The 288,358-nt window shown below is 49.8% G+C and overlaps 3 protein-coding genes across 3 annotated transcripts; 2 read left to right on the top strand and 1 right to left on the bottom strand.

Moving 5' to 3' along the window:
• Positions 1 to 64,728: 64,728 nt before the first annotated feature.
• Positions 64,729 to 70,627, top strand: LOC147412706 (M-phase inducer phosphatase 2-like). The gene is made up of 16 exons (XM_086481097.1): positions 64,729 to 64,843; positions 65,030 to 65,161; positions 65,835 to 65,886; positions 66,949 to 66,990; positions 67,253 to 67,289; positions 67,446 to 67,553; positions 67,648 to 67,767; positions 67,986 to 68,120; positions 68,271 to 68,345; positions 68,595 to 68,774; positions 68,901 to 68,996; positions 69,319 to 69,381; positions 69,481 to 69,579; positions 69,871 to 70,004; positions 70,111 to 70,222; positions 70,487 to 70,627. Exons 1-16 carry the CDS (start codon positions 64,729 to 64,731, stop codon positions 70,625 to 70,627), a joined length of 1,641 nt encoding a protein of 546 aa, XP_086337223.1.
• A 7,033-nt stretch (positions 70,628 to 77,660) lies between these two features.
• LOC147412707 (serine/threonine-protein kinase PAK 3-like) lies at positions 77,661 to 155,862 on the top strand. The gene is made up of 7 exons (XM_086481098.1): positions 77,661 to 77,666; positions 81,515 to 81,673; positions 82,521 to 82,620; positions 83,071 to 83,267; positions 86,712 to 86,849; positions 88,394 to 88,481; positions 155,729 to 155,862. The coding sequence occupies exons 1-7, from the start codon at positions 77,661 to 77,663 to the stop codon at positions 155,860 to 155,862; spliced, it is 822 nt and encodes a 273-aa protein (XP_086337224.1).
• A 7,929-nt stretch (positions 155,863 to 163,791) lies between these two features.
• On the bottom strand, positions 163,792 to 218,963 carry LOC147412708 (M-phase inducer phosphatase 2-like). The gene is made up of 12 exons (XM_086481099.1): positions 218,823 to 218,963; positions 201,897 to 202,032; positions 196,297 to 196,436; positions 166,345 to 166,479; positions 166,119 to 166,193; positions 165,682 to 165,861; positions 165,460 to 165,555; positions 165,075 to 165,137; positions 164,862 to 164,960; positions 164,416 to 164,549; positions 164,197 to 164,308; positions 163,792 to 163,932 (listed from the first exon to the last, which is right to left on the bottom strand). The coding sequence occupies exons 1-12, from the start codon at positions 218,961 to 218,963 to the stop codon at positions 163,792 to 163,794; spliced, it is 1,452 nt and encodes a 483-aa protein (XP_086337225.1).
• Between the last annotated feature and the right edge of the window lie 69,395 nt (positions 218,964 to 288,358).

Raw genomic sequence — 288,358 nt, forward strand, 5'->3', positions numbered from 1 at the left:
ATAAAATGTTTTTGAAAACAAACCAACCCAACAAAACCCCGGGGTGGTGTTTGAGCTGTGGTTGCTCCTGAGCATTAGTCTGGGAAGTACATAGCCACGTGATGTCACATCGAAAAGGGATTGTTTGTGTAACGTTACAGGCCTTTGCTTGCAAAATTAAAATAAAGAAGAAAAAAAAGAGAATGGAAAAAATAATTGATTTTACTTTAAGATCTTAGAGTCAGGTCTCAAAATAAGTCTGTTGGGGTTTGGTTTGGTTTGGCTCTTTGTATACTGCCAAAAGAAAAAAGAAAAAAAAAAAAGATGAAAAATTTTACTTCACAAATTCCTCACGAAGTCTTGTTTAATGCGGTTGCTGTTTCTGATGGTCATTGTCTGGGCTTTAATTCTTCTGCATAGGCATAGGGGGAAAATCACATATCTGAGGGTTTTTAATTCTTGTAATGCCCAATTTAGAGGTTTCTATGAACTTGTCCTCTGGCCTTAACAGTAGTGGGGAGCTGTCAAGCCTGAAGGGCCCTGCTTTTGTAGCTGTAAGAATGGTAACACCTGCCTTGTCCAAATACTGCTGCTGTAACAGAAATAACCCATCCGTTCTAGTGAAATTGTTTTTGTCTTGATTCTCAAGGGAAAGAGGCTCCAAGTTAGACATCCTAATCGTATGTCTTGCATGTGTGGTTTTGTGATCTGGTTTTACAGTGCTATTAAATTAATAATTTGCTTTCAGTGCTGAGACTTGTTTTCGGAGTTTATGTTTTCTTCCGGGAAAAACAGAATAATCTTTCTTTTGCATGGTTAGACTTCCGTGGTACAGAAAGCTGTTTAATGATCTTTTCTCACTGAAATGTGCACCTGTCAGCAAGGAAGTTGATTAAAAATAAATACACCTTGTGCATGGTCTAAATAGAGCCTGTCCCTCAGCACTGCCCCAGCAAAGACCCTTCGGACGAGAGGGGTGTCGTGAGCACTGGCAGTTCCCACTGGCCCTCGGCCCTCACTCCAGCTGCACTTCCATGGCCAGGGAAACACCAGGTTTGGGCACACGGCCCCGCTGCTGGGGCAGGTGCTGCTGGCGGCAGCGGCCTGACCCGCCTCGTCCCGAGGAGCCAGCAGGGATCGGGGCTTGCGCTGGCAGGAGCGGGCCAGCCTGCAAGGAACGGCACGCCGGTGGAGACGCCTGGGATTGGTGCAGCGGGGCGGTCCCGGGGGTTTTTAGGGCACAACCCAGTGCGGCTTCGGTTCAGGGAAGTGTTTCAGCGAGCCTGACCTTTAAATGATGCAAGTGCCCACACTGAGCTGAGCGTGGTTGCTCACACGCTCCCCATGAACTGGGAGTCCAGCATCATCCTGGTCAGCGCTCCTGACTGCCGAGCTGCACCGACTCCTCCCCGTTGTATCAACATCCGAAATGATTTTACTCTTCTGTGGCAAATCACTGCGCCTGGAGCAGCCCCCCACACGGCGGCATGACCGGAGCTTTGGTCGGAAGGGAAGAGCGATCGAGTGGGGGGTTTCACCGATCCCCCGCTGTGGCTCGTGGCCCTGCCCTGAAAAGCCCCGGCAGCGGCCAGGGGTTGCCAAAGTGTGGCGGAGATCAGGTCATCCCAGCGCGGCCAACCCCCCACCAACCGGCCTCGGCTGCAAAAGCCTGATCGCAGGGCTCAGTAGCCCGTTTGGCACTTGCCCCCCGCTCATGAGGGAGGAGAAACCGCGCCCGGGGCGGCCCCCGCCCCGCCTCTCCGCTCGCCTCCGCAGCCCGAACCTGCCCCCGCCCAACGCGGCCGGGCCGGGGGTGTTTGGGGGGCGGGCGGGGGCATTAGGGTGAGTGGCAGCCGCCGGCCCGGCCCTCCGCGGCGAGGGGTCACCCCCACCCGAGCCCCAAACCCAGCCGGGGCTGGGGGGAGCACTCCAAGGCGCGACTGGGAGAAGTGGGGCTGCTGGAGTTGTTGGGGGAGGGGGCGGGGAGGTGAGGGGGAGGTGGATCCGTGACTTGGTTTCCCCTGATGAGCAGGGCTGGGGTTTTGGGGGGGGAGCACCAGTGGGTCCGTGCCTCAGTTTCTTCAGTTGGGAGCTGGTTTGGGGCACCTAGGAGAGGTGGAGGATGAGTCCGTGCCTCAGTTTCCCCTGCTGACAGCAAAGTAGGATCCCATTTGCAGGGATGAGGGACTGACTTTTCCTCCCACCCCGTGCCTCAGTTTCCCCTTGACCGTGGGGCAGACCCCACCCCAAGGGCTAGTTCTGAGGAGGTCCAGCCAGCAGCCTCCAGTCTTCCCAGTTTAACACTAAACAGGCTCTCAGGGAAGGTGTGGTACCGCATCCCTTGGGGTGCTGGCCGTGACACCGCCGCGTGCCTCAGTTTCCCCTGCGAGGCTCCTGGGAGCCCCGGCCTTGGTCCCCACTGAGCTCTGGGGCTTCTCACCCTTTTATTTCCCTTAAAATCTCCTTTTTTTTTTTTTTTCTGTGGGCTTGTTTTGGTTTGGTTGTTTGTTTTTTAAGCTATTTAACCCGAGGGGGCAGTGGCCCTGCCTGCTGAGGCACGGGTGCATTCCCCGGGCTGGGGTGGCAGGGGGTGGGACACAGGTCTGTCCGCATCCCCGTGCCTCAGTTTCCCCTGCCAACAATAAACGCTGCGTCCTGCGAGGCCGTGGCCTCCGCGTCATCTTTTGTGTCTCACCCTGCCTGGGTGGTCCCCCAGCACCAAGGCACCCATGGATGTGGGGGTGCAGGATGAGAGATACACCCTGGTTTGGGGGTGCAAGTTGTGGAGTTAACCATATTTAGGGGTGCAGGGTGGGGGATTTAACTGGACTTGGGGGTGCAGGTGGGAATATAACCAGATTTTGGGGGTGCAGGGATGGGAGAAACAAAAATGCCACAGCATCTACCCCGACAGCCTGGCTCAGCGGCACCTGTGTGTGTGTGGGGGGGGTGTGTGTGCTGAGTGCCCTCTAGTGCCGCTTGAAACAGCCCCGAACTCCCCATTTCTTCTCTGTCCTTTCTGCTCTGTCTGGGTTTTCCTGCCTCTCTTCCCCTTTGGACCGGGGTCACACGGGGGAGGGGAAGAAGGGACTCGCAACTGCCCATCCTCTTGTTCGTCACCCCCCAACATCCAGGCAGATGTTTCTTTTCCTTTTTCTCCTTTTCCTCCGCACATGGCATTAACATCTCTCCTTCTAATCCACATTTTTTCTCAGCATTGGGGTTTCGGGAACTGGGGGTGGATCAGGCCCCTGCAGCTCGCTCCTGCGCTGCCGCAATCGAATGTGCCCGGCAAGGCACGGTATTTTACCCACTCCTGAGTGCATCCAAAGTGACAATGGGCCACACTTTATGGCCACAGCGGTGCAGCACTGGGCTCGAGGGGAGGGCATCAGGTGGGTGTTCATCCACGGTCTCATACTCAGGCTGACCATGCAGTCGAATGAACCCGTGGTTTGATTGAAAGATGTGCCGATGTCTGACACCGTAACTGGGATGTACAGCCACCACAGGCGGTCTTTATTGACAAGAACCGCTGGGGGCGTCATGGAAACCCCAAAATTTGAGCGTTTTGTCCTATGGGACCATTAATGGGCATCGCCCCTGTACCAGATGATAAAAGGGACACTGTGGACATACGTGGGCCAACCTGTAATGGTGAGGCTGCCCTCCCTCGGCATTGTGCCCATGACCCTGGCGAAACCCAGAGGCATATTTGCCTGGGAAGCCCTGGATGGGAGTGGGAAATCCACCGTATTGGTGCCGGTGGATAATCCCTGACTTCTAACCCTGAAGCCCAGTTTCCAAGCTGAGGCCAGCCGTGTTGTCTTACAGGGACAGCGATTGCCCTGGTGTCCCTGCTGGCCATGGTGACAACCAGGACCTGGATGACCATGTGGTGGCAAAAATGCCAGTGGGATTCACCTGAGCGATGAACTTATTCCTTCCTACCTGCTCATGACACCGTGGGGTGGGGACTGGAATGGCACTACCTTGCGTTTCAACATTCCCAGGGCAACAGCCGAGTGTGGTGCTCAGTGGAACACAATGCTGTGTGACCAAAGGAGAAGGAGTGTGTGGAATAGGGCTGCATCCACATCCGAGATGTATCGATGCCACCTCGGGATCAGAGCAACGAAATGAAGAAAGTGGTAAAAGGCTGGGAGGCAGTTGTTGCTGTACCAGGGACTAATGGGTCGGGGAAAGTTTTGGAATGTTTGGATTTTACTAGGTGACTGCAGTTATGATTATTGTAATTTGTATTGTAATAAGCCAGAGTAGGCGTGCAGTACTGAAACCTGTTAATGGTAGAGTGCACCCCCTTGAAACCTGTTCTGTCCGTGTTGGACAGAAGGATAATTGAGGAATGACGATCCACAGCGAGCACGAAAGCTCCCCGAGGTCACGCTCGCTTTTAACGCTGGAGGCAAGAGGTGGCTGCACGACCGCTCCCAGGAAACCAGTTGAGTAACGGCTGTGGTCATGGGTGGGCTGTGGCAGATGCACCCGCCCTGGCAAAGAGCCAACATTGACAGGGACTTGCCAAAGACAACGATCGGAGTTCAGCTGGTAAGATCTCATCATGGCGTTTACCTCACGGTTTTGGCACTTGGCCCCAGCTCATGAGAGCTGACCCCAGCCCGAGCCGAGGGGGCGCAGCCGGAGCCCAACCAAGAGGTGCTGGGAGCCACTCCGGGCCTCCGGGGAGCAGCAGGGCTGCGGCCAGGGACTCTCCCGGGGGCTGAGACGTGCCCGAGGATGCTGCCCGGGGCTGAGGGCCCTCACCCCCCGGGGGCCTTGGGTGAGTGGAGACCCCGCAGATTCTGTCCGTGAGCAAGCCCTCGCCCGTCGGTGAGTGGTTGCAGGGTCGGGGCACCGGGCGTGGGCCGGTTCCCCCTCTGTGAGTGGGGTCATCGTGCCAAAAGGATCGATGGTGAAACTTGGGCATTCTTGGGCCAAGCCACGGAGTGTGATATTCCCAGCTGACCCCGAGCTGTACTGCACTCTGGTGGAGTGCTGGCTGCGTGGGGTGGGAATAAATCCCCGTTCTGAGCGGCTGCTCCGTCCGGTTTGTAGGTACCTCCAGGACATGGGAATGCTGGGTCCCCCTTGTGCTCCCCAAACTCCTGCCCCCCCCCCCCCCCCCCCCCCAAGCGAGCGCTCGGCTGGGGCTGTCGCTGCCCCAGGCACAAGCACCTTGTAAAGAGCTGAATTAGTTCTGTGATTCCTTGCTGTAGGCAGCATTCAGGCTTTGTGAACCGTCATCCATTGCCTCACACCTTGGCATGGGTGACTCAAGGCAGTCGAGCACCGCGCTACAACACAGTGTTAATCGATCGGAGCCTTTTCTAATCTTTTTCCCATTTCCACTTTCAAGCAACAGTTTATTAGTTCAGTGCTCTGTAGTTTATAGGGGGGTTTCAAATCCTCAGCTGTCAGTGAAAAATCCATCAAACAGCTGAGGTAGATTACCTTATTTTAGTCATCTAAGAAAAAAGTATCTTCAAGGTAAAAGGTTGTGCTGTTGGAATCCCTGCCGTGGTGAAACACAGCAGAGGGCTGGCTTTAAGAGTGCGGCTGTCAGTTTACTTGGTGCTTGACTTCCTCTACAGTTCGCCTCAGGCCACTCTTCTTCCCTCCTCATCTGATTTTCTCTCCCCCTCGGAGTTCAGAGGCAGCAGCATTAGCAGCCCCCAAAGTCTGCTCTGCCAACCGCTCTTCTACGTTCATGAGGCCAGGACAGGGGAGATGGGGGGACAGGTTCATGCTCCGAGCTTCTCAGCAACGGGGGAGGAAGCACAGCACAGCTCAGCTCAGACCCTTCTTCCACCTCACGGGCACTTTGAAGCTGACCTGTCTTCCGAACTCCCGCAGTACCTACAAGCTCAGTGCTGCTGCCAGTGTCTGCTCCAGCTCTCCAGTGCAGTGGGTGCTGGGAAATGCCACGCTCTCGCCTGGCAGAAGGCACTGGCTTCCTTCCCCTTGTCCCCCTGCTCCTCCTCAGGGCAAGCGAGCTCTGCCCTCACTGGGCCCGTGCATTGTTACCCCAGGGGCACCCCAGCTTGCAGCAGTGAGACCTGCGCTCACTCACAGCTGGGAGGGGCTTGGGGGGGGGGGGGGGGCAGTTCCTGGCAGTCTTGAACGTCAGCTCGTAGCCAGTGCCGGGCTAAGTCCCTTTCATGATCACCAATAAGCAAGTCCTGTTTGGGTTTGGTTTTTTTTAAATGATAATAAGGAAAGTGACACATGAGGTGCAGAAAAGACTCTACAACCTGCAAGGTTACACAGTAGGTGTGTTTATTGCGCGCAGATGCACGGGGGATCGCTCCACCACACACGGGCATACCCACCGTGGCCACTTGTCCAGGATTTATACAGTTAAAACATCACCTATTTCGAAACGCCTGTACATATTTGTGATCTATTCCCGAAAAGGCAGTTCCTTCTGGTCACTCCATTTCCATAATCTCTGCCTCGGGCTCCTCCTCGGGGCGCTTGCACAGTTCCTCCTGGTGGTTCTGGGCAGGGGTCTTCAGGGATGAAGGCCATAGGTCTTCCTCGCTGTGTACTCCTCGCCTCTCCCCTGGAATCTCTAATTTGGCTGAGCTTGCAGTCCCAGACCGGTTTCGGCCTGGTCTGTCCCTGTGTGCACACCTGGCTGTCTCCTCTTTGTTCTTGGTTAGAGATGGATGTTAGCGAGCCCTCCTTAGCCCTTAGCTCCTCCTGCCTTTGACGTCTTTGAGCCATGAATTATGTCCTTGTTTCTGTCTTTTCTGTTTCCCTTATCAGCTTCTTTCTCAAGCAATTTGCAGGGGTTAGTGACTAATTGCTTACTTGCCTGTATGTTAGTTCTGGGAAGCAAGTTTTAACAGTTTTAGCTTTTTCTATGTAGCTCCCTATTAATATTTTCGATATATCTTGGGTTATAAAATATATTTTCTATATGTCCCCCTACCAATTCCCCCCTTTTCTATTGAGTTAAGTGAATTCTTTTACTTGGCTATTCTGGTTGGTATAATGCTTCGTACATTGAAGTTATTCTTCTAACTATACGCCAAACCCACATATATAGGGTCCCTACTAGAAATAATAAAATAGCGGTAGCTATCAACAACACTACTATTGGATGCATTAGGACGTTGAAAAAGTCCGGTGTCTGAAGGTGACCACCCCAAAAGTGTATCCCACCATTTGTGTTCTCCGTCCTTTTTGACCCTTTTCAAGACCCTACTTACCTCATTTGCCTCATGATGAACAGTTATTAGAGTTTCCGGTCTATTATTCTTGGCTTCCTCTAATATCCGTATTAAGTCTGGGTGTTTCAACAATCTTTTTCTCACTGCTAAGTCTATCCCTATAGTTGTGGGTTCTAGTTCAGAAATCAGTGTATAGTTTGATCTCAGGATTTGATGAGAAACCACAGGAGCAAAGTAGCTAAAGTCACATCCTGTGATGGTGGTAAAATTACAAATACAGAAATTCGAGTGATTCCTGGTGTCCGTTTCTACTCCTCCTACAGACACAAAGCGACATGTTGTTCTTAAACAAGCACAACCTTTTCCTGCATAGACGACAACCGGTTTTGGACTGGCATTCGGGCGAGTTTCAAGGTGACAGACCTTTTGGTCGGTATCCAGCAAATGTCTTGTGCACTCATGGTATTGCTTTCGCAGAGAAATCCCTGTTGCTCTCGTACAACGCAGGATTCTAAGTCAACTGTTTGCCGTTTGTTCTCTCTCTTTTGGGCCCATGTCCTATGTTCCAAAGGATAAAGCAAATTTTGACCGTGATTTATTCCCATGGCTATTATGGGATGTATTACAGTCACTGATGCATTGTGGATAGTTAACACGAGGGCAGTGACTGTCTGTGTGGTGGGGTTATAGGTAAAGTTTATTACTTCCCAGCAGGACTGGAGCCCTCTTTCCGTATCGGTGGCACTATCCCAGACTATCTTCCGTATCTCTGTGGGGAAGACCCCTTCCTCTCCTTCCCTTACAATAGGTGCAGTTATTGATTGCTTCTACAGCTGGGCCTGGATACAGCTCAGGGCCAATGAGATATTCCTTTGGAGCCCTCCAATTGCAGCTATAATGATATTATGATCCCTTATGTTTGTCCGTTCCCAGTCGGGTAGAACTTCCGACACCAACCATTGGTGAGCTCCTAGAGCTAATAGGGAGGATTGTGATGGCTGTTGTAATTTGGACAGATCAGCGGTAGAGGCAGCTAATTTGTTCATTATCACTTCTGAATCTGTGGTATTTAGAACCCCAAGTCCTGTCCCTAACACCCCAGTTACATCCCTCGGTATTCGCCTTTGAAAAATACCCGTTCTCCTGCATAGCCAAGTGGTCCACCCTTCATAGGAAGTCCGTAAGAAAGGGGAACACAATGGTTGTATTTCTGAAACCTTAATTTGCATCATCAGTTCCACCCTTTTTAGAGACCACTCTGGGTTAAATAATACTTGTAGCTGACCTGTATGTCTGATGACATACGGACCAATCTCATGAATCTTAGATTCAAGTTTGGTTTGGGTTCGGACTGTTTGAGTGCTGGTATCAGCTGTATAGGTTGTGCAGGGCCCCGCTGTCGTAGACGGTACAGCATCTATCTTCAATTTCAATGGTAATCCTATTTCACCACGTGCCCAGACCCAGGTTACAAAGACAGGTTGTGTTAGAGTAAAATTATGCCAACAATCCGAGATACTGCAAGGCTTTCTATTTGTTGTGTTTGTTATTATATTGGATACAGCTATCTGGTTTGCCCTTTTGTAGGAAGTTCCATTAATTCCTCGGCATCCTACGCTTATGTTTTGACCCAGCATTCCCTGCAGTTGAGGCATCATTCTCTGAAGGTCTGTGCTCCAATAATTTTTGGGCTACACTTCATTTTTATGCATAACCACGGTGGCAAGGCTTAAGCTTTTTCTATAACAGAGCGATCCCACATCCCCAGTATATTCAATATGAGCTTGGGTCCATGGCCATTCTGGGGTGTTACTGTTCGACCCTTGGGTTACGATAACTACAAATACAACAATTTTCCTGACTAAATCTTGGCAGGCCGAGTTACTAAACACTTCTGGGTGCAATATACTAATTTTGCTCGGCAAAGCTTTAGTTTCAGTTCATCCTCACCCTGTGTTACTTTCCAAGGAGTTTTAGGAGCTTTCTTCACTCAGGAGTGGTGAATCCAGGCACTTTGTTCCCTGATCTTGATTGCCGTGAAAGAGGTAAGAAGCACTTGGTATGGTCCTTCCCACTGTGGCTCCAAAGTTTTCTCTGTAAGAAACTTAACACACACATAGTCTCCAGACTGTATGTTAGGCACTGGCCCATCCAAACCCCTGCATCGGGTTCCAAACAGCGGTTTCCCAGTTTTACAAAGCTGTTTGCCTAATGGCACCATATAGGAAGTCATCAGTTCTTCACCAATTTGTGAAGAGGTTCCCTTTTGTACCGCATATAGGTCGTCCATATAGAATTTCAAATGGGCTTAGTCCTTCCTTAGCTCGGGGTCTAGTTCGTATCCGTAGCATTGCTAGGGGTAGAGATTGTGGCCAGGCCCAAGTGGTTTCTTGTCCGAATTTAACAATCTGTTGTTTAATCAAGTGATTCATTTTCTCCACCTGGCCACTGGATTGTGGCCAGTATGGAGTGTGTAGCTGCCAGTCTGTCCCTAGATGGTGGCTTATTTGTTGCACTATTTTGGAGATAAAGTGCGGCCCTCTATCTGAGGACGTCACCGCTGGGACTCCAAACCTGGGTATGATTTCTTGTAGCAACACCTTGGTCACCTCTCGAGCTTTGGCTGTTCTGCATGGGAAGGCTTCTGGCCAGCCTGAAAAGGTATCAGTTGGTACAAGCAAGTATTTACACCTTCCTGTTCTAGGAAGTTCCGCAAAATCAATTTGCCAGTGTTGTCCCGGACAATTCCCTTTCCCAATTTGGCCCATTTCTGGTTTGGGGACAATTTTTGGATTAGTCTGGAGGCAAAGGTCGCATTGCTGAGTCACTTGTCTGACAGTGGTGTATAAATTTCGAGCCGTCACGTGTCTGATAAGGTATTTGTGTAATGCCTCCGCCCTCCAGTGTCCCTTCTTGTGTTCCTCCCAGACCAATGGCCAAACCATATAAGAGGGGACTATGAGTTTCCCATGTGATGTTATGGCCCACCCATCCTCATTGGATGTTCCTTCCAAATCTATGATTAACTTTTGATCCTCCTTAGTGTATTCTGGCTTACCATCTACGGTTATCTGTCCATCTGGGACTAGTGCTCCCTCCCCACCTTTACCATTTCTTTAGCTGCCTGTTTTGCCTCTCTGTCCGCCAGTTCGTTTCCTCTTTCCAATTCAGTGCTCACTTTCTGGTGTGCCCTGATGTGCATAATCGCCACCTTTTCAGGAAGCTGGACTGCATTTAAAAGTCTTAAAATTTCCTTCACGTGCTTGATAGTCTTTCCTTGGGAGTTCAACAGTCCTCGCTCCTTCTAAATTGCTCCGTGGGCATCTACCACTCCAAAGGTGTATTTAGAATCAGTCCAAATACTCACAGCCTTTCCTTCTGCCCTCTCCAGGGCCCGAGTGAGGGCTATGATCTCGGCCTTTTGCGCTGAGGTGTCAGCCGGTAGTGGTCCAGATTCTATTACCTTTTCAGCAGTGGTGATGGCGTAGCCGGAATGTTGTTTTCTGCCCAGAACATAGCTGCTCATATCTGTGAAGCAGTGCTCTACCCCATCCATGGGGGCGTCTTTGAGGTCCATGCGGCTAGAGTACGTGGCCTCAATCGTCTCGAGGCAGTCGTGGTCCACTGGTTCTCCAGTCTTCCCACTAAGAAATGAAGCTGGGTTGACAGTGTAACTGCCATGGAAACATGTCGCAAATAATAGTTGCCGTTGTTTGCCATGGAAACGCTCTCAAAATTGTAGGTGCCATGGAATGCCATGGAATGCTCTGGAAATCCTATTTGCCATGGAGTGCCCTAGAAACGCACTGGAACTATAGTTGCCGTGGCATTCCATAGAGCGGTGCAGAACTTCTATTTGCCATGCAATGCCATGGTATGCTCTTGAACTTCTAGAGGCTATGGAATGTCATGGAAACACATCACAAGTAATACTTGCTGTTAAATGCCATAGAAACGCTCTGAAAATTCTAGTTGCAGTTAAATGCCATGGAACCCTCCGTAACTCCTAGTAGCCATGGAATGACGGAGAAACACTCTGGAACTTCTAGTTGCCATGGAATGCTATGGAACGCTCTGAAGCTTCTAGTTGCCATGGAATGTCATAGAAACTCTCTGGAAGTACTAGTTACCATGTAATTTTATGGAACACACTGGAACTTCTAGTTGCCATGCAATGCCATAAAACGCTGCAAAACTTCTAGTTGTCATACAATACCATAAAAACGCTCTGGAATTAATAGTTGCCAAGAAATGACATGGAACACTCAGGAACTCCTAGTTGCCATGGAAAGTCATGGAAACACATGGCAAATAATAGTTGCATTGAATGACATAGAAACGCTCTCAAAATTCTAGTTGCCATGGAATGCAGTGGAACCCTCCAGAACTCCTAGTTACCACAGAATAACGTAGAAACATTCTGGAACTTCTAGTGTCCATGGAATGTTATGGAATCCTCTGGAACTTCTAGTTGCCGTGGAATGCCATGGAACACTGCGGAACTCCTCGTTGCCATCAAAATGCCATAGAAATGCTCTAGAAATACTAGTTGGCATGGAATGCCATGGAACACTGCGGATCTTCTAGTTGCCATGGAATGTCATGGAAACACAGCGCAAATAATAGTTGCCATGGAATGCCATAGAAATGCTCTGGAACTACTAGTTGCCATGGAATGCCATGGAATGCTCTGCAACTTCTAGTTGCCATGGAATGCCATGGAATGCTCTGGAACTCCTAGTTGCCGTGGAATGCATGGGACACTCCGGAATTCCTAGTTGCCATGGAATGCCATGGGATGCTGCAGAAATTCCAGTTGCCATGGAACCCCATAGAAATGCTCTGGAAATACTAGTTGCCATGGAATGCCAAATAAACCCTCTGAAAATATTAGTTGCCATGAACTGCCATAGAAACGCTATGGAACTACCAGTTGCCATGGAATGCTATCGAACGCTATAAAACTTCTAATTGAAATGGCATACCAAATAAAGGCTCTAGAACTTCTAGTTGCCATAGAATGCCATGGAACGCTTCAGAACTTCTAGATGCTACGAAATGTCATGGAAACACATCGCAAACAATACTTGCTGTTAAACGCCATAGAAAGCCTCTCAAAATTCTAGTTGCCACAAAATACCATGGAACCCTCCAGAACTCATAGTTGAAATGGAATGACGTAGAAACACTCTGGAAATTCTGTTTGCCAGGAATGCCATAGAAACGCTCTGTAAGTACTAGTTGCCATGGAATGCCATGGAACGCTCTGGAAGTCCTAGTTTCCACGGAATGCCATGAAACCACTTTGGAACTACTAGTTTCCAGGTAGTGCCATAGAAACGCTTTGGCACTACTGGTTGATATGGAATGGAATGGAACGCTCTTGAACTTTTAGTTGCCGTGGAATGCCAAATAAACCCTCTGAAACTATTAGTTCCCATGGAATGCCATAGAAACGCTCTAGATATACTAGTTGCCATGGAATGCCATGGAACACTCCGCAAATTCTAGTACCTATTGAATGCCAAATAAACCCTCTGAAAATACTAGTTGTCATGGAATGCCATAGAAACGCTCCTTAATTACTAGTTGCCATGGAATGCTGTGGAATGCTCTGGAACTCCTAGCTGCCATGGAATGCCATAGAAAGGCTCTGGAACTACTAGTTGCCATGGAATGGCTATGGAAACACATCACAAATAATAGTTGCCGATGAATGCCACAGAAACCCTCTCAAAATTGTAGTTGCCATGGAATGCCATGTAATGCTTTTGAAATTCTACTTACCATGGAATACAATGGAACGATCCAGAACTTCTAATTCTAATGGAATGTCATGGAAACACATTGCAAATAAGAGTTGCCATGGAATGCCATAGAAACTCCCTGGAACTACTAGTTGCCATGGAATGCCATGAAACGCTGCAGAAATTCTAGTTCCATGGAATGCCATAGAAACGCTCTGGAACTACTAGTTGCCATGGAATGGCTATGGAACGCTCTGGAACTTCTAGTTGACATGGAATGCAATCGAAACTTTCTGGAACTTCAAATTGCCACTTAATACCATAAAACCCTCTGGAACTACTACTTGCCATTGAATGGTACGGAACGCTTGGAATTTCTAGTTGCCATGGAATTCAATGGAACGCTCCGGAACTTCTAGTTGCCATGGTATGCAATAGAAATGCAGTGGAAATCCTAGTTGCCATGGAATGCCATAGAAACTCCCTGGAACTACTAGTTGCCATGGAATGCCATCGGATGCTGCAGAAATTCTAGTTGCCATGGAATGCCATAGAAACACTCTGGAACTACAAGTTTGCACGGAACGCTATGGAAGACACTGGAACTTCTAGTTGCCATGGAAAGCAATGAAACGGTCCGGAAATTCTAGTTGCCATGGAAAGCCATAGGAATTCTCTGGAACCTCTAGTGCCCACCTAATACCATAAAAACCTCTGGAACTACTACTTGCCCTTGATTGGTATGGAACGCTCTGGAATTTCTAGTTGCCATGGAATGCAATGGAACGCTCCGGAACTTCTAGTTGCCATGGTATGCGATAGAAACACACTGGAACTCCCAGTTGCCATGGAATGTCATGAAAACACATCGCAAATAATAGTTGCCATGGAATGCATTAGAAATTCCTTGGAACTACTAGTTGTCAAGGAATGGTGTGGAACACTCTCGAACTTCTAGTTGCCATGGAATATCATGGAAACACATCGCAAATAATAATTGCCATGATATGCCACAGAAACGCTCTGGAACTTCTAGTTGCCATGGAATGCAATGGAACGCTCCAGAACTTCTAGTTCCCATGAAATAGCATGGAACGCTGCAGAACTTCTAGTTGCCGTGGAATGCCATATAAACGCTCTGTAACTACTAGATGCCATGGAATGCCATGGAAACACATCACAAATAATAGTAGCCATGGAATTCCATAGAAATGCTCTGGAACTTCTAGTTGCCATGGAATGCCATGGAATGCTCTGAAACTCCTAGTTGCCATGGAATGTCATGGAAACACATCGCAAATAATAGTGTCCATGGAATGGTATGGAATGCTCCGGTACTTCTAGTTGCCATGGTATACAATAGAAACGCACTGGAACTCCTAGTTGCCATGGAATGCCATGCAATGTTTTGGAACTCCTACTTACCATGGAATGCAATAGAAGAATACAGAACTTCTAATTCAAATGCAATATCATCGAAACACATTGCAAATAAGAGTTGCCATGGAATGCCATAGAAACGCTCTGGAACTTCTAGTTGCCATGGAATGCCATGGAACGCTCTGGAACACCTGGTTGCCGCGGAGTGCCATAGAAACGCTCTGGAACTAGTAGTTGCCTCCTAATACCATTAAAAGCTCTGGAACTACTTCTTGCCCTTGATTGGTATGGAACGTTCTGGAATTTCGAGTTGCCATGGAATGCAATGCAACGCTCCGGAACTTCTAGTTCCCGTGGTATGCGATAGAAATGCACTGGAACTCCTAGTTGACATGGAATGACATAGAAACGCTCTGGAACTACTATTTGCCATGGAATGCAATGGAACACTTTGGAACTCCTGGTTGCCATGGAGTGCCATAGAAACGCTCTGGAACTACTATTTTCCATGGAATGCAATGAAACGCTCTGGAACTCCTGGTTGCCATGGAATGCCATAGAAAAGCTCTGGAACTACAAGTTGCCACGAAACGCTTTAGAATTCTCTGGAACTTCTAGTTGCCATGGAATGCCATGGAACTCTATGAAACGTCTAGTTGCCAGCTAATACATTCAAAAGCTCTGGAACTACTACTTGCACTTGATTTGTATGGAATGCTCTGGAATTTCTAGTTGCCATGGAATGCCATAAAAACGCTCTGGAACTACTAGTTGCCATGGAATGCAATGGAATGCTCCGGAAATTTAAGTTGCCATGGAATGCTATAGAAACCCTTTGGAACTTGAAGTTGCCACCTAATACCATGAAAAGATTTGGAGTTACTCCTTGCCCTTGATTGGTATGGAACGCTCTGGAATTTCAAATTGCCATGGAATGCAATGGAACGCTCCGGAAACTCTCGTTCCGCAGGTATGCGATAGAAGTGCACTGAAATCCTAGTTGCCATGCAGTGCCATAGAAACACTCTTTAACTACTACTTGCCATGGAATGCAATGGAACACAATGGAACTTCTACTTGCCATGGAACCCTCTGAAATTTCTAGTAGCCATGGAATGCCATATAAACTGTCTAGAACTACTAGTTACCATGGAATGCCATAGAAACGATCTGGAACTACAAGTTGCCATGCAATGATATGGAACACATTGGAACTTCTACTTGCCACGGAACTCTCTGGTATTTCCAGAAGCCATGCAATGGCTGCTATGTACTTTGGTATCATAGTGATAGCTTTAGTGTGCTGGGGAAGCTATTGTGTGGGGAGGATGAAGGAGCTTGGGAGCATGCTAGCTCAAATAAGAGCTATGTGCTCTTGCCTGGTAGTGATGGCCTTGTTGTGCTTTGGGAGCTATGTTGTGGAGAAGATGAAAGGATCCATCTCCCTCTCCCTACCTGAAATTGATGTAGATGATTTTGTTATGCAGGCTCCCAAGGTTCTCATTCACCCTTAGGTGAGTTGTTTAATATTACTCGTTAATACTTTTGGCATGGTCTGGGTTCTGTGGAATCTGGCATCATCCTGGTATAAGAGAAGAGAGCTTTTGGGTCAGGCAATACTGAAAAGTGCCCTGAGGCGGCCAGTCCCTGGGTGGCAGGGTGTGTGGAAGGATTTGGGCAGATTCTTAGGACGGTTATCACCTCCCATAACCTGGGACTTCACGCCTGAACAGGCAAGCGATCCTAGAAAACTAACGCACCACCTGATAGAAGGGTGCCTTACCTACCCCAATGAAACCCAGCAGCTTCTAGCCCTGTACTGGGGCCTGGTCTGTGCCTACCGAGCCACAGTTCAATACTCTCAGAGGACTGTGGCTGAAGCAGGGACCCAAACTACATCTGAGAACACCATGGCTGAGATGGGAACCCAAACAACAACGGCTAGAGTAATTGCCCCAGTAGTGAAGAAGAAACAGTGAATAAGAAAAGCAACAGGTCCATATCCTCGATTAACAAGGGAGGAAGACGTATCCGATCAAGAAACCAGAAGAGTGCAGCCATGACCAAAACCAAGCCAGTGCTGGTGCCCAATGATCGAACATAGTGCTTCTCCTGTCCTGAACACTCATCTTGACAGATGGAACACAAGTTGTAGACCTGGGAAAAAGACTCTCTGTCTGCTAAAGGACAAGGGATGGTAGTTAATGAGAATGTTAAATCTCTATGCTGGGGATAAAGATGGTTTAAGTATGTAGCGTCAATTGTAAGTTGTAAGAAGGATGTACACTAAATTACGTGGTACCTGAGCATGACACAAGTGGTATGGAATAAGGGGTGGATAGTGTAATGGGTCTGCCTGAGATGCAACCCTCACCATGTTGTGCAGTGGTAGCTTGATAACACACCAGTGTTTTGACTACTGCTGAGCCGGGCTCACACAGCACCAAGGCTGCTTCCCCACCATTTTCCCAGTAGGCTAAGGGTGGGTAAAAACTTGGGAGGGGATATAGCCAGGACAGCTGACCCAGACTGTCCAAAGGGATATTTCATACCACATGATGTCTGCTCAGCAATATAAGCTGGGGAAAACAGGAAGAAGGGGGGGACATCCATTTCGCGTTTGTCATCCAGAGCAACCGCTACGCGTACCGGAGCCCTACTTCCCAGGAAGTGGCTGGACATCGCCTGCTGATGGGAAGTAGAGAATAAGATCTTTTGTTTTGCTTTTGCTTCCGCGCGCGGCTTTTACTTCATTAAACTGTCTTTATCTGACCCACGTGCCCGTTGTTATATTTTCTCTCCCCTGTCCAGCTGAGGGTATGAGAGTGATAGAGTGGCTTTGGTGGATACCTGGCATTTGGCCAGGGCCAAACCACCACAGTATGCGATAGAAATGCACTGGAAATCCTAGTTCCCATGGAATGACATAAAAACGCTCTGGTACTACAAGTTGCCATGGAATGCAATGGAACGCTCCGGAACGTCTAGTTGCCATGAAATGCCATGGAACGCTGCAGAACTTCTAGTTGCCATGGAATGCCATAGAAATGCTCTGGGTCTACTAGTTCCCATGGAATGCCATAGAAACTCTCTGGAACTTCAAGTTGCCACCTAATATTATCAAAAGCTCTGGAATCACTACTTGCTCTTGATTGGTATGGAACACTCTGGAATTTCTAGTTGCCATGGAATGCAATGGAACGCTCCAGAAATTCTAGTTCCCATGGTATGCGATAGAAGTGCACTGGAACTCCTAGTTGCCATGGAATGCCGTAGAAACGCTCTGGAACTACTAGTTGCCATGGAATGCAATGGAACGCTCCTGACCTTCTAGTTGCCATGGAATGTCATGGAGCGCTCTGGAACTCCTGGTTGCCATGGAGTGCCATAGAAACGCTCTGGAACTACTAGGACCCAGAGAATGCTATGGAACACGCTGGAACTTCTGCATGTCATGGAACCCTCTGGTTTCCTAGTAGCCATGGAATACCATATAAACTGTCTAGAACTACTAGTTGCCATGGAATGCTATGGAACACAATGGAACTTCTACGTGCCACGGAACCCTCTGGCATTTCTAGAAGCCAAGGAATGCCATATAAACTCTCCAGAACTACTAGATGCCATAGAATGCCGTGGAATGCTCTGGAACTACTAGTTTCCATGGAAGTCTATGGAAAGCTCTGGAAATTCTAGTTGCCATGGAATGACATGCAATGCTCTGGATCTCCTGGTTGCCATGGAGTGCCACAGAAATGCTCTGGAACTACAGGTTACCACGAAACGTTATGGAATGCTCTGGAACTTCTAGTTGCCCTGGAATGCCATATAAACTCTCTGGAACTTCTAGTTGCCAGCTTATACCATCAAAAGCTCTGGAACTATATCTTGCCAATGAATGGTATGGAACGGTCTGGAATTTCTAGTTTCCATCGAATCGAATGGAACGCTCCGTAACTTCTATTTGCCATGGTATGAGATAGAAACGCACTGGAACTCCTATTTGCCATGGAAAGCTATTGAAACTCTCTGGAACTTCTAGTTCCCTGGAATGCAATGGAACGCTCTGGAATTTCTGGTTGCCATCAAATGCCATAGAAAAGCTCTGGAGTTACAAGTTGCCACAAAACGCTATGAAATGCTCTGGAACGTCTAGTTGCCATGGAATGCCATAGAAACTCTCTGGAATATCTAGTTGCCACCTAATACCATAAAAAGCTCTTTCACTACTACTTGCTCTTGATTGGTATGGAACGCTCTGGAATCTCTAGTTTCCATGGAATGCCATGAAGCGCTGCAGAACGCCTCATTGCCATCAAAATGCCATAGAAATGGTCTGGAAACACTAGTTTGCATGGAATGCCAAGGAATGCTGCGGATCTTCTAGTTGCCATGGAATGTCATGGAAACACATCGCAAATAATAGTTACCGTGTAATACCGTAGAAACGCTCTGTAACTACTAGTTGCCATGGAATGTCATACAAAGTCTCTGGAACTACTAGTTGACATGGAATGCCATGGAACGCTCTGGAACTCCTGGTTGCCATGGAGTGCTATAAAAAGGCTCTGGAACTACTAGTTGCCATCAAATGCCATAGCAACGCTCTGGAACTACAATTTGCCATGAAACGCTATGGAATGCTCTCAACTTCTAGTTGCGATGGAATCCCATAGAAACCCTCTGGAACTACTAGTTGCCATGGAATGCAATTGAAAGCTCCATGACTTCTAGTTGCCATGGAATGCCATGGAACGCTCTGGAACTCCTGGTTCCCATGGAGTTCCATAGAAACCCTCTGGAAGTACTAGTTGCCATGGAATGCTATGGAACACACTGGAACTTCTACTTGCCATGGAACCCTCTGAGTTTTCTAGTAGCCATGGAATGCCATATAAACTGTCTAGAACTACTAGTTGCCATGGAATTCCATAGAAACGCTCTGGAAGTAGTCGGTTCCATGGAAGGCTATGCAACGCTCTGGAACTTCTAGTTGCCATGGAATGTTGTTGAAACACATCGCAAACAATAGTTGCCATGTAATACCATAGAAATGCTCAGTAACTACTAGTTGCCAAGGAATGCATAAAAGTCTCTGGAATTAGTAGTTGCCATGGAATGCCATGAAACACATCGCAAATAATCGTTGCCGATGAATGCCACAGAAACCCTCTCAAAATGGTAGTTGCCATGGAATGCCATGTAATGCTTTGGAACTCCTACTTACCATGGAATGCAATAGAACGATCCAGTACTTCTAATTCTAATGGAATGTCATGGAAACACATTGCAAATAAGAGTTGACATGGAATGCCATAGAAACACTCTGGAACTATTAGTTTCCGTGGAAGACGATGGAGCGCTCTGGAAATTCTACTTGCCATGGAATGCCATGAAACGCTGTGGAACTCTTCGTTGCCATCAAAATGCCATAGAAATGCTCTGGAAATACTAGTTGGCATGGAATGCCACGGAACGCTGCGGATCTTCTGGTTTCCATGGAATGGCATGGAAACTTTCTGTAATTACTAGTTGCCATGGAATGCGATGGAACGCTCCGGAACTCCTAATTTCCATGGAATGCCATAGAAAGTTTCTGGAACTACTAGTTGCCATGGAATGCCATGGAAACACAGCACAAATACACGTTACCATGGAATGCCATAGAAACGCTCTGGAAATACATGTTGCCACGGAACGCTATGGAAGACTTGGAACTTCTAGTTTCCACGGAATGCCATAGAAACTCTCTGGAACTTCCAGTTGCCACCTAATACTATGAAAAGCTGTGTAACTACTACTTGCCCTTGATTGGTATGGAGCACTCTGGAATTTCTAGTTGTCATGGAAAGGAATGGGATGTTCTGGAATTCTAGTTACCATGGTATGTGTTAGATAAGCCTTGGAAGTCCTAGTTGCCATGGTATGCCATAGGAACGCTCTGGAACTACTAGTTGCCATGGAATGCAATGGAACACTCCGGAACGTCTAGTTCTCATGAAATGCCAGGGAATGCTGCAGAACTTCTAGTTGCCATGGAAAGCCATGGAAACGCTCTGGAACTACTAGGTGCCCTCGAATGCCATAGAAACTCTCTGGAGCTACAAGTTGCCACGGAATGCTATGGAAGGCACTGGAAATTCTAGTTGCCATGGAACACAATGGAAACTTTCTGGAACTTCTAGTTGCCAACTAATACCATAGAAAGATCTGGAACTACTACTTGCCATTGAATGGTATGGAAGGCTCTGGAATTTCTAGTTACCATGGAATGAATGGAACGCTCCATAACTTCTAGTTACCATGGTATGCGATAGAAGCACTCTGGAACTCCTAGTTGCCATGGAATGCCATAGAAACGCTCTGGAACTACTAGTTGCCATAGAATGTCATGGAACGCTGCAGAACTCCTAGTTGCCATGGAATTCCATTGAAACACATTGCAAATAATAGTTACCGAAGAATGCCACAGAAACCCTCTCAAAATTGTAGTTGCAGTGGAATGCCATGAAATGCTATGGAACTCCTACTTCCCGTGGAGTGCAATGGAACGATCCAGAACTTCTAATTCTAATGGAATGTCATGGAAACTCTTTGGAAATAACAGTTGCCATGGAATGCCATAGAAACTCCCTCGAACTACGAGTTGTCATGGAATGCCAAAGAAATGCTCTGGAACTTCTAGTTGCCATGGAATGCCATGGAACACTCTGGAACTCTTGGTCGCCATCAAATGCCATAGTAACTTTCTCGAATTACAAGTTGTCACGAAACGCTATGGAATGCTCTGGAACTTCTAGTTACCATGGAATGCCAAAGAAACTCTCTGGAACTTGTAGTTGCCACCTAATACCATAAAAAGTTCCTTAACTACTACTTGCCCTTGATTGGTATGGAACGCTCTGGAATTTCTAGTCGCCATGGAATGCCATGGAACGCTCTGGAACTACTACTTGCCATGGAATGCTATGGAACGCTCAGGAACTTCTAGCTGCTATGGAATGCAATCGAATGCTCCGGAACTTCTAGTTGCCATCGAAAGCCATCGAAACTCTCTGAAGTTCTAGTTGCCAACTAACCCCATAAAAAGCTATGGAACTACTACTTGCCCTTGATTGGTATGGATCGCTGTGGAATTTCTAGTTCCCATGGAATGCAATGGAACGCTCTGGAACCTCTAATTGCCATGGTATGGGATAGAAATGCGCTGGAACTCCTAGTTGCCATGGAATGCCATAGAAACGCTCTGGAACTATTTGTTGCCATAGAATGCAATGGAACTCTCCGGAACTTCTACTGCCATGATCTGCCTTGGAACGCTGCAAAACTGCGAGTTGCCATGGAATGCCACGGAAACACATCGCAAACAATAGATGCCGATGAAAGCCACAGAAAGCCTCTCAAAATTCTAGGTGCCATGGAGTGCCATAGAAACGCTCTGGAACTACTAGTTGCCATAAAATGCTATGGAATGCTCTGGAACTTCTAGATGCCATGGAATGCCATAGAAACACTCTGGAACTTCTTGTTGCCACCTATTACCATAAAAATCTCTGGAACTAATACTTTCCCTTGATTGGTATGGAATGCTCTGGAATTTCTAGTTGCCAAGGAATGCAACGGAACGCTCTGGAAATTCTAGTTCCCATGGTATGCGGTAGAAATGCACTGGAACTCCTAGTTGCCATGGAATGCCATAGAAACGCTCTGGAACTACTATTTGCCATGGAATGCAATGGAATGCTCCAGAACTTCTAGTTGCCATGGAATTCCATGGAACGCACTGGAACTCCTGGTTGCCATGGCGTGCAAAAAAACGCTCTGGAACTAATAGTTGCCATGGAATGTTATGGAATACACTGGAACTTCTACTTGCCACGGAACCCTCTGGCATTTTTAGAAGCCCTGGAATGCTATATAAACTGTCCAGAACTATTAGTTGCCATGGAATGCCATGGGACGCTGCGGAACTCTTCGTTGCCATCAAAACGCCATAGAAAAGCTCTGGAAATACTAGTTGGCATGGAATCCCACGGAACGCTGCGGATCTTCTGGTTGCCATGGAATGTCATGGAAACTCTCTGTAATTACTAGTTGCCATGGAATGCGATGGAACTCTCTGGAACTCCTAATTTCCATGGAATGCCATAGAAAGGTTCTGGAACTACTAGTTGCCATGGAATGCCATGGAAACACATCGCAAATACAAGTTACCATGGAATGCCATAGAAACGCTCTGGAAATACATGTTGCCACGGAACGCTATGGAAGACTTGGAACTTCTAGTTGCCACGGAATGCCATATAAAATGTCCAGAACTACTAGTTGCCATGGAATGCAATGGAACGCTGTGTAACTTCTAGTTGCCATGGAATGCCGTAGAAACGCTCTGGAACTTCCAGTTGCCACCTAATACTATAAAAAGCTGTGTAACTACTACTTGCCCTTGATTGGTATGGAGCGCTCTGGAATTTCTAGTTGTCATGGAAGGGAATGGGATGTTCTGGAATTCTAGTTACCATGGTATGCGTTAGATAAGCCTTGGAAGTCCTAGTTGCCATGGTATGCCATAGGAACGCTCTGGAACTACTAGTTGCCATGGAATGCAATGGAACACTCCGGAACGTCTAGTTCTCATGAAATGCCAGGGAATGCTGCAGAACTTCTAGTTGCCATGGAAAGCCATGGAAATGCTCTGGAACTACTAGGTGCCCTCGAATGCCATAGAAACTCTCTGGAGCTACAAGTTGCCACGGAACACTATGGAAGGCACTGGAAATTCTAGTTGCCATGGAACACAATGGAAACTTTCTGGAACTTCTAGTTGCCAACTAATACCATAGAAAGATCTGGAACTACTACTTGTCATTGAATGTTATGGAAGGCTCTGGAATTTCTAGTTACCATGGAATGAATGGAACGGTCCAAAAATTCTAGTTACCATGGTGTGTGATAGAAACACTCTGGAACTCCTAGTTGCCATGGAATACCATAGAAACTCTCTGGAAGTACTAGTTCCCATGGAATGCCATGGAATGCTGCAGAAATTCTAGGTGCAATGTAATGCCATGTAATGCCTCTAACTCCTACTTACCATGGAATGCACAGGAACGATCTAGAACTTCTAATTCTAATGGAATGTCTTGGAAAAACATCGCAAATAAGAGTTGCCATGGAATGCCATAGAAACACTCTGGAACTACTAGTTGCCATAGAATGTCATGGAACGCTGCAGAACTCCTAGTTGCCATGGAATTCCATTGAAACACATTGCAAATAATAGTTGCCGAAGAATGCCACATAAACCCTCTCAAAATTGTTGTTGCCACGGAATGCCATGAAATGCTTTGGAACTCCTAGTTGCCATGGAATGTCATGGAAACACATCACAAATCATAGTAGCAATGGAATGCCATAGAAACGCTCTGGAACTACAAGTTGCCACGCAAGGCTATGGAAGACACTGGAACTTCTAGTTGCCATGGAATGCAATAGAAAGTCTCTGAAACTTCTAGTTGCAACCTAATACCATAAAAACCTTTGGAACTACTACTTGCCATTGAATGGTATGGAACGGTCTGGAAATTTTAGTTGCCATGGAATTCAAAGGAACGTTATGAAACTTCTAGTTGCTATGGTATGTGATAGAAATGCAATGGAACTCCTAGTTGCCATGGAATGACATAGAAACCCTCTGGAACTACTAGTTGCCATGGAATGCAAAGGAACCCTCTTGAACTTCGAGTTCCCATGGAATGCCATGCAAGGCTGCAGAAATTCTAGTTGCCATGGAATGCCATAGAAACGCTCTGGAATTACTAATTGCCATGGAATGCCATTGAAACACATCACAAATAATAGTTGCTTATGAATGACAGAGAAAACCTCTCACAATTCTAGGTGCCACGGAATGCCATATAAAATGTCCAGAACTACTAGTTGCCATGGAATGCAATGGAACGCTGTGTAACTTCTAGTTGCCATGGAATGCCGTAGAAACGCTCTGGAACTTCTAGTTGCCACCTAATACCATAAAAACCTCTGGAACTATTACTTGCCCTTGATGGGTATGGAACGCTCTGGAATTTCTAGTTGCCATGGACTGCAATGGAACACTCCGGAACTTCTAGTTCTCATGGTATGCGATAAGAATGCACTGGAAATGCTAGTTGCCATGGAATGCCATAGAAACGCTATGGAGCTACTATTTGCCATGGAATGCAATGGAATGCTCGAGCAATTCTAGTTGCCATGGAATGCCAGGGAACGCTCTGGAACTCCTCGTTACCATCAAAATGCCATAGAAATGCTCTTGAACTACAAGTTGCCACGAAACGCTATGGAGTGCTCTGGAACGTCTATTTGCCATGGAATGCCATAGCAACTCTATGGAACTTCTAGTTGCCACCTAATACCATCAAAATCTCTGGAACTACTACTTGCCCGGGATAGGTATGAAACTCTCTATAATTTCTAGTTGCCATGGAATGTAATGGAACGCTCCGGAATTTCTAGTTCCCATGGTATGCGATAGAAGTGCACTGGAAATCCTAGTTGCCATGGAATGCCATAGAAACGCTCTGGAACTACAAGTTGCCATGGAACGCTATGGAACTTCTAGATGCCATGGAATGCAATGGAACGCTCCTGAACTTCTAGTTGCCATGGTATGTGTAATGGGTCTGCCTGAGATGCAGCCCTCACCGTGCTGTGCAGTGGTAGCTTGATAACACACCAGTGTTTTGACTACTGCTGAGCCGGGCTCACACAGCACCAAGGCTGCTTCCCCACCATTTTCCCAGTAGGCTAAGGGTGGGTAAAAACTTGGAGGGTATATAGCCAGGACAGCTGACTCAGATTGTCCAAAGGGATATTCCATACCACATGACATCTGCTCAGCAATATATGCTCGGGAAAACAGGAAGAAGGGGGGGACATTCGTTTTGCGTTTGTCGTCCAGAGCAACCGCTTCGTGTACCGGAGCCCTACTTCCCAGGAAGTGGCTGGACATCGCCTGCTGATGGGAAGTAGAGAATAAGATCTTTTGTTTTGCTTTTGCTTCCGCGCCCGACTTTTGCTTCATTAAACTGCCTTTATCTGACCCAAGTGCCCGTTGTTATATTTTGTCTCCCCTGTCCAGCTGAGGGGGTGAGAGTGATAGAGTGGCTTTGGTGGATACCTGGCATTTGGCCAGGGCCAAACCACCACAGTATGCGATAGAAATGCACTGGAAATCCTAGTTCCCATGGAATGACATAGAAACGCTCTGGTACTACAAGTTGCCATGGAATGCAATGGAACGCTCCGAAACGTCTAGTTGCCATGAAATGCCATGGAACGCTGCAGAACTTCTAGTTGCCATGGAATGCCATAGAAATGCTCTGGGTCTACTAGTTCCCATGGAATGCCATGGAAACATATCGCAAATAACAGTTGCCATGGAATGCCATAGAAATGCTCTAGAACTAGTAATTGCCATGGAACGCTATGGAAAACATTGGAAATTCTAGTTGCCATGCAATGCCATAGAAACTCTCTGGAACTTCTATTGGCCACCTAATGCCATAATAAACTCTGGAACTACTACTTGCTCTTGATTGGTATGGAACGCTCTGGAATTTCTAGTTGCCATGGTGTTCGATAGAAACGCACTGGAAATCCTAGTTGCTATGGAATTTCATGGAAACACATGGCAAATAATAGTTGCTATCGAATGCCATAGTAACTCCCTGAAAATACTATTTGCTATGGAATGCTATGGAACGCTATGGAACTTCTAGTTGACATGGAATGCTATGGAATGCTCCAGTACTTCTAGTTGCTATGGAATGCCAAATAAACACTCTGGAACTACCAGTTGCCATGGAATGCCATAAAAGCGCTCTGGAACTCCTAGTTGCCATGGAATGGAATGGAAACACATCGCAAGTAATAGTTGCCGTGATATGCCATAGAAATGCTCTGGAACTCCTAGTTGCCATGGAATGGAATGGAATGATCCAGAACTTCTAGTTGCCATGAAATGCCATGTAACGCTGCAGAACTTTTAGTTGCCATGGAATGCCATGGACTGCTGCAGAAATTCTAGTTGCCATGGAATGCCATAGAAACACTCTGGAACTACTACTTGCCATGGAACGCTATGAAAAGCTCTGGAAATACTAGTTGCCATGGAATGCCATGGAATGCTCCGGTACTTCTACTTCCTATGGAATGCCAAATAAACCCTCTGGAACTACCACTTGCCATCGAATTCCATAGAAACTCTCTGAAACCTCTAGTTACCACGGAATGCAATGGAACCCTCCCGAAATTTGAGTTCCGATGAAATGCCAAGGAACGCTGCAGAACTTCTAAATGCCATAGAAACGCACTGGAACTACTAATTACCATGGAATGCCATGAAAACACATCGCAAATAAGAGTTGGCATGGAATGCCATGAAACGCTGCGGAACTCCTCGTTGCCATCAAAATGCCATAGAAATTCTCTGGAAATAATAGTTGGCATGGAATGCCATGGAACGCTGCGGATCTTCTAGTTGCAATGGAATGTCATGAAAACACTTCGCAAATAATAGTTGCAATGGAATGCCAATGAAACGCTCTGGAACTACTAGTTGCAATAGAATGCAATGGGATGCTGTAGAAATTCTACTTGCCATGGAATGCCATAGAAACGCTCTGGAACTACTAGTTGCCATGGAATGCAATAGAAACTCTCTGGAACTTCTAGTGGCCACCTAATACCATAAAAAGCTCTGGAACTACTACTTGCCCTTGGTTGGTATGGAACGCTGTGGAATTTCTAGTTGCCATGGAATGCAATGGAACGCTCTGGAACTTCTAATTGCCATGGTATGCGATAGAAACGCACTGGAACTCCTAGTTGCCATGGAATGCCATAGAAACACTCTGGAACTACTAGTTTCCATGGAATACAATGGATCTCTCCGGAACTTCTAGTTGCCATGATATGCCATAGAACACTGCAGAACTACAAGTTGCCATGGAATGCCACAGAAACACATCGGAAACAATAGTTGCTGATGAATACCACAGAAACCCTTTCAAAATTCTAATTGACATAGAATGCCATGTAATGCTTTGGAACACCTACTTACCATGGAATGCAATGGAACGATCCAGAATTACTAATTGTAACGGAATGTCATGGAAACACATTGCAAATAGTAGTAGCCATGAAATGCCATAGAAATGCTCTGGAACTTCTAGTTGCCATGGAATGCCATGAAATGCTGCAGAAGTTCTAGTTGCCATCGAATGCCATAGAAATGCTCTGGAACTACAAGTTGCCACGCAACGCTATGGAAGCCACTGGAACTTCTAGTTGCCTTGGAATCCAATGGAAAGCTTTGGAACTTCTAGTTGCCATGGAATGCCATAGAAACTCTCTGGAACTTCTATTTTCCACCTAATGTGGTGTCCTTTGACCTTGGGATTTACTGCCCCGCTGAGACCCTAGTGCGTCTGATAGCTTTCCTTCTCTCCTTTTCGACTTGGTTCACAGCTGAGCTACCAAGGCGTGTTGTTTGATGGCCTGGAGACCCTCTTTTCCTGCAACATGGCATCTGCTCTCCTCTGCCTGCTCAAAGCTGTGAGAAATCGGCCATATATCTATTTTGTGAACCTGTTCCAGGATTACGCTTCTCTGAAAGCCAGGGAAACAGCTGCAAAAGAGCAGGAAAGTGAGTGCTGTGGACAGCTGGCCAGCAGCCAGTTACTGAGCCACAGCAGCTTGCACTTGTGCCCAAGCTTTAATGTTAGAGACTAAGGCAAGGCTTACAGCCTCAGCTCTGCTGTATTTTAAGCAGCTGGGAGCTGAGTGCTGGCTATACTGAGGCAGAAGGAGGAAGGATTAATAAAAACATTTCCTACAAGCTCTGTTGGTAGCCCAGATACACACAGATAATGTTGAAGGCTTGAGAGAAGAAGAGGTCTGTAAGCCTTCCATGGGTGACTCCCCAGGATAGTGTCCCCAAAGGGTTTCCCTGCTCCAGGGACCTTGGTGGAGCTCAGAGCGTTGACAGAGCAGAGGCCAAAAGTGTCCGTTATAGGCAGCACAAAGATGGCCAGTTCCACCTCCCTGGTTCCCAACAGAGGAAAGACCTTCCTCTGGTGAGATGAGAACATCTTCTCTCCATTTTAGCGGTGAGCCCTCTGACTTAGATGCTACCTGCAAGGAGCTCGTCTCTGTGCTTGACTTGCCGCTGCACTTACGAGTGTCTATAAGTTAATGATGTTGATTCTCATCATCGTCATCCCCCTGTCACCAAACCAGAGGGGTTGTGGTGTGGGTTGGTGTGAGGCGTAGCTGTGCTGGCTTGGTTCAGATACCAGTCCTGCCATAGATGAAGCCCTTGCAGTGCTGGTCTCCCAGGGTTCTCCTTACTGAGTGACACCAGCCATAAAAGCGAGTGTCTCTGGGGCTCACCTTCAGCTCCAGCAGCAGGTGAGCCTAAGAGAAGCTCTAATCCAGCAAAGCAGCCATGTTCAGGAGGATGGGTAGGATAAGGGTAAGCCTGTATTAATCCCCACCTAAAACTCGGGGAGGGACTTGCTTAAAGCAAGCGTTTCAGCACTTGCAGCGCCAGCTGAAGCTTGTTTCCCTGGGAGGGTATCACTAGGACTGCTTCAGATTGTGATTTCCAGGACAGGCAGCACAAGTCACAGCTGGGTTGCAGCAGGAAATCTGGTGGTTCAGACCAGAGGAGGGGAGTTACTGCAGCCTTTGCTTTCCAATGGATATGGTTATTCTCACTAAGGAGTGGGCTATGCCCGGGGGAAGGGCTGGATAAGCCAAGTAAGTGTTGGTGCAGGAATAAGTAAGTGCAAGTGATTTGTGAGCTGGTTTACACTGGGAAATCGAGAGGGCTTCAGGCATCAGTGCGGAATGACGGTGGATCAGCCTTCAGCAGTGTGCTGGAGGTGTCCAGGTGGACCTTCTTGAGAAGCAGCACAATTTGGACCTTATGACAGCAAAGCCTAGATTTGGCTGGCCCTGGAGGTCCCCTCCCACCTTTCCTCACTTTGGATGTTCCCAGCCTCCCCAGGTTGAGGGAAGTCCGTGGAGATGATCTAATGGTTCTGTCAATGGCCTCAGGGTCGATGGATGAAGTGCAGAACCAGCTGGGGTTACAGCGAGCCCAGATTTCTGGTGGTGACTCTCAGGGTTGTTTTCTGTTTGTCGTTCTGAAGGGAGCTGGAGCAGCTGGCTCGAGAACTTGAGGAAAAGCACCGACAGGAGCTAGAACGCTTGAAGGAGGAAGAAGAGCTGAAGCAGAAGTCTAGGCGGGGGATGAGAGAGCTTGGAAAAGACAAAGATAAAGCTTCAGGGAAGAAAAGCCGGCCTGGAGTCAGGCAGGTAGGTGGCTGTGTTTATAGATGAGTAAAAGCCCTGGGGACCTTCTAGCTGAGCTGTGCCATTCCCGGGAAGCCAGCAGCCACAAGCAGTGCTGGGGACGAGTACCTGGCCCTGAGGAACATGTGGGGCTGTACTGGGAAACAACAGCTGGTGCTTGAACACGCTGCTGCTTCACCCAGGGTGTTTTCCCATGGCTTTGTTGGTAGAGCTGCTCTTCTAGGATCATGCTGCCTTTGAGTCATGGCTTCGCGTAACTCCATCCATTCACTGTGAAGCTCTAGATAGTTTTAGGCCAGCATTTCTGCCCACTCTGCATGTGACTTACACCTCTGAGACACGATCAGTCTGGGATGTGGTGTCTTTTCCTCCAGGTCTGGCAGGAGATCCCACCAGGCCTTAGGTGTTTGTTAGCAGCCAGACTTCCCAAAGTGTCAGGGATGCTCAGCACACCAGAAATGAGCCCAGAGGGACTGCATAGGAGTAGGGAGGTGTCTTAAGTTCCCTGTTTGGGTTGGGAAGCTGTTCTGTTTCTCAGCTGGTTTGCAGGACTCCTCATCAGCCTGATGCTGGAGGGTTTGGTTTCGGTTGAGCTAAACTGGGTACCAGCTGCGTTCTGAATTGGGATTTGTAGAGAACCTAGCACAGATCCTGGATGAGGCTTGGGGTGCTATTGCAAAGCTCATCACTGTCCTACTGCAGCTACCCCATGGTGTTCCCCAGGGGTCAGCACTGGGTCCAGTCTTATTCAACATATTCATCAACGCCCTGGCTGAAGGGACACAGTGCACCCTCAGCCAGTTTGCTGACGATACAAACTGGGAGGAGTGGCTGACACGCCAGAGGGCTGTGCTGCTGTTCAGCAAGACCTGGACAGGCTGGAGAGCTGGGCAGAGAGGAGCCTCGGCAGGTTCAACAAGGGCAAGTGTAGGGTTCTGCACTTGGGGAGGAATAACCCCCTGCACCAGTAGAGGCTGGGGGCCGACCTGCTGGAGGGCAGCTCTGTGGAGAAGACCTGGGAGCTGTAGACAAGAAGTTGGCCATGAGCCAGCCATGTGCCCTTGTGGGTGCATTAAGAGGAGTGTGGCCAGCAGGTCGAGGGAGGGTCTCTTGCCCCTCTACTCTGCCCTGGTGAGGCCACATCCGGAGTGCTGTGTCCAGTTCCGGGGCACCCAGTTGAAGAGGCACTACTGGAGAGAGTCCAGCAGAGGACTAAGATGCTTAGGGGACTGAGAGACCTGGGGCTCTTTAGCCTGCAGAAGACTGAGAGGGGACCTTATCAACGCTTATAGATACCTAAAGGGCAGGTGTCAAGAGGATGGGGCCAGGCTCTCGTCAGTGGTGCCCAGTGACGGGACAAGGGGCAATGGGCAGAAACTGGAGCACTGGAAGTTCCGCTTGAACATGAGGAAAAATGTCTTTACTCTGAGGGTGGCAGAGCCCTGGAACAGGCTGCCCAGGGGGCTTGTGGAGTCTCCTTCCCTGGAGATATTCAAAACCCACCTGGACACGGTCCTGTGCAACCTGCTCTGGGTGAACTTGCTTTAGCAGGGGGTTGGACTAGATGATCTCCAGAGGGCCCTTTCAACCCCTTCCACTCTGTGATTCTATGATTTGTGTCAGTGCTTTGAAATACTCACTGCTTTTTTCCTACTCCTCCTGCCCAGAATGTGAACACATCCGCCAGCAGCACCAGGGTGTCCACTAGCAACCGTCTGGATGCCACCAAGGGGGTAGACAGGAAGGGATCTGTAAAGGAGGACGCAGACTCTGCAGGTGACAAGGAAGATACGAAAAAGCAGAGCAAGGTTCTCCTGACAGAGGCCTGCCCAGCAGCGGTTGTGCAACTCTCAGACCCAGAACAGGGGGAAACCAAAGACGAGGCTCAGAGTGACAGTGAGAAGAACTTGACCCTGAGGTTTGAGATGTATGAGGCATCGCAGAAGGATGTCACACGCATTTTGTCATCCTGGGACAGGGTTCAGGGTATCCTGCTGTCCCCTCTGAGTCGAGAGGAAGTGCGGCACCAAGCAGAAGACCAGCGCCAGCGTTTATCCCGCCACAGGAACTGGAAGAACAGAGAGAAGGAGCAGCTGGAGAAGGAGCGGCTGAAGAAACTCAAGGCTCTTGAGGACACCAAGTTATCTCCGCTGGAAGGGGAAGGTGCATCAGGGTCAGCCAGAGGCCAGGGTGTTGGAGTGCCCTGCTTGGACATCCAGGTGCTGAGCTCAGCAGATGTCACTAAGAGGATCTTGGAGAGTGGCAAGCTGCCGGCAGCAGAGCAGGTAAAGCCCCGTGAGGCTCAGATGCTGAGCCTTCCATGGTCTGGGCCCTTGTGCATTGTGTCCCACCAGGTGACAATGGCACAGAGCCTTGTCCAGGCCACTGGTGATGTTCCACGACAGCTCCACAGCAGTCAGGTGGCTGGGGAGGTTCTCACCGTCCCTCAGATGGGTGGAAAGAGGGAGTGCTCTCTATTCAAGCACCCTGTCTGTTCAGAGAGTTTCCCAGTCTGTAAACCATTAAAGATGGTCCCAGGGCAGGGAAGCTCATGGTCACGGTTTCCTTCAGCCGAGTCACTCAGAGGAGAGATTTCTCTCTGTAGGTCCTGGCACTGCTCTGGAGCCTGCCCACCCCTCTGGGCAAAAAAAAAAGCATCGCGCTCCATAGAAATAAAAAAAAAACATGGCCAAAAGTTTAGTGTCTTTAAGGAAGTGTGAGGATGAAGGTGGTGGAAGTATGTATAAAAAGGGGTTTCTCTTATGCTTTTAGATCCTGGATGACCTGGGACTGGGTCCCTCAGGGCCTCCCATTCCACCTACCACTTTTTACTCTGTGATCCACTACCCGGAGAAGCGGATGGCCCCTGCAGCCAGAGAAGCCCTCAAGCACTTCATCTTTGTTGTGCCCAGAGGTGTCCCTGCGGAAGAAGAAAGGAAGGGTCCAGAAAGTCTCGTGGATGCCCCCACTGTGCCCACAGTGAAGGTGCCAGGGCGGGGGCCAGGCTGGATGAGGGGCAGGTGGGATGGAAAAGGATCACTGTGGAAGGGCAGTGAAGACATGATGGGGCCCCATGTCTGCAGGCAACCCTTCTGTCTGTCCAAAAGAGACAGGGCAGTTCTGTAAGATGAGAGAAAAAAAACCCAACACATAAACCCCCTAACTTCCCTTGAGGAGAGGGTGCTGGGCAAGGAGGGGTCCTGGGCAGGGAGAGGTGTCGTAGGCAAAACAAAGTCTGATAAGGAAGACCAAGTCCACGGGCAGATGTGGTGGGGTATTTAGTCTCTCTCCTGTTGAACCAAGCTGCAGCTTTCTTTCCAGGGTGGGGATGTCTCGGGGCAGGTCTCACCTCTCTCCCTTTTCTCTCTCCCTCGATGCAAAGATGCTGGAGGAGCAGGTCACCCCAACCAGGGGCCGAGGGAGGAAGCAGAAAGCCGCGGGCAGCCGGGAGGCTGCAAGGGAGAAGCAGAGCTCTGGCCAGGGCAGGAGAGGTCTCCAGGGGCCAGACACAGGAGCACCCACACCTTCCCCTGAGGCACACCAAAGCGGTGTGGACACGCTCCCATCCCTGGGGAGGTCCGTCAGGTGAGCTGTGAGGGAGGAGGTGATCCCTCTGCTTTATGGCCGTCTTGCCAAGTGAAGTCCAATGTCCCCAGCTTTGCAGGGACCCTCTGCCGGTCCCTCCATGGGAGGGCCAGTCCATGACCCTCCTCCTGGCTCATTTGCTGGTTAGCAATGTCTGAAGCCTCCTTTCTAATTGCCAGGCTGAGCAGCTGCCGGTGGATAGTGCCTGCCCGTGGCGAGGTGGAACTGACGGTCCACTTCAGCTCCGCAGTGACGGGCCAGTTTGATCGGAGCCTGCATTTTGAGATCTTGGGGACAAGGCGCCTGTACCAGCTGCACTGCAGGGGCACCTGCCTGTATCCCACCATCAGCCAGGACCCGCGGTAAGGCTGGCCTGAGGGAGCCTCCCACGCTGCTCCCCCCTGAACTCAGAGCCAGGGCTGCCCCTTGTACCCCAGTGACCTTCTGGCTTGGGCAGAGCGCGCTGCCTGAGCCGCCCAGCATCTCTTCCCATGCTTGGAGCTGGGAACCGGTGTTGGTACCTCAGCCACCCATAAGAGTTATGGCTTTCTGACCAGGTTTTCTACTTAGAGCATCTCACGACTCCTCATTCCTCATTTTCTCTGCCCAGGCTGGTGTTTCCTTGCTGGAGGAAGAGCAAGGCAGATGATGACATCGTCTTCAAGCAGTATGTCATGAACACGGGCGTCTTCCACTTTGGACCACTGCTGTGTGGGGAGTCAAGAGACCGGTACGTGCTTCCTGCACTGAGTGAGCATGCTGATGCGCTGCCTGCCCAGAGTGAGACGTTGGGATGGGCTCTCCAGAGCCTTGTGCTTTCATGGACACGCTTGGAGACACGCTGCCCTGGTGGCACAATTCAGGGCGGGCCCAGGCACAGACCTGGGAGATACATGGGGCTGAAGGACCATGGATGTGTGAACTTGAGCAGATAGCAGGCACATGAGTCGGGGAGAGATGGAGCTGATCTTGCTGCCTGGTGGGTGCTTTGGTGGCCACAGCCACATGCTGCTTCCGGCCTGAAGGTGACTTGGGGCAACATGTGTCCCACTCCACCACGTCTCATCTTCACCACCTCTCAGCTTCACCACCTGTGAAATGAATTTTATGGGGCTTCTTTAAAGTGCTTTGAGCTCTAGGGGTAGACTGAATTATTCTGCTGATGGCTTTGTAAGCCACTCGTTAATCTGTAATATTAGTAAGACTTTGTGATTTGACCTGCCAATATGAGTGTGGGCAAGGGGGAAACCTGCAGAGGAATGAAAAAGGGGAATTACATTTTCCTGATCCTTGCTGCTGGATAAAACCTGCCTAAAAAAATTGTCATAGTAGCTGCTGGCATATTTCTGGGTTTAGCATCACTTTTTGGGTTTTTTTATTATTAGAAATGAAGTTACTGTCTTCCTGGGAGCTCTGGAGAACTAGTGGTATCTTGACAATCCAAGGAGATTTAATCAAAGCAGTTTAAAAACCAAAGGAGGCTCTTTAGCCAGGGTGATGAATGGTCTAGGGTTTCTGTTTGGTTTTTTAGCCCTTTAACTCCAAATCCTGTTCCACACCAGAGAGCAGGGATGTTTGTTAAATTTAGCATTCCTCTTGGGAATGAATCCCTTCCGTTTCCTTCCCTCAGACTTTGAGCTAATCCATGAAATACGAGGCAGTCTCATGACTTTTGAAAGAGAGAAGCTTAGCTATTTTTGAAACCTCTTTTCAAAAGCCTTTCTTTATACCCTGCAGGGAAGGAAACCCAACAAAGAAGGGGGAAGAACCCATGTGCTTGGCGTACTTTTATTTTTCCAGGCGCCTTTGAATTTGTATTTTGGAAAACGCTCTTTAAGGGGCCTGTGCATCGTCACGCTCCTGGGATGGAGGCCCCAAGTATAGGGGCGGGCATCAAAGTGACATCGGGATGAAGACACGTACCATGGAACGTGCCCCTGCAAGGGATCCTTTTTCTTAGCCTGCTTGTTAGATCGTGGCCTTCCAGCGCAGCCTCCTGCTGCCTGGACACGGTGCTTTCCTCGATGTGTGATAAAGGCAACGGTCTCCTCTGCAGCCTTTTCCCCTTTTGTGGACAGGTACAAGGCGCTGCAATCTCCCAGCAACTGCGAGAAGCTGACCATCCTCAACGTCACCCCCTTCGAAGCAGCAGTGCGTTTCTTCTTTGAGCGGGATCGCAAAGCGGGCACGTTCCTTTCAGACCCCCCCAGCATGAGGCTGAAACCTAACGAGCAGCAGGTAGGAGATGGGCAGGTAGGGCAGGCACCAGCAGAAGTGCCCAGGAGATGTTCTCCCTGCTCACCGAATGCTCTTCTGGTGTTTGTTTTGCGGGGACGGGGCTAGCAGCTGAGTGTTTGGGCGTACCCCACTTCGGCCGGCCTCGTGGAAGACAACCTCATCTGCTGCGTTCAGGAGAACCCCGAGCCAGTGGTCTTCCACCTGTGCTGCCAGGGGGTGCAGGCGGAGCTGGGGGTCAGCCCAAGCAGGTGCATTTCAAGAAGCTGCTTCTGCACAGGTCAGTCATCCCGTGGTCCCTCTGCTGGGGACAAGAGTTGTCAGCAAGCTCCTCCTCAGCGGCCGCTCAGGTTGGGGGTTGGGCTAGCACCTCTCTTTCTCCCAGTGGTTCCCAGTCTCTTGCTCACCATTCCTTGCTGGCTTGGATATCCCGTGACAGCCACCAGCTCTGTAGCCCCCCAGCGATCCTGTGTGATGAGCATCCCGATGCATTTGCATCTTGTCTGCTGGCTCAGAGAGCAATCCAGTTGCTCCTCCTTATCTCCCGTCTGTCGGATACACTTCTAACACCAAGCTCTCCCCCAAGGACCTCACCTCTCAGGTCTGTGGCAAAGAGAAAACATTTAACTGCAGTTTCAGATGTGTGGATAGGGCTGCTTTGAGTTGCATTCGGTTGCAAGGCTAGCATGACCGTCACACGACTGGTGCTGCCTGTCTTTGTGTCTCTGCAGGAGGGACAGCAAGACCCTGGTCTTGAGAAACAGCATCCCACTGCCCGTGGCCTGGCGGCTCAGTGGGCTGGAAAACCTTGGCGAGGACTTCTCTGTGTCACAAGACAAGGGCACCATTGGTCCCTGCACAGAGTTTGTGGTGTATCTGTATTTCAAGGCCACAAAGGCTCTCAGTGTTAAGAAAATGATCCAACTGGAGGTGAGGGGGACTGTGCCCTCCCTGGCAGAGCAGGGCAGTGACCAGCCCTGTGCTCTTAGGGATGGAGTCTGTGCTTGAAAGTTACCCTGCAAAGATGGCAAAAGGATGAGCCTTCATGAGATTCCTTTCTACCCCCGTTGCCAGGGGGTCCAGGCCGTAGCAGCAGGGGACTCACTGAAGGGTAAAGTTTTGGAAACTCAGTGACAACTCAGGTGCTCCTATAGCTGAGCTTCATGGGGCAAGTATGCTGTGGAGTCAGGAAGAGGTGTACCTGACGGCCACAAGGGTGCTCTGTCCCCAGCTGCTGCTGCCTCTGGGTTCGCCAGAACACACAGCGCATCCCTGAGCATCCACGTCGCCCCAGATGACCAGGTGCAGCCTCTGCGGGGCTTACCCTGCGTTATGAGGCTGCGTCCCGAGCCTGTACTACAAGCGCCTTGCTGCTGTGCGTGGTTGAATTGGTTGTCCAGACTTGGGCGTGCTCCCTGCACCCATCCTGGGGTCCATCTGGGGCTCTTAACACAGAGCAGCAAACTCTCACCCTGGGGTTTGGTTCGCTGTGGTTCAGGGGCTGCCTTTCAGTGGGGATGCTGGGTGATTAAGAGGAGAGGGGTGGTTGTTAATGCCACCTGCTCTGGGACACCTTGCCCTTCTTGTGGTCGTTTTGACATCGCTGTGCCTCCCAGGGTGCTTTGGCAGCAGGTTCCCCGCTGTAGGAGTGCGGAGTTGGGCTGACAGTGTTTCTTACTGCAGCAGAATCGCACTGGGTCAGCCCGTGAGATGAACAGGTTAGGAAAGCCTGGGAGTCCGCAAATGCTTGTGAAGCAGGGGAGGCCATGGTGGAAGCAGCCAGCGGAGACAAGGACTTGTATGTTGTCTACCAAAAGCATTTAGGAGAATGGTCTAAGCAGTGTTTGTTTCTTGCTGCCTTCAGGTTTCAGACGCAGAAAACGTCCTGGGGTTTGTTCAGGTTGAAAATATCCAGATCGTTGCGGAGGCTTACGGTGTTGCTCTGAGCATCGACATTCCTCAAGGTCAGTGGATGCCTCCAAAACGAATTGCTGTGGCAGGTGGGCAGCCAAAGTGCTTGGGACAGGACGGGACGGGATGGCATGCAAGGGTGGCACAGATACATAAAGTACATGTCCTGCAAGCTGCAGGGAGTAAAGCACTGTCGGGGCACAGCCAGCCCTGCATCTGTCACCTCTGAAGTGTGGAACTTCCTGTGCAGATTTATTTGGGGGCTTTGAAACAACACTGATGTCAACCAGCAGTTGGCAGCTCCTGAAGGCGCAGCATGGCAATAAAGTTGTTGGATCTGTGCTTGGAAGCAAGGAGATGGAAGACGAGCTCCTTAGCTGCTAAACCCTGTGGATATTCTCCTAGTAAGGAGAGAAGGCGCAGCAAAGTAGCCAGAGAAAACTTCTGAGAACGGAAACTTGCTGAGAAGGGTTTTGTGCCGCCTGAGATCTCCAAATATGTATCTTGTCACTCGGTGTAGTCTGCAGCAGCTCACAAATATTCACCGTTTCTTACCTCGCTCTGTGGGTTTTCTGCAGGTACAGATGGCGGGGTGGAGTTTGGAGTCGTTAAGGTCCTGGATGATGTGAAGCAAGTGCTGACTCTGAAGAACAAAGGGAAGTACGACATTGCATACAGGTGGGTCCAGCTGCCTGGTCTGTGAACGCGTGGTGCCACCATCTGCCCAGGCCTGCATTCTCCTTCTGTCCATGGCTGGAAGCTGTTCCCGTGCTGGCTGCCTCATGGTCTGGGTAAATACAAAACCTGGGCTTTTGAACCTCAGATGTTTTGATAGAGAATCCAGCCGCACACCAGCATTTCTTCGCAGCTCAGCGGGAACCAGGAGGAGAGACTCTGACATTTAAGCCACTCACTGCTGAGATTCATTGCCTTTCTTTGAGGGTCAGCTCATATCTCTTTATGAGACTCTTTAAAGGAGGGAATGAAAAAATTTGGTGTCCAGGTTAGCTTGCAACGCTCAGGATTGTCCGCACTCTGTGTCAAGATGTGGGATTCCCCAAGCAGAGCTGGACTCTTTCTCTTTTTATTTTTTCTGATGGTCCTGTGCAAAGTGCTGGCTGTGCTGGTGCCACCTGCACTTTTAACTGCAGACGTCTTCGTTCCTTCCCTTTCTTCCCAGCTTTGGGCTGGAAACCACAGATACCAACATACCCGACTTGGCATTGCACTTCCCTATCCAGCCGCGGAAGGGCGTGCTGACTGCCTCTGGGCGCCCTGTGCAGGTCCAGCTGCTCTTCCAGCCCAAGATGGAAATGAATGTTGAGGACAAACCCATCCTGCACTGCCAGGTGAGCTGTCTGGGCCAGGCGGTGTTAGCACACCATGGCTTGGGAGTGTAAGCAGGGCATGTCTTCTGGAAGGAAGGCTCTAGCTGGGCAATCCTCTCTCATACATATACAAGGTCTTTCAGAAACCATTTGTGACACTTCCTAAGTGGAGCTGAAAATCTGGCTCTGGGGGAGGCTGGTGGGGACTTGGGGTGGCATCGGGGGACAGAGAGAGAGGCTGGCCTCTGTCCTATTGACCAACCCCTCCTCCGGTTGCAGGTGGTTGAGCCCAGCCTCTGTGAAGGAGGCGAGACCATCGCCGTCATCCCAGTGAGGGTGTCAGCGAAAGCTGTGTTCAGCAAGTACAGCATTTACCCTGCCTCGCTCATCAGCTTCGGTGCCATGACGCACGGTACCAGGAAAACCTGCACCTTCACACTGGAGAACAAAGGCATCCTGGACTTCAAATTCTTTATCTACCAAGGAGACCAGGATGCAGCTCTGTTGCCAAGGAAAAGGTGAGAGAAGACCTGCACCATCCTTCCTGCCTGAGATGGCACCACAGCACAGCTGGTGTGTGACAGGCAGCCAGGACACCTGGGTGGTTGTCCATTGGCATCACTGGCTTGTGAACAGGGAGCAGAAAAATGCCTCTGTATCCCCATGTGTAGGACAAAGCCGGTGATACAGCCGGTCTGTCAATAAGCTACAGCCATATGTTGATGCAGGCAGCCCTCTGGAAGCAGGAGGACTTTCCTCCATGGGGAGGAAGGCCAGCTTTGGCCTTGGAGAAAGGCAGGGGTGCTCAGCATGACGGATGTTTCTGCTTTCTCCTCTCAGTTCACATCAGATGACAACTGCCCACTCCCACGAGAGCGAAAAAGTAAAGGAAATGACTCCCTCAGTCAAGCAAAGCAAGCCGTCGCTGCGGAAGGACGCAAACCCCTTCATGCAGGTGGGTGGCTCCAGCTCCCCAACACGTGCTGCTGCAGGTGGTGTGGGAGGATGCCGCTGTGCCCAGGATCACCACGGGATGGGATGTGGTCTTGCGTGACGGAGGTCCATTATCTCCCAGCAGAGGCAGGAGCTGCTCAGTCCCACTGACAGTCCCACGCTTTGGCTCAGACCTGGATTTGTGGGGTCAAGAGAGGGGAGCAGGTCCTGTGTTTAGTAGCTGCTAACCCAAATAGGTCTGTGGGTACCACAGATGCAGAACATCCCTGTTTGAATTCCCAGTCTGTAGATGTCAGATGATCTTGCTTGTTCTTCTTCCCAGCCCCCTTTATCTTCTTCCATCATTTCTCACAGTTATTTCTGCTCACCTGTTTAACCCCTGGAGGTTTAAGAATCCCAGCTACCACCTTCAGCCTTTCCACGCAAACTCCTTTCTCTGTGCCACTCGGGACAAGCCTACACCTCCTGCCAGCTTGTTCATGTCATCTTGGGGCTGCCTCTGGGCTGGGGAGTCATCCCTCCCTGCCCTGGGGCCAGCGGCACCATTCTAGGAAGAAACCAGCTTTTCCTACGTGCTTTGCTACAGCCTCGTTACCTTTGAAGACGGCGCTTCTTACCTCTGCTACCCCAATGCAGCCTCACAGCCCAGCCAAATCACACTGCAGGGAGGAAACCTTCACCGTACAGAGATGGGCACGCTACAGGAACACGTTACTCTCAAAGGGCTCTTCCAACTACTCTTCCTCTTGCTTGCCAAAGGTCAGAGTGTGCTAGAAAACAACAACAGCAAAGCAGGGTTCCCTCTCACATCTGCCAGAGCCCATTATATCAGCCATTCATCGTTAAGTCTAACTCCAGGCTGAACCCCAGAATAAGAAATACATCTTAAAAACTGCCGGGAACAGGAAGAGCTTGAAGGGACAGGACCAGAGAACGTTGATGAAAGCCCCATCACGCAAGTACCTGATCACAGACTAACTGCACCATTACCTGAGTAAGCAATGTTCCCCACTGACTTGCAGCCACTGGCATCTGGAAAATGGCTCCAGGTCTCTTTTTTATTAGTGCCAAGCACACAGGTTGGAATTGAAGCTGAGGAACAAAACCACAGACAGTCGGTCTGGTTTCATTCAAGTCCATTAAGACAAGTCCAGTTCACAGTTACGAGGAATCACAGCAGGTCCCACCCGTCCCTGCAGACCCCAACACGGCTCCTCTGCAGCCTCCCTAGGAGCAATAACCATCACACAAGAAACCTTCCTTAAAAATAAGGCCCACAGCCTGGTCTTTCAACGAAGTGCACAGAGCACAAACTTGAGAACAACCTCTGCTTTAGCTACACCTAGCTCTGCCATCTGCTTAAGGAGATCAGCTCCTAAATGATCCCTAGCCCTAAAGACATGGATCATCCCTAAGGCAATGCTAGGTAAATACCAGAGCACAGGGATACCTGGTCAGGCCAGTTAAGCTGATGGGGAGAAGGGCTAGAAAGAGAAAAATAAGAGGAGGGAAAAGCCTGAGGAGTCGAGAGAGAAAGAAAGGTGCAGGGAAAAGGCCAGAGAGACGGAGAAATCAAGAAAAACAAGGACAGGGAGTCTTGCAGAGAGATGGAGGAAGAAAAAGTAGGGTCAGGGAGCAGCACAGAGGGATAAGGAAGAGGGTGGGAAGAAGGAAGGAGGGACAGAGAAAGACAGGGACAGGGAATGGGACTTACAGACAGAGTGAAAAAGAGGACAGCGAACAGGACAGAGAAAATAAGGACTAAGAAATAAAGGGAGGGTCAGATCTGGACAAAGAGATCAAGAGGAAAAATAACAGCAATGGGCTGGAGGAGAGAGATGGAGGAAGAAAGGCTGAGAAGCAGGGCAGAGGAAGGGAGAACAGAAAAAAGGGAGAACTGAATGGACTGGTGGGCATAGCGAGACACAACAGGACAGGCAGTGGGACAGAAGAAATCTGGTTAACTGTCTCCCCCTCTCTGAACAGTCTCGTTTAGCACTAGTGATGCAGCATTAGCAGCTCAAGTAGTTGAAGTCTTAAGCTGCAAGAGCTAACCAAGAGTAAAGTTTTAGATAAAACTAAGGCTGCTAACAAAGAATAGCTGAATCCAGCAGATCCAGGTGGAACAAAGAAGGTAAGGACCAAGGAGACAATTCCATGAGAATCAAGTAACTTTGGAAGAAGGCCAGCCCAGCGACTGTGAAAACCAATAAGAAATCAAGAGACCACCGACCAGAATCAAGTGACTGGAGCTAGGGCTGGGCTTGGGGATCGGGGGATGGGTGGTACAGGTATAACTGAGAGGCATGAATTGGGATAAGGGGCCCTTTTCAGAGGGACCCAGCTTGAGCTGTAACCTCAGAACTAATAAAAGAGTAAGTGGAAAATCAGCGGGATCCTAGGGTCGGACCCTGCTGCGGTGGCCGGCGTGTGTAAATCGTAACAGAAATAGAGACAGAAAAGATGGGAGAGGAAGCAGGACAGAGGAACAGCAAAAGGGAAAAAAGGGTCAGGGAGCAGGACAGGGTGATAAGGAGAGAGCAAACAGGGACAGAGAGGCAGGACAAAGTGAAACAGGCAAAAATAAGAGACAGGGAGCAGGACAGAGATGGATGGAAAAAAAGCTAGGGTTGGCAGCAGGACAGAGAGATGGAGAAGGAAAAGAGCGCTGGACTGCAGGACAGAAAAGGTGAGGAAAAGAAAGATGACAGAGGGATAGCGAGAGGGAAGAAAAAGGGACAAGGATCTGGACAGAGATGGAGAAAGAAGCAGCAGGGATAGAGGAAGAGAGGCAGGAAGAAGGAGCAGGACAGAGAAAGACAAATAAGGGCAGGGAGACGGAGAGAGATGGAGAAATAATCTGGGGTAGGCACCAGAACAGAGAGTGAGTGAAAAAGCAATAGGGTCAGGGAGTAGGACAGAGGGACAAAGCAAGAAACAATGGGACAGGGAGCAAGGCAGTGACAGACAAGAAAAACAAGAGAGAAAAAGACAAGGGAATTTGAGCCTCACAGAGGGATGGAGAAAGAACAAGAGGGATCAGGAGCCCTGTGGAGAGATGAGGAAGAAAAAAAAAGAAAGGGGGTCAGGGAGCAGCAGAGAGGGGCAGCATGAGTAAGAGGTGGACAGGAAGAAGGACAGGGACAGTGGGATACCGAATGATAAAAAAAAACAGGCAGTGAGAAGGACAGAGGGAGAGAGAGAGAAAGAGAAGGAAGGCCAAAGAAAGTGTCTCCCCATGAGCAGCAACAGTGAACTAGTAACAACAGACAAGGAGAAAGCTGAGGTTCTCAACAACTTTTCTGCCTCAGTTTTCACTGGCAGCCTCTCTCCTCACAGCTCTCAAGTTAATGGCCCACAAGACGGTGACCAGGGCGACAAAGTCCCTCCCACCGTAAGTGAAGACAAGGTTCGTGACCGTCTGAGGAACCTGAACATACACAAGCCCGTGGGACCTGATGAGATGCATCCCAGAACCCTGAGGGAATTGGCTGATGCAGTTGCCAAGCCACCCTCCATGATACTTGAAAAGTCACGGCAGTCAGGTGAAGTCCTGGTGACTGCAGAAAGGGAAACATGATGCCCATTTTGACAAAGGGTAGAAAGGAGGTGCAGGTGGTCCCCTAAGTCCCATTTCTGCATATTCCTGGTAACCAGCAGAACACTGCTTGAGCCCGTCAGTAACTGAGTTTGGAAAGTAATGGTTCATTTCTTTTTTTTTTTTCCTTTGGGCAGCATCCATTTTTAAAGAAAGCCCAGCCTCTGCCGCTGCCAGCCACGGGGCCTGCACGCCCTCATCCCACAGGCAGAGTGTTCAGCAGGGGTTTGTCAGGGCTGTCCGATCCCAGCTTCCGCCTCCCCTCCTGCTTGGAAACCCCCCATGTTGCTGACACCCCCATCTTCAACCCCCCTCTGAGAGGCCACCGTGCCCCACGCCCAGAAACGGCGGCTCTGTGACATCAGCCCCAGGGCCAAGGCCATCAGAGGCAGCGAGACTGCTGCGGGCAGTACGTCGGCGGCTGCGCTGGAGGCAACAAGACCTTGTTCTTGCAGCTAACACGTGCCGCTGGCAGCGATGAAAGTGCTCGCCCTCCTCGTCCTGCTGGCCATGTGCCGGCCTGCGCACGGCATGTGGGACAGCTGTGGGTAAGTGGGCCGAGGCTCTGGGAGGGAGCTCGGGCAGCCCTTGACGGGCTTCACTGGAGGGGGCCCGCGTGGCCCCTGTGGCCACTCCACAGCTTCCCAAACTCCCTGTGGGAGCCTCAGCTCCTTGCCAGCACCCAGGCTGCTGGCACAACCCGTCTACGGGGCTACAGCGGACAGAGGGCTGGAGGCACAGCCACGGGGTTCCCTGGCCCTGCCGTCCGTGCAGCCCCTCGGGGGGAGGGAAGACGGCTGACCTTCAGCCTCAACAGCAGCACAGCCGTCCAGCAGCACACTCATGAGTTTCTTCTTACACCAGGACCTGCGGGCTCCGGCCCATGGCGGCTCACTACGGCATGTCGCGCGTCGTGGGTGGCTCGGGTGCCCAGCCAGGGGCCTGGCCCTGGATCGTCAGCATCCAGAGCCCCTGGGGCCACGTGTGCGGAGGGTCCCTCATCAGCCCGCAGTGGGTCCTCACAGCAGCCCACTGCTTCAACGCGGCCAGGTAAGGAGGAGCAGGGAAGGGGGCTATCCCCTCAGCACCAGCAGGTGCCCCGTCCGCAGCCCCACGAGCTCCTGCCATCCCGCTGCCTTGCAGTATGCCCGGTGCCAGGACACTGGCGAGCCCAGCTGAGAGACTGCTCCGCAGAAGGCTGGGCTCGTGCCACCGCTTCCTAGCAGCCTCCAGCTCCACGTTCCTGGTGCCCAAGGCATGCTAGGGCAGTGGCGCCCTCCGCAGTGCTGCTTTCCTCCCTGCCTTGGGAAGCAGAAGGCAGGGAACCGCGGGGCTGCTGCAGCACGTGGCTCCGCTCCCTCTGAGGCCTCTCTGCATCTGCCTTCCAGGTACCTCACCATGTGGCGTGTGGTGATCGGGGCCACCCACTTGGGTCAGCTGGGCCCTGAGACCCAAGTGCGCGGTATTTATCGGCTGATACTTCACGAACACTACGATAACGTCACGGAAAGGAACGACATCGCCTTGCTGGAACTGGACCAGCCTGTCCAATGCGGCTACTACGTACAGCTGGCCTGCGTGCCCGACGCCTCGCTGAGAGTGTCAGAGCTGACGAGCTGCTACGTCAGCGGTTGGGGTGCCACCATGGCAAGATGTGAGTTCCCAAAGGGTATTCGTGTGCCAAGGGTAAGCTCGGCACGCTGGGGAGGCGGGCTGGGCTTCTGGGCAGCGGCGGCGGCGAAAGCCAGAGTCAGGCTGCGGGGACGTACGGCCACGGAGAGATGGGCCCGAGCCATTAGCCAAAGTGAGATGGAAGGGCAAGCCCGGCACAAGGCCTCTGCAGGGGCAAAGGCGAGCCCTAGGGAAGGGCTTCGCCCACACAGGGGAGGAGAAGTGGGAACAGAAGGGCTGCTGGCTGCTAACTCCTTCCTGTGCTCACAGCTGCAGGATCGACTGCTGTCCTGCAGGAGGCCCAGGTCCACCTCATCGATGTCAAGGTCTGCAACAGCAGCCGCTGGTACAGAGGGGCCGTCCACCCCCACAACGTGTGTGCCGGCTATCCGCAGGGCGGCATCGACACCTGCCAGGTAGGAGCGTGCTCCGCGCCAGCCCCCAGCAGCACAGGCAGCCCTGTCGCCAGCGCCCAAACGTCCCCTGGCGCGTGTTGCGCCTGCCGAGTCGCCCTCCTGCCGCTGGGTCCCCACCGCTGTCGGGGCTTGCCTTCCCTTCCCCGTCTGCAGGCCCTTGCCCAGCACCCCTCTTGTCCCAGAGCCCCGGCACTCTGCCCAGAAAGGCCACCCAGTGCTCTTGCCCCAGCCCAGAGGTCTGCATCCCAGTCCTGGAACGTCCCCCTTCCACACCTCCAGGATCACGGGCAGAGAGGAGAGAGTGCCCTACCTTGCAGGCCCACCACCCCCTCCCAGACAAGGTCCTGCAGGCTCCAGCACCTGAACAGAGCCTTGCTGGGCACTGGGTACAGCTCTGGCAGGTGCCAGGAGAGAGAAGGAGCCAGCCACAGTGCTGACAGGGGCCACCCAACACCACCAGAACCCTCTGACTCTCCTCCGCTCCGCTGCAGGGTGACAGCGGTGGTCCTCTGGTCTGCCAAGACAAGCACGCCGACTACTTCTGGCTCGTGGGGGTGACCAGCTGGGGGATAGGCTGCGCGAGAGCCAGGCGGCCCGGAGTCTACACCTCCACGCAGCACTTTTACGACTGGATCCTGGTACAGATGGGACTGCACCCAGCAGTCCGGGCTGCTCCAACGGCGCGGGCATGGAGTCATTTTCTCACAGCCTCCACCCCCGTGCAGAGGCCAAGGCCGATCCCAACACAGTCGGGCACGTTTAGCTCCTGCCCATTCCCACTCCAGAAGCTGGTGGAGTTCTTTACTCGGGTGCAGGAGCTCCTGCAGGTGCTAAGGGGGAAAAAGGCTTGAGCAGCAAGAGGAAGAGGATCAGTGCAGGCTGCAGAGTAGCACCACCCTTTCCTCCTGGGGCAATGCCTGCTGAGATCCAAAGGCAGCCTCAGTGCCAGTGGCCTGCTCGGTCCTGCCCACGCTCCTCTCAGGGCACACACAACTGCTGCTCTTGACTTAGTTCTTGAAATAAAGTTGACCATTTTCACAGCTAATCAGGCTTCAGTCCAGTCTCCTGTGCAAGGCAAGGACTTCCATGCCCAGCACCTGCAGAACGAGGCTGCAGGCAGACAAGTCGGTCACATAGGCAAAGAGTCACTCCAAAAGCTGAAACCGTGCCCGGTCTGAGACGAGGGTGCTCAGAGCCACCGTGGGGTGGAGAAGACTGGCTAGAGGGAGGCTAGCAAGAGGAGAGGAGGAAATGATGTGACACGCAGCCAGCGTTGGGGGTATGCCTTAAGGCACGCAAGCTGAAGATTAGGGCCTGCCGGGAGCCTTCGCTTACTGAAGACACCGTGGGAAACGCCTGAGCATGCCAAGAGATATTGCTGCCTGTAGCAAAGCGAGTGCGAAGCTGACGGGAGTCAGAGTGCCATGAGGAAGAGCCGGATTTCACAGGTAGTTAAGGGGGATTGGTGTGGGAGGTAGCCACACTTGACAGATAACTGAAGGAAGAGCTGGGGTGGTTTTGGGGAGAGCAGTCTGGCAGGGACAGCAGTACCCAGGAAATAACTGCATCGGTAATGCCGTGGAAGTCCGAGGTGACCCAGCTAACAGCGCCTGAAACAGCAAACCTGTGGACGGCTGTGGCAAACCTGGGAGCAAGGGGGGAAAAAATACCCGCGGGGAGGTCCCTTGCTTGGGAGGAGACAGGGGCGGAGAAAGAGGGGAGTCAAGGCATTTGAGGGGCATGTATAGGCATGGAAAAAGGAGGGGAGGGGGGGATCAAGGAGCCAACCACACAGAGGCAAACTGCTGGTTGGTGTGCTTGTTTGACTGAGCCCTGCAGGTGATCACCGCAGTGTGTCCTACCTCCTCTTGGAGAGCGATTCCCCCTCTTTTGTGTGCGGCCCCGCTCTGCACCCGGGGCGCGGGTGGGTCCAGAGGGCTGGCGGCCAGCAAGGGCAGAAGGGAACACAGGCCACGGCGACCCAGCAGTGGGCAAGAGCGAGTGTCTCAGGCCAGTACAGAACACAGAACGGGGAGGGAGTGAGGCAGGTACAAGGAGTGAATTGTACGTTCTCAGCTAGTTCTCTTATCTTATGTGATGAAACCATCAAAACAAAGGAATGTTGCTGTGAAGACTCTCCCATCCTCCCCATCCTAATTTGTATATCAGAGATTTTGATCAGTAAGATAACCAATGATTAGATTAGGATAGGACTATTAAGAAAGTTATAGAATAGGGCGGACCAATCATTGTAAATGTCAAAATTAATAGCGGGCATAACATGCATGCTTATGTTAAAATCTGTTAAAGATCTTGACTTTGCAGAAAAAGGGTATAAGATGTCGAATTTTTGATGTAACTTTGAAGCCCGTCGGGTGGAGCTATCCCCCCCGTGCTTCCCAGCGCTGCAATAAAGACGTGCCGGCTTATCTGCAAGTGTGTAGATAAGTTTGTCGTGATTGCGACCCTCCGTCCACACTTGGGGCCGTGTCACCCCTCTTGTGCTCCGGGTGCCTCCCTGTGCCTGTGCCCTCCCACCTTCCATCACTGGCGTCACTCTTTTGCTTCCCTGTACCTTTCTTCTTCTGTCTGTTCTTGTCCCCTGCTCCCTGTTCGTCCCTCTCTGGTTTCCAAGCCCCTCTCTTGTTCTGCTATTCTACCTGCCCCTTTGGTTTTTCTTGCTCTCCCTCTGTCCTGCTCCCTGCCCCTCTTTTTTCCTTCCTCTGTCTCTGTCCTGCAGCGCATGGCTGGTTTTTCATTCGCTGCCTCTTTGTCCTGATCTGCATTCCTCCTTGATGTTCCCAATCTCTCTGGCTTCTTGCCTGCGCTGCTTTTTCTCTCTCTGCCTCTATGTCCCACTCCCTGCCCCTGTCCTTCTCTCTCTTCTTCATAGAATCATAGAATGTATTGGGTTGGAAGGGACCTCTAAAGGCCATCTAGTCCAAACCCCCTACAACAAGCAGGGACATCTCTAACTAGGTCAGATTGCTCAGAGCCCCATCAGGCCTGACCTTGAATGGCTCCAGGGATGGGGCTTCCAGTACCTCTCTGGCAACCTCTTCCAGTGACCCAGCACCCTCATATTAAAGAACTTTTTCCTAGTATCCAACCGAAATCTAGCCTTTTCTAGCTCAAAACCACTACCTCTCGTCCTATTGCTACAAACTCTTGCAAATTGTTCTTCCCCTGCCTTCTTAGAGGCCCCTTTCAGGTATTGGAAGGTTGCTACCAGGTCCTCCTGGAGCCTTCTCTTCTCCAGGCTGAACAACCCCAACTCTCTCAGCCTGTCTTCATAGGGGTGTCAGACCTTGGTGGCACCAAACTGATCTCAAACAAAGACAACAGGAGTTGGAAGAGAAGAGAATGGTAAATGTCTGATTTCCTAGGTAAAGTTAGGAGGGACATCATTTACTTGACTGCAGTTTCTTTGTTGTTGTTTTGTATAGAAGACCCGGCTTATTGCCCCAAAGGGGTGCTAGCTTTGTGGAGTTACCACCTAGCACATGTTTCTGTGCAGAACTGGAATTAAACAAATATCCTGACTGTGTTTTTCAGCTCTTTGCAGACTGAGTAAAAGAACCCTGATTTGGTGGACAACAGAACTTAACAGTGCTAATACCCCCCCCAGCTTTTTGGAAAAGACGTAGAAGAAAGTGTGAATAATGAGCTCATAGAGAGGAGAGAGTAAGAAAAGCCACAAGATGACTGAGAGCTATGTCTGTAGTTGGATAAAGCTGCTCCGAGAGAGAGACATCCATCTTCCCTCCATGGGAGAGTCAGGGCAACGACTAGAAATGAGGAGCTGTAATCAGGTGTCCTTTTTTAACCCCAGTGCCGAAGCTGTCCTTTGAGCATTTCCTAATCCCACTGCAGCTGAAGTGGGTCAGGTACCTCAAAAGCATCTCTTGACTGACCCAGCTGATATCTGCACTTGTCCATATGTGAAGGGGGAAAATACCCGCTTTGAGTAATGGCCTCATTAATCGCTTTAGCGTCTGGGTCTGGGTATGGACTCTGACAAGCAAGAGGAGTTGAATAGACTTTTAATGGGTCTCCCCCTGTTGCTGCTAGTGTTTCTGTAGGGATCCTTCATCTGTTAAGTACAGTTCTTGCCTCCTGTCCCACTCCTCTCTCTCTGCTGGTTTCAGCTGGTAGTGAAAAGTCGGGGGTTTTCTCCGTTTTTCCCTTTCTAAAGCAAGGGGTTTATGGGGTAAAAAAAAAAGCTAATGCTGCCTTTAAGTGAATGGTGCCCTACCCTGTCAGTCCTGTGCTGCTTCTGACTGCAAATGAGCCTCAACACGCAGGACAAGTGGAGGGTGGGAGGTGAAAATTATGCCTTGCTGTAGCTGGAGTTCCAGGGCAGTAACCTGGGGGCCTCCAAACCAGGTGCCTGGTGTCGTGCTCTGGCTAACGGGGCAGTGAGCTCGCTGAGCCAGATCTGAACACCCTCTACAACCAGAGCTTGGCTTGGGCTGCTTTATATGCTGACTGCTTTAGATAAAACAGCCGTGTGTACAGCTGAGCCTCTGGACTATAAAAACTGAACACCGTGTTAAGAGCAGGAGGCTCTCCCAGCAACATTCGCTGCAGATTGGTTCATGTTCTCCCACTCTTCCATAAAGAAACCCAAGGTAATACTGAATTCACTGCATGAGCTGTGTTTAACAGACTGCTTTGTTATTTCTCCTTCCACTAGAAGGCCCATCCAGAATCAGCAGCAGCACAGCAAATACATTGAACGAAAAGAAGCCGGTGTTAAACTGTCTTGTTTAGTGTCATCAGGAAGCTGATGGGAATATCCTTAAGTCAAAACTGGTATGGAACTGGAAATGGGTCCAAAACCTCTGCTGTGTGGCCCTTAGTAGGGTTGAAACCTTTTCCTTTCCTGGTGATTAGTTCTAGCTGTCCAGAGCAATGCAAATCTGTTGTGTTAAGTTGGTAGCAACTTGGATCTTCTATCCCCAAATGTTTTTCAAAAGAGGTAGTTGTGGCTTCTAAATTGGGTCAAGTTATCTAAAAATCATCAGCAGGATTTTTTTTCTCATTTCTGTTAGTGCTGGGTAAAAGAGTAGAAGTTGATTTGGAAACCTGTAAGCTGAAGGGGGTTTCCCAATAAGTTTCTTTTTTTGCTTTTGTGGAGTCTTCAGCATTTTATTTTCTGCCACAGTACTTGTAGGCTGCAGAAGCAGCCCCAGAGGCACTATGAATTACTTGTGCAATTAGCTTGGCTCCTGCTAAGGATATAGATTGCCGTCATACTCAGAAGCTGGTTGAAGCGATGAAGACATGTGGGCTATTTGAAGACGAGGAAGAACTGAATCGCAGGTCTAACAAGGCTGTAAAACTTGTTCACCTCTTCATTTTTTTAGGACAAACGGATGAGTTTTCTTTACAGGCTGGTTGTTCCTGGAAAACTTGGTCAAAGAATGGATGTCAGACCTTGGTGAGAGCAAGGGAAGGATTTTTTATACATTCTTCTGAAAAGAGCTGAAGCCTTTTGATTTCTTTTCAAGGCCATACTACTGGGCTTTATGCTAAAGCTCAACTTTTGACTTTCTTCTCAAGTATTTAGTGGAGCCGTTGTAACTGTCATTGAAATAAGGTCTAAAAGATACCTCAGAGGAAGATCTTGAAGTCTTTGGGGCCCCGAATCAGTCTGTGAAGTGGCTCCATCAGTTGACTTGTAGCAGTTCACAAAGCTGGAACAAGGTGTTGTGGGGGAGGTAGATGGTAAATGGGCACTGATTTGCCCCAAACAGCCTGCAGCACCCAGTCTGCTTCGACATTGTGACAGGAGATTTGCCTTTTGTATAGCTGCTTCATGTGTGCCTGCTGCAGGGAAGACCAACAATAGGTCTTATTTTGGGTAAAGTAATGAAAGGAATGCTACATTGGGGTGGGGGTTGGGGGGTGTGCTTTTGGGTTTCTTGAGTTGCAAGCACTCACTGCAGAAAACCAGCATCAGTCTGTTAGACTAACCACTGGGTACGGGCCTGAGAAGACACTTTATGGAGGCTGTTCTGGTAATGGTGGTGATGGGAGCCTCGGTGGAGTTGACAGCACTTGTGTTTCCTTTCAGCAGAGTGCTTTACCTGAGGAGAGTTGAGAGCAGAAGGAAATGACTTGTGTTCCTCTGGTTGTTTGATCCAGCCTTGTTCTTCCTTCATTAAACCGCCTGTAATTGCTGTGCTATGGAATCAATTAGTGCTGTGTGTGAGCTGGTGGCTCCGTGAAGGCGCTGTAGAGCATTCAGCCTAAAGCAATGCAGGGGCAGCAGGCCCACCCCAGCTCAGATGCCCCTTTCCGCTGAGGAGGTACATCCATGTGACGATTACTGGGTGAACAGTCTCAGTTCCGTTGAAGCTGCTCTAGACTGAGCTGCGGATGGGAGCAGTCTGACCTTCAGTCATCCAGTTGCCCAGCAGGGTTGAGACTAATGGAGGAGAAAGAAAAAGACAAGGCTGCTGGGGTAGGACAGGAGGAGCAGAGCAGGAAGGAGGATGGGAGGACAGCGTGAGTGACAGTGGCAGGGAGAGGGGATGGAGGAAAGAAGAGACTGAGATGAAGAGGAGGCAAGCAAACAGGAGGGCGCAAGCGTGGGGTCAAACCCTTCCTCTCTCTCTGGAGAAAAGCTGCTGCTTAGCTGAGCCATGTTTTTCTGCCAAACAACTGCTCTTTTAACGTAGTAATGACGGTGATGCTGCAGACCGTGGAAGACAGAAAACTCTTTCCTTGTTCTCTTTGGTCTATAAGAGTTGCTGAGGTGGAGTGGGTGGCCCTTGTGGCTAACTGCTGTGCGGCAGGAGTGTATTGTGAGGGGTGTTTGTGAGAAGATCCAACAGGAATGTCCAGTATAAACCCCTTGAATCCACTCAGTCATTGCTTCAAGGGAGTCATGCCCTTTCCGTCTCCTTTTGCCAGCTTACATAACCCAGAAGTGATGTGAGTTGCAGGGCACAGAGAGAAGTGTCCGAGTTCTTAGACTGGGGAGGCGTGAGGGTGTTGCAAGGAGATGTTGAGTTCTGTATTTAATTTATGGTTTATCAGCATTTGGACGATGGATGTTCTATCCCCAGTCTGGTAGGCAGAGGTCTGTGAAGCAGATGAGGCAAATCTTAGGGAATGAGCTGGTGGAAGACTTGCCCGCTGGCAGGAGAGGCCTAGAATGGACAAGTGCTGCTTTTGATGGAATGTTTCCTGTAATGCCTTATTTCGCTTATAGATTTGGCTGTTGCTTTGAACTGAATTTGGTGATCCTTTAAATCTAACTTTCACTGCATTTGCTTGGAAATGCTGAGGTAGGAGAAGCCAATTTTGTTATCTCCAGTCAAAAGTTATATGTGCTGAATGGAGATGATGTCATGTAACTGGTAACATCTATCCTGAAAATCAAACAACATTGTCGTAGAGATAAAAGAAGGAGAAAAGCCTTTGACTTTGTATTTGATCTATTGCTGCCATTTTTATTGCATGCTAACTGAAAATAATTCATCTCTTCACATTGTGTAGGGGTGTGCAGTACAGACCAAAGGTGACAGTTAATTATTTAATGAGGGTAAATGGAACAATGCAGAGAAAGGATTAGAAACACCCAAAGTACTCTAGACTGTAATTCCGGAGAGAAGAGCAGAGCATCTTCCAACTGAAGGAGGCTGTAAGGCAGGAGAAGAAAGGCACAGCAAGAGAGGCCTTGTGGAGCTAGTGTCTGTGAGCAAAGACAGACCCAGGCTGGGAGGGTGCCGGTCCATAGCGAGTTCAGGCTTTGGATGAGACCCCTAGGTAAACTTGGGCAGCTGGCAGACATAATAGTAAAACATCAGAGAAAACTTAATTAAAAGTCCATGAGCATGGTAGTGCTTTATGTTAGAAGACTGATGCGCCAGGAAATAGATTTCGCAAAGCTCCATCCTGGTTGATAAGGGTGGACGGGGACATGTGCTTTTGAAGTCAGACACACGCAAAGTTGTCTTCATCCAGCTCTTTTTGCTGTGCATAGCGTGGCTGTCCCTGGCGCTGCACGGAGGGAATACGGAAGGCAAAGACAGGACCTGAACAACTGCTCCTTCCTCTCCTGCTGATGTGTTACTATGGCACGTGTATTTGTTTTCATGTTGTCATCGATAGACAGTGATACACGGGCCTTTGGAGATCCCGATAGAGAGTCCCACTGTGAGAGGCACAGTACAAACCTCTCGCCTATCTCTGGGTTTCTCACAAGTGTTAGCGAGAAGTCACGTCACATCAGATCTATAGAGAAGCCTGCTCAGCACCACGGTGAGGATATGTCGACCAGACACACCTTAAACTGGTAAGGAGGGCAGCCGAGGTGAGGGGGGATCCTGGGGGGCAGAGTACTTGCTTGAAAGATGTGAGAGGATGTGACTGTTTTGTGTTCTACATGAGCGCTTTAAGCGTGACTGAGTTCCTGAGTTTGTGTTAATAGCTCTCGCATACTGCAAGTGAGCGCTGTAAGACAGGAATTTGCTCTCGACAGCTCCCTCCAAGGAAGTTGTAGTGAGGCTGGTGTTGGTCTCTTCTCCCAAGTAACTAATGACAGGACAAGAGGTAATGGCCAGGGCAGACTGGCTATTAGGAAAAATTTCTTTACTGAAAGTGTGGTCAGACATTGGCCCAGGCTGCCCAGGGAGGTGTTGGAGTCACCATCCCTGGAGGTGTTCAAAAGACGTATAGATGTGGTGCTTAGGGACCTGGTTTAGGGGTGGGCTTGGTCGTGTTAGGTTAATGGTTGGACCTGATGATCTTAAAGGTCTTTTCCGACCAAAACGCTTCTCTGATTCTATAACATTTTTTCGGTCATTTTTCGAGTGAAAAGACAAATGTATTTGGTAGAATGGCAGTTCCCCTCTCGGCTGTTACAGAGGTACCACTGGCACTAGAGAAGATCCTACAGACAGCTCTGTGCTGTATTATCCAGCCACGTGGTAGTTAGTCTTGGAGAATGCTGGTTCTGCAGGGAAGCCCAATATGTGAGGTACCCACCAGCAGGATAGATGTTTGCATGTGGGTTTATGCCGTGTTTATCTGGGTGTTTGGGAGTTGTCCAGAACTGGCATTATTGTGACCATTTCTCAGAGAAATAAATCTCTGTTGAACATGGGTTCTTGATGCATCAGAGGGAAGGCAGCTTCTCTCAGCCTTTGTTCCACTCACGCTTTATCAGGGTCACTAAAAGTGGGCTGAAGTGAGATTTGTCAATCGTAAAAGGCTCAGGAGATGGATGACCACAAGGGATGTTACTTTTGAGAGTTGTTAAACTAGGAGGGAGATGAGAAACGGACGCAGATGCAGACTGACTGACTTCCAAGCCAGTCAAACCCTAGATTGGGGTGGCACCAAGGCTAAGTTTAAATGTTCTTCAGGTGGAGTTTTTCATTCAGTAAGGCCTGCAATTGGCTGGTAGGTGTTGGCTGTGCAGGTATATGGGGAAAATGACAGGCTTTCCAATTCAGGAAATTGCACTGGAGATTTAAAGCAATTGTTCATCCATATAGTTTGAACGCAGAGCTGCGGCTTTCAGCGATTGGATCAGTTTTGAAATGCCACCCTCCCTCGTAAGATGTCCGAGACTTCAGCCAAGGCTTTGGCACTTTCTGCCTGTTTTCCCAGTCCCTGGTTTCTGCACCTTTACAGGAGAGAACCTAGAGAGCTACAGGAGCTCGCAAAAGAGGCGTCCTTAGCAGCAGTGGCGGAACTCAGTGTTAGGATTTTGAGAATTTAAATGCAGATTCTTAAGCCCGCAGGGTTCCCTGGTATGCTGCAAATGAATTGTATCAGGATGGGGTTTAGCTTTTAGTCAGACAGCAGTGATCATTTCAGCAAGATGGGTTTGCGTTATTAAGCATTCAAAATCCAGTGTAAAGCTCCTAAAATACACAGTGTTGTCCACAAATATAGAACCGTCTGGTTGTGCCTGCACTGAATCCCCAGGAAAACAAGTGAAGCCTTAAATCATTATGCCATGAAGAGCAGAGTTGATTTAAAATGAGTTTCATGCCCTTTTTTTCCTATCACAGTCCTAACTTTCTTTTGATTGTAAAGTTAATCCTGGTTTTAGCTGTGTATTTTGGTAGAGAAGAGAATGATTGCATCTAGTGTAGAAGCTACTAACTTGAATGGTAAGGTGTCAACCAAAATTTGTGAAAGTAATCTTAGAGGTAGCATGGGAGCTTGGTCAAGATGCGTGAGGCTGCGGCTGTTCAGTATTCTAAATGCTCCTTCTTTCCACTTGACATCTACAGGGCACTCCAGAGCAGTGGGCCAGGCTGGTCCAGACCTCCAGCGTAACAAAACTGGAGCAGAAGAAGAACCGACAAGCTGTTCTAGCTGTTCTCAAATTCAGACTGGGTACAGGGTATACTTGTTTTGTGCGTTTTATGAGTTATTGTGGGATCCTTTGAGCAATGTGTTCGTGTTCCAGAGGAAGAGAATTTTTTGGGATGCTTTGTGACACAGCACATTTTTCAGGGCTGCTGTCATGATGTCACGGGAACGTTGGCCCAGAGGAGAAGGAAGGTGTCAGTGCCCAGAGCAGCCTTTGTAGCACGCTCCTTCCAGGAGGGTGTGACGAGAGTGCCCTTTTGTCCCCTTGGTTGGGCCCTGTCTGCAGACTTGTAGTGTAGCACTGCAAAGATGAAGGAGCAAGTCTGTGGTGTGCTCTTCAGTGTTCTTTTGCCTTTGGCCCATTCCTTCTGGTTTTTGCTAGACAAAGTGTGGCTGATGACGGATCTAGCAGGTAAGCAGAGGGGTTTACTAGGTGCAGGATATCTGGCTTCTGTATCGATGTGTCCTTTTGCTGTTCCTTAATAACGTTAATAAAATACCATTAAGGTACCGATAGTGCAGAGGATGCCACAAAGGTGGTGAGGGGGCTGGAGCACCTGCCCTGTGAGGACAGTCTGAGAGAGTTGGTGTTGTTCAGCCTGGAGAAGAGAAGGCTCCGGGAAGACCTTCTTGCGCCCTTCCAGTGCTTAAAGGGGGGCTACAGGCAAGGTGGGGAGGGACTCTTTGTCAGGGAGTGCCGTGATAGGACGAAGGGTAACGGTTTGAAACTGAACGAGGGGAGATTTCAATGCGATCTTGGGAAGAAATTCTTTCCTGGGAGGGTGGTGAGGCACTGGAAGAGGTTGCCCAGAGAAGCTGTGGCTGCCCCCTCCCTGGCAGTGTTCAAGGCCAGGCTGGATGGGGCTGGGAGCAACCTGGTCTGGGGGAAGGTGTCCCTGCCCACAGCAGGGGGTTGGAACGAGATGGTCTTTAAGGTCCCTTCCAGCCCAAACCATTCTACGAAAAGAAGCTGCTTTAGCTCTTGGGCAGAGCAGAAGCATTGACTGTTAAAGAGCAATTTGCATTTTCTTCATCAAGTTTCTGTTTATTTTATTGGCTGGCAAAACCGGGCAAAACATAGACACCAGAAACTCTAGAAAAAGAGTAGCCTAGTATATTGTCCTGCTGTCTTGCTTGCTATGTAAAATAGCTGTTGCTGCTGGAGGGCTGTTGTGAAAGAGAAATGCTATCTGTTTGGATTTACTTGTTTTGTGGGGTTCCCCCCATCAGGCAGTTTTATAACAGCATCTGGTTAATTCTCCCTTGCACGTTGCAGGTGAAAGCGCCCATGGATACCCAGAAGCCCGTCCTTCGGTGAGTGTGAAAGGAACCTCTTCCTTCCATGGCGTTTCAGAACTGTGGAACAGGCTCTGAGCTTTGCCTTTGGTGACAGTGCCAGCCTCGTAGGCTGAACGAAAATACCTTTTAGTGTCTATGCAGCGGCAGTAAAGGGGTCACTGGCTGTTTTCTAATTTTCTGTTCAAGAACTTTTAGACAGATGAAAGTCTGGTTCTGCAGACAGAAGATCGCTTGCTGTTCTTGGGCATGGTGGAATATATCATTCACAACAGTATTCAGTACTGTCTAATTAATCCATTTTAATTTTTAACAACTTAGTGTCGATTTCTGTTACTTGTTATGATTTCTCCTTAGTACAGCTGGATGTGGAGCTGAATATAGATAAGGTTAGAATTGATACGTAAGTGACTGGAACCATTGCAAGAAAGTTTGAAATAATCCTCCACTCTAATGAATACTGGATTGCATAGCAATCCCAGAGATGTAGTCATGCCCTCCCCGTGAATATTGACCAGCTTTAGTAGTGTTGATGTGAGTGGACTGAATAGCAAATGACTGAACGGGGATTTGGCCTTTATTTTCGAGTATCAAGCACCTTAATTTGAGGTTTGGGATTACACAGCAGAGAGCGTGTCTAACAAAATGAAAGTCATCTTTGAATAGTCACACTTCAGATTTTCAGTTGATGCCACTTTCATCATCTTGCTAAAACACACCTTTAAAAGGATGTTTGGGGTTCAGCAGAGCACCATAAGCCTTCCCCATGGCTTTTCCCGTGGGTACGGGTGCATTGGCAGATGCTGTGGCAGTTTGCTCTAGCAGACGTAGGCAGTGGTGAGACAGTCCAGACGGGAGCTTTCAAAAGTTACCGACTCAGAGAATGCTGGTCGGATGTCACAGTGCAGGGAAAAGCAGACTGAAGTGTGGTGTGATTATCAAACCTCCCAAGTGCCAGAATGGGGACTGTCACTCACGCTGCTGGCTGTCTGTCCACAGAGCACAAAACCAGCCTCACAACCCCCACCAGCTCCCTCTGTTTCTGAAGGAGAGGATGAAGGTGATGAAGAAGAGGAAGAGGACAACAAACCTCCCTCTGTTATCGCCCCGTGGCCTGAACATACAAAACCAGGAAGTCCCAGCTTTGGTCAGCACTGCAGCGGGTGTCATTCAGAGCTACATGTTTCGGATCAGACAGCATTTGCCGTCCACGGATGAACGGGCTGGAGTCCTACCGTGACCCAGTGCTTCACCCACGTCACCGACACCAGGAAAGTGTGCCTTGAACTTTCCCATGTAGTCATGAGTTTCCTGTGATTCTGAGAGGGACCGTGTGTTCATCAGTATCAGATAAGAGGCAGCACTGTGTCTGTTAATGCCAGCGGTGTCAACGTGAGCAGCTTTGTCCAAAGTGCCTGTATGGGCTCTCTGGCATCAGCGGAGAGAGCGGTCATCAGACACAGTCCACCCCCTTGCGGGATCCTTAGGAGAAAGTGTCCCCTGGAGGCAGCCGTCGCTCTCCGCAGGCTGTACAAGTAGGTAAATGAAGAGCTTAGGCTGCCCCCTTAGCTTTTCCGTGGCTGCAGTTTGGTGAGGAGAATCCTGCACAGCTCTGCCTTGTGAAGAGAAGGGAGGTCTCTGAAGGACTGGAACGCAGTTCCTCGTGGCCACTCCCTACGGCTTGAAATCCTGATGAGAAGTCAGTTCCACCGTTGTGATCAGAAAAGGGAGATGCTTCCTGCTTCTGTTCAGACACTTGCGTAGCAGCTAAAGAGTCGTGTTGTTACCTGAGAAAACACATGAGCATCAAGGCACAAGGCTCTGGGGCCCTGGACAGACCTATTTCTCTATCCTTCCACCACAGTAAATTCATTGTTTGAGGCATCTTTTCAGAAAATCAATGAAAATTGAAAATGAAACTGACCATGAACTTGTGTAAAGCCAGCCTTTCACTTTTGTCTGTTGAGGTTGAGAAGGGGAGAGCAAACCCAAACATTTTAAGAGCCCTGGATGGGGCAGACAGCATCTTCCTAAGGGTTTGCATTTGAAACACGATCTCAGGGGCATCTCTGCAAGCTGCTTTTCTGACGCAAAATACTTTCTCGTCACAGACCTACACCCGCTCTGTAATTGAACCTGCGGCTGCACCAGCACCAGCTGAAGGAGCCACCACTCGCCAGCCTGAAAACTCAAATGCTTTGTACAGAGACACGGACCGGTGGCAAAAGAAACCCGAAATGAGCGATGAGGAGATCCTAGAGAAACTGAGTATGTGTTCTGTATTTCTTGTCTGATAAAGCAGTGTGTGCTCTACGCGTGTCTCGGGGTTACAGGTGCTCAGTGTTCATCCTCAGTTCAGTGTCGCAGCGTCCCGACTCCCTACACGAACTGTGACTGTGCTGAAGAGGAAGCGAGAGAGCGCTCTGGGTGTTCCTTGTGCCGCTGAGGGCAGCTGTGACGCGGTTGGATTTGCCTGAGCTGCCTTCTCCGCTGAAGGCAGAAGCAGAGATTGTTTCTGGTTGAGCAGAAGGCTGTGACCTCCTGACTGGCCTAGCGAATGCCTGTGTGCTAATGGCCAAATGGACCAGAAGATTTGGGTTCCTGAGTGATCTTTAGACTCCTGATTCTCGGCAGTCATTGGAGCCAAATATACTTTGCAGAAATCTGTTGGGCTGTTGGTTTGGGATTGTTTTGCTTTGTGGTTTTGTTGGGTTTGGTTTCTTTTTTAACCCATAGACAACCACAGCACTAAGCTGATTCTTTCAGCCTCAAGGAGCTCTCCTGCCCCAGATACTCCATTGGTGACATTTTTATGCCTGCTGTTACTACTACTGCTTCTACTAATAGATGGGAGTTCATTTTCATAAGAATTCTCTGTTTTTGTCAGAGAGAACTCCTTTGAAAGAACATCAGTTGGCACTGTGGAGAGAGAGGAGGAGGTGTTTTCAATGTGCCCCAACAGAAAAAAGAAAAAACTTTTATAACAATCCTTTTTTTATTTCTTAGCTTTATGCTTCTAAAGATGTACCCGAGACACATCTGCGTGGCTTGATCAGGTAAAACTGCACTGCAGGCGTGTCTCAGGAGGCAGCCTGCAGCACATCCACTGTATATCCTTCCGATACGGGGCACTTTGTCATAGCTCATTCCCAGCCAGTTCATACCATTAGAATCCTGACCGTTGGCCCCAACCCCTGGCTAGGCCCTACTCTAGGAAAAGACACCAAGCCCTTTGTGATTCTGCAGTACAAGAGCTTAATCTGCTTCTTGCACTTCATAACGGCCAGTGCTGTGTTCTCAGATGGAAACTTGTTGGGTCCATAGCACAGCCCAGTTTACTCTGTGTCTGCTGTTGACTGTTAGGACAGCAAGTGGATGGAGCTACACCTCCTCGTGTGTGATCTCAAAGCCAACACCATTCTGTCTGTAACAGGGACAACAGCTTGTAAAGGGGTGCAGTCTGGCTGTGGCTTCTTCACAGCGGCTGTCAGTGCTCGTCCTTGTGCTGTACCACCCTTTCTGCCGCACCTGCCCTGCCGCTGATGGCTGGTGTGACTGCAGAGGCTGAAGCCTTCCTCAGCTGGGAGATTTCAGCTGCTCCTGTAGAGTTCTCTGCACCCTTAGCAGGTTGACAGGACTCTCAAGAACTGAATCTCAGTGCCATGAGGGAGTATCCAAGGTCTCAGTTCAATAGCTTTAGCTGAGGGCACAATGAAGTAAATTCCAGAGCAGAGGGTTCCTTGCAGGTATGCCAGCTTATAAAGGGAGGAATTAGAGCGTCTTCAACAGAGGCTAAATGTTTGAGGCAGGCTTTGCAAAACAGTGTTAGCAGGGGGTGTAGCCGGTGGTGGGGTTGCCCCGTCGTCTTGCCGTGCTGGCAGGCAGGATTCCTGGCTAGGCATCCAGTCAGATGCCCATGTGGATGCTGAAGCCCTCTTCTCCAGAGAAAACGCCTGGACAGGGGAGGGAGGTATTTGTTCCTACTTACAGTGAATGGTGCGTCACCCGGTTTTGCTTTGGATGCACAGGTGAACAAAGAAGCCTGTGTTTGTGTTGGTGATACAGGAATATTGCCAGATGGGTCAAACAAAATATGCTGTGAAACACTGGAATTCTTCCTCCTGAACTAAGATTCTTCAAGTATTTCAGTGATGTACGTTGCAAGTGAAACCTTGAGAAGTCATTTGCATTGAGCGATCACCTTCGTTGTTTGTGTTTTATCTGGGAAACTACCGGACCAGAGAAAGCAGTATGTTTTTTTTCAGTTATTCCTTCAGATTAGTGTAGCAGATCTTGGCTCTTTCACTCAACACAAACACGGCACCCTAATGACTGCTTGCTCTCCTCGCCGTTCAGACCGCCTGCACCTCCGAGTGGGCCAGAAGCCGTCAGGCAGCGCACGCTTCCCTGTTGGCCTTCAGTGGCAGCTGAGCTGCACGGTGGCTGGTGGAGCCGGCCTGTCCCACGGCCTGTGCCGGCCGGGCTGGCCCTGCCTTCCCCTGCCGCAGCGCAGAGCTGCCGGGAGGCGGCAGCAGCCCACCTGGCCTGCCTGCTGACTCGCCTCCCCTGCACCCCTGAAATGATCAGCATCTCGGTTGTGCAGCTCTGGCTGACACCAGCGCCTGAGGAGTGTTGCTGCTGCTGTTGTCCAGCACGGCTGTGCTTGTTGGGGGAGGTCAGCGTGTGTGCAGTGTCGGGAGTGCGAGTCAAATGCTGGTCACGGATCCAGGTCATGCTGAGGACAAGCAGCGTGGTTCTTCAGATGGCACAAACAAGGTCTGCTGGGGGCCTTAGCCTGGTAATACGTGAGGAGGGTCATAGTTCTCAGAGCCCTGTAGTTCTTGGTTGTAACAGGAGACGCTGTTCTCTAAAAACATAACGGCATTCTTTTGGCAAGCCGCTGAAACGTTGAGAAGATCCCTCCTGGGAACACTGTGCAATATTCTTCCTGTCTGCAAGTGGCACCTGTTCATCAGAATGGATTCCAGAACCCAAGGGGCAGTTAACCTCCAGAAGTCTTAAACCTTCTGGGGAATCGCACAGACTATTTCTTGCTAAGAAGATGAAGGCTCTGTTGTTCCAGCTGTCCTTAGTGTTTCGAGACAACAAGCACTTGCACTGGTACTTGTTCTTTTCTGATCTGTGGCTCCTGTGAATGTTTCTCCAAGTTCTTGGTTTCCTGTCCAGGTGACTCTCCAGAGGACTGTAAAAATCAGTCTTCGTGGAGACTCTCTGTGCTGTGGAGCTGCCTGTATCGTTGTTGTCACCCAGCTGCCTACAAACGGCTCCCAACCCCAGACAGTGGGGCGGCATTTCTGATCTGCTGGAAGGGGGTGTCTCCATTTTTAATGTTGTTTCTTTCAGGGAGCACTGTGAGCGTGGCAGATCCTAAGCAGAAATACACTCGATTTGAACAAGTCGGGCAAGGGTAAGTCCAGTCACAGCTACTTACACAAAAGCACGGGCCAGGTATTTTGCTGGTGTAATATCAAGCGTGAAGTCGGGCAAGCTCCAAACGTGTTCAGACCCTGGGCTTAGATTCTCCTGTCTCTCAGTACTGATCAGAATTGGTGCCTGTGGTCAGAAGGCGTCGTCAAAGAGCACTTGATGCTGGCAACGTCTTGTCTGCAGCGAGGGGCAGGACCTGGAAGATCTACTGTCCCTCAAGTTTGTGGCACCCGTTTGCTTGTTTTCTTAGGGGAAATCATTTTTGTGTGTCTCAAAATAATACGGCCACACTAAAGAAAGGAGAAAAATCTTTATTACCTGAAAGAGCAACTTAGAACCTGATAGCTGTCAGATAAATAACACTTCTCAAGAACATTTCTTTCCAATCTTTTGCTTTAAAAAAGTATTTAGTGATCAGGATTATAACGGTATAGTTTAGAAACTGCAACCAGAGGTTAAATATTCAGCTCTCTTTTCTGGCAGAGGTAGTGAAGACCAACCATTCAGTAATACAGACAGTGTCAACGCACTGTCCTTTCCTCAGATGGCTGGCACGTGTGTTCAGGGCTCTCAGAATGACTGCATGGTGTTGCCGGAGTTTTGCAGATAGATCCAAAGAAGAGGTCTAAGAAGGCACAGCCAGACTGTGCGTGTGTTACATTCTCTGGAAAAAAACCACACACACCCCCGCAAGAAAAAAAAAAAAAAAAAAGAAAAAGGAAAAAACTAAACCCCAACAGAGCAAAACTGGAGAAAAGGGGAAAAGAATGAAATCTATTATTCTCCAGTCTCTGTAGGCACCCTGCCCTTCAGTTTTGGACTGAAAGAATTTAGTATGAACTCTGGAGATTTGCACCAGCCCTTTTTCTTCCTCTTGGACCTAAGTTTTCACTTGGATAGCCTGCATGGCAGGGGGCTTCTGGGCTGCTGCGCTGTGCGCTGCTGGCTGAAGGAGTGGAGGAACCAAGGTGTTTTGGAAACACTACAGGCAACAGAGAGCTCCTGTCAGGGCTTTCACTTCCAGGGTCTAAACCACTTCTCGTGTCTTTGCTGCTCTTTTGTTTCTAGGGCGTCTGGAACTGTCTATACAGCACTCGACATCACCACAGGACAAGAGGTGGGTGTGAGCAGCCCCAGCAGATTTGGCAGGGGTTCAGCGCTTTCCCCCCTGGTGCGAACAGTGGATGGGCTTTCGGATTGCCAGGAGACCTTTACTGCAAAGACTTCCACATGGCTGGGGGCTTGTGGCTGGGGGTGGGGGCAGTGTCCGAACACTGGGCTCCCCCCTGGGCTGCACATTCACTGATGGACACCCACCCCTCATCCTGCCCAGCCGCACGCCCCACGTGCAGCCCCTCAGCTATGTCCCCCCACCCACGCACCCCTCCATGCCTCCCCAACCATGGCCCTCCACCCACGCACCTGTCCGTACACCCCAACCACGCACTCCTCCATTTCCATTTACCCCCTCAGCTGTGACCCCCCATGCCCCTCACCCACTTTGGGCCGAGCTCTCCTGTGCTCTCCAGCCATGTCCCCCCACCCAGCCGTGCCTCCCCCCATGCACCCCCGTAGCTGTGCCCTCCCCCCCTCCCATGCCCCCACTTTGGGCCACCCCCCTCACACCCCCCAGCCATGCCCCCTGCTGGCTATGACCCCATGTGCCTTGCCCCCACTTTAGGGCATGTGTCTCCGTCCCCTGTCCCGCGCCCCCCCCCCCGCCCCCCGTGCCTTGCCCCCCCTTCAGACCATGCCCCCTGCGCCCCTCCAGCCATGCCTCCCCACCCTTTTTGGGCGATGCCCCCTGAGCCCCTCCAGCCATGCCCCCCCCCCCATTTTGGGCGATGCCCCCCGCGCCCCTCCAGCCATGCACCCCCCCCCCATTTTGGGCGATGCCTCCTGAGCCCCTCCAGCCATGCCCCCCCCCATTTTGGGCGATGCCCCCTGAGCCCCTCCAGCCATGCCCCTGCACCCCTGCTGGCCCCTCCCCCCGTGCTTTGCCCGCACCCCCGGGCTCCGCTCCCCTGCCCGCGCGCCCCCGACCCGGCCGTGGCCCCGCCCCCCGCCCCTCCCCATTGGCTCCCGCCGCGCCGCTCCCCTGTTAGTTTTCGAATATAAATAGGGGCGGCCGCGGGCGCGCGCCCCCCCCCCTCGCGCACCGGACGGCGGAGCATCGGCGCGGCCCCGCTCCGCTCCGCCGGGGCCGGGAACGGTCGCTCCAACGGGTGTAATTAACGCCTCCCTTCCTTTCCTGCACTCGCCATGGCGGCGCAGGGCGGCCCCGGTGGCCGTGGGCTAGCCGGAGTGGCCAGGAGGCGAGCGGGCATGTCGCCTGTCACCCCGCTGACGCTGGATACGGACAAGCTGGTGGGACTGGGAAGGGGAGTGGAGACGGGGGGGCTGCCCCGCACCGCAACCCCCTCCCCCCCACGCGTGAATGCTGCCGGCTCAGGGCAGTGCTGAGCGCGGAGGGGGGGGACACCACCCACCGCCCCACCCGAGGGGGGCACCCCGAGGGGTACCGGTGGGTCCCCATGGGCTGATCGCCGCCCCCGCCCTGCCCGCAGCCACTGGGACACCCCGAAGCGGCGGGTGGCGGGGCTGTCCTTGCAGAGGCGCCGGGCCAGCCCGTGCCGGGGGTCGGCAGCCTTGGGCTCCCCCCGCAGCTCCGTCTCCTCCGAGTCCTCGGACGCGGGTGAGCGATGGGTGCTGTTGCCACACCCGCCCCTGCCCCGACCCCCCTCCTCCCCGGGGCTGGGGGTGTGCAGGGGGAGCTGTGCCAGGGGGGTGGGCGTTGGGCAGGGGGGTCACTGCATGCAGGGAGGGGGCTGGGAAAGCAGGGGAGGGGTTTGAGGGTGGGGAAGGGTCTTTCTGGGGGTGCACGTGGGAGCCGGGCCCCCCACTCTGTCTCGGCTCCTGGCCATGCTCTGAGTCAAACTGGGATTTTAAACGGGGATTTCCTCCCCAGCGCTTCCTTCCCTGTGCTGGATGATGGGTGGGAGCCCCCCCACCCGCCCAGCCCTGCACCCCGGGGGGGGGCTCGGCTGTGGACCACCCCAGTGGGGGTCCCTGGGCAGGGTGATGTGGGACATGTTGGCCAGGATGGGTGGTCCCAGGGTCATCCCTTTGCCATGCTGGGGGACGGGAGAAGCTTTGGGTGAGGGTCCCGCCTGAGCACACAGCAGATCCCACCCTGTGGCCCCCTCCCCAGCGCTAGAAGGGAACACAGCTGGGGTGGGAGGGCTCCCCTGCACCCTGCCAGCGCCCCACCGGAGCGGGGGGGGACCTGTGCTGGAGCAGGGTCCCGGGGGCACGGCGTGCCTCCCACCCCCCCCCCCCGATGCTACCCCTGCCCCTTGTTCCCGCAGGAGTGGGGCTGGACTCCCCCACGCAGGAGGACCCCGCGGCACTGGAGGAAGTGTGAGTGTCCCTCGCCCCGCGTCCCCCCACTCCGGGAGGTCTCCACCCTTGCCCACTGTGTCCCCCCTGCTCACCCTCCCCAGGCTGCCTGCAGTGCCCACGCTCGGCCTGTCCCAGCCTTGCTGGGGGACTGTGCTTCCAGCTGTGCCCTCCACCCCAAAATTGATTTTTGGTGGGGGGTGCTGTGAGAAACCACCTCTAGTGGGGGTGTCGGTGCTGGTGCTCGGCCCAGCCCTGCTGCAGGCAGGGGTCTGGCAGCGGGTGCAGGCAAGAAGCCTCTGCGGTGCTGCCGTGCCAAGTCCTCCTCTGGCAGGGACGGCCGGCAGACGGCTCGCTGCCTCACCACGCAGCGGGGTGAGGGTGCTGAGCACCTCCCTGGGCTCCCAGCACCCCCGCCTCAGCCTCCTTGGGGTGCTGCTGCCCAGGCCTCGCAGATTTGGGGTGCAGGGATCAGCTGAGAGCCGAGCTCTGTGGGGCTGAGGGGCTCTGGGTGCCACGCCGGTGCCACGCCGGTGGCTTCGCCCACTCCCGGGGCCGTTGGCAGAGCCCCTCTCTGGCAGATGTTGGTGACTGAGTAACTGGGGGCAGATGGTGATGCTGGGGCAGCCTTGGGGCTGGGTGGGCTGGGCTGCAGGGGACACGCCAGTGCCCCCTTCGTCCTGTCGCAGTGTGCAGCTGCATGGCCATATGGCCGACGGCCAGCATCCCCAGCATCCCCGCTGCCGGATTTACATACAGGTGGAGAGTGGGCGCCACTGCCACCAGCTACATCTGGGCCCCGAGTGGGGTCAGCGGGGTGCCCTGGACCACCTCAGCGTGCTGCTTAACCCCCCAGCCCAGATTGGGGTCCCCCCGTCTGAAACCAGTGATTTCCAGATGGGGTTTTAACCCTTTGTGGGGCTGAAAGCCGCTCAGCTGCTCTCCCCTTGGGGGGGCTGATGACCCCTGCGTGGGGTGGGGTCCCTGTAAGGGCTGCGGCTGCCCATCCCCGGGGCTCCTGGGCTGCTCAGGCTGGGGCACGGGGTGCCATCCCCCCTAACCCTGGCTCCTCTCTTCCCGCAGCTTCGAGACAGCAATCCCAGAATCCAGGAGAGCTCTCAAAGAGTAAGTGAAGGGGCTCTGTCCCTGTGCCCAGACCCGAAAGCCAGGCTGGCTGTCTGCCCTTCCCTGGGGTTTGGATCAAGCTGTTGGTGTTGCTCAGTGGCTGGAGGAATTGCTGCCCTGGGGTCCTGTCCGGGGAGGTCTCACCCCACTGTGGGGACCCAGGGGACAAGGGGGTCCATGCCAGCTTCGGGGCGGTGGGGGGGGTGGGATGCTGCTGGTCCAGGGCATCTTCTCTCCTCATTCAATCCTTTTCTTTTTGCAGCAATAAGCTCCTTATCCGGAGGATCCACTCACTGCCGGTAAGTCCCGGGGGCTCTGCAGGGCTGAGCTGAGGGCGGCTGGATCCTGCTGTGCCCCTGGCTGAGCTGGGAGGAGGAGGAGGAGAAGGAGGAGGATGGAGCTGGGGAGCGCAGGGGCTGTGCAGGACCTCTCACCCCTCCCAACCCGCCCCGCAGCCACAGCTCCTGGGGGCCAGCCCGGTCCTGAAGAACATCACCCACTGCCGGGAGTTCAACAGCCACGGGGCCAGGGAGCAGAGGGGCCCAAGGAAGCCTGAGGACAAGGTGAGGGGGGACAGTAAGGCTGGGGAGAGGGAGGCAGGACCGGGGAAGGGGCAGGGGGATGCCGTGCCCACCCCCCCCTCCCCCACTGCTGCAGGAGGGGTTTGTCTTCAAGAAGCTGCAGAGGCCAAGTCAGCGCAGCCGGCTGCCCGCCAGCGATGGGGCTGCGGGGAGGGACTCCCTCAGCCAGAGACTCGGCTCTGCACCCGGCCTGCTGGTGAGAGGGGCTGGGGGTGCTGAGAGGGGGGCACCGGGGGTGGGTGGTCCTGCTGCAGGGGCTGCTGAGCCGGGACCTGCTGCTCCAGCCTCCCTGTTTGCACTGGAGACCTGTGGGTGTGGGAGCTGGGGGGATTGGGGTCACTGTGTCTGCAAACAGGGCTGGTGTGGGGCTGGCCCCACTCCTGAGCCATGGGCTGTGTCATGTCCCCTCCCCAGTTCGACACCCCTAAGAAGGAAAACGCCGCCCAGGGCGAGAGCCCCATCATCCTACGCCGGTGCTCCTTGACCTCCTCCATGTCTGAAGAGGAAGATGATGGCTTCGTGGAGGTCCTGGATGAGGAGGAGATGAAAGTAGGGAGGGCTCCTCCATCTGGACAGCTGGATGTACCCTGGGCAGGGGCTCCGTCCCTGCCCAGGGGGGTGCGAAGCAGCAGTGGGACTCGTTCCCTTCACGCTCTCCTCTGTGTCGCCCCGTGGCCCCCCCGGGTGCCTCCCCGGCAGAGCAATGCTGACGTGCCGCAGGGGATGGAGAACCTACTGACCGCGCCGCTGGTGAGGAAGGAGGAGGCCGAGCCGGTACATTGGGTGTCTTGGGGGGTGGATGGGGCCCCAGGCTCCCCCTTCCTTGGGTCTCCAAGGTGGGGTCTGAGGGTGAGGGTCACTGGTTGGTGAGCAGCACTCACCCCAGGGCTGTGGGCTTGTCCTGGGTGGTGTGCAGCCACTAGAGAGGGACCCTTTTCCCTTTGTTCTCGTGGTGCTGGGGAGGGTGTATGTGGGAGGAATGCAGGACCCTTGGGCAGCGACACGGGCTCTCTCCCCACACAGTGTCCGGTGAAGCACGGCAAGTGCCGGCAGCTCTTCCGCTCGCCCTCGATGCCCAGCAGCGTCACCAGGCCCATCCAGAAGCGGATAGACCGACCCCAGGACCAGGACAACCCCGTCAAGACCAAGCGACGGAGGAGCGTGGCCGGTAGCCCTGGCGAGGAGGCGGCAGCGGCGGAGCCGGTGGGTGATGGGGAATCCTCGGGGTGAGGCGTCCTTGCCCATCCCTGGTGGGACTGCCCGGTGCCACGGCTCTGCCGGCGCCCTCGCTAACGCCGAGGGGGGTGTCTCTGGTTCATGTCCCCGCAGAAAGCGCGGCTGCTGTGCTCCAGGTCCTTCTGCCACGAGGAGATGGAGAACCTGCTGGCCAACGACCACCGGGAGCTCATCGGGGACTTCTCCAAGGTAGGGCTGCTGGGGGTGCTGCAGGCTTGGGGGTGCCGCCTGCCCCCCTCTCCTGAAACAAAGGGGGACCATCAGTGGAGCCCTGCGCTGGTGCCAGAGCCCCAATACAGCTGGTGGCCCTTGTTTGGGACCAAGGGGACTTGGGGCTGAGACTTTCCAGCCTGAAGAGCCTGACCCTCTACTCTTCCAGTGCCGCAGCGCCGTCCCTCTTGGGAGGGAGCAAACCTCGCAGGCAGGGGGTCTTCTGGGCTGGGGGGAGCGGGTGGCAGCCAGGACGTCTCCCCGGGGACAGATCCTGACCCAGCACCCGCCTCTCCTCCAGCCTTACCTTCTGCAGATGGTAGAGGGGAAGCACCCAGACCTGAAGTACATTTCCCCTGAAATGGTAAGGGAGCAGTGACCTCTTCCCCAAAAAAACACCCCCACAGGGCTGCCTCCCTGCCCCCCCCCCCCCCCCCGCCTCGGTGACGGGCTCCCCCCACAGATGGTGGCAGTGCTGACGGGGCAGTTCAGCAGCCTCATCGAGAGCTGCGTGATCGTGGACTGCAGGTACCCCTACGAGTACGAGGGAGGCCACATCAAGGTCAGAACCGCTGCTGCGCCCCTCGGGGCTGGGGACAGGGTGGTCATGGGTGGGGGAGACACAAACCTGTCAAACCTCAGAGGGGCTGATGCCCCCCCCAAAAGGTGCTGAACCCCCTGGAGGGGTTGAGAGCCTCCCCAGAGGTGCTGAGCCCCAGCTGGAAGGAGGAGGGGGGTGAAGGCATTCCCAGCAGATGGGGCAGAAGGGCGGCAGGGTATGAAGGCCCCCCCCGCTCCCCGAGATGAAATGGGAGGAGGGGGGGGGCTGAAAGGGGCCCCTCTCCCTCGCCAGGGCGCCGTCAACCTGCCGCTGGAGCAGGACGTGGAGGAGTTCCTGCTGAAGAAGCCCATCGTGCCCTTCGACGCCAGCAAGAGGGTGATCGTCATCTTCCACTGCGAGTTCTCCTCCGAGAGGGGGCCCAGGATGTGAGTTTGGGGGGGTTGGGGGAGGTGGGGTGGACGCTGGGTTCTGCTGGACCCCCGGACATGGCAGGATCCTATCTGGGTGCCAATCCTGTCCCCTGTCCCGCAGGTGCCGGTTCATCAGGGAGAAGGACCGAGCCTGTAACGAGTACCCCCACCTCCACTACCCCGAGCTCTATGTCCTGAAGGGGGGGTACCGGGAGTTCTTCCCCCAGTACCAGGTAAGCCCCCCTACCTTTCACCCCCTGTGTGGGAGGGCGGGCGGTCCCTGGCAGGAGGGTGAGAGTGCTGGGTGGGGGGAAATCACCCTCTCCGCTCCCCAAAACCCTGCCCTGTGAGGGGAAAGGGTCTGGCTCTGAGCATCCTCCATGAGGGTGGTACCTCCAGGGGAAGGGGGTTGTGCTGGGGGTCCTGGGAGGTGCTGGGTTTGCCCCAGGGGGTGGGGAGGGGGGCCTGCGGGTGCTGACAGAGCTGTGGGTGCCCAGATGCACTGCGAGCCCCAGGACTACCGGCCGATGGACCACGAGGACTTCAAGGAGGACCTGCGCAAGTTCCGCCAGAAGAGCCGCAGCGGGGCGGGCGAGCGCAGCAAGCGGGAGCTCTACAGCCGCCTCAAGAACTTCTGAGGGACCCCCGCAGCCCCCTGCCCACCCCCTACCCAGGGCTGCCGGCGCTCACGGTTGCCCAGCTCAAAACCTGGTTGCCCCCCTCCCCCCACCCCCCCCAGCCTTCCCAGCTCTGTGCTGGGTGCCCTGCCCAGCATCGCCCCCCTCAGCAGCGTGAGAACCGGGGGGTATGGTTGTGGGTTTTCACCCCTTTTTTAACCTAAGCAGGGTTTAAGTTTTACCCCAAATGGTGGCTGGGGGCTGTAGCATGTGAGTGGGGAATGCCTAGGGGGGCTCAATCCCTGCCAGGTTCAAACTTCCTCTGGGAGTGGGGGTCAGGCTACCTCCCCTCCCCAGCATCAGGGATGGGGCTCGGGGGCTGTGGGGCAGCCCCCCAAGCCAGTGCCCCCCTTCCCCTTGCACCCTGGGCTGGGTGGGGGGTGGCTTTGCCAGCTTTGGGCAAGCCACGAGGCTGCAGCACATCACACACACACACACACCCCCCCCAGGGTGATCCTGTGTCCCCAGGCCCTGTCACACACACCACCACCACCCCGTCCATAAGGGCTGCGACCCCCCGTCAGCAAAGCTTTATTGGCAGAACTCTTATAGAAAAGCACTTAAACCTCCTTTGCAGCCAGGGGGTGCTGCAGGGGGTGGGGCTGGGGGGTGCCCCTTGTACTGCTCACTGACTATTTGGGGAGTTCCTTGTTGTCGTGGTGTTTTGCCACCCTGTTGGTTAACTTTGGGGGGGGCGGGAGGGGCTTCACCCCCACCCCAGAGTGGCTGCTGCCAGAGCACCACATGCTGGGGAGGGGGGAATGGCCCCTGTGCCCCCATGTCTTGTTTGTTTTTATTGGTTTTTTTTAACATTTCTGTTTAATAACTTTGTGAGGAGGGAAAGCCTTGGCTCTGGTCTGTGACTGCGCTGCGAATCTGAGGGGGGTCAGGGGTCCCCCCCTGCTTTGAGGGTGGGGTTGGGGTGCTTGAAGGAACGGGAGAGCTTTTTAAAGGGGTGATGGCTGCCCTGTGGGGCTGGGGTCACAGCTAGACCAACCCCCTCAGGGCTGTGTGTGGGGCAGGAGGAGGGGTGGGTATGGTGGGGTGACCGTGGGGTCCCACAACTGGGACAGTGGTGTGTGGTGCGGGGGCACCCCCAGCTCGGTTGTTGTGCCCCTCATGCTCGCCCTGCCACCTGCTGCGCCCCTCCCCCCCCCAGGGTGATCCTGTGTCCCCAGGCCCTGTCACACACACCACCACCACCCCCCCGCCCCCGGGGTGATCCTGTGTCCCCCAGGCCTGTGACACCCTGACGTGCGGAAAAGACTTTACAACCCGAAAGGTTACACAGTAGGTGTGTTTATTGCGCGCAGATGCATGGGGGATCGCTCCACCACAAACGTGCATCCCCACCGTGGCCGCTTCTCCAGGATTTACCCAGTTAAAACATCACCTATTTCGAAACGCCTAGACATATTCATGACCTGTCCCCAAAAAGGCCATTCCTCCCTGTCACTTGTCATTTCCATAATCTCCGCCTCGGGCTCCTCCTCGGGGCGCTTGCGCAGTTCCTCCTGGTGGTCCTGGGCAGGGGTGAAGGCCGTAGGTCTTCCTCGCCGTGTACTCCTCGCCTCTCCCCTGGAATCTCTAATTTGGCTGAGCTTGCAGTCCCAGACCGGTTTCAGCCTGGTCTGTCCCTGTGTGCACACCTGGCTATCTCCTTTTTGTCCTTGGTTAGAGATGGATGTTAGCGAGCCCTCCTTAGCCCTTAGCTCCTCCTGCCTTTGACGCCTTTGAGCCATGAATTAGGTCCTTGTTTCTGTCCTTTCTGTTTCCCTTATCAGCTTCTTTCTCAAGCAATTTGCAGGGGTTAGTGACTAATTGTCTAATTGCATGCGTGTTAGTTCTGGGATGCAAGTTTTAATAGGTTTAGCTTTTTCCTATGTAGCTCCCTATTAATATTTTCGATATATCTTGGGTTATAAAATATATTTTCTATATGTCCCCCTACCAATTCCCCCCTTTTCTATTGAGTTAAGTGAATTCTTTTACTTGGCTATTCTGGTTGGTATAATGCTTCGTACATTGAAGTTATTCTTCTAACTACACGCCAAACCCACATATATAGGGTCCCTACTAGAAATAATAAAATAGCGGTAGCTATCAACAACACTACTATTGGATGCATTAGGACGTTGAAAAAGTCCGGTGTCTGAAGGTGACCACCCAAAAAGTGTATCCCACCATTTGTGTTCTCCGTCCTTTTTGACCCTTTTCAAGACCCTACTTACCTCATTTGCCTCATGATGAACAGTTATTAGAGTTTCCGGTCTATTATTCTTGGCTTTCTCTAATATCTGTATTAAGTCTGGGTGTTTCAACAATCTTTTTCTCACTGCTAAGTCTATCCCTATAGTTGTGGGTTCTAGTTCAGAAATCAGTGTATAGTTTGATCTCAGGATTTGATGAGAAACCACAGGAGCAAGGTAGCTAAAGTCACATCCTGTGATGGTGGTAAAATTACAAATACAGAAATTCGAGTGATTCCTGGTGTCTGTTTCTACTCCTCCTACAGACACAAAGCGACATGTTGTTCTTAAACAAGCACAACCTTTTCCTGCATAGACGACAACCAGTTTTGGACTGGCATTCGGGCGAATTTCAAGGTGACAGACCTTTTGGTCGGTATCCAGCAAATGTCTTGTGCCCTCATGGTATTGCTTTCGCAGAGAAATCCCTGTTGCTCCCGTACAACGCAGGATTCTAAGTCAACTGTTTGCCGTTTGTTCTCTCTCTTTCGGGCCCATGTCCTATGTTCCAAAGGATAAAGCAAATTTTGACCGTGATTTATTCCCATGGCTATTATGGGATGTATTACAGTCACTGATGCATTGTGGATAGTTAACACGAGGGCAGTGACTGTGTGTGTGGTGGGGTTATAGGTAAAGTTTACCATTTCCCACCAGGACTGGAGCTCTCTTTCCCTATCAGTGGCACTATCCCAAACTGTCTTCCGTATCTCCGTGGGGAAGACCCCTTCCACTCCTTCCCTTACAATAGGTGCAGTTATTGATTGCATCCACAGCTGGGCCTGGATACAGCTCAGGGCCAATGAGATATTACTGTGGAGCCCTCCAATTGCAGCTATAATGATATTATGATCCCTTATGTTTGTCCGTTCCCAGTCGGGTAGAACTTCCGACACCAACCATTGGTGAGCTCCTGGAGCTAATAGGGAGGATTGTGATGGCTGTTGTAATTTGGACAGATCAGCGGTAGAGGCAGCTAATTTGTTCATTATCACTTCTGAATCTGTGGTATTTAGAACCCCAAGTCCTGTCCCTAACACCCCAGCTACATCCCTCGGTATTCGCCTTTGAAAAATACCCGTTCTCCTGCGTAGCCAAGTGGTCCACCCTTCATAGGAAGTCCGTAAGAAAGGGGAACACAATGGTTGTATTTCTGAAACCTTAATTTGCATCATCAGTTCCACCCTTTTTAGAGACCACTCTGGGTTAAATAATACTTGTAGCTGACCTGTATCTCTGAAGACATACGGACCAATCTCATAAATCTTAGATTCAAGTTTAGTTTGGGTTCGGACTGTTTGAGTGCTAGTATCAGCTGTATAGGTTGTGCAGGGCCCCGCTGTCGTAGACGGTACAGCATCTATCTTCAATTTCAATGGTAATCCTATTTCACCACGTGCCCAGACCCAGGTTACAAAGACAGGTTGTGTTAGAGTAAAATTATGCCAACAATCCAAGATGCTGCAAGGCTTTCTATTTGTTGTGTTTGTTATTATATTGGATACAGCTATCTGGTTTGCCCTTTTGTAGGAAGTTCCGTTAATTCCTCGGCATCCTATGCTTATGTTTTGACCCAGCATTCCCTGCAGTTGAGGCATCATTCTCTGAAGGTCTGTGCTCCAATAATTTTTGGGCTACACTTCATTTTTATGCATAACCACGGTGTCAAGGCTTAAGCTTTTTCTATCAGAGAGCGTTCCCATATCCCCAGTATATTCAATATGAGCTTGGGTCCATGGCCATTCTGGGGTGTTACTGTTCAGCCCTTGGGTTACGATAACTACAAATACAACAATTTTCCTGACTAAATCTTGGCAGGCCGAGTTACTAAACACTTCTGGGTGCAATATACTCATTTCGCTCAGCGGAGCTTTAGTTTCAGTTCATCCTCACCCTGTGTTACTTTCCAAGGAGTTTTAGGAGCTTTCTTCACTCAGGAGTGGTGAATCCAGGCGCTTTGTTCCCTGATCTTGATTGCCGTGAAAGAGGTAAGAAGCACTTGGTATGGTCCTTCCCACTGTGGCTCCACAGTTTTCTCTGTAAGAGACTTAACATACACCTAGTCTCCAGGTTGTATGTTATGCACTGACCCATCCAAACCCCTGCATCGGGTTCCAAACACCTGTTTTTCAATTTTACGAAGCTGTTTCCCTAATGGCACCATATAGGAAGTCAACAGTTCTTCACCAATTTGTGAAGAGGTTCCCTTTTGTACCCCATAGGGTCGCCCATATAGGATTTCAAATGGGCTTAGCCCTTCCTTAGCTCGGGGTCTAGTTCGTATCCATAGCATTGCTAGGGGTAGAGATTGTGGCCAGGCCAAATTGGTTTCTTGTCCTAATGTAACAATCTGTTGTTTAATCAAGTGATTCATTTTCTCCACCTGGCCACTGGATTGTGGCCGGTATGGAGTGTGTAGTTGCCAATCTGTCCCTAGATGGTGGCTTATTTGTTGCACAACTTTGGAGATGAAGTGCTGCCCTCTATCTGAGGACATCACCGCTGGGTCTCCAAACCTGGGTATGATTTCTTGTAGCAACACCTTGGTCACCTCTCGAGCTTTAGCTGTTCTGCATGGGAAGGCTTCTGGCCAGCCTGAAAAGGTATCAGTTGGTACAAGCAAGTATTTATACCCCCCTTTTCTAGGAAGTTCTGAAAAATCAGTTTGCCAATGTTGTCCCGGACAATTCCCTTTCCCAATTTGGCCCATTTCTGGTTTGGGGACAATTTTTGGATTAGTCTGGAGGCAAAGGTCACCTTGCTGAGTCACTTGTCTGACAGTGATGTAAAAATATCGAGCTGTCCCGTGTCTGATAAGGTATTTGTGTAATGCCTCCGCCCCCCAGTGTCCCTTCTTGTGTTCCTCCCGGACCAATGGCCAAACCGTATAAGAGGGGACTATGAGTTTCCCATGTGATGTTATAACCCACCCGTCCTCATTGTCTGTTCCTTCCAAATCTGTGATTAACTTTCGATCCTCCTTAGTGTATTCTGGCTTACCTTCTAGGGTTATCTGTCCGTCTGGGACTAGTGCTCCCTCTACCTGTACTGTTTCTTTAGCTGCCTGTTTTGCCTCTCTGTCCACCAGTTCGTTTCCTCTTTCCAATTCAGTGCTCACTTTCTGGTGTGCCCTGATGTGCATAATTGCCACTTTTTCAGGAAGTTGGATTGCATTCAAAAGTCTTAAAATTTCCTTTGCGTGCTTGATAGTCTTTCCTTGGGAGTTCAACAGTCCTCGCTCCTTCCAAATTGCTCCGTGGGCATGTACCACTCCAAAGGTGTATTTAGAATCAGTCCAAGTATTCACAGCCTTTCCTTCGGCCCTCTCCAGGGCCTGAGTGAGGGCTATGATCTCGGCCTTTTGTGCTGAAGTGTCAGCTGGTAGTGGTCCAGATTCTATTACCTTTTCAGCAGTGGTGATGGCGTACCCAGAATGTCGTTTTCCGCCCAGGATATAGCTGCTCCCATCTGTGAACCAGTGCTCTACCCCATCCATGGGGGTATCCTTTAGGTCCATGCGGCTAGAGTACGTGGCCTCAATCGTCTCGAGGCAGTCGTGGTCCACTGGTTCTCCAGTCTTCCCACTAAGAAATGAAGCTGGGTTGACAATGTTAGTGGTCACAATCTCAACATCATCCTGCTCGACCATGATAGCTTGATATTTCAGGAATCTCTGTGGGGAGAGCCAATGTCCCCCTTTCACTTCAAGGACTGTAGACACTGTGTGAGATAGGAAACCAGTCATTTTCTGACCCAGGGTAGACTTCTGAGGTTCCTGGACATTCAGGATGACTGCTGCTACCGCCCTTAGGCAGCCAGGCCACCCTTTGGCAGCAGCGTCCAGTTGTTTGGAGAAGTACGCCACAGCTCGTCTGTATGGTCCCAGGTCTTGTGCCAGTACTCCTAATGCTATTCCCTGCTTTTCATGGGAAAACAGGAGAAATGGTCTACTCACATCAGGGAGTCCCAGTGCAGGTGCTGACATCAGGGCCTTCTTCAGCTGATGGAATGCCCGATCTGACTCAGCATCCCATTGGAGGTGACTTTGACTGGATTTTATCAGGGAATACAGTGGTTTGGCCAGCAGGCCATAGTCATGTATCCAGAGCCGGCACCACGCCGTCATTCCCAGGAAGGTCCGCAGTTCTTTTACAGTCTGTGGCCGAGGGGTCTGGCATAGGGCTTCTTTCCGGGTTTGCCCCAAGGGCCGTTGCCCTGCACCGATCTTATACCCTAAGTATGTAACCTGCTGCAAAGTCACTTGTGCCTGGTTTGGGACACTCAGTACCCCTGAAGCCCAAGAAAAGTTAATAAACTTACAGTCCAGGTGACACAGGCTTCTCTGGTTTTAGTTGCAATGAGGATGTCATCCACGTATTGTAGTATTTTTCCTTCTTCCGATGGTGGTTCCCATAATCCCAAATCTTTTGCTAGTTGGTTCCCAAAGATGGTAGGGCTGTTCTTGAAACCTTGTGGCAACACCGTCCTTGTGAGCTGGGTCTTCCGACCGCTCTTAGGGTTTTCCCACTTGAATGCAAAACTTTTCTGACTGGCTTCATGGAGAGGGAGGCAAAAGAAGGCATCTTTTACTTCTATAAACTGTAAACCAAATTAAATCAGGGGTTAATGTGATTAGCAAGGTATGTGGATTGGCAACCCCGGGGTATAGAACCTCTGTTATTTTGTTAATGGCCCTCAGATCTTGGACTATTCGATAGGACCCATCTGGTTTTCGGACCGGGAGAATGGGGGTATTGAACTCCAATTCACATTCCCTCAATAAGCCCAATTCTAGGAATCGCTCTATTTTCGGTTGAATCCTTTCCCTGTCTTCTTCCTTTAGTGGGTATTGTTTGATTCTTACCGCTCTCTGTCCATCCTTCAAATTTATTATTATTGGTTGGGCATTCTTGGCACGTCCTGGGGCATCAGTCACCCAAACCCCGGGGCAGACCTGATTAATGATCTCCTCGTCGATTTGTCCTTCTATGGGAATATTCACCAAAGACAAGCTCATTATTTGTACATATTGATCATCATTTACCTCCAGAGTAATCTCACCCTTTTTGAATTTTATCGTGGCCTCCAGCTGTTCCAATAGGTCTTTTCCCAACAGGGAATTCGGTGAATTTGGCATAGACAAAAATTTATGGATGCCTACCTGCTTAACCAGTTTATATTTTAATGGTTCCAAAAAACAAGTTTTGTCACTCTTACCATGACATAGTCATTTCCTAAAGGCATTAAAGCTTGATTCAAAACTGAGTATGTTGCCCCCGTATCAACTAGAAACTCCTTTTTTTTGTTTTTTTTTTTTGTTTTTCTCCTCATTTCATTGTAATCAATGGATCCTCTAATCAGCCCATTACATGTGCGATCGTTTTTCTTGGGTTATCCCGCCACCTATTGTTCCCCTGACGCTGTCGCTCCAGACATTCCCTTTTCCAGAGACCCGTTTTTTTACATATAGCACATTGATCCCTGCTCAGGGGTGCCGGTCCACGTCTCATCCTGGATTTAGGTTTCCATTCTCTCTCTTCTCCAACTACTGCCACCAATTTGCCTAGACTCTGCTTATAATTGTCCTCTCTGTTGCTAAACACCCTCCAAGCCTCTTCCAATAACACTTCCAAGTTTCGACTATTTGGTGGACGTAATTTTTGTCATTTACGTCTGATATCATTCTGAGATTGTCCTAGAAATAGGGATACCAGATGTTGTATTCCCACTGCTGACCCGGGGTCCAGTGGTGTATGACAACACATCGTGTCCCTTAGTCTATCCAGAAATTTGGAAGGGGACTCAGAGGGACCTTGTTTCACTGCATATAGCACTGCTCGATTTATAGGTTTTGGAATTGCCTTCTCCATTCCTTTCACTACCCATCCTTGGTATGCTCGTAATGTATCCACATCAGCTGATCGATTAGGGTCCCAGTTTGGGTCCTGCAAGGGGAAGTATTCTTTAACATCACCCCTTTTTATCTCATAATATTCTTTTGCCAAATCCCCGGCAGTTTTTATAACCAACTGTGTTTCTGTTTCGGTTAAGCAGTCCAATAACAGTTACATGTCATTCCAATCGGGGCTGTACTGTTTTATTATAAACTGGAGAGTTTGAGTAACGCCTACTGGGTCACTGCGATATTTTTGGGCAGCATCTTTCCATTCCTTCAGCTCGTTACCAGAGAATGGTATTTTGACTTTTCCTGTTTCTCCATCCGGTCCACGTGCGTCCTGGAGAGGAGCTTGGAGAACTGTTTCTGTTATCTGCCTTCCCCGGGTTCGGGAAGATATCGGGCTATCTGGTGGGGAGGAGGGAGGATGTGGAGGGGTACGGACCCTTTCTAAGTCCTCATCTCGCCCTTGTGGCTGCTGAGGGGGCCTAAATAGGTCACTTAGATCTTGTTCTGATCCACGGTTAGTTTGACTTCTCTCTGTACACCTTTGGCCAATGCTACAAGCCGAACAGCACCTTTTAATTTATTTTTGTTGTTGTTTTTGTTTTCTTTTTCTAATGCAAGGACAATGGGTTCTCGTGGGGGTACTAATCCGCAGTCCCTTTGCCACTCAGGATTGTCCCGGAGAACAAAGAACATATCAGCGTATGTTACTTCATCCCATTTCCCTTCTCTCCTCAGAAACAACATTAACTGTAAGAGCGTGTTATAGTCTAACGTGCCGCCTTCCTTAGGCCATTTTGCCCCATCTTCCAGCTTATAAAGCGGCCACCATTGATTGCAATACTTAATTAACTCTTTCTTCTTTTCTGTGCCCCCTTGTCCTGCTCTGTCTTTCCAATGTGTCAGAACACATCCTAAAGGGGATTTTTCATGAGGTTTACTCTTTCCTCCCCCCATCTTTTGTTTTTCAAACCCGAACCCTTCGCTTATCTTTTCCTTCGTTCTCCGCACAACTCTACTTTCCACGGACCAACATTACTACTTATCAATATCCACGTGTTACACAGACGTATCAAGGATGGGCACGGCACTCCTTATTCATACTTCAAATTATTACACTTGCTTCGCTCTTCTCCGGCCTCCTCAGTCGCCCCAGCTCGGAACCGCGGATAGAGCTCCTCACTCACTTCGTACGTCTCACTCACGCATACACTCAGAATGTCCGGACAGTTTTGATAGTAACGACAGGAATTGTAATTGCAGGAAGCTTCAACTAACATATAAAGCCATTCACAAACGACTCATGTTGATCCCCAGGCAAATCATACAATTACCTCCCCTTTTGTTGCCAGGTGATGGAGTCCACCTACTCATCCAGGGCACGGGCAAACCGACTTCCCTGGACAATAGTCATAACCAACATCCCCTGGCAAGATTGTGGGGTTTAAGTTTAGTTATTTAGCCTTCCCAGTGAACACCCTTCTAAGCAGCTGCAAATATTGGAAAGATGACATGATCGTGAGAGGCCCGCTTACCCTTCTCCTGCTTCTTATGTACCAGTCATTAGCAGGTCCGTCCTGGCTCCCGATGTTGGGATGCAGCGGCAACCTCGGATTTGCTCGATCTACTGCCAAGATCGCTAGCGGCCGCCCTATCAGTCAGCAAATCCCCCTGTTACCATGCAGGGTACCCTCCTCCCATACGGGGACTATGCTGCACGCCAGATGTCTCTGCTCGATTTACCAGCTGCCCCGGCCACGGGTATGACTTACAGGCCCCTCTCACAAAACATACCGTTTGATCCGCGGCTTCAGGAGGTTGTTGTCTGCTCCCGCGGTGAGCGGCTGGCAGCGGAGGCTCCTCCGAGGAAAGTGCTTGGGGTGCGCCCAGGGGCGTCCGCTCCCCAGGCGATCCCACAGCCGAGCAGAGAGCCTTCTGGCTGGCTCGCCAAAACTGACGTAGGGAAAAGACTTTACAACCCGAAAGGTTACACAGTAGGTGTGTTTATTGCGCACAGATGCACGGGGGATCGCTCCACCACAAACGTGCATCCCCACCGTGGCCACTTCTCCAGTATTTACCCAGTTAAAACATCACCTATTTCGAAATGCCTAGACATATTCATGACCTGTCCCCAAAAAGGCCATTCCTTCCTGTCACTTCATTTCCATAATCTCCGCCTCGGGCTCCTCCTCGGGGCGCTTGCGCAGTTCCTCCTGGTGGTCCTGGGCAGGGGTCTTCAGGGATGAAGGCCGTAGTTCTTCCTCGCTCTGTACTCCTCCCCTCTCCCCTGGAAGCTCTAATTTGGCTGAGCTTGCACTCCCAGACTGGTTTCAGCCTGGTCTGCCCCTGTGTGCACATCTGGCTGTCTCCTTTTTGTTCTTGGTTAGAGATGGATGTTAGCGAGCCCTCCTTAGCTCTTAGCTCCTCCTGCCTTTGACGCCATTGAGCCATGAATTAGGTCCTTGTTTCTGTCTTTTCTGTTTCCCTTATCAGCTTCTTTCTTGAGCAGTTTGCAGGGGTTAGTGACCAATTGCCTACTTGCATGCGTGTTAGTTCTGGGATGCAAGTTTTAATAGTTTTAGCTTTGTTTTCCTATGTAGCTCCCTATTAATATTTTCGATGTATCTTTGGTTATACAATATATTTTCTATGTGGCCCCCTATCACCAGCTGTCATTTCGATGAGGTAATTTAGCTGTGCCTGTTCATCTCAGTGCCCTTGTTTTCTTCTTTCAGCTACCTGGTCGGTGATGAGCTCCGGGTGGTGATGGAATACATGGCCGGAGGCGCTTTAACCGAAGATGTTACCCAGTTTTGTATGGAGGAAGGGCAGATGGCAGCTGTCTGTAGGGAGGTGAGGGATCCCGCGTGTGCTTCCTCTTCCTTGGACGGGATGGTACTGGTGAACAGGTGGCAAGAACAGGAGGGATTTCATCTTGAGAGCTTTGTTTCTGCCTTGCTTTATGATATGGAGAAGAAAGGGCACCTTAAGTGAACTGCCTGACAGTGTCACTGCACTTTCTGTACTCTGTGATTACACTCTTAAACACCGTTATTGCATTACATTTTTTTACTTTTTTTTTTTAGTTTGACTCTTCTCAACTTTTCCTCTTTAAACACGTGCCTGGAGCATGTCTGTACTGCATTCCTTGCCTGTAAAAGCAAACATGCTGGTGGCAGAATTTTAAAAGAACAGCAAGGCAAAGGAGAGACTCATTTGTCAGAGTCTCAGCTTAAAAGGATAGCATTCCACCCAAAATGGTGTTTGCTCCTGAAAAATGACTAAGGTGCTATTTCCAAATCTGCTGTAGAGCCTGACAATAAAGTCTTTGTCCTGCAACCTCCCACCCAACAGTGATCTACTTCACACGGAAGGAAGGGACTTTCTCATTTCTGGCAAACAATACTTTGTCATATGGATGGACATAGTACACTGATTGCGGCAGCAGCCATCCTGCCTGTGCTTTCAGGGGCTAGTCTGTGACAGTAATGGACATTTCTCTTCCCAAACCTGATATGTCTTCCTTTGGAAAGTTGTTACTTTAATAGTGTTGAAGCAGCAAGCTATTCCTCTTGACAGTGCAATATTCAGGCATTGCTCGCAATTCATCTGGAAATTAAATGTTTTAGAGGCGTTTCATTCTTGAGTGATGAAATCCGGTCATTAATTTTTACCCTCATGTTTCCTTTTTACCTATCAGTGCCTGCAAGCCCTGGATTTCCTTCATTCAAAGCAAGTGATTCACAGGGACATCAAAAGCGACAACATTCTGCTTGCAGTGGATGGGACTGTCAAATTGGGTAGGTATTCTTGGTCAGGCACAGCCTTCCCAGACTGTGGCATGGGGCTGCTTTTGACTGACAGCCAGTTCCCCACAGCCAGTTCCCCAGAAGGGATGCCTGTGGTAGTGCGCTGACCACTGCTGCCAGCTCCGAGCACAGTTCCAACCTACAGAGAGGCACAGAAAGGAGAAAGGTGTGAAGAGTGTCTTGGGTTTGTGTGTGGCCCTCCCAGACGGAGGGAGTTACAGTCTAACGGTTCAAGTCAACAAAAGCCACTGCAGGGAACTTGAGGGGTGGGTTTTAAGTGGCCAATTCAACAATATTTCCATGGCTACAGCACTGAGCAAACAGAGCACGGCCGCTTTTCCAGATAGATTCCACACCTTGTTCTCGGGCATAGAGTGGGGATTTCTTTTGCTCGCTTTCCTAATTCGAGCTGCCTTTAACACCACTTGTTTTCCTCCTCAGCTGATTTTGGCGTCTGTGCTCGGCTCAGCCCTGAGCAGAGTCGACGGAGCACAGTGGTTGGGTCTCCAGACTGGCTGGCACCAGAAGTGGTGACGAAAGAAGCCTACGGCCCCAAGGTGGACATCTGGTCCCTTGGGGTCGTGGCAATAGAGATGGCGGAAGGACAGCCTCCTTTTATTGATGAAGATCCTCTCAGGGTAGGGTGTACATAAAATCAGATACCAGTGTCTTTCAAACCTATCCCGTTAATCCCCCGTGAGGCAAAACCCCAGCCGCATCAGCTGGAACCAGTTCCCCCATGGCCCGCTTCTAAAGCTGTCACTGCAGCACAGCAGCATCTCCTGTAGCTTTGGTAACGTCAAGGGGAAGACTTCCAAAGAGACGTGACTTGTAGCCAGGTCAGAGATGTGCCATCTCTGCCTTCAACTGGGCTTGAAATACCTTGTATGCTTTTTGAAATCTCTTTGAGCTGTATCTCTGAGTGACAGCGATTTTTCAGCAGCAAGTTTCTCCAGTTGGCGACTTTTTCTGAAAAGCATTCCAGCTGTGTCTGCAGGCAGAGAAGTCTTTTCAAACTCGGATCAGTGCCGATGGCTCACCTGAGCCTTTCAGGTAAGCAGTGTCGCTGCTTGTAGAAATGCCATAATTACTCATTAGCAAATGACTTTCTAAAAATGGGTTTTAGCACAGAAACTTGGAGTAAACAAATGTATTTTTAATGTTTTGAGGTTTTCCGTTTCATCCTTATTCCTTAAAATGAAATGACCAGCTCTTATCCCAAATGAGTGTGTGATAGTGAAGGCGTGTATACCAAGATAAAACCTCATGACTGGTAGCTGGAACAAAGTTAGGTGCTGCACAGTTAATTCCTGATAGGGATGCAGGAATGTATGAGGAAATTAATTGTGACCGTGTGTATAGATAGATCGTTTGTGTTGAGGCTGGAATTGAAATAGAGCATGACGTGTAGCTTTTCCCATAGCAATAAGGCTGTGCGCTCTCTGGTCTATGGCACCCAGACTGTGTGCTGCAGGCCGAGAGAAGAAACAGCAGAAGGGTCAAGACATACCCCCAGGCAGGCTACTTAAGAAAGGAATACAACAACTACACCAGTGTCAGTCCTCCGCTCTGCTTGAACAAAGATTCCTGAGTTTTCTTGGAAGGCTTGTTTTGGTTTGGTAGGTGCCCGGGGTTGTTGGTTCGAGTGCACACAGGAGGAGCGGTGTGCACTGTGCCACCTCCTGAGGGGGGAGAAGAAGTAAAGAGGTTTGGGTTCAGCCTGATGCTGAGTCAGCTGAGTGCACCGCAGCTGGCAGGGTGGCAATAGGCCTGTGTCCCTGGTTTGCAGGCTGAAAATTCCCAGCTTCCTTAACCTCAAAGGTTGCTTAGGGCTCCTGGAGAAGCCTCGGGTCAACTGTGAGGCAGGGAACTGGATTTTTTCTCTCTGATCAAATTCACATTCAGCCATTCCTGCCCTTGCCCAGATTATTTGAGATGCTCTTTTTCTCCCTACATGCCTCGTCTGCTGCAGGAGTTGAGATCAGCTTGAGCACTCAGAGCTTCACGGTGTCTTCAGGTGCCTGAGTAAAACTGCAGGAGGTTAAAATCAGGCACCTGGAGTTGGTCTCGTCTGTGTTCACTTCCTGAGCTCTTGGGCAGGGGCTGTTGCCCCTGAGCTGGGAACAGTGAACAGCTTGTGATGGACCGCCTGAAGTTCCCCAGTTCCCAGCTGGTTTTATGAAAGTGAATCAGCCCCAACAGGGACAGGATCCTTCTGCTGTTGTGTGTGGAATCACAGAGTGCAGCGAGAGCTCTCAGCTGCATCCAAACAGGAGAGCTGATAAGCAAGACCCGTCTTTACAGGTCAGGTTTTTAGCTGATAGCACACAGTAGCTGTTGGGTTTAATAGTCACATTTAGACCCCATCCAGGGAGTTCTGCGAAGCCTGGAAACCAAAGGATGTTCTTTCACATTTTCGTGAATGCTTGTTTTAACAGTGCAAGGCACGCAGCAGCTTCCGTTCCTGACAGGAGTTGAAATACCTACATGTACTCTAAGGGCATTAAAGGATCATTGATCAAAGAGTTAACACCAGTCTGAATGTAGATATGATTGTCGTTTTCCACGTGTAGAGCAAATGCATCCCCTGTTGCTCACGTTCTTTCCAGCCGATGCAGAACTCACAGGAATGAACCATTTTCCAGCCAAGAGTGGCCTGGATATTTCTGTGACAGTGTTTGTTTTCTCTCACTGGGATTTCCTTCCACCAGGCATATGTCTGGGGCCTGAGGGACAAATATTGGTGCGATAAACATCCTTTGAAACGCTGGTTGGACCTCCCCAGTTTCAGTTTTAAAAATACCCAACAAACCAAATCCTAGGCATTCCTGTTTCACAGCCAGGCGAATGTAGCCGGAATAAAATTCCCAAGGCTGCCATGGGTGCTGTGTTCCTTTACCGCAGGAGAAGGGACGTCCCTGGGGCAGCACCATTTAACCGCAGTGAGGACAGGCCCTCCGGCTCACCGCTGTGCCCAGTGCCTGAGGGCAGCTGCAGAGGGACGGGACAGGACTGATTTTGTGACACTTCTGTTGTGGGAAAAGTAGAGAAACTTCCTTTTATTGTTTTTCCTCTAGGATAGTTCATTTGCCTTTTTAGGCCTGGAAATTTTCCTCTACCTTTAAGAGGATAAGAGCAAAGTCCCTTTGGCCACCGTCTCTTTAAACGCCAGTAGCACAGAGCTGTTCTTGTCATGGCGGACATTTGTATGGAAGACTCCTAGGCCTATTTCTATTATTATTGCTGTATATTTGGGACATATTCTGCAAGTTTAGGTTCAAACAGTTCAAAACATTTGTCTTGCCGTTCTGAAGAACGTCTTACAAAAGCAGAATGAACTCATCTGTCCAGCTTCGCAGCGTGTTAGACCTTGATTCCAAGTGAACTGCCCCGGATAATGCTCACCCCATGTTTTGCAAAATTACGTTCTAATTCCTTGGCATGACGTCTGTCAGGAAGACTTGCTGATCTGGAATTTGGAGACTGCTGAAAGACAGAGTTGCGGGTGGCTCCTGTCTGCCCAGTTATGTGTTTTCTTCATAATATATTTGTGCACGCAGCTAACGTGTCTGTGTTGAAAATGAGGTTTCAAATGTTTCTGTTTATCCAAGGAATAAGCTGATGGATCTACTTTTTTATCCTCTAGTTACCATTTTTATCTAGAACAGAGGGAAAATCTGGACTACCTTTGTTTTAAGGAAGCTGTACTTTAGGGAGCAGTGAGCACTGCAGGGATGCATTTTATGTCCGAATCCTTTGAAATAATACAGCTGGACCAAGTTCACTCTTTAAAATAGCCAGGAAAGCTGGTGTTGATGCACAGAGAAGCCAAATGTGCTTTTGCTGATGGAGTTCCTCCTAACTAGGTCAGCCACTGCAATCAGCTGTCGAGGCAAGATCACGTTGATGTTGGAGTAGCTGTGGCTGCATCAGAGGTTTTTTGTAGGTAGAGAAAAATCATCTCTAACCCTCTGCCAGGGAGGAAACTGGCACTGGAGGCTGGGCCTTAAAAAATGGGCTCTCTGTGAGCAGTTCTGGGTAAGAAAGAAACAGGTGGAGTCTTGTGTTTCTTGTCACTCTAGGCGATGGATCTGATAGCGACCAATGGGACACCAGAGCTGCAGAACCCCGAGCAACTGTCCGCTGAGTTTCGGGCCTTTTGGAGCTGCTGCCTGGAGGTGGACGTGGGCAGGCGAGGGTCTGCCCAGGACCTTCTGCAGGTAAAACGCGAAGCGGCTGCAGGTGAAACAGCTGCGCTGTGTCCTGGTTTTGTCATCAGCTGAACTCAAAGGCATCAGATGGAGCCCCCTCGTGTTAGTCTCCACTCTGGGTGCTTTTCAGCTGAAAAATCAGTGGAATCCTACAGTGGTTTGGGCTGGAAGGGACCATTAGAGGCCATCCAGTCCAGCCCCCCTGCAGTGAGCAGGGACATCTTTAGCTGCATCAGGTTGCTCAGAGCCGCATCCAGCCTGACCTTGGATGTCTCCAGGGATGGGGCTTCTGCCACCTCTCTGGGCAGCCTGTGCCTGTGTTTCACCACCCTCAGCGTAAAAAATTTCTTCCTTATATCTAGTCCGAATCTGGCCTCTTTAGTTTAAAACCGTTACCCCTTGTCCCATTGCAACAGGCCCTGCTAAAAAGTCTGTCCCCATCTTTCTTCTAGGCCCCCTTTAAGCACTGGAAGGGTGCTAGAAGGTCTTCCCGGAGCCTTCTCTTCTCCAGGCTGAACAACCCCAACTCGCTCAGCTTGTGCTCACAGGGGAGGTGTCCCATCCCTCTGGTCATTTTCGTGGCCCTCTTTTGTGTTTTGGTAGGAAGTTCAGGTTTACAGGGTGGCAAAATAACTGCAGTGGAACGATAGCAGGCGCAGAGGCCTGAAATGGGGTTGGGGACTGGTGTATGCCGAGAGATGAGCAGGGAGGAACGCGGTGAAGTCAGTCCCAGCCAAGCGGACAGAGGTTTGGCGGTGGGAAGGAAGGGGCTGCGGGTGCTCCCTGTGAGCATCAGAGGGGCCCCGGCTTGTCCCTCCTGCCCCACTTGTAGAGGTTTCTGCCAGCGAAACGGGGATGGCTGAGCAGGACTTGTCACAGCTCCTTCTGTTGCCTGGCATAGTCGAGTAGATGAAAACTGCTGCAGGTTTGGTGCTAGGTTTTGTGGCAGATAGGGGGTGGCACCGTGTGCCCCTTGGCTGTCCCTGCTGTGAAGGTGCCAGCCAACGCAGGAGGGGCAGGACATGGGGTGGTAGACACTGCTGTCCCTGCAACCCAGATCTGAGTGCATCAGCGCTCTGTCACTTGTCTCCCTGCTCTTCTCTCGACCTCAGTGGCCTTCAGAAGAACACGTGGGCCTAAATATTGCTGGGATAAACATTTCCTAGAGGTACTGGAGTTCCTTGAGGTGTGGCTTGTGCCCCTCATCTTTTCTGAGCACTAAAAGAGCCCGTGTCTGTAGCAAACAGGAACCTAAGTGAGCATTTTAAGGTTCCTGAGAGGAACAAGGCCCTGGGACAGCAAGCAGCATTCCCAGAGCACTGGCAGGGCAAAATTGCCAGCAAGCTGAAGACACCTTGATAAATGGATTAATCGAATGACGGGCCATGTTGGCCTGGGATAGCAAGGGACTGGAATTGCAGACGCAGGTGCAGGTGGTCCCCTATGTCCCATTTCTGCATATTGCTGGTAACCAGCAGAACACTGCTTGAGCCCGTCAGTAACTGAGTTTGGAAAGTAATGGTTCATTTCTTTTTTTTTTTTCCTTTGGGCAGCATCCATTTTTAAAGAAAGCCCAGCCTCTGCCGCTGCCAGCCACGGGGCCTGCACGCCCTCATCCCACAGGCAGAGTGTTCAGCAGGGGTTTGTCAGGGCTGTCCGATCCCAGCTTCCGCCTCCCCTCCTGCTTGGAAACCCCCCGTATTGCTGACACCCCCACCTCCACCCCCCCTTGAGAGGCCACCGTGCCCCACGCCCAGAAACGGCGGCTCTGTGACATCAGCCCCAGGGCCAAGGCCATCAGAGGCAGCGAGACTGCTGCGGGCAGTACGTCGGCGGCTGCGCTGGAGGCAACCAGACCTCCTTCTTGCAGCTGACGCTGACATGTGCCGCTGGCAGCAATGAAAGTGCTCGCCCTCCTCGTCCTGCTGGCCGTGTGCCGGCCTGCGCACGGCATGTGGGACAGCTGTGGGTAAGTGGGCCAAGGCTCTGGGAGGGAGCTCGGGCAGCCCTTGACGGGCTTCACTGGAGGGGGCCCGCGCGGCCCCTGTGGCCACTCCACAGCTTCCCAAACTCCCTGTGGGAGCCTCAGCTCCTTGCCAGCACCCAGGCTGCTGGCACAACCCGTCTACGGGGCTACAGCGGACAGAGGGCTGGAGGCACAGCCACGGGGTTCCCTGGCCCTGCCGTCCGTGCAGCCCCTCGGGGGGAGGGAAGACGGCTGACCTTCAGCCTCAACAGCAGCACAGCCGTCCAGCAGCACACTCATGAGTTTCTTCTTACACCAGGACCTGCGGGCTCCGGCCCATGGCGGCTAGCTATGGCATGTCGCGCGTCGTGGGTGGCTCGGGTGCCCAGCCAGGGGCCTGGCCCTGGATCGTCAGCATCCAGAGCCCCTGGGGCCACGTGTGCGGAGGGTCCCTCATCAGCCCGCAGTGGGTCCTCACAGCAGCCCACTGCTTCGTCGGGGCCAGGTAAGGAGGAGCAGGGAAGGGGGCTATCCCCACAGCACCAGCAGGCGCCCTGTCCGCAGCCCCACGAGCTCCTGCCATCCCGCTGCCTTGCAGTACGCCCGGTGCCAGGGCACTGGCGAGCCCAGCTGAGAGACTGCTCCGCAGAAGGCTGGGCTTGTGCCACCGCTTCCTAGCAGCCTCCAGCTCCACGTTCCTGGTGCCCAAGGCATGCTAGGGCAGTGGCATCCTCCGCAGCGCTGCTTTCCTCCCTGCCTTGGGAAGCAGAAGGCAGGGAACCGCGGGGCTGCTGCAGCACGTGGCTCCGCTCCCTCTGAGGCCTCTCTGCATCTGCCTTCCAGGTACCTCACCATGTGGCGTGTGGTGATCGGGGCCACCCACTTGGGTCAGCTGGGCCCTGAGACCCAAGTGCGCGGTATTTATCGGCTGATACTTCATGAACACTATGATAACGTCACGGAAAGGAACGACATCGCCTTGCTGGAACTGGACCAGCCTGTCCAGTGCGGCTACTACGTACAGCTGGCCTGCGTGCCCGACGCCTCGCTGAGAGTGTCAGAGCTGACGAGCTGCTACGTCAGCGGTTGGGGTGCCACCATGGCAAGATGTGAGTTCCCAAAGAGTATTCGTGTGCCGAGGGTAAGCTCGGCACGCTGGGGAGGCGGGCTGGGCTTCTGGGCAGCGGCAGTGGCGAAAGCCAGAGTCGGGCTGCGGGGACGTACGGCCACGGAGAGATGGGCCCGAGCCATTAGCCAAAGTGAGATGGAAGGGCAAGCCCAGCACAAGGCCTCTGCAGGGGCAAAGGCAAGCCCTAGGGAAGGGCTTCGCCCACACAGGGGAGGAGAAGTGGGAACAGAAAGGCTGCTCCTGAGAACTCCTTTCTGTGCTCACAGCTGCAGGATCGACTGCTGTCCTGCAGGAGGCCCAGGTCCACCTCATCGATGTCAAGGTCTGCAACAGCAGCCGCTGGTACAGAGGGGCCGTCCACCCCCACAACCTGTGTGCCGGCTATCCGCAGGGCGGTATCGACACCTGCCAGGTAGGAGCGTGCTCCGCGCCAGCCCTCAGCAGCACAGGCAGCCCTGTCGCCAGCGCCCAAACATCCTCCGGCACGTGTTGCGCCTGCCGAGTCGCCCTCCTGCCGCTGGGTCCCCACCGCTGTCGGGGCTTGCCTTCCCTTCCCCGTCTGCAGGCCCTTGCCCAGCACCCCTCTTGTCCCAGAGCCCCGGCACTCTGCCCAGAAAGGCCACCCAGTGCTCTTGCCCCAGCCCAGAGGTCTGCATCCCAGTCCTGGAACGTCCCCCTTCCACACCTCCAGGATCAGCGGGCAGAGAGGAGAGAGCGCCCTACCTTGCAGGCCCACCACCCCCTCCCAGACAAGGTCCTGCAGGCTCCAGCACCTGAGCAGAGCCTTGCTGGGCACTGGGTAGAGCTCTGGCAGGTGCCAGGAGAGAGAAGGAGCCAGCCACAGTGCTGACAGGGGCCACCCAACACCACCAGAACCCTCTGACTCTCCTCCGCTCCGCTGCAGGGTGACAGCGGTGGTCCTCTCGTCTGCCAAGACAAGCACGCCGACTACTTCTGGCTCGTGGGGGTGACCAGCTGGGGGATAGGCTGCGCGAGAGCCAGGCAGCCCGGAGTCTACACCTCCACGCAGCACTTTTACGACTGGATCCTGGTACAGATGGGACTGCACCCAGCAGTCCGGGCTGCTCCAACGGCGCGGGCATGGAGTCATTTTCTCACCGCCTCCACCCCCGTGCAGAGGCCAAGGCCGATCCCAACACAGTCGGGCACGTTTAGCTCCTGCCCATTCCCACTCCAGAAGCTGGTGGAGTTCTTTACTCGGCTGCAGGAGCTCCTGCAGGAGCTAAGGGGGAAAAAGGCTTGAGCAGCAAGAGGAAGAGGATCCAGTGCAGGCTGCAGAGTAGCACCACCCTTTCCTCCTGGGGCAATGCCTGCTGAGATCCAAAGGCAGCCTCAGTGCCAGTGGCCTGCTCGGTCCTGCCCACGCTCCTCTCAGGGCACACACAACTGCTGCTCTTGACTTAGTTCTTGAAATAAAGTTGACCATTTTCACAGCTAACCATGCTTCAGTCCAGTCTCCTGTGCAAGGCAAGGACTTCCATGCCCAGCACCTGCAGAACGAGGCTGCAGGCAGACAAGTCGGTCACACGGGCAAAGAGTCACTCCAAAAGCTGAAACGGTGCCCGGTCTGAGACGAGGGTGCTCAGAGCCACCGTGGGGTGGAGAAGACTGGCTAGAGGGAGGCTAGCAAGAGGAGAGGAGGAAATGATGTGACACCCAGCCAGCGTTGGGGGTATGCCTTAAGGCACGCAAGCTGAAGATTAGGGCCTGCTGGGAGCCTTCACCTACTGAAGACACCGTGGGAAACGCCTGAGCATGCCAAGAGCTATTGCTGCCTGTAGCAAAGCGAGTGCGAAGCTGACGGGAGTCAGAGTGCCATGAGGAAGAGCCGGATTTCACAGGTAGTTAAGGGGGATTGGTGTGGGAGGTGGCCACACTTGACAAATAACTGAAGGAAGAGCTGGGGTGGTTTTGGGGAGAGCAGTCTGGCAGGGACAGCAGTACCCAGGAAAAAACTGCATCGGTAATGCCGTGGAAGTCCGAGGTGACCCAGCTAACAGCGCCTGAAACAGCAAACCTGTGGACGGCTGTGGCAAACCTGGGAGCAAGGGGGAAAAAATACCCGCGGGGAGGTCCCTTGCTTGGGAGGAGACAGGGGCGGAGAAAGAGGGGAGTCAAGGCATTTGAGGGGCATGTATAGGCATGGAAAAAGGAGGGGAGGGGGGGATCAAGGAGCCAACCACACAGAGGCAAACTGCTGGTTGGTGTACTTGTTTGACTGAGCCCTGCAGGTGATCACCGCAGTGCGTCCTACCTCCTCTTGGAGAGCGATTCCCACTCCTTCGTGTGCGGCCCCACTCTGCACCCAGGGCACGGGTGGGTCCAGAGGGCTGGCGGCCAGCAAGGGCAGAAGGGAACACAGGCCACGGCGCCCCAGCGGTGGGCAAGAGCGAGTGTCTCGGGCCAGCTACTGTTCGGAGCGCTGTGTGTTTGTGCAATTCACTAGGGAAACCAGAAGCTGGACTAGCTCACGAGCAAAGGAGAGAGACCCTTGCAGTCGTGCAGATGGCCTGTGGTTGCAGCCCACCCGGTTTGTTGAGCTGCCCGGTGGTGCCGATCCTGGGGAAGGCTCAAGAAACGGCGGCTGCCTGTACCTGCAGGCGGGCAGTGGAGTGTGCACAGCGGGAGCCAGCGGTGGTTTGTGCGGCTGTTGAACAGGTTTGGGCTTTAAATGTGCCCAGCCCGGTACGCCTGGTTCCTTTCTCCTTGCAGGTTGTATTCAGAGCTGTAATGCTATTTTTTAAAAAAAGCAAAAGCAAAAGCAACCAGCAAACAAAAAAAAAAGCTGGGCAATTCCACCCTGCAACTGGTTGTCTCCCCCAGGCCCTGGCCACCCTGCCAGGCGACATTCACCACCACCAGCAGGGTGCAGGAGTGGGCCCGGGGCAGGGCTTTCACAGGCCACCCCTATTTTGAGGCTCCTGGCCGTGCAGTTCCTGGGCAGTGCTCAAGCAATGGCAGCAGTGCCCACAGCTGGTATTTTTGATCTTTCTCCCTTTCTCCCAGGCTCTGGCTCCCTGGTTTCCAGCTGTTCTCTTTCTGCCTTAAAGCCTGTTGTGCTGCTTCTCTTCCCCTTCCTCACTCTGGCTCCTTGTCCCCATCTTTTTTAGCCTCCTCCCTGCCTGCCCTGGCCCCTCGTGCTCCCCCTGCTCCCCCACCCCGGCGGCCACCGTTGCTCGGTCCCTCTCTGCCGCCCTGCCCCACACTCCCCCTCCCGCTGGCCCTCAGGCTCTGGGGGATGTTTCCCGCCCTGCTCTTGGCTTGGGGGAGGGGCCATGGGGCCCGCGGGGGCGGGGCAGGGCCGGGGGAAGTGTCCCTGCAGGGGCAGGCAGCAGGAAGAGGCCCCGGGGCATGCTGGGAGCTGTAGTCCTGGGACAGGGGCTGGTGCCGGGAGGTGCAGGCTCTGCTCCAGCCATGGCCCGTCTGAGGTGAGGGCTGGGGCTGCCCCTGAGGTGAGCGAGGCCCTTGGGTGGGTGACGGGGTGTCTTCTGCCTGCTGGCTGCCCGGGGGTGATGGGTGGGAGCTCCAAGCCGGAGCCAGGCCGGCTGGGGCAGCCCCAGGGTGACCCAAGAGCTGGGCAGGGGAAGGAGAAGGGAGACAGACCCCCCATCACAGGAACGGGGCACCCCGACTCTCAGACCCCCCCCGAGCCCCCCCAGCCCCGCTCCCCCCCTGCAGCTGCCCTGTCCCCAGCGCCTCCCCTGAGGCCAGTCCCGCAGCCCCAGGCTGCCCCACGGCCTGTCCTGGCAGCGGCGAGCGGGGCCTCGGGCAGGCCCAGGGCTCTGTTAACCCAGGGGCCTTCAGCAGCAGTGCGGGGAAGGAGCGGGGTCTGCAGGAGCGGCTGCAGCAGGAGGGGCTCCGGCCTGGGGCCGGCTGTGACAGTCAGGGTTCTTTCCCTCTGCCAGAGGCCGTGCCAGGGGCTCGGTGGTCTGTTCCTGCCCTGGGGATGTCATCAGCTGCATCCAGCTCAGGCTGAAGCTGAAGAGATGGGCAAAAGGAAAAGCGGCTGGAGAAGGACACGAAGGGGATCCGGCTGCGAGCTGCCCCCAGCTGCAGACAAGAGACAGCCGGCCTCTCGGCGTGAGGAAGGGTCCCTGTGAGTAGTCCTCAGCAGAGCTGGTCACCAACATGCACCGCGGGGTCTGTGTGCGTAACCAAAGCACGGTACAGCCATGTAGTGTGTGTGTGTGTGTGCGCACGTGAGGCTGTGTATGTAGGAAGCCTCATATTGTAAGAGCTGAGAGAGGCAGAGACAGAAGTGTCTCAACAGTAAAATCCTCCCAGCAGCACCAAGAGCGGGAGCGGCAGTGAGTCCTGGGCCCTTGTGTTATAATCAGATCTGAATTTTGAATTTCATTGATAATTAATTGTTTTGAATAAACAACTAATTTCTTATAGTTAATTATTTCCTGATTCAAATAATTTACATTATGGTAAGGAGTAGACAAAACCTCACTTATGCTAAGAGACAGCAGATGCAGGCCTTAGGAAGATGGCCAAAGCTAAAGGTGCTGTGGATTGGGAAACTGTACAGAACACAGAACGAGGAGGGAGGGAGGCAGGTACAAGGGGTGAAATTGTACGTTCTCAGCTAGTTCTCTTATGTGATGAAACCATCGAAACAAAGGCATGTTGCTGTGAAGACTCTCCCGTCCTCCCCATCCTAATTTGTATATCAGAGATTTTGATCAGTAAAATAACCAATGATTAGGTTAGGATAGGACTATTAAGAAAGTTATAGAATAGGGCGGACCAATCATTGTAACTGTCAAAATTAATAGCGGGCATAAGATGCATGCTTATGTTAAAATCTGTTAAAGATCCTGACTTTGCAGAAAAAGGGTATAAGATGTTGAATTTTTGATGTAACTTTGAAGCCCGTCGGGTGGAGCTGTCCCTGTGCTTCCCAGCGCTGCAATAAAGACGTGCCGGCTTATCTGCAAGTGTGTAGATAAATTTGTCGTGATTGCGACCCTCCGTCCACACTTGGGGCCGTGTCACCCCTCTTGTGCTCCGGGTGCCTCCCTGTGCCTGTGCCCTCCCACCTTCCATCACTGGCGTCACTCTTTTGCTTCCCTGTACCTTTCTTCTTCTGTCTGTTCTTGTCCCCTGCTCCCTGTTCGTCCCTCTCTGCTTTCCAAGCCCCTCTCTTGTTCTGCTATTCTACCTGCCCCTTTGGTTTTCCTTGCTCTCCCTCTGTCCTGCTCCCTGCCCCTCTTTTTTCCTTCCTCTGTCTCTGTCCTGCAGCGCATGGCTGGTTTTTCGTTCACTGCCTCTTTGTCCCAATCTGCATTCCTCCTTGTTGTTCCCAATCTCTCTGGCTTCTTGCCTGAGATGCTTTTTCTCTCTTGTTTGTAACAGGAGACGCTGTTCTCTAAAAACATAACGGCATTCTTTTGGCAAGCCGCTGAAACGTTGAGAAGATCCCCTCCTGGGAACACTCTGCAATATTCTTCCTGTCTGCAAGTGGCACCTGTTCATCAGAATGGATTCCAGAACCCAAGGGGCAGTTAACCTCCAGAAGTCTTAAACCTTCTGGGGAATCGCACAGACTATTTCTTGCTAAGAAGATGAAGGCTCTGTTGTTCCAGCTGTCCTTAGTGTTTCGAGACAACAAGCACTTGCACTGGTACTTGTTCTTTTCTGATCTGCGGCTCCTGTGAATGTTTCTCCAAGTTCTTGGTTTCCTGTCCAGGTGACTCTCCAGAGGACTGTAAAAATCAGTCTTCGTGGAGACTCTCTGTGCTGCGGAGCTGCCTGTATCGTTGTTGTCACCCAGCTGCCTACAAACGGCTCCCAACCCCAGACAGTGGGGCGGCATTTCTGATCTGCTGGAAGGGGGTGTCTCCATTTTTAATGTTGTTTCTTTCAGGGAGCACTGTGAGCGTGGCAGATCCTAAGCAGAAATACACTCGATTTGAACAAGTCGGGCAAGGGTAAGTCCAGTCACAGTTACTGCTACAAAATCACGGGCCAGGTATTTTGCTGGTGTGATATCAAGCGTGAAGTCGGGCAAGCTCCAAACGTGTTCAGACCCTGGGCTTAGATTCTCCTGTCTCTCAGTACTGATCAGAATTGGTGCCTGTGGTCAGAAGGCGTCGTCAAAGAGCACTTGATGCTGGCAACGTCTTGTCTGCAGCGAGGGGCAGGACCTGGAAGATCTACTGTCCCTCAAGATTGTAGCACCCGTTTGCTTGTTTTCTTAGGGGAAATCACTTTTGTGTGTCTCAAAATAATACGGCCACGCTAAAGAAAGGAGAAAAATCTTTATTGCCTGAAAGAGCAACTTAGAACCTGATAGCTGTCAGATAAATAACACTTCTCAAGAACATTTCTTGCCACTCTTTTACTTTAAAAAAGTATTTAGTGATCAGGATTATAACGGTATAGTTTAGAAATTGCAACCAGAGATTAGATATTCAGCTCTCTTTTCTGGCAGAGGTAGTGAAAACCAACCATTCAGTAATACATGCAGTGTCAACGCACTGTCCTTCCCTCAGATGGCTGGCACGTGTGTTCAGGGCTCTCAGAATGACTGCATGGTGTTGCCGGAGTTTTGCAGATAGATCCAAAGAAGAGGTCTGAGAAGGCACAGCTAGACTGTGCTTGTGTTACATTCTCTGGGAAAAAACCACACACACCCCCGCAAGAAAAAAAAAGAAAAAGGAAAAAACTAAACCCCAACAGAGCAAAACTGGAGAAAAGGGGAAAAGAATGAAATCTATTATTTTCCAGTCTCTGTAGGCACCCTGCCCTTCAGTTTTGGACTGAAAGAATTTAGTATGAACTCTGGAGATTTGCACCAGCCCTTTTTCTTCCTCTTGGACCTAAGTTTTCACTTGGATAGCCTGCATGGCAGGGGGCTTCTGGGCTGCTGCGCTGTGCGCTGCTGGCTGAAGGAGTGGAGGAACCAAGGTGTTTTAGAAACACTACAGGCAGCAGAGAGCTCCTGTCAGGGCTTTCACTTCCAGGGTCTAAACCACTTCTCATGTCTTTGCTGCTCTTTTGTTTCTAGGGTGTCTGGAACTGTCTATACAGCACTCGACATCACCACAGGACAAGAGGTAGGTGTCAGCAGCCCCAGCAGATTTGGCAGGGGTTCAGCGCTTTCCCCCCTGGTGCGAACAGCGGATGGGCTTTCGGATCGCCAGGAGATCTTTACTGCAAAGACTTCCACATGGCTGGGGGCTTGTGGCCGGGGGTGGGGGCAGTGTCCGAACACTGGGCTCCCCCCTGGGCTGCACAATCACTGACGGACACCCACCCCTCATCCTGCCCAGCCGCACGCCCGACGTGCAGCCCCCCAGCGATGTCTCCCCACCCACGCACCATTCCGTGCCCCCCCAGCCGTATGCCCCCCAAGACCCCAACTACGCACCCCTCCATTTCCATTTACCCCCTCAGCCGTGCCCCCCCCATGCCCCTCACCCACTTTGGGCCGAGCTCTCCTGTGCTCCCCAGCCATGTCCCCCCACCCAGCCATGCCCCCCCCCATTTTGGGCGATGCCCCCTGAGCCCCTCCAGCCATGCCCCTGCACCCCTGCTGGCCCCTCCCCCCGTGCTTTGCCCGCACCCCCGGGCTCCGCTCCCCTGCCCGCGCGCCCCCGACCCGGCCGTGGCCCCGCCCCCCGCCCCTCCCCATTGGCTCCCGCCGCGCCGCTCCCCTGTTAGTTTTCGAATATAAATAGGGGCGGCCGCGGGCGCGCGCCCCCCCCCCCTCGCGCACCGGACGGCGGAGCATCGGCGCGGCCCCGCTCCGCTCCGCCGGGGCCGGGAACGGTCGCTCCAACGGGTGTAATTAACGCCTCCCTTCCTTTCCTGCACTCGCCATGGCGGCGCAGGGCGGCCCCGGTGGCCGTGGGCTAGCCGGAGTGGCCAGGAGGCGAGCGGGCATGTCGCCGGTCACCCCGCTGACGCTGGATATGGACAAGCTGGTGGGACTGGGAAGGTGAGTGGAGACGGGGGGGCTGCCCCGCACCGCACCCCCCTCCCCCCCACGCGTGAATGCTGCCGGCTCAGGGCAGTGCTGAGCGCGGAGGGGGGGGACACCACCCACCGCCCCACCCGAGGGGGGCACCCCGAGGGGTACCGGTGGGTCCCCACGGGCTGATCGCCGCCCCCGCCCTGCCCGCAGCCACTGGGACACCCTGAAGCGGCGGGTGGCGGGGCTGTCCTTGCAGAGGCGCCGGGCCAGCCCGTGCCGGGGGTCGGCAGCCTTGGGCTCCCCCCGCAGCTCCGTCTCCTCCGAGTCCTCGGACGCGGGTGAGCGATGGGTGCTGTTGCCACACCCGCCCCTGCCCCGACCCCCCTCCTCCCCGGGGCTGGGGGTGTGCAGGGGGAGCTGTGTCGGGGGGGTGGGCGTTGGGCAGGGGGTCACTGCATGCAGGGAGGGGGCTGGGAAAGCAGGGGAGGGGTTTGAGGGTGGGGAAGGGTCTTTCTGGGGGTGCACGTGGGAGCCGGGTCCCCCACCCTGTCTCGGCTCCTGGCCATGCTCTGAGTCAAACTGGGATTTTAAACGGGGATTTCCTCCCCAGCGCTTCCTTCCCTGTGCTGGATGATGGGTGGGAGCCCCCCCACCCGCCCAGCCCTGCACCCCGGGGGGGGGCTCGGCTGTGGACCACCCCAGTGGGGGTCCCTGGGCAGGGTGATGTGGGACATGTTGGCCAGGATGGGTGGTCCCAGGGTCGTCCCTTTGCCATGCTGGGGGACGGGAGAAGCTTTGGGTGAGGGTCCCACCTGAGCACACAGCAGATCCCACCCTGTGGCCCCCTCCCCAGCACTAGAAGGGAACACAGCTGGGGTGGGGGGGCTCCCCTGCACCCTGCCAGCGCCCCACAGGAGCGGGGGGGGACCTGTGCTGGAGCAGGGTCCCGGGGGCACGGCGTGCCTCCCACCTGCCCCCCCCGATGCTACCCCTGCCCCTTGTTCCCGCAGGAGTGGGGCTGGACTCCCCCACGCAGGAGGACCCCGCGGCACTGGAGGAAGTGTGAGTGTCCCTCGCCCCGCGTCCCCCCACTCCGGGAGGTCTCCACCCTTGCCCACTGTGTCCCCCCTGCTCACCCTCCCCAGGCTGCCTGCAGTGCCCACGCTCGGCCTGTCCCAGCCTTGCTGGGGGGCTGTGCTTCCAGCTGTTCCCTCCACCCCAAAATTGATTTTTGGTGGGGGGTGGTGTGAGAAACCACCTCTAGTAGGGGTGTCAGTGCTGGTGCGCGGCCCAGCCCTGCTGCAGGCAGGGGTCTGGCAGCGGGTGCAGGCAGGAAGCCTCTGCGGTGCTGCCGTGCCAAGTCCTCCTCTGGCAGGGACGGCCGGCAGACGGCTCGCTGCCTCACCACGCAGTGGGGTGAGGGTGCTGAGCACTTCCCTGGGCTCCCAGCACCCCCACTTCAGCCTCCTTGGGGTGCTGCTGCCCAAGTCTCACAGATTTGGAGTGCAGGGATCAGCTGAGAGCTGAGCTCTGCAGGGCTGAGGGGCTCTGGGTGCCACGCCGGTGGCTTCGCCCACTCCCGGGGCCGTTGGCAGAGCCCCTCTCTGGCAGATGTTGGTGACTGAGTAACTGGGGGCAGATGGTGATGCTGGGGCAGCCTTGGGGCTGGGTGGGCTGGGCTGCAGGGGACACGCCAGTGCCCCCTTCGTCCTGTCGCAGTGTGCAGCTGCATGGCCATATGGCCGACGGCCAGCATCCCCAGCATCCCCGCTGCCGGATTTACATACAGGTGGAGAGCGGGCGCCACTGCCACCAGCTACATCTGGGCCCCGAGTGGGGTCAGCGGGGTGCCCTGAACCACCCCAGTGTGCTGCTTAACCCCCCAGCCCAGATTGGGGTCCCCCCGTCTGAAACCAGTGATTTCCAGATGGGGTTTTAACCCTTTGTGGGGCTGAAAGCCGCTCAGCTGCTCTTCCCTTGGGGGGGCTGATGACCCCTGCGTGGGCTGGGGTCCCTGTAAGGGCTGCGGCTGCCCATCCCCGGGGCTCCTGGGCTGCTCAGGCTGGGGCACGGGGTGCCATCCCCCCTAACCCTGGCTCCTCTCTTCCCGCAGCTTCGAGACAGCGGTCCTAGAATCCAGGAGAGCTCTCAAAGAGTAAGTGAAGGGGCTCTGTCCCTGTGCCCAGACCCGAAAGCCAGGCTGGCTGTCTGCCCTTCCCTGGGGTTTGGATCAAGCTGTCGGTGTTGCTCAGTGGCTGGAGGAATTGCTGCCCTGGGGTCCTCTCTGGGGAGGTCTCACCCCACTGTGGGGACCCAGGGGACAAGGGGGTCCATGCCAGCTTCGGGGCGGGGGGGGTGGGATGCTGCTGGTCCAGGGCATCTTCTCTCCTCATTCAATCCTTTTCTTTTTGCAGCAATAAGCTCCTTATCCGGAGGATCCACTCACTGCCGGTAAGTCCCGGGGGCTCTGCAGGGCTGAGCTGAGGGCGGCTGGATCCTGCTGTGCCCCTGGCTGAGCTGGGAGGAGGAGGAGGAGAAGGAGGAGGATGAGCTGGGGAGCGCAGGGGCTGTGCAGCACCTCTCACCCTTCCCAACCCACCCTGCAGCCACAGCTCCAGGGGGCCAGCCCGGTCCTGAAGAACATCTCCCACTCCCAGGAGTTCAACAGCCACGGGGCCAGGGAGCAGAGGGGCCCAAGGAAGCCTGAGGACAAGGTGAGGGGGGACTGCCCGGTGCCACGGCTCTGCCGGCGCCCTCGCTAACGCCGAGGGGGGTGTCTCTGGTTCATGTCCCCGCAGAAAGCGCGGCTGCTGTGCTCCAGGTCCTTCTGCCATGAGGAGATGGAGAACCTGCTGGCCAACGACCATCAGGAGCTCATCGGGGACTTCTCCAAGGTAGGGCTGCTGGGGGTGCTGCAGGCTTGTGGGTGCTGCCTGCCCCCCTCTCCTGAAACAAAGGGGGACCATCAGTGGAGCCCTGCGCTGGTGCCAGAGCCCCAATACAGCTGGTGGCCCTTGTTTGGGACCAAGGGGACTTGGGGCTGAGACTTTCCAGCCTGAAGAGCCTGACCCGCTGCTCTTCCAGTGCCGCAGCGCCGTCCCTCTTGGGAGGGAGCAAACCTCGCAGGCAGGGGGTCTTCTGGGCTGGGGGGAGCGGGTGGCAGCCAGGACGTCTCCCCGGGGACAGATCCTGACCCAGCACCCGCCTCTCCTCCAGCCTTACCTTCTGCAGACGGTAGAGGGGAAGCACCCAGACCTGAAGTACATTTCCCCCGAAATGGTAAGGGAGCAGTGACCTCTTCCCCAAAAATACACCCCCACAGGGCTGTCTCCCTGCCCGCCCCCCCCCCCGCCCCCCCCTCGGTGACGGGCTCCCCCCACAGATGGTGGCAGTGCTGACGGGGCAGTTCAGCAGCCTCATCGAGAGCTGCGTGATCGTGGACTGCAGGTACCCCTACGAGTACGAGGGAGGCCACATCAAGGTCAGAACCGCTGCTGCGCCCCTCGGGGCTGGGGACAGGGTGGTCATGGGTGGGGGAGACACAAACCTGTCAAACCTCAGAGGGGCTAATGCCCCCCCACAAAGGTGCTGAGCCCCCTTGAGGGGTTGAGAGCCTCCCCAAAGGTGCTGAGCACCCCCGGAGGTGCTGAGCCCCAGCTGGAAGGAGGAGGGGGGTGATGACATTCCCAGCAGATGGGGCAGAAGGGGGGCAGGGTGTGGAGGACCACCCCTCCCCTCCCGAGATGAAATGGGAGGAGGAGGGGGGGGCTGAAAGGGGCCCCTCTCCCTCGCCAGGGCGCCGTCAACCTGCCGCTGGAGCAGGACGTGGAGGAGTTCCTGCTGAAGAAGCCCATCGTGCCCTTTGACGCCAGCAAGAGGGTGATCGTCATCTTCCACTGCGAGTTCTCCTCCGAGAGGGGGCCCAGGATGTGAGTTTGGGGGTTTGGGGGGGGTGGGGTGGGCGCTGGGTTCTGCCGGACCCCCTGGACATGGCAGGATCCTATCTGGGTGCCAATCCTGTCCCCTGTCCCGCAGGTGCCGGTTCATCAGGGAGAAGGACCGAGCCTGTAACGAGTACCCCCACCTCCACTACCCCGAGCTCTATGTCCTGAAGGGGGGGTACCGGGAGTTCTTCCCCCAATACCAGGTAAGCCCCCCTACCTTTCACCTCCTGTGTGGGAGGGGGGGCGGTCCCTGGCAGGAGGGTGAGAGTGCTGGGTGGGGGGAAATCACCATCTCCGCTCCCCAAAACCCTGCCCTGTGAGGGGAAAGGGTCTGGCTCTGAGCATCCTCCATGAGGGTGGTACCTCCAGGGGAAGGGGGTTGTGCTGGGGGTCCTGGGGGGTGCTGGGTTTGCCCCAGGGGGTGGGGAGGGGGGCCTGCGGGTGCTGACAGAGCCGTGGGTGCCCAGATGCACTGCGAGCCCCAGGACTACCAGCCGATGGACCACGAGGACTTCAAGGAGGACCTGCGCAAGTTCCGCCAGAAGAGCCGCAGCGGGGCGGGCGAGCGCAGCAAGCGGGAGCTCTACAGCCGCCTCAAGAACTTCTGAGGGACCCCCGCAGCCCCCTGCCCACCCCCTACCCGGGGCTGCCAGCGCTCACCATCGCCCAGCCCAAAACCTGGTCGCCACCCCGCCCCCCCCCACACACAGCCCTCTCAGCTCTGTGCTGGGTGCCCTGCCCAGCATCGCCCCCCTCAGCAGCGCGGGGCAGGGGGCCATGGTTGTGGGGTTTTACCCTTCTTTTACCCTAAAAGGTGTTTAGTTTTTACCCCAAATGGTGGCTGGGGGCTGTAGCATGTGGGTGGGGAATGCCTAGGGGGGCTCAATCCCTGCCAGGTTCAAACTTCCTCTGGGAGTGGGGGTCAGGCTACCTCCCCTCCCCAGCATCAGGGATGGGGCTCGGGGGCTGTGGGGCAGCCCCCCAAGCCAGTGCCCCCCTTCCCCTTGCACCCTGGGCTGGGTGGGGGGTGGCTTTGCCAGCTTTGGGCAAGCCATGGGGCTGCAGCACATCACCCCCCCCCCCTCCCACCCCCAGGGTGATCCTGTGTCCCCAGGCCCTGTCACACACACCACCACCACCACCCCATCCCTAAGGGCTGCGACCCCCCGTCAGCCAAGCTTTATTGGCAGAACTCTTATAGAAAAGCACTTAAACCTCCTTTGCAGCCAGGGGGTGCTGCAGGGGGTGGGGCTGGGGGGTGCCCCTTGTACTGCTCACGGACTATTTGGGGAGTTCCTTGTTGTTGTGGTGTTTTGCCACCCCGTTGGTTAACTTTAGGGGGGCAGGAGGGGCTTCACCCCCACCCCAGAGTGGCTGCTGCCAAAGCACCACATGCTGGGGAGGGGGGAATGGCCCCTGTGCCCCCATGTCTTGTTTGTTTTTATTGTTTTTTTTTTTAACATTTCTGTTTAATAACTTTGTGAGGAGGGAAAGCCTTGGCTCTGGTCTGTGACTGCGCTGCGAATCTGAGGGGGGTCAGGGGTCCCCCCCTGCTTTGAGGGTGGGGTTGGGGCGCTTGGGGGAACGGGAGAGCTGTTTAAAGGGGTGATGGCTGCCCTGTGGGGCTGGGGTCACAGCTAGACCAACCCCCTCAGGGCTGTGTGTGGGGCAGGAGGAGGGTGGGGATGGTGGGGTGACCGTGGGGTCCCACAACTGGGACAGTGGTGTGTGGTGGGGGGGCACCCCCAGCTCGGTTGTTGTGCCCCTCATGCTCGCCCTGCCACCTGCTGCCCCCCCCCCAGGGTGATCCTGTGTCCCCAGGCCCTGTCACACACACCACCACCACCCCCCCGCCCCCGGGGTGATCCTGTGTCCCCCAGGCCTGTGACACCCTGACGTGCGGAAAAGACTTTACAACCCGAAAGGTTACACAGTAGGTGTGTTTATTGCGCGCAGATGCACGGGGGATCGCTCCTCCACAAACGTGCATCCCCACTGTGGCCGCTTCTCCAGGATTTACCCAGTTAAAACATCACCTATTTCGAAACGCCTAGACATATTCATGACCTGTCCCCAACAAGGCCATTCCTCCCTGTCACTTGTCATTTCCATAATCTCTGCCTCGGGCTCCTCCTCGGGGCGCTTGCGCAGTTCCTCCTGGTGGTCCTGGGCAGGGGTGAAGGCCGTAGGTCTTCCTCGCCGTGTACTCCTCGCCTCTCCCCTGGAATCTCTAATTTGGCTGAGCTTGCAGTCCCAGACCGGTTTCAGCCTGGTCTGTCCCTGTGTGCACACCTGGCTATCTCCTTTTTGTCCTTGGTTAGAGATGGATGTTAGCGAGCCCTCCTTAGCCCTTAGCTCCTCCTGCCTTTGACGCCTTTGAGCCATGAATTAGGTCCTTGTTTCTGTCCTTTCTGTTTCCCTTATCAGCTTCTTTCTCAAGCAATTTGCAGGGGTTAGTGACTAATTGTCTAATTGCATGCGTGTTAGTTCTGGGATGCAAGTTTTAATAGGTTTAGCTTTTTCCTATGTAGCTCCCTATTAATATTTTCGATATATCTTGGGTTATAAAATATATTTTCTATATGTCCCCCTACCAATTCCCCCCTTTTCTATTGAGTTAAGTGAATTCTTTTACTTGGCTATTCTGGTTGGTATAATGCTTCGTACATTGAAGTTATTCTTCTAACTACACGCCAAACCCACATATATAGGGTCCCTACTAGAAATAATAAAATAGCGGTAGCTATCAACAACACTACTATTGGATGCATTAGGACGTTGAAAAAGTCCGGTGTCTGAAGGTGACCACCCCAAAAGTGTATCCCACCATTTGTGTTCTCCGTCCTTTTTGACCCTTTTCAAGACCCTACTTACCTCATTTGCCTCATGATGAACAGTTATTAGAGTTTCCGGTCTATTATTCTTGGCTTCCTCTAATATCCGTATTAAGTCTGGGTGTTTCAACAATCTTTTTCTCACTGCTAAGTCTATCCCTATAGTTGTGGGTTCTAGTTCAGAAATCAGTGTATAGTTTGATCTCAGGATTTGATGAGAAACCACAGGAGCAAAGTAGCTAAAGTCACATCCTGTGATGGTGGTAAAATTACAAATACAGAAATTCGAGTGATTCCTGGTGTCCGTTTCTACTCCTCCTACAGACACAAAGCGACATGTTGTTCTTAAACAAGCACAACCTTTTCCTGCATAGACGACAACCGGTTTTGGACTGGCATTCGGGCGAGTTTCAAGGTGACAGACCTTTTGGTCGGTATCCAGCAAATGTCTTGTGCACTCATGGTATTGCTTTCGCAGAGAAATCCCTGTTGCTCTCGTACAACGCAGGATTCTAAGTCAACTGTTTGCCGTTTGTTCTCTCTCTTTTGGGCCCATGTCCTATGTTCCAAAGGATAAAGCAAATTTTGACCGTGATTTATTCCCATGGCTATTATGGGATGTATTACAGTCACTGATGCATTGTGGATAGTTAACACGAGGGCAGTGACTGTCTGTGTGGTGGGGTTATAGGTAAAGTTTATTACTTCCCAGCAGGACTGGAGCCCTCTTTCCGTATCGGTGGCACTATCCCAGACTATCTTCCGTATCTCTGTGGGGAAGACCCCTTCCTCTCCTTCCCTTACAATAGGTGCAGTTATTGATTGCTTCTACAGCTGGGCCTGGATACAGCTCAGGGCCAATGAGATATTCCTTTGGAGCCCTCCAATTGCAGCTATAATGATATTATGATCCCTTATGTTTGTCCGTTCCCAGTCGGGTAGAACTTCCGACACCAACCATTGGTGAGCTCCTAGAGCTAATAGGGAGGATTGTGATGGCTGTTGTAATTTGGACAGATCAGCGGTAGAGGCAGCTAATTTGTTCATTATCACTTCTGAATCTGTGGTATTTAGAACCCCAAGTCCTGTCCCTAACACCCCAGTTACATCCCTCGGTATTCGCCTTTGAAAAATACCCGTTCTCCTGCATAGCCAAGTGGTCCACCCTTCATAGGAAGTCCGTAAGAAAGGGGAACACAATGGTTGTATTTCTGAAACCTTAATTTGCATCATCAGTTCCACCCTTTTTAGAGACCACTCTGGGTTAAATAATACTTGTAGCTGACCTGTATGTCTGATGACATACGGACCAATCTCATGAATCTTAGATTCAAGTTTGGTTTGGGTTCGGACTGTTTGAGTGCTGGTATCAGCTGTATAGGTTGTGCAGGGCCCCGCTGTCGTAGACGGTACAGCATCTATCTTCAATTTCAATGGTAATCCTATTTCACCACGTGCCCAGACCCAGGTTACAAAGACAGGTTGTGTTAGAGTAAAATTATGCCAACAATCCGAGATACTGCAAGGCTTTCTATTTGTTGTGTTTGTTATTATATTGGATACAGCTATCTGGTTTGCCCTTTTGTAGGAAGTTCCATTAATTCCTCGGCATCCTACGCTTATGTTTTGACCCAGCATTCCCTGCAGTTGAGGCATCATTCTCTGAAGGTCTGTGCTCCAATAATTTTTGGGCTACACTTCATTTTTATGCATAACCACGGTGGCAAGGCTTAAGCTTTTTCTATAACAGAGCGATCCCATATCCCCAGTATATTCAATATGAGCTTGGGTCCATGGCCATTCTGGGGTGTTACTGTTCGACCCTTGGGTTACGATAACTACAAATACAACAATTTTCCTGACTAAATCTTGGCAGGCCGAGTTACTAAACACTTCTGGGTGCAATATACTAATTTTGCTCGGCAAAGCTTTAGTTTCAGTTCATCCTCACCCTGTGTTACTTTCCAAGGAGTTTTAGGAGCTTTCTTCACTCAGGAGTGGTGAATCCAGGCACTTTGTTCCCTGATCTTGATTGCCGTGAAAGAGGTAAGAAGCACTTGGTATGGTCCTTCCCACTGTGGCTCCAAAGTTTTCTCTGTAAGAAACTTAACACACACATAGTCTCCAGACTGTATGTTAGGCACTGGCCCATCCAAACCCCTGCATCGGGTTCCAAACAGCGGTTTCCCAGTTTTACAAAGCTGTTTGCCTAATGGCACCATATAGGAAGTCATCAGTTCTTCACCAATTTGTGAAGAGGTTCCCTTTTGTACCGCATATAGGTCGTCCATATAGAATTTCAAATGGGCTTAGTCCTTCCTTAGCTCGGGGTCTAGTTCGTATCCGTAGCATTGCTAGGGGTAGAGATTGTGGCCAGGCCCAAGTGGTTTCTTGTCCGAATTTAACAATCTGTTGTTTAATCAAGTGATTCATTTTCTCCACCTGGCCACTGGATTGTGGCCAGTATGGAGTGTGTAGCTGCCAGTCTGTCCCTAGATGGTGGCTTATTTGTTGCACTATTTTGGAGATAAAGTGCGGCCCTCTATCTGAGGACGTCACCGCTGGGACTCCAAACCTGGGTATGATTTCTTGTAGCAACACCTTGGTCACCTCTCGAGCTTTGGCTGTTCTGCATGGGAAGGCTTCTGGCCAGCCTGAAAAGGTATCAGTTGGTACAAGCAAGTATTTACACCTTCCTGTTCTAGGAAGTTCCGCAAAATCAATTTGCCAGTGTTGTCCCGGACAATTCCCTTTCCCAATTTGGCCCATTTCTGGTTTGGGGACAATTTTTGGATTAGTCTGGAGGCAAAGGTCGCATTGCTGAGTCACTTGTCTGACAGTGGTGTATAAATTTCGAGCCGTCACGTGTCTGATAAGGTATTTGTGTAATGCCTCCGCCCTCCAGTGTCCCTTCTTGTGTTCCTCCCAGACCAATGGCCAAACCATATAAGAGGGGACTATGAGTTTCCCATGTGATGTTATGGCCCACCCATCCTCATTGGATGTTCCTTCCAAATCTATGATTAACTTTTGATCCTCCTTAGTGTATTCTGGCTTACCATCTACGGTTATCTGTCCATCTGGGACTAGTGCTCCCTCCCCACCTTTACCATTTCTTTAGCTGCCTGTTTTGCCTCTCTGTCCGCCAGTTCGTTTCCTCTTTCCAATTCAGTGCTCACTTTCTGGTGTGCCCTGATGTGCATAATCGCCACCTTTTCAGGAAGCTGGACTGCATTTAAAAGTCTTAAAATTTCCTTCACGTGCTTGATAGTCTTTCCTTGGGAGTTCAACAGTCCTCGCTCCTTCTAAATTGCTCCGTGGGCATCTACCACTCCAAAGGTGTATTTAGAATCAGTCCAAATACTCACAGCCTTTCCTTCTGCCCTCTCCAGGGCCCGAGTGAGGGCTATGATCTCGGCCTTTTGCGCTGAGGTGTCAGCCGGTAGTGGTCCAGATTCTATTACCTTTTCAGCAGTGGTGATGGCGTAGCCAGAATGTTGTTTTCTGCCCAGAACATAGCTGCTCATATCTGTGAAGCAGTGCTCTACCCCATCCATGGGGGCGTCTTTGAGGTCCATGCGGCTAGAGTACGTGGCCTCAATCGTCTCGAGGCAGTCGTGGTCCACTGGTTCTCCAGTCTTCCCACTAAGAAATGAAGCTGGGTTGACAGTGTAACTGCCATGGAAACATGTCGCAAATAATAGTTGCCGTTGTTTGCCATGGAAACGTTCTCAAAATTGTAGGTGCCATGGAATGCCATGGAATGCTCTGGAAATCCTATTTGCCATGGAGTGCCCTAGAAACGCACTGGAACTATAGTTGCCGTGGCATTCCATAGAGCGGTGCAGAACTTCTATTTGCCATGCAATGCCATGGTATGCTCTTGAACTTCTAGATGCTATGGAATGTCATGGAAACACATCGCAAGTAATACTTGCTGTTAAATGCCATAGAAACGCTCTGAAAATTCTAGTTGCAGTTAAATGCCATGGAACCCTCCGTAACTCCTAGTAGCCATGGAACGACGGAGAAACACTCTGGAACTTCTAGTTGCCATGGAATGCTATGGAACGCTCTGAAGCTTCTAGTTGCCATGGAATTTCATAGAAACTCTCTGGAAGTACTAGTTACCATGTAATTTTATGGAACACACTGGAACTTCTAGTTGCCATGCAATGCCATAAAACGCTGCAAAACTTCTAGTTGTCATACAATACCATAAAAACGCTCTGGAATTAATAGTTGCCAAGAAATGACATGGAACACTCAGGAACTCCTAGTTGCCATGGAAAGTCATGGAAACACATGGCAAATAATAGTTGCATTGAATGACATAGAAACGCTCTCAAAATTCTAGTTGCCATGGAATGCAGTGGAACCCTCCAGAACTCCTAGTTACCACAGAATAACGTAGAAACATTCTGGAACTTCTAGTGTCCATGGAATGTTATGGAATCCTCTGGAACTTCTAGTTGCCGTGGAATGCCATGGAACACTGCGGAACTCCTCGTTGCCATCAAAATGCCATAGAAATGCTCTAGAAATACTAGTTGGCATGGAATGCCATGGAACACTGCGGATCTTCTAGTTGCCATGGAATGTCATGGAAACACAGCGCAAATAATAGTTGCCATGGAATGCCATAGAAATGCTCTGGAACTCCTAGTTGCCATGGAATGCCATGGAATGCTCTGCAACTTCTAGTTGCCATGGAATGCCATGGAATGCTCTGGAACTCCTAGTTGCCGTGGAATGCATGGGACACTCCGGAATTCCTAGTTGCCATGGAATGCCATGGGATGCTGCAGAAATTCCAGTTGCCATGGAACCCCATAGAAATGCTCTGGAAATACTAGTTGCCATGGAATGCCAAATAAACCCTCTGAAAATATTAGTTGCCATGAACTGCCATAGAAACGCTCTGGAACTACCAGTTGCCATGGAATGCTATCGAACGCTATAAAACTTCTAATTGAAATGGCATACCAAATAAAGGCTCTGGAACTTCTAGTTGCCATGGAATGCCATGGAACGCTTCAGAACTTCTAGATGCTACGAAATGTCATGGAAACACATCGCAAACAATACTTGCTGTTAAACGCCATAGAAAGCCTCTCAAAATTCTAGTTGCCACAAAATACCATGGAACCCTCCAGAACTCATAGTTGAAATGGAATGACGTAGAAACACTCTGGAAATTCTATTTGCCAGGAATGCCATAGAAACGCTCTGTAAGTACTAGTTGCCATGGAATGCCATGGAACGCTGCAGAACGCCTCGTTGCCATCAAAATGCCATAGAAATGGTCTGGAAACACTAGTTTGCATGGAATGCCAAGGAACGCTGCGGATCTTCTAGTTGCCATGGAATGTCATGGAAACACATCGCAAATAATAGTTACCGTGTAATACCGTAGAAACGCTCTGTAACTACTAGTTGCCATGGAATGTCATACAAAGTCTCTGGAACTACTAGTTGACATGGAATGCCATGGAACGCTCTGGAACTCCTGGTTGCCATGGAGTGCTATAAAAAGGCTCTGGAACTACTAGTTGCCATCAAATGCCATAGCAACGCTCTGGAACTACAATTTGCCATGAAACGCTATGGAATGCTCTCAACTTCTAGTTGCGATGGAATCCCATAGAAACCCTCTGGAACTACTAGTTGCCATGGAATGCAATTGAAAGCTCCATGACTTCTAGTTGCCATGGAATGCCATGGAACGCTCTGGAACTCCTGGTTCCCATGGAGTTCCATAGAAACCCTCTGGAAGTACTAGTTGCCATGGAATGCTATGGAACACACTGGAACTTCTACTTGCCATGGAACCCTCTGAGTTTTCTAGTAGCCATGGAATGCCATATAAACTGTCTAGAACTACTAGTTGCCATGGAATTCCATAGAAACGCTCTGGAAGTAGTCGGTTCCATGGAAGGCTATGCAACGCTCTGGAACTTCTAGTTGCCATGGAATGCCATGAAATGCTGCGGAACTCCTCCTTGCCATCAAAATGCCATAGAAATGCTCTTGAAACACTGGTTGGCATGGAATGCCACGGAACGCGGCGGATCTTCTAGTTGCCATGGAATGTCGTTGAAACACATCGCAAACAATAGTTGCCATGTAATACCATAGAAATGCTCAGTAACTACTAGTTGCCAAGGAATGCATAAAAGTCTCTGGAATTAGTAGTTGCCATGGAATGCCATGAAACACATCGCAAATAATCGTTGCCGATGAATGCCACAGAAACCCTCTCAAAATGGTAGATGCCATGGAATGCCATGTAATGCTTTGGAACTCCTACTTACCATGGAATGCAATAGAACGATCCAGTACTTCTAATTCTAATGGAATGTCATGGAAACACATTGCAAATAAGAGTTGACATGGAATGCCATAGAAACACTCTGGAACTATTAGTTTCCGTGGAAGACTATGGAGCGCTCTGGAAATTCTACTTGCCATGGAATGCCATGAAACGCTGCAGAACTCCTCGTTGCATTCAAAATGCCATAGAAATGGTCTGGAAACACTAGTTGGCCTGGAATGCCAAGGAATGCAGCGCATCTTCTACTTGCCATGGAATGCCATGGAAGCACATCACAAATAACAGTTGCCATGTAATACCGTAGAAATGCTCTGTAACTACTAGTTGCCATGGAATGCCATAGGAAGTCTCTGGAACTACTAGTTGCTATAAAGTGCCATGAAACACATCGCAAATAATATTTGCTGATGAATGCAGCAGAAACCCTCTCAAAATTGTAGTTGCCATGGAATGCCTTGTAATGATTTGGAACTCCTACTTACCATGGAATGCAATGGAACGATCCAGAACTTGTAATTCTAATGGAATGTCATGGAAACTCATCGCAAATAAGAGTTGCCATGGAATGCCATAGAAACGCTCTGGAACTTCTAGTTGCCATGGAATGCCATGGAATGCTCTGGAACTCCTCGTTGCCATGGAGTGCCATAGAAATGCTCTGTAACTACTAGTTGCCATCAAATGCCATAGAAACGCTCTGGAACTGCAAGTTGCCACGAAACGCTATGGAATGCTCTGGAACTTCTAGTTGCCATGAAATGCCATAGAAATTCTCTGGAACTTTTAGTTGCCACCTATTACCATAAAAATCTCTGGAACTAATACTTGCCCTTGATTGGTATGGAATGCTCTGGAATTTCTAGTTGCCATGGAATGCAACGGAACGCTCTGGAAATTCTAGTTCCCATGGTATGCGGTAGGAATACACTGGAACTCCTAGTTGCCATGGAATGCCATAGAAACGCTCTGGAACTACTATTTGCCATGGAATGCAATGCAATGCTCCTGAACTTCTAATTGCCATGGAATGCCATGGAACGCTCTGGAACTCCTGGTTGCCATGGCGTGCAAAAAAACCGCTCTGGAATTACTAGTTGCCATGAAACGCTATGGAATGCTCTGGAACTTCTAGTAGCCATGGAAAGACATAATAATTCTCTGGAACTTCTAGTTGCCACTTATTACCATAAAGAGCTCTGGAACTACTACTTGCCCTTGATTGGTATTGAAAGCTCTGGAGTTTCTAATTGCCATGGAATGCCATGGAATGCTCTGGAACTCCTTGTTGCCATGGAGTGTCATAGAAACGCTCTGGAACTACTAGTTGACATGGAATGTTATGTTACACACTGGAACTTCTACTTGCGACGGAACCCTCTGGAATTTCTAGTAGCCATGGAATGCGATATAATCTGTCTAGAACTACTAGTTCCCATGGAATGACATGAAACGCTGCGGAACTCTTCGTTGCCATCAAAATGCCATAGAAATGCTCTGGAAATACTAGTTGGCATGGAATGCCACGGAACGCTGCGGATCTTCTGGTTGCCATGGAATGTCATGGAAACTCTCTGTAATTATTAGCTGCCATGGAATGCGATGGAACGCTCCGGAACTCCTAATTTCCATGGAATGCCATAGAAAGTTTCTGGAACTACTAGTTGCCATGGAATGCCATGGAAACACAGCGCAAATACACGTTACCATGGAATGCCATAGAAACGCTCTGGAAATACATGTTGCCACGGAACGCTATGGAAGACTTGGAACTTCTAGTTTCCACGGAATGCCATAGAAACTCTCTGGAACTTCCAGTTGCCACCTAATACTATAAAAAGCTGTGTAACTACTACTTGCCCTTGATTGGTATGGAGCGCTCTGGAATTTCTAGCTGTCATGGAAGGGAATGGGATGTTCTGGAATTCTAGTTACCATGGTATGCGTTAGATAAGCCTTGGAAGTCCTAGTTGCCATGGTATGCCATAGGAACGCTCTGGAACTACTAGTTGCCATGGAATGCAATGGAACACTCCGGAACGTCTAGTTCTCATGAAATGCCAGGGAATGCTGCAGAACTTCTAGTTGCCATGGAAAGCCATGGAAACGCTCTGGAACTACTAGGTGCCCTCGAATGCCACAGAAACTCTCTGGAGCTACAAGTTGCCACGGAACGCTATGGAAGGCACTGGAAATTCTAGTTGCCATGGAACACAATGGAAACTTTCTGGAACTTCTAGTTGCCAACTAATACCATAGAAAGATCTGGAACTACTACTTGCCATTGAATGGTATGGAAGGCTCTGGAATTTCTAGTTACCATGGAATGAATGGAACGCTCCATAACTTCTAGTTCCCATGGTATGCGATAGAAGCACTCTGGAACTCCTAGTTGCCATGGAATGCCACAGAAACGCTGTGGAACTACTAGTTGCCATAGAATGTCATGGAACGCTGCAGAACTCCTAGTTGCCATGGAATTCCATTGAAACACATTGCAAATAATAGTTGCCAAAGAATGCCACAGAAACCCTCTCAAAATTGTAGTTGCAGTGGAATGCCATGAAATGCTATGGAACTCCTACTTCCCGTGGAGTGCAATGGAACGATCCAGAACTTCTAATTCTAATGGAATGTCATGGAAACTCTTCGGAAATAACAGTTGCCATGGAATGCCATAGGAACTCCCTCGAACTACGAGTTGTCATGGAATGCCAAAGAAATGCTCTGGAACTTCTAGTTGCCATGGAATGCCATGGAACACTCTGGAACTCTTGGTCGCCATCAAATGCCATAGTAACTTTCTCGAATTACAAGTTGTCACGAAACGCTATGGAATGCTCTGGAACTTCTAGTTACCATGGAATGCCAAAGAAACTCTCTGGAACTTGTAGTTGCCACCTAATACCATAAAAAGTTCCTGAACTACTACTTGCCCTTGATTGGTATGGAACGCTCTGGAATTTCTAGTCGCCATGGAATGCCATGGAACGCTCTGGAACTACTACTTGCCATGGAATGCTATGGAACGCTCAGGAACTTCTAGCTGCTATGGAATGCAATGGAATGCTCCGGAACTTCTAGTTGCCATCGAAAGCCATCGAAACTCTCTGGAAGTTCTAGTTGCCAACTAACCCCATAAAAAGCTATGGAACTACTACTTGCCCTTGATTGGTATGGATCGCTGTGGAATTTCTAGTTCCCATGGAATGCAATGGAACGCTCTGGAACCTCTAATTGCCATGGTATGGGATAGAAATGCGCTGGAACTCCTAGTTGCCATGGAATGCCATAGAAACGCTCTGGAACTATTTGTTGCCATGGAATGCAATGGAACTCTCCGGAACTTCTACTGCCATGATCTGCCTTGGAACGCTGCAAAACTACAAGTTGCCATGGAATGCCACGGAAACACATCGCAAACAATAGATGCCGATGAAAGCCACAGAAAGCCTCTCAAAATTCTAGGTGCCATGGAATGCCACGTAATGCTTTGGTACTCCTACTTACCATGGAATGCAATGGAACGATCCAGAACTTCTAATTCTAACGGATTGTCAGGGAAACACATCGCAAATAAGAGTTGCCATGAAATGCCATAGAAACGCTCTGGATCTTCTAGTTGCCACGGAATGCCATAGAAACGCTCTGGAACTATTAGTTGCCATGGAATGCTATGGAATGCTCAGGACCTTCTAGTTGACATAGAATGCCATGGAACGCTGCGGACCTTCTCATTGCCATCAAAATGCCATAGAAATACTCTGGAAATACCAGTTGGCATGGAATGCCGCGAAACGCTGAGGACCTCCTCGTTTCCATCAAAATGCCAAAGAAATGATCTGGAAATACTAGTTGGCATGGAATGCCATGGAACGCTGCGGATCTTCTAGTTTGCATGGAATGTCATGGAAACACATCGCAAATAATAGTTGCCATGTAATGCCATAAAAATACTCTGGAGCTACAAGTTGCCATGGAACGCTCTGGAAGACAGTGGAACTTCTATTTGCCATGGAATGCCATATAAACTCTCTGGAACTTCTAGTTGCCAGCTTATACCATCAAAAGCTCTGGAACTATATCTTGCCAATGAATGGTATGGAACGGTCTGGAATTTCTAGTTTCCATCGAATCGAATGGAACGCTCCGTAACTTCTATTTGCCATGGTATGTGATAGAAACGCACTGGAACTCCTATTTGCCATGGAAAGCTATTGAAACTCTCTGGAACTTCTAGTTCCCTGGAATGCAATGGAACGCTCTGGAATTTCTGGTTGCCATCAAATGCCATAGAAAAGCTCTGGAGTTACAAGTTGCCACAAAACGCTATGAAATGCTCTGGAACGTCTAGTTGCCATGGAATGCCATAGAAACTCTCTGGAATATCTAGTTGCCACCTACTACCATAAAAAGCTCTTTCACTACTACTTGCTCTTGATTGGTCTGGAATGCTCTGGAATTTCTAGTTTCCATGGAATGCCATGAAACGCTGCAGAACGCCTCGTTGCCATCAAAATGCCATAGAAATGGTCTGGAAACACTAGTTTGCATGGAATGCCAAGGAACGCTGCGGATCTTCTAGTTGCCATGGAATGTCATGGAAACACATCGCAAATAATAGTTACCGTGTAATACCGTAGAAACGCTCTGTAACTACTAGTTGCCATGGAATGTCATACAAAGTCTCTGGAACTACTAGTTGACATGGAATGCCATGGAACGCTCTGGAACTCCTGGTTGCCATGGAGTGCTATAAAAAGGCTCTGGAACTACTAGTTGCCATCAAATGCCATAGCAACGCTCTGGAACTACAATTTGCCATGAAACGCTATGGAATGCTCTCAACTTCTAGTTGCGATGGAATCCCATAGAAAGCCTCTGGAACTACTAGTTGCCATGGAATGCAATTGAAAGCTCCATGACTTCTAGTTGCCATGGAATGCCATGGAACGCTCTGGAACTCCTGGTTCCCATGGAGTTCCATAGAAACCCTCTGGAAGTACTAGTTGCCATGGAATGCTATGGAACACACTGGAACTTCTACTTGCCATGGAACCCTCTGAGTTTTCTAGTAGCCATGGAATGCCATATAAACTGTCTAGAACTACTAGTTGCCATGGAATTCCATAGAAACGCTCTGGAAGTAGTCGGTTCCATGGAAGGCTATGCAACGCTCTGGAACTTCTAGTTGCCATGGAATGCCATGAAATGCTGCGGAACTCCTCCTTGCCATCAAAATGCCATAGAAATGCTCTTGAAACACTGGTTGGCATGGAATGCCACGGAACGCGGCGGATCTTCTAGTTGCCATGGAATGTCGTTGAAACACATCGCAAACAATAGTTGCCATGTAATACCATAGAAATGCTCAGTAACTACTAGTTGCCAAGGAATGCATAAAAGTCTCTGGAATTAGTAGTTGCCATGGAATGCCATGAAACACATCGCAAATAATCGTTGCCGATGAATGCCACAGAAACCCTCTCAAAATGGTAGATGCCATGGAATGCCATGTAATGCTTTGGAACTCCTACTTACCATGGAATGCAATAGAACGATCCAGTACTTCTAATTCTAATGGAATGTCATGGAAACACATTGCAAATAAGAGTTGACATGGAATGCCATAGAAACACTCTGGAACTATTAGTTTCCGTGGAAGACTATGGAGCGCTCTGGAAATTCTACTTGCCATGGAATGCCATGAAACGCTGCAGAACTCCTCGTTGCATTCAAAATGCCATAGAAATGGTCTGGAAACACTAGTTGGCCTGGAATGCCAAGGAATGCAGCGCATCTTCTACTTGCCATGGAATGCCATGGAAGCACATCACAAATAACAGTTGCCATGTAATACCGTAGAAATGCTCTGTAACTACTAGTTGCCATGGAATGCCATAGGAAGTCTCTGGAACTACTAGTTGCTATAAAGTGCCATGAAACACATCGCAAATAATATTTGCTGATGAATGCAGCAGAAACCCTCTCAAAATTGTAGTTGCCATGGAATGCCTTGTAATGATTTGGAACTCCTACTTACCATGGAATGCAATGGAACGATCCAGAACTTGTAATTCTAATGGAATGTCATGGAAACTCATCGCAAATAAGAGTTGCCATGGAATGCCATAGAAACGCTCTGGAACTTCTAGTTGCCATGGAATGCCATGGAATGCTCTGGAACTCCTCGTTGCCATGGAGTGCCATAGAAATGCTCTGTAACTACTAGTTGCCATCAAATGCCATAGAAACGCTCTGGAACTGCAAGTTGCCACGAAACGCTATGGAATGCTCTGGAACTTCTAGTTGCCATGAAATGCCATAGAAATTCTCTGGAACTTTTAGTTGCCACCTATTACCATAAAAATCTCTGGAACTAATACTTGCCCTTGATTGGTATGGAATGCTCTGGAATTTCTAGTTGCCATGGAATGCAACGGAACGCTCTGGAAATTCTAGTTCCCATGGTATGCGGTAGGAATACACTGGAACTCCTAGTTGCCATGGAATGCCATAGAAACGCTCTGGAACTACTATTTGCCATGGAATGCAATGCAATGCTCCTGAACTTCTAATTGCCATGGAATGCCATGGAACGCTCTGGAACTCCTGGTTGCCATGGCGTGCAAAAAAACCGCTCTGGAATTACTAGTTGCCATGAAACGCTATGGAATGCTCTGGAACTTCTAGTAGCCATGGAAAGACATAATAATTCTCTGGAACTTCTAGTTGCCACTTATTACCATAAAGAGCTCTGGAACTACTACTTGCCCTTGATTGGTATTGAAAGCTCTGGAGTTTCTAATTGCCATGGAATGCCATGGAATGCTCTGGAACTCCTTGTTGCCATGGAGTGTCATAGAAACGCTCTGGAACTACTAGTTGACATGGAATGTTATGTTACACACTGGAACTTCTACTTGCGACGGAACCCTCTGGAATTTCTAGTAGCCATGGAATGCGATATAATCTGTCTAGAACTACTAGTTCCCATGGAATGACATGAAACGCTGCGGAACTCTTCGTTGCCATCAAAATGCCATAGAAATGCTCTGGAAATACTAGTTGGCATGGAATGCCACGGAACGCTGCGGATCTTCTGGTTGCCATGGAATGTCATGGAAACTCTCTGTAATTATTAGCTGCCATGGAATGCGATGGAACGCTCCGGAACTCCTAATTTCCATGGAATGCCATAGAAAGTTTCTGGAACTACTAGTTGCCATGGAATGCCATGGAAACACAGCGCAAATACACGTTGCCATGGAATGCCATGGAAACACAGCGCAAATACACGTTACCATGGAATGCCATAGAAACGCTCTGGAAATACATGTTGCCACGGAACGCTATGGAAGACTTGGAACTTCTAGTTTCCACGGAATGCCATAGAAACTCTCTGGAACTTCCAGTTGCCACCTAATACTATAAAAAGCTGTGTAACTACTACTTGCCCTTGATTGGTATGGAGCGCTCTGGAATTTCTAGCTGTCATGGAAGGGAATGGGATGTTCTGGAATTCTAGTTACCATGGTATGCGTTAGATAAGCCTTGGAAGTCCTAGTTGCCATGGTATGCCATAGGAACGCTCTGGAACTACTAGTTGCCATGGAATGCAATGGAACACTCCGGAACGTCTAGTTCTCATGAAATGCCAGGGAATGCTGCAGAACTTCTAGTTGCCATGGAAAGCCATGGAAACGCTCTGGAACTACTAGGTGCCCTCGAATGCCATAGAAACTCTCTGGAGCTACAAGTTGCCACGGAACGCTATGGAAGGCACTGGAAATTCTAGTTGCCATGGAACACAATGGAAACTTTCTGGAACTTCTAGTTGCCAACTAATACCATAGAAAGATCTGGAACTACTACTTGCCATTGAATGGTATGGAAGGCTCTGGAATTTCTAGTTACCATGGAATGAATGGAACGCTCCATAACTTCTAGTTCCCATGGTATGCGATAGAAGCACTCTGGAACTCCTAGTTGCCATGGAATGCCACAGAAACGCTGTGGAACTACTAGTTGCCATAGAATGTCATGGAACGCTGCAGAACTCCTAGTTGCCATGGAATTCCATTGAAACACATTGCAAATAATAGTTGCCAAAGAATGCCACAGAAACCCTCTCAAAATTGTAGTTGCAGTGGAATGCCATGAAATGCTATGGAACTCCTACTTCCCGTGGAGTGCAATGGAACGATCCAGAACTTCTAATTCTAATGGAATGTCATGGAAACTCTTCGGAAATAACAGTTGCCATGGAATGCCATAGGAACTCCCTCGAACTACGAGTTGTCATGGAATGCCAAAGAAATGCTCTGGAACTTCTAGTTGCCATGGAATGCCATGGAACACTCTGGAACTCTTGGTCGCCATCAAATGCCATAGTAACTTTCTCGAATTACAAGTTGTCACGAAACGCTATGGAATGCTCTGGAACTTCTAGTTACCATGGAATGCCAAAGAAACTCTCTGGAACTTGTAGTTGCCACCTAATACCATAAAAAGTTCCTGAACTACTACTTGCCCTTGATTGGTATGGAACGCTCTGGAATTTCTAGTCGCCATGGAATGCCATGGAACGCTCTGGAACTACTACTTGCCATGGAATGCTATGGAACGCTCAGGAACTTCTAGCTGCTATGGAATGCAATGGAATGCTCCGGAACTTCTAGTTGCCATCGAAAGCCATCGAAACTCTCTGGAAGTTCTAGTTGCCAACTAACCCCATAAAAAGCTATGGAACTACTACTTGCCCTTGATTGGTATGGATCGCTGTGGAATTTCTAGTTCCCATGGAATGCAATGGAACGCTCTGGAACCTCTAATTGCCATGGTATGGGATAGAAATGCGCTGGAACTCCTAGTTGCCATGGAATGCCATAGAAACGCTCTGGAACTATTTGTTGCCATGGAATGCAATGGAACTCTCCGGAACTTCTACTGCCATGATCTGCCTTGGAACGCTGCAAAACTACAAGTTGCCATGGAATGCCACGGAAACACATCGCAAACAATAGATGCCGATGAAAGCCACAGAAAGCCTCTCAAAATTCTAGGTGCCATGGAATGCCACGTAATGCTTTGGTACTCCTACTTACCATGGAATGCAATGGAACGATCCAGAACTTCTAATTCTAACGGATTGTCAGGGAAACACATCGCAAATAAGAGTTGCCATGAAATGCCATAGAAACGCTCTGGATCTTCTAGTTGCCACGGAATGCCATAGAAACGCTCTGGAACTATTAGTTGCCATGGAATGCTATGGAATGCTCAGGACCTTCTAGTTGACATAGAATGCCATGGAACGCTGCGGACCTTCTCATTGCCATCAAAATGCCATAGAAATACTCTGGAAATACCAGTTGGCATGGAATGCCGCGAAACGCTGAGGACCTCCTCGTTTCCATCAAAATGCCAAAGAAATGATCTGGAAATACTAGTTGGCATGGAATGCCATGGAACGCTGCGGATCTTCTAGTTTGCATGGAATGTCATGGAAACACATCGCAAATAATAGTTGCCATGTAATGCCATAAAAATACTCTGGAGCTACAAGTTGCCATGGAACGCTCTGGAAGACAGTGGAACTTCTATTTGCCATGGAATGCCATATAAACTCTCTGGAACTTCTAGTTGCCAGCTTATACCATCAAAAGCTCTGGAACTATATCTTGCCAATGAATGGTATGGAACGGTCTGGAATTTCTAGTTTCCATCGAATCGAATGGAACGCTCCGTAACTTCTATTTGCCATGGTATGTGATAGAAACGCACTGGAACTCCTATTTGCCATGGAAAGCTATTGAAACTCTCTGGAACTTCTAGTTCCCTGGAATGCAATGGAACGCTCTGGAATTTCTGGTTGCCATCAAATGCCATAGAAAAGCTCTGGAGTTACAAGTTGCCACAAAACGCTATGAAATGCTCTGGAACGTCTAGTTGCCATGGAATGCCATAGAAACTCTCTGGAATATCTAGTTGCCACCTACTACCATAAAAAGCTCTTTCACTACTACTTGCTCTTGATTGGTCTGGAACGCTCTGGAATTTCTAGTTTCCATGGAATGCCATGAAACGCTGCAGAACGCCTCGTTGCCATCAAAATGCCATAGAAATGGTCTGGAAACACTAGTTTGCATGGAATGCCAAGGAACGCTGCGGATCTTCTAGTTGCCATGGAATGTCATGGAAACACATCGCAAATAATAGTTACCGTGTAATACCGTAGAAACGCTCTGTAACTACTAGTTGCCATGGAATGTCATACAAAGTCTCTGGAACTACTAGTTGACATGGAATGCCATGGAACGCTCTGGAACTCCTGGTTGCCATGGAGTGCTATAAAAAGGCTCTGGAACTACTAGTTGCCATCAAATGCCATAGCAACGCTCTGGAACTACAATTTGCCATGAAACGCTATGGAATGCTCTCAACTTCTAGTTGCGATGGAATCCCATAGAAAGCCTCTGGAACTACTAGTTGCCATGGAATGCAATTGAAAGCTCCATGACTTCTAGTTGCCATGGAATGCCATGGAACGCTCTGGAACTCCTGGTTCCCATGGAGTTCCATAGAAACCCTCTGGAAGTACTAGTTGCCATGGAATGCTATGGAACACACTGGAACTTCTACTTGCCATGGAACCCTCTGAGTTTTCTAGTAGCCATGGAATGCCATATAAACTGTCTAGAACTACTAGTTGCCATGGAATTCCATAGAAACGCTCTGGAAGTAGTCGGTTCCATGGAAGGCTATGCAACGCTCTGGAACTTCTAGTTGCCATGGAATGCCATGAAATGCTGCGGAACTCCTCCTTGCCATCAAAATGCCATAGAAATGCTCTTGAAACACTGGTTGGCATGGAATGCCACGGAACGCGGCGGATCTTCTAGTTGCCATGGAATGTCGTTGAAACACATCGCAAACAATAGTTGCCATGTAATACCATAGAAATGCTCAGTAACTACTAGTTGCCAAGGAATGCATAAAAGTCTCTGGAATTAGTAGTTGCCATGGAATGCCATGAAACACATCGCAAATAATCGTTGCCGATGAATGCCACAGAAACCCTCTCAAAATGGTAGATGCCATGGAATGCCATGTAATGCTTTGGAACTCCTACTTACCATGGAATGCAATAGAACGATCCAGTACTTCTAATTCTAATGGAATGTCATGGAAACACATTGCAAATAAGAGTTGACATGGAATGCCATAGAAACACTCTGGAACTATTAGTTTCCGTGGAAGACTATGGAGCGCTCTGGAAATTCTACTTGCCATGGAATGCCATGAAACGCTGCAGAACTCCTCGTTGCATTCAAAATGCCATAGAAATGGTCTGGAAACACTAGTTGGCCTGGAATGCCAAGGAATGCAGCGCATCTTCTACTTGCCATGGAATGCCATGGAAGCACATCACAAATAACAGTTGCCATGTAATACCGTAGAAATGCTCTGTAACTACTAGTTGCCATGGAATGCCATAGGAAGTCTCTGGAACTACTAGTTGCTATAAAGTGCCATGAAACACATCGCAAATAATATTTGCTGATGAATGCAGCAGAAACCCTCTCAAAATTGTAGTTGCCATGGAATGCCTTGTAATGATTTGGAACTCCTACTTACCATGGAATGCAATGGAACGATCCAGAACTTGTAATTCTAATGGAATGTCATGGAAACTCATCGCAAATAAGAGTTGCCATGGAATGCCATAGAAACGCTCTGGAACTTCTAGTTGCCATGGAATGCCATGGAATGCTCTGGAACTCCTCGTTGCCATGGAGTGCCATAGAAATGCTCTGTAACTACTAGTTGCCATCAAATGCCATAGAAACGCTCTGGAACTGCAAGTTGCCACGAAACGCTATGGAATGCTCTGGAACTTCTAGTTGCCATGAAATGCCATAGAAATTCTCTGGAACTTTTAGTTGCCACCTATTACCATAAAAATCTCTGGAACTAATACTTGCCCTTGATTGGTATGGAATGCTCTGGAATTTCTAGTTGCCATGGAATGCAACGGAACGCTCTGGAAATTCTAGTTCCCATGGTATGCGGTAGGAATACACTGGAACTCCTAGTTGCCATGGAATGCCATAGAAACGCTCTGGAACTACTATTTGCCATGGAATGCAATGCAATGCTCCTGAACTTCTAATTGCCATGGAATGCCATGGAACGCTCTGGAACTCCTGGTTGCCATGGCGTGCAAAAAAACCGCTCTGGAATTACTAGTTGCCATGAAACGCTATGGAATGCTCTGGAACTTCTAGTAGCCATGGAAAGACATAATAATTCTCTGGAACTTCTAGTTGCCACTTATTACCATAAAGAGCTCTGGAACTACTACTTGCCCTTGATTGGTATTGAAAGCTCTGGAGTTTCTAATTGCCATGGAATGCCATGGAATGCTCTGGAACTCCTTGTTGCCATGGAGTGTCATAGAAACGCTCTGGAACTACTAGTTGACATGGAATGTTATGTTACACACTGGAACTTCTACTTGCGACGGAACCCTCTGGAATTTCTAGTAGCCATGGAATGCGATATAATCTGTCTAGAACTACTAGTTCCCATGGAATGACATGAAACGCTGCGGAACTCTTCGTTGCCATCAAAATGCCATAGAAATGCTCTGGAAATACTAGTTGGCATGGAATGCCACGGAACGCTGCGGATCTTCTGGTTGCCATGGAATGTCATGGAAACTCTCTGTAATTATTAGCTGCCATGGAATGCGATGGAACGCTCCGGAACTCCTAATTTCCATGGAATGCCATAGAAAGTTTCTGGAACTACTAGTTGCCATGGAATGCCATGGAAACACAGCGCAAATACACGTTGCCATGGAATGCCATGGAAACACAGCGCAAATACACGTTACCATGGAATGCCATAGAAACGCTCTGGAAATACATGTTGCCACGGAACGCTATGGAAGACTTGGAACTTCTAGTTTCCACGGAATGCCATAGAAACTCTCTGGAACTTCCAGTTGCCACCTAATACTATAAAAAGCTGTGTAACTACTACTTGCCCTTGATTGGTATGGAGCGCTCTGGAATTTCTAGCTGTCATGGAAGGGAATGGGATGTTCTGGAATTCTAGTTACCATGGTATGCGTTAGATAAGCCTTGGAAGTCCTAGTTGCCATGGTATGCCATAGGAACGCTCTGGAACTACTAGTTGCCATGGAATGCAATGGAACACTCCGGAACGTCTAGTTCTCATGAAATGCCAGGGAATGCTGCAGAACTTCTAGTTGCCATGGAAAGCCATGGAAACGCTCTGGAACTACTAGGTGCCCTCGAATGCCATAGAAACTCTCTGGAGCTACAAGTTGCCACGGAACGCTATGGAAGGCACTGGAAATTCTAGTTGCCATGGAACACAATGGAAACTTTCTGGAACTTCTAGTTGCCAACTAATACCATAGAAAGATCTGGAACTACTACTTGCCATTGAATGGTATGGAAGGCTCTGGAATTTCTAGTTACCATGGAATGAATGGAACGCTCCATAACTTCTAGTTCCCATGGTATGCGATAGAAGCACTCTGGAACTCCTAGTTGCCATGGAATGCCACAGAAACGCTGTGGAACTACTAGTTGCCATAGAATGTCATGGAACGCTGCAGAACTCCTAGTTGCCATGGAATTCCATTGAAACACATTGCAAATAATAGTTGCCAAAGAATGCCACAGAAACCCTCTCAAAATTGTAGTTGCAGTGGAATGCCATGAAATGCTATGGAACTCCTACTTCCCGTGGAGTGCAATGGAACGATCCAGAACTTCTAATTCTAATGGAATGTCATGGAAACTCTTCGGAAATAACAGTTGCCATGGAATGCCATAGGAACTCCCTCGAACTACGAGTTGTCATGGAATGCCAAAGAAATGCTCTGGAACTTCTAGTTGCCATGGAATGCCATGGAACACTCTGGAACTCTTGGTCGCCATCAAATGCCATAGTAACTTTCTCGAATTACAAGTTGTCACGAAACGCTATGGAATGCTCTGGAACTTCTAGTTACCATGGAATGCCAAAGAAACTCTCTGGAACTTGTAGTTGCCACCTAATACCATAAAAAGTTCCTGAACTACTACTTGCCCTTGATTGGTATGGAACGCTCTGGAATTTCTAGTCGCCATGGAATGCCATGGAACGCTCTGGAACTACTACTTGCCATGGAATGCTATGGAACGCTCAGGAACTTCTAGCTGCTATGGAATGCAATGGAATGCTCCGGAACTTCTAGTTGCCATCGAAAGCCATCGAAACTCTCTGGAAGTTCTAGTTGCCAACTAACCCCATAAAAAGCTATGGAACTACTACTTGCCCTTGATTGGTATGGATCGCTGTGGAATTTCTAGTTCCCATGGAATGCAATGGAACGCTCTGGAACCTCTAATTGCCATGGTATGGGATAGAAATGCGCTGGAACTCCTAGTTGCCATGGAATGCCATAGAAACGCTCTGGAACTATTTGTTGCCATGGAATGCAATGGAACTCTCCGGAACTTCTACTGCCATGATCTGCCTTGGAACGCTGCAAAACTACAAGTTGCCATGGAATGCCACGGAAACACATCGCAAACAATAGATGCCGATGAAAGCCACAGAAAGCCTCTCAAAATTCTAGGTGCCATGGAATGCCACGTAATGCTTTGGTACTCCTACTTACCATGGAATGCAATGGAACGATCCAGAACTTCTAATTCTAACGGATTGTCAGGGAAACACATCGCAAATAAGAGTTGCCATGAAATGCCATAGAAACGCTCTGGATCTTCTAGTTGCCACGGAATGCCATAGAAACGCTCTGGAACTATTAGTTGCCATGGAATGCTATGGAATGCTCAGGACCTTCTAGTTGACATAGAATGCCATGGAACGCTGCGGACCTTCTCATTGCCATCAAAATGCCATAGAAATACTCTGGAAATACCAGTTGGCATGGAATGCCGCGAAACGCTGAGGACCTCCTCGTTTCCATCAAAATGCCAAAGAAATGATCTGGAAATACTAGTTGGCATGGAATGCCATGGAACGCTGCGGATCTTCTAGTTTGCATGGAATGTCATGGAAACACATCGCAAATAATAGTTGCCATGTAATGCCATAAAAATACTCTGGAGCTACAAGTTGCCATGGAACGCTCTGGAAGACAGTGGAACTTCTATTTGCCATGGAATGCCATATAAACTCTCTGGAACTTCTAGTTGCCAGCTTATACCATCAAAAGCTCTGGAACTATATCTTGCCAATGAATGGTATGGAACGGTCTGGAATTTCTAGTTTCCATCGAATCGAATGGAACGCTCCGTAACTTCTATTTGCCATGGTATGTGATAGAAACGCACTGGAACTCCTATTTGCCATGGAAAGCTATTGAAACTCTCTGGAACTTCTAGTTCCCTGGAATGCAATGGAACGCTCTGGAATTTCTGGTTGCCATCAAATGCCATAGAAAAGCTCTGGAGTTACAAGTTGCCACAAAACGCTATGAAATGCTCTGGAACGTCTAGTTGCCATGGAATGCCATAGAAACTCTCTGGAATATCTAGTTGCCACCTACTACCATAAAAAGCTCTTTCACTACTACTTGCTCTTGATTGGTCTGGAACGCTCTGGAATTTCTAGTTTCCATGGAATGCCATGAAACGCTGCAGAACGCCTCGTTGCCATCAAAATGCCATAGAAATGGTCTGGAAACACTAGTTTGCATGGAATGCCAAGGAACGCTGCGGATCTTCTAGTTGCCATGGAATGTCATGGAAACACATCGCAAATAATAGTTACCGTGTAATACCGTAGAAACGCTCTGTAACTACTAGTTGCCATGGAATGTCATACAAAGTCTCTGGAACTACTAGTTGACATGGAATGCCATGGAACGCTCTGGAACTCCTGGTTGCCATGGAGTGCTATAAAAAGGCTCTGGAACTACTAGTTGCCATCAAATGCCATAGCAACGCTCTGGAACTACAATTTGCCATGAAACGCTATGGAATGCTCTCAACTTCTAGTTGCGATGGAATCCCATAGAAAGCCTCTGGAACTACTAGTTGCCATGGAATGCAATTGAAAGCTCCATGACTTCTAGTTGCCATGGAATGCCATGGAACGCTCTGGAACTCCTGGTTCCCATGGAGTTCCATAGAAACCCTCTGGAAGTACTAGTTGCCATGGAATGCTATGGAACACACTGGAACTTCTACTTGCCATGGAACCCTCTGAGTTTTCTAGTAGCCATGGAATGCCATATAAACTGTCTAGAACTACTAGTTGCCATGGAATTCCATAGAAACGCTCTGGAAGTAGTCGGTTCCATGGAAGGCTATGCAACGCTCTGGAACTTCTAGTTGCCATGGAATGCCATGAAATGCTGCGGAACTCCTCCTTGCCATCAAAATGCCATAGAAATGCTCTTGAAACACTGGTTGGCATGGAATGCCACGGAACGCGGCGGATCTTCTAGTTGCCATGGAATGTCGTTGAAACACATCGCAAACAATAGTTGCCATGTAATACCATAGAAATGCTCAGTAACTACTAGTTGCCAAGGAATGCATAAAAGTCTCTGGAATTAGTAGTTGCCATGGAATGCCATGAAACACATCGCAAATAATCGTTGCCGATGAATGCCACAGAAACCCTCTCAAAATGGTAGATGCCATGGAATGCCATGTAATGCTTTGGAACTCCTACTTACCATGGAATGCAATAGAACGATCCAGTACTTCTAATTCTAATGGAATGTCATGGAAACACATTGCAAATAAGAGTTGACATGGAATGCCATAGAAACACTCTGGAACTATTAGTTTCCGTGGAAGACTATGGAGCGCTCTGGAAATTCTACTTGCCATGGAATGCCATGAAACGCTGCAGAACTCCTCGTTGCATTCAAAATGCCATAGAAATGGTCTGGAAACACTAGTTGGCCTGGAATGCCAAGGAATGCAGCGCATCTTCTACTTGCCATGGAATGCCATGGAAGCACATCACAAATAACAGTTGCCATGTAATACCGTAGAAATGCTCTGTAACTACTAGTTGCCATGGAATGCCATAGGAAGTCTCTGGAACTACTAGTTGCTATAAAGTGCCATGAAACACATCGCAAATAATATTTGCTGATGAATGCAGCAGAAACCCTCTCAAAATTGTAGTTGCCATGGAATGCCTTGTAATGATTTGGAACTCCTACTTACCATGGAATGCAATGGAACGATCCAGAACTTGTAATTCTAATGGAATGTCATGGAAACTCATCGCAAATAAGAGTTGCCATGGAATGCCATAGAAACGCTCTGGAACTTCTAGTTGCCATGGAATGCCATGGAATGCTCTGGAACTCCTCGTTGCCATGGAGTGCCATAGAAATGCTCTGTAACTACTAGTTGCCATCAAATGCCATAGAAACGCTCTGGAACTGCAAGTTGCCACGAAACGCTATGGAATGCTCTGGAACTTCTAGTTGCCATGAAATGCCATAGAAATTCTCTGGAACTTTTAGTTGCCACCTATTACCATAAAAATCTCTGGAACTAATACTTGCCCTTGATTGGTATGGAATGCTCTGGAATTTCTAGTTGCCATGGAATGCAACGGAACGCTCTGGAAATTCTAGTTCCCATGGTATGCGGTAGGAATACACTGGAACTCCTAGTTGCCATGGAATGCCATAGAAACGCTCTGGAACTACTATTTGCCATGGAATGCAATGCAATGCTCCTGAACTTCTAATTGCCATGGAATGCCATGGAACGCTCTGGAACTCCTGGTTGCCATGGCGTGCAAAAAAACCGCTCTGGAATTACTAGTTGCCATGAAACGCTATGGAATGCTCTGGAACTTCTAGTAGCCATGGAAAGACATAATAATTCTCTGGAACTTCTAGTTGCCACTTATTACCATAAAGAGCTCTGGAACTACTACTTGCCCTTGATTGGTATTGAAAGCTCTGGAGTTTCTAATTGCCATGGAATGCCATGGAATGCTCTGGAACTCCTTGTTGCCATGGAGTGTCATAGAAACGCTCTGGAACTACTAGTTGACATGGAATGTTATGTTACACACTGGAACTTCTACTTGCGACGGAACCCTCTGGAATTTCTAGTAGCCATGGAATGCGATATAATCTGTCTAGAACTACTAGTTCCCATGGAATGACATGAAACGCTGCGGAACTCTTCGTTGCCATCAAAATGCCATAGAAATGCTCTGGAAATACTAGTTGGCATGGAATGCCACGGAACGCTGCGGATCTTCTGGTTGCCATGGAATGTCATGGAAACTCTCTGTAATTATTAGCTGCCATGGAATGCGATGGAACGCTCCGGAACTCCTAATTTCCATGGAATGCCATAGAAAGTTTCTGGAACTACTAGTTGCCATGGAATGCCATGGAAACACAGCGCAAATACACGTTGCCATGGAATGCCATGGAAACACAGCGCAAATACACGTTACCATGGAATGCCATAGAAACGCTCTGGAAATACATGTTGCCACGGAACGCTATGGAAGACTTGGAACTTCTAGTTTCCACGGAATGCCATAGAAACTCTCTGGAACTTCCAGTTGCCACCTAATACTATAAAAAGCTGTGTAACTACTACTTGCCCTTGATTGGTATGGAGCGCTCTGGAATTTCTAGCTGTCATGGAAGGGAATGGGATGTTCTGGAATTCTAGTTACCATGGTATGCGTTAGATAAGCCTTGGAAGTCCTAGTTGCCATGGTATGCCATAGGAACGCTCTGGAACTACTAGTTGCCATGGAATGCAATGGAACACTCCGGAACGTCTAGTTCTCATGAAATGCCAGGGAATGCTGCAGAACTTCTAGTTGCCATGGAAAGCCATGGAAACGCTCTGGAACTACTAGGTGCCCTCGAATGCCACAGAAACTCTCTGGAGCTACAAGTTGCCACGGAACGCTATGGAAGGCACTGGAAATTCTAGTTGCCATGGAACACAATGGAAACTTTCTGGAACTTCTAGTTGCCAACTAATACCATAGAAAGATCTGGAACTACTACTTGCCATTGAATGGTATGGAAGGCTCTGGAATTTCTAGTTACCATGGAATGAATGGAACGCTCCATAACTTCTAGTTCCCATGGTATGCGATAGAAGCACTCTGGAACTCCTAGTTGCCATGGAATGCCACAGAAACGCTGTGGAACTACTAGTTGCCATAGAATGTCATGGAACGCTGCAGAACTCCTAGTTGCCATGGAATTCCATTGAAACACATTGCAAATAATAGTTGCCAAAGAATGCCACAGAAACCCTCTCAAAATTGTAGTTGCAGTGGAATGCCATGAAATGCTATGGAACTCCTACTTCCCGTGGAGTGCAATGGAACGATCCAGAACTTCTAATTCTAATGGAATGTCATGGAAACTCTTCGGAAATAACAGTTGCCATGGAATGCCATAGGAACTCCCTCGAACTACGAGTTGTCATGGAATGCCAAAGAAATGCTCTGGAACTTCTAGTTGCCATGGAATGCCATGGAACACTCTGGAACTCTTGGTCGCCATCAAATGCCATAGTAACTTTCTCGAATTACAAGTTGTCACGAAACGCTATGGAATGCTCTGGAACTTCTAGTTACCATGGAATGCCAAAGAAACTCTCTGGAACTTGTAGTTGCCACCTAATACCATAAAAAGTTCCTGAACTACTACTTGCCCTTGATTGGTATGGAACGCTCTGGAATTTCTAGTCGCCATGGAATGCCATGGAACGCTCTGGAACTACTACTTGCCATGGAATGCTATGGAACGCTCAGGAACTTCTAGCTGCTATGGAATGCAATGGAATGCTCCGGAACTTCTAGTTGCCATCGAAAGCCATCGAAACTCTCTGGAAGTTCTAGTTGCCAACTAACCCCATAAAAAGCTATGGAACTACTACTTGCCCTTGATTGGTATGGATCGCTGTGGAATTTCTAGTTCCCATGGAATGCAATGGAACGCTCTGGAACCTCTAATTGCCATGGTATGGGATAGAAATGCGCTGGAACTCCTAGTTGCCATGGAATGCCATAGAAACGCTCTGGAACTATTTGTTGCCATGGAATGCAATGGAACTCTCCGGAACTTCTACTGCCATGATCTGCCTTGGAACGCTGCAAAACTACAAGTTGCCATGGAATGCCACGGAAACACATCGCAAACAATAGATGCCGATGAAAGCCACAGAAAGCCTCTCAAAATTCTAGGTGCCATGGAATGCCACGTAATGCTTTGGTACTCCTACTTACCATGGAATGCAATGGAACGATCCAGAACTTCTAATTCTAACGGATTGTCAGGGAAACACATCGCAAATAAGAGTTGCCATGAAATGCCATAGAAACGCTCTGGATCTTCTAGTTGCCACGGAATGCCATAGAAACGCTCTGGAACTATTAGTTGCCATGGAATGCTATGGAATGCTCAGGACCTTCTAGTTGACATAGAATGCCATGGAACGCTGCGGACCTTCTCATTGCCATCAAAATGCCATAGAAATACTCTGGAAATACCAGTTGGCATGGAATGCCGCGAAACGCTGAGGACCTCCTCGTTTCCATCAAAATGCCAAAGAAATGATCTGGAAATACTAGTTGGCATGGAATGCCATGGAACGCTGCGGATCTTCTAGTTTGCATGGAATGTCATGGAAACACATCGCAAATAATAGTTGCCATGTAATGCCATAAAAATACTCTGGAGCTACAAGTTGCCATGGAACGCTCTGGAAGACAGTGGAACTTCTATTTGCCATGGAATGCCATATAAACTCTCTGGAACTTCTAGTTGCCAGCTTATACCATCAAAAGCTCTGGAACTATATCTTGCCAATGAATGGTATGGAACGGTCTGGAATTTCTAGTTTCCATCGAATCGAATGGAACGCTCCGTAACTTCTATTTGCCATGGTATGTGATAGAAACGCACTGGAACTCCTATTTGCCATGGAAAGCTATTGAAACTCTCTGGAACTTCTAGTTCCCTGGAATGCAATGGAACGCTCTGGAATTTCTGGTTGCCATCAAATGCCATAGAAAAGCTCTGGAGTTACAAGTTGCCACAAAACGCTATGAAATGCTCTGGAACGTCTAGTTGCCATGGAATGCCATAGAAACTCTCTGGAATATCTAGTTGCCACCTACTACCATAAAAAGCTCTTTCACTACTACTTGCTCTTGATTGGTCTGGAACGCTCTGGAATTTCTAGTTTCCATGGAATGCCATGAAACGCTGCAGAACGCCTCGTTGCCATCAAAATGCCATAGAAATGGTCTGGAAACACTAGTTTGCATGGAATGCCAAGGAACGCTGCGGATCTTCTAGTTGCCATGGAATGTCATGGAAACACATCGCAAATAATAGTTACCGTGTAATACCGTAGAAACGCTCTGTAACTACTAGTTGCCATGGAATGTCATACAAAGTCTCTGGAACTACTAGTTGACATGGAATGCCATGGAACGCTCTGGAACTCCTGGTTGCCATGGAGTGCTATAAAAAGGCTCTGGAACTACTAGTTGCCATCAAATGCCATAGCAACGCTCTGGAACTACAATTTGCCATGAAACGCTATGGAATGCTCTCAACTTCTAGTTGCGATGGAATCCCATAGAAAGCCTCTGGAACTACTAGTTGCCATGGAATGCAATTGAAAGCTCCATGACTTCTAGTTGCCATGGAATGCCATGGAACGCTCTGGAACTCCTGGTTCCCATGGAGTTCCATAGAAACCCTCTGGAAGTACTAGTTGCCATGGAATGCTATGGAACACACTGGAACTTCTACTTGCCATGGAACCCTCTGAGTTTTCTAGTAGCCATGGAATGCCATATAAACTGTCTAGAACTACTAGTTGCCATGGAATTCCATAGAAACGCTCTGGAAGTAGTCGGTTCCATGGAAGGCTATGCAACGCTCTGGAACTTCTAGTTGCCATGGAATGCCATGAAATGCTGCGGAACTCCTCCTTGCCATCAAAATGCCACAGAAATGCTCTTGAAACACTGGTTGGCATGGAATGCCACGGAACGCGGCGGATCTTCTAGTTGCCATGGAATGTCGTTGAAACACATCGCAAACAATAGTTGCCATGTAATACCATAGAAATGCTCAGTAACTACTAGTTGCCAAGGAATGCATAAAAGTCTCTGGAATTAGTAGTTGCCATGGAATGCCATGAAACACATCGCAAATAATCGTTGCCGATGAATGCCACAGAAACCCTCTCAAAATGGTAGTTGCCATGGAATGCCATGTAATGCTTTGGAACTCCTACTTACCATGGAATGCAATAGAACGATCCAGTACTTCTAATTCTAATGGAATGTCATGGAAACACATTGCAAATAAGAGTTGACATGGAATGCCATAGAAACACTCTGGAACTATTAGTTTCCGTGGAAGACTATGGAGCGCTCTGGAAATTCTACTTGCCATGGAATGCCATGAAACGCTGTGGAACTCTTCGTTGCCATCAAAATGCCATAGAAATGCTCTGGAAATACTAGTTGGCATGGAATGCCACGGAACGCTGCGGATCTTCTGGTTTCCATGGAATGGCATGGAAACTTTCTGTAATTACTAGTTGCCATGGAATGCCATGGAAACACAGCACAAATACACGTTACCATGGAATGCCATAGAAACGCTCTGGAAATACATGTTGCCACGGAACGCTATGGAAGACTTGGAACTTCTAGTTTCCACGGAATGCCATAGAAACTCTCTGGAACTTCCAGTTGCCACCTAATACTATGAAAAGCTGTGTAACTACTACTTGCCCTTGATTGGTATGGAGCGCTCTGGAATTTCTAGCTGTCATGGAAGGGAATGGGATGTTCTGGAATTCTAGTTACCATGGTATGCGTTAGATAAGCCTTGGAAGTCCTAGTTGCCATGGTATGCCATAGGAACGCTCTGGAACTACTAGTTGCCATGGAATGCAATGGAACACTCCGGAACGTCTAGTTCTCATGAAATGCCAGGGAATGCTGCAGAACTTCTAGTTGCCATGGAAAGCCATGGAAACGCTCTGGAACTACTAGGTGCCCTCGAATGCCACAGAAACTCTCTGGAGCTACAAGTTGCCACGGAACGCTATGGAAGGCACTGGAAATTCTAGTTGCCATGGAACACAATGGAAACTTTCTGGAACTTCTAGTTGCCAACTAATACCATAGAAAGATCTGGAACTACTACTTGCCATTGAATGGTATGGAAGGCTCTGGAATTTCTAGTTACCATGGAATGAATGGAACGCTCCATAACTTCTAGTTACCATGGTATGCGATAGAAGCACTCTGGAACTCCTAGTTGCCATGGAATGCCATAGAAACGCTCTGGAACTACTAGTTGCCATAGAATGTCATGGAACGCTGCAGAACTCCTAGTTGCCATGGAATTCCATTGAAACACATTGCAAATAATAGTTACCGAAGAATGCCACAGAAACCCTCTCAAAATTGTAGTTGCAGTGGAATGCCATGAAATGCTATGGAACTCCTACTTCCCGTGGAGTGCAATGGAACGATCCAGAACTTCTAATTCTAATGGAATGTCATGGAAACTCTTTGGAAATAACAGTTGCCATGGAATGCCATAGAAACTCCCTCGAACTACGAGTTGTCATGGAATGCCAAAGAAATGCTCTGTAACTCCTAGTAGCCATGGAATGACGGAGAAACACTCTGGAACTTCTAGTTGCCATGGAATGCTATGGAACGCTCTGGAAGTACTAGTTGCGAGGTAGTGCCATAGAAACACTCCGGAAATATTAGTTGCCATGGAATGCTCAGGAACGCTCTGGAAATTCTAGTTTCCATGGAATGTAGTGGAAGGCTGTGGAACTTGTAGATGCAATGGAATGTCATGGAAACACACCACAAATAGTAGCTGCCACGGAATGGCATAGAAACGCATTGGAACTACTACTGACCATGCAATGCTATGGAACGTTCTGGAATATCTAGTTTCCATGGAATGCCATGGAACACAATGGAATTTCTAGTTGCCATTGAATATCATGAAATGCTGCAGAACTTTTAGTTGAAATGGAATATCACGGCAACACATCTCAAATAATAGTTGCCATGCAATGCCATAAAACGGTGCAAAACTTCTAGTTGTCATATAATACCATAAAAACGCTCTGGAATTAATAGTTGCCAAGAAATGACATGGAACACTCAGGAACTCCTAGTTGCCATGGAAAGTCATGGAAACACATGGCAAATAATAGTTGCATTGAATGACATAGAAACGCTCTCAAAATTCTAGTTGCCATGGAATGCAGTGGAACCCTCCGGAACTCCTAGTTACCACAGAATGACGTAGAAACACTCTGGAACTTCTAGTGTCCATGGCATGCTATGGAATCCTCTGGAACTTCTAGTTGCCGTGGAATGCCATGGAACACTGCGGAACTCCTCGTTGCCATCAAAATGCCATAGAAATGCTCTGGAAATACTAGTTGGCATGGAATGCCATGGAACACTGCGGATCTTCTAGTTGCCATGGAATGTCATGGAAACACATTGCAAATAATAGTTGCCATGGAATGCCATAGAAATGCTCTGGAACTACTAGTTGCCATGGAATGCCATGGAATGCTCTGGAACTCCTAGTTGCCATGGAATGCATGGGACACTGCGGAATTCCTAGTTGCCATGGAATGCCATAGAAACGCTCTGGAAATGCTAGTTGCCATGGAACCCCATAGAAATGCTCTGGAAATACTAGTTGCCATGGAATGCCAAATAAATCCTCTGAAAATATTAGTTGCCATGGAATGTCATAAAAATGCTCTGGAAATACTGGTTGCCATGGAATGACAAATAAATCCTCTGAAAATATTAGTTGCCATGAACTGCCATAGAAATGCTCTGGAACTACCACTTGCCATGGAATGCTATCGAATACTATAAAACTTCTAATTGCCATGGAATACCAAATAAAGGCTCTGGAACAACTAGTTGCCATGGAATTCTATAAAACGCTCTGGAACTTCTAGTTGCCATGGAATGCCATGGAACGCTTCGGAACTTCTAGATGCTACGGAATGTCATGGAAACACATCGCAAACAATACCTGCTGTTAAACGCCATAGAAAGGCTCTCAAAATTCTAGTTGCCACAAAATACCATGGAACCCTCCAGAACTCATAGTTGAAATGGAATGACGTAGAAACACTCTGGAAATCCTATTTGCCAGGAATGCCATAGAAACGCTCTGTAAGTACTAGTTGCCATGGAATGGCATGGAACACTCTGGAACTTCTAGTTGCCATGGAATGCCATAGAAACGCTCTGGAACTACTAGTTGTCATGGAATGCCATGGAACGCTCTGGAAGTCCTAGTTTCCACGGAATGCCATAAAAACACTTTGGAACTACTAGTTTCCAGGTAGTGCCATAGAAACGCTTTGGCACTACTGGTTGATATGGAATGGAATGGAACGCTCTTGAACTTTTAGTTGCCATGGAATGCCAAATAAACCCTCTGAAACTATTAGTTCCCATGGAATGCCATAGAAACGCTCTAGATATACTAGTTGCCATGGAATGCCATGGAACACTCTGCAAATTCTAGTACCTATTGAATGCCAAATAAACCCTCTGAAAATACTAGTTGCCATGGAATGCCATGGAACGCTCTGGAACTTCTAATTGTCATGGAATGCCATTGAAACACCCCTTAAATACTAGTTGTCATGGAATGCTGCGGAACGCTCCGGAACTAGTTACCATGGAATGCCATAGAAAGGCTCTGGAACTACTAGTTGCCATGGAATGGCTATGGAAACACATCACAAATAATAGTTGCCGATGAATGCCACAGAAACCCTCTCGAAATTGTAGTTGCCATGGAATGGCTATGGAACGCTCTGGAACTTCTAGTTGATATGGAATGCAATCGAAAATTTCTGGAACTTCAAATTGCCACCTAATACCATAAAAACCTCTGGAACTACTACTTGCCATTGAATGGAATGGAACGCTTGGAATTTCTAGTTGCCATGGAACTCAATGGAACGCTCCGGAACTTCTAGTTGCCATGGTATGCAATAGAAATGCACTGGAACTCCTAGTAGCCATGGAATGCCATAGAAACTCCCTGGAACTACTAGTTGCCATGGAATGCCATCGGATGCTGCAGAAATTCTAGTTGCCATGGAATGCCATAGAAACACTCTGGAACTACAAGTTTGCATGGAACGCTATGGAAGACACTGGAACTTCTAGTTGCCATGGAAAGCAATGAAACGGTCCGAAAATTCTAGTTGCCATGGAAAGCCATAGAAATTCTCTGGAACTTCTAGTGGCCACCTAATACCATAAAAAACTCTGGAACTACTACTTGCCCTTGATTGGTATGAAACGCTCTGGAATTTCTAGTTGCCATGGAATGTAATGGAACGCTCCGGAACTTCTAGTTGCCATGGAATGCCATGGAACGCTCTGAAACTCCTAGTTGCCATGGAATGTCATGGAAACACATCGCAAATAATAGTGTCCATGGAATGGTATGGAACGCTCCAGTACTTATAATTGCCATGGTATACAATAGAAACGCACTGGAACTCCCGATTGCCATGGAATGCCATAGAAAAGCTCTGGAACTACTAGTTGCCATGGAATGCAATGGAACGCTCTGAGACTCCTAGTTGTCATGGAATGCCATGGAACCACATCCCAAATAAGAATTTCGATGGAATGCTATGGAATGCTATGGAAATGTTAGTTGCCATGGAATGCCATGGAAGGCTGTGGAACTCCTCGTTTCCATGTAATGTGATAGAAAAGAACTGGAACTTCTAGTTGCCATGGAATGCCATAGAAATGCTCTGGAAATATTAGTTGCCACCTAATACCATCAAAAGCTCTGGAACTACTACTTGCCCTTGATTGGTATGGAATGCTCTGGAATTTCTAGTTGCCATGGAATGCAATGGAACGCTCTGGAACTTCTAGTTGCCATGGTATGCGATAGAAACACACTGGAACTCCCAGTTGCCATGGAATGTCATGGAAACACATCACAAATAATGGTTGCCATGGAAAGCCATAGAAACTCCCTGGAACTACTAGTTGCCATGGACTGCTATGGAATGTCTGAATCTCCTAGTTGCCATTGAATGTCATGAAAACACATCGCAAATAACAGTTGCCATGGAATGCATTAGAAACTCCCTGGAACTACTAGTTGCCAAGGAATGCTGTGGAACGCTCTCGAACTTCTAGTTGCCATGGAATGTCGTGGGTACACATCGCAAATAATACTTGCCATGATATGCCACAGAAACGCTCTGGAACTTCTAGGAATGCCATGGAACGCTGCAGAACTTCTAGTTGCCATGGAATGCCGTGGAACGCTCTGGAACTACTAGTTTCCACGGAAGGCCATTGAACACTCTGGAACTTCTAGTTGCCATGGAATGCTCCGGTACTTCTAGTTGCTACGGAATGCCAAATAAACCCTCTGGAACTACCAGTTGCCATTGAATGCAATAGAAAGGCTCTGGAACTTCTAGTAGCCACGGAATGCCATGAAAACACATCGCAAATAATAGTTGCCGATGAATGCCACAGAAACTTTCTCAAAATTCTATTTGCCATGGAATGCCATGTAATTCTTTGGAACTCCTACTTAGCATGGAATGCAATGGAAGTATCCAGATCTTCTAATTCTAATGGAATGTCATGGAAACACATCGCAAATAAGAGTTGCCATGGAATGCCATAGAAACCCTCTCCAAATGGTAGTTGCCATGGAATGCCATGTAATGCTTTGGAACTCCTACTTACCATGGAATGCACTGGAACGATCCAGAACTTCTAATTATAATGGAATGTCATGGAAACACATAGCAAATAAGAGTTGCCATGGAATGCCATAGAAACGCTCTGGAACTCCTGGTTGCCATGGAGTGCTATAGAAATGCTCTGGAACTATTAGTTTCCATCAAATGCCATGGTAACGCTCTGGAACTACAAGTTGCCATGAAACGCTATGGAATGCTCTGAACTTCTAGTTGCCATAAATGCCATAGGAATGCTCTGGAACTACTAGTTGCCATGGAATGCAATGGAACACTCCAGAACTACTAGTTGCCATGGAATGCCATGAAACGCTGTGGAATTCCTCATTGCCATCAAAATGCCACAGAAATGGTCTGGAATCACTCATCGGCATGGAATGTCAAGGAACTCTGCGGGTCTTCTAGTTGCCATGGAATGTCATGGAAACACATCGCAAATAAAAGTTGCCATGTAATGCAGTAGAAACGCTCTGTAATTACTAGTTGCCATGGAATGCCATGGAACGCTCTGGAACACCTGGTTTCCATGGAGTGCCATAGAAACTCTCTGGAACTTCTAGTTGCCACGTAATGCCATCACAAGCTCTGGAACTACTACTTGCCCTGGATTGGTATGGAACGCTCTGGAATTTCTAGTTGCCATGGAATGCAATGGAACGCTCCAAAACTTCTACTTCCCATAGTATGCGATAGAAGTGCACTGGAACTCCTAGTTGCCATGGAATGCCATAGAAAGTCTCCGAACTACTATTTGCCATGGAATCAATGGAACGCTCCAGAACTTCTAGTTGTCATGGAATGCCATGGAACGCTCTGGAGCTCCTGGTTGCCATCGAGTGCCATAGAAACGCTCTGGAACTACTAGTTGCCAAGGAATGCTATGCAACACACTAGAACTTCTACTTGCCACGGAACCCTCTGGCATTTCTAGTAGCCATGGAATGCCATATAAACTGTCCAGAATTACTAGTTGCCATCCAATGCCATGGAACGCACCGAAACTTCTAGTTGCCATGAAATGCCATGGAACGCTCTGGAACTCCTGGTTGCCATTGAGTGCCATAGAAATGCACTGGAAATTCTAGTTGCCATGGAATGCTATGGAATACACTGGAACTTCTACTTGCCGCGGAACCCTCTGGAAATTCTAGTAGCCATGGAATGCCATATAAATTCTCTAGAACTACTAGTTACCATGGAATGCCACGAAAAGCATCGAAAATAATAGTTGCCGATGAATGACACAGAAACCCTCTCCAAATGGTAGTTGCCATGGAATGCCATGTAATGCTTTGGAACTCCTACTTACCATGGAATGCAAAGGAATGATCCAGAACTTCTAATTCTAATGGAATGTCATGGAAACACATCGCAAATAAGAGTTGCCACGGAATGCCATAGAAACGCTCTGGAACTACAAGTTGCCAGGAAACGCTGTGGAATTCTCTGCAAATTCTATTTACCATGGAATGCTATAGAAACGCTCTGGAAATACAAGTTGCCATGGAACGCTATGGAAGACACTAGAACTTCTAGGTGCCATGGAATGCATTGGAACGCTCCGGAACTTCTAGTTGCCATGGAATGCCATAGAAACTCTCTGGAACTTCTAGTTGCCACCTAATATTATAAAAGGCTCTGGAACTACTACTTGCCCTTGATTGTTATTGAACGCTCTGGAATTTATAGTTGCCATGGAATGCAACGGAACGCTCTGAAATTCTAGTTACCATGGTATGCGTTAGAAACGCATTGAAAGTCCTACTTGCCATGGAATGCCATAGAAACGCTCTGGTACTACAAGTTGCCATGGAATGCAATGGAACGCTCCGGAACGTCTAGTTGCCATGAAATGCCATGGAATGCTGCAGAACTTCTAGTTGCCATGGAATGCCATAGAAATACTCTGGGTCTACTAGTTCCCATGGAATGCCATGGAAACACATCGCAGATAACAGTTGCCATGGAATGCCATAGAAACGCTCTGGAACTACTAATTGCCACGGAACGCTATGGAAGACACTGGAACTTCTACTTGCCATGGAATGCCATAGAAACGCTCAGGAACTAATATTTGCCATGAAATGCAATGGAACGCTCCAGAAATTCTAATGGCCATAGAATGCCATGGAACGCTCTGGAACTACTAGATGCCATGGAATGCTATGGAACACATTGGAACTTCTAATTGCCACGGAACCCTCTGGCATTTCTAGAAGCCATGGAATGCCATATAAATTGTCCATAACTACTAGTTGCCATGCAATGTCATGGAACGCTCTGGAACTTCTATTTCCCATGGAATGCCATAGAAACTCTCTGGAACTACTAGGTTCCATGGAAGGCTATCGAACTCTCTGGAAATTCTACTTGCCATGGAATGACATGAAACGCTGCGGAACTCCTCGTTGCCATCAAAATGCCATAGGAATGCTCTGGAAAACTAGTTGGCATGGAATGCCAAGGAACGCTGCGGATCTTCTAGTTCCCATAGTATGTCATGGAAACACTTCGCAAATAATAGTTGCCATGTAATGCCATAGAAACGCTCTGTAATTAGTAGTTCCTATGGAATGCTATGGAACGCTCCGGAACTCCTAGTTGCAATGGAATTCCATAGCAAGGCTCTGGAACTACTAGTTGCCACCTAATACCATAAAAAGCTCTGGAACTACTACTTGCCCTTGATTGGTATGGAACACTCTGGAATATCTAGTTGCCATGGAATGCAATGGAACGCTCCGGAAATTCTAGTTGCCATGGAATGCGATAGAAACACACTGGAACTCCTATTTGCCATGGAATGCTATAGAAACTCTCTGGAACTTCTAGTTCTGTGGAATGCAATGGAACGCTCTCGAATGTATGGTTGCCATCAAATGCCATAGAAAAGCTCTGGAGTTACAAGTTGCCACGAAACGCTATGAAATGCTCTGGAACGTCTAGTTGCCATGGAATGCCATAGAAACTCTCTGGAATATCTAGTTGCCACCTAATACCATAAAAAGCTCTTTCACTACTACTTGCTCTTGATTGGTATGGAACGCTCTGGAATTTCTAGTTTCCATGGAATGCCATGAAACGCTGCAGAACGCCTCGTTGCCATCAAAATGCCATAGAAATGGTCTAGATACACTAGTTTGCATGGAATGCCAAGGAACGCTGCGGATCTTCTAGTTGCCATGGAATGTCATGGAAACACATCGCAAATAAGAGGTGCCATGGAGTGCTATAGAAACACTCTGGAACTACTATTTCCCATGGAATGCCATGGAACGCTCTGGAACTGCAAGTTGCCACGGAAGGCTATGGAATGCTCCAGAACTTCTAGTTGCCATCAAATGCCATAGAAACGCTTTGGAACTACAAGTTGCCTTGAAACGCTATGGAATGCTTTGGAACTTCTACTTGCCATGGAACGCCATAGAAACTCTCTGGAACTTCTAGTTGCCACCTAATACCATCAAAAGCTCTGGAAATACTTCTTGCCCTTGATTGGTATGGAACACTCTGGAATTTCTGGTTGCCATGGAATACAATGGAACGCTCCAGAACTACTAGTTGCCATGGAATGCAATGGAATGCTCTGGAAATTTAAGTTGCCATGGAATGTCATAGAAACCCTTTGGAACTTGAAGTTGCCACCTAATACCATAAAAAGATCTGGAGTTACTCTTTGCCCTTGATTGGTATGGAACGCTCTGGAATTTCTAGTTGCCATGGAATGCAATGGAACGCTCCGGAAACTCTCGTTTCCGATGCTATTCGATAGAAGTGCACTGTAACTCCTAGTTGCCATGGAATGCCATAGAAATGCTCTGGAACTACTAGTTGCCATGGAATGCATGGAACACACTGGAACTTCTACTTGCCACGGAACCCTCTGGCATTTCTAGAAGCCATGGAATGCCATATAAACTGTCCAGAACTACTAGTTTCAATGGAAGACTATGGAACGCTCTGGAAATTCTCGTTGCCATAGAATGCCATGAAACGCTGCGGAACTCCTCGTTACCATAAAAATTCCATAGAAATGGTCTAGAAACACTAGTTGGCATGGAATGCCATGGAACGCTGCGGATCTTCTAAATGCCTTGGAATGTAATGGAAACACATCGCAAATAATAGTTACCATGTAATACCGTAGAAACGTTCTGTAACTACTAGTTGCCATTGAATGTCATAGAAAGTCTCTGGAACTACTAGTTGCCATGGAGTGCCATGAAACACATCGCAAATAATAGTTGCCGATGAATGACACAGAAACCCTCTCCAAATGGTAGTTGCCATGGTATGCCATGTAATGCTTTGGAACTCCTACTTACCATAGAATGCAAAGGAATGATCCAGAACTTCTAATTCTAATGGAATGTCATGGAAACACATCGCAAATAAGAGTTGCCACGGAATGCCATAGAAACGCTCTGGAACTACAAGTTGCCAGGAAACGCTGTGGAATTCTCTGCAAATTCTATTTACCATGGAATGCCATAGAAACGCTCTGGAAATACAAGTTGCCATGGAACGCTATGGAAGACACTAGAACTTCTAGGTGCCATGGAATGCCATAGAAACTCTCTGGAACTTCTAGTTGCCACCTAATATTATAAAAGGCTCTGGAACTACTACTTGCCCTTGATTGTTATTGAACGCTCTGGAATTTATAGTTGCCATGGAATGCAATGGAACGCTCCAAAACTTCTACTTCCCATAGTATGCGATAGAAGTGCACTTTAACTCCTAGTTGCCATGGAATGCCATAGAAAGTCTCCGAACTACTATTTGCCATGGAATCAATGGAACGCTCCAGAACTTCTAGTTGTCATGGAATGCCATGGAACGCTCTGGAGCTCCTGGTTGCCATGGAGTGCCATAGAAACGCTCTGGAACTACTAGTTGCCAAGGAATGCTATGCAACACACTAGAACTTCTACTTGCCACGGAACCCTCTGGCATTTCTAGTAGCCATGGAATGCCATATAAACTGTCCAGAATTACTAGTTGCCATGCAATGCCGCGGAATGCACCGAAACTTCTAGTTGCCGTGGAATGCCATAGAAACGCTCTGGAACTACTAGTTTCCATGGGAAGCTATGCAACGCTCTGGAACTTTTAGTTGCCAAGGAATGCCATGAAACGCTGCAGAACATTTCTTTACCATGAAAATGCCATAGAAATGCTCTGGAAATACTGGTTGGCATGGGATGCCACGGAACGCTACAGATCTTGTAGTTGCTATGGAATGTCATGGAAACACATCGCAAATAAAAGTTGCCATGTAATGCAGTAGAAACGCTCTGTAATTACTAGTTGCCATGGAATGCCATAGAAAGGCTCTGGAACTACTAGTTGCCATGGAATGCCATGGGATGCTGCAGAAATTCCAGTTGCCATGGAATGCCATAGAAATGCTCTGAAACTAGAAATTGCCACGGAACGCTCTGGAAGACACTGGAACTTCTAGTTGCCATGGAATGCCATAGAAACGCTCTGGAACTTCTAGTTGCCGTGAAATGCCATGGAACGCTCTGGAACTCCTGGTTGCCATGGAGTGCCATAGAAACGCACTGAAACTTCTACTTGCCATGGAATGCTATGGAATGCTCAGGAACTCCTCGTTGCCATGGAATGCAATGGAACGCTCCGCAACTTCTACTTGCCATGAAATGCCATGGAACACTGCAAAACTTCTAGTTGCCATGGAATGTCATCGAAACACATCAGAAACAATCGTTGCCGATGAATGCCACAGAAATCCTCTCAAAATTCTACTTGCCATGTAATGCCATGTAATGTTTTGGAACTCCTACTTACCATGGAATGCAATGGAACGATCCAGAACTTCTAATTTTAACGGAATGTTATGGAAACACATCGGAAATAAGAGTTGCCATGGTATGCCACAGAAACGCTCTGGAATTTCTACTTGCCATGGAATGCCATGGAACGCTCTGGAAATACTGGTTGCCATGGAGTACCATAGAAACGCTCTGGAACTACAAGTTACCATGGAATTCTATGGAACACACTAGAACTTCTACTTGCCTCGGAACCCTCTGGAATTTCTAGTAGCCATGGAATGCCATATAAACTGTCTAGAACTAATAGTTGCCATGGAATGCTATGGAACACAATGGAACTTCTACTTGCCACGGAACACTCTGGCATTTCTAGAAGCCAAGGAATGCCATAAAAACTCTCCAGAACTACTAGTTGCCATAGAACGCCGTGGAACGCTCTGGAAATACTAGCTTCCGTGGAAGTCTATGGAACGCTCTGGAAATTCTAGTTGTCATGGAATGCCATGGAATGCTCTGGAACTCCTGGTTCCCATGGAGTGCCATAGGAACGCTCTGGAACTACAGGTTGCCACGAAACGATATGGAATGCTCTGGAATTTCTAGTTGCCATGGAATGCCATATAAACTCTCTGGAACTTCTAGTTGCCCACTTATACCATCAAAAGCTCTGGAACTACTACTTTCCCTTGATTGGTATGGAACACTCTGGAATTTCTAGTTGCCGTGGAATGCCATTGAACGCTCTGGAACTCCTGGTTGCCATGGAGTGCCATAGAAACTCTCCAGAACTACTAGTTGCCATGGATTGCTATGGAAAACATTGGAACTTTTACTTGCCACGGAAACCTCTGGAATTTCTAGTAGCCATGGAATGCCATATAGACTCTCCAGAACTATTAGTTGCCATGGAATGCCATGGAAACACATCGCAAAAAATAGTTGCCATGTAATGGCATTGAAACGCTCTGTAATACTAGTTGCCATGGAATGCCATGGAACGCTCTGGAACTTCTAGTTGCCATGGAATGCCATAAAAACGCTCTGGAACTACTAGTTTCCATGGAAGGCCATGCAACGCTCTGAAACTTTTAGATGCCATGGAATGCCGTGAAATGCTGCGGAACTCCTCGTTGCCATCAAAATGCCATAGAAATGCTCTGGAACGACTAGTTGCCATGGATTGCCATAGAAACGCTCTAGAACTTCTTGTAACCATGGAATGCCATGGAACGCTCTGGAACTCTTGGTTGCCATGGAGTGCCATAGAAACCCTCTGGAACGACTAGTTGCCATGGAATGCTATGGAACACACTGGAACTTCTACTTGCCATGGAACCCTCTGGATTTTCAAGTAGCCATGGAATGCAATATAAACTGTCTAGAACTAGTAGTTGCCATGGAATGCCATGAAACTCTGCGGAACAGCTCGTTGCCATCAAAATGCCATAGAAATGCCCTGGAAACACTAGATGGCATGGAATGGCACGGAACGCTGCGGATATTCTAGTTGCCATGGAATATCATGGAAGCACATGGCAAGTAATAGTTGCTGTGGAATGCCATAAAAACGCTCTGTAATTTCTAGTTACCATGCAATGTCATAGTAAGGCTCTGGAACTACTCGTTGCCATGTAATGCCATGAAGCACATCGAAAATAATAGTTGTCGATGAATGACACAGAAACGCTCTCAAAATTGTAGTTGCCATGGAATGACATGTAATTCTTTGAAACTCCTACTTACCATGGAATGCAATGGAACGATCCAGAACTTCTACTTCTAATGGAATGTCATGGAACCACATCACAAATAAGAGCTGACATGGAATGCCATAGGAACTCCCTCGAACTACTAGTTGCCATGGAATGCCATAGAAACGCTCTGGAACTACTATTTTCCATGGAAAGATATGCAATGTCTGGAACTACTATTTGCCATGGAATGCCATGGAACGCTCTGGAACTCCTGGTTTCCATGGAGTGCCATAGAAACGCTCTGGAACTAGTAGTTGCCATCAAATACCATAGAAACACTCTGGAACTACAAGTTTCCACGAAACAATATGGAATGCTCTGGAACTTCTAGTTGCCATGGAATGCCATAGAAACTCTCTGGAACTTCAAGTTGCTATCTAATTCCATCAAAAGCTCTGGAACTACTAGTTGCCCTTGATTGGTATGGAATGGTCTGGAATTTCTAGTTGCCATGGAATGCAATGGAACGCACCGGAAGTTCCAGTTCCCATGGTATGCGATCGAAATGCACTGGAACTCCTAGTTGCCATGGAGTGCCATAGAAACGCTCTGGAACTACTAGTTGCTATGGAATGCTGTGGAACACACTGAAACTTCTACTTGTCATAGAACCCTCTGGCATTTCTAGATGCCATGGAATGCCATATAAACTGTCCAGAACTACTAGTTACCATGGAATGCCATGGAACGCTCTGGAAATTCTAGTTGCCACGGAAGGCCATAGAAACTCTCTGGAACTCCTAGGTGCCATGGAATGCCATCAAACCCATCACAAATAATAATTGCCGATGAATGCCACAGAAACCCTCTCAAAATTGTAGTTGCCATGGAATGCCATGTAATGCTTTGGAACTCCTACTTACCATGGAATGCAATGGAACGATCCAGAACTTCTAATTCTAATGGAATGTCATGGAAACACAAAGCAAATAAGTGTTGCCATGGAATGCCGTAGAAACGCTCTGGAACTACTAGTTGCTATGGAATGCTGTGGAACACACTGAAACTTCTACTTGTCATAGAACCCTCTGGCATTTCTAGATGCCATGGAATGCCATATAAACTGTCCAGAACTACTAGTTACCATGGAATGCCATGGAACGCTCTGGAAATTCTAGTTGCCACGGAAGGCCATAGAAACTCTCTGGAACTCCTAGGTGCCATGGAATGCCATCAAACCCATCACAAATAATAATTGCCGATGAATGCCACAGAAACCCTCTCAAAATTGTAGTTGCCATGGAATGCCATGTAATGCTTTGGAACTCCTACTTACCATGGAATGCAATGGAACGATCCAGAACTTCTAATTCTAATGAAATGTCATGGAAACACAACGCAAATAAGTGTTGCCATGGAATGCCGTAGAAACTCTCTGGAACTTCTAGTTGGCATGGAATGCCATGGAATGCTCTGGAACTTCTGACTGCCGTCAAATGACATAGAAACTCTCTGGAAATTCTAGTTGCCATGGAATACCATAAAAAGCTCTGGAACTACTGCTTGCCATTGATTGGTATAGAACGGTCTGGAATTTCTAGTTGCTGTGCAATGCAACGGAACGCTCTGGAAATTCTAGATCCCATGGTATACGATAGAAATGCTCTGGAAATCCTAGTTGCCATGGAATGCAATTGAAAGCTCCAGAATTTCTGGATTCCATGGTATGCAATAGAAATGCTCTTGAAATACTAGTTGCCATGGAATGCCATAGAAATGCGCTCGAACTCCTAGTTGCCATTGAATGCAATGGAACACTCCAGAACTTCTAGTTGCCATGGAATGCCATGGAACACTCTGGAACTCCTAGTTGCCATGGAGTGTCATAGAAACGCTCTGGAACTACTAGTTGACATGGAATGTTATGGAATACACTTGAACTTCTACTTGCCACGGAACCCTCTGGAATTTCAAGTAGCCATGGAATGCGATATAATCTGTCTAGAACTACTAGTTACCATGGAATGACATGAAACGCTGCGGAACTCCTCATTGCCATCAAAATGACATAGAAATGCTCTGGAAATACTCGTTGGCATGGAATCCCACGGAACGCTGCGGATCTTCTGGTTGCCACGGAATGTCATGGAAACTCTCTGTAATTACTAGTTGCCATGGAATGCGATGGAACGCTCCGGAAGTCCTAATTTCCAGGGAATGCCATAGAAAGGTTCTGGAACTACTAGTTGCCATGGAATGCCATGGAAACACATCGCAAATACAAGTTACCATGAAATGCCATAGAAACGCTCTGGAAATACAAGTTGCCACGGAACACTATGGAAGACACTGGAACTTCTAGTTGCCACGGAATGCCATAGAAACTCTCTGGAACTTCCAGTTGCCACCTAATACCATAAAAAGCTGTGTAACTACTACTTGCCCTTGATTGGTATGGAACGCTCTGGAATTTCTAGTTGTCATGGAAGGCAATGGGATGCTCTGGAATTCTAGTTACCATGGTATGCGTTAGATAAGCCTTGGAAGTCCTAGTTGCCATGGAATGCCATAGAAACGCTCTGGAACTACTAGTTGCTATAGAATGTCATGGAACGCTGCAGAAATCCTAGTTTCCAGGGAATTCCATTGAAACACATCACAAATAATAGTTGCCGAAGAATGCCACATAAACCCTCTCAAAATTGTTGTTGCCATGAAATGCTTTGGAACTCCTACTTCCCGTGGATTGCAATGGAACGATCCAGAACTTCTAATTCTAATGGAATGTCATGGAAACTTCAGAAATAACAGTTGTCATGGAATGCCATAGGAACTCCCTCGAACTACGATTTGCCATGGAATGCCAAAGAAATGCTCTGGAACTTCCAGTTGCCATGGAATGCCATGGAACACTCTGGAACTCTTGGTCGCCATCAAATGCCATAGAAACTTTCTGGAACTACAAGTTGTCACGAAACGCTATGGAATGCTCTGGAACTTCTAGTTGCCATGGAATGCAATGGAATGATCCGGAACTTCTAGTTGCCATCGAAAGCCATCGAAACTCTCTGGAAGTTCTAGTTGCCACCTAACACCATAAAAAGCTACGGAACTACTACTTGCCCTTGATTGGTATGGAGCGCTGTGGAATTTCTAGTTCCCGTGGAATGCAATGGAACGCTCTGGAACCTCTAATTGCCATGGTATGCGATAGAAATGCACTGGAACTCCTAGTTGCCATGGAATGCCATAGAAACACTCTGGAACTATTTGCTTCCATAGAATGCAATGGAACTCTCCGGAACTTCTAGTGCCATGATATGCCATGGAACGCTGCAAAACTATGAGTTGCCATGGAATGCCACGGAAACACATCGCAAACAATAGATGCCGATGAATGCCACAGAAAGCCTCTCAAAATTCTAGGTGCCATGGAATGCCACGTAATGCTTTGGTACTCCTACTTACCATGGAATGCAATGGAACGATCCAGAACTTCTAATTCTAACGGATTGTCAGGGAAACACATCGCAAATAACAGTTGCCATGAAATGCCATAGAAACGCTCTGGATCTTCTAGTTGCCATGGAATGCCATAGAAACGCTCTGGAACGACAAGTTGCCATGGAATGCTATGGAACGCTCAGGACCTTCTAGTTGACATGGAATGCCATGGAACGCTGCGGACCTCTTCATTGCCATCAAAATGCTATAGAAATACTCTGGAAATACTAGTTGGCATGGAATGCCACGGAACGCTGAGGACTTCCTCGTTTCCATCAAAATGCCAAAGAAATGATCTGGAAATACTAGTTGGCATGGAATGCCATGGAACGCTGCGGATCTTCTAGTTTGCATGGAATGACATTGCAAATAACAGTTGCCGATGAATGCCACAGAAACCCTCTCAAAATTGTAGTTGCCATGGAATGCAATGGAACGATCCAGAACTTCTAATTCTAATGGAATGCCATGGAGACACATCGCAAATAATATTTGTCATGGAATGCCATTAGATGCTGCAGAAAGTCTAGTTGACATGGAATGCCATACAAACGCTCTGCAACTTCTAGTTGCCATGGAATGCCATGGAACACTCTGGAACTCCTGGTTGCCATGGAGTGTCATAGAAACACTCTGGAACTACTAGTTGCCATGGAATGTTATGTTACACACTGAAACTTCTACTTGCCACGGAACCCCCTGGAATTTCTAGTAGCCATAGAATGCCATATAAACTGTATAGTACTACTAATTGCCATGGAATGCCATGAAACGCTGCGGAACTCCTCGTTGACATCAAAATGCCATAGAAATGCTCTGGAAATACTAGTTGGTATGGAATGCCACGGAACGCTGCGAATCTTCTGGTTGCAATGGAATGTCATGGAAACACATATCAAATAATAGTTGCCATGTAATGGCATAGAAACGCTCTGGAAATACAAGTTGCCACAGAACGCTATGAAAGACTTCTAATTGCCATGGAATGCATTGGAATGCTCCGGAAATTCTAATTGCCATGCAATGCCATAAAACTCTCTGGAACTTCTAGTTGCTATCTAATACCATAAAAAGCTCTGGAACTACGACTTGCCCTTGATTGGTATTAAACGCTCTGGAATTTCTAGTTGCCATGGAATGCAATGGAACACCCTGGATCGTCTAGCTGTCATGAAATGCCAGGGAATGCGGCAGAACTTCCAGTAGCCATGGAATGCCATAGAAACTCCCTGGAACTTCTAGTTTACCACCTAATACTGTATAAAGATTAGGAACTACTACTTGCCATTCAATGGTGTGGAACGCTCTGGAATTTCTAGTTGCCATGGAATGCAATGGAATGCTCCGAAATTTCTAGTTACCATGGTATGCGATAGAAACGGTCTGGAACTCTTAGTTGCCATGGAACGCCATAGAAACTCTCTGGAACTACTAGTTGCCATGGAATACCATGGAATGCTCCGCTACTTCTAGTTGCAATGCAATGCCAAATAAACCCTCTGGAACTACCAGAGGCCATCGAATGCCGTAGAAACGCTCTGGAACTTCTAGTTGCCACGGAATGAAATGGAACACTCTTGAACTTCGTGTTTTCATGGAATGCATTGCAAGGCTGCAGAAATTCTAGTTGCCATGGAATGCCATAGAAACACATCACAAATAATAGTTGCTGATGAGTGCCAGAGAAACCCTCTCACAATTCTAGCTGCCATGGAATGACATAGAAATGCTCTGGCACTACTAGTTGCCATGGAATGCCATGGGATGCTGAAGAAATTCTGTTTACCATTTAATGCCATAGAAATGCTCTGGAACTACAAGTTGCCACGGAATGCTATGGAAGACACTGGAACTTCTAGTTGCCATGGAATGCCATAGAAACTCTCTGGAACTTCTAGTTGCAACCTAATACTATAAAAAGCTCTGTAACTACTACTTTCCATTGAATGGTACGGAACGGTCTGGAATTTCTAGTTGCCATGGAATTGAAAGGAACACTTCGGAACTTCTAGTTGCCATGGTATGTGATAGAAATGCACTGGAACTCCTAGGTTCCATGGAATGCCATAGAAACCCTGTGGAACTACTAGTTGCCATGGAATGCTGCAGAAATTCTACTTGCCTTAGAATGCCATGGAAACACATCAAAAACAACAGTTGCCGATGAATGCCACAGAAACTCTCTCAAAATTCTAGTTGCCATGGAATGCCATGTAATGCTTTGGAACTCCTCATTGCCACGGAATGCAATGGAATGATCCAGAACTTCTAATTCTAATGGAATGTCATGGAAACACATTGCAAATGAGAGTTGCGGGAGCTGCGTGAGGACACTGACACGATCAATGTGATCTAACAAGTGAACCTTTATTTCCGTGTTTCCAGTGCAATTTATAACCCTCGACCACACCCAATAAATACTGATTGGCTTCATCGCAAATAACAGCCCATAGTCCAACCTGATTGGCCACATTGCGAGTCATGTTCAAGTCATGTTCACAAATGTTCACACCCATCTTCTTCAGGAATTAAAACTGCGTCATTAATGGCGGCTGTCTCTTCTCCTGCACCTGTAAGATGTTCATGCCCCCTGCACCGGAAGTTGTTTATGCTTTCCGCAGTTCTGGTACGTCCCAGCTCGGATTCTCTGGAAAGGCTGGATTGTTCACATGTCCCTTATTTCATAAATGTCCTCCCACACATCCCCCTTCTTTTTTTTTTGCACAATCCAGACTTGTTTTACAGCCTGCTCGATCATTGAGCTTATGTACTGTAGGATACAAGGTAGCATCAGCAGTACAATTCATATCATGATAACAATAAGGATACCATACTTTACCCAGTGTAGTAACCATTCACTTATACCCCAAGAACTCAACCCCACGTCCAGGGGAGAATGATCAATGCCAATCTTTTTAATATTCTTTTGCAGATTTTGTATATGCTTGTGAAATGATCAGAAAGAATCATGTAACACAATCCCTCAAAATCTTCACACCCATGACCTAATACCAATAACAAAAAAAACTATAGCAGCTCTATTCTGTAATACTGCATGTCTAACACTATCTACATCTTCCAGCAATTCTGTTAGTATGCTTGAAGTCAGATTAATTTTCTTAGCAGTCCAGCATGCTAAATGCGATAGTTCACGCAAGGCATTGCCCCCAACAGCTCCTGGCAAAAATAATGATAAAGCAATTCTAGAAGCCCTTCCCAGAATGAACCCATTCCTTTGCTGTGTATTAACATTGGTGGCTCCTCACTGTTACCTGCTAGACTTAAAAAATTCAAAACATACAATGCTTTCATCAGTTGATCATTAGGCAACCAACCCTGGGTTCCCCCTTTTTATTTTAACAATGTTGCTTTTAGTGTCTGGTGAGAGCGCTCAACAATTGCCTGACAGTAGGAGAGTGAGGTGTACCTGTACGATGGTTAATACCCCAAAGATTGCAAAAACGTGCAAAGCAAAGCGAAGCATAAGCAGGTGCGTTGTTTGTCTTAATTTCAAGTGGAATGCCTAAAACAGCAAAGCATGCATAAAGATGTCGCTCAACATGTCGTGTAGTTTCACCAGTCTGTGCAGTACCTGTCCCACGTGTCTTTTTTTTTTTTTTTTTGTGAAAAGCGGCAAAGTGCGGTTAACAAAATATCTTATATATAATGATAACAGTAACACTGTGTCTCACTCACACATTCAAATATTGATAACCAGTTTTACACTATCACACAAGGAGCTCCTTTACACCATTCACACAAAAGACATCAGAAGACGCTTGCAAATATGATCACTACAGTAGCAACTATAGCATTAAGCAGACTAACCCCATTCACGTAGTTAAATATCAGTGCGAGGGGTGAAAATACACGTTGACATCAATGCCGATCGGTGCACAGTGTGAACATTTAGCAAATTACAGAAACAGACCAGAAAGAATACCTTTTTCCGTAGATGGACCGTGTCTGCCCCTGCAGCGAGCCAGATGAGTCAGGGAGTCCCTCCGAGAAAGGGTCCCGGGGCGTGCCCAGGGAGTCCCAGTCCTCAGCGGCTCCTGCAGCCGGACAGAGATTGTCGCCTCTGGGTTGTCAACTGAATCTGAGAAAACTCAATAACAACTATGTGTTATCAAGCAGGTATTTTCCATTCTCTATTGCACTTTAAGAAATCTGTCAAAGGCTTTTATATGTTTTATGCAGATCCTCCTTTTTCCATCATCTTTTTTAATTAGATTATCTTTACAAGCAACTTGAGCTCTTTCATAATGAACACTGCTTTTCAAATTACACAACTTTATAGGCAACCTGTAAATGAATCCTGAATTTCTTTGCCTGCTTTAGATAAAATGTGTCATATTTTACAGCCAGTTAACATCATGAATAAAAATAGCATTATGAAGCTTTATCTTTGACCAGACACATACAGATCATAAGACAGTTCAAAAAAAATAGTTTTAAAACAAGGACCTGCTTTGACCCTATTGCAATGACTGAAAAATTAAGCACTTTTTAAACCTGCCTGGCAAGCACAAACCTACAGCGCGATTAGAATTTGGTACGCCGTGTAACTGCGGAAGTTTGATTTACAGAGGGACTGAAATGAGTTTACCTTGGCTGATAAAGTGACCCATTGTCCCGCAATTGAAGCATCTCTTTTGCTTGCCTCCCTCCTTTCTATCTATGAGGGGTCGAACAGCACTGTATACAGCAGCAGCAAGTAAGGACGCGGTACCATTGGTGCGTTCTATAACTTTAAGCATATCAGCTACTTGTGCATCTCTGGGTAGGGTACTTAAAGCTCTTTTTGTTGTATCATTAGCATTCTCAAAGGCAAACATTTTAAAAACCTTTTTCTTCATTCCCTCATCCAAATCTGGATGACTTTTAATAACCTGATCTAAATGATCAATAAAAGAAGGAAAACTTTCTTGTGGACCCTGCTTAATATTGGCAAAGGTATATATCTTTCCTGGTTCCCTGATTGAAATCATTGCTTGGTAAGCTAACTGCTGTGACAATTGTAATACCTCTCCTATAAAACCGTGTTGTAAGCCTGTATTTGCAAAAGGACCTTGGCCCATTAACATTTGGGCTTGTATACCATACAATGGATCTCCCTGCTGCCGAGGTCGTGCAGCTTCGCGGTCACAGAGCTGTTGCCATGCCTTGGTAAACATAAGCTGTTGAGAAGGGGACAAAAGAATGTTAGCAACCTGTTGTGAATCATATGGTAACAGAACATCTGCTGTAAAAATAAATTGTAATAATTGTTGAGTATAACTAGATTGAAGCCCATATTGTGATACTGCTGAATGTTTCAAGGATTTTCCAATCAAACGGTTCCCATTTTCCACCTCCTGCCTGATCTGTAATGATAGGAAAGGCAGAAGGAAGAAAATTTCCTTCAATTAAGGCACCACGAATAACTCCTTTCCATCTTCGTCCTGCTTCTTGTTCACTTAATAGCGTATTTGACAATGAAGTAGTTGGCACAGGCATTTGCGACAAAGGCACTGGTAGTGATGACGGTACAGCAAAAGGATTATGAATCGCAGCGTTTTCTGGATTCTTCTTGTTGCTGTCCGCTGCCGTATTGAGTACCGATAGTTTGTTTATGAGTTGCTGTAGGACTTCATCAAGCAGCTCCTTTTTCTGCTTTTGTTTCAACATGATCCCTGGAGAAAGAGAGTCTTCCTGTAGGCGGGCCGTTGTGACGGTGGGATAAGGGCGGGATTTTGGGCAGGTTGTTGTGACGTTGCCATAAGGGCGGGATGTTGGGTGGGTCGCTGTGTATTCAGGATAGGGGTGGGATTTGGGTGGGTCTGCTGGTTCACGTACTTCCCCCTTTTCTTTGCCCACACCCCCTTGTAGTTTTTCCGCATTCTCTTCCGAGTCCCTTCTTAATTCTATCGGGTCGGCACCATTATGGCGCACCTCCTCCTCCGAGGGTGCGGTCCCCGCGGTGGCCCCACCAGCCCCCGAACTCGTGGTCTGTGTCTGATTAGCAGGGGTAAAGGGAGGTGGAACAGGAACAGAAATTTGCGTAGAAAAAATAGAAGTAGTAGTTGTTGGCGAGGAATCGCCAGAGGAGGGGGTAAAGGCAGCAAAGGCAGAAGCTGCAGCAGCTCTTTCAGCATTCATACTATGCAACATCTCCATAAGCAATTTCCATAACGTGGTGTACTTGCCTGCTTCTTTTGCTCTCGCTCCCCCCGAACTTATATCTTCCAATAACTCTTTATCTATGGCCTCCCACGTAGCGAGTTCAAAAGCAACTCCCACGGAAGAGATTAAACTTCTATTCCATGCCCATAATAACAGCCCTTTAAGAGCCGAGGATTCATACTTGAGTCCTCTCACTGAGAGTATGTGTTGGAGCAGATTTAGGACAGCCTCCTGTTGCTTGTCCAACCCCATCTGTCTCCCCGACCGCTCACCTGATCAGGGTGAGATTCCGTAATCGTTTCATGATGAGGTGCGCACCTTCCTTTTCTCTCCTCCTTCCTGGTAACTATGTGAGTCACCGCTTAGCGACTGGGTGGATCGCTGATAATCTTTTTATCTCTTTTTTCTTTATTACTCCGCTGGGGCAGCGGATCTCTTTCGGTCGGCCTTCCACCCTCTTCCTCTCCAAGTCTTGCAACTTTGTTCTGAGGAATCTGAGGGTCCCTGTTCGGGCGCCACTTGCGGGAGCTGCGTGAGGACACTGACACGATCAATGTGATCTAACAAGTGAACCTTTATTTCCGTGTTTCCAGTGCAATTTATAACCCTCGACCACACCCAATAAATACTGATTGGCTTCATCACAAATAACAGCCCATAGTCCAACCTGATTGGCTACATTGCGAGTCGTGTTCAAGTCACGTTCACAGATGTTCACACCCATCTTCTTCAAGAATTAAAACTGCGTCATTACTGGCGGCTGTCTCTTCTCCTGCACCTGTAAGATGTTCATGCTCCCTGCACCGGAAGTTGTTTATGCTTTCCGCAGTTCTGGTACGTCCCAGCTCGGATTCTCTGGAAAGGCTGGATTGTTCACATGTCCCTTATTTCATAAATGTCCTCCCACAAATTTGGTTTACAGTTTTAGAAGTAAAAGATGCCTTCTTTTGCCTCCCTCTCCATGAAGCCAGTCAGAAAAGTTTTGCATTCAAGTGGGAAATCCTTAAGAGTGGTTTGAAGACCCAGCTCACAGGGACGGTGTTGCCACAAGGTTTCAAGAACAGCCCTACCATCTTTGGGAACCAACTAGCGAAAGATTTGGAATTACGGGAACCACCATCGGAAGAAGGAAAAATACTACAATACGTGGATGACATCCTCATTGCAACTAAACCCAGAGAAGCCTGTGTCACCTGGACTGTAAGTTTATTAACTTTTCTTGGGCTTCAGACGTACTGAGTGTCCCGAAACAAGGCACAAGTGACTTTGCAGCAGGTTACATACTTAGGGTATGAGATCAGTGCAGGGCAACGGTCCTTGGGGCAAGCCCGGAAAGAAGCCGTATGCCAGACCCCTCGGCCACAGACTGTAAAAGAACTGCGGACCTTCCTGGCAATGATGGCGTGGTGCCGGCTCTGGATACATGACTATGGCCTGCTGGCCAAACCACTGTATTCTCTGATAAAATCCAGTTAAAGTCACCTCCAATGGGATGCTGAGTCAGATCGGGCATTCCATCAGCTGAAGAAGGCCCTGATGTCAGCACCAGCACTGGGACTCCCTGATGTGAGTAGACCATTTCTCCTATTTTCCCATGAAAAGCAGGGAATAGCGTTAGGAGTACTGGCACAAGACCTGGGACCATACAGACGAGCTGTGGCGTACTTCTCCAAACAACTGGACGCTGCTGCCAAAGGGTGGCCTGGCTGCCTAAGGGCGGTAGCAGCAGTCATCCTGAATGTTCAGGAACCTCAGAAGTCTACCCTGGGTCAGAAAATGACTGGTTTCCTATCTCACACAGTGTCTACAGTCCTTGAAGTGAAAGGGGGACATTGGCTCTCCCCACAGAGATTCCTGAAATATCAAGCTATCATGGTCGAGCAGGATGATGTTGAGATTGTGACCACTAACATTGTCAACCCAGCTTCATTTCTTAGTGGGAAGGCTGGAGAACCAGTGGACCAAGACAGCTTCACGACAATTGAGGTCACGTACTCTAGCCACATGGACCTAAAGGATACCCCCATGGATGGGGTAGAGCACTGGTTCACAGATGGGAGCAGCTATATCCTGGGCGGAAAACGACATTCTGGGTACGCCATCACCACTGCTGAAAAGGTAATAGAATCTGGACCACTACCGGCTGACACTTCAGCATAAAAGGCCGAGATCATAGCCCTCACTCGGGCCCTGGAGAGGGCCGAAGGAAAGGCTGTGAATATTTGGACTGATTCTAAATACGCCTTTGGAGTGGTACATGCCCACGGAGCAATTTGGAAGGAGCGAGGACTGTTGAACTCCCAAGGAAAGACTATCAAGCACGCAAAGGAAATTTTAAGACTTTTGAATGCAATCCAACTTCCTGAAAAAGTGGCAATTATGCACATTAGGGCACACCAGAAAGTGAGCACTGAATTGGAAAGGGGAAACAAACTGGCGGACAGAGAGGCAAAACAGGCAGTTAAAGAAATGGTAAAGGTGGGGAGGGAGCACTAGTCCCAGATGGACAGATAACCCTAGAAGGTAAGCCAGAATACACTAAGGAGGATCGAAAGTTAATCACAGATTTGGAAGGAACAGACAATGAGGACAGGTGGGTTATAACATCACATGGGAAACTCATAGTCCCCTCTTATACGGTTTGGCCATTGGTCCGGGAGGAACACAAGAAGGGACACTGGGGGGCGGAGGCATTACACAAATACCTTATCAGACACGGGACAGCTCGATATTTATACATCACTCTCAGACAAGTGACTCAGCAATGTGACCTTTGCCTCCAGACTAATCCAAAAATTGTCCCAAAACCAGAAATGGGCCAAATTGGGAAAGGGAATTGTCCGGGACAACATTGGCAAACTGATTTCTCAGAACTTCCTAGAAAAGAGGGGTATAAATACTTGCTTGTACCAACTGATACCTTTTCAGGCTGGCCAGAAGCCTTCCCATGCAGAACAGCTAAAGCTCGAGAGGTGACCAAGGTGTTGCTACAAGAAATCATACCCAGGTTTGGAGTCCCAGCGGTGATGTCCTCAGATAGAGGGCCGCAATTCATCTCCAAAGTTGTGCCAAAAATAAGCCACCATCTAGGGACAGATTGGCAACTACACACTCCATACCAGCCACAATCCAGTGGCCAGGTGGAGAAAATGAATCACTTGATTAAACAACAGATTTTTAAATTAGGACAAGAAACCAATTTGGCCTGGCCACAATCTCTACCCCTAGCAACGCTATGGATACGAACTAGACCCCGAGCTAAGGAAGGGCTAAGCCCATTCGAAATCCTATATGGGCGACCCTATGGGGTACAAAAGGGAACCTCTTCACAAATTGGTGAAGAATTGATGACTTCCTATATGGTGGCATTAGGGAAACAGCTTCATAAAATTGAAAAACAGGTGTTTGGAACCCGATGCAGGGGTTTGGATGGGTCAGTGCATAACATACAACCTGGAGACTAGGTGTATGTTAAGTCTCTTACAGAGAAAACTGTGGAGCCACAGTGGGAAGGACCATACCAAGTGCTTCTTACCTCTTTCACGGCAATCAAGATCAGGGAACAAAGCGCCTGGATTCACCACTCCTGAGTGAAGAAAGCTCCTAAAACTCCTTGGAAAGTAACACAGGGTGAGGATGAACTGAAACTAAAGCTCCGCTGAGCGAAATGAGTATATTGCACCCAGAAGTGTTTAGTAACTCGGCCTGCCAAGATTTAGTCAGGAAAATTGTTGTATTTGTAGTTATCGTAACCCAAGGGTCGAACAGTAACACCCCAGAATGGCCATGGACCCAAGCTCATATTGAATATACTGGGGATATGGGAACGCTCTCTGATAGAAAAAGCTTAAGCCTTGCCACCGTGGTTATGCATAAAAATGAAGTGTAGCCCAAAAATTATTGGAGCACAGACCTTCAGAGAATGATGCCTCAACTGCAGGGAATGCGGGGTCAAAACATAAGCGTAGGATGCCGAGGAATTAATGGAACTTCCTACAAAAGGGCAAACCAGATAGCTGTATCCAATATAATAACAAACACAACAAATAGAAAGCCTTGCAGTATCTTGGATTGTTGGCATAATTTTACTCTAACACAACCTGTCTTTGTAACCTGGGTCTGGGCACCTGGTGAAATAGGATTACCATTGAAATTGAAGATAGATGCTGTACCGTCTACGACAGCGGGGCCCTGCACAACCTATACAGCTGATACCAGCACTCAAACAGTCCGAACCCAAACTAAACTTGAATCTAAGATTTATGAGATTGGTCCGTATGTCATCAGAGATACAGGTCAGCTACAAGTATTATTTAACCCAGAGTGGTCTCTAAAAAGGGTGGAACTGATGATGCAAATTAAGGTTTCAGAAATACAACCATTGTGTTCCCCTTTCTTACGGACTTCCTATGAAGGGTGGACCACTTGGCTACGCAGGAGAACGGGTATTTTTCAAAGGCGAATACCGAGGGATGTAGCTGGGGTGTTAGGGACAGGACTTGGGGTTCTAAATACCACAGATTCAGAAGTGATAATGAACAAATTAGCTGCCTCTACCGCTGATCTGTCCAAATTACAACAGCCATCACAATCCTCCCTATTAGCTCTAGGAGCTCACTAATGGTTGGTGTCGGAAGTTCTACCCGACTGGGAACGGACAAACATAAGGGATCATAATATCATTATAGCTGCAATTGGAGGGCTCCAAAGGAATATCTCATTGGCCCTGAGCTGTATCCAGGCCCAGCTGTGGATGCAATCAATAACCGCACCTATTGTAAGGGAAGGAGAGGAAGGGCTCTTCCCCACAGAGATACGGAAGATAGTTTGGGATAGTGCCACCGATACGGAAAGAGGGCTCCAGTCCTGCTGGGAAGTGGTAAACTTTACCTATAACCCCACCACACACACAGTCACTGCCCTCGTGTTAACTATCCACAATGCATCAGTGACTGTAATACATCCCATAATAGCCATGGGAATAAATCACGGTCAAAATTTGCTTTATCCTTTGGAACATAGGACATGGGCCCGAAAGAGAGAGAACAAATGGCAAACAGTTGACTTAGAATCCTGCGTTGTACGAGAGCAACAGGGATTTCTCTGCGAAAGCAATACCATGAGGGCACAAGACATTTGCTGGATACCGACCAAAAGGTCTGTCACCTTGAAATTCGCCCGAATGCCAGTCCAAAACCGGTTGTCGTCTATGCAGGAAAAGGTTGTGCTTGTTTAAGAACAACATGTCGCTTTGTGTCTGTAGGAGGAGTAGAAATAGACACCAGGAATCACTCGAATTTCTGTATTTGTAATTTTACCACCATCACAGGATGTGACTTTAGCTACCTTGCTCCTGTGGTTTCTCATCAAATCCTGAGATCAAACTATACACTGATTTCTGAACTAGAACCCACAACTATAGGGATAGACTTAGCAGTGACAAAAAGATTGTTGAAACACCCAGACTTAATACGGATATTAGAGGAAGCCAAGAATAATGGACAGGAAACTCTAATAACTGTTCATCATGAGGCAAATGAGGTAAGTAGGGTCTTGAAAAGGGTCAAAAAGGACGGAGAACACAAATGGTGGGATACACTTTTTGGGTGGTCACCTTCAGACACCGGACTTTTTCAATGTCCTAATGCATCCAATAGTAGCGTTGTTGATAGCTACCGCTATTTTATTATTCTAGTAGTGACCCTATATATGTGGGTTTGGCGTGTAGTTAGAAGAATAACTTCAATGTACGAAGCATTATACCAACCAGAATAGCCAAGTAAAAGAATTCACTTAACTCAATAGAAAAGGGGGGAATTGGTAGGGGGACATATAGAAAATATATTTTATAACCCAAGATATATCAAAAATATTAATAGGGAGCTACATAGAAAAACAAAGCTAAACCTATTAAAACTTGCTTCCCAGACCTAACATGCATGCAAGTAGGCAATTAGTCACTACCCCCTGCAAATTGCTTGAGAAAGAAGCTGATAAGGGAAACAGAAAAAACAGAAACAAGGACCTAATTCATGGTTCAAAGGCGTCAAAGGCAGGAGGAGCTAAGGGCTAAGGAGGGCTCGCTAACATCCATCTCTAACCAAGAACAAAGAGGAGATAGCCAGGTGTGCACACAGGGACAGACCAGGCTGAAACTGGTCTGGGACTGCAAGCTCAGCCAAATTAGAGCTTCCAGGGGAGAGGGGAGGAGTATACAGCGAGGAAGATCTACGGCCTTCATCCCTGAAGACCCCTGCCCAGGACCACCAGGAGGAACTGTGCAAGCGCCCCGAGGAGGAGCCAGAGGCGGAGATTATGGAAATGACAAGTGACAGGAAGGAATGGCCTTTTTGGGGACAGGTCATGAATGTGTCTAGGCATTTCGAAATAGGTGATGTTTTAACTGGGTAAATACTGGAGAAGCGGCCACGGTGGGGATGCACGTTTGTGGTGGAGCAATTCCCCGTGCATCTGCGCGCAATAAACACACCTACTGTGTAACCTTTCGGGTTGTAAAGTCTTTTCCGCACGTCAGGGTGTCACAGGCCTGGGGGACACAGGATCACCCCGGGGGGGGGGGGGGGGGGCAGCAGGTGGCAGGGCGAGCATGAGGGGCACAACAACGGAGCTGGGGGTGCCCCCCCACCACACACCACTGTCCCAGTTGTGGGACCCCATGGTCACCCCACCATCCCCACCCCTCCTCCTGCCCCACACACAGCCCTGAGGGGGTTGGTCTAGCTGTGACCCCAGCCCCACAGGGCAGCCATCACCCCTTTAAAAAGCTCTCCCGTTCCTTCAAGCGCCCCAACCCCACCCTCAAAGCAGGGGGGGACCCCTGAGCCCCCTCAGATTCGCAGCGCAGTCACAGACCAGAGCCAAGGCTTTCCCTCCTCACAAAGTTATTAAACAGAAATGTTAAAAAAAAACAATAAAAACAAACAAGACATGGGGGCACAGGGGCCATTCCCCCCTCCCCAGCATGTGGTGCTCTGGCAGCAGCCACTCTGGGGTGGGGGTGAAGCCCCTCCCGCCCCCCCAAAGTTAACCAACAGGGTGGCAAAACACCACAACAACAAGGAACTCCCCAAATAGTCAGTGACCAGTACAAGGGGCACCCCCCAGCCCCACCCCCTGCAGCACCCCCTGGCTGCAAAGGAGGTTTAAGTGCTTTTCTATAAGAGTTCTGCCAATAAAGCTTGGCTGACGGGGGGTCGCAGCCCTTATGGACGGGGTGGTGGTGGTGGTGTGTGTGACAGGGCCTGGGGACACAGGATCACCCTGGGGGGGGGGGGGGGGGGGGTGTGATGTGCTGCAGCCCCGTGGCTTGCCCAAAGCTGGCAAAGCCACCCCCCACCCAGCCCAGGGTGCAAGGGGAAGGGGGGCACTGGCTTGGGGGGCTGCCCCACAGCCCCCGAGCCCCATCCCTGATGCTGGGGAGGGGAGGTAGCCTGACCCCCACTCCCAGAGGAAGGTTCAACCTGGCAGGGATTGAGCCCCCCTAGGCATTCCCCACTCACATGCTACAGCCCCCAGCCACCATTTGGGGTAAAACCTAAACCCTGTTTAGGTTAAAAAAGGGGTAAAAACCCACAACCATACCCCCTGGTTCTCACGCTGCTGCGGGGGGCGATGCTGGGCAGGGCACCCAGCACAGAGCTGGGAAGGCTGGGGGGGGTGGGGGGAGGGGGGCAACCAGGTTTTGGGCTGGGCAACCGTGAGCACTGGCAGCCCTGGGTAGGGGGTGGGCAGGGGGCTGCGGGGGTCCCTCAGAAGTTCTTGAGGCGGCTGTAGAGCTCCCGCTTGCTGCGCTCGCCCACCCAGCTGCGGCTCTTCTGGCGGAACTTGCGCAGGTCCTCCTTGAAGTCCTCGTGGTCCATCGGCCGGTAGTCCTGGGGCTCGCAGTGCATCTGGGCACCCACAGCTCTGTCAGCACCTGCAGGCCCCCCTCCCCACCCCCTGGGGCAAACCCAGCACCCCCCAGGACCCCCAGCACAACCCCCTTCCCCTGGAGGTACCACCCTCATGGAGGATGCTCAGAGCCAGACCCTTTCCCCTCACAGGGCAGGGTTTTGGGGAGCGGAGAGGGTGATTTCCCCCCACCCAGCACTCTCACCCTCCTACCAGGGACCGCCCCCCCTCCCACACAGGGGGTGAAAGGTAGGGGGGCTTACCTGGTACTGGGGGAAGAACTCCCGGTACCCCCCCTTCAGGACATAGAGCTCGGGGTAGTGGAGGTGGGGGTACTCGTTACAGGCTCGGTCCTTCTCCCTGATGAACCGGCACCTGCGGAACAGGGGACAGGACTGGCACCCAGATAGGATCCTGCCATGTCCAGGGGGTCCGGCAGAACCCAGCGTCCACCCCACCTCCCCCAACCCCCCCAAACTCACATCCTGGGCCCCCTCTCGGAGGAGAACTCGCAGTGGAAGATGACGATCACCCTCTTGCTGGCGTCGAAGGGCACGATGGGCTTCTTCAGCAGGAACTCCTCCACGTCCCGCTCCAGCGGCAGGTTGACGGCGCCCTGGCGAGGGAGAGGGGCCCCTTTCAGCCCCCCCCTCCTCCCATTTCATCTCGGAGCGGGGGGGGGGGGGCCTTCATACCCTGACCCCCTTCTGCCTCATCTGCTGGGAATGCCTTCACCCCCCTCCTCCTTCCAGCTGGGGCTCAGCACCTCCAGGGGTGCTCAGAACCTTTGGGGAGGCTCTCAACCCCTCCAGGGAGCTCAGCATCTTTGGGAGGGGGCATCAGCCCCTCTGAGGTTTGACAGGTTTGTGTCTCCCCCACCCATGACCACCCTGTCCCCAACCCCGAGGGGTGCAGCAGCGGTTCTGACCTTGATGTGGCCTCCCTCGTACTCGTAGGGGTACCTGCAGTCCACGATCACGCAGCTCTCGATGAGGCTGCTGAACTGCCCCGTCAGCACTGCCACCATCTGTGGGGGGAGCCCGTCACCGGGGGGGGGGGGGGGGGGGGGGGGGGGGGGGGGCGGGCAGGTAGGCAGCCCTGTGGGGGTGTTTTTTTGGGGAAGAGGTCACTGCTCCCTTACCATTTCGGGGGAAATGTACTTCAGGTCCGGGTGCTTCCCCTCTACCGTCTGCAGAAGGTAAGGCTGGAGGAGAGGCGGGTGCTGGGTCAGGATCTGTCCCTGGGGAGACGTCCTGGCTGCCACCCGCTCCCCCCAGCTCAGAAGACCCCCCGCCTGCGAGGTTTGCTCCCTCCCAAGAGGGACGGCGCTGCGGCACTGGAAGAGCAGCGGGTCAGGCTCTTCAGGCTGGAAAGTCTCAGCCCCAAGTCCCCTTGGTCCCAAACAAGGGCCACCAGCTGTATTGGGGCTCTGGCACCAGCACGGGGCTCCACTGATGGTCCCCCTTTGTTTCAGGAGAGGGGGGCAGGCGGCACCCCCAAGCCTGCAGCACCCCCAGCAGCCCTACCTTGGAGAAGTCCCCGATGAGCTCCTGATGGTCGTTAGCCAGCAGGTTCTCCATCTCCTCGTGGCAGAAAGACCTGGAGCACAGCAGCCGTGCTTTCTGCGGGGACATGAACCAGAGACACCCCCCTCGGCGTTAGCGAGGGCGCTGGCAGAGCCGTGGCACCGGGCAGTCCCACCCGGGATGGGCAAGGACGCCTCACCCCGAGGATTCCCCATCACCCACCGGCTCCGCCGCTGCCGCCTCCTCGCCAGGGCTACCGGCCACGCTCCTCCGTCGCTTGGTCTTGACGGGGGTGTCCCGGTCCTGGGGTCGGTCTATCCGCTTCTGGATGGGCCTGGTGACGCTGCTGGGCATCGAGGGCGAGCGGAAGAGCTGCCGGCACTTGCCGCGCTTCACCGGACACTGTGTGGGGAGAGAGCCCGTGTTGGTGCCCAAGGGTCCGGCATTCCCCCCACATACCCCCCGCCCCCCCCCAGCACCACGAGAACAAAGGCAAAAGGGTCCCTCTCTAGTGGCTGCACATCACCCAGGACAAGCCCAAAGCCCTGGGGGGTGTGTGCTGCTGGCCAACCAGTGACCCTCACCCCCAGACCCCACCTTGGAGACCCAAGGAAGGGGGAGCCTGGGGCCCCATCCACCCCCCGAGACACCCAATGTACCGGCTCGGCCTCCTCCTTCCTCACCAGGGGCGCAGTCAGTAGGTTCTCCATCCCCTGTGGCCCGTCGGTATCGCTCTTCTGGGGGGGCACCTGGGGGGGCCACAGGGGAGAGACAGAGGAGAGCATGAAGGGAACGAGTCCCACTGCTGCTTCGCACCCCCCTGGGCAGGGACGGAGCCCCTGCCCAGGGTCCATCCAACTGCACAGATGGAGGAGCCCTCCCTACTTTCATCTCCTCCTCATCCAGGATCTCCACGAAGCCATCATCTTCCTCTTCAGACATGGAGGAGGTCAAGGAGCACCGGCGCAGGATGATGGGGCTCTCGCCCTGGGCGGCGTTTTCCTTCTTGGGGGTGTCGAACTGGGGAGGGGACACGACACAGCCCATGGCTCAGGAGTGGGGCCAGCCCCACACCAGCCCTGTTTGCAGACACAGTGACCCCAATCCCCCCAGCTCCCACACCCACAGGTCTCCAGTGCAAACAGGGAGGCTGGAGCAGCAGGTCCCGGCTCAGCAGCCCCTGCAGCAGGACCACCCACCCCCGGTGCCCCCCTCTCAGCGCCCCCAGCCCCTCTCACCAGCAGGCCGGGTGCAGAGCCGAGTCTCTGGCTGAGGGGGTCCCTCCCCGCAGCCCCATCGCTGGCGGGCAGCCGGCTGCGCTGACTTGGCCTCTGCAGCTTCTTGAAGACAAACCCCTCCTGCAGCAGTGGGGGAGGGGGGGGTGGGCACGGCATCCCCCTGCCCCTTCCCCGGTCCTGCCTCCCTCTCCCCAGCCTTGCTGCCCCCCCTCACCTTGTCCTCAGGGTTCCTTGGGCCCCTCTGCTCCCTGGCCCCGTGGCTGTTGAACTCCCGGCAGTGGGAGATGTTCTTCAGGACTGGGCTGGCCCCCAGGAGCTGTGGCTGCAGGGTGGGTTGGGAGGGGTGAGAGGTGCTGCACAGCCCCTGCGCTCCCCAGCTCCATCCTCCTCCTTCTCCTCCTCCTCCTCCCAGCTCAGCCAGGGGCACAGCAGGATCCAGCCGCCCTCAGCTCAGCCCTGCAGAGCCCCCGGGACTTACCGGCAGTGAGTGGATCCTCCGGATAAGGAGCTTATTGCTGCAAAAAGAAAAGGATTGAATGAGGAGAGAAGATGCCCTGGACCAGCAGCATCCCACCCCCCCCACCGCCCCGAAGCTGGCATGGACCCCCTTGTCCCCTGGGTCCCCACAGTGGGGTGAGACCTCCCCGGACAGGACCCCAGGGCAGCAATTCCTCCAGCCACTGAGCAACACCGACAGCTTGATCCAAACCCCAGGGAAGGGCAGACAGACAGCCTGGCTTTCGGGTCTGGGCACAGGGACAGAGCCCCTTCACTTACTCTTTGAGAGCTCTCCTGGATTCTAGGATCGCTGTCTCAAAGCTGCGGGAAGAGAGGAGCCAGGGTTAGGGGGGATGGCACCCCGTGCCCCAGCCTGAGCAGCCCAGGAGCCCCGGGGATGGGCAGCCGCAGCCCTTACAGGGACCCCACCCCACGCAGCGGTCATCAGCCCCCCCAAGGGGAGAGCAGCTGAGCGGCTTTCAGCCCCACAAAGGGTTAAAACCCCATCTGGAAATCACTGGTTTCGGACGGGGGGACCCCAATCTGGGCTGGGGGGTTAAGCAGCACACTGGGGTGGTCCAGGGCACCCTGCTGACCCCGCTCGGGGCCCAGATGTAGCTGGTGGCAGTGGCGCCCGCTCTCCACCTGTATGTAAATCTGGCAGCGGGGATGCTGGGGATGCTGGCCGTCGGCCATATGGCCATGCAGCTGCACACTGCGACAGGACGAAGGGGGCACTGGCGTGTCCCCTGCAGCCCAGCCCACCCAGCCCCAAGGCTGCCCCAGCATCACCATCTGCCCCCAGTCACTCAGTCACCTGACATCTGCCAGAGAGGGGCTCTGCCAACGGCCCCGGGAGTGGGCGAAGCCACCGGCGTGGCACCCAGAGCCCTTCAGCCCTGCAGAGCTCAGCTCTCAGCTGATCCCTACACCCCAAATCTGCCAGGCCTGGGCAGCAGCACCCCAAGGAGGCTGAGGCGGGGGTGCTGGGAGCCCAGGGAGGTGCTCAGCACCCTCACCCCGCTGCGTGGTGAGGCAGCGAGCCGTCTGCCGGCCGTCCCTGCCAGAGGAGGACTTGGCACGGCAGCACCGCAGAGGCTTCTTGCCTGCACCCGCTGCCAGACCCCTGCCTGCAGCAGGGCTGGGCCGAGCACCAGCACTGACACCCCCACTAGAGGTGGTTTCTCACACCACCCCCCACCAAAAATCAATTTTGGGGTGGAGGGCACAGCTGGAAGCACAGCCCCCCAGCAAGGCTGGGACAGGCTGAGCGTGGGCACTGCAGGCAGCCTGGGGAGGGTGAGCAGGGGGGACACAGTGGGCAAGGGTGGAGACCTCCCGGAGTGGGGGGACGCGGGGCGAGGGACACTCACACTTCCTCCAGTGCCGCGGGGTCCTCCTGCGTGGGGGAATCCAGCCCCACTCCTGCGGGAACAACGGGCAGGGGTAGCACCGGGGGGGGCGGGTGGGAGGCACGCCATGCCCCCGGGACCCTGCTCCAGCACAGGTCCTCCCCCTGCTCCTGTGGGGCGCTGACAGGGTGCAGGGGAGCCCCCCCCCCCAAGCTATGTTCCCTTCTAGCGCTGGGGAGGGGGCCACAGGGTGGGATCTGCTGTGTGCTCAGGCGTGACCCTCACCCCAAGCTCCCCCTGTCCTCCAGCATGGTAAAGGGACGACCCTGGGACCACCCATCCTGGCCAACATGTCCCACATCACCCTGCCCAGGGACCCCCACTGGGGTGGTCCACAGCCGAGCCCCCCCCCGGGGTGCAGGGCTGGGCGGGTGGGGGGGCTCCCACCCATCATCCAGCACAGGGAAGGAAGCGCTGGGGAGGAAATCCCAGTTTAAAATCCCAGTCTGACTCAGAGCATGGCCAGGAGCTGAGACAGAGCGGGGGCCCCGGCTCCCACGTGCACCCCCAGAAAGACCCTTCCCCACCCTCAAACCCCTCCCCTGCCTTCCCAGCCCCCCCCCCCCCCCCCCCGCATGCAGTGACCCCCTGCCCAACGCCCACCCCCCTGACACAGCTCCCCCTGCACACCCCCAGCCCCGGGGAGGAGGGGGGTCGGGGCAGGGGCGGGTGTGGCAACAGCACCCATCGCTCACCTGCGTCCGAGGACTCGGAGGAGACGGAGCTGCGGGGGGAGCCCAAGGCTGCCGACCCCCGGCACGGGCTGGCCCGGCGCCTCTGCAAGGACAGCCCCGCCACCCGCCGCTTCGGGGTGTCCCAGTGGCTGCGGGCAGGGCGGGGGCGGCGATCAGCCCGTGGGGACCCACCGGTACCCCTCGGGGTGCCCCCCTCGGGTGGGGCGGTGGGTGGTGTCCCCCCCCTCCGCGCTCAGCACTGCCCTGAGCCGGCAGCATTCACGCGTGGGGGGGAGGGGGGTGCGGTGCGGGGCAGCCCCCCCGTCTCCACTCACCTTCCCAGTCCCACCAGCTTGTCCATATCCAGCGTCAGCGGGGTGACCGGCGACATGCCCGCTCGCCTCCTGGCCACTCCGGCTAGCCCACGGCCACCGGGGCCGCCCTGCGCCGCCATGGCGAGTGCAGGAAAGGAAGGGAGGCGTTAATTACACCCGTTGGAGCGACCGTTCCCGGCCCCGGCGGAGCGGAGCGGGGCCGCGCCGATGCTCCGCCGTCCGGTGCGCGAGGGGGGGGGGGCGCGCGCCCGCGGCCGCCCCTATTTATATTCGAAAACTAACAGGGGAGCGGCGCGGCGGGAGCCAATGGGGAGGGGCGGGGGGCGGGGCCACGGCCGGGTCGGGGGCGCGCGGGCAGGGGAGCGGAGCCCGGGGGGGCGGGCAAAGCACGGGGGGAGGGGCCAGCAGGGGTGCAGGGGCATGGCTGGAGGGGCTCAGGGGGCATCGCCCAAAATGGGGGGGGGGCATGGCTGGGTGGGGGGACATGGCTGGGGAGCACAGGAGAGCTCGGCCCAAAGTGGGTGAGGGGCATGGGGGGGGCACGGCTGAGGGGGTAAATGGGAATGGAGGGGTGCGTAGTTGGGGTCTTGGGGGGCATACGGCTGGGGGGGCACGGAATGGTGCGTGGGTGGGGAGACATCGCTGGGGGGCTGCACGTCGGGCGTGCGGCTGGGCAGGATGAGGGGTGGGTGTCCGTCAGTGAATGTGCAGCCCAGGGGGGAGCCCAGTGTTCGGACACTGCCCCCACCCCCGGCCACAAGCCCCCAGCCATGTGGAAGTCTTTGCAGTAAAGATCTCCTGGCGATCCGAAAGCCCATCCGCTGTTCGCACCAGGGGGGAAAGCGCTGAACCCCTGCCAAATCTGCTGGGGCTGCTGACACCCACCTCTTGTCCTGTGGTGATGTCGAGTGCTGTATAGACAGTTCCAGACACCCTAGAAACAAAAGAGCAGCAAAGACATGAGAAGTGGTTTAGACCCTGGAAGTGAAAGCCCTGACAGGAGCTCTCTGCTGCCTGTAGTGTTTCTAAAACACCTTGGTTCCTCCACTCCTTCAGCCAGCAGCGCACAGCGCAGCAGCCCAGAAGCCCCCTGCCATGCAGGCTATCCAAGTGAAAACTTAGGTCCAAGAGGAAGAAAAAGGGCTGGTGCAAATCTCCAGAGTTCATACTAAATTCTTTCAGTCCAAAACTGAAGGGCAGGGTGCCTACAGAGACTGGAAAATAATAGATTTCATTCTTTTCCCCTTTTCTCCAGTTTTGCTCTGTTGAGGTTTAGTTTTTTCCTTTTTCTTTTTTTTTTTTTTTTTCTTGCGGGGGTGTGTGTGTTTTTTTTCCAGAGAATGTAACACACGCACAGTCTAGCTGTGCCTTCTTAGACCTCTTCTTTGGATCTATCTGCAAAACTCCGGCAACACCATGCAGTCATTCTGAGAGCCCTGAACACACGTGCCAGCCATCTGAGGAAAGGACAGTGCATTGACACTGCATGTATTACTGAATGGTTGGTTTTCACTACCTCTGCCAGAAAAGATATAATCCTGATCACTAAATACTTTTTTAAAGCAAAAGAGTGGCAAGAAATGTTCTTGAGAAGTGTTATTTACCTGACAGCTATCAGGTTCTAAGTTGCTCTTTCAGGCAATAAAGATTTTTCTCCTTTCTTTAGCGTGGCCGTATTATTTTGAGACACACAAAAATGATTTCCCCTAAGAAAACAAGCAAACGGGTGCTACAAACTTGAGGGACAGTAGATCTTCCAGGTCCTGCCCCTCGCTGCAGACAAGACGTTGCCAGCATCAAGTGCTCTTTGACGACGCCTTCTGACCACAGGCACCAATTCTGATCAGTACTGAGAGACAGGAGAATCTAAGCCCAGGGTCTGAACACGTTTGGAGCTTGCCCGACTTCACGCTTGATACCACACCAGCAAAATACCTGGCCCGTGATTTTGTAGCAGTAACTGTGACGGGACTTACCCTTGCCCGACTTGTTCAAATCGAGTGTATTTCTGCTTAGGATCTGCCACGCTCACAGTGCTCCCTGAAAGAAACAACATTAAAAATGGAGACACCCCCTTCCAGCAGATCAGAAATGCCGCCCCACTGTCTGGGGTTGGGAGCCGTTTGTAGGCAGCTGGGTGACAACAACGATACAGGCAGCTCCGCAGCACAGAGAGTCTCCACCAAGACTGATTTTTACAGTCCTCTGGAGAGTCACCCGGACAGGAAACCAAGAACTTGGAGAAACATTCACAGGAGCCGCAGATCAGAAAAGAACAAGTACCAGTGCAAGTGCTTGTTGTCTCGAAACACTAAGGACAGCTGGAACAACAGAGCCTTCATCTTCTTAGCAAGAAATAGTCTGTGCGATTCCCCAGAAGGTTTAAGACTTCTGGAGGTTAACTTCCCCTTGGGTTCTGGAATCCATTCTGATGAACAGGTGCCACTTGCAGACAGGAAGAATATTGCAGAGTGTTCCCAGGAGAGGATCTTCTCAATGTTTCAGCGGCTTGCCAAAAGAATGCCGTCATGTTTTTACAGAACAGCGTCTCCTGTTACAAACAAGAGAGAAAAAGCATCTCAGGCAAGAAGCCAGAGAGATTGGGAACATCAAGGAGGAATGCAGATTGGGACAAAGAGGCAGTGAACGAAAAACCAGCCATGCGCTGCAGGACAGAGACAGAGGAAGGAAAAAAGAGGGGCAGGGAGCAGGACAGAGGGAGAGCAAGGAAAACCAAAGGGGCAGGTAGAATAGCAGAACAAGAGAGGGGCTTGGAAAGCAGAGAGGGACGAAGAGGGAGCAGGGGACAAGAACAGACAGAAGAAGAAAGGTACAGGGAAGCAAAAGAGTGACGCCAGTGATGGAAGGTGGGAGGGCACAGGCACAGGGAGGCACCCGGAGCACAAGAGGGGTGACACGGCCCCAAGTGTGGACGGAGGGTCGCAATCACGACAAATTTATCTACACACTTGCAGATAAGCCGGCACATCTTTATTGCAGCGCTGGGAAGCACAGGGACAGCTCCACCCAACGGGCTTCAAAGTTACATCAAAAATTCAACATCTTATACCCTTTTTCTGCAAAGTCAGGATCTTTAACAGATTTTAACATAAGCATGCATCTTATGCCCGCTATTAATTTTGACAGTTACAATGATTGGTCCGCCCTATTCTATAACTTTCTTAATAGTCCTATCCTAACCTAATCATTGGTTATTTTACTGATCAAAATCTCTGATATACAAATTAGGATGGGGAGGACGGGAGAGTCTTCACAGCAACATTCCTTTGTTTCGATGGTTTCATCACATAAGAGAACTAGCTGAGAACGTACAATTTCACCCCTTGTACCTGCCTCCCTCCCTTCTCGTTCTGTGTTCTGTACAGTTTCCCAATCCACAGCACCTTCAGCTTTGGCCATCTTCCTAAGGCCTGCATCTGCTGTCTCTTAGCATAAGTGAGGTTTTGTCTACTCCTTACCATAATGTAAATTAATTGAATCAGGAAATAATTAACTATAAGAAATTAGTTGTTTATTCAAAACAATTAATTATCAGTGAAATTCAAAATTCAGATCTGATTATAACACAAGGGCCCAGGACTCACTGCCGCTCCCGCTCTTGGTGCTGCTGGGAGCATTTTACTGTTGAGACACTTCTGTCTCTGCCTCTCTCAGCTCTTACAGTCTGAGGCTTCCTACATACACAGCCTCACGTGCGCGCACACACACACACACTACATGGCTGTACCGTGCTTTGGTTACGCACACAGGCCCCGCGGTGCATGTTGGTGACCAGCTCTGCTCAGGACTACTCACAGGGACCCTTCCTCACACGGAGAGGCCGGCTGTCTCTTGTCTGCAGCTGGGGGCAGCTTGCAGCCGGATCCCCTTCGTGTCCTTCCCCGGCTGCTTTTCCTTTTGCCCATCTCCTCAGCTTCAGCCTGAGCTGGATGCAGCTGACGACATCCCCAGGGCAGGAACAGACCACCGAGCCCCTGGCACGGCCTCTGGCAGAGGGAAAGAACCCTGACTGTCACAGCCGGCCCCAGGCCGGAGCCCCTCCTGCTGCAGCCGCTCCTGCAGACCCCGCTCCTTCCCCGCACTGCTGCTGAAGGCCCCTGGGTTAACAGAGCCCTGGGCCTGCCCGAGGCCCCGCTCGCCGCTGCCAGGACAGGCCGTGGGGCAGCCTGGGGCTGCGGGACAGGCCTCAGGGGAGGGGCTGGGGACGGGGCAGCTGCAGGGGGGGAGCGGGGCTGGGGGGGCTCGGGGGGGGTCTGAGAGTCGGCGTGCCCAGTGCCTGTGCTGGGGGGTCTGTCTCCCTTCTCCTTCCCCTCCCCAGCTCTCAGGTCACCCCCGGGGATGCCCCAAATGACCCGGCTCCGGCTTGGAGCTCCCACCCACCACCCCCGGGCAGCCAGCAGGCAGGAGACACCCCCTCCCCCGTGCAAGGGCCTGGCTCACCTCAGGGGCAGCCCAGCCCTCACCTCAGACGGGCCATGGCTGGAGCAGAGCCTGCACCTCCCGGCACCAGCATGGCCGCCCGGCAGCCCCTGTCCCAGGACTACAGCTCGCAGCATGCCCCGGGGCCTCTTCCTGCTGCCTGCCCCTGCAGGGACACTTCCCCCGGCCCTGCCCCGCCCCCGCGGGCCCCATGGCCCCTCCCCCAAGCCAAGAGCAGGGCGGGAAACATCCCCCAGAGCCTGAGGGCCAGCGGGAGGGAGGAGTGTGGGGCAGGGCGGCAGGGAGGGATCGAGCAACGGAAGCAGCACAACAGGCTTTAAGGCAGAAAGAGAACAGCTGGAAACCAGGGAGCCAGAGCCTGGGAGAAAGGGAGAAAGATCAAAAATACCGGCTGTGGGCACTGCTGCCATTGCTTGAGCACTGCCCAGGAACTGCACGGCCAGGAGCCTCAAAATAGGGGTGGCCTGTGAAAGCCCTGCCCCGGGCCCGCTCCTGCACCCTGCTGGTGGTGGTGAATGTCGCCTGGCAGGGTGGCCAGGGCCTGGGGGAGACAACCAGTTGCAGGGTGGAATTGCCCAGCTTTTTTTTTTGTTTGCTGGTTGCTTTTGCTTTTTTTAAAAAATAGCATTACAGCTCTGAATACAACCTGCAAGGAGAAAGGAACCAGGCGTACCGGGCTGGGCACATTTAAAGCCCAAACCCGTTCAACAGCCGCACAAACCACCGCTGGCTCCCGCTGTGCACACTCCACTGCCCGCCTGCAGGTACAGGCAGCTGCCGTTTCTTGAGCCTTCCCCAGGATCGGCACCACCGGGCAGCTCAACAAACCGGGTGGGCTGCAACCACAGGCCATCTGCACGACTGCAAGGGTCTCTCTCCTTTGCTCGTGAGCTAGTCCAGCTTCTGGTTTCCCTAGTGAATTGCACAAACACACAGCGCTCCGAACAGTAGCTGGCCCGAGACACTCGCTCTTGCCCACCGCTGGGTCGCCGTGGCCTGTGTTCCCTTCTGCCCTTGCTGGCCGCCAGCCCTCTGGACCCACCCGCGCCCTGGGTGCAGAGTGGGGCCGCACACGAAGGAGTGGGAATCGCTCTCCAAGAGGAGGTAGGACGCACTGTGGTGATCACCTGCAGGGCTCAGTCAAACAAGCACACCAACCAGCAGTTTGCCTCTGTGGGGTTGGCTCCTTGATCCCCCCCTCCCCTCCTTTTTCCATGCCTATACATGCCCCTCAAATGCCTTGACTCCCCTCTTTCTCCGCCCCTGTCTCCTCCCAAGCAAGGGACCTCCCTGCGGGTATTTTTTCCCCCTTGCTCCCAGGTTTGCCACAGCCGTCCACAGGTTTGGTGTTTCAGGCGCTGTTAGCTGGGTCACCTTGGACTTCCACGGCATTACCGATGCAGTTTTTTCCTGGGTACTGCTGTCCCTGCCAGACTGCTCTCCCCAAAACCACCCCAGCTCTTCCTTCAGTTATCTGTCAAGTGTGGCCACCTCCCACACCAATCCCCCTTAACTACCTGTGAAATCCGGCTCTTCCTCAGGGCACTCTGACTCCCGTCAGCTTCGCACTCGCTTTGCTACAGGCAGCGATAGCTCTTGGCATGCTCAGGCGTTTCCCATGGTGTCTTCAGTAAGCGAAGGCTCCCGGCAGGCCCTAATCTTCAGCTTGCGTGCCTTAAGGCATACCCCCAACGCTGGCTGTGTGTCACATCATTTCCTCCTCTCCTCTTGCTAGCCTCCCTCTAGCCAGTCTTCTCCACCCCACGGTGGCTCTGAGCACCCTCGTCTCAGACCGGGCACGGTTTCAGCTTTTGGAGTGACTCTTTGCCCGTGTGACCGACTTGTCTGCCTGCAGCCTCGTTCTGCAGGTGCTGGGCGTGGAAGTCCTTGCCTTGCACAGGAGACTGGACTGAAGCCTGGTTAGCTGTGAAAATGGTCAACTTTATTTCAAGAACTAAGTCAAGAGCAGCAGTTGTGTGTGCCCTGAGAGGAGCGTGGGCAGGACCGAGCAGGCCACTGGCACTGAGGCTGCCTTTGGATCTCAGCAGGCATTGCCCCAGGAGGAAAGGGTGGTGCTACTCTGCAGCCTGCACTGGATCCTCTTCCTCTTGCTGCTCAAGCCTTTTTCCCCCTTAGCACCTGCAGGAGCTCCTGCACCCGAGTAAAGAACTCCACCAGCTTCTGGAGTGGGAATGGGCAGGAGCTAAACGTGCCCGACTGTGTTGGGATCGGCCTTGGCCTCTGCACGGGGGTGGAGGCGGTGAGAAAATGACTCCATGCCCGCGCCGTTGGAGCAGCCCGGACTGCTGGGTGCAGTCCCATCTGTACCAGGATCCAGTCGTAAAAGTGCTGCGTGGAGGTGTAGACTCCGGGCCGCCTGGCTCTGGCGCAGCCTATCCCCCAGCTGGTCACCCCCACGAGCCAGAAGTAGTCGGCGTGCTTGTCTTGGCAGACGAGAGGACCACCGCTGTCACCCTGCAGCGGAGCGGAGGAGAGTCAGAGGGTTCTGGTGGTGTTGGGTGGCCCCTGTCAGCACTGTGGCTGGCTCCTTCTCTCTCCTGGCACCTGCCAGAGCTGTACCCAGTGCCCAGCAAGGCTCTGTTCAGGTGCTGGAGCCTGCAGGACCTTGTCTGGGAGGGGGTGGTGGGCCTGCAAGGTAGGGCGCTCTCTCCTCTCTGCCCGCTGATCCTGGAGGTGTGGAAGGGGGATGTTCCAGGACTGGGATGCAGACCTCTGCGCTGGGGCAAGAGCACTGGGTGGCCTTTCTGGGCAGAGTGCCGGGGCTCTGGGACAAGAGGGGTGCTGGGCAAGGGCCTGCAGACGGGGAAGGGAAGGCAAGCCCCGACAGCGGTGGGGACCCAGCGGCAGGAGGGCGACTCGCCAGGTGCAGCACGTGCCGGGGGACGTTTGGGCGCTGGCGACAGGGCTGCCTGTGCTGCTGGGGGCTGGCGCGGAGCACGCTCCTACCTGGCAGGTGTCAATGCCACCCTGCGGATAGCCGGCACACACGTTGTGGGGGTGGACGGCCCCTCTGTACCAGCGGCTGCTGTTGCAGACCTTGACATCGATGAGGTGGACCTGGGCCTCCTGCAGGACAGCGGTCGATCCTGCAGCTGTGAGCACAGGAAGGAGTTAGCAGCCAGCAGCCCTTCTGTTCCCACTTCTCCTCCCCTGTGTGGGCGAAGCCCTTCCCTAGGGCCCGCCTTTGCCCCTGCAGAGGCCTTGTGCCGGGCTTGCCCTTCCATCTCTCTTTGGCTAATGGCTCGGGCCCATCTCTCCATGGCCGTACGTCCCCGCAGCCCGACTCTGGCTTTCGCCGCTGCCCAGAAGCTCAGCCCGCCTCCCCAGCGTGCCGAGCTTACCCTCGGCACACAAATACTCTTTGGGAACTCACATCTTGCCATGGTGGCACCCCAACCGCTGACGTAGCAGCTCGTCAGCTCTGACACTCTCAGCGAGGCGTCGGGCACGCAGGCCAGCTGTACGTAGTAGCCGCACTGGACAGGCTGGTCCAGTTCCAGCAAGGCGATGTCATTCCTCTCCGTGACGTTATTGTAGTGTTCGTGAAGTATCAGCCGATAAATACCGCGCACTTGGGTCTCAGGGCCCAGCTGAGCCAAGTGGGTGGCCCCGATCACCACACGCCACATGGTGAGGTACCTGGAAGGCAGATGCAGAGAGGCCTCAGAGGGAGCGGAGCCACGTGCTGCAGCAGCCCCGCGGTTCCCTGCCTTCTGCTTCCCAAGGCAGGGAGGAAAGCAGCGCTGCGGAGGGTGCCACTGCCCTAGCATGCCTTGGGCACCAGGAACGTGGAGCTGGAGGCTGCTAGGAAGCGGTGGCACGAGCCCAGCCTTCTGTGGAGCAGTCTCTCAGCTGGGCTCGCCAGTGCCCTGGCACCGGGCATACTGCAAGGCAGCGGGATGGCAGGAGCTCGTGGGGCTGCGGACGGGGCGCCTGCTGGTGCTGTGGGGATAGCCCCCTTCCCTGCTCCTCCTTACCTGGCCGCGTTGAAGCAGTGGGCTGCTGTGAGGACCCACTGCGGGCTGATGAGGGACCCTCCGCACACGTGGCCCCAGGGGCTCTGGATGCTGACGATCCAGGGCCAGGCCCCTGGCTGGGCACCCGAGCCACCCACGACGCGCGACATGCCGTAGCTAGCCGCCATGGGCCGGAGCCCGCAGGTCCTGGTGTAAGAAGAAACTCATGAGTGTGCTGCTGGACGGCTGTGCTGCTGTTGAGGCTGAAGGTCAGCCGTCTTCCCTCCCCCCAAGGGGCTGCACGGACGGCAGGGCCAGGGAACCCCGTGGCTGTGCCTCCAGCCCTCTGTCAGCTGTAGCCCCGTAGACGGGTTGTGCCAGCAGCCTGGGTGCTGGCAAGGAGCTGAGGCTCCCACAGGGAGTTTGGGAAGCTGTGGAGTGGCCACAGGGGCCGCGCGGGCCCCCTCCAGTGAAGCCCGTCAAGGGCTGCCCGAGCTCCCTCCCAGAGCCTCGGCCCACTTACCCACAGCTGTCCCACATGCCGTGCGCAGGCCGGCACACGGCCAGCAGGACGAGGAGGGAGAGCACTTTCATCGCTGCCAGCGGCAAGTGTCAGCTGCAAGAACAAGGTCTTGTTGCCTCCAGCGCAGCCGCCGACGTACTGCCCGCAGCAGTCTCGCTGCCTCTGATGGCCTTGGCCCTGGGGCTGATGTCACAGAGCCGCCGTTTCTGGGCGTGGGGCACGGTGGCCTCTCAAGGGGGGGTGGAGGTGGGGGTGTCAGCAATACGGGGGATTTCCAAGCAGGAGGGGAGGCGGAAGCTGGGATCGGACAGCCCTGACAAATCCCTGCTGAACACTCTGCCTGTGGGATGAGGGCGTGCAGGCCCCGTGGCTGGCAGCGGCAGAGGCTGGGCTTTCTTTAAAAATGGATGCTGCCCAAAGGAAAAAAAAAAAAAGAAATGAACCATTACTTTCCAAACTCAGTTACTGACGGGCTCAAGCAGTGTTCTGCTGGTTACCAGCAATATGCAGAAATGGGACTTAGGGGACCACCTGCACCTGCGTCTGCAATTCCAGTCCCTTGCTATCCCAGGCCAACATGGCCCGTCATTCGATTAATCCATTTATCAAGGTGTCTTCAGCTTGCTGGCAATTTTGCCCTGCCAGTGCTCTGGGAATGCTGCTTGCTGTCCCAGGGCCTTGTTCCTCTCAGGAACCTCAAAATGCTCACTTAGGTTCCTGTTTGCTACAGACACGGGCTCTTTTAATGCTCAGAAAAGATGAGGGGCACAAGCCACACCTCAAGGAACTCCAGTACCTCTAGGACATGTTTATCCCAGCAATATTTAGGCCCACGTGTTCTTCTGAAGGCCACTGAGGTCGAGAGAAGAGCAGGGAGACAAGTGACAGAGCGCTGATGCACTCAGATCTGGGTTGCAGGGACAGCAGTGTCTACCACCCCATGTCCTGCCCCTCCTGTGCTGGCTGGCACCTTCACAGCAGGGACAGCCAAGGGGCACACGGTGCCACCCCCTATCTGCCACAAAACCTAGCACCAAACCTGCAGCATTTTTCATCTACTCGACTATGCCAGGCAACAGAAGGAGTTGTGACAAGTCCTGCTCAGCCATCCCCATTTCGCTGGCAGAAACCTCTACAAGTGGGGCAGGAGGGACAAGCCGGGGCCCCTCTGATGCTCACAGGGAGCACCCGCAGCCCCTTCCTTCCCACCGCCAAACCTCTGACCGCTTGGCTGGGACTGACTTCACTGCGTTCCTCCCTGCTCATCTCTCGGCATACACCAGTCCCCAACCCCATTTCAGGCCTCTGCACCTGCTATCGTTCCACTGCAGTTATTTTGCCACCCTGTAAACCTGAACTTCCTACCAAAACACAAAAGAGGGCCACGAAAATGACCAGAGGGATGGAACACCTCCCCTGTGAGCACAAGCTGAGCGAGTTGGGGTTGTTCAGCCTGGAGAAGAGAAGGCTCCGGGAAGACCTTCTAGCACCCTTCCAGTGCTTAAAGGGGGCCTAGAAGAAAGATGGGGACAGACTTTTTAGCAGGGCCTGTTGCAATAGGACAAGGGGTAACGGTTTTAAACTAAAGAGGCCAGATTCGGACTAGATATAAGGAAGAAATTTTTTACGCTGAGGGTGCTGAAACACAGGCACAGGCTGCCCAGAAGCCCCATCCCTGGAGACATCCAAGGTCAGGCTGGATGCGGCTCTGAGCAACCTGATGCAGCTAAAGATGTCCCTGCTCACTGCAGGGGGGCTGGACTGGATGGCCTCTAATGGTCCCTTCCAGCCCAAACCACTGTAGGATTCCACTGATTTTTCAGCTGAAAAGCACCGAGAGTGGAGACTAACACGAGGGGGCTCCATCTGATGCCTTCGAGTTCAGCTGATGACAAAACCAGGACACAGCGCAGCTCTTTCACCTGCAGCCGCTTTGCATTTTACCTGCAGGAGGTCCTGGGCAGACCCTCGCCTGCCCACGTCCACCTCCAGGCAGCAGCTCCAAAAGGCCCGAAACTCAGCACACAGTTGCTCGGGGTTCTGCAGCTCTGGTGTCCCGTTGGTCGCTATCAGATCCATCGCCTAGAGTGACAAGAAACACAAGACTCCACCTGTTTCTTTCTTACCCAGAACTGCTCACAGAGAGCCCATTTTTTAAGGCCCAGTCTTCGGTGCCAGTTTCTTCCCTGGCAGAGGGTTAGAGATGATTTTTCTATACCTACAAAAAAAAAACCTGATGCAGCCACAGCTATTCCAACATCAACATGATCTTGCCTTGACAGCTGATTGCAGTGGCTGACTCAGTATGAACTCCATCAGCAAAAGCACAATTTGTTTCTCCATGCATCGACACCAGCTTTACTGGCTATTTTAAAGAGTGAATTCGGGCCAGCTGTATTATTTCAAAGGATGATTACATAAAACACATCCCTGCAGTGCTCACTGCTCCCTAAAGTACAGCTTCCTTAAAACAAACCTAGTCCAGATTTTTGCCCTGTTCTAGATAAAAATGGTAACCAGATGAAAAAAAAAGTAGATCCATCAGCTTATTCCTTGGATAAACAGAAACATTTGGAATTTCATTTTCTACACAGACGTGTAAGCTGTGTACACAATTATACTACGAAGAAAAAGCATCACTGGGCAGATAGGAGCCACCTCAACTATGTCTTTCAGCAGTCTCCAAATTCCAGATCAGCAAGTCTTCCTGACAGACCTCAGGCCAAGGAATTAGAACAGAATTTTGCAAAACATGGAGCGAGCATTATCCAGGGCAGTTCACTTGGAACCAAGGTCTCACATGCTGAGAAGCTGGACAGATGAGTTCATTCTGCTTCTGCAAGACGTTCTTTAGAAACGCAAGACAAACATTTTGAACCGTTTGCACCTAAACTTCCAGTCTATGTCTCAAATATACAGCAATAATAACAGAAATAGATCTAGGAGTCTTCCATAAAAACGTCTGCCATGACAAGAACAGCTCTGCGCTACTGGCGTTTAAAGAGACGGTGGCCAAAGGGACTTTGCTCTTATCCTCTTAAACACAGAGGAAAAATTCCAGGCCTAAAAAGGCAAATGAACTATCCTAGAGGAAAAACAATAAAAGGAAGTTTCTCTACTTTTCCCACAACAGAAGTGTCACAAAATCAGTCCTGTCCCGTCCCTCTGCAGCTGCCCTCAGGCACCGGGCACAGCGGTGAGCCGGAGGGCCTGTCCTCACTGCGGTTAAATGGTGCTGCCCCAGGGACGTCCCTTCTCCTGCGGTAAAGGAACACAGCACCCATGGCAGCCTTGGGAATTTTATTCCGGCTCCATTCACCTGGCTGTGAAACAGGAGTGCCAGGACAAAGGGAGCTCTTTCAGCTGCTCCTTTCTTCACAGAACTCCAATCAGCAGAGTCATCTGTAGCTGGGTACTGCACCTTTTAAACAGTTCTACGACCACAGAAAAAGATCTCGGGGAAGCTGAAGCACCTTCTTGCCGTGTCTCTTTTTCTTTCCTGTGATCCAGCTGGCAGAGAAAAACAAGTACAGTACAAAGGAAAGAAGTGTTTGCAGTAGCTGCAAAGGGGCAACAAGCTCATGGATTTCTTTAACGTACCCAGAAACAAGAAGGGATTTGGCATACAGCTGCAGTCTGTGAAAATGAGACCCTAAAGTTATCCAGGGCACCCAGATACATGACAGAACAACATATGGATGATTTAGAGGCCGGAGACTGTAAAAGATTCGCAGCATTTGGAAAATGGCTAGTTTTGAAGAAAATTGATGCAGGGTGGTTAATAAATGCAAAAGCAAACAGAAATGCCTGGGATTTGGTTTGTTGGGTTTTCTTAAAACTGGAACTGGGGAGGTCTAACCAGCATTTCAAAGGACATTTATCGCACCAGTATTTGTCCCTCAGGCCCCAGGCATACGCCTGGTGGAAGGAAATCCCAGTGAGAGAAAACAAACACTGTCACAGAAATATCCAGGCCACTCTTGGCTGGAAAATGGTTCATTCCTGTGAGTTCTGCATCGGCTGGAAAGAACGTGAGCAACAGGGGATGCATTTGCTCCACACATGGAAAACGAGAATCATATCTACATTCAGACTGGTGTTAACTCTATGATCAACGATCCTTTAATGCCCTTAGAGTACGTTTAGGTATTTCAACTCCTGTCAGGAACGGAAGCTGCTGCGTGCCTTGCACTATTAAAACAAGCATTCAGAAAAATGTGAAAGAGCATCCTTTGGTTTCCAGGCTTCGCAGAACTCCCTGGATGGGGTCTAAATGTGACTATTAAACCCAACACCTACTGTGTGCCATCAGCTAAAAACCTGACCTGCAAACACAGGCCTTGCTTATCAGCTCTCCTGTCTGGATGCAGCTGAGAGCTCTCGCTGCACTCTGTGATTCCACACACAACAGCAGAGGGATCCTGTCCCTGCTGGGGATGATTCACCTTCATAAAACCAGCTGGGAACTGGGGAACTTCAGGTGATCCATCACAAGCTGTTCACTGTTCCCAGCTCAGGGGCAACAGCCTCTGCCCAAGACTCCAGGAGTGAACACAGACGGGACCAACTCCAGGTGCCTGATTTTAACCTCCTGCAGGTTGACTCAGACACCTGAAGATGCCTTGAAGCTCCAAGTGCTGATCTCAACTCCCGCAGCAGACGAGGCATGTATGAAGAAAAAGAGCATCTCAAATAATCTGGGCAAGGGCAGGAATGGCTGAATGTGAATTTGATCAGAGATAAGAAATCCAGTTCCCTTCCTCACAGTTGACCTGAGGCTTCTCGAGGAGCCCTAATCAACAGTTGAGGTTAAGGAAGCTGGGAATTTTCAGCCTGTAAACCAGGGACACAGGCCTACTGCCACCCTGCCAGCTGCAGTGCACTCAGCTTACTCAGCATCAGGCTGAACCCAAACCTGTTTGCTTCTTCTGAGATAAAAGCCAAACCAAAAAGCTCACCCTGAAATGGGCAGCTCAGATGCAAACCCCAAGCCTAAAGGTGAGCTAAAGCCCAAACCAGAAAGGTCACTGAGACAGGTAGGTCAGATGCAAACCCAAACTCTAAAAGTGAAATAAAAACCAGAACTAAAAAGCTCACCCTGAAACTGGCATCTCAGATGCAAACCCCAAGTCTAAAGGTGAGCTAAAGCCTGAAACAAAAAGCTCACCCTGAAACAGGCAGATCAGACACAAACCTGAACTTTAAATTTGAAGCTAAAAGCCGAAGCAAAAAACTCCTCCTGTAAGGGAAGGGGCTAAGGAAATCTTGGTGAAAATATTATTGCTTAATGATGATCTAGAATACTGTGTAACCCAAAGAATCAGGCTAATGGATATCGCTTAATATTTTGCTGACTATTGTACAAACTAGTTGAAGCAAGGAATGTTGTGGCCCCTTACAAAAGACAATTCCTGATAAACTCACAGAATCACGAAGATTTATGGCTCCACACAAGGATAGTTCCTGATAAGAACCTGGGCGATGCCTCAAGAACCGACTGAAACCAACCCTACGGTTTGAGCAAGAGCCAAGGAGCAACTGAGTCTGCGCAAGAACAAGGGGTTACTAGCAGTGACGAAGAGGAGCCATCAGCCTTCAAGGGGTTAGTAGCGATGGCAAAGAGGAGCCATCAGCCTTCATCTCCACGACCCCCCTACCTGCCCCCCCCCCCCCCCCCCCCCCGACGACCACCACAAGGAGGCACTGCGCAAGCGCAGTTAGGAGGAGTTTATGGAAACAACCTTTTGGAACTAATTTTAATACAAAGCAGGGACAGGTTATGCCTATGTATAGGTGTATTGGGAAACCTTGGGTATATGTAGCATCTGACCGTTTAAATCAGAGACAAGTTGCCGCGTTGGGGCGCGCACGATTTTGGTGGGGCTGCTCCCCGTGCTGCCCAGCGCTGAATACACATACCTACTTTACAGTCTCACAGATTGGGGAGTGCGTTTTCCGCACATCACCTGAAACAGGAAGGTCTGATGCAAACCCAAACTCTAAATTTGAAACTAAAAGCGAAACCAAAAATCTCACTCTGAAACAGGCAGCTCAGGTGCAAACCCAAACCCTCAACGTGGGCTAGAACATGAACCGAAAAGCTCACCCTGAAATAGGAAGTTAAAATCCAAACCTAAACTCTAAACAGAACCCAAACGTGAAATGACATAACCCCCCGCTGCTCCTTTCTGGACCACCAGGCTGCAAGGGATGTTTTTTCCAGCTGAACTGAAGAGCGCATCAGCCTTCTCCTGGTGACACACGGGCGTTGTGCCAGTGCTCGGGAGCATCTGCTCGGCAACAGATTCACAAAAATAAACACAAAATTAAATGAAATAAAATCTAAAGACAAAACTCTGTTTCCACTTGCAGCCTCTCTGATTTGTGTTCCTGAAAGTGATTTTGGAGCTGAGCAATCCGGAAGGTAAAGAGCTTCGCTGCTGTTGGGACCGAAGTAAGGAACAGCCTAAAGCAGAGCCTTCCTGGCACAGGAAGATGCGTCCCCAGAAGAGACACAAGCCCTAACACGGGAACAGACCTGTGTCTGGCTGAAAATTCACACTCCAAGAATCACAAGCTTCTGCTCCAGGGGCAGCAGAGCACCAGCTCAACTGCGTTGTCGTAATTTTACCCCCCCCAAGAAGGCAGAACATGCGCTATCCTTTAAGGCTGCAGAATGGTAACCAAAGTGGAGAAAGGCTTTGAAATTAAGTCAGGATGGCACTTGCTCAGTCACACTGGGAGCAGGTGCAAGGCAGGGAAGACAGCAAAATGGAGATTATTCTTTACTCACACAGAGCTGACTCGGACTCAAGTCAGTCTTCCTCTTCTCCTCCCTCCAGATCAGGCATGCCCTCAGGCAAGAAGTCCAGATTTTGTAGCCATCTCTGCAGACAAGCAAAAAATGACCCTGGCTCCGCTTTTGCGGTATTTAGGAAATTGCAGAATTCCGCAATTGCAGAATTCCAAGACTTCATTCCCATTTCAGTACCCATCTACATGCATCGGCACAGGATAAACTAAGAATCACAGCGTTTCCAATTTGCTGTGACCCAGCAGACCTCCAGGTTTCCTTTCAGAGCACACGAAGGTACATCTCTCTGGGCATCACGTGGCATCGTCATCATCGCCAGATGACTTGGCGAGCTTGTAAGCATCCGAACGGCTGCCAATGCGTTGATCCGTAAGGCGGTGGATGAAACGCAGCTGGATCCCACCCTGCGCGCTCCTGCAGGCAAACGTCTGCTCACCACTTAAAAGCCACCACATGACCCAGCCCACAGAGTGGGCAGCAAAGCCAGGGATTCCCTCGCGCACCCGAAGTCCAGAAAAACATTCCCCAAAATAAGATGAGGACCACGCTCCTTTCATGTTCGCTGTAACATGTACCAAGTGAGGCAGTAAGGTCCCCTTCCCAGCATCATTGACACACACACACGCCCCCAAAGCTACTTGAAAACAGCTTCTGTAACAGAACTGCCGGAAAGCTCAGCTTGAAGTAGCTGAACTCGACGGCCGATGGATTTACAGGTACAGAAGATAAATGCTCGAGGCCTTTAACAACAACGACTTACCACTGCCGTGTTATTGCCACTGAGCAAAATCTGGTCTAGCTTTGTGATTCTTCTGCCCTCAGTAGAGTCAGCAGAGTGATTCTTCTGCCCTGCTGTAGAGTTAGAAAAAGCAAGTAAGAACACGTAACCAGGGACGCTGATCCCAGCTTTGATCACAGAACTGCCATCAATCTCTGCATTAAGAGGACAGTTGCTGGAACTAACAAATACACCAGCCACGCTGCAGCATCATCTCGAGAAACCTGCATAAAGAAATCTACCTGGCCACTGAAAACATGCCTTGTACTTTTCTGCTCAGCACACAGATACTCAGATTTACCCTCGAAACCTTGGCAATTTCTTGAATACCACCGATACTCAAACTGGCTTTCAAATAGCAACAGCTCACGGCACAGTAGCAAATATCCTTAACTTTGCTGCCTTTTGAAATCTGCTTTGGGGAAATGTAGCAGCAAACAAATGAGCTACTGGGAAGTGCAGCACACAACCCATCCAAAATTCAGGCTGCAAATTAAGAACCTGATTACAAGTAGGAATCATGCAACCGCTAGGAGAGGCTGTCTGACAGATCACCCTCTATAGGTTAAGTCAAAGGGAGAAACCCCTCAGCTGGCAAGTACTCCAAAAATATAGAAATATATAGAAAATACAGAAACCCTTTGGTTATAGATCTTACACAGTATTTTTCCTCAGGCAGCCCAATGCCGGCATCTAGCAACAACAGTAACACCCTAGCTGAAAATCGAGTTTCGAGGAAAATTAGGCCCAGAATGTTAAAATCAAAATACCTAGAAAACCCCAGAAGACTACACTTAGCCCATACAAAAAGGCTGGGTGCAGTGAGCTCAAACCTCTCCACAGCAACGGCTGAATCGGGCCGAAGCCTCAAACGTTTCTGCTGCAGGACACGGACACAGTCACCAAACCCAGTGGTGTTCCCGCCGTTCCTGTGTCGCTTCTCACCACGTCTAAACCAATATATCCCTAAAACTATGAAAAATCTAAATAAAAAATGAGATAGAGTCTAAATCTGAAATCTCAGCCTAATATAAATAAATAAAATCTAAACATAAAATTGCGTAAAATCTAATTGTTAAATCTAGATGTAAAATCTGGACTTCAAAAGTTAAACTTGAAACCTAAATGTAAAATCTAATCCTAAAATATAACGTAAAATCTTGAAGTAAAATATAATCATCATATCCAGAGGGAAAAAATCAAACTGTAAAATGACATAAAATGTAAACATAAAAACAAAACCTAAAATGACGTAAAATCTAAATGGAAAATAGGACAAAATCTAAACCGAAAATCTAAATCTAAAATCTAGACCTAAAATCTCACTGTAAAGTGGCATAAAATCCTGCTGCTCCTTTCTGTACCTCTGTGACCGCCCTTCGGCTCGGAAACAGATTCAGAAAAATAATCTAAATGGAAAATGCCATAAAAACGACAGGTAAAACCTAAACAAAAAAGGTCAACTCTACACCTAAAATGACAGACTTCCCTCAAACAGTATTTATAACCTACCCAAATAAGGGGACGTCAATACTTCCAATAGGTTTCATAATCCAGCTGTAGGTTTTTGGGCTCAACTAGAGATTCTGATTTCAAACAAGAACAAACAATGAAATAACCCCTTTCCCCACAAAAAAAACCCACACCAAACCAAAACCTTCCTGCCGTCATATTGACACGCCGGGGCTGTGATCTAACCTGCTTTGAGCCAGCTCTAGAAGCAGAAGGAAAGGTTGCTTCCCAGTCCAGGCACAGCAAGAGCAGGCTGCTCCTGACGGGATGGGGATCTCCGGGCCAGCAGGACCTACCTCAGCACCCCAGTAAGGCAGCAGGGCAGCCCCAGAGGTGCCTACAAGTCCAGAGCACCAGGCAAAGCCACGGGGACAAGGCAGGGCCCATACCAAGCCAGGAAGGTAAGTCAGGATCACGGCCAGCCAGCGCAGCCAAGGTCAGACACAGTCCCGCAGGGGCCAGGCAGGCCTACAAGGACAAGACAGACAGACAGACCAACAGCCAGCATGCTGGGGCCGGGAGCAATGAAGACCCACACTCCCACAGCACTGCTCAGGGAGAAGGTTATAGCCTCAGGCTGAGCTTCAGTGGAGCTCCTGGGCTGGGGGCAGGCTGGGGGGAGACCCCAGGAGAGGCTGAGCAGGGTCATTAAGGCTGTTCTCGCCCTTGGGGCCCTGGAAGTGAAGGTTCCCCCCAGAGGGGAAAAAGGGTTTTAAAAGACGGAACAAATATTCCCATTCCACTATGAGGAAGGCAACTCTACTTATATCATGGGCACAGGATACTGAACTAAAATCAAACCTATCACCTGGAATCTCCCTCCTACCAATCCCAAGGCGCTCGCTTGTCCAAGCTCGTTTCCAAATCCTGCAAACTTAGGAGAAGAACCCATATTCCTTCTCGCTTCACCATCAGCATGTGAAGCGGCACTCCTAAAGAAGTCACAGGCAGCTCAGTGTCCAAGGAAGGCTTAAACAGGGAATACTTCTTCACCGACCTTTCAGGAGTAGCCGGAGGAAACCTGCCTATCAGATTTGAGTGCTCAGGAAACACGGGATACCTTTACAGTACAGATTAAACATTGCTCAGAACAGGACCACAAGAAAACTGGCTGCATTCATCTTACACGATGGTCCTGGTACCCAGCACTATCTCCTCAATGCACTTGCAGGAAAGTGGATCTTTCCACTAAGCACAGCTGATTGGATAGTCCCCAACTGCCCCTGGAGAGGAACAACCCCAGGCACCAGTATATACTGGGGGCTGCCTGGCTGCAAAGTGGCTTTGCAGAAAAGGACCTGGGGGACACCAAGTTGAACACGAGGCAGCAACGTGCCCTTGCTGCAAAGGCGGCCAACAGCACCCAGGGCTGCCTTGGGAGGAGTGCTGCTGGCAGGCTGAGGGCAGTGATCCTTCCCCTCTGCGCAGCTGTGGAAGCAGAGCTAGAGGAGACTTGGAAATTAGACTTGGATTAACGGTGCAGCAGTGTTCCCCCGCTAAGGAAGGGCACAAAAGCAGAGTGCGGCGGGTACACAAGGAATCCATTCCCCAGGAGCTCCCCAGGCAACCTTGGCTGTTGGCAACATCAGGGGAGCTTGATGTGCTGACTCTGAGAGACAAACGGCACGGCACAGAGGGTGGGGGCGGCCAGGCTCTGCGGTACCGCCCTGGGATGGGAACTGGATGGTGCTGCGGAACCGATAAGCTGCGTATTTGCTACCCGGGGCGACGCTGTCATTCCTTGAGAGAATACTGTCCTTTGGGTGGACTTTGCCCATCATAATCTCACTATAATCCCAGAACCTGCCTCCATCCCAAAAGCTACCCGCCTTCAAGGTGCGGCCATCCCTTGCTGAGCTTGAGCCCTGAATGTCTCTAGCCTGTACCTCTAAAAGTGAAGCGAGAGAGTTGGACACCAATCATAATGAGGGTCTGTACGACTGGAGTCACTCAAGCTCCACCCAAAAAGTAAAAAATAGTATAAAAATAGCTTAAGAGAGGAGGATGTTCGGGAAGATGTCATCGCTGACAAGTCACAGACTCCCTTAAACTTCTGGGATCAGTCGACAGGCTGAGCCTCTCTTTCCCCCCACAGGGAGACCTTTGGGTAAGACTCAAACACTCGCTTGCACCACGTGCTCCCCAGCAAACTTAGAAATCTCTGTCGAGTTGCTTTTATAACTTAGTGTGTTTTATAGCCAGGCTGTGTTACTCTTACCTGAAACTTGCACGTGCTTTGCAGACAGTGAGTTTATCACCAGCAATCCAACCAACTTGTGTGTCTGTTGCCTTGGTGGCACCCAACTAATCTCAAAGACAACAAGAGAATCGACATAAAAGAATGTTAAAGGTCTGGTTTCATATGTAAGGTTAGGAGTGACATCGCTGACTTCACTGTAGTTTTGTATATAAGACCCAGCTTTATCTCTCAAAAGCCGTAGCTAGCTTTATGGAGTTACCACCTCACACCCTTTTTTGTGCAGACTGGAATTAAACCAATATCTGGACTCTGTGGTTGTCTGCTCTTTGCACACTGGGTAAAAGAACCCTGATTTTGGGACAGCAGAACCTCCAGGCCAGCAGAAAGAAAGGCTGCTGAGCATCAAACAGATGGATGCACTTTGAAGAGCTTTCAGAACTCGACAGTGCTCTGCCACAAGGTTTCTGGTGACGCAGCCTGAAGCTGCTTTTCAACAAACGATCCAGCTTAGTACCTGCCAGCACTCTAACGAACAGCAGTCTCTCGGCTCAGGGCTTGGGTTTTAGAGAGACTTGGGCCACAAACAAATGCCACAGATGTAGAAAACCTGAAGACTGAGAGCAACTGAAACGTAACTATTATTTTCCATTCCAGCAACCAGTTCTAAAACTACTTAACTCATGCACTTCCGTAACAGAACACGGTAACTAACAAAAAGAAAGCCTTTTCTTCAGAACAGATTAGTGCATTTTACAAGAAAGCCACCAGTGCAACTTACAAAGTCAGCATTATCATTAGCAATGCACCTCTCCTGAAGAGGGAATCCCGACCCTTTTTCAAAGGTCAGCTGCAAGAATGTGTGAATAAAAACCCCCACAAAAACCCCACACCAAATCCCACCCACACTCATACCCCAAAAGCTCCATTTAGATTATATACCCACGTATTTATAACAGGTCTTCAGAGATGACAACAATAGCAATTCCGGTCCTTCTCCTCCAGGAACCAGCTACAAAAGAGTAAGACAATTCTGTGTTAGTACCATAGAGCCGAGTTCTACAACCCCCTACGTGACAGTTCTTGCTTTCCAACACTTTAGCAGATGGAGACTTCACGGTAGACCACAAAAGCGGTTTTTAGATCCACTATTATCTTCCTCTTCCAACACAGGAAATCAAGTTACTGCCAGAGAAGCACATGCCAAAAACAATCTCCAAACTAAAAAGAATGTTTAACAAACCACAAAGGACATCCAAGATAACACACATTTTTGGTTTTGTCTTTATTATTCTCTTCAAGATGATTCTGTCTAGAAACACTACAGCTCATTTTGAAAAGGACAAAGAACATGCTTCCCTTCAGGAAGAATTTTTTCCAATTGCTGATTCTTCCCCAGACTGTGTTATACTGGGGAGCTCCTTTCCTCTTGCCAACTTCTGTTGCTATGCAGAGCCCAAAAACTAAGAGCGAGCCTGAACCCTTCTACAGGCAGCAGGGTCAGCACAGCATTTTACTGTTAAGGAGGTAGAGAACGGAATAATAGAAAAAGAAATACCAAAGAAAAAACATGAATAAGGGAAAAAGAAAGATACTAACCATTCCTTTTACATAGATAGATATATATATATCTCTCTATATATCTCCTAATTTTATATATCTAAATATCACTTATTAACCATTTTAAGCCTCTTAGCCATTCCTTTTCCATTTATAAACTCTTAATAAATCAGCTGAGCACTTCTAAAGACAAAAAGCTTTGCCGCTTTTTGGACTGCGGTAAGAAAATTCTAAAGCAGAGTCTTCCTGGCGTGGGGTGAAGTGTCCCCAACAGAGACACAAGCCCTAACACAGGAACAGATCTGTGTCTTGCTGAAAATTTGCACTCCAAGATTCACAAGTTCTGCTCCAGGGCAGTACAGCACTATTTTACCCCCCAGACTTTGGGTTTCCTCTGGGCTGCGGCTGCTGAAATCGCCCCCCCGTGTGCCCCCAGGCCATCCGCTGAAGGGGGCTGGGCAGAGGGGTGGTGGGCGGGGCAGTGCATGGGGGCTGCATCACCCCCATGGCACAATGCCCCGGGGCAGGATCAAGGGAGCCCCCTGCCCTGTCCCTGCCAGAGCTGGCCCGGGCAGCCCAAGGGAGACATCCCCGAGGAGGTCCCTGAGGAGCCGGCAGAATGGCTTGGAGGGGCTGAGGGAGGACGAGCGGAGGCCGCACGGGGCTGCTGGGGAGGAGAACCACCAGCGACAGCCGGAGGTGCCCAGGGCTGTCGGGCCTTTCCAGCTGGAGAGCAGCAGCCAGGCAAGGGGATGCCTTCTGGAGGAGCACTGCGGAGCTCGCCATCCTCACCCCTGCGGAGCCAGGGGCAGCGGCAGTAAGAAGGGGGACGCAGGCACGCTGGCAGGGGTGCCAGTGCTTTGGAGCACCCACAGGTGCCCTGCCAGGCGTGGTGGAGGGGGATTCTTGCCCCCGAGGTCGATCAGGCCGGGGGCATTTGGCCGCTCTGGGCAGCCCCGGAGGTGGCTCCAGGTTGAGGGAGAAGCAGGGGTCAGGCACCTCCTGGGAGGCGCGACCAGCCTGCGGGAGGAGGAGGAGGAGGCAGGTCATGCTCACATGCTCAGGGAGCAGCCGATCACCAGCGCTGGGGTCAGGAAGGAATTTTCCCCCGGGGCAGATTGGCACTGGGCCCTGGGGGTTTTTTGCCTTCCTCTGCAGCACTGAGCACCACCACTTGTGAGGGCCCCTCTGCTCCGGTTTGGCTGGGTCACTGCCTGCTGCTCCTGCCCCACGACAATGGCCTCTTGGGCCCTGCAGCTGGGCGGAGGAAGGCTTTTTTACCCCCGAGGTGGGCTAGCAAGTGTCCCTGGGGGTTTTTTGCTTTCCTGCGCAGCACAGAGCTCAGCCCCTTGCCAGGGCTCCTCTGGGCCGTTCTGGCCAGCTTCTTGCCTGCGGCTCTTGCACCTCCCAGGCGCTGCTTGTGCCCTGGCTCTCTCGGGCTCTCGTGCCCTTTGCAGTTTGTAGCGGGAGCGAGCTCTGCTCTTACCTCGGCTCCATTTCCCCAGGGGTTTGGGCTTGGGCAAAGCAGCCTGTGCCTCGACAGATTCCACCCGTCCAACCTAAACCTAAAACGATATAAAATAGTAACCTGAAACCCAAACCTAAAAACTATACCTCATTATAAAAAATAAAGTCTAGACTTAAAAAACAAAACATAACATATAGACATATAATTATGTAACATCTAAACATAAAAAGACATCAACGAAGTCTAAAGCGAAAATGACATAATGTAAGCTAAAAGCCCGAACAAAAAAGCTCACCCTGAAACAAGCAGTTCAAATGCAAACCCAAAGTCTAAAGGTGAGCTAAAAGCCGAACCAAAAAAGCTCGCCCTGAAACAGGCAGCTCAGATGCAGATCGTAACTCTAAAAGGCGAGCTAAACCCCGAAACAAAAACCTAACCATGAAACACGCAGGTCGGATGCAAACTCGAAGTCTAAAGGTGAGCTAGAAGCCGAACCAAAAGACTCACCCTGAAACTGGCAGGTCAGATGCAAACCCAAAATCTAAAGGCAAGCTAAAGCCTAAACCAAAAAGCTCACCCTGAAAAGGCAGCTCAGATGCAAACCCAAACCCTAAAGGTGAGCTAAAAGCCAAACGAAAAAGCTCACAGATAAACAGGCAGATCCAATGCAAACCCAAACTTTAAATTTGAAGCTAAAAGCCGAACGAAAAACCCCACTCAGAAACAGGCAGGTCAGATGCAAACACAAACTCTAAACGTGAGCTTAAAGCACGAACCAAAAAGCACGCCCTGAAACAGGCAGGTCAGATGCAAATCCCAACTCTAAAGGGGAGGTAAAAACCGAACCAAAAGGCTCACCCTGAAACAGGCAGCTCAGATGCAAACCCAAACTCTAAATTTGAAGCTAAAAGTAGAGCCGCATTTTAAATGAAATCTCAAACTTCCCCCAGACACTTCAGACGCATTTGAGGATTTCAAAAGCTGTCATTGAACTGATCTGCGAAAGAACTCCACAACCCAAGCTGATGGTGAAGCAGGTCTGTTTATTACAGCTCTGCAGCGCTGGGTGCAGCGAGGGTCAGGTACCCTAAGGATGCTGCACCCCAAGCCGCGGTAATTGCGTCCTATTTAAAGCAACAAAACTTACATATTTACCTATTTATCACTCTGTCCCGCTTCGGATGTCAATTAGATCTCCTCCCCCTTGCGCAGGCACAGTCTTCCCCTTCGGGGGTCTTTTGGTGGTCTTGGGGAGGAAGTAAGAGTTCCTCGATAGTCTTCATCATGATTGTCCTTTTGAACCCGTCCTCCAGAGTGCGCAGTTCAGCCACAGCTGGGCAGTGTCTCGTCTCCACACACCCCCCCACCCCCACCCCACGACCACAGCTCAAGGCAACATCCCCCTCCGTGGTCACGGTCTCTTGCACAAATACAATTCCTCCCCCATCCCCATCTCACCTAAAACAATGAAGCAGGCCTTCGAGTGATCAAGACCCTACTTGAGCATAATGAAGCAGGCCTTCAAGTGATAAAGACCCTACTTGAGCCCTGCCAAGGGCAGGGGGTCACACTCTTGTTTACCAAAGACAAGGCTAGCTAGCTAATATTGCAGAGACTAAAGCATATCACATATTTCAAAAAGAATATTTTCAGATATTTTCTACTTTCCCATATCAAAACACATACACACGACTATTTTTGAAACAGTACAATTCAAACTGCGACATACACTACAGGTACCTCCTTTTTCAGAAAGTTTCCTTCCTACTAGCACCATCTGCAAACTCATCTCTAGTAACTGTTTGTCATCCGATGGTTTTGGCAAGGCTGAACAAAACCTTCGGAGGGGGCAGTGATATTTATCCTCAGCGAGAGGAAAACACAGGGCCGGTAACATTCCAGGATTCATTTGTCATTTGAGCCCAACTATTCTCTTTTAGCTATCCCATCAGATATCGAGGGGGCTGTTAAAACCTTTAGAACACACGGCAGATTATACTAAAAGCACCCACTGCCAACCTCCCAGGAAGGCTCTTCAATTCCGCTGTACGGGCCCCCACACCTGCCCTTCTGCACAGCACACACAGGCTCTACACAGCTCTCACAGAAGCCTCTCACAAAACAGTCTGCCTAAACCAGCGGAATCACCGGAGGAGAAGCAACTGGCCCCTGTGGCACTGAGCTCATCGCCCACAGAGGCGGTGCCAGAGCTTTTAGGAGTGCAGCATTTAAGGTAACTAGAACCAAAAGCGATAACAATCAACTTCAATCACAGTCATTCTGTCGTTATTTAACTACGAGCGTATTTAATAGATCAACGCTGATTTACTTGCTTATAAAATATACACACAGATCAACACAAGGTATTTTTAGCCTAAAAACTTGGTATTTGACAACATCCCAAGACACAATTAAAGTGTCTTTTTCCCTGAACCTTCTGCAAATGCTAGAGCTTTCCACAAACTGCACGTTTTACACACACAAATAACACGTACAAATGGACTCGTCACACTTGCAACACTGCAGAACACAAACATTACTTTTTACATCTTCTCAACACTATTTCCTAGTAACAACACGGTCAGAACTTAAAAACATCAAGGCCACTGGAGTCATCTCAGAATTCAAACACCACAGAGCTTTCAGTTTTCTTCAGTTACGTTCCTCATCACCGTCAGCCACCCAGGAGAACTCCTCCCTTCCACTCACGAGGGTGCCGTGACTTTAAAAAACCCCAAAGGCAAGTTCCCTACGGCGCACTCCCGCACTCCGCGCCGAGCCGCCCCGCAGGTCACTCCCAGCCCCCGGCACACAGTAAAACGCAGCGGGCAGACACAAACCCTCCCCAAACGCACCCCCGTTTCCCCGCAGGGCCGACCCTTCCCCGCAGCAGGCGCTCGCCCGCCCCGCACCCCCCGCCGCCCCAGGGCCGCTCCGCCCCTCTCGCCCCGCCACCGGCACGGCCGGACCCGCCGCTCCCGCCCCGCAAACCCCCTCCCCGGCCACGCGCCCCCGAGCGATCGCTTCTCTTTTCCGCCGAGTCCCTTGCGACCCCCCGCCTGCCCCGGCCCCGGCTCCCCTCCCCAGCCGCTGCCCGGCCCCGTGGCTCCTCTCGGTCTCTCCTCACCGCCGCCCCCGCCCTTTCTTTTTTTTTTTCCCTTTTTGCCCCTTCCCTCCCAGCCGGCCCCAGAGCACCACCGCCGGGGAAGAGGCTGGAGCACGGACCTACCGACGCTGCCGGGGCCGGGCCGGGCCGCGCCTCCCCTCAGCGCGGAGGACTGACGGACGGACGGACGGACGGCAGCCTCGTGGCAGCAGCCTGGAGGACCGCTGCGCGCCAGAACAGCCTCCCCGACCAGCCACCAATCACCGCGCGCCTCGCCGGCCCGCCTTCCCACGACAGCCAATCACGGCGAGGCGGGGGCGGGGGCTGCCGCGGCCCTCACGGGCAGCCTCTGCCGCCATGTTGGCGCCCTGAGGCGGGGCTGGGCTGCGGCGGGCGGCGAGACGCCGCCAGGCCCGGTCGCTTCCTGCCGGGCGGGAGAGCGGGAGTCCGGGTTTGAGCACAGCAGGGGGATATAGATATAGATATCTATAATAGAGCCCTGCATGGGCTGTCATGGGAGGGGCCGTACAGTGTCTTATTGTGTTCTTATTTTGCTGTTAAAGTTCTATGAAAAGAAAACTGGATATGCCATCCTCGTGTTACACGAGTGGTCAATCGCCAGCCAGCTGGTAGGTGACAGACTCCTGAAAATCACTTTGTGCTCTGCTTTGAGACTGTTCATTTCTTAACATTTTCAATGGAAAAAGAATCACCCTTGTTGCCAGTCTGCAGTGGTTAAGAAAAACTCCTCTACACACAGTGAGATCAGTAGAGACGTCCTTTATTAACGATGTGCCCCGGGGACATGGGATCCTTCCCAAAGATATCCACCTGCACGTTGCAATCAACAAATATTTATACATTAAATTCATACAGATTCAGTCTATACAATGCATATTCAATTTCATCCTCTCGATGATTGGTTCTTCTCTCGCTTCTGATGCAAATTAGCACGCAGCCTCTGTCGTGGTCTTCTGTTGTTCCCTTGTGAGTAGGGGGTATAATTTGGGTAGGTGGTCCGTGAGTCAGAGGTCTCAACCACTCCTCGAATTGGCTGTGTTTGGTCAAGGAACATGTCCTTGGCTCGTAGGCTCTTGGCTCGTACCTCCTTTGGTCACGATTCAAAGATTATACACAGCGGGAACCATCAGAAATCCTGTCTAGCAGACATCTTGGACTGCAACACATTATCCTTGTTTCTAACCACTAACAGATCATTGGTTAATGAATACCTCAGGTCTGGGACTTTACAGGAGTATCCTAGCAGCATTGGCAGTACAGACAATTTGATCATTTATTCCGTTTGAGACTTATTTTCCCAAAATAATCATTAGTCTCTCCTACTAATATCCACTAATTAGAATTCTTGATATTCAAATCAAAATGGGAAAAGTAAGTGGACTTCTAAGCAGTATCCTAAAATCCTAAATCTGGTGATTTCTGCAACACCCTGTTCTGTGCAATGTTTGAAACACCCCCGTTTCCAGCACCGGCCTCCCCCAGTGGTTGCACTGCTGTTGCCCTGAGGAAGCGCAGTGCGGGTGGGCCAGGGCTGTGACATTCGGTATGAGCAGTGGGACGACCCCCTGCAGGCAACTGCTCCCGGGCAGAGTCAGCAGCAGGCTCTGGCACCCCTTCCTCCAGAACACGTCCTGGATATCGGGATGAGAAATGCAGGGCTGCATCAGCGCTGTGCAGGCGGGGCTCCCACAAAACACCTCTGTGCGGTGGGTGCTCCACTGTGGGTTGGTTTGTTTCTGTGGGGAGCTGCCCCTGTGTCTTAACTCTGAAAGGAAACCCGGTAGTCCTGGGTTGTTTGCCTTGTTGTATTTTCCAGAATTGAAGGTGCGGGCAGTTGAATTTGAGACACACGTAAAACCCACCAAAGAACATGTTCTGAAGGCAAAGCGGAATTAACCTCTGCAGTGCACCGCTGTGCAATATTCTTGGGGCTCTGTTTTGTTTAATAGATGCTTTGATCTATCAAAGTCAGGCTGGGGAAACAGGTTTTAAACTGATGAAAATTTTGAGACCAAAATCTTTGTGAATAATCTGGATAGGTACTGCCTGGCAGGTGTCATACCCATGTTTCTGAAGACGTACTTTTCACTTTGTCTTAGTAATAGCTCCTTAAAATGTTTGCTAAACTGCCAAAACTCCCAGCGGTTAGAAAAGGACGAGCTGCCTTCTGATTGAGCCGGATCTTTCCGTTGAAACCTGTCCCTGTTCCATCTCCGTCATTTCTTTGGGTGTCAGAGCTTCAAGCTTGTGATTTCTGTTGTAGGATGAAAGAGGGGCGTCTCAAGGAGTCAGTTTGTGAACAAAACAGACAAACAGCTGGTGCTGGGCACTCTTGTTCTAGTGTCTTGTTAGAAGGCTTGGAGGGGAGGTGACCATTTCATTACTGTGCTGTCACTCTTGTTTGTGTTTCAGGCCTTTTTGGGGACAGACTTCTGCAGTACCCGTCTGGAACTGGGAGTGAGTCGTTGGGGGTAGGGGAGTGTCACTGCCTTTGTTCTGAACATATTTGCGTTGCTGCTGTGTTTTCTGTTTTCAGTCGTGATGAGATGGATGTGTTTGGGGTGTCCCTGCACCTCCTTCCTCCTCCGGGAGCTGCAGTGTTCATTGGAAAGTGTTGGAGTAGACAGGAGGTTTCTCAGCCTGCGCCTGCAAGCTTGTGTTCCTTTCCCACTGCCGTGTGTCAGGGCTCTTGTGGATGTCTCTATTGTACTAGTGTGGTATTGTGGCAATTGAAGGCACGGGCTCAGGCTGAGGTGAAAGCTCACACTGAGACACCTTTGTTCAGCAGGCACACTTATTTATAGCCAGCTGAGATACTGTATTTAGCAACAACCTACTTATACCCAGCGGAGATACTTTATTTAGTAACAAACTTATTTATACCCTCTTGCGAGCCCTGGTAACTGTTAACGTTCCCACGGCTTCCCGCCAACCAAAGCAACCGTGCCTGGCTGGCTTCCAAAGGTCGCCTCTGACTTACTCCTACATAGTATTTCCCTTCCATTTACAGCTCAGCCCCTTTCAGTCTCCCCACAGAGAACGCTGCCCAGATTATCAGGGAAAAAACAGGCACGATGAAGACTCCACAACCAGTTCCAGCGCTCGGTCACCCTCACAGTACAAAAGTGTTTCCTGATGTTCAGAGGGAACCTCCTGTGTTTCGGCGTGTGCCCATTCCTGCGCACGTACGCACATACCCTTATGTACGTCTCTTCCCTCAAGATCACGTGAAAGAAGTGTGCAAAACTGCCCTCAGGCGTGTTGCTCAGGCTGCTGCGGGGTGGCCGGCCTGTCTGTGCTGGCAGCGGAAGGGCCCCCTCACAGTTTTAGGGCACCCTCTGGGGTTAATCAGACACGTGCCGTGTGCTGGTGCAAACGCCCAGTAGAGCTGTCGTGTGCTGGCTTCAGAATGTCTCTCCTTCCTTATTTTCATTTAATAAAAACCAAACCAAAACAGGACTTGCTTATCAATGCTCATGAAAGGGACTTAGCCCTGCGTTCCCTACGAGCTGCTGTTCAGGGGTGCCAGGACCTGCCCACCCGCCCCACCAAGCCCCTCCCAGCTGTGAGTGAGCGCAGGTCTCACTGCTGCAAGCTGGGGTGCCCCTGGGGTAACAAGGCGCAGGCACAGGGAGGGCAGAGCTCGCTTGCCCGGAGGAGAAGCGCGGGAACAAGGGGAAGAAAGCGAGTGCCTTCCGCTGTGTGAGAGAGTGACATTTCCCAGCACCCACTGCACTGGAGAGCTGGAGCAGACACTGGCAGCAACACTGAGCTTGTAGGTACTGCGGGAGTTTAAAAGACAAGTCAGCTTCAAAGTGCCCGTGAGGTGGAAGAACGGGGTGAGATGAGCTGTGCTGTTGCTGTGTTTCCTCCCACATTTCTGAGTAGCTCGGAGCATGAACCTGTCCCCCAGTCTCCCCTGTCCTGGCCTCATGAACGTAGAGGAGCAGTTGGCAGAGCAGACTTTGGGGTCTGCTGATGCTGCTGCCTCCTGACTGTGAGAGGGAGAGAAAATGGGATTCTGAGGGAAGAAGAATCGCCTAAGGCGAACTGCAGAGGAAGTCAAGCAACAAGTAAGCTGATACCCGGACGCTTAAAGCTGGCCACCTGCTGTATTTCACCATGGCAGGGATTCCAACAGCACAACCTTTTCCCTTGGATTGAAGATTCTTTTTTCTTAGATGTCTGAAAGAAGGTAATCTACAGCTGTTTGATGGATTTCCACTGACAGCTGAGGATTTAAAAAACCTGACCCTCTAAACTACATGTGACAGAACACTGAACCAATAAACTGCTGCTTAAAAGTAGAAATGGGAAAAAAATAGGAAAAGCTCTGATAGATTGACACCCACTGAAAAACAAATTTATTTCAGGAAAACTGTAAACAATATATACATAACAAGCTTAAAGGGGTTTCTCCTCTTGCTTACAGGAATGTACGTTCTTTTTGCTGATGTGCCAACACTCCCAACGGTTTTGACGTTACCCGCAATCGGTGCCCCTGGTGATATCACCATCCTTGGCCATGACTGTCCCAGAGCCGTACGTACTTTCCTGCTGTCCCTCCAGGTACAGTCGTGACAGCACCCTCTGGGTGCTCCTGTCTCTTGAACTGTGATGTGTGTACTTCTCTCTGGCCATTACTGAGCTCCATAGTTTTGTTTCCATCTCTGCATTAAAGAAATGTGTAGAAGTATTTAAAAAAAAATAAATTAAGGACTATATATAGGCTTCAGCTTAATCTCAGAAAAAACATTCAATATGCAAGCCTAAATGAAGGAAGAACTTAAAAATACGATGTTTGTGTAAAGCCTATTAAGTATCATCCCAGCTGGCTGGTACTCAAAAACCTGTTTCTGCAAAACTGACCTGACTTCTTTATACTTGAGAGCCTCTACCACACCTCTTCTGCACTAAGTCTATTGCTGCAGCAGGCCAAGCAGAGTGTAAACTGTGATGCTTTGAGTGCTCTCAGTTATCAGCTGTCCGTCAGACCTGCCTGCCGCACCACCTTGGTTCTCCCATGTTCTCCAGAACTATGCACAAGTGAGAAAAATCCCTCAGATTAGGGTAGGAGGAAATACACACGGCTATTCAGCCTTTATGTCTCCTCCAAGCTATCAAAAAACAACAAAATCCAACTTTCCAGCAGTACATCCATGTTTACAGTGCAGTATGTTCCAGTGTGAACTTCTCGAGCTGGCTCTGTCACCACACCCTGCCTCTGTCAGTGAGCCCAAACTGCTCCTCTCCCAGCAGCAGCCTCGGGCACCTGAAGAGGTAAAGCCGCTGGATATGAACAGCAGCGCTGTCTGGAAAGACACTTTCTTCTTGCCCATCCCTAAATAATTCTTCATAGTTTGATCCGGGAAGGTAATTTCTTTCTTGCCATCAGGAAATGCTTCTCTGAAGTGTCTTTGGGGACAATATGCTGATTTATGCAGGTGTGTATCTGGGCAGCAATTCTGAGGAGTGGCCGGGTTGGCTGATTTCTTTCCCATTCGTCTGTTTGGAAACTGCAAGACCTCTAAGCCGTCAGAGTATGTCTGAGCTTCAGCATAATAATAACTCTGCAGAAACCAGTTCAGATTTGACATAACTGGTGAGAAATTTTATATGCGTGTGTCCACGTCTGCCTAAATACCGACAGAAAAATGCAGAAGACGGAGGGTATCGCCGCTGTTGGATCAGGCGTAACTTCCTCACACCCCACTGAAGAAGGTCGTAGTTACGGTCTGCCCGTCAGGACCCGCTTTTTTCCATGTCCCACTGGGGAAAAACAGGGGCTAAGCGGCATTTTTCCCAACCTTTTCAACCGAACTAGTACATTATGGAGAGGTCAGCATTGAGCCATCGCACTCACCTGCTCTTTCCTCTTTCACAGCTCTGCCCTGTGGAGTTTCAGAGGGCCAAGCTCTCATTTCTGGCCGTGTCTCCTCGCTGTCTGCATATGCAGGTCCAGGTGGTCGTGACCCATGAGCTTCATCAGGAGAGGTGTCCTGAAGTGACACCGGGCATGGAGCATAACCTCAAATCAAGCTTTGTCTTTACACACGATTTCTTTCCTAGGCTGACAGGTATTTTAGGAAACCAGGAGCATCAGGGGAGGAAGATAAGGCTGGGAAGGCATAAACACAATCCGGGTTTTATGCAACTCCAGTGTAATTGAAGCGGTGAGACAGACGGAGACCCAGCAATAACGGCGGGTCTGTGGTCAGCTGTAGTCCGGACCGAGGCAGAATTCAGTGGTGTGTTGTAGCACGGTGCTCCGCTGCCTTGAGTCGTCCACCTCAAGGTGTGAAGCAACTGATGAAGGCTCCTAAAGCCTGAACGCTGCCTGCAGCAAGGAACCGCAGAATTAATTCAGCTGTTCACAAGGCGCTTGTGCCTGGACAGTGACCGTCCCAGCCGAGCGCTCGCTGAGTTAACCAATAAACTCACTTCTGTGTCTCTGTCCCCTCCTGTCCCTCCATGTCCCATGTGTGTCACTCCCCATGTCCCCAACCAGCTTTTGATTGCAGGGCTCTGTGTGTGTGTATGTCTGGGCCCTCCCTCATTCTGTATTGGAATGGTTGGTGGCCACCTGATATCCTGGATAACAGGGAAAAATGCCCACGGCTCGGGACTGTTCATTCTGACACCATTTTGCAGCTCCTGTTGTTTTGTAAGCGGGAGAAGCAGCGGGATGAGGTGCCCTGGGTGCAGCTGGTTTCACGTGACGAAATATTGATGCGATCCAGCAGAGACGGGGGTCAGTGTGGAGAGATTCAAATGGCTCTTCCTGAGGTGAGCTCTGGAGTGCAGCAAGGATTGCCGTGCTGCTGCTCTGCTGTGTGCAGGGCTGTGGCGTTAAAAGCTTCAGAGTGAGGAGGAGGAAGATGGGGAAAGGCTATGGGTGCTAAAAGGCAGGCTTGGAGCCTAAAAAGGAGGATGTGGGCCCTACAAATGGGGCTTTCCAGCCTAAAAATGGGTCTTTGGGTGCTGAAATTGAGGCGTTGGACATGAAGAAAATGAGGCTTTGAGCCCTAAGGGAGAAGCTTGTACACTAAAAGGAGGGCTTGGACCGTAAAAATGCGTCTTTCAGAACTCAAACTGAGACTTTGAGCCCTAAAAGAGGGATTTGGACCCTCCAAATGCGGGTTTGGACTCACAATGCAGCTTGGGCCCTAAAAATGCCTGGCAGGATCCTAAAAACGAGGCTGTGGAGCCTGAAAGTGAGATTTTGCAAGTCAAGCTGACCGTTTGGACCCTAAAAATGAGGCTTTGGACGTGAAGAAAATGAAGCTTTGTTCTCTAAGGGAGGAGTTTGTACCCTAAAAGGAGGGTCTGGAGCATAAAAATGAGGCTTTTGGGACAAAAAATGGCACTCCGAGCAGGGCGGGAGCAGGGCAGGGACAAAACTCAGTGCCTCAAGTGGGGCAGGAGCAAAGCTAGCCACCCTGATTTGAGCAGGGGCATAAAGAGCCACCGGAGCAGGGCTGGAGTAAATCCAGGCAGCCTGTGTGGAGAAGGGGCAAAAGGAGCCTCCCCAAGCAAGGGAGGGGAAGAACCGAGGGGGACACGATGAGCAAAAGGCGCCCGAGCAAGGCTGTGGCCAAACGGGATGCCCCAGCGGGAGATAAAAAGAAGAAAGTCTCCCCGGGTGGAGCAGGGGCAGAACGAACTGCCCTGAGCTGAGCAGGAGGAAAACCAACTGCCCCGAGTGGACACTGGGAAAACTGGATGACCTCAGTTTGGGGCAGGGGCCAAACCGGCCAGTTCAAGTGGGGCAGGAATAGCAACCAGCTGCCTCGTCGGGGCAGGAGCAAGACTCACTGCCCGCGGAGCAGGAACAAGGGGTTGGAGCAGATGTCCCGAGCGGGGACAGCCCAAAGCTACGCAGGCCAGGCCGGGCAGGAACAAAACTGCCTCCAGGCACCGCGAGCGGGGATCTGGCTCGACAGAGAAGAAAACATCAAAGGAAAAACCCATGGAGACCACCAAAGAACCAGAGCCTCCCGCTTTCCTTAGTAGTGCAGCCAGCAGGGAAGTACCACATGAGACTTCTGGTAGCGTGGAAGTAGAAGCCCTGACCCCAACGGAGGAGGCAGCACCCCAAAGCCTTCCAGGTCAGGGCAAACCAGAGGGCAGTGACTGTGGCTGCAGGAAATCAGCGAGATCTGCAAAGGTGCTCTTGGTAAAAGCCTGGTGTCAGAGGGCCTGCTGACATGCCTGCACGCTGGTGTGGACAGAGGTGGGTGGCTTTGGTGGTTCGTTTACAGCCTGAACTGCAAAAGCCTGGCTGGAGTGGGTGGAAAAGCCAAAGTCCGTGTTTAAGGTGGAGTTTGAGGACTGTGTGATGGGAATGCTGGGCCTGGTCACCTGAGATGCTGGGGGCAGGTGGAGGTGATGGATTCCACGGTCCAGGGCAAGTCTTCTGGAGTCCTGCTGTCTGTGTTCCTACTTACTTCAGAAACTTAACGTCTCCCCTCTTGTCCCTCACGGTCTGAGAGGCAGCTTTTTGACTGAAGGCTCTGTTGGTTCATTTGTCAGCCTGCTGACAGAGGGATGCAGGAGCTCTGTCATCTGTAACCCTGAACAATTCGCTTGTTGCTATGGAAACAGCTCTTGTGGTTGTGAGCGGAGTTCACAGTCCTGTGAGAGGCAGATGGGTGTGCTTTGGTGGTGAGCTTTGCTGCAGGTGGTGAGCGAGAACCCTTTACCTCGTGGAAGTATAAATTTGAGATAATTTCTGGAAGATTTCAGTGAGATGTCTTGAAATGTATTTTTCTGATTAGTAGAGCTATAGGTGTAACTAGAACAGTCAGAAAAGAAAAAGATATTTCTGACTTAGGGAAATTGATTAGTGTAAATCTCCTCATCTCTTTCTCTTCTTTTCTATCTCAAGAGATCCTGACTTTAGAGGTAGTATAAAGACCGTGGGTGAGGAGGAGCTAGTGGCCAGTATCATCATTATCCAGGTTAAAATAAACAAATAAATAATCTGTAACACTTTCAGGAATGTCAGGCATCACGAGTTGCAGTACTGAAGAGGTACACAAGTTCCTTCTGAGCCCACTTTGTTTGCGTGCCTTTTCTAAAGATGAGAAAAAAATTTTCTGCCTTCATCCCAGGAAAAAGAAGCTCAGGAAAAGGCAAATCCTCAAATCGTGAAGAAAAGTGGACTTTTTCCCAAAGTGGACCAAGTGGGAACAAAAACTGGAAAAAAGCCGTTTGGTTTCAGTCGAGTTGCGGATTAACACTGTCCAAAGCTTTAGTTAGGTCAGTGTGGTAACTGAAGCGTGAGCTCTCTTCATTGCAGCCGAGTGAACTGCATCCAACACTCAAATAATCACAGTTAGTCAGAATTCCTGAAAATTACCAACCCCACTGGGCTGAGCCATGTTCTGGGTACCTGTTGCTTGTATACCAAAGTAGTTCCTTTGAGATCTTTCCTGGGTTACACTACCATAAACAGATTTAAATGACATTATTTACTCCCTTTAAAAAAAGGTGCAATATTTACCCACTCAAGAGGTGGTGAAGAGGGTTACTTATATTTTGAGAGCACTTTGGAAGCAGCATTTAATGTTCTGTGTAGATGTTCAGTCATCCTACACAGAATTAGACTAGAAAGAATGATCTCTCTGCCCGCTTGGAGAGATTGCATATGGAGGAAGAGTAAACAATTTTCTAATATTGACAAATAATTGTGATAAATATATAATTTTTCCATTGTAGAGACAAGATGTTTAAACTGTTCATATGCACTGTGAAGAAATTAAATGTATTGGAAGAATAATTAATGATTACAAATACATTAAAACTTAGCAAGGCTCCAGAGAATTACTTTTCCATTATCTAACTTCCCCGGGATGTTAAGTGAATAAAAGCAGAGCCATGTTTTTGTTTGTTGGTTTTGGGATGTTGTTCCCCACCCTCCCCCCCACTAGGGCTGTATGCTTTAGTGTGGTATATTTTGGAGTAAATGGTGCCAGAACAAATACAAAGCTAATTCCCACCCCAAAGCATCAGGTTTTAGAATATCCCCAGAAGATTGAATCATTTGACATTTTTCTTCTCGTTTGAATTGTTGTTGTTTTCTTTCTGGTGTAAGGACTTTTCTGTGAGGTTTATTTACTGGCTTTATTGTCCTTTTTTGTTTGTTTCCCTCGCAGAACAGACACATTGCCTGTATGAATCTGTGCAGCGAACAGAGCTGAAGTCACCAGTCTGACATTGATTTTCCCCCCTAATTTTAATGTGTGCAGCTGATGTAATCCATGTGTACTGACTGAGGAAGGCAGAGGCTGCAGTGTACGTTCTCATCACAAAGCTGGATTAACATATACTAGTTTGGTGCTTAGAGTGTGTTTGCGCTGCTTCTTTCCCAGACTCATCCCAGAAGGGTTTGGGCTGGAAGGGGCCTCCAAGGCCACCCAGTGCCACCCGCTGCCCTGGGCAGGGACACCTCCCACCAGCCCAGTCGCTCCCAGCCCCGTCCAGCCTGGCCTGGAGCCCTGCCAGGCAGGGGCAGCCCCAGCCGCTCCGGGCAGCCTGTGCCAGCGCCTCGCTGCCCTCCCGGGAAGAGTTTCCTCCCCGTATCTCACGGGAGGGAAGCGCCCCGCAGCCCCCGGCCCCGCCGCTGTCCCGCAGGGCAAACGCCCCCGCAGCGGCCCCGGCCCCGCGCCCGGCGCCCCGCTCCGGTCAGAGCCGTTTCTGCCCGCGCTGCCGGTGCCGCCGGGAGCGCGGCCGCGCGGTTCCTTCGGCTCGGGGCCGGCGCCGTCGGGCCCCGGGGGGCCGCGGGAAGGGGCTGCCAGGCCGGGCGGCGGTGCCGCCTCGGGGGAACCCCCAGAGCGCCCGGCCCGGCCCCGGCCCGGCCGTGCCTTGGCCGAGCTGGGCTCTGCCCACGGGGCGGGGGGAGAGAGCCCGGGAAGGGGCAGTGTCCTCCTTCCCTCTCACGCCGCTTTCGCCGCTCCTGCTCCTTCCCCCGGCCCCTCCTTGCCCTCCTCCGGGGGGGCCAGAGCGGCAGGACCCGGGCGACAGGGCCAGAGCCCCTTCCCGGAGGGGCCCGGGGGGCGAGCGGAGCGGAGCGGAGCGGGGAGGGCGGGGCGAGGGGGCAGGGAGCCGCGGGGCCGCCGGCTGCGGCGCGGGGGAGAGGGGAGAGAGGAGAGGGGGCCGACTGCTCCCCCCTCCCGCGGGGAAACCAGTGCCGGGGACACGGGGCGAGGAGGCGAGGGGAGGAGCGCTGCTCTCCCGGGCTCCGCGGCGGCAGTGGCCCCCGCGAAAATCAAGTCCCAGAGCTGTCTGGGGATCGGGTGCGCAGCAGCCCACCAACCTCCCACGGCCCAACCCGGCCCCCGGCCGTTGTCCCTCCAGGCATTTCCCGGGCCGGCCCGGGATAATCGACGGCGGGGCCGGGAAGAGGGGACGAGCGGGCGGGGAAGCGCCGCTGCCGCTAGAGCTCGTCACAGCGGAGCGCCGGGTCGGCACGACAGCGCCGGCGAAGCGCTGCCAGCGGGAGGGGAGAGCTTCGGCCGGCAAGTCGCGGCCGGACGGGATCGGGCCTCTCGCCGGTCCCGGGGAGGCCAGCGGCCGCCCGGCAGCAGTCGCCTGTCGCTCGGGGGCACCCGCGCCCGTCCCCGCCGCGCCCCCTGCAGAGCTCCGCCTTTTACGGCGGCGCCGGGGGGGGCAAAGAAAAGAGGGGGTTTGCGGGGGGTGCAGGGGCGAGAGCCCCCCCGCCCCGGGCACGGCGGGACCGGGGCGCGGCGGGAGCATCCCCGGCACAGGTCAGCCCCGGCGGCGGGTGTCCGTCCGCCCCGCAAACGCCCGGGGAGGGCAGGATGGGCAGCAGCGGCATCCCCGAGACCGCCCGCAGCCGTCCCGGGGCGGGCGAGCCCCGCCGGCGCTGCCCCGGGACGGGGAGGCGAGGACGGGCGGGTCCCCCCGCAGGAGCTCGGCAGCCGCCGGCCCCGCCGCCCCCCTCCCTCCCCCCGAGCGGCGGGGACAGCCCGGCCGCCCGCCCAGCGCTCGGCTCTCCCGGGGGGCTCCGGGCCGCCCCTGGCAGCGGGGCCGGAGGAGCAGCGGGGCCCCGGGCGGGCTCAGGGAGAGCATCGCTCCGCTCTGCACCCGGCCCCCGGCCCGGCCCCGAGGAGCGGCGCCGAGCGCGGCTTCCCCCGCCTCGGCCGGAGGACTCGGGTCTCACCGCGCCTCGGAAGGGGCAGCGGGATCCGCCGCCGGAGCCCGCGCGCGGTGCCGGCCTTGCCCGGGACAGCGAGCCGGGAACGGCCGTGGGAGCCGGGTCCCGCCACCGGCAGCCAGAGGAGCCGCGGGGGAGAGCGGGAGGCCGGGCCGGGAGGGCGCGGGCTGCGCAGGGGGAGAGAGCGCAGCGGCTGCCGCTCGCCGGAGCTCCTGCCGGCCCGCCGGGAAAGGAGCCCCGGAGCCCGGACAGCGCGCTGGGTGCGCCTGACGTCACCCCGCCGGGCTGTTCGCCCTTTTTTCCCCTCAATCTGGCCAAGCTCAGCAGCAGCTCGTACACAGGAGTTACCCTTTTCCTCCAGCTGTCGAACAGTCGAATACTGTTTTGTTGTTACCTTTGACATTGAACTACGAATTCCCGTGGATCAACGGCCAGAAAGTCAGAAGAATTGGTGATTCGGGACTTCAGTACCCCTGGGGAAAAAGGGAAAAGGCCGGTGGTTCAGCCCGGCTCTTCCCTGTCTGATTCGTTACTATTATTCTATCTGGTGATGTGGATGGACGGGGAGACTCACTCTGAGCCCAGACGAGCCGGTTTATAAACACCACCGCCTGAAGGGCTCCGTTTATACTTTGTCAAAACGACAAAACGGTGGAGACGCGCGGGGACAGCGCGATGGCGGGACCGCAGGAAAGGTCCTGTAAGAGCACGACCGGCTTGTTAATCGATTAACGTTTATTGAGTGTAAATATTTGGTAAAGTTTTTAGGAAAACTAGCTTTTCTAAATGATTAGACCAGTCAGCAGGGCTTTTGAATAACGCATCCCATTAAATACATCTAAATATCTCTGTAGCGATTGCTTTATTTGCAGGGCATCCCCCGCACCTTTCTCTCCCGTTCATTTGTTCTTCCGCCGCCGGCAGCTGGTTTCTTCTTGGCGCGTTCGCCTGAATATCAGGATCCCCAAATACGTGTTTCTCCCTGTACTTATAAACTGAACGTTTACAGAAAATGCTCTTTCAGCCTTGAAATCGGAGCGGTAATCACTTGGAAATTTCGAGTCGGAAGCGAAACTATAAAACTAAGGGGAAACCGAAGTGAGCGCGTATACTTTTTGCTGGTTGGTGACTTCTGGTTTGTAGACAGCATTTAATTTAGACAGATTTGATTAGAGACGTATTTTCCCCAATAAAAGCTTTTTCTTTCTGTTTCAAATTACAAACGCTTTTCTCCTCCCTCCCTCCCGACCCCCCGCCCCCGCGCCCCAGTGCATGATTTTCACGTTTCCTTATTTCCACCGGAAAAAAGGCGATTATTTCCCATCGCTTTCCCCCATCCATCCTCAATCTCGCTACAAAAAGAACGGATATTATTATCACTAATGACGCACCCGAAAGGCGCCTGCGGGGCGCGGGGTGCCGGGGAGCCCGCTCCGCTCCGTCCCCGGCCGCGCTCCCGCTCGGGGGGGGGGCCGAGGGACGGCCGAGCTCAGGGGACACGCCGAGGGGGCAGGGCCGAGGGCTCGCACCCCGAGGCCCGAATCCTTTTAACGACGGCGCGGCTCGGCAGCGACCGACTCCGGCCGGAGCGGCTGCCACCTCCCCCCAAACCGCGCTCGGCCCCTCACAGACACCCCGCACTCTTCCCGCAAACCGCCAACGCCAGCGCGCCCCGCGGAGGCGTGCGGAGAGCGGAGCGCTCACGGCAGCCGCTCCCGCCGGCCCTTCCCGCGGACGCGGGGCTCGGGGGGTCCCGCTGCCGCCCCCGCCTCCCGCCCCTGCTCCCCGCCGCTCCCGCGGCCGGTTCGCCCGCGGCAGAGCCGAGCCCGGCCGGCGGCTGGGGGCGCCGGGCGGGACGTACCGGGCGCCGGGCAAGTCCCCGCCGACTGCGGCTCCGCTGGGAGCGCGGGGGCGGGCGGGGCAGGGCGGGAGGGAGGAGACCGGCAGGGCGGGGGTTGGGCTGCGGGGGCTGGAGCGTTCCACAGCCACGACCCCCTGTCACTCCTCCGGCCGTTCGGCACCCGAGGCCCGTGCTCAGCCTCCGGCCCGGCAAGTCTCCCCCCGGGGGAGCGGGGACGGTCCCGCAGCTCCACCGCGGCGGGCGGCAGAAACCAGCGCCCCGCGCTCGGCACGGAGCCGCCGTCCTGCCCGGCACCGGAGCGCCCCGGGGCAGCACAGACAGCTACCGCGGCCCTCGCTCCGCACCCTGGAACGCAACAGCTCCGCTATTTCAGTCAGAACTGCTGACAGTGAGGGAGAGTTCAAATCCCTGACAGACAGAGGTGCCTCTCTCAAATCGTCCTTCGCCGGCACAGCCCGGCTCACGCACGGGCAGACCAGGCGCCAGCAGGGGCTCCCCGGGGGCCCGCTCCGTCCCGGGAACCGCGCTGCGCACCCCTCTCGCTCAGACGGACACGACCAGCGGCAGCACCGCGGGGGCCGGGGCGTCTCTGCGCGTTCGCCGCGGGGAAAGGAGGTTCGTCAGCGCCTGGGCTCTGCCCCAGCCGATGCTGAACCAGACCCGACGGGACCTCCTGGGCTGCAGCATCTCCCCCCGCAACGAGGAGCAGGCGAGGCGCAGCGGCTCCCGGCCGGGCTCTCACGCAGAGGGTCGCGGCGAGCGGCTGCAGCCTCCCCTCGCCCCGCGGGGAGGAACTTGCCCAACTTTCGCAGTGTCGCAGCCCGGGGCTTCTTCCAAAGCGCCCCCCCCCTCCTTCTGCCCTCGCAGTCATAACCCCTCCGTTACCCTTCCCCGCACTTTGAACAGCAAAACCCACAGCCCGCGCCTCTTCCACACCTAAGCCCCGCTCCCGCTCGGCCGACGGCTCCTCCTGCCCCGCGGGCACCAGCCCGCACCCCGGGCAGCGGAGTCCGGCACCGCCCGCCCGCCGGGAGCCCCGCGACGCCGCCGGGGCCGGGGCCGCCGCTCCCCAGCAGCCCCCAGCGAGCAGCCGGTGGCTCCGCCGCTCTCCGCCGCCCAGACCGGCCGCCAGCCCAGGCCCGGGCCGGCCCCGCTCTCCCCAGCGGCGGCCCCCGCCGCGGCAGCGCCGCCCCGCCCCCGCCGGCCCTCCTCCAGAGCCATCAGCACCGCTGGCACCGCACGTGACGTCAGCTGTAAATTCCAGACCCGACTGCCGAGCTGCAGGCATTCCAGTCACAGCCTTGTCAGGCTCATAAGCCTTCACGGGCTGTTTCACCGCCGTCCTCGGCTCCAAGATCCCTCCCAGCACTCCCGCCAGCACACCCTTTCTTCTTGAAGGCTGCCACAAAGGGAACCAAGGAAAAAAATCACGTTCAAAAGCCCAACCTAAAGAGTGAGCAGTAAAAGCAAACCCCAGAACTGTTAAAATAATCGCTGTTCAGAGGACAAATTAATGTGCAAGGTGCCTCAGGCACCAACGGTTTGGCTCTTCCCACAACTACCACGAGCAACCCCGAATGCAGGCAAAGCTCTCAAGGGCAGGGTAAACAGTTTGTTGTTCTTTGTTCTCCTCAGCCCCACTCACCCACTGGTTAGATACCCTTGTTAACTGAAACGGGACTTCAAGAGTTAACTGTTCATTCTCCTAATGGTAAATGCTAAAGGAATATCGACATTTAAAAATCTTGCAAATATTCTTTACTTGAAGTTTGTGGTTTACGTTAAATAGCTGTATGCTGGTGACTGGCTAATTGTTTGAAAGAGCTCCAGGCCATATTTATTACTTCCTTACCAAGCAGCCAGCAGACACCTCATATAAAATGAGAAGAACAGAAAGAGGTCAGGGAGTTTCATCTCCCGAACCAGGACTCTTTTTCTGGGAAGACATTCTGCTCTACAGGCAGACGAAGAATGACGTGTTACACACAGATAATTACTGTTTGATCCCCAAACTGCACAAGTAAAACACAGTTGAATTATTGATGAAATGAGCCTTCAGGGTACATGAAAGCATAAAGTGTAAATATTTCCTGAACTGCCAGAAGTTCAGCCGTCTGACAAATATCAAAAAACATGGGGAAATGGGAGACTGAACCTCCCCCCCTTCTGTCTGCTCGTAATGCAGCAAAAGAGAAACCACAAGATCAAGTTGATGTTCAGCTGCTCAGCCAACAGGAAGGGAAAGTGCCTGTCACAGAGCCCTGATATCGTCACCTTGACAAAAGCTCCTCCACTGGGTGACACTGCGGTATCATCTCTAATCTGGTAAAATCAGTCAGGAAGTGCTCTGAGAGATGCACGGCCAGATTGGAATGCATCCTGTCTGACAGAGAGGAAAATGAAATATGAAGACAACTCATTGATTTACAGCCCGAGCAAGGAAACCCACCAACTCACATTAAATGCTGGTAACACCAGCAAGGATACAGTCACAATTATAATCTCAGCTATAAACAAACATACTGTCATTCAAAATTTCTTAGCTACGTACAATTACAAATAACACGTTATAATGACCCATGAGATTTCCAATCAACAGAATCGCTGTTAAGCTCCATCAGAGAGGCCACACAGAGTAACCCATTGTATCTTTCCATTTTGCATAGTTAAGACCAGAATGAACTACAACTGTTAAAAGAGAACAACAATCATTTATTAACATACAGCCAAATAATACCAGTCCAGTTTGGAAAACAGGGAGTACATTTATGTGACATTCTAACTATTTCTGAAAAAAAAAAAAAAAAACGGCCTCACCACAAGAATGGGACAGCCCTACACACATGGACATACAGAGTTGATTTTTTTTTTTATCAGAACAGAGTCTAATTCTGTGTTTAATTAAAAATACATATTGATGTGCATAGGAATATGTGTGTGCATACACCACCCCCACCCCCCACCCCCCCAGCATGGAATTCAAGTTTGTGAGAAAAGATTAACCACTCACTTCCCTAAGCTTTCAACCTGTCCCAGGCAGGCTGAAAACCAGTAGCTGTGGGCTACCCCAGCGGAAGGCTCTAACGGCTGGAAGGCTCACACGAGAACAGCACTGCCGCAGGAGCGGGATTCTGGCTCCGGTACTGAGGGAGCACGTTGCAGGGCTTTCCCTTGAGCTCGCTGCTGGATGCTGGGTGTTCCAGGAACACAATTCGTTGGCTTTGCAATACGCAGCACCAGGGACTCCACACGATACTGCACAACAGGTTGGATACAGTCACTGTAATTTCAGAAATGCAGAGTAAACACGGCTGTATCCAACTGTGTGAGTACACACTCACATTTCCTGAATTTAAAGCACGGACAACCAGTTTTCCAAAATAAACAGCCACGCTCTCGCTTTTAAGGTACATTTTCTATCACATACAGTGGAATTTTTCCATGTGTTCCCTCATCATTTAGCCCTAATAACTGAAAATCAAGTACTTCTAATTTTTACCTATGGAAAAATAAACACCCAACAGGCTGCAACAACATGTGCGGATGGCCATGCTGCAGTCAGGGAACAAGCGTTTACTAAACTGTAGTTTTGTTGGACTTGCAGAACACTGAAGAAAACACAGTATAACATGCAGCTGGTGAGCATTTTCCCGGTCATCATTCCAGGAATGAGGCACTGCATTATGATTTCAACATCTGGGAAAACAGAGAAATGACACGGGAGCTGTGTCAGCTGGTAATTGTGCCTCCAAGCTTTTAACCGTGAGGAGTAACTAGAACGTGCTTTGCAGCAAGAGAACTAAGGGAAGAATCTGAGTTAGCCCAGTTCAAAAGTCTGCTGCTTTGCTCTGGGTATCGTGCTTTCTGCCTGAGGATGCCACAAGTAGTACAGGAAGCATAAAACCCCCAAAAGTTTAAGAACTGTCACCTTGTTCGAGACATCACAAAATGTTGCATCACAAAACGTAGCAACATGATTAAAAACCAGCCCTATTTATTTATTACTCAATGCTTTAGTAAGGCTTTAAAAGCACTGATAGCCAGGTATTCACTGTGTCCACTCACAATAAAAAACAAAGTAGCTGAAAATCACACACATGGGTGGCAAAGGACTGAAAATCCCAAAATATCCAAGAACAGCCCCATGTAATCCTGGTTCTGTTCTTTGTAAGCAACTCAATCACGGCTCAAAAGCCCTCTGCCTGACGCACTACACATTCAAGTATTGTACTGAATGGCTTCGGTCTAATTTCTTTAACTCTGACGTTATCAATGAACTCAGAGAACCAGCAGCTTTAACCAGACCCTGCTACCTCACAAACAGGTTGGGGTTTGAAAGTGTAGCTCTGCAGCAGCATGAGCTGCTGCTGCTGCCTTGCACTAAGCTGTGTCCAGTGCTGAGCTCAGGTGTGTGATGAGGTGCTCAGGGACTGGATCTGGCAAGAGCGAGGGGTTTGGGTTGGTTTTGTTTTCTTTTTTCTAGTGTTCAGCAAGTTCTTCAGTCATCTGACTAATAATCCCTAGGTCTATGACCATCTCCCTCTTAGATTTGTTTAGTCTACTATGGAACAGTCATGATAGCTTAATAAAAGAAAAATCCACCTTTAAAAAAGGTCTTGTAAAACTTCATATGAGATACAAAAATATGGAAAACAAAATATCTGAAATCTGTTCTTAGTGCTATTCCGTTTCACATCTTTTCCAGCTAAGGAGAAAAGGAGTATCTACATAAATGGCAGCGATGATTCTTCTGAGAGAAAAAAAATTATTTGAGGTGACTGGGAATTGCTGCAACTGCTATTGTTGTGATCTGGAAAGTTTCAGTGGGAACAAAACCTGAGTGCACAGAAGGAAAGAGCAAAGAGCAGTCAGGACAGAACATGCAGCCTGTTTCTGTGCTCACCCCCACGCACGGCCATCTGAGAAAATGACAGGCAGGACAGGCTCTGCGGGCTGCAGCCGTGACCGCTCAAGCACCCCTACGTCGGCAGCACGCCAGCCCCCCCTCCCTGGCCCTAGCTCTGCGTTTCTCCTCCCTCGCTCCAACAGCGGCACTTTTCGGGGAACGTGGTGAACCGGGTCAGGGAGCTGAACTGGCAAATACCAACTGAACACCACCGGGGTTCTGCGGCCAGGGCCGCCCCCCGCCCAAAACACAGGGCCAGCACCAGCAAGACCAACAAGAACCTGCACTGGGGCACGAGGTGACCCAGGCAACTGCAGTCCAAGGGAAAAGATGGCAACGCTCTTGAGTTGGGTTGGAGTGTTAAGGACCGGCAGCTTCAGACACTCCCGTTTCGGGCTGGCTCAGGACAACGCTGGTCGGCTCAGGACAGCAGTTTCCAAGTTGTCTTTTTGTCCACAGAAGTTGGCAAAATAATCAGTCCTGGTCAGCTCAGCTACAGTCTGTTAAGACAGAAAGCAGAAGGAGGGTAGGAAAGAAGAAGGAGGGCAGGAAAGAAGACAACAGCAGCGCAGACCACATGAGTGAGAGTAGTTGTCTCTTGTTTCAGGCGCTGTTCAGGGCTCATGAGAAGCCATGAAAACAGTCTAGTTAGTCCAGTCCCTCGGAATCTGGGCAAGGAAAGCCCTTGGTATTGCTGGAAACTGCTGGGGTCTCAAAGGAAGAGCAGTGTAAGTATCCCTCTGTCCTGCTCCTGCTCCCTCTGATGCTGGTATCGAAATAACAGAACCACACACGACTTGCATGACACATGTCCTTAATAAAGCCAGAGCCCTTCTTGTCTTACCATCAGACCTCACCCAGAGGTCTGCTTCACAGCACGTGTCACTCAGAACACACTCGATGCAGCTTTGCCTGCCCTGGAAGAAAACCATCCCATCTTTCTAAGGCGTTCTCGATTTACTGGTTATTGTTTTAAAAAGCATTCATTCTCAGACTCAGTCAGTAGAAGAGACTCACTGGCATGATTACCTCTGGGGCACTCATTGTTAAAAATAAACAGCTATTTTTGATTGAGAATGATTGTATAAAGACTGTTTTGCTTTTGTGAAGTGTGAGGAAAACCAGATCTTACCTGGGAGCCCCTTGTTCATACGTGTAAGAACTGAATGCCAAAAAGTCTCGCCATCTCACGCGTTCCCTCAATCCAATCCAGTTTGTCTGACAACTGGAGATCCCCACGGACCCAGCCAACAGAATGATCAACCGCTTTCCATGTGTGAAAGGCAACGCCTTGTTATAAACCATCAGGACAGTGTTGCTCTTTCTACTAATAACAACGAGTTTTTATGACAGCTTGTTACAAACCAGCAAACAAAATTCCCCCCAGGACATGCTCACACGGCTCTTTCAAAAACGTGGCACACACAAATAAACACTTATGTATTCTAAAGAGAGACACAGACTGTGCTACAGCAAACTGCTGTTAAGGCCTATCTCAATGACACACTTTGTACTGTTTTCCCCACTCCCCCAAAGGACTACTGAAACAGAAACTCCAGTTGCTCTTCCCCTGTTTACAGGGTTTTTTAACTGAGTGGACTTTGGTGGAACAAACCCCTTCAATATTAACAATCCAAACAACTGTTAATATAACACCTTCTGTATTAACAACACCTATCTCGGCTGCACATAGATTTATAATTTCAGCACTAAACCAAGTTTCCACCTAGTTGCAAAGTACTTAACTTGAACAGAAATCATCTGTATGTCATGAATGACGCTCAGATCAGCACTCAGCTTTATGAGCTGTTCACACCACACAACACCAAATCACTCCAGCGAAGAGTGAAGCCCGGTGTGATTCATGTCATATAAAGGCTGTTTTTAAGCCGCTGTAGTTACTGCCTTAACATCTCGCACACGGTTTTGTTCTCCTTTGGAGCCTAGCTTTGTTGGCATGCACCGTGAAGTAAAACAGAAACCTGGCAGTTCATTAAAAGTCTTTCTGAGGAATAGTACATACAAAATAAAAACCTTCCAGAACTTCAATATGGTCGATCTATTCAGATACGGTGGAACTGGGACTGAGCATTTGCTTTGGTTTTGTGTACTTTAAACAGAAACATACAGAGAGATGAAATATTGAGGGTACAACTACACAACAGAGCACAGCACAACAGCAGAGTAAATAAGCTCATGTTGCTGCATACAGACTGTTCCAGTACCTGAGCTAAACTGATTATTTCTCCCTATGCTCACTTTAGCTCACACCTATTCCCATGTTAAGGATCTGGCCTTAAAAGGAACAAACAAACTGGAGGAAGAGATCCACCCGTAGACATCTGCCTTATTATCAAACCAACCAGACAGCACTCGGAGAGTAAATAAAGGAAAACGGTGATGAAGAACATGAAAGCCCACGTTTTCAAAAGGGTAATTCATTAGATGCACCTAGAAAAACACAGAGGCTGCGTTAACCTGCGTGATGTCTTTCATCGTCAGAGAAATCCCTACTTTTTAAAAACTGTGACAACTCAAATTATTACCTTTGTATTAGGATTCTTTGCTAAAAAAGGTAAACATACACACTTATAAGTCCTGAACTATTTACAAGTCAGGAAAGAATATCCCTCATCAGTTGAAAAGAATACGCTGAATTAAGTAAATCACAAAGGTCAGGTCTGAATTTGGTCAGAACAGGACTTCTAAGGACTGAACCATCTGAGTATTAAATGTAAGGTCTTAAACAGCAAAGCAATGAGTAAGTCTGACAGCTTAAAGGAAGTTCAAGTAGTTAATTTCGTAAAAGCACCACACTTGACAAGTTGTGAAAACGGGTAAGTTGTTCTCAAAACCCAGAAAGGACTGAAAAGGAACATCATCACGTAACATGACTGAAAGGTAAGGGCTTCAGTATTTTACATCCCAGTGACACGCAAAACCCAGTCTGACCCAGTGGCAGAATGCTCTGTTTGAAAAGGTGTACAAACAGAGAACAGACAGTTACACAAGTTACATGAAATGTTCAACAAAATCTACTACAATTAAAAAAAACCCAGCCAGTCAAATACATTAACCTTTCGAAACTTTACCTCATTTCTCATCGTTCTCCATACATTTAAGATAATTCGCCCAACAATATTGATTTCACTCATTGTATCTGACCCAAATTCATCCAGCTCAGCCGCGAATCAGTTCTCTTCATCTAAAGACATTAAAAGAGAACAGATTTAGGCAAGTTACAGGACAGTCAAGACCGGATCAAGCTATCCCTCTTCTAATTTGAGCTCTCTAGAAAAATAAGAATTCATAAAGACTGTTACCGATTGCACAAGATTGTGTATTTACCAGTCTTCCACACGATCTCCAAATAACACTCCCCCCAGGTTTTCCTGCTCTTGCACATCCAAGATAACACTTCCTTCATTTTCACTGAAATGGTGTCCATGGCAATATATTTTCCATAGCAAATATATTGGTTAAGCAATGCCCAATGTTACTTGAAAGCTACCTGCATGCACATGAGTGCACAACGTAAAAAAAAAAGTTATTTCTGCCCTGAAGGATTTCTAACTCAAGGCTTTACTTGTAAAGTGAGTTCTGGATAGCCCAGACGGAAAGCAAGCTCACACTTAGGGCATGACATTTTTGAGAGGAGCTCCTCAGTGTCAACATTTCCTTATCTTCCTCCTGCAGCTCAGGCAGAAAAGAATACTGACCTTACAAGAACACGAGTTCTTAGAAACATTTTAAGCGTTACACATTCCACTTCTGGGTGTGCATCTACCTCCTGTCACAAGAACACTGGTCCTATGAATACCAGGGCTGTGGAGATCACACCTACGTCCTGCAGGCCCACTCCAATCTTATGTCCAAAGATGTTAAGGGCTACAACCCTGGTTCCCTTCACTAGAACTGAACCCACGTTGTGTGGGACTTCACAACTGCAGGGCAGGAAGCCCAGCTGTGAAACACACAGGGACATCGCCGTTAAGAACCGTGCAGCTCCCAGAGAAGTGACCTTTCTTCTTTGAGGAACTCTTCATCTGCACCCCAATTCCAGCACCTTGAACAACGGCTTCTGTCACAAAGGCGGGTACTATGGAGAGCTTTGCTGATGGAACTAAACACATCAACTGCAGTGCGGACACAGCTGTCCTGCAAGGCACGAGCTGCGACTCAGCCTTTGAGGACAAAAGCAGAGACACATTAGTTACCTGTCCCAAACGGAAGAGATTGCTCAGCCGTACTTCTACAGCAGAGCAGGAAACCTTGGTGGTCACTGGAGGGCTAAGAAACTTTTGACTGCAACACTTACCATTTCTCTTACCAAAGAAAAGGCAAGTCTTGAAGTGTGAGGGGTGTCACGGTTTGAGGCTGGGCCGGCCACTAACGAATGACAGACGCTCTCTACTAACCCCTCCCCCCTTCCAAAAGGGAAAAGGAGAGAGAACAAGGGAGAGAGACTTTACAGTTTGGAAAAGAAAACTAAAACAGCTTTAATGGAACAATAACAATAAAAGAAAAGAATAAGAATAAGGAAAAACGAAATATATACAGTATGTACAAATATATACAAAACCAACACCGAACCCAACTCCCCCCACCCTGATGACAATACGTCACCACCACACCGCAGGGCTGGCACTGGGGCAGTCCCAGGCTGGACTCGGCAGCAGACGGGGATGGGATACAGGAGATGGACTCAGGCACTGGATTCAGGGATGCACGGATCGGTCCTCCTCAGATGTCGGCCATCGAAGAAGAGAGGAAGAGACGAAGAGCGCGAGACCCTCGTGATCTCTCAGCTTTATAATGAATAAGACGTCTATGGGATGGAACACTCTGTTGGTCAGGTTTGGGTCACCTGTCCAGTTCGCTCCTCCCTGTAGGTGCGACCCTTTTCACTCCTGGCACCCCAACACGCAGTACAAGATTTAGCAGTGACCTTGGTCGCCATAAGAACAAGTCTAAGCCAGGGCCTCTCTGCATCCCATTCCTTGGTACGAACTATAAACACCAGGCCTTATCACTGCTGGGAGCAGTCACTGTCTGGAAAAACAGGCTGCTGTTTCAGAAAATGCTGTTAGATAGAGGAGACTTAACTGAAAAGTTAAAAGCACTAAAACAGAATTAGTTCTGATTTAGCCCAAACCAGGACAGAGGGGTCACAACTTTTTCCGAACAGCCTTCAATACCTCTGAAGACTGTACCAGAGGCACTACTATTGCAATCAGTGCATCATCTCCATTTGAGCCATCAGGGGAAGGTAATAACAAGGTTCATGCAGTCAGTTATTATTCCTGAAGAACAAATTGGAGACCTTTGTGCTGGAGGAAATTTGTGACCTTTGATGCCAATTCGTATTTAAACTGCCATGTGTTCCTGTTTTCATATATTAAACATTTAAAAATTCACCAAAGTCCAGTTGACAACAACTTCCAACTGAAGATCCAAATCCGTTCTTAGGGTTTTCTGTCCTTGGGAGATGTCTACAAGTCAGACCTTTTCTGAACAGGTCACAGGTATCAAAAGCACCAAAAAATTCTGAAGACATCAAAAGAGTGCACAGATGTTCAAACCTCAAGGAAGGAGTGTGTGAACACAGCTCTTCTGAAACACCGTGTTCTCCTGGCCAGGCACGCAGGATGCCAACAGAAGAGATGCTGTTGCTCTGCTGGGGAAGCCCAAAGATGCAACTACCCCCATATCGGGTTCCATCGAGTACCCAAAAGCCGATGCTTCAACAACAGGGTAAGCAGCCATTGATAATGTCTCTAGAACTCTCCCAGCTTCTAAGCACTTGCAGCTTCCTGGGCCAGGCATGATTCTGACAAATTTAATAGTTCCCAATGGATTTTTCTTCAAAGACTTTAACTCCTCTTAAAGCAACACACACTTTAAGCATTTGTACCGACTTGTGGCAAGGAACTCCGCAGTTCAACAACCCGTGGGTGAAAAATCAGCTCCTATTCGGTAGCTGCCATTTGCTGCCTTCATTTGATGAGTTCTGGCGCTTGCATTAGAACAGCCAATGCATATTTCCCTTTATATCCCTCAAGATTTCCCAGGCTTTTACCTTCCTTACCCAGTTTTGTCTGCTCTGGAATCCTAACTTACCAGACACATTTGGATTACCCGTGTCACCTTTACCAGTTCTCCTACATCCATTTTGATGGGGGAAAGGTTATGAAGAGGCTACAACTGCAGTTATTTGAGGTGCGAGCACACTACAGATTTTTACATTTACATTTATTGGCTTATATTTTCCTTGCTCCGTAATTCCTAACATTTAATTTTCTTTCTCAACCATTACAGAGTAACAGGACCAAGTTTTTAGCAGGCTCACAGGAAAGCACTTCTTATTTCATGGCTGCTTAGTTTCTGTACGGATCTTTGGCAAGAGCCCTGACAAAAGCAGCTTTTTCAGTTGTTTTGATTTTTAAAATCCTATCTCCCTCATCACCATCATCTTCATGACTGAAAAAAGCTACCAAAAAAATTTTGAGACAGTTTTTAATTTTACAAAGTCATCTTGAATCTTCTCGGGTGCAACACATTTATCTAGCTGTTCACTAACTACGTTCTTCAGAGTGAGAGCTTCTGTTGATTGGCTAAGTACAGACACTAGGCTTAGCACTCTCCTAGATCGCTTTCCCCACGTTTTCAAGAAAAAACCCAAACAGAGCTTTTTCTGAATGCTGGAGGAACGCATCGGCACTTGGGCCAGTAAAATTTGCCCACAGTACAAGCGTGGCTATTGAAAGTAAGGATTTTATTGCAAAGCTGCTGACCAGGACGAGGGCTGCTCAGCAGCATCTTCATGTCCTCGTATCCCAGACAGAGAAACCACGAGTAATGTTTATAGCAGGCAGCCTGAACGACATCTACATATGGCTGAACCCAAGGAGAAGCAAGAGAAGGTTTGGTAGCAGAAGCACCTCCAACACACAAAACCTAACACACATGACTTCTGAAAATCAGTCTCGGTTCATGGATACAGGACACACACAGCAGCGGCACACACAAGGAATTTAAGAATGCAGAAAACACGCAAAACCAGAATCCCATTGGTATTTCAAAATTTTCTCTGTGTGAGTGTGTTTGATTGTACCTACAACAACACAACAGCAACAACAACAGAGAAGAGGTCCTTCTGTAGAAATACTCGGCACTGATTGTCTCACTTTATTCCAGGGTAACACCGTTAGAGTGGTGCTGCAAAGCCAGTGAGCTCTCCTAAGAGCTCCAAGAGACAGAAAGTACAATCCTCCCCACAGATTTTACCTAAATCCCCAGCACTTGGGGTCAGCTATTTGTATACAGCGCAGATCAGCACAAGTCAGTAAGCTTTGAGGTGACACAAGGAGCCTAACAGGGAACTGGTACTCAAATCTTTCTGCTTCACAAGTAGGGTCAGCACTCCGCGCTGCTGAGACTGAGCTAGAAGCAGTACTTGCCACCCAGACATCACCCCGCACCGATACAGAACTGAATCAGGTTGATGCCATCGGTTGATATTTAATGTACTTTTAGGTTATGGGGGAAGATCTGATCAGTTTACCTGCCCTCCAGGATGTTACAGGCCTGGAAGTCAACCTGGTCGTCCAGCAGCTCACATGACCAAAGCAGTCATTCTAGAAAGATCCATGGCTGGCTGTAGGAGGAGGCTACCACTTTAACAGGCAGTTCAAAACCACTTCAGATCCCCTCTCCAAAACTCTTCTTTGCTTAAATATTTGTTTGCGCTGTTGTTTGTTCTTTCCACGGTTTTCTTCAGTAGACTACAACTTCTCATCACTTCTTCACAAGCTCCTAATATAATCTAACAAAAATATTATCATCTTATCCTCCAGAGGAGGAAAACACAGGTTTGAGCTCTCTTCTGAGCCTTCTCTATTTTTGCAAAATACTTTAAAATACATTGGAGCAGGAGTCGGACACAGTGCTGATCCCAGCTGTTTCACTTGTGTTGAAGTATTCCTAGTTTAGAATTCTTTGGTGCTCACTGCAATCACCAGACCTGACAAACGTAACCCTGCTGCAGGGATACTCTGCATGCTAAGTGAGCTGTGAAATGCCCGTAATAAAACGTAACTCAACCTGAACTATGCAACTAAGCGTTGCCTGTTTCCCTTTCTTCTATGGCTGAAGATTCTTTCATCACTTACTGACTTAATAGTATGTCTCTCCTCACACTCAGACAGTTCTTAGCAGGCTGTAATGCCTGAGGGCAGCAGCTGCAGTCCATCAGCAGGAGCAACCCGAGTGCAGCTCTGTCAGCTGTACTGAATTTATCCCTGAATTTCACCCAGGTAAAATCCCGGTCCTTTATCCAAACACTTAACTGTCACCATTTCCCTCTTGGAAAATGGATACCAAAAAACCCTCAGCAACTGAACACCACAAAACGAGTAAAACTTTTTGATAGGGTCGTATTAGGAGACAGCCATAAACCTAAACTGTTTCCACTTCAGCAACTTGCAAACAAACCCTTTCCTTTTAAAGTAAATCTCTTAATGATCCAATTTGAACATGTAACAACTTACACTGAGGTTTATGTTTGCTGTAAGCCATTAACATCATTCCAATTAAATGCTTTTAAATGTTAAGGAAACCATATCTAACACAAACCTTCGTAAAGAAAATCAAACCATGGAAATGGAAAAGCAAGCAGCCTAGAATTACAGAGTTTTTCTAAATCCAGCTTGTGACAGAGACCATCTCTCCCAAGCAGGTGCAGAACAAGTAACTTCACTTTGGTTTTCTCAAACAGATCAATTATATTCATTCAACACTGAGGAAGAGCTGAAAACTTGGGTTTAGTTTTGATTCCATTAATTTCTACTACGTGGAAATGACTCAGGTATTCCTTCTTGTCATTGAAGACAACAGAATGAGTTAAAAAATTTCAACAAAACAAGGAACAAAGTCTGAAATACAAATTACTGGGATAAACCTATGTTAAGGCAGGTTTATTAAATGCAGTTATTCTGTCACAGAACAGATTGACAGAACAGTCGAGGTTGGAAGGAACTTCTGGAGACCATCTAGTCCAACCTCCCTGCTCAAAGCCTATGACCTCGTCTAGTCTTTCAGTTGGCTTTGGATTTTTTTATTTGACTCCAGTTTCTACACAAAGGTATTCTGACAAGTGTTCAAGCCATCCAATCACAGTTAACCTTAAGCCCAACAACAAAAAAGCAAAAGAAAAGGTAAGTGAAGGTAGTTTTCCTTCAAGGCAATAAATACTATTAAACATCACCAATTAACATGTGTACGCCCTGCAACTGAAGCATCCTGAATTGACAATAATTACAGCAGTGAGTCTAAAGTTTTACAATACTTACTTCAGAAAAAGCAATTCCAAATCTAAGACTTTGCAGCTGTTTAGTTTAATATCCACCTACACCTGTTCTTTTACTCACTTTATTGACTCTATCAGCCTGTCTGGGCTCTACATTTTTCAGAATGCAAGATGTATATAGATACGGTCCTACTTTCTATCTCAATGAACAGTGACACAGTAAAGTACTCGGACATTTCCGATCATCACTCCAAGCTGGGCTAAAAACTGGCTGGATGGCCAAGCACAGAGAGTGGTGGTGAAGGGAGTTCAATCCAGCTGGCGGCCGGTCACAAGGGGTGTCCCCCAGGGCTCAGCATTGGGACCGCTCTGGTGTCACATCTTGATGGATGAGCTGGATGAGGGGATCGAGTGCTCCTGCAGGGAGCTTGCAGATGACACCACGCTGGGTGGGAGCGTCGATCTGCTGGAGGGCAGGGAAGCTCTACAGAGGGATCTGGACAGGCTGGATCGCTGGGCCAAGGCCAGTTCCACGAGTTGCAACAAGGTCAAGTGCCGGGTCCTGCACTTCGGCCACAACAACTCCCAGCAGCGCTACAGGCTGGGGAGGAGTGGCTGGGAAGCTGCCCGGCAGAGAGGGACCTGGGGGTGCTGGTCGACAGGCAGCTGAACGTGAGCCGGCAGTGTGCCCAGGTGGGCAAGGCGGCCAACAGCATCCTGGCCTGTGTCAGCCATGGGGTGGCCAGCAGGAGCAGGGAGGTGATCGTGCCCCTGTACTGGGCACTGGTGAGGCCGCCCCTCGAATGCTGGGTGCGGTTTTGGGCCCCTCAGGACAAGACAGACACGGAGGTGCTGGAGCGTGTCCAGAGAAGGGCAGCGAAGCTGGTGAGGGCTCTGGAGAGCAGGTCTGATGGGGAGCAGCTGAGGGAGCTGGGGTGGTTTAGTCTGGAGAAGAGGAGGCTGAGGGGAGACCTTACTGCTCTCTGCAACTGCCTGAAAGGAGGCTGGAGTGAGGTGGGGTCGGTCTCTTGTCCCAAGTGACAAGCCATAGGACAAGAGGAAATGTCCTCAAGTTGTGCCAGGGGAGGTTTAGGTTGGACATGAGGAAAATTTTCTTTACTGAAAGAGTGGTCAGACATTGGAACAGGCTGCCCAGGGAGGTGGTGGAGTCACCATCCCTGGAGGTGTGGTCGGCTTGGTAGTGTTAGGATAACGGTTGGACCTGATGATCTTAAAGGTCTTTTCCAACCAAAATGATTCTTCTATGTTGCGCCAGGGGAGGTTTAGATTGGACATCAGGATAAATTTCTTTACCGAAAGGGTTATCCAGCATTGGGACAGGCTGCCGAGGGAAGTGGTGGAGTCACCAGCCTTGGAGGTGTTCAAAAAACGTGTTGATGTAGTGCTTCTAGACATGGTTTAGTGCGCATGGTGGTGTTAGATTGACAGTTGGACTTGATCATCTTCAAGGTCTACTCCAGCCTAATGATTCCATGATTCTACGATCACTACTGGCACAGTTTTAAGAATGGGTCACTTCATACCTCAGAGCTATTGTTTTAAGCTCTCTGACAGCTCAAGCAGACAGTGTGTTACTGGATTGACTTGGTTTTGGTGTTGAATGTTTCCTGGCAACTACAACTACAGAACTGGTTCTCATTTGAAAACAAAATCAAAAACACAGGTCTACCTCTGTTCCCAAGACACTTTCTTTTATGTCCCCTGGGATTGCTGCTATTATTCTAAGAAGTTTGGCTTTACACAAAATCCTGCTTAAATTGAAGATGGCAAGGAACAGCATATATTACACAAATCTGCACACAAAGTTCCACCAACAGAACTTCATTGATTCAGGTTGTGAAAATTTATGGCTACTGATCACCATGTTCAGAAAAAGGAATCAAATAGCTACACAAGTTCACTACAAATATTTCAAATCTTACTGTATTAAGCCTTTGAGTGGAATGGATCATCAAAAGCAACAGGACTGCTTAAAGAATGGAAGAGAACTTGCATTTCCAATGCACTAAGAAAAAAAATAATAACCACCATCATCATCATTTAGTCGGATCAAAGTAAGTCCTCGCTTTTTATCTGTTATCTGTTTAAAGGCTCCATATTTAATAACAGAACAGAGGACTTCCCACATTTAAGATACCCACAGGACTTCCTTAAGCTCCTCAGTACAACCTGACACCTGAAATAACAACATCCAAACAAAACACAGACATCTCACTGCGTTACTCAAAGGTCCATGGGGACTAAGGGTTTCTGTACAAAAGCCGGGGTAGTACAGATCTGGAAAAAACCAAAACCCATAAAGCACACTGGAGACTTTTTGGACTAAATAGTTGCCAAAGGAAGGTGCAATGGAGAGGGGATAAAACTAAACAAAATACAATCCGTTTAACTCCCAGGACACTCTACACTTTGTAAGTGAACAGGACAAAGTCTCCTTATCACAGTAACAGGTAAAACTTGGGGATAACACTATAGATTAGCCATGAGAGGTAGTTTTATGCATTTTATGCATATGAATATAACTTTTGATGAAGCTATTACAAAGTAAACATTTGAAGCCAGTTTATTCCCTACTAGTTGGTTTTCTGTAGTGGTTTTATTGCTTTTTACCCAAGGGCTTACAGAAATAAGCATTAATTAGGTCTTTTTTTTTCCGCTGATGGCAGAATACACACATGGTAATCTGCCCAAACCATTGTTTTCCCATGCTACAGCTACTGGCATAGTAGAAGCTAGCCCTAAAAGAAAAAAAGAGAGGACTAGAAGCTACTGAATATATTTTCCTGTTCATTGTCAGAGAAGTGATTGTCTCGATCTCTTTCAAAACAGACTTTGCTTTATGCCCGTGTGTTTAGATACCCTTGCAGCTGGTTACCCTATGGAGAACTCCAAAGATTAACAACCAAATCTGAAGATGCAGGTGAACCTTGTAAAACACCATTCAGTGATTCTGCACCTTCCACACTGGTTTTGTTCAGCCATGTGCCTCTAGTGGTATATTCTACTTTTTGTAGTGAGATGCTCTAAGAGCTTTTACCGGCACATTATGTCAGCTTACGTGCCCCGTCATGACAAGCTTGACTAAGGAATGCACTTGAACGCCAAGCTATGACTTTTCCTAAAGTCACTGGACGTGACCAGATCCGAAAGCACGCAGGGTGTTAACGTCAACGGTGTGATACACTTTGCAACAGCCCTACTGCTCATTGCTTAGTGAAGACACACCTCAAAAGAGCACTTAAGTCTTCCTCAGAAACTGTCACTGACATTTCCAAGAACTGAAAAGACAGGCTGTCTTTCTGAAGCCGTGCAACAACTTCATGCTAATCATCCAGTGTCAGGAGACAGATCAAGAAGTTGTACAAGTTCAGAAGTACACTGACAAATCATACCTCCAAGTTTTTTGTCCCCGAGGTCGGTTGGAGAGTTATCGCTGCAGTGAACTCACAGTCCACAAAGATCACTAACTAGTAAAATGTTTTGGGGCTGTTGAACTATAAAGTTGCAACTGTCTCTCACTCAAAATAAAAAGGTTGTCAGGACGCACTCAGTTTTGTAAAGCAGTCAGAGTACTACTTAACTAGAGGTTCTAGTTTGAGACTGGAAAACTCTCTGTGAACACCAGTACCACAGAACACAACTATTCCCATTCTCGTGTTTCAGATTTGGAAGTATTTGCATTTTATTTCCAGTACTAATGGCATCACTTTTGTTCTAGACAATTTTATTATTTTGCTGTCCTGGCTCCCGGTCCTTTTGAGAGAAAGGTTTCATTCAATCCTTTGAACAATAACGATGAGGTTACTAACAATGAGTTTAAGAAAGAACTGACACACACAAACTTGTTCAGGCATCCAGAACAAAAGAACCTGGAAGTGTTGAGAGCAAAGTTCAGGACGATGAAGAAAAGGATCTATTTTTCATTTGTAATTAGACCAAGAAGGGAAAATGCTATAAAGTAGATTCAAATCATTCAGATCAGATTACCAGTGCAGCACTGTGCCAAATTATAAATTAGGACTTTACTTCAGTTGACATTTTTATTGATATTAGAAGCATTTTCCAAAGCCTCAGTAGAAATTGATGGAAAAACCAAAATCTGAACTCTCACACCCTAACCATCAGACTGCTCTTCAGTCAACACTTACTCTTCCAGTGGTCATTCCAACACTTGGGACAACTGAAATAAACAGACTGTAACCAGGAATAAAAATCTGTGCTTTAAAAGTATTTTGCATAGTTAAGGCCAACACTTGACTGATTATTGCAAGTCCTGGCCAATTAACTTGAGTATATCAAAAGTAAAATAAACACAAAGTGCATTGAGAGCAAAGCACAAACCAACAGGAACTTCTCACACAGGTGACCGCCACAGCATAGTATTAATAGCGATGGCTGGGGCTGGGACAACCACCTGAAAACCTCCTATTGACGGAAAGTAAGACTAAGGCTTGTGCAACTCTACAGAGAAGCTGGCCATTCAAATCCCTGGGGCTCTAGCCCTTTAAGAGACAAAGAATTCCTTTATTTCTAGGAAAAGCAGAAAAGAATTGCCATCGAAACCACCAGAAGACCTTGAGATCTAAAACCACAGGTCAGGCTATTTATTTTGTCGTGGCTTTGGTCAGAAACTCATTCATCAGTGTCACCGGGGTGTTTCTGCACTGTCCTGTTCTAAAATGAATGCTCCAGCAAACTTCATATTCATTTCTTCAGAAAACAAAACAAAACAAAAACCACCTTTAAGAGAAAAACCCACTATATTTCTAGCTCTTTGATGACAAAGGCAGGCTTCCAAATAAGAATCATTTCAACCCTGTGCCTGTAGAAAAATTGTTCCTCTGCCTCCTCTGTTGCTATTCAGAGACTTCTAAGCAGCTACGAGTCCCGACCAGACAAACGTAACAACTTCAAACACTCCTGGCAGAGGCCTGTTTATTATTTTCCAGTATGACTGTCTGCCAAGTTTCCCTGTCCAGGGTTTGGCTTGGCTTTGTTTGGCTTTTTTTTTAAAAAAAAAAAAAAAGAAAGGAACTGTGTGAGCTAAGCTGTGTCAGGGACTCTCCTTCCAACAGTTCTTGCAGAAAGTGGAAGTGCACCAGCACGTATGCAGACTTGTATCTGAATACGGTTCAAAACCATTACAAGACACAGCACAGTCAAAACTTTAGTCTTCAAAACCCAAAATGCTATGCTGTGAGTCTTGGAAATCATTTACCAGTACAGAATACTCAAAGTTGTTCTTAACACATGATGAAAAAAGCATAAACTTTAATGAAATCAAGCTGAAATTGATGAACACAGACATCTTTGGCTCCCCTCAAAATACAACCTTTTAATAACACCTTTGGTTTGATGACTTTTCAATGCAATTCTACAGCGCCTGTTTCCAGTCTATTGCCCATCAGTTTAGCTGTACAAATCTGCACACGGCGTTACAGCACAAAGGCACAGATCTGGTGAGGGTTTCTTAGAAGCACTGCTGCACACTGTTATCTTAAATGACGGTCTTGTGATTAAGGCACCTAAAGGCAAGAAAAGGAGGACGAACCCCCCTTCAAATCCCTCGCGACCCTGTACAGGTCATCCAATCCCTCGCTCTATATTCCACATCTAAAATACCAAATTAAGAATTGCTCAAATATTTTAAATTTTTTAAAATCATTTGCTAACTGCATATGTGGCACTCAGACACAAATGCAGTCAGGCAGTCTGTATGGGCGATAAACACTGAAAACAATTTCTTTGCAGGAGTAGAATTAAAAGCAAGAAAAAAATCAAGAGCCTTTGCAAAGGTTCTGCACACAATTCTCAGCTTTCAATCTGAACACAGTCTGGAAAGGCCAACGTGAAGGAATCATCCTCTGGCGAGAGTTTAATCCAATTTCAAATAACTCCAGTAAAAGTACCCAACAACAGAGATATTGCTTAAAAGGGCAGTGGTTTGACACGGCAAGCCTTTTGATGACTCTTGCTATTAGGAGGTTTTCAGGTCTTGAGGTACAAAACTCTGTTCAGGACATGAACTGGGGAGTTGTGGGGGAGACAAAACCCTGAAGTTATGACTGCATGAACAACAGCAATCACTTCAAAGTTACCATCCTGAAGAACTAAAAACTTAAGCCCATACACGACTCACAAATGAGACCGTGGGTTCTGCTGCTTCTCTCCTACAAATAAGTAACTCTCCTTGACAATTATGCATTAGAAAAATGCAGGGCTCCAATTATTGTTTCTAACTAAAAACATTTGTAGCGTATTTCTAGGAAAAAAGGGTGGAACTCCTGGAGGCAGCCAGACATACACTGATTTTATAGGAATTGTGATCATTCTATACTTTTGAAAAACCACGTTCTCGATGTTATGGAGCCAGACCAGGCAGATCATCTCCTGACAAACTTCCTTGCACCCAACGGAAGGATTGCCCCTTGAAATTTGAATCATGTCTCAACTATTAAGAAACTGTCTTAAAACAAAAAGATAGATCTAATACATGATTTCCTACAACAACGGCAAGCTAACAAAAATATTTAAAGGTGACATTTTGGACACATTCATCCTGTTATTGTGGCTGCTACTGGTCAATAGCCAGGGATCAAGGTCTCTGTTAACACAGACAACTCCAGAACATAATCCTCACATGAATACACTACCTCTAGTGCTAGCAGTACCCTGGTTTGAGGAGCTGAAACAGCAGAATTCCTCTGCAGAGCTTCAGTGTGTGCAGCATTTCAGGACACACAACTGGTAGAAAATCCCCTGCCCTTCTTTAGTTACTCATTGCAGCATCCACAGGCAGCTCACAAAATACTCTGAAACAGTAAACTACTTTCAGCTCCAGAACAGCTCAAACCTCCGTTAGTGCTAACAAAGAACTCAGTCATTTGAGGACAACAGACTGAGTCGACCTCCCGAAGAAAAAACCCGAACCAAAACACCCCCCAGCCCTCCTCAGCTCAGCAAATAAATCGCATCAGGCTTTCCCCTCTGCTTCCCCCTGCCCCACAATTCTAAGTGACTTTCTAGTCTAAAGGCACTCACAAATAGCCACACCGTGCCTTTGTCCAAACAAGCCCAATGAAATCAGACAGCTTCAGAAAGCAACATTTACGCCGTGTGACGGCTGCTGCATCAAACCCTCGCACTAGGAAACTCCTGTTCACTATTGCACACCACGAAACATCTAGGATTATTAACGAAACATAAAAGAAAAATAATGCAAGCTACTGGATTTGAAAACTCAGCCATCCACCTTCGAGGCAGGTGCAGGTTCAACTGTATGACCAAGCTTCCAGTTTCAACTGATGGCTGCTGCAAAGTAGCTGTAAAAACGGCCAAAGTTTTGATCTACTCAGTTTTAAGCATTACTTGTGCTTCTCCTGACCCTTCTACACCAAATTATCTATCTTCAGATAAATAAAAGCATTACGCTGCAATCTTAGTCGCCAAGGTTTCTCCTAAACCAACTTCTTACTAAAGGGTCTTTGGCCAACGCCACTCTGATCTACTGTTACTTTTCCATCACCATTTTATCTCCACAATTTTATTGTCAAATGTATAAGCTTCGGCCTCTCGCCGTCAATGTTCTGCTATCAAAATACCAAGTCCCTGGTCATGAGGGTACTACAAGTAAAAAAATGGAACCGCTCAACCTTTAGAAACTACAGAATTCAAACATCCAGTGAAATTAAATGGTTTACTACGAGACAGATGACTATTGACAGAAACCAGATTATTAATAAAATTAAAATATCGCATTGCTAGTGGTTTCCACAAGAGAATGACATTCTGAAAAAGCCAAAGACTATCTTGGAAAGAATCAGATGTTGCTAAGGTTTTCTTTCAACAACTCAAGCTCCCACAAAACAAGTAAGGTATTTATGGAAGCAACTGAAGAACATGACAAACAAACAGGCTACAGAAAGCCTCCTGAGCCTAAAGAAGAGATGATCAGTTGAAGAAGTGACCTGTTTCTCACTGTGTTTGTGTTTTGTTCTGTTTTTTAAATCTGCCACATAGGCACCTAGATTAGGCAGCTCCACCAAGCTTTCTCCGCCAGCAAAAGTATTTTCTTGTGCACGCATCACCCTGCAGTCAGGCTTGAAGTCTGGCTGGTTTTAGTTTATTTCTGCTGATACACGGGCAAGATGAACACTAGATATCTGGAATTCATTTTATTTACATTTTCACATCCCTTAACCTAAATATAACCACCCAAATTTTCACGAAAGCAGGCAACACAAAACGTGCTCACAAACTGCACAGTGCTCACGAGAACACTGTAGTTCTCCACTATGTTCAACACCTCTTGGACACTTCTCAGTCAGGGGGACTTTGTTCTTCTCTCCTCTCCCACTGCACAGAGCAATCAACCTCCCCTAACACTTCATCTACTTCCACAAGTCTGGAGATAAGAAATTCCAGGGGATGAGTCAGCCCCGTGAACCAAAGCAAGCGAAACCAAAAGGGAGCACCTTGGATCACTGGTCCCTGTTGTTGCAACTCCCACGTCAGCATTTTCTGCAGCCCTGGCTCTCAGCGCTCTCTTCCTCCAGCCACCCCCACCCTCCCCCCCACCTCACCTCACATGCTCTGCATCTCCCTTTCCGCTCCCAGCCTTCCTTTCAACACATCCTCCCCTCCTCCTGTTTGTCCACTCGGGCAATCCCTCCTACAAAATCCCACTTCAAAACGACGACTAACAATATTGCCATGCCATCTGTTTTCGTAACATATCACTCTTCCTACACCTTTTAACTCCTCCTTTTATAGAGAACAGAATTCTTTTGGAGTGAGGACTATCCACCATTACACTGTCTAAAACAACTCGTTTCTGTTCTTAAGTCTTTCATCTTTAATATAGCCGTGGTTAAAAACGACTATTTATTTCCTTGATTAGGTTTCCAACTGCTGGCATAAGAACACAAGCTCACCAAAACCTGACATGCTGGCACAACCTCTAAATGCTTAGCAGAGCTTTAGTCTGTTCTTCCCACCTATCCTATGGTGGGCGGTTTTGTTGGTGGGTTTTGGGGGTGTTTCAGGCATCAGACTCAAACCAGAAATCCAGACTGTAAAGGTACTAAATCCATCTCTGCACGGGCATTGCAGGTTCACAAACATACATGTGAATGCACAAATTCCTTAAGAACCATCCATTAAAAAAGAACATAATAAAGAATGACCTGAATTACCATGGCAAGTTAAATTACTTTATGCACAACATATGCCACTCTTCTGAAGTAAAGAAAACATGGGACAATTTAAAACTGTATTTCTGGTACAGAACACCTTCTTAGTCAAATGACGACTTATATTCAGTTATTTTAGATCATTCCTGTGTTTTCTGTTCAGGTAATACATACCATCAAAAATCAGAAAATACAGACTCAGGATTTGTCACTATTACTTTAGTCATACCCAAGATATCTGCATAGACGTTTTCTAAAAGCTACAGAACAAGCCTTGCTGTAATCAGAAATGAAATGCAGCGCGTACACGTTCACCCCAGAGGACGGCATGTTAAAAAAAGGAAGAGGTAACAACAAAACACACCCTGGAGAGCTCTAAACCAGATTTGGCTGTTATGCAGCGGAGAGAGAAATGAAACTGAAGTGAGGAGAAGCAGCCTTGTGGTAATGCAACACAGAGGCCAGTCACTAGTGGTGCTCCAGAGGTCAACACTGAGGCCAATATTGCTGAACACCTTCATTAACGGCCTGGACAGCGAACAGGTGTACCCTCAGCAGGTCTGCAGATGATAACATTTGGAGGAGTGCCTTACACACCAGAGGGCTGTGCTGACATTCAGCAGGACCTCGGCAGGCCGGAGAAACGGGCAGAGAGGAATCTCCTGAAGCCCTACAAGGGGAAATGCAAAGTCCTCACGCGGGGAGGAATAACCCCGTCCCTCACTGCGGGCTGGAGGCAGACTGTCTGGAAAGCAGCTCTGCAGAACAGGACCCGGGGTCCTGGGTGAAGCAGCCAGCAACGCGCCTCGGCCACAAAGGCGACCAACAGTGTCCCGGGCTGCATTAGGAAGAGCACCAGCAGGTCGGGGGACGTGACCCTTTCCCTCTGCTCAGCACTGGTGAGACACATCTGGAGTGCTGGGCCCAGGTCTAGGCTCCCCAGTACAAGGCAAACACGGACATACTGGAGCCCGATGAAGGGCTTGGAGCATCGGGCATACAAGGGAAGGCTGTGTGAGCCAGGATTTTGTAGCCTCAAGAAGGACTGGGGGCGGCGGGAAAGAATCTTATCAATGCGTATAAAAACCTGATGGGAAGCAGTAAAAAAGAGTGGGTCTGACTCACCCAAGTGGTGCCCAGTGAACGGACAAGAGGCAACAGGCACAACTGGAAACACAAGAAACTTAAAAAGGAAGTTTTGGGTGGGTTTGGTTTCTTTCTTTCGTGTGTTTTTTTTTTTTTTTCCCCCTCTTGCTGTTTGTTTTGTTTTCCTGTGAGGGCGGTCAAACACTGGAACTTACCCAGACAGGTTGTGGCGTTTCCATCCCTGGAGCTGGTCTAGGTGACCCTGATGGGAGCAGGGCGCCTGGACCAACTAAACGATGTCTAGAGGTCCCTTCCAACCTGAACATTAATCTGAGGGTAAAAAACCCACTTCTGTGGTAGGAAACAGAGGAACAGATAATACTCGCAGCAGAACTGGGTTGGTTTTCCTGCTGCTGTTTACACCTAACAGTAAAGATGATTAAGCCTCAGTACTACAAAGCTAATTCAAACAGCCTAAAAGTCAAAATAGCTGATACCAAGTATTTATAAAACCAGCTTTATTTTACCTCAACGTAAGAAACTGCCAGACAACCTCAGGCTCTACAGTTTTTAATAATGAATAGTTACTCATGCATTGCATAAATATTATTACATCATATCTCGTATGTATGCAAAATCAGAACTACAATAAAATAGGTTCCTCTGTTTCAATATTGTATCAATTAACCCACTCATCCACTTAATTTGGAGCTGTAGATGCATCAGGTCACAACAGCTTTAACATCTCACATGCCTCTGTGTCTTAAACAGGAACAGACAGACCATTCTAAATACAAAAAAACCCAACTCACCAACAACAAAAACCCCAACAAAAAAAACTGCTCTACCATAATAACTGGGTGAGAGGGAAAGATACCATTACTGTGCTTTTTTATTATGTTTTTGTCTTGCCTAACATCTAACGTACATATCAACACCTCACTTTCAAGATGTAAGTCAATAAAACACGCAGAAATACCTTCATCCCCAAGGTCGGCATTACACAACGTGAGTATAAAATGGATCACAACAAGGACGCTGAACATGGCTCACACCTCAAAGAACACGGCTTTTTTTCCAACTCGGTAATTAATGCATGAGTAAACTACAATAAGTATTACATTCATTTTCCTAAACATTAAACCCATTAGAAATTTGTTCTGACGGTCAGAAACACACTTGAGACACGGGAAGACTGTAACCCTGAGCCCATGGAGAAGGGGCAACGAAGAAGTGGGATGTGACATGAGGAAGTCTCGGGGGCAACACGGGCCAGGGGTTAGGACGTTCCCTTCTGCAGCGCAGCACCAGTGCCCGCCGTTGTAGGCAGTTTGTACCACGCTAGCGTAGGACCACCATAAAACCCCCACTTTGCAAGTCCTGCACAAGTCTCCCTTGTGACTACGCCCAGAGGCTTCCCCTCGCACGCTCACCCTTTCGCCACCCGCCCCGCAGGAACACACCTCCTGCTGTGCCGCCTCCACCCCCGCGCCCACAGACTGACCCCCCAGGTGACAACCCAGGAATCATTTACAGCCACATGAAACATCTGAATTCGAATTACTTCACATCTCCAGCTTCTGACTAGCAGCACGAAATTCAGTGGCTTTAATTGTGAAACAACCTTTCCTAATTCTAAGCTGCTGAAATAGGCTGCTGAGTCAGCACCGTATAAAAACTTAAGTCTTACGCTAAAGGGGGAGATGAAAACACAGGAATTTGTGCCCCCCTGTGCTGCACAGTAATCCCACCCCGAAATTCCACTCCCCGTGGCTGAGCGTAGGCTGTATCTAACAGACCCTAGCCTGGCACGAGCAAACCTGTCCCCACGGCATTCCAGAAGTCTGGGCAGAGACCGACTGCTGCTCCTGGCCCTGGCAACTCGGACCCGGGGGTCTCCCTCTTCACCACCTGACATTGCCCTTGGCAAGCGAGCCCTGGTTTGAACACCTCCCCAGCAACCCACCAGCACAACTGGTCTTGTACCAGACAGCTGCCCTTTTTCCTGACAGAAGCAAGGGGCTCGAGGAACTGGAAGACCAGCAGCCAATTATCTTTCCTAATCACAAAACAACCCCGCAGACCCTTACTTCAGCTGATGGCAAACTCCTTCCGTTCACAGCTCAGTCCTTGCACAGTCCTCACCATCCTCCAGGAAACTGGGTGGGCCTGGAAATAACTGGGTTCTCTGGACATACACACACTCTTCACCTTGAAGATGTACTGATAGCTACACCCACAAGGTACCCCAGGGGTCACAGCATACAGGCCTGTTCTTCTGCCAGAATAAAACACACAGCGCACACCCAGAAACCTGTACCGTGAACTCTGATCTGAGAATCAGAGCTTTTAAAATCTCCAGTTGCTGACACTGCTGAACTGGTAAAGCACGGTAGAGGTCTAAAGCTTTTCCAAGAAACTTCTCTGCCTACATTGTATTTACGTGCACAGGCTACAGGTATTTAGAGGTTCTTATTCATGAGTGCCTAAATTTTAAACAAACCTTCTGAAGCACAGCAAGTTCTCCACTACTTCCAGGTTCTTTGTTTTTGAGGAGACTTTCACACTTTGAATCAGCCTGTCTCTAGCTAGATGAAGCTAGCCATTTCCCTCCACCTTCATTGCCAAAAAAAGCTTGTTTCATGTCCCCCCGAGATGGAGGTGTTTGTTAACTGACCTGCTCCCGTCTCTCCAATCCCACACGTGGGACCAGTCCGTAAGTATCGCCTTGGGATTGCTCAGCCACAGCTTTCCAGGCTCAGCTTCTCCTCGTCCACCAAGCACCTCGTAAAAAAAGACGTAATTACAAAAGTTACTGCCTTTGCAAAGTTGTGGGATTCTAACTGGGCAGAAAAGTTCCCCAAGTCATCATACTACCCACTGTTACAGCACCCTCAAACACAGGGCTCAACTGGCAGTTCACAGGAAGGTCGAACACTCCTGCCTCGAGCACAGCCACACTCAGAAGCACCAGGAACACCTTTGGGGGCTGTAGCAGTTTGGGCTGTCTAATTGCAGTCCATGGGCCCCAGTCCATTAGAGTTTGTATCCAGCAGCGTGCCTGGCTACGCCACCCCTGAGCCATGACTCTTCCCAGTCCTTCCCCCTCCACCTCTACCAGGAGAGTTGTTTCAAGGGACACAGGAAAAGTTGTGTTTAAAAAAATCCAAACAAAACCACAAAACAAAATAAAACAAGAGATAATTCTAAAGCCTCGCTGATTGATGTGAGCGAGCTTAAAGCTTTGCAGAAACTTCAGGCAAAGCACCTAGAAACTGAAATGGCTATTTTTATCTTCTTTGCTGGAGGCACCTACACAAAACTGTTTAGAAACTCCACCCAAAAGGGAACGATTCCTAGGTACTGCCTTTTGATTTGGGTTGAGGTTTGGGAAACTGTAGAACAGTAGGTACACCAGAGACATCAGAGAGGACTTCTCTGAAGGAAGGTGAGGCTAAGAACGCTTCTGAACACACTGCGAATGGTCAACACAGCATCAAATTGTGACTGCAGACAGTAAAACAGTGTCGAGTCCTTCATACCAAGTAAAATACCATCTCCCCTCAAAACCCACACCGACAAGCAGCAAGGGTTACTGACACTGGCATTACTGAAGCTACAGAGAACTGTGCCTGCTGCAGCTCAACAGCTGAAATTTTTAACTCACCTACAAAGCCAAAAGCTAGAACATTATCTTCCCATGGAACATATTTATTTGCCACTTAAGAGGCCACCTGAATGCAAAACTATCGGCTCCGTTCCCACAGCTTTCAACAGCGAGGGTTCTCCTAACGAAAACCCACTGTGTGCTGTAAGAAAGCACAACCAGGGGCATTGATTGTCATTTTGCTTCAGTTAAACACAACCGCATCTCCGAGTCCAACGATTCAGCTCTGCCCTCCCTCGCTTCCCGGCGAGGTGACCTCGAGTACGGCGTCACGGCCAAGGTGACAAGTCCCGAAAGCTGCGGCTTCCCAGTTCAGCTCCCAGCCCCCACGGTCTGCAGTTACGGCAAGGGCCGTCAAGCACTTCCCTCCCTCCCCCCCCGGCAGCGCCGAGATGAAACCCTCTCACCTCCACCCCGCCGCGGCCGTCCCCGGCAGGCGGCTCTCCGAAGGCACGGGGCGGCCAGGGAAGGGGAGCGGGCCTGGCGGCAGGGACGCAGAGAGCGGGACCGGAGGCCCCGCGGGCGGACGCCGCGTTACCTCGCTCCCCTCCGGGGCCCCGCAGCGGCGCTCCCGCCGGGAGAGGCCTCCCGGCCGCGGGGCTGCAGCTCCCTCGGCCCGGGCCGGGGCTGGTGTCGCGGCAGCCGCAGCGCCGGCCCCGCCGCCGGACGGCGAGGCGGCCCCGGCAGCGCCTCTTCCCCCGGGCTCTCACCGCAAGTGCGAGCGGCGCAAGAGCGCAGGCGCCGGCGCGGCGCGGGGAGGGCGGCCCGGGGCGGGGGGGGTCGGGGGTCGGGGCCGGGGCGGCCCCTCCGCTGCCCGGGGGAGGGCGGGCGCGTCCGGGCCGCGTCTCCCGCCGTGCCGGCGCCTGCGGGACAACGGTCCCGGGGCTGCGAGCGTCCCGCCGGTTGCTTCCGCCTTCGGTCCCCGCTGCGGCGATGAACGCGCTCGCGGGGCGGCGGGCGGGAGGCACGCGCGGCTCCGAGACAAAGCCGCGATCGGGCACAGGGTCATCGGCCACCGCCGGGGCTTGGGGCCTGACCCCCCCCTCTGACGAGGCTGCAGAGCTGGCAGGTAGGAGGTGCCCTTGGGCCAGCGCCTTGGAGCTCCTTTTTAGCTGTTTTTCATCTCAAAACGGAGCGCGCGAGCTGGGGAGGCTCGTGTGGCGCCGTGGGGGATGTGGCTGGGGAGCTGACGTAGGCAGGATCTCCCTGCGGTTCCTTCCCTCGGGCAGAAATCAATCTGAAACTCGACTTTCCCGAGTGAGTTCGCCTTCCCGGTGGCAGCGTGGGATCCAGGAGCAGCGTCGTGAGTGATAAACCTCATGTTCGCCTCCGTGGTCAGAGCTGAGGCTTCTGCTTACCCGCTTCAAACACCCCCCCCCCCCGCCCCCCGTTCTTTTTTACCTTCCAATCTAGAATTTATTTTCCTCTGTGAGAGAAGGGGAAAGTACTGTTTCTGTGAGGTACATAGTGGTAAGGGGATGGCACGACTTGCAACTGAGGAAACGGTTTCAACCATTGAGTCTTGACGGTGCTGTAAGCCTTTGTGTTCTGTCTTGATGGTCACTGCTTTTTAAACAAGATCGAGCTCGTTTTATACTTTAGATACATGGAGGAAAGGATTGCAGAAGAGTTGGATTTGTGGGACAACAAGAGGAGGCAACTCATCCTACTTCTACTTACGGGAGAGGGAGTGGGGAGAGGGAGTGGTTTGCGGGTTTTTTTTTGTGCTTGGTATTGATGTCCTCAACTTGATTGTCATTTAAAAATGCAGCCAACAAATGAACCAAACCCAAAAACCACAACCAAAACCAACCAACCAACCAAAAAAACCCCATACAAAAACCCAAACTGGTTTGGATTTTGCGTTTCAGTGGGGTTTTTTTCACTGTGGTGAAAATTCTTGTTTTAAGACAGCTTATAGTAGCTTCTCAGTACCTCCCTACTTCTGGCAAATTTGGAAAATTCAAGCCTTGTTCTACACCTATTATGTTCTTAAGTTTAGGCTGTAGAAGTTGTAGGCATTTGAGCATCTGAAACTTGGGCCATTTTTTGGTTTAAGTATATGTTTTAAGAAAGTTTTAGTCATGTGTTTAGTGCCATTTGTGTTCAGAAAAATCACAGAATCACACGCTCTGCTGACTTGTGCGTCCGTATATCTCTTTAAATGTGTGTTTTGAGGCTTAATTGGCCTCTGCATAGTTAAAATCTTGATGTTTACCCAAACTGAGTTTTTCATGAGGCCACTTCACCTCCAGAGCCTGGGAAGCATTTGCTGAAGCAGTGCTGTAACTGACTCAAAGAAAACTCACTGACAACTCAGTGTTATTAAGCAGGGATTCTGTATTACGTTGCCGGGCAGCAGGGGGGATGGCTCCTTCCACCCGTGCTCCAACGGGTTAGCAAAACACATCAGTTCCTATACACAAAAATCATACGTTTGTGAAAACAAATTTGTGAAACATACCTTTGTGTAGAAACTGGAGTCAAATTAAAAAAATCCAAAGCCAACTGAAAGACTAGACGAGGTCATAGGCTTTGAGCAGGGAGGTTGGACTGGATGGTCTCCAGAAGCTCCTTCCAACCTCGACTGTTCTGTCAATCTGTTCTGTGACAGAAGAATTGCATTTAATAAACCTGCATTAAAAGAGGTTTATCCAACTAGTTTGTATTTCAGATTTTGTTCCTTGTTTTGTTGAAATTTTTTAACTCATTCTGTTGTCTTCAATGACAAGAAGGAATACCTGAGTCATTTCCACGTAGTAGAAATTAATGGAATCAAAACTAAAAACAAGTTTTCAGCTCTTCCTCAGTGTTGAAAGTTTTACAAGACCGTTTTTAAAGGTGGGTTTTTTTTTTATTTTATTAAGCTATCTTGAATATTCCATAGTAGACTAAACAAATCTAACAGGGAGATGGTCATAGACCTAGGGATTATTAGTCAGATGACTGAAGAACTTGCTGAACACTAGAAAAAAGAAAACAAAACCAACCCAAACCCCTCGCTCTTGCCAGATCCAGTCCCTGAGCACCTCATCACACACCTGAGCTCAGCACTGGACACAGCTTAGTGCAAGGCAGCAGCAGCAGCTCATGCTGCTGCAGAGCTACACTTTCAAACCCCAACCTGTTTGTGAGGTAGCAGGGTCTGGTTAAAGCTGTTGGTTCTCTGAGTTCATTGATAACGTCAGAGTTAAAGAAATTAGACCGAAGCCATTCAGTACAATACTTGAATGTGTAGTGCGTCAGGCAGAGGGCTTTTGAGCAGTGATTGAGTTGCTTACAAAGAACAGAATCAGGATTACCTGGGGCTGTTCTTTGATATTTTGGGATTTTCATTCCTTTGCCACCCATGTGTGTAATTTTCAGCTATTTTGTTTTTTATTGTGAATGGACACAGTGAATACCTGGCTATCAGTGCTTTTAAAGCCTTACTAAAGCATTGAGTAATAAATAAATAGGGCTGTTTTTTTTCTCATGTTGCTACCTCCACATGCAACATTTTGTGATGTCTCAAACAAGGTGACAGTTCTTAAACTTTTGGGTTTTTGTGCTTCCTATACTACTTGTGGCATCCTCAGGCAGAAAGCACGATACCCAGAGCAAAGCAGCAGACTTTTGAACTGGGCTAACTTGGATTCTTCCCTTAGTTCTCTTGCTGCAAAGCACGTTCTAGTTACTCCTCACGGTTAAAAGCTTGGAGGCACAATTACCAGCTGACACAGCTCCCGTGTCATTTCTCTGTTTTTCCAGATGTTGAAATAATAATGCAATGCCTCATTCCTGGAATGATGACCGGGAAAATGCTCACCAGCTGCATGTTATACTGTATTTTCTTCAGTGTTCTGCAAGTCCAACAAAACTACAGTTTAGTAAACGCTTGTTCCCTGACTGCAGCATGGCCATCCACACATGTTGTTGCAGCCTGTTGGGTGTTTATTTTTCCATAGGTAAAAATTAGAAGTACTTGATTTTCAGTTATTAGGGCTAAATGATGAGGAAACACATGGAAAAGTTCCACTGTATGTGACAGAAAATGTACCTTAAAAGCGAGAGTGTGGCTGTTTATTTTGGAAAACTGGTTGTCCGTACTTTAAGTTCAGGAAATGTGAGTGTGTACTCGCACAGTTGGATACAGCCGTGTTTACTCTGCATTTCTGAAATTACAGTGACTGTATCCAACCTGTTGTGCAGTATCGTGTGGAGTCCCTGGTGCTGCGTATTGCAAAGCCAACGAATTGTGTTCCTGGGACACCCAGCATCCAGCAGCGAGCTCAAGGGAAAGCCCTGCAACGTGCTCCCTCAGTACCGGAGCCAGAATCCCGCTCCTGCGGCAGTGCTGTTCTCGTGTGAGCCTTCCAGCCGTTAGAGCCTTCCGCTGGGATAGCGCACAGCTACTGGTTTTCAGCCTGCCTGGGACAGGTTGAAAGCTTAGGGAAGTAAGTGGTTCATCTTTTCTCACAGACTTGAATTCCCTGGAGACTTTAGCATCTTTTCAGAGGTACTGAGAACCCTTGGGTGTCATTGGAAACCAGGGGCAGGTGTGAATAGCACCATTTTCTGCTACACAATAAAGATGATAAAAGTCTACCCTGTGGGTGTGTGCATGCACACACATATACCTATGCACATCAATAGGTATTTTTAATTAAACAGAGAATTAGACTCTGTTCTGTTTAAAAAAAAAAAAAAAAAAATCAACTCTGTATGTCCATGTGTGTACAGCTGTCCCAATCTTGTGGTGAGGCTGGTTTTTCCTGTTGCTTCAGAATAACTTAGAATGTCACATAAATGTACTCCCTGTTTTCAACACTGGACTGGTATTATTCGGCTGTATGTTAATAAATGATTGTTGTTCTCTTAACAGTTGTAGTTCATTCTGGTCTTAACTATGCAAAATGGAAAGATACAATGAGTTACTCTGTGTGGCCTCTCTGATGGAGCTTAACAGCGATTCTGTTGATTGGAAATCTCATGGGTCATTATAACGTGTTATTTGTAACTGTATGTAGCTAAGAAATTTTGAATGACAGTATGTTTGTTTATGGCTGAGATTATAATTGTGACTGTATCCTTGCTGGTGTTACCAGCATTTAATGTGAGTTGGTGGGTTTCCTTGCTCGGGCTGTAAATGAATGAATTGTCTTCATATTTCATTTTCCTCTCTATCAGAGAGGATGCATTCCAATCTGGCCGTGCATCTCTCAGAGCCCTTCCTGACTGACTGTACCAGATTAGAGATGATACCCCAGTGTCACCCAGTGGAGGAGCTTTTGTCAAGGTGACGCTATCAGGGCTCTGTGACAGGCACTTTCCCTTCCTGTTGGCCGAGCAGCTGAATACCAACTTGATCTTGTGGTTTCTCTTTTGCTGCATTACGAGCAGACAGAAGGGGGGGAGGTTCAGTCTCCCGTTTCCCCATGTTTTTTGGTATTTGTCAGACAGCTGAACTTCTGGCAGTTCAGGCAATATTTACGCTTTATGCTTTCATGTACACTGAAGGCTCATTTCATCAATAATTCAACTGTGTTTTACTTGTGCAGTTTGGGGATCAAACAGTAATTATCTGTGTGTAACACTTCATTCTTCCTCTGCCTGTAGAGCAGAATGTCTTCCCAGACAAAGAGTCCTGGTTCGGGAGATGAAACTCCCTGACCTGCTTTCTGTTGTTCTCATTTTACATGAGGTGTCTGCTGGCTGCTTGGTAAGGAAGTAATAAATATGGCCTGGAGCTCTTTCAAATAATTAGCCAGTCACCAGCATACTTTATTGTTTGCCCATAAAGTAGTGTGCGATAGGGAAAGAGGGTGAAAGGAAAGGAGAAAGTAAAGTGAAAAGAGGACAGAGATGGACCCCACGGGTCCAAGGCGTCCCTATGGTCCCAGGTCCAGGCTGCATCCTGCCGGTCCTAACGATCGTCATGACCCTTGGTGGGGGGAGCTTCCAAAGTTCGGGTGCTGAGGAGCCCTTTTTTATGCCCAGCAGCAGCCCTTGCTCCTTCTCTGTATCTCCGCCTCTTCTTGGCTCCATCGATGCTGATCGATCCTTCTTGATTACGGTTCTCAGGCTCGTCCCTGGCACCGGAGAACAGCACAGCACTCGTGAGACAAAACAGAGCCCTCTTGCCTCCGGCAAGGCTCCCTCCTTTGGCTGTTATCTCCCCCCACAAGGTTTCTAGAAGGGAGAAGCAGATACCAGCATCTCTTATCCTTTTGCTGTTTTCTGCCAGATGAACAAGTTGCTCAGCTCTCGTCCTTGCTCTGTCCGGGGCACAATGACCTCACAGGCCTGGCATTCCCTTCCCAGGATCAGCAACTGCTGCTCAGGCAGCAGACGAAAATGTCAAATGTGTTTGACAATGTTTCTCTGGGCAGTCTGGGGTGCAGCCACGAGTGCTTGGCTTTGGAACGCGGAGCTGGTGGTACGTTTTGCCGCTGTTGAGGAAGGTGCAGGCCTAAAGATGCTTGGGAGTTAGCCTGGTTCTCAGCTACTGCTGGACTTTCCCCTTTCCGCGTGAGCTCAGTACCCAGTTTCCCGGTCTCCAGAGGGTCGTCTGGACGTGTGTTTGGTGGTGGTTCATGGTGTTCTGCTGCTGTCTCTGGCAATCTGTTGCATTGCTCATGGAGAGGCTCTTGTACTAGTGCTGTCAAGGTGTCGATTGCAAAATTTACAGACTCTCTTTCTCTGAGATGAGAGTCCAGAAATACTAATGGCTTCCCAATTGGAAATGCAGTTTGCTTTTTGTTTTGAGCAGTAGCGTGTTTGCATATGCTGGACGTCGAACCTACAGATTGTGTCAGTGTTGGAAAATATTCTTTGGAGCAGCACGTGTGGTTTCTGTTTATACAGGTCTTCACCTGAATCTGCTGGGATTTGGTGACTGAAATCATTTGCACTACTATGTTATAGACTGTTTTGAATTGATTTTTTTTATTCCTCCCCCCACCCCCAGAAACGGCACTAAACCAATTGATGACTGACATACAAAGTAACTTCCAGTGCCTTGGTCTTCTGCAACCCTACTGCTGGTCAAAGGGAGAAGCTTGTGTTGTAAGAGGACCAGATGCCATGTGGTATCGAGGTAGAGTTGTAGGACTCAGCAGTGCCTATCTCCAGGTAAGTTTGATTATATGGGGGGAGGGGGCATGTGCGTATGAACAGGCGCACGTGTATGTTAAAAAAAAAAAAAAAAAGGCAAATAATCCAGTCGTCTGCCGTCAGTTTATGATCACACCTTTTTTTCATTCAGCTGACCTGACTTTCCAGATGCTCATTCTGCTTAAAAGTGTGGTAACTGTCCGGATGTTAACGTTTCTGTTAAAGATGAATTCTACATACCTATCTCAGTTGTCACAATCTTTCCCGTAGTTTTCCTGGTGATGATAAATGTTCTTAAGTAAAAAGCTCCCCTTGATCCCCTGTAAGTAATCCCTTGCAGGTTTTTTCTTCTTTTGCTGTTGTTGTTACCATGTGTGGAACGCTTTGAAAATACTTGGGTTTAGCTTCCCCCCACCCAGAGAGTCGGGGCTGGCTGTGTGTTTTGAATGCTTTCTTCTGCACAGGTACAGAGCTCCTTTTTCGAATGAGCAGTTAATCCTACCTAAACTCTTGAGTCTGCTTTCGCTCTTTCAACGTAGATTTGCAAGTCTGACTCCAGCCTGGTTCACGCATTCTTTATGTCTTTCACTTCTAAACTGCTGTGGGTTATTGCACAACACGTGGGGTCTCTTGCAAGACAAGTTTGGAAAGTGAACTTCTGACCTGCCATAGCGGTTTTTTAATCCTTTCCTTCATTTCCACCTCATCACATCACCTGCTCTCAGCAGACTGTTGTTTTTTCCCCCAGAGAAGTGAATGCTGTCAATGAACGCGTTCTCTGAGTAAACTTGACTGAATTATTTCAGGAAAGTTTTTCTTTTCCTATAGGTACAGTACATAGACCATGGTTACATGGAGAGGGTTATTCCGTGTCTTCTGTATCCAGCCGCGCTGTATGCTGGTGTTCCTGCGTTTTGCATACCCTGTGAGCTCCACAAGACAGTACCGGTGAGCAACAGTGACTTGGAGGAGGTTTTAGCTGGTAGTTACTCAAACTGGTACGCTGTTGAGTCCCACCAAGGTTGAGGCTAGTTGCTGGCATGTTTTCTTGCCTGCGAGGATGGGGAGAACAGCTGGAGGATGGTTTCAGCAAGGCAGGCTTTTACCAGGAGCTGCTGGATTGCTTTATGAAGTGACCGTGCTTCAGAAGCAGCTGTCCTTGGAATTAAATCTTTGTGAGAGGGGACGCTGCGGTAGTTGGCAGGATGATACTCAGGAGTGGTAGTTTGTTTTGCAGTAGCAGCGAGAAGAAGGGGGGCCTGGATTTCTTAATGCAAAATAGCCAGAAAATTGTCAGTCTTCAAGTCCTGCAAAAGCGTTTCTGTCATTCTGCAGGTAGCTGTGAGGGAAACCCTCTGTTACAGCTGCTCAGCTCATGGGAGTGAGTGGTTTAGGGGTTTTGTTAGTCGGTAATTGGTATGTGAACAACGTTCCTGGGTGTCATCACACCTTAGTCCCATTTGAATGGTGCATTTAGTAAAGTGAATTACTGAAACGACTGGGTCACTTTTGAACTTGTTCTTAAAGAAAACCTTTTTATTGCTGGGAGCAGTTCAACGGATAGATTCAGACAGACAGGCTTATCGGCCTGCGGGTTGGGACGCAGACAGATATTGCAGGGAAACACAGAAGTCTTTAAAGTGTCCTGTGTTTCCTGTTGTCTGTTATCTCCGAGTGTAATTCTGTGTCTTTGGGTTCTGCTTTGGGTGATTGTGCGCACAGACCTTGTTATGCCTGGGGTAAAGGTCAGCCTTGGCAAGCAGCGTCTCTTTCTAAGCCACTTCAACGTCTGAACTGGCTGGTGGGCTTTGTCACACGGAAAGTTTTAGTGTCCCAAAGAGCAGGTAACGTTTAAACTGTTGTAGACAAATCAAACCAGTGATGGGTGTTTTCAACCAAGTTTTTCAATGGTAGTCGCCTATTTTCATGCCCCTGTGTTGAGGATGGTGTGGGGCTTAGTGTCAGCGTCTTAACGTGTGGCGATTTTCTTGCTTTCACCCAACAGATCGGCAGTTTTTGGCAGCAAGGTGCAGTGGATTGCCTTCAAGAACTACTTACACATGAGGAGGTTGAAATCCATGTTCAGGTAGCTTAGTGTATTCACGGGTGTGGAATGAGGCTTACTTTCTGTTATCTTGCTTTAATTTCCTTTTAACTTGCATCAGGAATAATAGGTGAAGGAGTACAGCAGTAAATGTGTTGCGTAGAAAGATCAAAATCCCAAACTAAAGTTTTCTCCCGTGACTTTACCTTTGTTATAATTTTCAGGCCCGAAATGCGTCCTTTAGAGGTCAAAAATGCTTTATGGTGCTGTTTGTATTCTGTGTTGTCGTTCTGACAAGCAACCTACCTACCACAGCATAAATTCTTGTCAATTCAATTTTAAGTTATTAAAATTGGGCGTAATCGAGTATGGAGATGCTTAAATTAATGTATGACACTACAGGGAAACAGATAATCTGTATTGTCTGAAAACCTGCAATTTCAGATAATTTAATTTCTAATGGTATATTGTGGAAGAGAAGGGTTTATCGCTGAGTGAGCGAACGTGGGATGGTGTTTCGGTGTTGGACCGAGTGGTCGGGGCTGCCGTTCCAGGGACGGGCACGTTCCCATTTGTGTCGTTACCTGACGTTAACGACCATCCTTGGGGGTTTCGTCCTGTTGGCGAATGAGTGGGGCGCGCGTAGGACTGACAGGTTGGAACTTCCGGGTCGCTGTTTCTAAAACCTCAGTCACACTGTGCCTGTTCTAATCTTATTTTGTCCTGTCTAAGTAGGAATTACCAGATAACCCGTGGGGCAAATTGTCCGTCAGCCTGTGTTTTGGTGGAACGTCGCTTTCTTCCTTCATGGCACGTCAGAAGTTCTGTGTTGCTGAAGAGGGTCAGGACATAACAAAGCTGGTGAGCTTTTTTGTGTGTGTAGGTGTGTCTCTTGCTGCTGTCCCTCTGACATTAAAAAGACTGCTCAGTTGCTCGTCTCTGCTTCAGAGGATCGTTTTCCCCTTCAGAGGACGCTGCTGTCACTGCTGATGTAATCGCGGCGTGCATGGCAGTGATGCAGTTAGAAGAATCTCTCAGCGTGCGTTAGAACTGAGTAACGGTGAAACCCCAATGGTGAATCAGTCTCTTGTTGCGTTTTGGTAAAGTCAGCACGTGACACGCGACTTTCTGCAAACTGTCTTGAAATGGGATTGTACCCTTAGAACAAAAATGAAATTTGGAAAACAGCCACCAAGCTGCGTAAGGCGGTTGTAAGCAAGGAGCGTTCGGAAAGCCCGGAATGCTCTCCGCAAGGCATGTAGCGTTAAGCAGACCCGATCCAGAAATAAGCGGTTCAGAAGAATGTGTAAGAAAATGAGTGTTGGAGGTGTTCATTTGTGGACCAGAAAAGGAGCAAGGCGTCCAGAGCTCGAGCTGGTTCCGGGAGCCGAGCCTCGGGAACAGCAGAAGGGGGAAGCCTGCAGCTCTGAGAATGTTCAGCCGCGATCAGCTCTGGGTTTAGCTGCAGAGAGGCTCAGCAGCCCTCCATCCTCACAAGCCAGCTGCTACGCTGCGTTGGCTGAAGGATACCTTTACTATGTAAAGTACAGCCATTACCCATGTTATTATTTTATAGTAACTTTACTTCCTTGCTTCACATGCGTGTTTTCGGGTAGGTAACCTGGTAAGGACTGTGGTCTGTTCTGGGAGTGTTGTCGTGCTGTTAACAGTGGTAATGAGCTGCTTATGCAGAGCCTGCTACACCGGTGTCTTGCTTCAGAGTGTGTTCCTGTCTGCGAGATGCGCTTCTGCTGAGCTGACAGGCGAGTTCAGGAGCTGGTCTTTGTTACCGTAGCACCATCCCAGCTTAGTCATTAGCCAGGAGATTCCCTGGCAGGCAGTAGGGTGTTGGAGAGCACCCCAGAACCTCGGGCATGGTGAGCTCACAGCAGCGAGTCTCGTTCTGGGTGAACGTGTGCACGTGAACGTGTCTTTGTGTGCATACGCGTAGGTGCAGGTGCTGCCTTGTGCTCCTAGATTCAGGCCTGGGGGACTGTGACCTTGCTTCATTTGACAGACGAGTTTTTAATCTCTTTGTTCTGAGCTGAGGTTTAACTAACCGTCATTTCTAGAATTACTTTTTCTACAGCAGTTGACGACAAACCCTTTCCAAGCGTCTGAGCCAAAATAAGTCCCCAGTTCCTCCTACGGCCTGTTTTTGTATTTAACCGCGCTGCCTGTCAGCCCCTCCGTAGGGAGGTACTTGAGGTCTGCAGGTTTTAAGCTCGTGATCTGAGCGAGCCCTTGGCCAGCCTGGTCCCTTGTAATCTGCCCCTGGAAATGGCAATGCTGGCTTTTGGAACAGTCCGTCAGCTCGGGTCGGAGGAGAGCTGCGCTTCAAACTGCTGTTGACACCCTGGGCACGTTCATTCAGTGAGCCCCTGCCTTCTGAATGACAGCCAAGGCCGTGCTGAACAGACTTGACGCACAGCCGTTTGTGATGGGACTGACTTGTAGTCGTCTGAGCGCTTCCAGCCTCACCAGGAGCTGTTCAGCCACCAGCCGTTCTAGGAGGGACCAGCGTCTCCTCAGGCAGAGGGAGAACCCTTTAGGCAGAAGCAGCAGCGTGCGAAGGGCTGGTTCCTTCTCCTCTGATTCCACGTGGGCTTCCACGGTAGGAGAGCAGATGCTGCAGTTGGTGTTGCAGCACTGCCGGCAGCGTTGCAGATCCCAGCACTGGGACTGCGAGGTGGTTGGGCCCTGCGGCTTGCAGGAAGGCTTATTCCTCCTGTCCCTGTTCCCCACTTTTACACAGGCAGTTAATTCCCTCTGGAACCGGTGATCTGTACGACTGAAAGACCTGCCCGATCCCTTGAGCTGTTGTTTCCTTGTTAGAAATTTATCAGGCCAGGCCTGGATGAAGGACGGGGCTGTCACGTGACTGTGGCCGTATGCTGAAGGCCAGCTGTGTGGGTCGTGGGTCCCGCCATCTGTGACACCAAGAAGACCTGTTCTGTGGCTGATGTTCGCAACAAGTCCAGTGGAAAGGCGTTCTGCAAACACCTGGGTAGAAAGCCCTTTCTGCTTTCCTTTTGTCAACAGGAGAGGGAAGTCTACGGTACCTTGTCCGTGTCGGGGAAGTACAGAATCTGAGACTTGCCGGACTGTCACTTCGATCTTCCTCACCCTAAAGACGTCTTTAATGCCTCAGCCTACTGGCTGGGCTCATGTAGGCTGCTCAAGGCCAAAGCTTTGCGTGTGGTGAAGGAGGTACGAGGTGACACGCTGCCCTGCAGCCTGCCCTTTGCTTTCTTTGGATTGAATTCCTCGTGCTGAAGAGCGCTCCTGTGTTGCCTTATTAAGTGTGCAGTGTTAGGTGATGTGTGAATTATCTATTAAACATTCAGGGGTTTGGCTGTGGCTTCAAAGATGCATTAAGGAATGTGAGGCCTTTTCAGGTGTTTCAAGAACAGGCGGAAAGGCGGAAAGGCAGAGGGACAGCCGTTTGAAACGGGTAGCTCCTTGAGAGGTCTTGGCAGGACACCTTTTTAGGGTCAGTGTTTGCAACTGGGCTGTCCACGCCCCGGTGTGGCAGATCTGGCAGTAAGCACCCTGCTGGCAGCGAGGAAGGGCTGGTAACACAACAGCAGAGCTGCGAGGGCAGTTTTTCTTTCAAAGACGCGCACGAGAGGTGACCAAGGTGCCCGGCTGGGCGATGTGCAGTGCTCTGTTGGGAACAAGCAGGAATTTCAGAGGAATCTTCAGAGCCAGGTGCAGTCAGGTGGCCCGTCACAATATTCCTGGTGGTTTGGCAGAAATCTGGCACTTTGTGTGTGTCTGTGATCTAGTTAGATGTCCTTTCTTTACCGGTATTTATCAAGATGGGTTTGTTGGGCTTTTTAAGCTGTTTTATTTTGCAGTTATCGGTATCTGATTGCTTCCACTTTTTGTTTTGGGCAGAATGAAAACTGTTCAAGTAGATGTGTGAAAAATAAAATTATTTCAGAGAAATTGTGCCTTTTGTTACGTATGACATTAAAGTACGAGAGAGGACAGGAGCTGTACCCCGGAGCTATGGTCCAGCTGAGCTATGTGCTATCCATCCTTACTTTAAAGGCATAATGGAATGTGCCAAGGTTGATTTTGTCCTGAGCCAAGTGAGCGCACGGCACGTAGAGCTGAACCTGTACAATATGAGGGTCTAGAAGACGACAGACCGGAGCGTGCTGTGCTGCCCAGACAATGGGCATCTGTACCCTGCAAAGTCTGTGATCTGTTTTGAACGTGGGATGATGCTGGCGGCTAAGGAGTCAAATTATCCTTTGCCTTTCTCGTAAGGGATAGCTTGCTCTGGCAAACTGCAGTAGCCTTGGGCACGGCATTCGGGTTAATCCGTGCCAATAAATTGCTGTTATCTTCGTTTTTCTTTCTAAATATTTTCTCTCTTTAAAGGGAATGTTTATTCAGTGCACTTTTGAATTAACAGCAGCCAAGTTAGCAAGTCAGTGTGTTAGGACCATTTCAAAGATAGATGCTTTCTATTTTAAAAGTGTTAATTAACTAGTTCTCTTCTGTTATCTTTTAGCTTAAGTTTTTGTTGGAAATGTTGATTAATATCTTTTTCATCAAAGACATGCTGGTTACATTCTCAGATAACTCCTTTGTGCCAGGAATCATCCCAAAGCTAGTTTCCATTTTGTTACTAAACATGATGCCTGACCAAAACCTCTCTTGGTCTAGGAGCTACTCGAAGAAGACGTTCCTGGTTTGCCTTCGTACCTGTTGCCACCGCTACCTGGTCCAGGAGATCCCTTTCCTGTCAGAGTCACCCATGTGGTGTCCCCTGAGGAGGTACGTTTTGTGAACATCTTGGATCTGTTGCAGTCAGGAAATGTTGCAGTCCCGCCCTGCTGGTGAAAAGGGCGGGACAGCTAACAGTTTTAGGTGATAGAAAACAGTGGGTAAGGTGGCAAAAGGCTGCTGAGTTGTTGATGCAGATGGTTGTGCACTGCAGCTGTCTGCATGAACTCTTGCTTGAAATACCCTCTTCAGTGAGGGCGGAGAAATACTGACCGTTTCCCTGAAAAGGTAACTTTAAGAATTACAGTACTGCAGTCTGGTGCTTACCTTGTATCATCAGAAAATAGGTCATTGGATTTTCACTTGGTGGAACAATGGTGATTTATCTCTTCCTTGTCCTTCAAAGGTTAAATTACTGGAACATTGTAGAGTGAGGTGAACATTTTCTGCCTGTTACAGTTGTATTTTACGTCTAAGTGATTGCTTTAAATTCAGCACCATGGCCTAACAGAAATTCACCCCACCAATTCGCGTGACTGTAAGTATTTGGGGGCGGGGGGGATGGCATAGGGTGTGCCTATCCGTTAGTACCCTGTACATTATCCGGGATTGATTTTCCAGGTAGGCAGCGATGAAGTTGTAACCAGAAGTCCAAGGGCAATCAAGAGAGACTTCAGGGTCTTGGGAGGAGCGGTGAAGGGATCAGGAACACAAGTAGTGTTCTCCTTTCCTTCCAGTTGCAGGGAGTGACGAGGGAAGAGACAGGAACAGCCATCAGATGAATACCTGGCTCCGAGCCCTGTGTCACTGGCAGAATTTTGGGGGTTTTGATCACAGGACCCCAGGCAAGTTGTTGTTGTTTTCTTACCGGAGAGGAATATAAAATGTTTTTGAAAACAAACCAACCCAACAAAACCCCGGGGTGGTGTTTGAGCTGTGGTTGCTCCTGAGCATTAGTCTGGGAAGTACATAGCCACGTGATGTCACATCGAAAAGGGATTGTTCGTATAACGTTACAGGCCTTTGCTTGCAAAATTAAAATAAAGAAGAAAAAAAAGAGAATGGAAAAAATAATTGATTTTACTTTAAGATCTTAGAGTCAGGTCTCAAAATAAGTCTGTTGGGGTTTGGTTTGGTTTGGCTCTTTGTATACTGCCAAAAGAAAAAAGAAAAAATAAAAAGATGAAAAATTTTACTTCACAAATTCCTCACGAAGTCTTGTTTAATGCGGTTGCATCTGATGATCGTTGTCTGGGCTTTGATTCTTCTGCATAGGCATAGGGGGAAAATCACACATCTGAGGGTTTTTAATTCTTGTAATGCCCAATTTAGAGGTTTCTATGAACTTGTCCTCTGGCCTTAACAGTAGTGGGGAGCTGTCAAGCCTGAAGGGCCCTGCTTTTGTAGCTGTAAGAATGGTAACACCTGCCTTGTCCAAATACTGCTGCTGTAACAGAAATAACCCATCCGTTCTAGTGAAATTGTTTTTGTCTTGATTCTCAAGGGAAAGAGGCTCCAAGTTAGACATCCTAATCGTATGTCTTGCATGTGTGGTTTTGTGATCTGGTTTTACAGTGCTATTAAATTAATAATTTGCTTTCAGTGCTGAGACTTGTTTTCGGAGTTTATGTTTTCTTCCGGGAAAAACAGAATAATCTTTCTTTTGCATGGTTAGACTTCCGTGGTACAGAAAGCTGTTTAATGATCTTTTCTCACTGAAGTGTGCACCTGTCAGCAAGGAAGTTGATTAAAAATAAATACACCTTGTGCATGGTCTAAGTAGAACCTTTCCCTCAGCACTGCTCCAGCAAAGACCCTTCGGATGAGAGGGGTGTCGTGAGCGCTGGCAGTTCCCACTGGCCCTCAGCCCTCACTCCAGCTGCACTTCCATGGCCAGGGAAACACCAGGTTTGGGCACACGGCCCCGCTGCTGGGGCAGGTGCTGCTGGCGGCAGTGGGGTGACCCGCCTCGTCCCGAGGAGCCAGCAAGGATCGGGGCTTGCGCTGGCAGGAGCGGGCCAGCCTGCAAGGAACGGCGCGCCGGTGGAGACGCCTGGGGTTGGTGCAGCGGGGCAGTCCCGGGGAGTTTTAGGGCATAACCCAGTGCGGCTTCGGTTCAGGGAAGTGTTTCAGCGAGCCTGACCTTTAAATGATGCAAGTGCCCACACTGAGCTGAGCGTGGTTGCTCACACGCTGCCCATGAACTGGGAGTCCAGCATCATCCTGGTCAGCGCTCCTGATTGCCGAGCTGCACCGACTCCTCCCCGTTGTATCAACATCCAAAATGATTTTACTCTTCTGTGGCAAATCACTGCGCCTGGAGCAGCCCCCCCCACGGCGGTATGACCGGAGCTTTGGTCGGAAGGGAAGAGCGATCGAGTGGGGGGTTTCACCGATCCCCCGCTGTGGCTCGTGGCCCTGCCCTGAAAAGCCCCGGCAGCGGCCAGGGGTTGCCAAAGTGTGGCGGAGATCAGGTCATCCCAGCGCGGCCAACCCCCCACCAACCGGCCTCGGCTGCAAAAGCCTGATCGCAGGGCTCAGTAGCCCGGTTGGCACTTGCCCCCCGCTCATGAGGGAGGAGAAACCGCGCCGGGGGGGGCAACCACCAGCCCCCCCGCCCCCCCCCGGTCCCGCCGGTGCCCTCCGGCGGCGCCTGGCACGCGCGGAGGTGGCCGCGGGCCGTCGCGGGGCGAAGAAGCCGCCCCCGAGCGCCCGGTGCGGGCCCTGCCCCGCCCTGCCCAGACCCTCTGCCGCGACCACCGCCCCCGCCGCCGGCACCGCCCCTTCTGCGGCCCCCGCCCCGCCTCTCCGCTCGCCTCCGCGGCCCGAACCTGCCCCCGCCCAACGCGGCCGGGCCGGGGGTGTTCGGGGGGCGGGCGGGGGCGTTACGGCGAGTGGCAGCCGCCGGCCCGGCCCTCCGCGGCGAGGGGTCACCCCCACCCGAGCCCCAAAACTAGCCGGGGCTGGGGGGAGCACTCCAAGGCACGACTGGGAGAAGTGGGGCTGCTGGAGTTGTTGGGGGAGGGGGCGGGGAGGTGAGGGGGAGGTGGATCCGTGACTTGGTTTCCCCTGCTGAGCAGGGCTGGGGTTTTGGGGGGGGAGCACCAGTGGGTCCGTGCCTCAGTTTCTCCAGTTGGGAGCTGGTTTGGGGCACCTTGGAGAGGTGGAGGATGAGTCCGTGCCTCAGTTTCCCCTGCTGACAGCAAAGTAGGATCCCATTTGCAGGGATGAGGGACTGACTTTTCCTCCCACCCCGTGCCTCAGTTTCCCCTTGACCGTGGGGCAGACCCCACCCCAAGGGCTAGTTCTGAGGAGGTCCAGCCAGCAGCCTCCGGTCTTCCCAGTTTAACACTAAACAGGCTTTCAGGGAAGGTGTGGTACCGCATCCCTTGGGGTGCTGGCCGTGACACCGCCGCGTGCCTCAGTTTCCCCTGCGAGGCTCCTGGGAGCCCCGGCCTTGGTCCCCACTGAGCTCTGGGGCTTCTCACCCTTTTATTTCCCTTAAAATCTCCTTTTTTTTTTTTTTTTTTTTCTTTGGGCTTGTTTTGGTTTGGTTGGTTGTTTTTTAAGCTATTTAACCCGAGGGGGCAGTGGCCCTGCCTGCTGAGGCACGGGTGCATTCCCCGGGCTGGGGTGGCAGGGGGTGGGACACAGGTCTGTCCGCATCCCCGTGCCTCAGTTTCCCCTGCCAAAAATGAACGCTGCGTCCTGCGAGGCTGTGGCCTCCGCGTCATCTTTTGTGTCTCACCCTGCCTGGGTGGTCCCCCAGCACCAAGGCACCCATGGATGTGGGGGTGCAGGATGAGAGATACACCCTGGTTTGGGGGTGCAAGTTGTGGAGTTAACCATATTTAGGGGTGCAGGGTGGGGGATTTAACTGGACTTGGGGGTGCAGGTGGGAATATAACCAGATTTGGGGGTGCAGGGATGGGAGAAACAAAAATGCCACAGCATCCACCCCGACAGCCTGGCTCAGCGGCACCTGTGTGTGTGTGTGTGGGGGGTGTGTGTGCTGAGTGCCCTCTAGTGCCGCTTGAAACAGCCCCGAACTCCCCATTTCTTCTCTGTCCTTTCTGCTCTGTCTGGGTTTTCCTGCCTCTCTTCCCCTTTGGACCGGGGTCACACGGGGGAGGGGAAGAAGGGACTCGCAACTGCCCATCCTCTTGTTTGTCACCCCCCAACATCCAGGCAGATGTTTCTTTTCCTTTTTCTCCTTTTCCTCCGCACATGGCATTAACATCTCTCCTTCTAATCCACATTTTTTCTCAGCATTGGGGTTTCGGGAACTGGGGGTGGATCAGGCCCCTGCAGCTCGCTCCTGCGCTGCCGCAATCGAATGTGCCCGGCAAGGCACGGTATTTTACCCACTCCTGAGTGCATCCAAAGTGACAATGGGCCACACTTTATGGCCACAGCGGTGCAGCACTGGGCTCGAGGGGAGGGCATCAGGTGGGTGTTCATCCACGGTCTCATACTCAGGCTGACCATGCAGTCGAATGAACCCGTGGTTTGATTGAAAGATGTGCCGATGTCTGACACCGTAACTGGGATGTACAGCCACCACAGGCGGTCTTTATTGACAAGAACCGCTGGGGGCGTCATGGAAACCCCAAAATTCGAGCGTTTTGTCCTGTGGGACCATTGATGGGCATCGCCCCTGTACCAGATGATAAAAGGGACACTGTGGACATACGTGGGCCAACCTGTAATGGTGAGGCTGCCTTCCCTCGGCATTGTGCCCATGACCCTGGCGAAACCCAGAGGCATATTTGCCTGGGAAGTCCTGGATGGGAGTGGGAAATCCACCGTATTGGTGCCGGTGGATAATCCCTGACTTCTAACCCTGAAGCCCAGTTTCCAAGCTGAGGCCAGCCGTGTTGTCTCACAGGGACAGCGGATCGCCCTGGTGTCCCTGCTGGCCATGGTGACAACTAGGACCTGGATGACCATGTGGTGGCAAAAATGCCAGTGGGATTCACCTGAGCGATGAACTTATTCCTTCCTACCTGCTCATGACACCGTGGAGTGGGGACTGGAATGGCACTACCCTGCGTTTCAACATTCCCAGGGCAACAGCCGAGTGTGGTGCTCAGTGGAACACAATGCTGTGTGACCAAAGGAGAAGGAGTGTGTGGAATAGGGCTGCATCCACATCCGAGATGTATCGATGCCACCTCGGGATCAGACCAACGAAATGAAGAAAGTGGTAAAAGGCTGGGAGGCAGTTGTTGCTGTACCAGGGACTAATGGGTCGAGGAAAGTTTTGGAATGTTTGGATTTTAATAGGTGACTGCAGTTATGATTATTGTAATTTGTATTGTAATAAGCCAGAGTAGGCGTGCAGTACTGAAACCTGTTAACGGTAGAGTGCACCCCCTTGAAACCTGTTCTGTCCGTGTTGGACAGAAGGATAATTGAGGAATGACGATCCACAGCGAGCATGAAAGCTCCCCGAGGTCACGCTCGCTTTTAACGCTGGAGGCAAGAGGTGGCTGCACGACCGCTCCCAGGAAACCAGTTGAGTAACGGCTGTGGTCATGGGTGGGCTGTGGCAGATGCACCCGCCCTGGCAAAGAGCCAACATTGACAGGGACTTGCCAAAGACAACGATCGGAGTTCAGCCGGTAAGATCTCATCATGGTGTTTACCTCACGGTTTTGGCACTTGGCCCCAGCTCATGAGAGCTGACCCCAGCCCGAGCCGAGGGGGCGCAGCCGGAGCCCAACCAAGAGGTGCTGGGAGCCACTCCGGGCCTCCGGGGAGCAGCAGGGCTGTGGCCAGGGACTCTCCCGGGGGCTGGGATGTGCCCGAGGGCGCTGCCTGGGGCTGAGGGCCCTCACCCCCCGGGGGCCTTAGGTGAGTGGAGACCCCGCAGATTCTGTCCGTGAGCAAGCCCTCGCCCGTCGGTGAGTGGTTGCAGGGTCGGGGCACCGGGCGTGGGCCGGTTCCCCCTCTGTGAGTGGGGTCATCGTGCCAAAAGGATCGATGGTGAAACTTGGGCATTCTTGGGCCAAGCCATGGAGTGTGATATTCCCAGCTGACCCCAAGCTGTACTGCGCTCTGGTGGAGTGCTGGCTGCGTGGGGTGGGAATAAATCCCCGTTCTGAGCGGCTGCTCCGTCCGGTTTGTAGGTACCTCCAGGACACGGGGATGCTGGGTCCCCCTTGTGCTCCCCAAACTCCTGCCCCCCCCCCCCCCCCAAGCGAGCGCTCGGCTGGGGCTGTCGCTGCCCCAGGCACAAGCACCTTGTAAAGAGCTGAATTAGTTCTGTGATTCCTTGCTGTAGGCAGCATTCAGGCTTTGTGAACCTTCATCCATTGCCTCACACCTTGGCATGGGTGACTCAAGGCAGTCGAGCACCGCGCTACAACACAGTGTTAATCGATCGGAGCCTTTTCTAATCTTTTTCCCATTTCCACTTTCAAGCAGCAGTTTATTAGTTCAGTGCTCTGTAGTTTAGAGGGGGGTTTCAAATCCTCAGCTGTCAGTGAAAAATCCATCAAACAGCTGAGGTAGATTACCTTATTTTAGTCATCTAAGAAAAAAGTATCTTCAAGGTAAAAGGTTGTGCTGTTGGAATCCCTGCCGTGGTGAAACACAGCAGAGGGCTGGCTTTAAGAGTGCGGCTGTCGGTTTACTTGGTGCTTGACTTCCTCTGCAGTTCGCCTCAGGCCATTCTTCTTCCCTCCTCATCTGATTTTCTCTCCCCCTCGGAGTTCAGAGGCAGCAGCATTAGCAGCCCCCAAAGTCTGCTCTGCTAACTGCTCTTCTACGTTCATGAAGCGAGGACAGGGGAGACGGGGGGACAGGTTCATGCTCCGAGCTTCTCAGCAACGGGGGAGGAAGCACAGCCATCAGCACAGCTCAGCTCAGACCCTTCTTCCACCTCACGGGCACTTTGAAGCTGACCTGTCTTCCGAACTCCCGCAGTACCTGCAAGCTCAGTGCTGCTGCCAGTGTCTGCTCCAGCTCTCCAGTGCAGTGGGTGCTGGGAAATGCCACGCTCTCGCCTGGCAGAAGGCACTGGCTTCCTTCCCCTTGTCCCCCTGCTCCTCCTCAGGGCAAGCGAGCTCTGCCCTCACTGGGCCCGTGCATTGTTACCCCAGGGGCACCCCAGCTTGCAGCAGTGAGACCTGTGCTCACTCACAGCTGGGAGGGGCTTGGGGGGGGGGGGGGGGGCAGTTCCTGGCAGTGCTGAACGGCAGCTCGTAGCCAATGCCGGGCTAAGTCCCTTTCATGATCATCAATAAGCAAGTCCTGTTTGGGTTTGGTTTTTTTTAAATGATAATAAGGAAAGTGACACATGAGGTGCAGAAAAGACTCTACAACCTGCAAGGTTACACAGTAGGTGTGTTTATTGCGCGCAGATGCACGGGGGATCGCTCCTCCACACGCGGGCATACCCACCGTGGCCGCTTGTCCAGGATTTATACAGTTAAAACATCACCTATTTCGAAACGCCTGTACATATTTGTGATCTATCCCCGAAAAGGCAGTTCCTTCTGGTCACTCCATTTCCATAATCTCTGCCTCGGGCTCCTCCTCGGGGCGCTTGCACAGTTCCTCCTGGTGGTTCTGGGCAGGGGTCTTCAGGGATGAAGGCTGTAGGTCTTCCTCGCTGTGTACTCCTCGCCTCTCCCCTGGAAGCTCTAATTTGGCTGAGCTTGCAGTCCCAGACCGGTTTCAGCCTGGTCTGTCCCTGTGTGCACACCTGGCTGTCTCCTCTTTGTTCTTGTTTAGAGATGGATGTTAGCGAGCCCTCCTTAGCCCTTAGCTCCTTCTGCCTTTGACGCCTTTGAGCCATGAATTAGGTCCTTGTTTCTGTCCTTTCTGTTTCCCTTATCAGCTTCTTTCTCAAGCAATTTGCAGGGGTTAGTGACTAATTGCCTACTTGCCTGTATGTTAGTTCTGGGAAGCAAGTTTTAATAGTTTTAGCTTTTTCTATGTAGCTCCCTATTAATATTTTCGATATATCTTTGGTTATAAAATATATTTTCTATATGGCCCCCTGTCAATTCCCCCCTTTTCTGTTGAGTTAAGTGAATTCTTTTACTACAGCCGAACACAATGTTCCTCTATCTAACATTTTTAAAATACTTATTAGACTCAAGCTTCCGTCGTCATTGGTTCTTTTTCAATTCATTGTAGGAATCCCCTGTCTTTTGAAAACACCATAAACTACATCAGACTGTTATACAAAGGACTATAAACAAAAGGATAATTGTTATCATTGTGACAAACAATTGCTTTAACCATGTTAGATTTGACAACCAAGAGGTTAGCTTTTCCCACAGCTTAGAAAAATCCCAGGAGGTGCTTTCTTCACACAGGTGTAGTGAATCCAGGCGCTTTGTTCTCTGATCCTAATTGCCGTGAAAGAGGTGAGGAGCACTTGATATGGTCCTTCCCACTGTGGCTCCAAAGTTTTCTCTGTAAGAAACTTAACACACTCATAGTCTCCAGGCTGTATGTTAGGCACTGGCCCATCCAAACCCCTGCATCGGGTTCCAAACAGCGGTTTCCCAGTTTTACAAAGCTGTTTCCCTAATGCCACCACATAGGAAGTCATCAGTTCTTCACCAATTTGTGAAGAGGTTCCCTTTTGTACCGCATATAGGTCGTCCATATAGAATTTCAAATGGGCTTAGTCCTTCCTTAGCTCGGGGTCTAGTTCGTATCCATAGCATTGCTAGGGGTAGAGATTGTGGCCAGGCCCAATTGGTTTCTTGTCCTAATTTAACAATCTGTTGTTTAATCAAGTGATTCATTTTCTCCACCTGGCCACTGGATTGTGGCCAGTATGGAGTGTGTAGCTGCCAGTCTGTCCCTAGATGGTGGCTTATTTGTTGCACTATTTTGGAGATAAAGTGCGGCCCTCTATCTGAGGACGTCACTGCTGGGACTCCAAACCTGGGTATGATTTCTTGTAGCAACACCTTGGTCACCTCTCGAGCTTTGGCTGTTCTGGATGGGAAGGCTTCTGGCCAGCCTGAAAAGGTATCAGTTGGTACAAGCAAGTATTTACACCCTCCTTTTCTAGGAAGTTCCGCAAAATCAATTTGCCAGTGTTGTCCCGGACAATTCCCTTTCCCAATTTGGCCCATTTCTGGTTTGGGGACAATTTTTGGATTAGTCTGGAGGCAAAGGTCACCTTGCTGAGTCACTTGTCTGACAGTGGTGTATAAATTTCGAGCCGTCCCGTGTCTGATAAGGTATTTGTGTAATGCCTCCGCCCCCCAGTGTCCCTTCTTGTGTTCCTCCCGGACCAATGGCCAAACCATATAAGAGGGGACTATGAGTTTCCCATGTGATGTTATGGCCCACCCATCCTCATTGGATGTTCCTTCCAAATCTGTGATTAACTTTTGATCCTCCTTAGTGTATTCTGGCTTACCTTCTAAGGTTATCTGTCCATCTGGGACTAGTGCTCCCTCCCCACCTTTACCATTTCTTTAGCTGCCTGTTTTGCCTCTCTGTCCGCCAGTTCGTTTCCTCTTTCCAGTTCAGTGCTCACTTTCTGGTGTGCCCTGATGTGCATAATCGCCACCTTTTCAGGAAGCTGGACTGCATTTAAAAGTCTTAAAATTTCCTTCACGTGCTTGATAGTCTTTCCTTGGGAGTTCAACAGTCCTCGCTCCTTCTAAATTGCTCCGTGGGCATCTACCACTCCAAAGGTGTATTTAGAATCAGTCCAAATATTCACAGCCTTTCCTTCGGCCCTCTCCAGGGCCCGAGTGAGGGCTATGATCTCGGCCTTTTGCGCTGAGGTGTCAGCCGGTAGTGGTCCAGATTCTATTACCTTTTCAGCAGTGGTGATGGCGTAGCCGGAATGTTGTTTTCTGCCCAGAACATAGCTGCTCATATCTGTGAAGCAGTGCTCTACCCCATCCATGGGGGCATCTTTGAGGTCGATGCGGCTAGAGTACGTGGCCTCAATTGTCTCGAGGCAGTCGTGGTCCACTGGTTCTCCAGTCTTCCCACTAAGAAATGAAGCTGGGTTGACAGTGTAACTGCCATGGAAACATGTCGCAAATAATAGTTGCTGTTGTTTACCATGGAAACGCTCTCAAAATTGTAGGTGCCATGGAATGCCATGGAACGCTCTGGAAATCCTATTTGCCATGGAGTGCCCTAGAAACGCACTGGAACTATAGTTGCCGTGGCATTCCATAGAGCGGTGCAGAACTTCTATTTGCCATGCAATGCCATGGTATGCTCTTGAACTTCTAGATGCTATGGAATGTCATGGAAACACATCACAAGTAATACTTGCTGTTAAATGCCATAGAAACGCTCTGAAAATTCTAGTTGCAGTTAAATGCCATGGAACCCTCCGTAACTCCTAGTAGCCATGGAATGATGGAGAAACACTCTGGAACTTCTAGTTGCCATGGAATGCTATGGAACGCTCTGAAGCTTCTAGTTGCCATGGAATGTCATAGAAACTCTCTGGAAGTACTAGTTACCATGTAATTTTATGGAACACACTGGAACTTCTAGTTGCCATGCAATGCCATAAAACGCTGCAAAACTTCTAGTTGTCATACAATACCATAAAAACGCTCTGGAATTAATAGTTGCCAAGAAATGACATGGAACACTCAGGAACTCCTAGTTGCCATGGAAAGTCATGGAAACACATGGCAAATAATAGTTGCATTGAATGACATAGAAACGCTCTCAAAATTCTAGTTGCCATGGAATGCAGTGGAACCCTCCAGAACTCCTAGTTACCACAGAATAACGTAGAAACATTCTGGAACTTCTAGTGTCCATGGAATGTTATGGAATCCTCTGGAACTTCTAGTTGCCGTGGAATGCCATGGAACACTGCGGAACTCCTCGTTGCCATCAAAATGCCATAGAAATGCTCTAGAAATACTAGTTGGCATGGAATGCCATGGAACACTGCGGATCTTCTAGTTGCCATGGAATGTCATGGAAACACAGCGCAAATAATAGTTGCCATGGAATGCCATAGAAATGCTCTGGAACTTCTAGTTGCCATGGAATGCCATGGAACGCTTCAGAACTTCTAGATGATACGGAATGTCATGGAAACACATCGCAAACAATACTTGCTGTTAAACGCCATAGAAAGCCTCTCAAAATTGTAGTTGCCACAAAATACCATGGAACCCTCCAGAACTCATAGTTGAAATGGAATGACGTAGAAACACTCTGGAAATTCTATTTGCCAGGAATGCCATAGAAACGCTCTGTAAGTACTAGTTGCCATGGAATGCCATGGAACGCTCTGGAAGTCCTAGTTTCCACGGAATGCCATAAAAACACTTTGGAACTACTAGTTTCCAGGTAGTGCCATAGAAACGCTTTGGCACTACTGGTTGATATGGAATGGAATGGAACGCTCTTGAACTTTTAGTTGCCGTGGAATGCCAAATAAACCCTCTGAAACTATTAGTTCCCATGGAATGCCATAGAAACGCTCTAGATATACTAGTTGCCATGGAATGCCATGGAACACTCCGCAAATTCTAGTACCTATTGAATGCCAAATAAACCCTCTGAAAATACTAGTTGTCATGGAATGCCATAGAAACGCTCCTTAATTACTAGTTGCCATGGAATGCTGTGGAATGCTCCGGAACTCCTAGCTACCATGGAATGCCATAGAAAGGCTCTGGAACTACTAGTTGCCATGGAATGGCTATGGAAACACATCACAAATAATAGTTGCCGATGAATGCCACAGAAACCCTCTCAAAATTGTAGTTGCCATGGAATGCCATGTAATGCTTTTGAAATTCTACTTACCATGGAATACAATGGAACGATCCAGAACTTCTAATTCTAATGGAATGTCATGGAGACACATTGCAAATAAGAGTTGCCATGGAATGCCATAGAAACTCCCTGGAACTACTAGTTGCCATGTAATGCCATGAAATGCTGCAGAAATTCTAGTTCCATGGAATGCCATAGAAACGCTCTGGAACTACTAGTTGCCATGGAATGGCTATGGAACGCTCTGGAACTTCTAGTTGACATGGAATGCAATCGAAACTTTCTGGAACTTCAAATTGCCACCTAATACCATAAAAACCTCTGGAACTACTACTTGCCATTGAATGGTACGGAACGCTTGGAATTTCTAGTTGCCATGGAATTCAATGGAACGCTCCGGAACTTCTAGTTGCCATGGTATGCAATAGAAATGCAGTGGAAATCCTAGTTGCCATGGAATGCCATAGAAACACTCTGGAACTACTAGTTGCCATGGAATGCCATCGGATGCTGCAGAAATTCTAGTTGCCATGGAATGCCATAGAAACGCTCTGGAACTTCTAGTTGCCATGGAACGCTCTGGAACTCCTGGTTGCCATGGAGTGCCATAGAAACGCTCTGGAACTAGTAGTTGCCTCCTAATACCATCAAAAGCTCTGGAACTACTTCTTGCCCTTGATTGGTATGGAACGTTCTGGAATTTCGAGTTCCCATGGAATGCAATGCAACGCTCCGGAACTTCTAGTTCCCGTGGTATGCGATAGAAATGCACTGGAACGCCTAGTTGACATGGAATGACATAGAAACGCTCTGGAACTACTATTTGCCATGGAATGCAATGGAACACTTTGGAACTCCTGGTTGCCATGGAGTGCCATCGAAACGCTCTGGAACTACTATTTTCCATAGAATGCAATGAAACGCTCTGGAACTCCTGGTTGCCATGGAATGCCATAGAAAAGCTCTGGAACTACAAGTTGCCACGAAACGCTTTAGAATTCTCTGGAACTTCTAGTTGCCATGGAATGCCATGGAACTCTATGAAACGTCTAGTTGCCAGCTAATACATTCAAAAGCTCTGGAACTACTACTTGCACTTGATTTGTATGGAATGCTCTGGAATTTCTAGTTGCCATGGAATGCCATAAAAACGCTCTGGAACTACTAGTTGCCATGGAATGCAATGGAATGCTCCGGAAATTTAAGTTGCCATGGAATGCTATAGAAACCCTTTGGAACTTGAAGTTGCCACCTAATACCATGAAAAGATTTGGAGTTACTCCTTGCCCTTGATTGGTATGGAACGCTCTGGAATTTCAAATTGCCATGGAATGCAATGGAACGCTCCGGAAACTCTCGTTCCGCAGGTATGCGATAGAAGTGCACTGAAATCCTAGTTGCCATGCAGTGCCATAGAAACGCTCTTTAACTGCTACTTGCCATGGAATGCAATGGAACACAATGGAACTTCTACTTGCCATGGAACCCTCTGAAATTTCTAGTAGCCATGGAATGCCATATAAACTGTCTAGAACTACTAGTTACCATGGAATGCCATAGAAACGATCTGGAACTACAAGTTGCCATGCAATGATATGGAACACATTGGAACTTCTACTTGCCACGGAACCCTCTGGTATTTCCAGAAGCCATGCAATGCCATATAAACTGTCTAGAAGTACCAGTTCCCATGGTATGCGATAGAAATGCACTAGAACTCCTGGTTGCCATGGAATGCCATAGAAATGCTCTGGAACTACTTGTTGTCATGGAATGCCATGGAACGCTCTGGAACTCCTGGTTACCATGGAGTGCCATAGAAACGCACTGGAACTACTAGTTGCTATGAAATGCTATGGAACACAATGGAAATTCTACTTGCCACAGAACTCTCTGGAATTTCTAGAAGCCATGGAATGCCATATAAACTGTCCAGAACTACTAGTTGCATACAATGCCATGGAACGCACTGGATCTTCCAGTTGCCATGGAATACGATAGAAACGCTCTGGAACTACTAGTTGCCATGGAATGCCATAGAAAGTCTCTGGAACTACTAGTTGCCATGGAATGGCTATGGAAACACATCGCAAATAATAGTTGCCAATGAATGCCACAGAAACCTTCTCAAAATTGTAGTTGCCATGGAATGCCATGGAATGCTTTGGAACTCCTACTTACCATGGAATGCAATGGAACGATCCAGAACTTCTAATTCTAATGGAATGTCATGGAAACACATAGCAAATAAGAGTTGCCATGGCATGCGATAGACACGGTCTGGAACTCCTACTTGCCATGGAATGCCATGGGACGCTCTGGAACTCCTGGTTGCCATGGAATGATGTAGAAACTCTCTGGAACTACTAGTTGCCATGGAATGGTATGGAACACACTGGAACTTCTATTTGCCATGGAACCCTCTGGATTTTCTAGTAGCCATGGAATGCCATATAAACTCTCTAGAACTACTAGTTTCCATGGAACGCCATAGAAACTCCCTGGAACTACTAGTTGCCATGGAATGCCATGGCATGCTGCAGAAATTCTAGTTTCCATGAAATGCCATAGAAACGCTCTGGAACTACATGTTGCCACGGAACGCTATGGAACTTCTAGGTGCCATGGAATGCAATGGAACGCTCCTGAACTTCTAGTTGCCATGGTATGTGTAATGGGTCTGCCCGAGATGCAGCCCTCACCGTGCTGTGCAGTGGTAGCTTGATAACACACCAGTGTTTTGACTACTGCTGAGCCGGGCTCACACAGCACCAAGGCTGCTTCCCCACCATTTTCCCAGTAGGCTAGGGGTGGGTAAAAACTTGGAGGGTATATAGCCAGGACAGCTGACTCAGATTGTCCAAAGGGATATTCCATACCACATGACGTCTGCTCAGCAATATATGCTCGGGAAAACAGGAAGAAGGGGGGGACATTCGTTTCGCGTTTGTCGTCCAGAGCAACCGCTTCGCGTACCAGAGCCCTACTTCCCAGGAAGTGACCGGACATCGCCTGCTGATGGGAAGGAAATGATAAGATCTTTTGTTTTGCTTTTGCTTCCGCGCCCGGCTTTTGCTTCATTAAACTGTCTTTATCTGACCCAAGTGTCCGTTGTTATATTTTGTCTCCCCTGTCCAGCTGAGGGGGTGAGAGTGATAGAATGCCTTTGGTGGGTACCTGGCATCTGGCCAGGGCCAAACCACCACAGTCTTTTTGGCGCCCAACGTGAGGCACGATAACGGCAGTTTTGCATTAAGTGTGCTGTAACTGTAGTAGCTATTAAGTGACAAAACTCCCGTGCAGGTCACGGAGTTTGTTAATTGCAGTGCTTATCTCTTTATTTTGCTGTGCTTGGGCACATGCTAGTAGAAAGAGCTGCTATGTACTTTGGTATCATAGTGATAGCTTTAGTGTGCTGGGGAAGCTATTGTGTGGGGAGGATGAAGGAGCTTGGGAGCATGCTAGCTCAAATAAGAGCTATGTGCTCTTGCCTGGTAGTGATGGCCTTGTTGTGCTTCGGGAGCTATGTTGTGGAGAAGATGAAAGTATCCATCTCCCTCTCCCTACCTGAAATTGATGTAGATGATTTTGTTATGCAGGCTCCCAAGGTTCTCATTCACCCTTAGGTGAGTTGTTTAATATTACTCGTTAATACTTTTGGCATGGTCTGGGTTCTGTGGAATCTGGCATCATCCTGGTATAAGAGAAGAGAGCTTTTGGGTCAGGCAATACTGAAAAGTGCCCTGAGGCGGCCAGTCCCTGGGTGGCAGGGTTTGTGGAAGGATTTGGGCAGATTCTTAGGACGGTTATCACCTCCCATAACCTGGGACTTCACGCCTGAACAGGCAAGCGATCCTAGAAAACTAACGCACCACCTGATAGAAGGGTGCCTTACCTACCCCAATGAAACCCAGCAGCTTCTAGCCCTGTACTGGGGCCTGGTCTGTGCCTACCGAGCCACAGTTCAATACTCTCAGAGGACTGTGGCTGAAGCAGGGACCCAAACTACATCTGAGAACACCATGGCTGAGATGGGAACCCAAACAACAACGGCTAGAGTAATTGCCCCAGTAGTGAAGAAGAAACAGTGAATAAGAAAAGCAACAGGTCCATATCCTCGATTAACAAGGGAGGAAGACGTATCCGATCAAGAAACCAGAAGAGTGCAGCCATGACCAAAACCAAGCCAGTGCTGGTGCCCAATGATCGAACATAGTGCTTCTCCTGTCCTGAACACTCATCTTGACAGATGGAACACAAGTTGTAGACCTGGGAAAAAGACTCTCTGTCTGCTAAAGGACAAGGGATGGTAGTTAATGAGAATGTTAAATCTCTATGCTGGGGATAAAGATGGTTTAAGTATGTAGCGTCAATTGTAAGTTGTAAGAAGGATGTACACTAAATTACGTGGTACCTGAGCATGACACAAGTGGTATGGAATAAGGGGTGGATAGTGTAATGGGTCTGCCTGAGATGCAACCCTCACCATGCTGTGCAGTGGTAGCTTGATAACACACCAGTGTTTTGACTACTGCTGAGCCGGGCTCACACAGCACCAAGGCTGCTTCCCCACCATTTTCCCAGTAGGCTAAGGGTGGGTAAAAACTTGGGAGGGGATATAGCCAGGACAGCTGACCCAGACTGTCCAAAGGGATATTTCATACCACATGACGTCTGCTCAGCAATATAAGCTGGGGAAAACAGGAAGAAGGGGGGGACATCCATTTCGCGTTTGTCATCCAGAGCAACCGCTACGCGTACCGGAGCCCTACTTCCCAGGAAGTGGCTGGACATCGCCTGCTGATGGGAAGGAAATGATAAGATCTTTTGTTTTGCTTTTGCTTCCGCGCGCGGCTTTTACTTCATTAAACTGTCTTTATCTGACCCACGTGCCCGTTGTTATATTTTCTCTCCCCTGTCCAGCTGAGGGTATGAGAGTGATAGAGTGGCTTTGGTGGATACCTGGCATTTGGCCAGGGCCAAACCACCACAGTATGCGATAGAAATGCACTGGAAATCCTAGTTCCCATGGAATGACATAAAAACGCTCTGGTACTACAAGTTGCCATGGAATGCAATGGAACGCTCCGGAACGTCTAGTTGCCATGAAATGCCATGGAACGCTGCAGAACTTCTAGTTGCCATGGAATGCCATAGAAATGCTCTGGGTCTACTAGTTCCCATGGAATGCCATAGAAACTCTCTGGAACTTCAAGTTGCCACCTAATATTATCAAAAGCTCTGGAATCACTACTTGCTCTTGATTGGTATGGAACACTCTGGAATTTCTAGTTGCCATGGAATGCAATGGAACGCTCCAGAAATTCTAGTTCCCATGGTATGCGATAGAAGTGCACTGGAACTCCTAGTTGCCATGGAATGCCATAGAAACGGTCTGGAACTACTAGTTGCCATGGAATGCAATGGAACGCTCCTGACCTTCTAGTTGCCATGGAATGTCATGGAGCGCTCTGGAACTCCTGGTTGCCATGGAGTGCCATAGAAACGCTCTGGAACTACTAGGACCCAGAGAATGCTATGGAACATGCTGGAACTTCTGCATGTCATGGAACCCTCTGGTTTCCTAGTAGCCATGGAATACCATATAAACTGTCTAGAACTACTAGTTGCCATGGAATGCTATGGAACACAATGGAACTTCTACGTGCCACGGAACCCTCTGGCATTTCTAGAAGCCAAGGAATGCCATATAAACTCTCCAGAACTACTAGATGCCATAGAATGCCGTGGAATGCTCTGGAACTACTAGTTTCCATGGAAGTCTATGGAAAGCTCTGGAAATTCTAGTTGCCATGGAATGACATGGAATGCTCTGGATCTCCTGGTTGCCATGGAGTGCCACAGAAATGCTCTGGAACTACAGGTTGCCACGAAACATTATGGAATGCTCTGGAACTTCTAGTTGCCCTGGAATGCCATATAAACTCTCTGGAACTTCTAGTTGCCAGCTTATACCATCAAAAGCTCTGGAACTATATCTTGCCAATGAATGGTATGGAACGGTCTGGAATTTCTAGTTTCCATCGAATCGAATGGAACGCTCTGTAACTTCTAGTTGCCATGGTATGTGATAGAAACGCACTGGAACTCCTATTTGCCATGGAAAGCTATTGAAACTCTCTGGAACTTCTAGTTCCCTGGAATGCAATGGAACGCTCTGGAATTTCTGGTTGCCATCAAATGCCATAGAAAAGCTCTGGAGTTACAAGTTGCCACAAAACGCTATGAAATGCTCTGTATCGTCTAGTTGCCATGGAATGCCATAGAAACTCTCTGGAATATCTAGTTGCCACCTAATACCATAAAAAGCTCTTTCACTACTACTTGCTCTTGATTGGTATGGAACGCTCTGGAATTTCTAGTTTCCATGGAATGCCATGAAGCGCTGCAGAACGCCTCGTTGCCATCAAAATGCCATAGAAATGGTCTGGAAACACTAGTTTGCATGGAATGCCAAGGAACGCTGCGGATCTTCTAGTTGCCATGGAATGTCATGGAAACACATCGCAAATAATAGTTAGTGTGTAATACCGTAGAAACGCTCTGTAACTACTAGTTGCCATGGAATGTCATACAAAGTCTCTGGAACTACTAGTTGACATGGAATGCCATGGAACGCTCTGGAACTCCTGGTTGCCATGGAGTGCTATAAAAAGGCTCTGGAACTACTAGTTGCCATCAAATGCCATAGCAACGCTCTGGAACTACAATTTGCCATGAAACGCTATGGAATGCTCTCAACTTCTAGTTGCGATGGAATCCCATAGAAACCCTCTGGAACTACTAGTTGCCATGGAATGCAATTGAAAGCTCCATGACTTCTAGTTGCCATGGAATGCCATGGAACGCTCTGGAACTCCTGGTTCCCATGGAGTTCCATAGAAACCCTCTGGAAGTACTAGTTGCCATGGAATGCTATGGAACACACTGGAACTTCTACTTGCCATGGAACCCTCTGAGTTTTCTAGTAGCCATGGAATGCCATATAAACTGTCTAGAACTACTAGTTGCCATGGAATTCCATAGAAACGCTCTGGAAGTAGTCGGTTCCATGGAAGGCTATGCAACGCTCTGGAACTTCTAGTTGCCATGGAATGCCATGAAATGCTGCGGAACTCCTCCTTGCCATCAAAATGCCATAGAAATGCTCTTGAAACACTGGTTGGCATGGAATGCCACGGAACGCGGCGGATCTTCTAGTTGCCATGGAATGTCGTTGAAACACATCGCAAACAATAGTTGCCATGTAATACCATAGAAATGCTCAGTAACTACTAGTTGCCAAGGAATGCATAAAAGTCTCTGGAATTAGTAGTTGCCATGGAATGCCATGAAACACATCGCAAATAATCGTTGCCGATGAATGCCACAGAAACCCTCTCAAAATGGTAGATGCCATGGAATGCCATGTAATGCTTTGGAACTCCTACTTACCATGGAATGCAATAGAACGATCCAGTACTTCTAATTCTAATGGAATGTCATGGAAACACATTGCAAATAAGAGTTGACATGGAATGCCATAGAAACACTCTGGAACTATTAGTTTCTGTGGAAGACTATGGAGCGCTCTGGAAATTCTACTTGCCATGGAATGCCATGAAACGCTGTGGAACTCTTCGTTGCCATCAAAATGCCATAGAAATGCTCTGGAAATACTGGTTGGCATGGAATGCCACGGAACGCTGCGGATCTTCTGGTTGCCATGGAATGTCATGGAAACTCTCTGTAATTACTAGTTGCCATGGAATGCGATGGAACTCTCCGGAACTCCTAATTTCCATGGAATGCCATAGAAAGTTTCTGGAACTACTAGTTGCCATGGAATGCCATGGAAACACAGCGCAAATACACGTTACCATGGAATGCCATAGAAACGCTCTGGAAATACATGTTGCCACGGAATGCTATGGAAGACTTGGAACTTCTAGTTTCCACGGAATGCCATAGCAACTCTCTGGAACTTCCAGTTGCCACCTAATACTATAAAAAGCTGTGTAACTACTACTTGCCCTTGATTGGTATGGAGCACTCTGGAATTTCTAGTTGTCATGGAAGGGAATGGGATGTTCTGGAATTCTAGTTACCATGGTATACGTTAGATAAGCCTTGGAAGTCCTAGTTGCCATGGTATGCCATAGAAACGCTCTGGAACTACTAGTTGCCATGGAATGCAATGGAACACTCCGGAACGTCTAGTTCTCATGAAATGCCAGGGAATGCTGCAGAACTTCTAGTTGCCATGGAAAGCCATGGAAACGCTCTGGAACTACTAGGTGCCATTGAAAGCCATCGAAACTCTCTGGAAGTTCTAGTTGCCAACTAACCCCATAAAAAGCTATGGAACTACTACTTGCCCTTGATTGGTATGGATCGCTGTGGAATTTCTAGTTCCCATGGAATGCAATGGAACGCTCTGGAACCTCTAATTGCCATGGTATGGGATAGAAATGCGCTGGAACTCCTAGTTGCCATGGAATGCTATAGAAACGCTCTGGAACTATTTGTTGCCATAGAATGCAATGGAACTCTCCGGAACTTCTACTGCCATGATCTGCCTTGGAACGCTGCAAAACTACGAGTTGCCATGGAATGCCACGGAAACACATCGCAAACAATAGATGCCGATGAAAGCCACAGAAAGCCTCTCAAAATTCTAGGTGCCATGGAGTGCCATAGAAACGCTCTGGAACTACTAGTTGCCATAAAATGCTATGGAATGCTCTGGAACTTCTAGATGCCATGGAATGTCATAGAAACACTCTGGAACTTCTTGTTGCCACCTATTACCATAAAAATCTCTGGAACTAATACTTTCCCTTGATTGGTATGGAATGCTCTGGAATTTCTAGTTGCCAAGGAATGCAACGGAATGCTCTGGAAATTCTAGTTCCCATGGTATGCGGTAGAAATGCACTGGAACTCCTAGTTGCCATGGAATGCCATAGAAACGCTCTGGAACTACTATTTGCCATGGAATGCAATGGAATGCTCCAGAACTTCTAGTTGCCATGGAATTCCATGGAACGCACTGGAACTCCTGGTTGCCATGGCGTGCAAAAAAACGCTCTGGAACTAATAGTTGCCATGGAATGTTATGGAATGCACTGGAACTTCTACTTGCCATGGAACCCTCTGGCATTTTTAGAAGCCCTGGAATGCTATATAAACTGTCCAGAACTGTTAGTTGCCATGGAATGCCATGGGACGCTGCGGAACTCTTCGTTGCCATCAAAACGCCATAGAAAAGCTCTGGAAATACTAGTTGGCATGGAATCCCACGGAACGCTGCGGATCTTCTAGTTGCCATGGAATGCGATGGAACTCTCTGGAACTCCTAATTTCCATGGAATGCCATAGAAATGCTCTGGAACTCCTAGTTGCCATGGAATGGAATGGAATGATCCGGAACTTCTAGTTGCCATGAAATGCCATGGACTGCTGCAGAAATTCTAGTTGCCATGGAATGCCATAGAAACACTCTGGAACTACTACTTGCCATGGAATGCTATGAAAAGCTCTGGAAATACTAGTTGCCATGGAATGCCATGGAATGCTCCGGTACTTCTAGTTCCTATGGAATGCCAAATAAACCCTCTGGAACTACCACTTGCCATCGAATTCCATAGAAACTCTCTGAAACCTCTAGTTACCACGGAATGCAATGGAACCCTCCTGAAATTTGAGTTCCGATGAAATGCCAAGGAATGCTGCAGAACTTCTAAATGCCATAGAAACGCACTGGAACTACTAATTACCATGGAATGCCATGAAAACACATCGCAAATAAGAGTTGGCATGGAATGCCATGAAACGCTGCGGAACTCCTTGTTGCCATCAAAATGCCATAGAAATTCTCTGGAAATAATAGTTGGCATGGAATGCCATGGAACGCTGCGGATCTTCTAGTTGCAATGGAATGTCATGAAAACACTTCGCAAATAATAGTTGCAATGGAATGCCAATGAAACGCTCTGGAACTACTAGTTGCAATAGAATGCATTGGGATGCTGTAGAAATTCTACTTGCCATGGAATGCCATAGAAACGCTCTGGAACTACTAGTTGCCATGGAATGCAATAGAAACTCTTTGGAACTTCTAGTGACCACCTAATACCATAAAAAGCTCTGGAACTACTACTTGCCCTTGGTTGGTATGGAACGCTGTGGAACTTCTAGTTGCCATGGAATGCCATAGAAACTCTCTGGAACTTCTATTTTCCACCTAATGTGGTGTCCTTTGACCTTGGGATTTACTGCCCCGCTGAGACCCTAGTGCGTCTGATAGCTTTCCTTCTCTCCTTTTCGACTTGGTTCACAGCTGAGCTACCAAGGCGTGTTGTTTGATGGCCTGGAGACCCTCTTTTCCTGCAACATGGCATCTGCTCTCCTCTGCCTGCTCAAAGCTGTGAGAAATCGGCCATATATCTATTTTGTGAACCTGTTCCAGGATTACACTTCTCTGAAAGCCAGGGAAACAGCTGCAAAAGAGCAGGAAAGTGAGTGCTGTGGACAGCTGGCCAGCAGCCAGTTACTGAGCCACAGCAGCTTGCACTTGTGCCCAAGCTTTAATGTTAGAGACTAAGGCAAGGCTTACAGCCTCAGCTCTGCTGTATTTTAAGCAGCTGGGAGCTGAGTGCTGGCTATACTGAGGCAGAAGGAGGAAGGATTAATAAAAACATTTCCTACAAGCTCTGTTGGTAGCCCAGATACACACAGATAATGTTGAAGGCTTGAGAGAAGAAGAGGTCTGTAAGCCTTCCATGGGTGACTCCCCAGGATAGTGTCCCCAAAGGGTTTCCCTGCTCCAGAGACCTTGGTGGAGCTCAGAGGGTTGACAGAGCAGAGGCCAAAAGTGTCCGTTATAGGCAGCACAAAGATGGCCAGTTCCACCTCCCTGGTTCCCAACAGAGGAAAGACCTTCCTCTGGTGAGATGAGAACATCTTCTCTCCATTTTAGCGGTGAGCCCTCTGACTTAGACGCTACCTGCAAGGAGCTCGTCTCTGTGCTTGACTTGCCGCTGCACTTACGAGTGTCTCTAAGTTAATGATGTTGATTCTCATCATCGTCATCCCCCTGTCACCAAACCAGAGGGGTTGTGGTGTGGGTTGGTGTGAGGCGTAGCTGTGCTGGCTTGGTTCAGATACCAGTCCTGCCATAGATGAAGCCCTTGCAGTGCTGGTCTCCCAGGGTTCTCCTTACTGAGTGACACCAGCCATAAAAGCGAGTGTCTCTGGGGCTCACCTTCAGCTCCAGCAGCAGGTGAGCCTAAGAGAAGCTCTAATCCAGCAAAGCAGCCATGTTCAGGAGGATGGGTAGGATAAGGGTAAGCCTGTATTAATCCCCACCTAAAACTCGGGGAGGGACTTGCTTAAAGCAAGCATTTCAGCACTTGCAGCGCCAGCTGAAGCTTGTTTCCCTGGGAGGGTATCACTAGGACTGCTTCAGATTGTGATTTCCAGGACAGGCAGCACAAGTCACAGCTGGGTTGCAGCAGGAAATCTGGTGGTTCAGACCAGAGGAGGGGAGTTACTGCAGCCTTTGCTTTCCAATGGATATGGTTATTCTCACTAAGGAGTGGGCTATGCCCGGGGGAAGGGCTGGATAAGCCAAGTAAGTGTTGGTGCAGGAATAAGTAAGTGCAAGTGATTTGTGAGCTGGTTTACACTGGGAAATCGAGAGGGCTTCAGGCATCAGTGCGGAATGACGGTGGATCAGCCTTCAGCAGTGTGCTGGAGGTGTCCAGGTGGACCTTCTTGAGAAGCAGCACAATTTGGACCTTATGACAGCAAAGCCTAGATTTGGCTGGCCCTGGAGGTCCCCTCCCACCTTTCCTCACTTTGGATGTTCCCAGCCTCCCCAGGTTGAGGGAAGTCCGTGGAGATGATCTAATGGTTCTGTCAATGGCCTCAGGGTCGATGGATGAAGTGCAGAACCAGCTGGGGTTACAGCGAGCCCAGATTTCTGGTAGTGACTCTCAGGGTTGTTTTCTGTTTGTCGTTCTGAAGGGAGCTGGAGCAGCTGGCTCGAGAACTTGAGGAAAAGCACTGACAGGAGCTAGAACGCTTGAAGGAGGAAGAAGAGCTGAAGCAGAAGTCTAGGCGGGGGATGAGAGAGCTTGGAAAAGACAAAGATAAAGCTTCAGGGAAGAAAAGCCGGCCTGGAGTCAGGCAGGTAGGTGGCTGTGTTTATAGATGAGTAAAAGCCCTGGGGACCTTCTAGCTGAGCTGTACCATTCCCGGGAAGCCAGCAGCCACAAGCAGTGCTGGGGACGAGTACCTGGCCCTGAGGAACATGTGGGGCTGTACTGGGAAACAACAGCTGGTGCTTGAACACGCTGCTGCTTCACCCAGGGTGTTTTCCCATGGCTTTGTTGGTAGAGCTGCTCTTCTAGGATCATGCTGCCTTTGAGTCATGGCTTCACGTAACTCCATCCATTCACTGTGAAGCTCTAGATAGTTTTAGGCCAGCATTTCTGCCCACTCTGCATGTGACTTACACCTCTGAGACACGATCAGTCTGGGATGTGGTGTCTTTTCCTCCAGGTCTGGCAGGAGATCCCACCAGGCCTTAGGTGTTTGTTAGCAGCCAGACTTCCCAAAGTGTCAGGGATGCTCAGCACACCAGAAATGAGCCCAGAGGGACTGCATAGGAGTAGGGATGTGTCTTAAGTTCCCTGTTTGGGTTGGGAAGCTGTTCTGTTTCTCAGCTGGTTTGCAGGACTCCTCATCAGCGTGATGCTGGAGGGTTTGGTTTTGGTTGAGCTAAACTGGGTACCAGCTGCGTTCTGAATTGGGATTTGTAGAGAACCTAGCACAGATCCTGGATGAGGCTTGGGGTGCTATTGCAAAGCTCATCACTGTCCTACTGCAGCTACCCCGTGGCGTTCCCCAGGGGTCAGCACTGGGTCCAGTCTTATTCAACATATTCATCAACGCCCTGGCTGAAGGGACACAGTGCACCCTCAGCCAGTTTGCTGACGATACGAACTGGGAGGAGTGGCTGACACGCCAGAGGGCTGTGCTGCTGTTCAGCAAGACCTGGACAGGCTGGAGAGCTGGGCAGAGAGGAGCCTCGGCAGGTTCAACAAGGGCAAGTGTAGGGTTCTGCACTTGGGGAGGAATAACCCCCTGCACCAGTAGAGGCTGGGGGCCGACCTGCTGGAGGGCAGCTCTGTGGAGAAGACCTGGGAGCTGTAGACAAGAAGTTGGCCATGAGCCAGCCATGTGCCCTTGTGGGTGCATTAAGAGGAGTGTGGCCAGCAGGTCGAGGGAGGGTCTCTTGCCCCTCTACTCTGCCCTGGTGAGGCCACATCTGGAGTGCTGTGTCCAGTTCCGGGGCACCCAGTTGAAGAGGCACTACTGGAGAGAGTCCAGCAGAGGGCTACTAAGATGCTTAGGGGGCTGAGAGACCTGGGGCTCTTTAGCCTGCAGAAGACTGAGAGGGGACCTTATCAACGCTTATAGATACCTAAAGGGCAGGTGTCAAGAGGATGGGGCCAGGCTCTCGTCAGTGGTGCCCAGTGACGGGACAAGGGGCAATGGGCAGAAACTGGAGCACTGGAAGTTCCGCTTGAACATGAGGAAAAATGTCTTTACTCTGAGGGTGGCAGAGCCCTGGAACAGGCTGCCCAGGGGGCTTGTGGAGTCTCCTTCCCTGGAGATATTCAAAACCCACCTGGACACGGTCCTGTGCAACCTGCTCTGGGTGAACTTGCTTTAGCAGGGGGTTGGACTAGATGATCTCCAGAGGGCCCTTTCAACCCCTTCCACTCTGTGATTCTATGATTTGTGTCAGTGCTTTGAAATACTCACTGCTTTTTTCCTACTCCTCCTGCCCAGAATGTGAACACATCCGCCAGCAGCACCAGGGTGTCCACTAGCAACCGTCTGGATGCCACCAAGGGGGTAGACAGGAAGGGATCTGTAAAGGAGGACGCAGACTCTGCAGGTGACAAGGAAGATACGAAAAAGCAGAACAAGGTTCTCCTGACAGAGGCCTGCCCAGCAGCGGTTGTGCAACTCTCAGACCCAGAACAGGGGGAAACCAAAGACGAGGCTCAGAGTGACAGTGAGAAGAACTTGACCCTGAGGTTTGAGATGTATGAGGCATCGCAGAAGGATGTCACGTGCATTTTGTCATCCTGGGACAGGGTTCAGGGTATCCTGCTGTCCCCTCTGAGTCGAGAGGAAGTGCGGCACCAAGCAGAAGACCAGCGCCAGCGTTTATCCCGCCCCAGGAACTGGAAGAACAGAGAGAAGGAGCAGCTGGAGAAGGAGCGGCTGAAGAAACTCAAGGCTCTTGAGGACACCAAGTTATCTCCGCTGGAAGGGGAAGGTGCATCAGGGTCAGCCAGAGGCCAGGGTGTTGGAGTGCCCTGCTTGGACATCCAGGTGCTGAGCTCAGCAGATGTCACTAAGAGGATCTTGGAGAGCGGCAAGCTGCCGGCAGCAGAGCAGGTAAAGCCCCGTGAGGCTCAGATGCTGAGCCTTCCATGGTCTGGGCCCTTGTGCATTGTGTCCCACCAGGTGACAATGGCACAGAGCCTTGTCCAGGCCACTGGTGATGTTCCACGACAGCTCCACAGCAGTCAGGTGGCTGGGGAGGTTCTCACCGTCCCTCAGATGGGTGGAAAGAGGGAGTGCTCTCTATTCAAGCACCCTGTCTGTTCAGAGAGTTTCCCAGTCTGTAAACCATTAAAGATGGTCCCAGGGCAGGGAAGCTCATGGTCACGGTTTCCTTCAGCTGAGTCACTCAGAGGAGAGATTTCTCTCTGTAGGTCCTGGCACTGCTCTGGAGCCTGCCCACCCCTCTGGGAAAAAAAAAAAGCACCGCGCTCCATAGAAATAAAAAAAAAAACATGGTCAAAAGTTTAGTGTCTTTAAGGAAGTGTGAGGATGAAGGTGGTGGAAGTATGTATAAAAAGGGGTTTCTCTTATGCTTTTAGATCCTGGATGACCTGGGACTGGGTCCCTCAGGGCCTCCCATTCCACCTACCACTTTTTACTCTGTGATCCACTACCCGGAGAAGCGGATGGCCCCTGCAGCCAGAGAAGCCCTCAAGCACTTCATCTTCGTTGTGCCCAGAGGTGTCCCTGCGGAAGAAGAAAGGAAGGGTCCAGAAAGTCTCGTGGATGCCCCCACTGTGCCCACAGTGAAGGTGCCAGGGCGGGGGCCAGGCTGGATGGGGGGCAGGTGGGATGGAAAAGGATCACTGTGGAAGGGCAGTGAAGACATGATGGGGCCCCATGTCTGCAGGCAACCCTTCTGTCTGTCCAAAAGAGACAGGGCAGTTCTGTAAGATGAGAGAAAAAAAAAACAACACATAAACCCCCCAACTTCCCTTGAGGAGAGGGTGCTGGGCAAGGAGGGGTCCTGGGCAGGGAGAGGTGTCGTAGGCAAAACAAAGTCTGATAAGGAAGACCAAGTCCACAGGCAGATGTGGTGGGGTATTTAGTCTCTCTCCTGTTGAACCAAGCTGCAGCTTTCTTTCCAGGGTGGGGATGTCTCGGGGCAGGTCTCACCTCTCTCCCTTTTCTCTCTCCCTCGATACAAAGATGCTGGAGGAGCAGGTCACCCCAACCAGGGGCCGATGGAGGAAGCAGAAAGCCACGGGCAGCCGGGAGGCTGCGAGGGAGAAGCAGAGCTCTGGCCAGGGCAGGAGAGGTCTCCAGGGGCCAGACACAGGAGCACCCACACCTTCCCCTGAGGCACACCAAAGCGGTGTGGACACGCTCCCATCCCTGGGGAGGTCCGTCAGGTGAGCTGTGAGGGAGGAGGTGATCCCTCTGCTTTATGGCCGTCTTGCCAAGTGAAGTCCAATGTCCCCAGCTTTGCAGGGACCCTTTGCCGGTCCCTCCATGGGAGGGCCAGTCCATGACCCTCCTCCTGGCTCATTTGCTGGTTAGCAATGTCTGAAGCCTCCTTTCTAATTGCCAGGCTGAGCAGCTGCCGGTGGATAGTGCCTGCCCGTGGCGAGGTGGAACTGACGGTCCACTTCAGCTCCGCGGTGACGGGCCAGTTTGATCGGAGCCTGCATTTTGAGATCTTGGGGACGAGGCGCCTGTACCAGCTGCACTGCAGGGGCACCTGCCTGTATCCCACCATCAGCCAGGACCCGCGGTAAGGCTGGCCTGAGGGAGCCTCCCACGCTGCTTCCCCCTGAACTCAGAGCCAGGGCTGCCCCTTGTACCCCAGTGACCTTCTGGCTTGGGCAGAGCGCGCTGCCTGAGCCGCCCAGCATCTCTTCCCATGCTTGGAGCTGGGAACCGGTGTTGGTACCTCAGCCACCCATAAGAGTTATGGCTTTCTGACCAGGTTTTCTACTTAGAGCATCTCACGACTCCTCATTCCTCATTTTCTCTGCCCAGGCTGGTGTTTCCTTGCTGGAGGAAGAGCAAGGCAGATGATGACATCGTCTTCAAGCAGTATGTCATGAACACGGGCGTTTTCCACTTTGGACCACTGCTGTGTGGGGAGTCAAGAGACCGGTACGTGCTTCCTGCACTGAGTGAGCATGCTGATGCGCTGCCTGCCCAGAGTGAGACGTTGGGATGGGCTCTCCAGAGCCTTGTGCTTTCGTGGACACGCTTGGAGACACGCTGCCCTGGTGGCACAATTCAGGGCGGGCCCAGGCACAGACCTGGGAGATACATGGGGCTGAAGGACCATGGATGTGTGAACTTGAGCGGATAGCAGGCACATGAGTCTTGGACGACCCGGGGAGAGATGGAGCTGATCTTGCTGCCTGGTGGGTGCTTTGGTGGCCACAGCCACATGCTGCTTCCGGCCTGAAGGTGACTTGGGGCAACTTGTGTCCCACTCCACCACATCTCAGCTTCACCACCTGTGAAATGAATTTTGTGGGGCTTCTTTAAAGTGCTTTGAGCTCTAGGGGTAGACTGAATTATTCTGCTGATGGCTTTGTAAGCCGCTCGTTAATCTGTAATATTAGTAAGACTTTGTGATTTGACCTGCCAATATGAGTGTGGGCAAGGGGGAAACCTGCAGAGGAATGAAAAAGGGGAATTACATTTTCCTGATCCTTGCTGCTGGATAAAACCTGCCTTAAAAAAATTGTCACAGTAGCTGCTGGCATATTTCTTGGTTTAGCATCACTTTTTGGGTTTTTTTATTATTACAAATGAAGTTCGCTTTGGGGTTTTACATCGCTTTGGGGTTTTACATCGCTTTGGGGTTTTACATCGCTTTAGGGTTTTACATCTGGATGTTACGGTTTTACATAGCTTTGGGGTTTTACATCGCTTTGGGGTTTTACATCACTTTGGGGTTTTACATCGCTTTAGGGTTTTACATCTGCATGTTATCGTTTTACTTCGCTTTGGGGTTTTACATCTGGGTGTTGCCGTTTTACATCACTTTGGGGTTTCACATCTGGATGTTATCGTTTTACATCACTTTGAGGTTTTACATCTCGATGTTAGTGTTTTACATCGCTTTGGGGTTTTACATCTGGATGTTACCATTTTACATCGTTTGGGGTTTTAAATTGCTTTGGGGTTTTACATCGCTTTGGGGTTTTACATCACTTTGGGGTTTTACATCTGGATGTTACTGTTTTACATCGCTTTGGGGTTTTACATCGCTTTGGGGTTTTACATCGCTTTGGGGTTTTATATCGCTTTGGGGTATTACATCGCTATAGGGTTTTGCATTGCTTTGGGGTTTCACATCGCTTTGGAGTTTCACACAGCTTTAGGGGTTTACATCTGGATGTTACAGATTGACATCTCTTTGGCGTTTTACATTGCTTTGGGGTTTTACATCGCTTTGGGTTTTTACATCTGGATGCTACCGTTTTACATCGCTTTAGGGTCTTACCTCGCTTTAGGGTCTTTACACATTTTTAGGGATTTATATCGCTTTAGGGATTTACATCGCTTTGGAGTTTTGCATCTGGATGTTACCATTTTCAATCGCTTTGGGATTTCACATCGCTTTGGGGTTTTACATCTGGATGTTCCTGATTTATATCGCTTTATTGTTTTACATCTGGATGTTATTGTTTTACATCGCTTTGGGGTTTTACATCTGGATGTTACCATTTTACATCGTTTGGGGTTATAAATCGCTTTGGGGTTTTACATCTGGATGTTACCATTTGAAATCGCTTTGGGGCTTTACATCTGGATGTTTCCGTTCTATATCGCTTTGGGTTTTTACATCACTTTGGGGTTTTACATCACTTTGGGGTTTTACATCGCTTTAGGTTTTTAAATCTGCATGTTACCGTTTTACTTCGCTTTGGGGTTTTACATCTGGGTGTTGCCGTTTTACATCGCTTTGGGGTTTTAGATCGCTTTGGGGTTTTACATTGCTTTGGGATTTTACATCTGGATGTTCCCGATTTATATCGCCTTATTGTTTTACATCTGGATGTTACTGTTTTACATCGCTTTGGGGTTTTACATAGTTTTGGGGTTTTACATCTGGATATTACCGTTTTACATCGCTTTTGGGTTTTACATCGCTTTGGGGTTTTACATCTGGCTGTTACCGTTTTATATCGCTTTGTGGTTTTACATCACTTTGAGTTTTTACATCTGGATGTTACCGTTTTACATCGCTTTGGGGTTTTACATCTGGATGTTGCCGACTTACAACGCTTTGGGGTTTTACATCTGGGTGTTACCGTTTTACATCGCTTTGGGGTTTCACATCACTTTTGGTTTTTACATCGCTTTGGGGTTTCACATCGCTTTGGGTTTTTATATTGCTTTGGGGTTTTACATTGCTTTAGGGTTTTAAATCGCTTTCGGGGTTTTACTTCTGGATGTTACCGTTTTACATCGCTTTGAGGTTTTACATCTGGATGTTACGGTTTTACATCGTTTTGGGGTTTTACATCGCTTTAAGTTTTTACATCGCTTTAGTGTTTTACATCGCTTTGGGGTTTTACATCACTTTTGGGTTTTACATCGCTATGGAGTTTTACATCTCGATGTTCTCGCTTTATATCGCTTTGGGTTTTTATATCGCTTTTGGGGTTTAACATCGCTTTGGGGTTTCACGTCACTTTGGGGTTTCACATCGCTTTGGCGTTTCTCATCGCTTTGGGTTTTTACATCCCTGGGATTTTACATCTGGATGTTACCGTTTTACATCGCTTTGGGGTTTTACATCGCTTTGGAGTTTTACATATGGATGTTACCTTTTTACATCGCTTTGGGGTTTTACATCGCTTTGGTGTTTTACATCTGGATTTTACCGTTTTACATCGCTTTGGGGTTTTACATCGCTTTGGGTTTTTACATCGCTTTGGGGTTTTACATCCCTTTGGGGTTTTACATCACTTTGGGGTTTTACATTGCTTTGGGATTTTACATCTGGATGTTACCGTTTTACATCGCTTTGGGGTTTTACATCTGGATGTTACGGATTGACATCACTTTGGGGTTTTACATCTGGATGTTACGGATTGACATCACTTTGGGGTTTCACATCACTTTGGGTTTTCACATCTGGATGTTACAGATTGACATCGCTTTGGGGTTTCACATCGCTTTGGGTTTTTACATCCCTTTGAGGTTTTACATCTGGATGTTACCGTTTGCATCGCTTTGGGGTTTTACATCGCTTTGGGGTTTTACATCTCGATGTTACCGTTTTACATCGCTTTCGGGTTTTACATCGCGTTGTTGTTTTACATCTGGATGTTACCATTTTACATCGTTTTGGGGTTTTACACCGCTTTGGGGTTTTACATCTGGATGTTACCATTTTACATTGCTTTGGTGTTTTACATCTGGATGTTACTGTTTTACATCGCTTTGTTGTTTTACATCGCTTTAGGGTTTTACATCTGGATGTTACCGTTTTACATCGCTTTGGGGTTTTTTATCACTTTTGGTTTTTACATCGCTTTGGGGTTTTACATCGCTTTGGGGTTTTACATCCGGATGTTACGGTTTTACATTGCTTTGGGGTTTTACATCGTGTTGGGGTTTTACATCGCTTTGTGGTTTTACATCTCGACTTTACTGTTTTACTTCTCTTTGGGGTTTTATATCTGGATTTTACAGTTTTACATCGCTTTGGGGTTTTACATCGCTTTGAGGTTTTACATCGTGTTGGGGTTTTACATCGCTTTGGGGTTTTACATTGCTTTGTGGTTTTACATTGCTTCTGGGTTTTACATCTGGATGTTACTGTTTTACATCGCTTTAGGGTTTTACATCTGGATGTTACCATTTTACATCGCTTTGGGTTTTACATCGCTTTGTGGTTTTATATTGCTTTGGGGTTTTACATCTGGATGTTACATTTTACATCGCTTTGGGGTTTTACATCGCTTTGGGGTTTTACATCTGGATGTTACCCTTTTACCTCGCTTTGGGGTTTTATATCTAGATGATACCGTTTTTCATCGCTTTGGTGTTTTTCATCGCTTTGGTGTTTTACATCGCTTTTGGGTTTTACATCGCTTTCGGGTTTTACATCGCTTTGGGTTTTTACATCTGGATGTTACGGTTTTACATATCTTTGGGTTTTAGATCGCTTTGGGGTTTTACATCTGGATGTTACTGTTTTACATCGCTTTCGGGTTTTACATTGCTTTGGGGTTTTACATCTGGATTTTACCGTTTTACATCGCTTTGGGGTTTTACATCGCTTTGGGTTTTTACATTGCTTTGGGGTTTTACATCCCTTTGGGGTTTTACATCACTCTTTGGGGTTTTACATTGCTTTGGGATTTTACATCTGGATGTTACCGTTTTACATCGCTTTGGGGTTTTACATCGCTTTGGAGTTTTACATCTCGATGTTCTCGCTTTATATCGCTTTGGGGTTTTATATCGCTTTTGGGTTTTAACATTGCTTTGGGGTTTCACATCGCTTTGTGGTTTCACATCACATTGGGGTTTCACATCGCTTTGGTGTTTCTCATCGCTTTGGTTTTTACATCTCTTTGGGGTTTTACATATGGATGTTACCTTTTTACATCGCTTTGGGGTTTTACATCGCTTTGGTGTTTTACATATGGATTTTACCGTTTTACATCCCTTTGGGGTTTTACATCACTTTGGGGTTTTACATTGCTTTGGGATTTTACATCTGGATGTTACCATTTTACATCGCTTTGGGGTTTTACGTCGCTTTGGGGTTTTACATCTGGGTGTTACCGTTTTACATCGCTTTGGGGTTTTACATCGCTTTGGGTTTTACATCGTTTTTGGCTTTAACATCGCTTTGGGGTTTTACATCGCTTTGGGGTTTTACATCGTTTTTGGCTTTAACATCGCTTTGGGGTTTCACATCACTTTGGGGTTTCACATCTGGATGTTACCGTTTACATCGCTTTGTGGTTTTACATCGCTTTGGGGGTTTACATCTGGATGTTACGGATTGACATCACTTTGGGGTTTCACATCACTTTGGGTTTTCACATCTGGATGTTACAGATTGACATCGCTTTGGGGTTTCACATCGCTTTGGGTTTTTACATCCCTTTGAGGTTTTACATCTGGATGTTACCGTTTGCATCGCTTTGGGGTTTTACATCGCTTTGGGGTTTTACATCCGGATGTTACGGTTTTACATTGCTTTGGGATTTTACATCGTGTTGGGGTTTTACATCGCTTTGTGGTTTTACATCTCGACTTTACTGTTTTACTTCTCTTTGGGGTTTTATATCTGGATTTTACAGTTTTACATCGCTTTGGGGTTTTACATCGCTTTGAGGTTTTACATCTGGATGTCACCGTTTTACATCGCTTTGTGGTTTTACATCGTGTTGGGGTTTTACATCGCTTTGGGGTTTTACATTGCTTTGTGGTTTTACATTGCTTCTGGGTTTTACATCTGGATGTTACTGTTTTACATCGCTTTAGGGTTTTACATCTGGATGTTACCATTTTACATCGCTTTGGGTTTTACATCGCTTTGTGGTTTTATATCGCTTTGGGGTTTTACATCTGGATGTTACATTTTACATCGCTTTGGGGTTTTACATCGCTTTGGGGTTTTACATCTGGATGTTACCCTTTTACCTCGCTTTGGGGTTTTATATCTAGATGATACCGTTTTTCATCGCTTTGGTGTTTTTCATCGCTTTGGTGTTTTACATCGCTTTTGGGTTTTACATCGCTTTGGGTTTTTACATCTGGATGTTACGGTTTTACATATCTTTGGGTTTTAGATCACTTTGGGGTTTACATCTGGATGTTACCTTTTTACATCGCTTTCGGGTTTTACATTGCTTTGGGGTTTTACATCTGGATTTTACCGTTTTACATCGCTTTGGGGTTTTACATCGCTTTGGGTTTTTACATTGCTTTGGGGTTTTACATCCCTTTGGGGTTTTACATCACTCTTTGGGGTTTTACATTGCTTTGGGCTTTTACATCTGGATGTTACCGTTTTACATCGCTTTGGGGTTTTACATCGCTTTGGAGTTTTACATCTCGATGTTCTCGCTTTATATCGCTTTGGGGTTTTATATCACTTTTGGGTTTTAACATTGCTTTGGGGTTTCACATCGCTTTGTGGTTTCACGTCACATTGGGGTTTCACATCGCTTTGGTGTTTCTCATCGCTTTGGTTTTTACATCTCTTTGGGGTTTTACATCTGGATGTTACCGTTGGCATCGCTTTGGAGTTTTACATCTTTTTGGGTTTTTACATCCCTGGGGTTTTACATCTGGATGTTACCATTTACATCGCTTTGGTGTTTTACATCGCTTTGGTGTTTTACATCTGGATGTTACCGTTTTACATCGCTTTGGGGTTTTACATCTGGGTGTTACCGTTTTACATCGCTTTGGGGTTTTACATCGCTTTGGGTTTTACATCGCTTTGGGGTTTTACATCGTTTTTGGCTTTCACATCGCTTTGGGGTTTCACATCGCTTTGGGGTTTCACATCGCTTTGGGGTTTTACATCTGGATGTTACGGATTGACATCACTTTGGGGTTTCACATCACTTTGGGTTTTCACATCTGGATGTTACAGATTGACATCGCTTTGGGGTTTCACATCGCTTTGGGTTTTTCCATCCCTTTTGAGGTTTTACATCTGGATGTTACCGTTTGCATCGCTTTGGGGTTTTACATCGCTTTGGGGTTTTACATCTGGATGTTACCCTTTTACGTCGCTTTGGGGTTTTATATCTAGATGGTACCATTTTTCATCGCTTTGGTGTTTTACATCGCTTTTGGGTTTTACATCGCTTTGGGGTTTTACATCGCTTTGAGGTTTTACATCTGGATGTTACCGTTTTACATCGCTTTGGGTTTTTACATCGCTTTGGGTTTTTACATCGCTTTGAGGTTTTACATCTGGATGTTACCGTTTTACATCGCTTTGGGGTTTTACGTAGCTTTGGGATTTTACATCTGGATGTTACGGTTTTACATCGTTTTGGGGTTTTACATCGCTTTGGGGTTTTAAAACTGGATGTTACCGTTTTACATCGCTTTGGGGTTTTACATCGCTTTGGGGTTTTATATCGCTTTCGGGTTTTACATCTGGATGTTACCGTTTTACATCGCTTTGGGGTTTTACATTGCTTTGAGGTTTTACATCTGGATGTTACCGTTTTACATCGCTTTGGGGTTTTACATCTGGATGTTACCTTTTTACATCGCTTTGGGGATTTACATCGCTTTGTGGTTTTACATCGCTTTGGGGTTTTACATCTGGATGTTACCGTTTTACATCGCTTTGGGGTTTTACATCGCTTTGGGTTTTTACATCGCTTTGAGGTTTAACATCTGGATGTTACCGTTTTTCATCACTTTGGGGTTTTACATCGTTTTGGGATTTTACATCCCTTTGCAGTTTTATATCTGGATGTTACCGTTTTAACATCGCTTTAGGGTTTTACATCGCTTTGGGGTTTTACATCTGAACGTTACCGTTTTATATCGCTTTGGGTTTTTACATCTGCATGTTACCGTTTTACATCGGTTTGGGTTTTTACACCGCTTTGGGGGTTTACATCGCTTTGGGGTTTTACGTCTGGATGTTACCGTTTTACATCACTTTGGGGTTTTACATTGCTTTGGGGTTTTACATCTTGAGTTATGATTTTACATCGCCTTGGCATTTTACATCGCTTTGGGGTTTTCCGTCGCTTTGGGGTTTTCCATCGCTTTCAGTTTTTACATCGCTTTTGGGTGTTACATCGCTTTCAGGTTTTACATCTAGATATGAAGATTTACATCCCTTTGGGGTTTACATCGCTTTGGGGTTTTACATCGCTTTAGGGTTTTACATCTGATGTTACGGTTTAGATCGCTTTGGGGTTTTACATCGCTTTGGGGTTGTACATCTGGATCTTATGGTTTTACATCGCTTTAGGGGTTTACATTTCTTTAGTGTCTTACCTCAGTTTAGGGTCTTTCCTCGCTTTAGGATCTTACCTCGCTTTAGGGTCTACATCTGGATGTTACGGTTTACCTCGCTTTGGGGTTTCACATTGCTTTTGGCTTTCACATA

The sequence above is a fragment of the Leptosomus discolor genome, unplaced genomic scaffold (genome assembly GCF_034619465.1).
Source record: "Leptosomus discolor isolate bLepDis1 unplaced genomic scaffold, bLepDis1.hap2 HAP2_SCAFFOLD_67, whole genome shotgun sequence".
NCBI classification, from domain to species: Eukaryota; Metazoa; Chordata; class Aves; order Leptosomiformes; family Leptosomidae; genus Leptosomus; species Leptosomus discolor.

Bases quoted from the DNA above. Each gene is read 5' to 3' on its own strand.
- LOC147412706 (XM_086481097.1), top strand. From the start codon at position 64,729: ATGGCGGCGCAGGGCGGCCCCGGTGGCCGTGGGCTAGCCGGAGTGGCC. The intron at 64,844-65,029 runs GAAGGGGAGTGG...CCCGCCCTGCCC, and splicing joins GGACAAGCTGGTGGGACTGG to GCAGCCACTGGGACACCCCG. The intron at 70,223-70,486 runs GTAAGCCCCCCT...GTGGGTGCCCAG, and splicing joins AGTTCTTCCCCCAGTACCAG to ATGCACTGCGAGCCCCAGGA.
- LOC147412707 (XM_086481098.1), top strand. The intron at 82,621-83,070 runs GTAGGTATTCTT...TTTCCTCCTCAG, and splicing joins GGATGGGACTGTCAAATTGG to CTGATTTTGGCGTCTGTGCT. The intron at 86,850-88,393 runs GTAAAACGCGAA...TCCTTTGGGCAG, and splicing joins CTGCCCAGGACCTTCTGCAG to CATCCATTTTTAAAGAAAGC.
- LOC147412708 (XM_086481099.1), bottom strand. From the start codon at position 218,963: ATGTCCCTGTGTGTTTCACAGCTGGGCTTCCTGCCCTGCAGTTGTGAA. The intron at 202,033-218,822 runs GTAGGTGTGATC...GTGTCACTTCAG, and splicing joins TTGGAGTGGGCCTGCAGGAC to GACACCTCTCCTGATGAAGC. The intron at 165,138-165,459 runs GTAGGGCTGCTG...CCTCTCCTCCAG, and splicing joins TCATCGGGGACTTCTCCAAG to CCTTACCTTCTGCAGACGGT.